Source organism: Mustela nivalis, assembly GCF_964662115.1.
Source record: "Mustela nivalis genome assembly, chromosome: 10".
Classification (NCBI taxonomy): domain Eukaryota; kingdom Metazoa; phylum Chordata; class Mammalia; order Carnivora; family Mustelidae; genus Mustela; species Mustela nivalis.
In genome coordinates, this window is record NC_139029.1 from 42484352 (window position 1) to 42772709 (window position 288358).

General features: G+C 45.6%; 5 long non-coding RNA genes across 8 annotated transcripts; 3 read left to right on the top strand and 2 right to left on the bottom strand.

Moving 5' to 3' along the window:
* Positions 1 to 25519: 25519 nt before the first annotated feature.
* On the top strand, positions 25520 to 57469 carry LOC309842135. 4 transcript variants are annotated; one of them, XR_014299515.1, is made up of 7 exons: positions 25520 to 25631; positions 30006 to 30064; positions 34642 to 34707; positions 53732 to 53793; positions 54418 to 54628; positions 55705 to 55873; positions 56320 to 57469. It is a non-coding gene; the product is annotated as an uncharacterized lncRNA (long non-coding RNA). The 4 variants fall into 4 exon arrangements; XR_014299516.1 differs by lacking the exon at positions 54418 to 54628; XR_014299517.1 differs by lacking the exons at positions 53732 to 53793; positions 54418 to 54628.
* Positions 57470 to 85974: 28505 nt separating this feature from the next.
* On the top strand, positions 85975 to 229450 carry LOC309842165. The gene is made up of 4 exons (XR_014299537.1): positions 85975 to 86027; positions 89532 to 89660; positions 226225 to 226405; positions 228998 to 229450. It is a non-coding gene; the product is annotated as an uncharacterized lncRNA (long non-coding RNA).
* On the bottom strand, positions 140802 to 142673 carry LOC309842196. The gene is made up of 2 exons (XR_014299551.1): positions 142375 to 142673; positions 140802 to 141116 (listed from the first exon to the last, which is right to left on the bottom strand). It is a non-coding gene; the product is annotated as an uncharacterized lncRNA (long non-coding RNA).
* Positions 162968 to 168616, top strand: LOC309842992. Its single transcript, XR_014299899.1, has 2 exons — positions 162968 to 163229; positions 167329 to 168616. It is a non-coding gene; the product is annotated as an uncharacterized lncRNA (long non-coding RNA).
* Positions 229451 to 237182: 7732 nt separating the features above from the next.
* LOC309842164 lies at positions 237183 to 239214 on the bottom strand. The gene is made up of 2 exons (XR_014299536.1): positions 238844 to 239214; positions 237183 to 237284 (listed from the first exon to the last, which is right to left on the bottom strand). It is a non-coding gene; the product is annotated as an uncharacterized lncRNA (long non-coding RNA).
* Positions 239215 to 288358: the final 49144 nt, after the last annotated feature.

Sequence of the window (288358 nt, forward strand, 5' to 3'; positions counted from 1 at the left end):
TTTTTATTTTAATTGCAGTAAAATCTTGAAAATGTTAAAAGGACTAAAAAATTTTAAATGGCATTCAATTCACAGTAGTCCTTGCCTAGAAGCTTCTAGAAGAAAAAAAATAGCTAGGGTTTGAAGAGAGGTATGATGAACTGTCTTGAAGACAAAATATGAGGGCTTTCTTATATTAATAAGTAATCTAAAAAATATCTAGTGAATGTCTGTTTTGAACCAGGTTGAGGACTAGAGAGACATCTATGAGCAAGACACACGCACAGTTCCTGCCCTTTTAGGACTCGCTGTCTTTAAAAGGAGACAGACAATAAAGTAGTAATCATAAAATGTGATAAGTGCTTTGATAGGGAATTTCAGGATGTAAGGGGCAAATTTCTTGCCTTCTACGGAGGAAAATTACCAAGTGTAGGAAACCTAAATCCCAGAGGATATTTAAACTATAACTTGAACGGAAATAGGAAAGGCAGGAAAATGAATACGAGATGAAAAGAGATCCAAAGAATAGGACAAGGTGTGCAAAGGCCCTGGAATGAATGAGAGAAAAGCAACTGAGAAGAATTAAAAGCCAGCAGAATGTGGCTGGGGTTCTTAGGTCGTAGAGAGAAGGGAAGCTGGAAATGTAGGCAAGCGTCAGATCTGAGAGGGTTCCCTAAACTGTGCTACGAGCTTGCACTTTATTCTGAGGAAATGGGAAGCCTCTGAAATATTTATGTGAAGGAGAAACGAATTGTTATTTAAGTTTTAGGAAGAGTGGAGTGGTAAGGGGGAGGAAAGGCAAAGGTGGAGAATTCAATTGATCAGTTATTCTCTTGGTTGCCAGTTAATCAGCAAACCCATCAAAGGGAAAAGCAATGCTGAATGACAGGTTCACCTCTCTGTACTTCCTTTCTCTCTGGGATTTGGTCCTTGAAATTCTCACGTGAATTTTTTTTATTTTTTAAGCAGTCTCCAAGGTCAGTGTGGAGCCCAACGTGGGACTCAGACTCCTGACCCTGAGATCAAGACCTGACACAAGATTAAGAGACAGGTGTTTAACCAACTGAGTGCCCCAGGCAAGCCTCTTGGGAAACTTTCAGTGCCTTCAAACAGAAATTCTTCTTTTCTCGCCTGGTTTGTCAAGGAGTTCTCAGAAAGAGGAATGGTCTTTTTTTTTTTTTTTTTTTTTTTAAAGATTTTGTTGATTTATTTGACACACAGAGAGATATGACACATAGGCGGAGAGGCAGGCAGAGAGAGGGGAGAAGCAGGCTCCCCACTGAGCAGAGAGCCTGATGCAGCCCTGGATCCCAGGATCCTGAAATCATGACCTGAGCCAAAGGCAGAGGCTTAACCCACTGAGCCAACCAGGCACCCCAGGGATGGTCTTAAATAAGTAAGTCTGTCATAGTTAGAAGCAGAACTCCGTAGAAGAGAGAAGATAGAGCAAGTTCCTTCGAGGCAATCGGTAAAAGGAACAGACAGACCCTGTAGATGGGAGATTTTCCAAGACTAGGAAGAGGTTAGTATTTTGGATATTCCGTGAGGTGGAAGAGCCTTGCCCTGCTAGCTTGTAGTACCCCAGATAGAAAGAGCTCAAAAATAAATGACTGCCTGAGTCCCAGATTTGCAAAATCTCTACAAAATTCCCCAGTTTCTATCAGGGCAGGGAAGCAACAGAATCACCTTCTTCCAAAGGAGCTTAGCCTGTGTAGGCTTAGATTGTGATCCCTTCAGTGTTAACTAATACAGACCAGGAACCAGCGGACTCCTCTGGAAGCTGTAGAAGCACAAACCTGGGCAATTTGCATAATCCCTCCTGTAACGGGAGAGGGAACCCTCGCTCTGACTGTAATTCAACATCTCAATACTTTGGCAGGGGCGGGGTTCAAGTGAGTTTTAATTTGTATCTGAAAAAATAAATGACATTTAATGTTCCAGATTTTTTTTTTAAGATTTTATTTATTTGTTTGACAGAGAGAGATTACAAGTAGGCAGAGAGGCAGGCAGAGAGAGAGAGAGGAGGAAGCAGGCTCCCTGCTGAGCAGAGAGCCCGATGTGGGACTCAATCCCAGGACCCTGAGATCCTGACCTGAGCTGAAGGCAGCGGCTTAACCCACTGAGCCACCCAGGCGCCCCAATGTTCCAGATGGGGCAAATTCATGGATGCAAATTCATATCCATTGTGTATGTTAAAAAACTAATAAAAACAGCCACTAGAAAAATTGGCATCAATAGCTATACCTTGAATACTCTACTTGAGTATTATTATTTTTTTTTGGTAACAGTTTAACTGCGAGATAAGTCACATAACATATATTTCACCCATTTAAAGTGTATGAGCTAATGCTTTTCGTATATTCATAGATATGTGCCACTATTGCCACAGTGAATTTTAGAACAGTTTTCATTACCTAAGAAGGAAACTCCATACCCTTTAGCTATCTCTCTTCTGTATTCTCACTTCCCCACAGTGCTAAGCAACCATTAGTTTACTTTCTGTCCCTATAGGTTTGCCCATTCTAGAAATTTCATGTATGTGGAATCTTATAATATGTAATATTTTCTGTCTGGCTTCTTTTACTTAGTATACTGTTTGAAAGATTTATCCACGCTTTCTAGCACGTTATCAGTATTTTGCTCCAGTTCCTGGCTGAGTAATATTTCATTTTATACGTGTGTGTGTGTGTGTGTGTGTGCGTGTGTGTACACACTATATTTTGTTTATCCACTCATAATGGACATTGGAGTTGTTTCTACTATTTGGGTATTACGAATACTACTGCTGTAATTATTTATATAAAATTTTTTGTGTGGACAAGTTTTTGTTGCTTGTTGGTCATTTGTTTATCCTCTGGATTAATTCTATTCAAGTCCTCTATTCAAGACCATGTCTTTCTATTATGATGTCATAAGACTTCTTTTATATTCTAGATCCAAGTACTTTACTAGATATATGATTTGCAAATATTTTTCTGCTATCCTGTGGCTTGTCTTTTCACTTTTTTGCTAGTGCCCTTTGAGTTTTTAGTTTTGATGAAGTACAATTTATTTTTTTTTCTTTTGTTGCTTGTGCTTTTCATGGTGTATCCAAGAAATCTTTGCCAAATTTCACATCAAGATTTTTTCCTGTGTTTTTTCTTCTAAGGGTTTTATAGTTTTAACTCTTACTGTTAGATCTTTGATCTGTTTTGAGTTAATTTTTGTGCATGATGTAAAGGTCTAATTCCATTCTTTTGCATTTGGCCATCTAATTGTCCCAACATTATTTCTTGAAAAGATTATTTTTTCCCCATTAGCTAGTCCTACACACTTGTCAAACATCAGTTAAACATGGGTTATTTCTGGAATCTCAATTCTATCCCATCAATCTATATATCTATGTCTATAGCACATTGGCTTGATTAAAGTTCATTTGTGGTAAGTTTTAAAATCAAGTGCAAGTCCCCCACCTTTGTTCCTTTTCAAGATTGTTTTGGCCATTCTGTGTCCCTCACAATTATATATGAATTTTAGAATCTATTTGTCAGTTTCTCAGACTGGGAACTCAGAGAACTCAAAGAACTCAGCTGGGCTTCTCATAGGGATTACACTGAATCGCTAAACAGATTTGGGGAATATTACCATCTTGACAATATTAGGTCTTCAAATTCACGAACATGTTATGTTTGTCTTTCCATTTATTTGAATCTTATTTGATTTCTTTACTAGTGTTTAGTACTTTTCAGAGTATATCTGTACTTCTGTTGCTAAATTCCTAATATTTTATTCTTTTTTTTTTTAAAGATTTTATTTATTTATTTGACAGAGAGAGGTCGCAGGTAAGCAGAGAGGCAGGCAGATAGAGAGAGGGAAGCAGGCTCCCTGCTGAGCAGAGAGCCCGATGCGGGACTCGACCCCAGGACCCTGAGATCATGACCCGAGCCGGAGGCAGCGGCTTAACCCACTGAGCCACCCAGGTACCCCCTATTTTATTCTTTTTGATGCCACTGTAAATGGAGTTTTCTTTTTCTTTTCTTTTTTTTTTTTTTAAGATTTTATTTATTTATTTGACAAAGAGAGTGAGAGAGCACAAGCAAAAGGAGCGACAGAGGGAGAAGGAGAAGCATGCTGAGCGGGGAGCCTGCTATGGAGCTCGATCTAATGACCCTGAGATCCTGGCCTGAGCTGAAAGCAGATGCTTAGCCGACTGGCCACCCAGGCACCCCAATGGAGTAGTTTTCTTAATTTCACATTTGGATTGATTGTAAATGTATAGAAATACAGCTGAATTTTATAAATTGATCTTGTAACCTACAACCTTGTTAAACTTGTGTGTTAAATCTAATAGTTTTTAATGGATTTCTTAGGATTTTCCACTCACAATTCAGGTTACCTATGAATAATGATAGTTTTACTTATTTCTTTCCAATCTGGATGCCTTTTTTTTCACTTTTCTTGCCTGATTGCCCTGGCTAGAACCAGTATAGCGTTGAATAGAGATGCAGTTGGCAGCCATTGTTGTTTTGTTCCTGGTTATAGGAGGAAAGCACCCAATCCTTCACCATTAAGTATGATGTTTGCTGTGGGGTTTTCCTATATGGCTTTTATTATGTTGAGGTAGTTTCCTCCTATTTCTATTGAGAATGATCAATGTGATTTATGTTTTTTTTATTCTGCTGATAATGTGTATTGCTTTTACTGACTTCCATGTTTTCTTTAACCCACTGAGCCACCCAGCCGTCCCTGGACTTCCATGTTTTCCTTTTAAAGATTTTTTTTATTTATTTGAGCGAGAGAGCAGAGCCACAGAGAGAGCACAGCTAGGGAGGAGGGGTGGGGGGAGGGGAGTAGTAGGCTCCCTGCTGAGCAGGGACTAGCCCCACTCCCTCAGTGCTCCATTCCCAGGACCCTGAGATCAGTCCCGAGCAGAAGGCAGACACCCAACCAACTGAGCCACCCAGGCGTCCCTGACTTTCATATATTAAACCAGTCTTGCATTCTGGGATAAATCCCACTTGGTCATGGTGTATGATAGTTTATATATGCTACTGGATTCAATTTGCTAATATTTTATTGAAAAACACAGTAATACTCTTGGGGAAAGACAGCAGTTACCTTTATTTTTTTTTAACATGAAAATGGAATAATATATTACCTAAAATGCTCCAAAAATAATGCACTCGATTTCGTATTTTTTAAAAGTACATTTAAAAAGGATGAAGCATTCTTTTTGCAGCTGAATGCCTTCATGTAAAACTAATATATATATAGCTTTTCCCCCTGAAATACTTTTTAAAAATATCTTCAGATATATTCTAATACTTGCAAGCCTCTTAATATTATTGTTGTTGTTATTTATTATTATTATTTTAAGTTTTTATTTTAATTCCAGTGAGTTAACATACAGTGTTATATTAGTTTCAGGTGTACAATATAGTGAATCAACACTTTTCTGTACATTACCTTGTATTGTCCGATAAGTGCACTCATCAGAGGAGGCACCGTTAACTAGGTAATGGGGATTAAGGAGAGCAATTACTTTCTTTGCAATATTTTACAAATATTTTTAAAGGAATCTAGATTCTGATTATTTAATGCCAAAAAAAAATCAGTATGAGAAATGGAGAAAGCTAGAAGAAGGAAGGGGAAAATACAATTTTTCAGTCTAACCCTCCTCCCACCCTCTACTAAAGACAGTATATTGGCAAATGAATAGTCACTTAAAAGGTGAAGTGGTATCCTCCTTCACTTAAGAAGAGGATACAACTGACCTGATAGTAGCCCAACATTAGGCTTTGGTTATTTTGCCAGCAGCAAGAGTGAGTTTTCATGAGCCCCATGACTCATGGGCAGATCTATCCCGTGGGCATGCAAACTGTTTCCACTGCCTTCTCCTTGAAAGACCTTTGACTTGTTGCAGATGAGTTATGAATCCAGTGGTCCACAGCATAAATGCATGCTATCAGGTTGTCAAGTGGAAAGGAGGCATGTGGTGTAAGGCCAGGGTTTTGACTGCTGAACTGAAGAGTTTTCCTTAATTTGTTAGGCAGTGGGCAGCCATTAAAGGCTTTGAGCCAGGAAATGTTCTGATTGAAAGTGGGCTTTAAAAAGATTAAAATGTCATTAGCCTGTTGAACATAAGAGATTTGCAGGTGTGGGGAGAGAATGAAAAGAAGCATGCAGAAGTAAAGTAGATTCTTTGCGATTTGGTGATTGGATTTGACATCAAGGAAAAGGAAAGACTTCTAGACTTGAAGCCTGGGGGATCCGAAGCCAGGGTTTGACCAGAACGCAAGATGATGACTTTGGCCTGAGATGGGTTGGTATTTCACTAGGAAAGTTTTCCTGCAGTCTTCCTCAATCATTTCACATGTGAACACTGGAAACACAACAGTTAAAGTCATTTCACATGTGAACACTGGAAACACAACAGTTAAAGCTGATAAACATTTATAAGGAAAGGACACTAGGGATATTTAATTTGGAAAGCGAAAAGATTTTTACAAAAAGAGACAGATGAAAGGACCCATTTATTTCTCCGAAAGTTCTTGGCCTTTAACTCAGCAGACACCTTACACATGACACCAGATGCCTGCTGAAGAAAGCAAAATGCATTTCAGGAGAAGTGCTCTCAGCACACACTCCCGTTTTTACCCACTGCATTTCATTTTCTTTCTTTCTTTCCTTTTTTTTTTTTATTCCTAAGATTTTATTTATTTATTTGTCAGAGAGAGAGAGCGAGCGAGAGCAAGTGAGCACAAGCAGGGAGAATAGCAAACAGAGAGCAGCAGGCATAGGGAGAAGCAGACTCCCCGCTGAGCAGGGAGTTCAGTGCGGGACTAGATCCCAGGACTCTGGGGCATGACAGGAGCTGAAGGTGGATACTTAACTGATGGAGCCACCCAGGCATCCCTGCATTTCATTTTTATCTCCCTGCTCCTGGGTTAGCTGCATCCGTCTTGTGGTTTGAAAACTGGGCCCTGTAAATGGCGGGCAAGGAGAGACAGACCTAAGAGGTGGACCACTCCATCACTTGTGTTGGTAGGTGACAGTTTTAAAAGGCAAGGAACCTATTTCAACGAGGCTCATCTTGGACAGCCACAAGACAAACAGATCTCTGCATCTGCATGCCAAATCTTAAAAGTCTATGTAGAGGCCTTATCAGGGCTCAGTAATACTATATATATATGAACAGTATACTGTTCAGATGGCATCAATACCAAATGACTATCGCAAGACTGTGATGGGGTAGCTTCTAGCATGGGGAAGGCAAATGGAATGTATATTCCAAGGACAGGGAAGGGAGTGAGGGGCCTCTGATTGCCCGGGTTCAACTGCTGGGTCAAGTGGTGGTCACATCCTCTCGGTGACCTCCACCATGTCATATTCAAGCCTTCTATATTGCTTTTAATCCACTTGTGGCCTCTTGTCTATAGTAACATGTATGTGATGCACCTTCCTGCATGTTGGCTACCTCTTTCCGTGGGCTCACATGTCCGCAATTTCAGTTTCCAGTAAGACTTCCTCTGCTGGTCTAGGGTCTCAGAACCCTCCTGCTCCGCCCGACCCCAGGGTTTCTGCCAGGAGGAAGAGATCTGGGCACTCTTCATTGCATTGGCAAGCTTAGCTTCTCCAAAGTCACATTTTATAAGGAATAGATAGTCATCACGTGAGAGTTTGCCATTCTCGCACTGACGGAAAAGTGGCCTAAGGGGTATGTTTACTTTGATAACAATGTTGAAACTCAGAGGGCGAAAACAGAGAGGGACTCTCTTTGTCTTTAGCTGTAAGGTCAAGAGTTGAGGCTTTTAATTCCCTCCGAAACCAGGAGGACCCAGCTCTCAGACTTCAGCTTCATTCCAACATGATTTAGAAGTCTGTTTCACTTCCCCCATGTTGACTCACCAGGCTGGATTAATTTTCCAGGGTGTTGTGCTAATTATAGGCTAGTGGAGCTAATGAGCGAAATCAAAATGGCTCCAAGTGAAAACGTAGCAGAGCGCCCTGGGTTCTGCTTGGATGCCGAGCTATTTATAACTTCACAATTGTATGGTTACTATTAATTAGTAAGTATGGCAGTGACCCTCAATTTTCAAAGGCGTCTGCACCATCATTTTCTAGTTAATCTTTCCCATCCATCACAGCTTTCGTTTTATAGGAAGGGCGGAGCTGATGAATTACTTGCCTGAAGTCATGTCTGTGGCAAAGCCAGAATTACAATGTAAACATCAGGAATAGTGATAAACATAATCTGTTTGTGGGTGCTTTGCAGTTTTCAAAAGGTCTTGTCCTTTATCATTCATTTACACTCCCCAGCGTCCCTGAGGGTTCCTGGTGGCTAGTGGAGGGTGGCAGAAGGGAAGTGGGTTTGGTTGGCTGCCCCTGTCTTGGTTCAATTTGAATTGAGTAAGAACGGTAAGAACCCAAAGCTTTTCAGGAGTCACAGTCTGAACAGCAGGATCTTTGCTTTCCACCTCTTCCTGTAGGGTTTTCTTGGCCTTTCAGGACCCACAGGGCAACATTTGGTCATTTTAATCTTTTGTTTTATGAGGTCTTGTTCCATCCAAACCTAAAACAGACAAACTCATAGTAGTCTAGTACAATTAGAAACTTCAATTTAAGAAAGTTAAGAAAATCCAGAGATTGCTTCTGCTAGAATGTTGGCTTAAAACCTCCAGATGGTAGCACTAGAGCCTGCATGGGTGTTTCTGCTCACTTCTCCCCACTCGACTGCCTGGGCCTTTCTTGACCTTCACAGGCCCAGAGTATCCACTGCATTCTGCATTCAACCTCTCCTGAACATTTCATAATCCTACAAGCAGAGACGTGTATAGTTGGATGAGTTCTTTTTTTTTTTTTTTTTTAAGATGTCCTTATTTATTTGAAAGAGCAAGTGAGCAAACGCACATGGGAGGGAGGAGGGGCAGAGGGAGAGAGAATCGCAAGCAGACTCCCAGCTGAGTGGGGAGCCTGAGCGGGGCTCCATCTCACGACCCTGAGATAGTGACCTGAACCGAAACCAAGAGTTGGATGCTAAAATGACTGAGCCATCTAGGGGCCCCACAGTTGGACAGGTTCTAGAATGTCACAAAGTCTAATACACTCACCTTACTGATGACTAAACTGAGACTCAGAGAATTAAAGTCACTTTCCAAGTCCCATGGCTAGTCATTGTTGGAAGAGAGGTGGAAAGCTGCTGGACTTTTTGCTCAAGGAGAAAAAGGACCAGCCGAGTCAGACTGTCACCAAAACAGTATTTGTCCCTGCACAACTACTGAATTAGCCGCAGAGATGGCAGTGCCCAAAATGTGTTCATAGGTGCTTCTTGACATAGGACTCTGTGGTTATGTTCCTTTGTCCAGCTGGGAATTCACGAGGCAAAATAGAACACTGGAGACACTGGAAAGTCCCTTGGGAAAGAGTTTTCTTTAACCAAGCATCTATCACATTGTTGAATCATTTTTTCAACTCAGAAAAAACCTAGTAACAGCCTGTGTAATTGGTGTCCCTTGGAATGCACTGAGGAACAAATAAAAGGTGTACCTGTTGAAATGGGACAGTGACAAACAGGGTGAAAGCTTCTTGGCAGTTTCTTCTCTACATGTTATTTTAATTTCACCACACCTCATGCGTAGGCGTTACTGCATCTACTCACAGATGAGCTCAAGACTCTGCTTGGGTGTGATAGATTTGAAAGCAAACTTGGTTAGGCGAAAAGGGGTGTCTAAATGGTTCATGTGATGGAGAATCTTGGCACATTGAAACCAGCACATTCTCTTGGACCTTTGCTTCCATTCATTTGCCAAGTCTGTTCTTTCCTTTTACAGACAGATGTCCTCACTAGAGTGGAGACATGCCTGTGCACTCCCTAGGTCTGTGCCCTGCCTACCGTACAGCTGGAGTTGAAAGAATCCCCAGCCCCCTCTCCTCCCAGCCAACACAACTGACCAGAATCCTAGAAAGTAACCCAGGTGGACCGTGGGGATCCTGTGCCCCCTGCTGCTGTCCATCTCCATGGCTAGGGAAAGTGGTACTCTGGTTGGCTTAGGCTGAATCTCATGCCCTTTCCCATGGACAGGAAGGAAATATTCTCAGGAAGAGATGAGAAAGGGACTCAGACAAAATAATAGTTGAAGTTACGTAACCTGTCTCAGGTCACATAGCCAGTAAGCAACAGAACTGGGATTTGAACTCATGTGTGTCTGACTCCAAAATCTGTCTGTCTGTCTGCCTCGGGGTGTGTGTGTGTGTGTGTACATATATATATTTTTCCCTGTATAGCTTGTTTCGATAAGATACAATCTCTATTTGTAAAGAAGGAGTAGTCTGGTAGGAAGGAGGCATACACCTATAGTAAAAGTGGTAAAAGGTGTAAGAACCATGGGCATTCAGAGGATGGAGAGACATTAAGATCATATCATAGTCTCCAGGCTAAGGCTTCTAAACCTTTTGGGATTACGGGCACTTTTGAAGATCTGATGAACCCTGTGAATTCTTTATCCCCCAAACTCGCACACGTTTGTGCGTGCGCATACACAAACACACATACACACACCCTTTTGCATTTTGTTTTTTTACATGCATTTGAAAGTTGTACATGGATTCCCGCAAGCTGATCTTTGGTTCTTCCAAGGAACTTAAGACTTCGAGTTAGGGGGTGCCTGGGTGGCTCAGTGGGTTAAGTTTCTGCTTCGGGTTCTCTGCTCAGTGGGGAGTCTGCTTCCCCCCTCTCTCTCTGCCTTTCTGCCTATTTGTGATCTCTGTCAAATAAATAAATAAAATCTTAAAAAAAAATTTAAAAGGAAAAAGGGGCTCCTGGGTGGCTCAGTGGGTTAAAGCCTCTGCCTTCGGCTTGGGTCATGATCTCAGGGTCCTGGGATCGAGCCCCGTATCAGGCTCTCTGCTCAGTGGGGAACTTGCTTCCCTTTCTCTTTCTCTGCCTGCCTCTTTGCCTACTTGTGATCTCTCTCTCTCTGTCAAATAAGTAAATAAAATCTTTTTAAAAAATTAAAAAAAAAAGAAAGAAAAGACTTCGCATTAAGAATCACTGCTTTGAAACATACTAATGTAGAAGAACCAGGTCAAAAGATTCACACTTGCTGTAGAATGTTGGTATTCCCAGCAGTAAACTGATCTGCCTCAGACGTGGGTCTTTCTGGACCAGCACAGAAGGCCCAGGAAACCCAAGTCAGAGCCACGGAGAGAGAGGAAAAGCTCAGGACAGAACATGTTCTTTGCAATGAACTTTGGACATGCTGATAAACACAGAAATGGTACTTGTCCAAATGGGGCAATCACAGTCACGGTAGGAGATAGTCTTAAAAGCTACTGCTATTTTTAGTGTAAACAAAAGCATCAGAACCCTCTAACTTGACCTTATTTTAAAGTGAAAAGAAACGTGGAAAGGGTAAGGAGATTTACTCAAGGACACACAACTGAAGAATATCTGTTACTTAACTAAGCAAGGCTCCTGTCCAAGGCTTGCTTCATTCTGTGTCACCACGTAATAAAGCCACAGGGAGGCAAGAGAATGAATACAAATAATAGCGTTCACGTATTGTAACACTCGCTCCACTTTCTTATAACTTGTTTTAACTGTTTTCTTTACTAGACTGAACCCTCAGTGAGAGCTGGACCTCTGTCTGCTCACTTCACTGCTACATTCCCAGGATTTAACTGATAGTAGACGCTCAGCAAAACACCTCCCTCCTCTGAATGATTGAAGAATGTCTGTGTGGTAGGAATGTGACTATCCCAGTTAGAACACATTCTATGATGTTTAAATATCTCCTGAGGTGGTTTCTGTCACCTTTGCCCTTGCCTTTCTCCCATGGTGCCTTCTGCAGTTTCCCAGTCCTCCTGACTCTTGCCAGGGAGGCCTCCAACTTCCGTACACTATGAAGGCCTAGGGACTTCTAACTACTGGTTGACTGGGTGACTAGCTGACTGGCCGATTGAGCCCCAGAAGTGTGCTGCCCTCCCACATTTCCCTCTTGGCTCTTACTGGAAGAATTCCCTGGGAACCACAGGCCTCTGGCCTGCCCAGGAGAGAACCAGGCCACACCCCAGCAAGCCCATTCTGCTCCTCTGTAGATGCCACCACCCAGCCCCAAGGGGGAGGAGCCTTTTCTTTACCTCCTTGAAACAGCAGGCCAACTTTGATACAAGTTGTTAGTTTTTATTAAAATGTTTGTTAATCCAACCAAATGTCCTTAGTCGCCTGGTAGGAGGTAGGCATGGATGCTCTGTTATGTCTGCCAATAGGCAGTTTGTGTCTAATTTATCCAAAGTACATGTTTGTGTGATGTGCTTTTAATTTACTGAAAAAGGATAAATGTTTAAACCTTTACAAACTTGCACTGAAATTGATTATTTAAAGGTTTTTATTTATTTATTAGAGAGAGAGAGAGAGAGAGAGAGAGAGAACAAGAGGTGGGGAGAGGAAGAGAGAAAAAGGAAGAGAAGCAGACTTCCCACTGAGCAGGAAGCCCGGTGCAGGGCTCCATCCTAGGACCCAGAGATCATGACCTGAGCCAAAGGCATCTGCTTAACCAACTGAACCGCCCCAGTGCCCATGAAATTAATTTTTTAAGGCCCACATAGCTGCATGTTTGTCAAATCTTCCTTTAAAACACACTTCCTTTAAAGTGTGACTAGCCATGATAAATTATATATTTTTATAAATGTCATCTCTCATACTGTTGTGAAACCCAAAGAAGAGGAAAACCACCCAATACCATCCCTGTTGTATCATTTACCTTTAATTCCTATAAGGGCTAGGAATAGTTTTGTCTGTAAAGATAGCAGAAAACTTCTCATAAGCACTTTAAAAAATAAGTGCTTTCTCCCTCAAAGAGCACTGTATCTATGGAGTCCGCGGGTTTGGTTTTAGTCTAGGAGTCCAATGAACCCACAGCTGGTAGCTCTTCAAGTCCCTTGGCCTTTCCCTCATGCATATTGCCTCATGGTTCTAAAAGGCTGCTGAAGCTCTAGACATCATATTCACATCTGAAATAGGAAGGAGGGTAAAAGATCAATCGACTCCTTTTATCAGAAAAGAAAAAGCTTTTCCAGACCACTATCGACCCCCGCCGAGCAGTTTCATGTCTCATTGGCCACTCAGCATCACTGGAAGTTGGGAAAATGAATGCTTAGCTTTTCCAACCTTTATAGTTGAAGTATACAAGGGAGAGGTGGTCAGAAACAGTGCTTTGGCCAGCTAACTTCAGGTACTGCTATGTACATTGAAGCTTTCAGTCTGACTCTAGGCTGTTCTACAGAACTGGGAGAGAGAGTTGAGGGTCAGTGGTAAAATTCAACTCTGTTTTCTCCCCTGTGTCTCACCACTCAAGCTGGTGGGATCCCATTGGGGACATATATGAGTCTCTTAAGCTGCATAGTCAGTGAGGTGCTACTGTTGGCTCCTACCATTTCATGAGAGCCAATTATTAAATTTTTAGGAATATTTTGAGCCAACTAATAAATATGGTCATTAAAATTGAATTATATGAACTTATAACTCAATCAATTATATTGAAAAGGGTAATAAATACTAAAAAAAAAACCCAACCCCTCATCACCTCCTAATATTTTACTACATTTTACTACTAATTGTGCTTTTTGAGGTTACGTCTGCTCTATCTGTGGGAATGTGCTATTGTGTATTTCCTTCCATCTCTGTGTTTAGTGACGTCACGCTGGTAGTGTTGAACGGGCCACGGTGAGAGTATTTGCACCACAGAAATCAGCAAAAGCTCTGACTTCGTTATGTTTTTGTTTCAAGAGAGTCTATTGTTAAAGATTTATCAGTGCATCGTTGTGCACAATCTTAGCAAACATAATTTGGGCAGAGGATGCATGCACACTGGAGGCAAATCGGTAGGCATTTCAAAGCAATTTCTAGAGATAAAATACTTAGCGATGGGGGCCCGTGTTTTAAACCAACATAATAAGAACACAGTCTATAGATTGCTTATTCTTTTTTTTTTAAAAGATTTTATTTATTTATTTGACAGAGAGAGAGAGAGAGAGATCACAAGTAGGTAGAGAGGCAGGTGCGGGGGAGAAGCAGGCTCCCTGTTGAGCAGAGAGCCTGATGCCGGGCTCGATCCCAGGACCCTGAGATCATGACCTGAGCCGAAGACAGAGGCTTAACCCACTGAGCTAGCCAGGAGCCCATAGACTGATTATTCTTTGCAGGAATGTGAAGACAAGTGCCATTTCTTCAGCTCCTGGTACCTAAGCATCATCCTCAAACAATACTCTTTTTTCCTTCATGGCCACTATCATCCATAATAAACACCCACTGCTTACTAACTGTGGGTTAGATTCTGAGTTTGAACAAGCAGTATCAGATATGATCTCTGTTCTCAAAAAAACTTATAATTAAACTGTAATATGTAAAGAAAAAATAAATGCAAGTAGTCTATTCTGAACACCCCATACTTTTTCTTCATGGCATTTGTCTTGATTTGTATCTCTCTCTCCCTCTATATATAGGCACACACATAGACATATACACACAAATGGAATATATACACAAATACACTTTTGTGAACCTTTAATGCTGTTTCCTCCACTAGACCGTAAATTTCATTGCATCTCTTTTGCTCACAGTTGTGCCCAGTATCTCCAAAATGCCTAGACTATGGTAAGTTTTCAATTAATGTTTATTGACTGCATAAGTGAATTAATGAAAGGCAATGAATAACATGGACAATAAGATCAGTAGGAGGTGAGAGGTGGGAACAGTCACCAGTGACTGGAATGGTGAGGAAATCTTTGAAGAGGTTCTAGGACTTGAATAAGATCCTGAAGGAAGGGTAGGGCATAAGTACAGTACCATGCACACTCAACACCAGGACTTGCATGGCTGGAGTGGAGAGTTTATTCCTTTCCACTGGAGTTGGAGCTGGTGCCTTAGCATCACCAGGGCTATATTCAATGAAACTGTGGTGTTCCTTAGACTCAGAGGAGGTAAACGCAATTTGAGAAGCAAATGCAGATTAAGACTGAAGAGGGAGCTTAAGGTTGAGAGAAAAGAAAAATATTTAACTAGTTGACCATCTGCCAGCCTTGCCCTTCTATCCATTCTCCACAAAGAAACCAGAGCAATCTTTTAACAATATAAATCAATCAGTATATCTCATGAACTTAGAGGTAAGAATACCCAACAAAGTATTAGCTTAGTGAATCCAGCAATGTGGAAAAAAAATATATATATATATATAAAATTGCCAAATAGGGTTTATTTCAGGGATGCAAGCCTGGTTTAATATTTGAAGATCAACGAATACAACTCATATTAACAGGTTAAAGGAAAAAAATCACATGATCATATCAATAGATACAGAAAAAAAATTTGGCAAAATTCAATATCCATTCATGAAAACTCTCAGAAAGTAGAAATAGAGGGAAACTTCTCAACTTGATAAAAAGCACCTAAAAAAATATTCTACACGTAACATTATACTTAACAGTGAAAAACTAAATGCTTACCCCCTAAGATTAGGAAAATGGGAAAAATGCTCACTCTCACCACTTTTCTTCACCATAGCCCTGGAAATCCTAGCCAGCACAATAAGGCAGGAAAAAGAAATAACAGACATACAGTTTGCCAAGAAAGGAATAAAACTGTCTTGATTTGCAGACAACAAATAATGTTTATAGACATTGCAGACAGCAAATAATAAGTGATTGTCTATCATGTAGACAAACCCAAGGAACCTACAAACACTAACCAATCAAACAAAAAATCTTCCAAACAAAAGAAAATGAAACAAAACAAATCCTAGTACAAGTAAGTCCAGCAAGGTATCAGGTTACAAAATGAACACACATAGAATTCTATATACTAACAAGGAACATGTGCAGGCTGAAATTTAAAACCACCCTACTATTCACAACAGCTCCTCAGAAAATGGCACACTTGCCTATAATCTAAATAAAAATCTAACAAAGCATGTACAGGATTTGTATGCTAAACAGGATAAAACATAGATGAAAAAAATCAAAGCAGGTAAATTTAATTCATTATCCATGTACTGAAAGTCAACACAGTGAAGATGTCAATTCTCCTCTAGTCGATCTATAGGCTTAAGGAAACTCCTATCAAAATCCTAGCAAGAGATTTGTAGATTAGAGAAGCTTATTTTAAAATTTATTTGTCACAGCAAAAGACCTAGAACAGCCAAAATATTTTAGAAAAGAAGAGTAACTTGAGAAGAATCACTCTGTTTGATGTTAAGTTTACTATACAGTTGAAATAATCAGGACAGTCGGTGCTGGCAGACAGACACGTAGATCAATGGCACAGAATGGAGAACCCAGAATTAGATCCATACATACGTCCAACCAATTTAAAAAAAAAAGATTTTATACAGAATGAGAGAGATCACAAGTAGGCTGAGAGACAGGCAGAGAGAGAGAGAGAGAGGGTAGCAGGCTCCCTGCTGAGCAGAGAGCCCGATGCAGGGCTCAATCCCAGGATGCTGAGATCATGACCTGAGCTGAAGGCAGAGGCTTAACCCACTGAGCCACCTAGACGTCCTGTACAACTGATTTTTTACAAAGTTGCAAAAACAATTCAATGAAAGAAGGATAGCCTTTTCAAAAAATGCCCAGTGCAACTGGACATAAATAGGCAAAAAAAAAAAAAAAAGAAAGAAATAATATAAGAAAGAAAAAGAGAAGAACTGTGGCATAATCCCATGGAACTAACTCAGAATTGGGCCAAGATTTAAATGTTAAACATAAAAATACAAATTTTTAGATAAAACGTAGAAAAATTTCAGGACCTAGGATGAAGTGAAGACTCCTTAGCTTGACACCAACAGCACAATCCAAAAAAGGGAAAAATGATAAGTTGAACATCATCAAAATTAAATACTTTTTCTCTGTGAAGACTCTGTTTAGAAGATTTGAAAAGATAAGCCACAGATTGGGAGAAAGTATTTGCAAAGGGCTTCTTCCTACAATACACAAAGATCACTCAAAATTCAACAGTAAAACTCAACAAACGATCCGATTAGAAAATGGGCAAAACAACACCTAGAGACACTTTACTGAAATACAAGTGACAAATAATGACAAAAGAGATGTTCAACATCATTTGCCATTGGGTAAATGTAAATTAAATCCACAAATAATAAACTGACTTACCATACAATGCAACAATTGCACCCTTGGGCATTTGTTCCAGAGAAATGAAAACATACGTTTCCATGGAAACCTGCACACAAATGTTCATAATCATTCATAATGGCTAAAAACTGGAAAGAACCCAGATGTCCTTTAGTAGACGACAAGCTGTGGTCCACGCATGCCACAGAATATTACTCCACAGTGGAGAGGAATGAACTCTTGACACGGGCAACAAGTTGGATGCTCCCAAGGGAATTACCCCGAGTGCAAAAAGCCAATTCCAAAGATTATATACTGTATGATTCCATTTATGTAATATTCTCGAAATGTTGTAATTATAGAGATGGAAGGCAGATTAGTGGTTGCCAGGGTTGGCTGTGGGAAGAGGGTAGGCATGGCTACAAAGGGGCAACAAAAGGGAACAGCTCTCGTCTTCATCATGGTGGTCGTTGTGCAAAGGTACATGGTATAAAATCACCTCGAACCATTATCTGTAGATAAACACACGAACACGCACACACGTGCAGAGGGGAGTACGTGCATCCTGGGGAAATCCAGATAAACTCTGTGGATTGTAGCAACGTCTGTTTCATGGTGTTGTTATTATGCTGTGGGTCTATAAATACCCTGGGGAAGGATGGGTGAAGTGTTCTTGAGACCTGACTGTACTTTTTGGTGCAACTTCCTGTGGATCTGTAATCATTTCAAAATAAAAATATAAAAAAAATCAATTGGATCATATCAGGTTTCTCACTTGAAATCATTAGAAGGCTTACCATCACAGTTAGAAGAAAATCCAAGTTCCTTACCATAGGTCATCTGCTCCCCGCTTCGCTCTCTGACCTCTTTTCACTTTTCATCTTACTAGTTGAGCTGAAGCCATACTAAGTCTTCCCTTGCACACCCTGTGCTCTCTGAAACTGTTCACATCTCTGAGACGGTTCACTTGTTCTTTCCTTCCTGAAAATCCCTTCCCCTACATCAGCTGCAAGTCAAGTCATCCCCTCAGTGTCATCTCCTCAGAGAAGCTCCCCTTTCCCCCCAACCTGAAGCATTCCCATCCACCCCGATATTCTCCATCTCACCACACAGCTCACTCTCGCTGGCACTGGCCCCTATCCCATGTGTCTTTGTTCATCATCTGTCTTTCTCCATCAGAATGCAGACTCCATGACAACCAAGACCCTCCTGTCTTAGCCACAGCATTCTCGCTTATGGTTTAGGCTGTGCCTGGTGCCCAACTCCAAGGACCCCACACCCTGCCACACACTCATAGTAAGCAATGCCTCTCTTCCTCCTTTGGGTTCTGAATAATTTCAAGAAATAGGATAAAACGCTAAAGATAAGAGAAAATACCACCTTCATTACTGATAGGGGCTAGTTTGGAAGCGAAGCTCAGGCAATGCTAACTCGTGGTGGAATGAGGTGGTTTTACCCTTCGGGTCCCAGTCAGCTCTGGACTGGGTTAGCCTGTCCTCCTACACTTGGAGCGTAGGTGCATGGTAAATCTTTTGTGAATAAAAGGAGGAAGACATAAAGGCTGTGGTGAATTCCTGAGTCATCTCTCATATTGGGTTTAGGAATAAGGTACAGAGGCCTGGGATTTAAGGGTACAGGGCTCAGATAGAGAATATATATATATGCATATATATATTCTCTATCTGAGCCCTGTACCCTTAAATCCCATATATATATATATGTGTGTGTGTGTGTGTATACACATATTATATGTTAGTGAATATAAGGATATATATATATATATATATATATATATATATATATATATATGGAGCATCGGAGACATAAGTTGGGGGCGGCCTGTGGGAAATCTTAAATTCTAGGGCAAGGCATTGGGAAGCTGTTCAAGGTGAAATAGGGGATGCTCGTACATTATTTTTTGTAGAGATTTTATTTACTTATTTGTCAGAGAGAGAGAAAGAGAGAGAGTGAGCTCGAGCTGAAGTAGGGGAAGCAGCAGAGAGGGAAGCAGGCTCCCTACTGAGCAGAGAACCCAATGCGGGACTCGATCCTAGGACCCTGGGATCATGACCCGAGCCGAAGGCAGCTGATTAACTGACTGAGCCACCCAGACATCCCTGCTTGTACATTTTTTAAATCCACATTCATCTGCTCTTTTACCTAGATGTTGCCCTCATTCTTCAGGGGAGGTGCGAATCATTGTTCTTCTGTGACTACGCTCACTTGTGTACTCAGTGCATGCACAGTATTAAGCAATCCATCAGTCTTAATGGAGTGTATGCCTTTACCCCAACCCTCTTGTCTCAAAAATAATAAAGTCACACCTAAGATGCCTACTTGTCAGCTCCTATAAGGTGCCATATCCTTCAGAAATTGAATTAAAAAAAATAATTCATGATTTACAAACTACTGCCACAGCATTTCCTTTAATGAAAAATGAAAGTTTGGGGAGCCAAAGAGATTTGCCTGGAGCAGTATAGCTATAACTATGAATAAGAGATGAGAAAGGTAGAAAGTCAGCAGAGTTAGAGGAAAGGAATACAGATTAGGTGGAAGACGGGCTGCACAAAAGTCTGAGGGATAAGAAACACCCAGTTGCTCCAGTGAAAAGAAAATCTTAAGATGAGGTGTGTGTGTGTGTGTGTGTGTGTGTGTGTGTGAGAGAGAGAGAGAGAGAGAGAGACAGACAGACAGAGATAGAGAGATTTGGGGGGGGAATAGAGGAGGGAGACGCTGCTGTATGAGAAAACCAGAGAAAGTGTTTTGGAATCATTTTAGGATTCTGAAGAGCTGTCATAGGTCACTAACAGCTTGGTATCACCAGCTAGCTTTTTTCCATGTTTTCCTGTGGAAGAGACTCAAGCCCCAGAACATCATGAATGGAGGGAAAGGACACAGGTTTTTACTTCAGAATTTTATTCACTGGCTACTTATAGAAACCAATTCACTGAAAATTAAGAGACCTCTCCTTGTTCATCAGTGTTGCTCAGTGTTATGGGGTGGGGGGGTGGGGATCTAGATCAACTGACCTTTGAAAATATCTTTTAGTTTTAGAAATCTCGCCACAATGGAGAGAAAGACGAGTGGCGCCTATACCCCCTGAAAAAGTGTTTCTGAGGCAGATGGGGGAAACTGGATTTCATAAGTTAGGAGGATGGAAATGTAAGCAAGCCCCTGCTTGACAGGTGCTTAAACTTTTCCCGGGACTTTATTGTCCTGTGACTCATATCGCCGTCCAACTTCTCAATTGTCTATCCCTTGTTCCCCTCATGAAAGGGGACAAGGGCAGGTGTGTCAGTCAGCATCCTGGCAGGAAGCAGAAGCACACTGATGGAATCTGGAAGTGGATTGGACAAAACGGTGATTTATAGAGGCAAGTTCAGGTTAAGGAAAGCCCAAGGACGGTGGAGGCTCCGGGGGCTAGCTACAGTGGGCAGACTCTGCCACCCCTTAGGCCTTGTGGGAGCTGGAGTCATGAAGGAGGGGTTCCCCCGAGTCGGTATCTGAGATCCTGGAGGGGTGCAGTCCTTACTGGCACATGGAGGAATGGGTCTAGCTCTCAGTCTCCCTCCGGTGTCAAACCCAGCTGGAACCCAGAGGGCACGGGAGCCCACGTTTATGGCTCTAACATTAGTGCCTTGGGATACAGAGTAGGCACAGGAAGGAGGTGAGTGTGTGTGTCGGGGAAGGGGGAGAGTTAGTGGCAAAGAGAGTGAAGTTTGCCAATTAGTATCAGTGCGCTCGGTATTTCCGGTGAAAGAAAACCCTAGAGCAACAGATTCCCTCTGGATAGGACCATTCAGGAGAGAAGGTGGAAGCAGATGTAGAACTCCGTGGCTGTGGCTGTTGTTTTTTTTTCCTCAATGAAACCACCCAGACCTGGACTCTGCAAGGAATGAAGGGAGTAAGGGAAGACTGCACACCCGACACCGATCTCCAGAGGCTGCATGCAGCCTGGGCTTGAAGCAATTGCACCACATTGGGGGATACTTGCTGACCTGCTCCTACCAAAACATTGCTCTTTTTTGCAAGAAATTCAGGCAAGGGTTGATTTAAGAGGCCTGGGTTCTCTGAGAAATTGCCTTGGCCCAAGAAGCGCTGACTTAGCTCACCACGCTTCTGTCTCTGAGAACAAGCCTTGTGGCGTCCTCCTCCCAGTTGCTCCTGGCCCTTCTCAGCATCCGAAGTCACACTGCTTCAAGACACAGATTATCTCGCTATAGGGCTAGCCACATGGAGGAATTCCGGTTGACACGGGTGGGTGAACAATCCCTTCTGAGATCCAGGGTTCGCATTCAGAGGCCCCGTTGCACCTTGTGGTGGTTGTTATTTGCTCATTCATTCGTCCAATAAACATTTATCGGGCGCAGAAGGTCAGGCAGGGCCGCCATCTTGCTCAATTCTGGCACATGTGACCAGAGCAATGCCAGAGCCCTGCTCTATAGGCTCTGTTCTTGGCCCACGGATATAAAAATGGGTAAAATGTGGAACGTATAATGTATGTTGTACAAAATGAGGAATATACAATGAGCGGGAGAGATGGACGGTAAATCACATCGCAACACTGGGAGGAGCATCGCAGTAGACACAAATCAAGTGTCTGGTGGGATAGAGGAGTTAACGTCGGCTGGGGCAGTGCAATGACACTAGAAAATGTAACTGACACCAGAGAGTCCCACATCACCCATTACCTGGGCTCCGTCATCCAACACCCATGTATAGAAACATCAGAATTTCCTGGGAGGTGGGCGATGTTCATGTTACCCATTAACAATGTTCAGATCAATTTTATAGAAAATACTCGATTCCTTTTGTCCTATGTATGCTTCTTATCAACATTTTAAAAAATGCCCAACTTCATGTAGCCTGAAGAATTCCTCCCTGGAGCCCAGCCCCACCATGTTTTATTTTCCTCTTGCAGAGTAAAACTTCTAGAAAGATTGCCTGATGCCTTGACATCATTATGTGGTTACCACCCAGGCTCTTCTCACTTCCCAGCTCACTTCAGCCTGGCTTCCACCCCCGTCATGCAATAAAAATGATTCTCCCTGAAATGAGCACTGACCTCTGTGTTGCTTAAACCAATTGCCAATGTTTCAGCGCTCAGCTTCCCTGACTTCTCAGCTGTGGATGCCAGCTCCGCCTGCTAACTTGTGTTTGTGAAAACTTCTCCTGGTTTGTCTCCTCCTTCTTTGACAACTTCTTCTTAGTATTGTTTGCTGGATGGCACCCCTCTATTTGATCTTTAAATATCATAATTCCTTTTTTTAAGTGGGGGGAGGAGAGGCAAAGGGAGAGGGAGACAGAGAATCCCAAGCAGGATCCATGCCCAGCATGGAGCCCCACTTGGGGTTCAATCTCATGACCCTGAGATCAAGACCTAAACCAAAATCAAGATTTGGACACTTAATTGACAGAGCCACCCAGGTGCCCCTAAATGTGATTCCTAAAGGCTATTTCCTAAGCTTCTTTCTTCCATCACTCTGTACTGTCTCCCCCCTGAACTCATCCACTCTTGTGGCTTCAATGACTATCTATAATAATAACAACCCTCAGATATGTATCTTTCATCCAATCCTCTCGCCTGAGATTCAGATGCATATATTTCAACACTTCCTTTCAAAAGTCTAAAAGGCACCTCAAATTCAATTTACTTGAGACCACATTCATGGTGTCCCCTCTCAAAACCAGCCTTTCTACACTGTCTCTTCTGGAAGAGAACTCTTCTGACCATCCAGCAATTATCCTGTTGATTTTACTGCATCTCTCCCCAGGCTGATCATATCTCCCGACTACAAGTTACCATCACGTCCCCCTTCAACTGTGGCCATGACTTGCTAATTCACTTGCCTAGGCTTACTCTCGTCTCTTCTCCAAGTCATTCTTCACAGGACAGCCACAGCTGTCTCTTCAAAATACAGTAGGGCCCTGTGGCGCCTCTGCTTCAAATCATTCAGTTTTGCTGAGCAAAACCCTTCACAAGGTTTGTAGGCTTCTCAGTGACCTGTCGCCACCCCCATTTTTCCGCCCAACCTTACCCAGGCTTTCCACTTGCCAGGCTCATGGGCTTGCTTTCACTCCCTACTTCTGTGCTTCTGCATCAGGACCCTGCTTAGAGTTCTCCCTCCCCTCCTTGCACCAAACAAACCTAATTGACTTTTAGATCCCAGCTCAAATGTTAATCCTCAGGAAGTCTCCCTGAACTCCCAACTAGAAAGGGGCCCTCAGCAAAACGCTGTTATAAGAGCCTACACTTTTCCTTTCGTAGTTATTGTGGTTGTGGTTATATGCCTGCGTGATTATTTGATTAATGTGGGGTCTTCCCCTCTGCACTGGGTATTTCATGGTGTCTGAGTCTGTTTCTGTTTTCCTCACCATAGGATCCCTAGGGCTTTGTGTGGAGTCAGGCACATAGAGGTACTCAGTACTTTTAGGAAGAAAGGAAGCCTGAAAGACTTCATAGCCTGGAAAGGCCTAGAGGGAAAGTGATGGAGGGTAGGTAGGTTGTGACATTTGGAATGACTGGGGAAGGATGTAAACAATCTGGTGGGTAGGCCGTGACCGTGGGGACCCGTGGGCAGGAAAGAATGGAAATGTCCTGCTCTGATGGTGGGTGTGAATGAGGCGTCTAAGACCAAGCACATCTCAGGGACAAAGCACATCTCTGCTTCTCTAAGACTGTATGTGCCATGTGGGCGAAAGCCTGCTGGGTCACCTGCTTTTGAGGCCTGGATCTAATGCTAACTAGCTGGGTGTCTTTCCCTCACACTCTTAATGGCATCTGTAAAATAACAGGGTTGGGCTGTTAGAGCAGTCAGGGTTCTTAGTGGCAAAGAACAAATATTGCCTCTGGGCAATTTAAGAAGAAAAGGAACTGATGGAAAGGATATTGGCCAGTTCACAGGATTACCAGGAAGCCTAAAGAACCAGACCCAGAGAACCGGCAAGAACAGGGAACTTTGCACAGGCAAAACCAGGGCCAGAATCTCAGTGAGGGACCCGACTCCATGGGGCCACTGTGGCCAATGTGTCCTGAATGCTTGGTGTCACAGTCAGTGTCCCTGTCAGCAGGGGTGTCCGGTGCCCGTTGGTCATGCCTCCCTCGGGAACTAGATGTTGCTGCCTTTGCTGCTACCCTTGGAAAGAATTCTCAACTCTCCATCCTTCTTTGAGCCACTCACTTCTGACTCCAAAGCCCGAGCAGGGGCATCGGACATCTTCCGGAGTTGGGTAATGTGGTAGAGCCCTCGCTGCTGGGGATACTGGAAAGCAGAGCTTCCTAGAGAGGGAGGCCAGCTCTGTGGCCCGTCAACGCTCCTCAGATGGGGAGCTCCCATCTGTCTACCAATCCATGTATCTACCAGCAAAATGAGAATGGAGATGGCCCTCCCCAACCCTCCTCCCCATTATCCTGAGCAGCCTATGCAAGCCACAGACGTCTTGGCCACATCGTTGCTTTGCCACAGAAAACTTGGTTCTCTTTTACAAGCCCTTAATTCTAGGTGCTTGGGAGACCTACCCTGTATGTCCTTGCGTTATGTGCTTATTTGAGCCGCTGAAGCTAGCCTGTTTTTCCCTGCCTCCCAGCCCTAAAAATAGGGCATTATTAAATAGCCTAATAACCTGGTCAGCGCACCCAGAGTGCAGCAGGCCTGTGTTGCTTCGTATTTTTAGCGGGCAGATGCTCTTTCTATTGGAGTGTCTATTTTTAAACTCACCAAATGTCAATTCTCACTCAACGGTCGATTCCCATTCTCAAAGACACGCTGGTTGGTTGGTTGGTTGTTTTCATGGAAGAATTTACTGTGCAACACAAAAAGCACACGATGAATGCTTGGGGGGAATAGAAGTAACCTTTCTTTTCTTGCCCATGCTTCCTTCTTTTTACGTGGCCAAGAACGAGGAGACTCATTGAAGAAGGAATTTCAGAAGTAAAGGGTTGAGGATCTTGGAGGAGTTCATGCACCTTCTTCCTTCTTCTTCTTCTTCTTCATTTTTATTTTTATTTTTTTCAAAGATTTTATTTATTTATTTGACAGAGAGAAATCACAAGTAGGCAGAGAGGCAGGCAGAGAGAGAGAGAGGAGGAAGCAGGCTCCCTGCTGAGCAGAGAGCCCGATGCGGGACTCGATCCCAGGACCCTGAGATCATGACCTGAGCCAAAGGCAGCGGCTTAACCACTGAGCCACCCAGGCGCCCATTCTTTTTTTTTTTTTTTTTAAATGCACCTTCTTTTAATGCATATTTCACATATCTGCTTCCTTAGGCAAGTAGCTTGCATTTAAAATAGCCAGGCTGTGGGAGCGGAGAAAGCGTTATAAAATCATTCAGCGTGAATGGCTGATTCGGGCTTAATTTGTTACTACTCCAAGGTAACACAGAGGTGTGAATATAAAGTAATGTGACTGAAGTTTTCAAAACCTCCAGAGATCTTACACATCCAAATGAATGTGGAACTCCTCAAAGGGCCTCCTCTGGGAGTCATTGTCTGACAGGATCATTTTGCTCAAAGTGTTTTTGGAATTCCCTTTCCTGAACCACCTTCCCAGGTACGGCTCAGGCTCCGGATGTCCTCCGTGGGAGTGGTCCCGGATGTGCTTGGGCAGGGTGCGGTTCCTGTTCAGGAAAAGATGCTGTCCGGCTCTGGGGTGGGGGATGGGGTGGTGTGAGTATGGTCACAGCGGAGCTGGCGTGAGCTTGTTCTTCCCAAGAACAGAGGATTTGGGTTCTAATCCTCTCTCTCCATTGATAAGCTTTGTCAAGCTACTCACTGTCTTAGAACATCGGTCTCTTTGAGTATTAAAAAAAGGCAATCCCAGCTCCCTGGTGGTGTGGTTGTGAAAGTGAGGTGTAGTCACATGTGTGGAGCTCTGGCACTTGGTAAAAATCCAAAAAAAATTTTTTTTTTTTTTTAAAGATTTGTTGTATTTATTTGAGAGAGAGAGTGCACGTATGAGTGGGGTTGGAGGGGAAGGTGCAGAGAGAAGTAGGCTCCCTGCAGAGCAAGGAGCCTGACCTGGGTGGGGCTTAATCCAGGACCCTGGGATCATGACCTTAACTGACTCAGCCACTCAGGGCTCTGGAAAAGTGTTAATACCCTTTCGTAAGGCACAGTTCCCCAACACACTTTGTCCAGCCAAACGTGCGGCGTGGCTCTCCCACTTCAAGCCTCCTGTGCCTTCACTCATGCTCTTCCCCGTCCTGTCCTCCATCTCTGCTCCCCCTTCCCTCATACACACTCTGCATGTCCAAATCCCTCTTCTCCTTTAAGGTCTGGTTCAAATAAAAAGAATACTAATGAACAGAGAGGTTAAGCAATTTGCTTGAGGTCTCACAACTCTTATGTAAGTGCTCGAGCCAGGCTTCTGGCCTAGGCGGTCAGATGCTAGTGTCACAGTGTGGTGTCTACACGACGTGTAGGCTATGTTACACTTACATGTGTAAAAGTCTCCACATGCGGATTCTACCTTCTTCATGCGACTTCCCAGATCCCACTTGGGAAACACCCTCTTCTGCCATCGAATCCTATATATTCCATTTATCGAACATTCCTAATGAAATATTCTCTGAGTGCTCAGTGAGGGGTATCTGTTCTCCTAATAGCCTTCTTAGCGCTTTGCATGATCTTTGCAGTTGCTCAAGAATATTTGTTGAGTGAATTGTTTAAAAATGCAAATCTGGTCATGTGTCTCCTTTGTGTAAAATGTTCCATTTACTTTAGGATAAAAACTAAATTCCCCAACACAGCCTGAAGATGCTGAGTGATAAGTCCCCACACCACAAGTGGCAGCTGGCACCACCCTCCGCCCAGCCCACTGTTCCCCAGCTCACAGCCACTCTCCCTCCACTCTTCCACCCACCTTACTCCCCTGGGACTTTGCACTTGCTTTCTCACTACCTGGAAGACTGAGCTCTCTTTCCCCACCTTGACCTTGGCTCTGGTCAGGGCTCTCTCAGGACCCATGGTTGGGTCAACCCACGGTTGTTATGTTGCCTCAGGGTACCTGAGGGAAGCACCCCTCTGCCCAGCTCGGGGACGGATGTGTCACATCCTGGTCTGGCCTGCCCAGCCCTGTGAGCGGGGACCCACCTTGTGGCTCTGGCTCTGCCCTCAGTCTCTTGCTGGGACACTCTAACTGGTTGACACTTGGGGGTTAGGGCCTGAACTCTGTGGGGGCCTCTGGGGCAACAAAAGCTGACTGTCCAGTCTGGCTTGCCCTGTCACAGAGACGACATGCTCTGACTTCATGCCAGAGATCGATCCCGACAGTGGCATTTTCTGGAGGGAACTGTACCCTTCATCTCCCCTTGGTTCTGACACTCTGACTGCCAGCAGGCCTGGCTCAAAGCCATCTTTGCAAAGAGAAATTTTTATAGCCTGATTGGTTTAATTTTGTTTTCTTCCCAAATTCCTATCCCCAGGCAGAAATAGTTTCTAAACAGCTTTTGTCCCATGAAGGATAGGATGAGGGAACCATGCAGGGAAGGAAAGAGAGCAGGACAAGGACACCTAGATTGGAAATAGGTTAGTCCCTCATTTAATAAGAACGTGTTATTTTTATAAGACTAGGTAACACTTATTAAACATCTAACAGGATCCTGGGTACTCTTCTAGGAACTTGTACATACATTCGCTCTTTTAATTTTTTAAATTTTCTTAATTAGAACCCTGAGTTAGATTCTATTATTATTCTCACCTTATGGATTAGAGGAGATCCAGAGAGCTGTCCAAGGTCAATAAGTAGCAAGGAACAGGGGTTGGGGGGACTCCCTGTTTGAGACTCCGTGTTCCAGACTTCGTGTTCGAGAGTCGACTCGAAGCCGACCCAATGTTGGCCTTGGGAATGAGAATATCAAATTAAATCGTGGTTCCCAGTGTAGGTGTCCAGCAAGGAATGCTCGTCAAAACAGCAGATTCTAGAGAGATCCTAGCATGACCCAGTATGTCCCCCAGGCGTCCCCATGTCCATGATTATTTTGGAGATGCTTATTCCCATTCCCTGGGAAGCGGTCTGGTGTCAAAAAGAGCATGTGTGTTTAGCATCACATAGACCTGGATTTGAAACTGGACTCAGCCTCTTCCATCTGAATAGATGGGTCCACGACATCAATGTGACTCAGTATTCTCATCTTGAAGATGGTCATTGTGATTCACAACTTGCACAGCTGTGAGGACTGCCTCAGGAAACACCATACAGCTTCTTGCCCTGGACCTGGCATGTAGACTGACAGCAATAAATGGTAGTTATTAATATGGCACTGATGTGAAGGGAAGCTCTAAATACTTTTATTATGATCCTCCTCCTCCCGCATTTTGTTATGAACTAATAAATTCCCCCATTAATATTTGAGTGAAGGTGTGCTGTCTTTGGGAGGCCTGGTTAAAAAGAAAACACCGTAAAGGAAAAACACTTGAAATAAGATCAATCTAAATGATGAAGTCTTAATTAGTTAAGTAAATATTTACTGTGCATGCTGGAAAGTCAGATGGTAACTTGCAAAAAAAAAAAAAAAAAAAAAAAGCCTGAAATTAGTAATGCCAACAACAGCTGCCTTCATTTAGCTAGGGTTTACTCTGTGTTTGGGTCCTTCATTTTACTGTTAATCTTTGTGGGGATGGTATTGTTACCATTCCACTGAGCAAGTTTAGGAAGCCCTGAGAGTGGGTGGTAGGGAAAACCTTCAAGCATAGGCCCAAGTACAGTGTCCATACTTTCCTCTTTATACTTTTCTACTCTGGGGGATGGCACTCTCACTTTGGGGAAAATATCCCAAGTAGGTAACTTAAAAAGGAAAGAAGGTCAATTGTTAAAACACAAACAACACCCCCACAAATATTTGCAGCTCTCATTCATCACGTGGACCCCAAATTGGAAGGTGGAGAGGTGAGCTGTTACACGTGAACAAAACAGAGCTGATTTCAAAAGACAAGGACATGAATTATGTCAGCAGGGCAGGTCTGAACCGTCTGTTGAGTAAAAAGGATGGAATGCAAAATAGGGCCACGGAGAGTATTTACACACTTCTCAGCTCAGAGTTAGAGAAAACTGATGTCTGCATACTGATACGGACTGGGAGTATTTAGAGTTAAGTGAATGAATGGTGTATGATGAACTTCCTTGTATTTTTGGGCAGTGCAGTGTAAATACTGTAGTCACTTACAAAGAGGGGGAAAACATATAGAACCAAGTTTTCTTTTTTTTTTTTTTTTTGAGATTTTTATTTCTTTATTTGATAGAACGAGCACAAGTAGGCCGAGCCGCAGGCAGAGGGAGAGGAGAAGCAGACTCCCCACTGAACAGAGAGCCTGATGTGGGGCTTGATTCCAGGACCCTGGGATCATGACCCAAGCAAAAGCCAGATGCCCAACCGACGGAGCCAACCAGACGCCCCTGTTTGTTTGTGTTTTAAAGGAGGTAGAGAGGTGCCTGGGTGCCTATCTCCATTGACAGTTTGCCTTTGGCTCAGGTCATGATCAGGGTTCTGGATTGAACCCTGCGTTGGGCTCTCTGTTTGGTGTGGGGGCATGGGGGAACAGGGAAGCTGGTGTGTGTGTGTTTGTGTGTGTGTGTTTCTCTCTCAAGCAAATGAATAAATCTTAAAAAAAAGGAGTAGACCATTTAAAAAACTATCTAGATTTAAGTGGTAAAAATAAAACACTGAAACAAAAAGTGATTAGTATCTTGAAAGGGATTTATTTATGCCAGTGGTTCCTCACCTGGAATTTGAAGATTCTTAGAGGTGTACCAAGGTAGAGAGGAGCTCCAGATTTTTGCTGTATTTATGTGCATGTTTAATCATCTTGGCAATGGCTAAGGACACTGGAGCTTGAATTCTGCTATCAGATCAACTGAGTTGGGATTTCAGCTTTGTTACCTGCTTGCAAAGTGATGATGGTGAGCTCATCTCTGTTTCCTTGTCAGAAAAAGAGGGTAATGTCCTCTCATAATAATGACCCTCAAGGATAACTGCCAGGCACATGGTGAGTTTTCCATGAATTCTTCTTCTTCTTTCTTTTTTAAGATTTTATTTTTAAGCAATCTCTATACCCCACATGGGGCTCGAACCTACAACCAGGAGATCAAGATTCATGTTCCACTGACTGATTTAACACTCCAGCCACTAGTCCCCCTGTAAACTCTTCTTAAACTCTGAAGCTCCTCTGCTTTGATCTGGAATTACACCAATTCAGCACTAATTTTGTTACCTTAAGCTGATCAGAAGCTTTGATTGCCAGTTGTTCTAAGTACTTTGCAGTTTTTGTCTCATTAGATCCCTATGGCGACCCTGTAGCATAGGAATTGTTATATCTTTTTACATCTGGGGAAATGGAGGCAGAGAGATGATAAGAAATTTGTTCCAGGTCAAAGTTAAAAAGCTATTAAGTGGGGTGCCTGAGTGGTTCAGTGGGTTAAGCATCTGCCTTCAGCCCAGGTCATGATCCCAGGGTCATGGATTGAGCCCCATGTCAGGCTTCCTGCTCAGGGGTGAACCTGCTTTTCCCTCTCCTCCCTGCTCCTGCTCCTGCAGTCCCTCCCTCTCTCTCTCTTTCTCTAAAAAACAACAAAAACTATTAAGTGGAAGTTCTGGGGCAAATCTGTCTGGGTGAGGGGTTGGGTGAGCTTGGTAGTGGGTATTGTGGAGGGCACATAGTGCATGTAGCACTAGGTGTGGGTGCATAAACAATGAATTTTGGAACACTGAAAAAAATTAAATTTTTAAAATTAAAAAAGATAAAAAAAAAAAAGATGTTCTTTGAGACACATCTCACAATAGTAAAACATTAGAAACACCGCAAATAGGATGCAAATAGACAGGTGAATTAGGATCCATTCCTAAGATGGAATGAGTGGGCTCAACTTGTCCCTTGTACCCTTGCTCTGCGGAGGCTTTGGCTCTGCCGGTCTTGCTCTTTTAGGCCACAGTGATGTCAAAAGGACAAGAAAATGAGAGCAAAGATGAGCAGGAGTATTAAAGACCCTGGTGTGGAAGGATCTGTGACATGTCAGGGAATGGAGGAGATAAAGGGAACATTTTTTAAAGATGTTCTGGTTGCACAAATCCCCTTCATGGGGTTGCAAAATACAAAGGACTTGACTTCTTTAACAATCACTTTAACAATCACTTTCTGGAGCTCGGATCCTATGCCAGTGGCAGCACTTTGCAGCAGGGTCAAGGTCATAGTCTACTTGGATTGCCATAGCATTGTCACCAGGTCGTAGGAGCCCAGGCCAGGGGCAGGGGTGGGAGGTGAGGGGTGAGGGGTTGGGGGCGGCCCTTGAAACCACCAGAGCAGGAAGCACAAGGGGAATAAGCAGGTTCTGAGAAATCCCTATGTGCCGGTGCTGGCACCCCATTCAAGCCAGGGTATACCCCTACCTGGGCCTCTCTGGGGCTAGTATAAGCCCCAAACACAGAAACACATGGTGTGGCTGTCGTGCAGTCAGGGGACCAGTGGTAGTTGGCCCAGGGGTACGCTCAGGCAGGGAGGAGCTCCACTTGGATAAGTGGTAGAATGGCTTTAGGCTATCAAACCAGGCTTCCTGGAGGAAACAGCTGCTAAACTGAGTCTTGGGGGAAGAGAGAAGGCGGGAGGGGGACGATGTTCCAGAAGGAGGGACTTATATGGGCAAAGACAGTAAGCCCAGAGATAGCGTCATGTGCTTAGGGGACTAGAAGCCTGTCCATGTGACCAGAGGAGCAAGTCTGCGGTGAGGAATGGGAGCTGCTGGGGCTGAGGAGGAGATCAGGACCCGGTCATGGCCACTTTGGCCCCCTCAGTCACCTGGGCCACTGGCTCTTGAGTGAGGGGTTGTAATTAAGGAGCATTTTGTTGGTTGGTGTGTTTTTAGTATGGGAGGAACTTGAGCAAGTCTGCAGGCTTATTGGTGGTGGTGAGAGAGCAAGGTGGGAAGAGAGACGAGGGTCTGCACCAAGCGTCTGGGCCCCTCAGGAGCAGAAGCCTTTGTGGAAACAGTGAAAGGGGCAGAGAAAAGGTGAGGTATTTGGGAGCTGATATAAATTCTCTTGCGGCAGGATGGACAGCTCAGAGGGTGCATACATTGTTATCTGTCTTTTCTCAAAGAAGTTGTAAAGAGTGTGCCTGTTTTCAGGGGTGGGCAGGGATGGGAATGAGAGAGCAAACCACGGAGTAGCCACAGCTGTCAGAGGTGGGGTCCATGGATAGGGAAACCATGAACCAGTCGGCCTGTGCTGCTTTCTCCAGCAGCACCTGGGGAGCTGGGAGCAGGAGTTGAGAAGACCAACTGAGGCAGACGAGGCAGTCATGCAAGGTTGGCGAGGAGGTAAAGGACAGTGGCTTTCAGGCAAATCCATCAAGGGCTGAGCTTGAGCGGCAAGGAAGGAACAGAAAAGGGGTTGCTAGGTTAGGAGATAAGGGGGGATCAAAGGCAAAGAAATTACGGTTAGGTCCATAGTTTTCCCCTATGCTAGGATGGCCAGCTGTGGCTGTACTACCTTGCTGCTTGGCATTGCCTAAGTAATTTTACTTTCCTGGGCCTCAGCCTCCCCATAAGATTATAGAATCACTGTGACATTCTCGACTTCCAACCATGTAGGATTGTGCGGGCTTCCGAGTGAGGCACTTTCTGTACCTTCTACTGGAGGTGCCCACCCGGTGCGAATCATTTTCTGCACAGAAGAGAGCCAGCCCTGGGGTTGGGAATGAGGTGTGAGATCTCAGTTCATCAGGGCACTGGCGAAGCCAGAGCCCTAGCTGCCATTGCCCCAAAGTTCGCATTCAGGTTACTTTGCCTCAGAGGTCTCAGTAAACATTAACTAACATACTGACTGACCTTGGACAAGCTACTGAACAATTCATCACTTGGTTTACTTAACCGTAAAGGAAAAGCAAGTAGTTGTATACTCAAGGTAGCCACAAAAAAGTGCATCTCAGAATGGTTGGGGGAACACAGGTACACACAGAAATGGCTATTCCTGGAAAGGCCATGCATGGCCTTAGGTTGGATTTCCTAGAAGCAGAGCCTGAGGCAGGGATTCTTGTTCAAGAGATGTACTGGGAGAGCACTCCCTGGGAAGGAGATAGAGGGAAGTGGCATAAGGCAGAGGAGAAAAGACAAGCAAGAATGCAGTCTCCTCCCGAGTCTGACTCCAGCCAGCTTCCACGGGAAAGCTCTAGACCATGAAGGTTGCCATTTCACAGTAAGAGACTGGACCTTTTGTACTCAAAGGTCAGCCCGTTATTGGTTGAGGTTTATGGACAAGTGAAACAGAAGAAGGAGTGGTATATTCTTTCTGGTGAGGGTGGTCTTGTTTGGTTCATTTCTGTATAGAAGGGGACAGGAGAATTTTGTCAGCAACACTCACACTGGGTAGGAAGAGGGACACCTGTGAGACCCCCTATAGCTACTCTCGTAATAATAAATAGCAGTTTTATCTTCAGATCTATGGAGGATGGAAAATTACATATAGGTAGTTAAAAAGAGAAAAAAAGGTAGCCTTACCATCTGTGCAGAATTAAAAGTCTTAAAGGTCACCTGCATCCCATAAACATTACTTACCCTTCCAATGACAAACCACTAGAACTGCTCTCAACCTTTCCACATATATATAGTAAATTACACACTACCTTCAAAGAATTAATATCCCTAATATTTAAAGAGCTTCTATAAATCAATAAAAACTAAGATCCTGATAATTATATTGGTATATATATTGATTATTATTAATCAATAATCCACCAGGGAGGAAATACAAATAGCTAACAGACATTTAAAAATTTTCCCAAACTTGCTAATAATCAAAGAAACACAAAGGAAAGGAATATACAAATTTTTGTCTGTCGAATTATAAAAATTTTATTTTATTTTTAGAGATTGTATTTATTTATTTGAGAGAGAGAAAGGAAGAGACAGAGCACAAGCAGAAGGGGAGGGGCAAAGGGAGAGGGAGAAGCAGACTCCCCACTGAGCAGGGAGCCTGACTCAGGGCTCAAACCCAAGACCCTGGGGTCACGACCTGAGCTGAAGGCAGATGCCTAACCAACTGAGTCACCCAGGTGCCCCCAGTTACAAAGACTTTAAAATAAGAGCCCACAAAGCTGTAAAGGATAAGGAGAGATAGTTGCTCTCTACATAGCAGGTGGGAATGTAGATTAGTCTACCTATTCTTTTTTTAAAAAGATTTATTTATTTATATTAGAGAGAGAGAGCGAGCGAGCGAGAGAGAGCATGAATAGGAGGAGCAGAGGGAAGAAGAAAGACTTAAGAAGACTCTGTGTTGAGCTTGGTGCCCCATGTGGGACTCGATCCCATGACTCTGAGATCACGACCTGGGCTGAAACCAAGAGTTGGTTGCTCAACTGACTATACCACCCAGGTTCCCCAGATTAGTCTAGCTATTTGTAGAAAATATTTTGATAATCATGAGATTTAAAAATGTTCAAGGTCTTTGATTTGTACTTCTACTCCTCCTAAGAGTCATTCTAAGGAAATAATCTGTAGGTTTCACTATTATACACAATAGTCTCTCCTCGCACCCCCCCCCCCCCAACTTTATCCACAGTTTTAGTTTTCACAGTTTCAGTGACCATGGTCAACCATCGGCTGAAAGCAGATGGTCCTCTTTCTGATAGATCTTCAAAAGGTCAGTAGTAGCCTAATGCTATGTTACAGTATCTACATCATTTCTCTTATGTCTTCTCATCACATAGGCACATTATCATGTCTCTTCATCAGAAGAAGAAGAAGCAGAGGAAGAAGGAGAAGGATAAGTAGATTATAATGAGATATTTTGAGAGTGAGAGAGAGACCACACTCACATGACTTTTATGATTGTTCTTGTTTTTATAATCATTCTCTTTTATTATTAGTTACTGTTGTTAGTCTCTTGCTGTGCCTAATTTATAAATTAAACTTTATCACAGGTTTGTATGTATAGTGTATGTGTGTTTATGTACAGGCTATATATATGGCTCAGAACTATCTGTGGTTTCAGGCATCCACTGGGGATCTTGGAACGTATCCCCCCATGGATAAGAGGTAACTACGATCATGGGATAGGGAAATTGCTATGTATTAGGCATTGTGCTGAGTGCATTAGTATGCATTATTTTATTTAACTTATACAATTGCTTTATTAATCAGGTGGGTACTTTCATGCAGTCTCTTTTTACAAGTGAGGAAACTGAGACCCAAGGAAGTTACATAAAGGCTAATTGTGGAGAATTGGGGGAGCTGGGGTTATCTGACTCTAGTTGTATGAGCTCTTCATAACCTCACTTACTCTATGGACTCATTAATACATAGCTCCAAGAAGAGGGTGAAAAACTATCTTTTTTACAAAATAATTAAGTCAGGCAAATTGTTCCTTGCTCCATTGATCAGAGAAACTCAGTGTTTCTAATTAAATCAGAGAGATTTAATTAGGGTTCCTGGGGCTGTCACCTAGTCCTTTGGAAAGTTTTGTGATGAGTTTTACATAAAAATATAAAAAAGTCCTAAGTTCCTCTGTGTAAAATGGTGACGTCAGCTGTTGAGTTTGGCACCTTTTTGGGTTGGGGTAGCTGTGAACTCAGAGAGGTTTCTAACAACAACCCATTAATGAACCAATTAATTGTTCATCCTTGTTTACTTGTTAATGTTTCCCCCAAACCCTGAGCTCTGTAAGAGCAGGGATGGTGTCTGGGGTGCCTAGGTGACCCAGTCGGTTAAAACACGGACTTTGGCTCAGGTCACCTGAAGGTCTGCCTTCATCTCAGGGTCCTAGGATGGAGCCCTGGGTCATCATCATCACTGTCGTGGTCATTGTCTTTATCAGTCTCTGCTCAGCGGGGAGTCTGCTCCTCCCTCTCCCTCTCTCCTTGAGTGTGCCCCCCCACAAATAAATAAATAAATCTTAAAAAAGAAAGAGCAGTGATTGCATCTGTCTCAGTCATTAAAATAATCTTAGAAGATGAGAATGGGTTATGGGCAAGCATCCAGCAGTGTCTGCTAAGCTCCCACATGTATAAAAGAAGACATGTCACAAGAATGGTTATTTAGTGGCATTTTTGGCATTTGTAAAAAAAAAAAATTGGAAGGACATCTGGGTTGCTTCTAGTTTTTTACTGTTACAAACGAGCTGCTGTAAACATTTATGGACAGGTTTTTACATGGATGTAAGTTGTCATTTTTCTGGAATAAATACCTAGGAATGCTATTGCTGGTTTGTATTGGAGTTGCCTGGCTCATTCTTTTAAAAACTGATGTACTGTTTTCTAGAATGGATGTACATTCTGACCAACAATGTGTGAGAGATCGGTTTCTCAGAACCCTTACCAGCATCTGCTGTTGTCCTTCTTTTATTTTAGCCGTTGGAATGGATTTGTAGTGACATAGCCCTGTGGTTTTAATTTGCATCTCCCGAATGGCTAACAACATTAAACATCTTCTCATCTGCTTATTTACCATCCATGCATCCTCTTCAGTGAAATGTCTCTACACACCTTTTTCCTACTTTCTAACTTAAGTTGTTTTTTATTTTGACTTTCAAATTTTGAGCAATGTTTATCCAGCCCTTTGTCAGCTGTGGGGTTCATAGACATTTTCTCCCTGTCTGTAGTTAGCCATTTTCTCCTCTTCACAGGGTCTTTCAGAGAGCAAAACATTTTAATATCTACAAAGTACCTTTTTATTCCGTTTTTCTTTTATGTATCTTTAACATTTTTTATTTCTTTCTTTTTTTTTTTTTTCCACCAAGATTTATAGCTTTACACTTTACATCGCAGCCTGTAATCCATTTGAGGTCACTTTTGTATAAGGTGTGAGATTCAGGTTGAGGTTCATTTTTTCCTGCTTCTTTGGATGTTTAATTACCCCAGAGTCATTTATTGAAAAGGCCATTCTTCTTCCATTGGGTGACTTTTGTATTTGGGTGTTTGTGTGAATCTATTTTTTTTTTAAAGATTTTATTTATTTATCAGAGAGAGAGACGGGGAGAGAGCAAGCACAGGCAGACAGAATGGCAGGCAGAGGCAGAGGGAGAAGCAGGCTCCCTGCCGAGCAAGGAGCCCGATGTGGGACTCGATCCCAGGATGCTGGGATCATGACCTGAGCCAAAGGCAGCTGCTTAACCAACTGAGCCACCCAGGCGTCCCTGTGTGAATCTATTTTTGGGTTCTCTCTTCTGTTCCATTGATCTATGTTTCTATCCCCCCTACCAATGCCACGGTCTTGATTACTGTAGTTATAGAATAAATCCCAAAAGCAGGGAGTCTGATTTCTCCCATATTCTTCTTTTTCAAGATTGTCTTAGCTATTCTAGGTCCTTTGTTTCCAAATAAATTTTAGAATAAGCTTCTCTAGATCTACAAAAAAGAACTTAGATGAGAATCACATTCAGCTTAGAGATTAATTTGAGAAGGACTGACATTTTTACTATGTCCAATCTTTCTTTTTCTTTTTTAATTAATATATAATGTATTATTTGCTCCAGGGGTATAGGTCTGTGAATCATCAGGCTTACACATTTCCAAGCACTCACCATAACACATACCCTCCCCAATGTCCAAAAACCGGCCACCCTATCCCTCCCCCTCTACCCCCCAGCAACCCTCAGTTTGTTTCCTGAGATTAAGAGTCTCTTATGGGTATCCCGATCCCATCTTGTTTTATTTTTTTCCCTTGATTTACCTCTTAAATTCCTCATATCAGAGAGATCATACAATAATTGTCTTTTTCTGATTGACTTATTTTGCTCAGCACAGTACCCTCTAGTTCCATCCATGTCATTGCAAATGGCAAGATTTCGTTTCTTTTGATGGCTGCATAGTATTCCATTATATATATATATTACATCTTCTTTATCCATTCATCTGTTGATGGACATCTAGGTTCCTTCTATAGTTTGGCTATTGTAGACATTGCTATTATAAACATTCGGGTGCATGTGCCTTTTTGGATCCCTGCATTTTTATCTTTAGGGTAAATACCCAGTAGTGCGATTGCAGGGTTGTAGGGTAGCTCTATTTTCAACTTTTTGAGGAACATCCATGCTGTTTTCCAGAGTGGCTGCACCAGCTTGTATTCCCACCAACAGTGTGGGAGGGTTCCCCTTTCTCCCCTTCCTTGCCAACATCTGTTGTTTCCTGACTTGTTAATTTTAGCCATTCTGACTGGTGTGAGGTCGTTATCTCACTGTGGTTTTCATTTGTATTTCCCTGATGCTGAGGGATGTTGAGCATTTTTTTCATGTGTCTGTTGACCAGTTGTATGTCTTCTTTACCGGAATGTCTGTTTATGTCTTCTGCCCATTTCTTGATTGGATTATTTGTTCCTTGGGTATTGAGTTTGATAAATTCTTTATAGATTTTGGATACTAGCCCTTTATCTGATATGTCATTTGCAAATATCTTCTCCCATTCTGTCAATTGTCTTTTGGTTTTGTTAACTGTTTCCTTTGCTGTGCAAAAGATTTGATCTGATGAAGTCAGATAGTTCATTCTTGCCCTTGCTTTCCTTGCCTTTGGCGATGTTTCTAGGAAGATGTTGCTGCGGCTGAGGTCAAAGAGGTTACTGCCTGTGTTCTCCTCAAGGATTTTGATGAATTCCTGTCTCACATTGAGGTCTTTCATCCATTTTGAGTCTATTTTTGTGTGTGGTATAAGGAAATGGTCCATTTTCATTATTCTGCATGTGGCTGTCCAATTTTTCCAGCACATTTATTGGAGACTGTGCTTTTCCTTTTGGATATTCTTTCCTGCTTTGTGGAAGATTAGTTGACCATAGAGTTGAAGGTCCATTTCTGGGCTCTCTATTCTGTTCCCTTGATCTTTGTGTCTGTTTTTGTGCCAGTACCATGCTGTCTTGATGATGACAACTTTGTAATAGAGCTTGAAGTCTGGAATTGTGGTGCCATTAACTTTGGTTTTCTTTTTCAACATTCCTCTGGCTACTTGGGGTCTTTTCTGGTTCCATATAAATTTTAGGATTATTTGTTCCATTTCTTTGAAAAAATTTATGGCATTTTGATACGGATTGCATTAAATGTGTACATTGCTTTAGGTAGCATAGACATTTTCACAATATTTGTTCTTCCAATCCATGAGCATGGAACATTTTTCCATTTTTTTTTTAAAAGATTTTATTTATTTATTTGACAGACAAAGATCACAAGTAGGCAGAGAGGCAGGCAGAGAGAGGGCAGGGGGAGAAGCAGACTCCCTGCTGAGCAGAGAGCCTGATGCGGGGCTTGATCCCAGGACCCTGGGACCATGGCCCAAGCTGAAAGCAGAGACTTTAACCCACTCAGCCACCCAGGCATCCTCATTTTTCCATTTCTTTGTGTCTTCCTCAAAATCTTTCATGAGTACTTTATAGTTTTCTGAATACAGATTTTTTGCCTCTTTGGTGAGGTTTATTCCTAGGTATTTTCTGGTTTTGGGTGCAATTGTAAATGGGATTGACTCCTTAATTTTTCTTTCTTCAGTCTTGTTGTTGGTGTATAGAAATGCAATTTATTTCTCTGCATTGATTTTATATCCTGACACTTTACTGAATTCCTGTATAAGTTCTAGCAGTTTTCAAGTGGAGCTTTTTGGGTTTTCCACATAAAGCATCATATCATATGCAAAGAGTGAGAGTTTGACTTCTTCTTTGCAGCTTCAGATGCCTTTAATTTCTTTTTGTTGTTTGATTGCTGAGGCCAGGACTTCTAGTACTAAGGTAAATAGCAGTGGTGACAGTGGACATTCCTGCCATGTTCCTGACCTTAAGGGAAAAGGTCTCAGTTTTTTCCTGTTGAGAATGATATTCACTGTGCATTTTTCATAGATGGCTTTGATGATATTGAGGTATGTACTCTCTATCCCTATACTGTGAAGAGTTTTGATCAAGAAAGGATGCTGTACTTTGTCAAATGATTTTTCTGCATTTACTGAGAGTATCGTATGGTTCTTGTTCTTTCTTTTATTAATGTATTGTATCACACTGATTGATTTGTGGAAGTTGAACCAACCTTGCAGCCCAGGAATAAATCTCACTTGGTCATGGTGAATAATCCTTTTAATGTACTGTTGGATCCTATTAGCTAGTATTTTGGTGAGAATTTTTGCATCCATGTTCATCAAGGATATTGGTCTGTAATTCTCTTTTTTGATGGGGTCTTTGTCTGGTTTTTGGATCAAGGTAATGCTGGCCTCATAAAATGAGTTTGGAAGTTTTCCTTCTATTTCTATTTTTTGGAACAGTTTCAGGAGAATAGGTATTCATTCTTGTTTAAATGTTTGGTAGAATTCCCCTGGGAAACTGTTTGGCCTTGGGCTCTTGTTTGTTGGGAGATTTTTGATGACTGTTTCAGTTTCCTTGCTGGTTATGGGTCTGTTCAAGTTTTCTATTTCTTCCTGGTTCAGTTTTGGTAGTTTATATGTCTCTAGGAATGCATTCATTTCTTCCAGATTGTCAAATTTGCTGGTGTATAGTTGCTCATAAAATGTTTTTATTATTGTTTGTATTTCTTGGGGGTTGGTTGTGATCTCTCCTCTTTCATTCATGATTTTATTAATTTGGGTCTTTTCTCTTTTCTTTTTGGTAAGCGTGGCCAGGGGTTTATCAATCTTATTAATTCTTTCAAAGAACAAGCTCCTAGTTTTGTTGATTTGTTCTACTGTTCTTTTGGTTTCTATTTCATTGAATTCTGCTCTAATCTTTATTATTTCGCTTCTCCTGCTGAGTTTAGGCTTTCTTTGCTGTTCTTTCTCCAGCTCATTTAGGTGTAGGGTTAGGTTGTGTGTTTGAGACCTTTCTTGTTTTTTTGAGAAAGGCTTGTATTGCTATATACTTTCCTCTCATGACCTCCTTTGCTGTGTCCCAGAGATTTTGAACAGCTGTGTTTTCATTTTCATTGGTTTCCATGAATTTTTAAAATTCCTCTTTAATTTCCTGGTTGACCTATTCATTCTTCAGTAGGATGTTCTTTAGCCTCATGTATTTGAGTTCTTTCCAGCTTTCCTCTTGTGATTGAGTTCTAGTTTGAAAGCACTGTGGTCTGAAAATATGCAGGGAATTATCCCAATCTTTTGGTACCAGTTGAGACCTAATTTGTAACCCAGGATGTGATCCATTCTGGAGAATGTTCCATGTGCATTAGAGAAGAATGTGTATTCTGTTGTTTTGGGATGGAATGTTCTAAATATATTTGCGATGTCCATCTGGTCCAGTGTGTCATTTAAAGACTTGATTTCCTTGTTGATCTTTTGCTTGGATGATCTGTCCATTTCAGCGAAGGGAATGTTAAAGTCCCCTACTATTATTGATTTTTGTCAATGTGTTTCTTTGATTTTGTTATTAATTGTTTTATATAGTTGGCTGCTCCCATGTTAGGGGAATAGATATTTAAAATTGTTAGATCTTCTTTCTGGACAGACCCTTTAAGTATGATATAGTGTCCTTCCTCATCTCTTATTATAGTCTTTGGCTTAAAATCTAATTTACCTGATATAAGGATTGTCACCCCAGCTTTCTTTTGATGTCTATTAGTGTGGTAAATTGTTTTCTACCCCCCATTTTAAATCTGGAGGTGTCTTTCGACCTAAAATGAGTTTCTTGTAGATAGCATATTGATGGGTCATGTTTTTTTTAATCCATTCTGATACCCTGTGTCTTTTGATTGGGGCATTTAGCCCATTTACATTCAGGGTAACTTTTGAAAGATAAGAATTTAATGCCATTATATTGCCTGTAAGGTGACTGTTACTGTATATTGTCTCTGTTCCTTTCTGGCTTCTTACTTTTAGGCTCTCTCTTTGCTTAGAGGACTGCTTTCAATATTTCCTCTAGGGTCCGCTTGGTGTTTGCCATTGTCCTGGAAGCTTTTTTTTTTTTTTTTTTTTTTAAATCTCTCCTATTTTCAATGACAGCCCAGGTGAATATAGCATTCTTGGCTGCATATTTTTCTTGTTTAGTGCTCTGAATATATCATGCGAGTCCTTTCTGGTCTGCCAGGTCTCTATGGATAGGTTTGATGTCAGTCTAATATTTCTACCAATGTATGGTACAGACTTCTTGTCCCAATCTGCTTTCAGGAGTCTCTCTTTGTCACTGAGATTTGTAAGTTTTACTATTAGATGATGGGGTGTGGACCTATTTTTATTGATTTTGAGGGGGATTCTCTGTGCCTCCTAGATTTGATGCTTGTTCCCTTTGCCAAACTAGAGAAATTCTCTGTTACAACTTGCTCCAATATACCTTCTACCCCTCTCTTTCTTCCTTCTTCTTCTGGGATCCCAATTATTCAAATATTGTTTCATTTTATGGCATCACTTATCTCTTGAATATTCCCCTAGTGGTCCAGTAGTTGTTTGTCACTCTTTGCTCAGCTTTTTTATTCTCCATCATTTGGTCTTCTATATCATTAATCCTCTCTTCTGCCACATTTATCCTAGCAGTAAGAGTCTTCATTTTTTATTGCACTTTATTAATAGCTTTTTAAATTTTCAACTTTGTTAGATTTTTGTTCTTTTATTTCTCTAGAAAGGGATTTTATTTCTCTAGATAGGGATTCTTCAGTATCTTCCATGGTTTTTTCAAGCCCAGCTAGGACCTTGATAATCATCATTCTGAACTCTAGTTCTGAAACATTACTAATGTCCATATTGATTAGGTCCCTAGCCATTGGTACTGCCTCTTGTTCTTTTTTTTTTTTTTTATGGTGAGTTTTTCCACCTTGTCATTTAATCCAGATAAGAATAGATGAATGAGAGAACAAAATGCTGAAAGGATAGCAATGACCCCAGAAAAATTTACACTAACCAAACTGAAAGAGACCCAAAACCAGGGGGGAAAGAAAGGGGAAAAAAGAAAAAAGAAAAAAAAATATGTATTAGACTGGTAAATAGAACAGAGCTACACACTTGATTTTGGGTGTATTTGATTTGGGTCTGTTAGAAGAAACTACCTCCCAAAATTTTAAAGAAAGAAAATCTTATATATACAAAAATAAGGGTAAATGTGATGAAGGGATGGAATATGACTGTAAAGATGAAAATTAAAAAAGATTCTAAAAAAGGAATTGATAAGGTAAGAAGTTGCTTGGAAAAAAGAAAAAGAAAGGAGGAAAGAATATGATCAGGTTGGAGACTAGAACAAAGCCATGCACTAGATTTAGGGTATATTTTGATCTATTAGAAGAAGCTGTATCCCAAAATTTTATAAGAAAAAAACCCTGTATGTATACAAAAAATAAGGTTAAATACAATGAAGGGATAAAATTTGGCTATAACAATGAAAATTAAAAAAGATTTTTAGGGATGCCCAGGTGGCTCAGTTGGTTAAGCAACTACCTTCAGCTCAGTTCATGATCCTGGAGTCGCAGGATCGAGTCTCACTGAGCAGGGAGCCTGCTTTTCCCTCTGATCCTCTCTCCTCTCATACTCTCTCTCTTACTCTCTCAAGTAAATAAATAAAACCTTAAAAAAAAGATTTAAAAAATGTATTGATAAGATAAAATAGTTAAAAGACGTTAAAATAGGAAAGAGGAAAAATTTAAAAAATAGAATAAGAAAAAATAAAATTTAAAAACTTTAACTTTGAAAGACTAAAGGATCATGAGGAAAAAGCCATTAATTCTATGTGTTTCTTTCCCCTAGCTCTGGAGTTCCACAGTTCTCATTGATTAGTGAACTTGGTCTTGGCTGGATGTTCTTGCTGATCTTCCGGAGAAGGGACCTGTTGCAGTGACTCTCAAATGTCTTTACCTGAGGTGGAATTGCACTGCCCTTGCCAGGAGCTAGGCTAAGTAATCTGCTTGGGTTCGGTCTCAGGAGCTTTAGTTCCCTGAATGCTTTCCGTAAAACTCTGAATGACAGGAATGAAAATCACGGCCTCCCAATCTCCAGTGCTGGAGGAGCCAAGAGCTCTGGGCCACACTCCTCGGCATGCCCTTGGAGAAAAGCAGTCAGTCCCTCCTGTCTCCTTGGTCTCTGGCCATGCTCCGAGCTCACCTGGCCTGTGACTGAGCATTTCCTTCTCTGGTGCATGGACCTGTTTGGGGTCTCCAAACCCAGCAGATTCCTGCAGTGTGTTCCCATGTTGCCCCCCCCCTGGGGGAGGAAGGTGAGTCTCCCCAGATCTGTCACTTGTGGGGTCCCTGCTCAAAGACCAGTAGCCCAACTGTGACTCAGATCATGGTTTAAGGGAATCCTGAAATGAGAACCCACTCTTTGGCTCTGTCTCTGCAGCTGGCTTCCCTGCTCTGATACCTGGGAGCACTGCCACCCTCAGATACCCCCAATCCTTCTGTGACCCCATGGGACCTGAGACCACACTGTCCCTGTGAGGGCTCCACCCCACTTAGCCTCTGGAAGAATGTCCCTCAGTGGAGCAGATTTCTTTAAAGTTCTGATTTTGTGCTTTGTTGCTCTACTGCCAGGAGCCGGCCCCTCCCCACGTGGTCTATCTTCCCGTTGCTTCAGATTCACTTCTCTGCACATCCTACCTTCAGGAAGTTGTCACTTTCAGTTCCTAGAATTGCTGCTCGTCTTCTCTTCAATCTCCTCTTGAGTTTGTAGGTATTTGGGATTGTTTGATAACTATCTAGCTAAACTCCTGGGACCTGATAATATTTAGGTCTCCTACTCCTCTGCCATCTTTCTCCTCCTCTCCTGTCCAATCTTTCCATCCAGGAACTCTCTATGCCTCTCATTTTTATCTTCTTTGATTTCTTTCATCATCATTTTGTAATTTTTAGCATACCAGTCTTCTACACATTTTGCTAGATTTACACTGAGTTATTAGCTTTTTGAGTAATTGTAAGTGGTATTTTATTTTTAATTTGTTAGCTTATACAAATATAATTGATTTTAGTATGATTATCTTGTATCTTACAATACAATCTTTCTGAACTTAGTTATTCTAGGAGTTAAAGGTTTTTTTTTTTTTTTTTTTTTTTTTGAGGACTTTGGGGATTTTCTGCATAGCCAATTATGTCATCTGAGAATAGAGACAGTTTTACTTCTTCTTATGTCTATATACCTTTTATTTCCTTTTCTAGTATTATTATTGGACAGGCTAAAAGGTCCAGGAAGATGTTGAGTAAGAAAGGTTAGAACTTATATCTTTGCTTTGATTCTGATCTCATGTATAATGTTGGCAGTCTGTTTTTGGTATGATCTTTGGCAAGTTGAGAAGTTTGCTTTTATTTTTATTTTTTTCTCAGAGTTTTATCATGAGTGAGTGTCAAATTGTATCAAAAGATTTTTCCCCATTGATTGATATGGTCATGGGATTTTTCTTCTTTATCCTAACACAGTAGACTTTTGAATATTGAATCATTCTTGCATCCCTGGAATAAATCGTACTTGGTCATGGTATATAATTCTTTTTTATACGTACTGAATTATATTTGCTATTTTGTTAAGGATTTTACATCTATATTCATAAATGATTTTGACCTGTGGTTTTCTTTCTTTCTTTCTTTCTTTTTCTTTTTTTTTTTTTGGTAGTGGCTTTGTCTGATTTTGGTATCAGGGTAATATTATCTTCATAAAATGAACTGAGAGGTATGCCCTCCTTGTCTATTTTCTGGAAGGGATTATGAAAAGCTGGTGTTAATTCTTCCTTAAGCATTTGGCAGAATTGTCCAATAAAAACATCTGGGGCTAGATACTTGCTTTTTAAGAGTTTCAATGAATTCAGTCTCATTAATAGAAAATATAAAGGAAGTAAAAAAATTGGTGGTTGTCAAAGATGTGAGGGAGAGAAAGGGAGGGAAGAATAAGGAGGAGTATGTGGGATTTTAGTGCAGTGAAACTATTCCATAGGAAATCATGTAATAGTTCATGAATATATGCCAGTATATCTTTTGCCAAAATTCATAAAATGTACAACACAAAAAAGTGACTTCTAATGTAAACCACTGACCTTGGGTGATAATCATGTGTCTGTGTGTAGGTGCAGCATCGAAACAAATGTACCACTCTGGTGGGAGATGTTGAGGAGGGTGGTGGGGTAGGCTGTGTGTGGCAGGAGCATGTGAGAGTTTTGTACATTCTGCTCAGTTTTGCTGTGAATGTAACCTTGCTCTAAAAAACAGTCCAGTCATTAAAACCCCCCTGAATCTGTGTGTTTACAAAATGGGTGCTCTATACACCATTGTCCCCATCGCTGGTGTTCAGCTGGGGACTCCCAATGTGTCTGTATTCGGCTGCCCACACAGACTCTTCGGGACTTCATTCTGTAAGCAGCTGGCCATTTCCCCTAAGCTTAAGACTGTCCTCCACTCACCCATTTGATCTGCTATCCCTGTCACTCAAGCTTAGTAGGTCTTGAACCCAGGCCTCCTTCAGGCTTGAGTGACATCCTCTCTAAGTCCCATTATGTCCTCTGTATAAAATGGGGAACACCTGAGATTAGATGTGAGGTACCCAGGTGCTGCTTGGGGCAAGGTAGGATTTCTTTCCTTTCCTTCTTCCTCTCTCCATCCCTTGGCTCAGCGTGGTGTCTCACTCTGGAAAGGCAGCTCTTGCAGAGTAAGGAGGAAGGAGCCTGGGTGAAAGAGAGGGAGGAATGGCGACCCTTTGGGACCTGCACAGGGAGGCCGGCCAGCACCCTTTCCCACGATGGACGTACATCTCAAGATTGGTTTGTTTCCTGGGTCCCCCAAGGGTGGGGGTGGGATCAGGGAGCACATGGGGTTATGGGGGAAGGATGTTGTTTTTCAACAGACAAGAGTGACTCCATTTCCGATTCTCACAGGCGACCTGAATGCCCATCACATCAGGCAGGGAGAGCTGCCCAGATCCGACACTACCCCCTTGTAGAAGTGGCTGGCAGGCCCTGAGGGGTGAGAGGGGATGCCTGCGGGTTGGTGGAGGCTGAATGAATTTAGTGCCTGTGAATGAGGCGGGATTGGCAGCCCTTGAGACAAACTCCCTCCTTGTTCCTGAGCTGTACCTCCCAGACGAGGGCAGTGCCAACTTTCTTCGCTCCATCCTGCCCACATTCTTTGGCCCAAATCAGCTGTGAGGAGAGGCACAGAGGCTCCCATGTTTAAGGCCCTAAAAAGAATCCGTTAATTTGTGCCTCAGAGACCCACAAGCAGCCGGCGGCCTGCATGGCCGAGTCACTGAGCGGACAGTGGCCAAGACAGCCGTCCCCAAACATTTCTGACTGGAGCCTCCAGGGTGAAATCCATTTTGCTTCATGACCCACAGACACACACACACACACGGAGGCTCATGGACCTTCCCACCCAGACTTTAGACATATGAAAAAGGAAATAAAATAGAAGAGTGCAGTAAAGGTGAATGTTGTTCTGTGAAACTTGTCCCTGTGTGCGCACGTGTATATGTTCGGTTGTGACATAAATTGTATTTCTGATTGCGGATTCTGTTAAGAAAAGATTGAGAGACACTTGTTTAGATCACCTTTTCCCCAACTATAAGTTACATCGCCAGCTTGGAGAGTGACATCTTAGAGACCCTGAAAATTCCTGCAGTAAAGAAATTTGCTGGACTTGACTGATCAAGTGTGTGGCCTTGTCTCCTTGTCTCCCTCCTTTCCCCAAAGGTTTATACTACTATCTCCTGGAACTAATATTTCGTGGAACATAGGCCTGGAATGGATTTGAAAAGCCCTCTAAGATTTCCTTAGTGACAGGGTAAGAGGGGTTCTGCCCTAACAAACAGAGCTGCTAAGTCTGTCAAATGGGTGATTGCCAAATAAGGTTTTGTTTGGAAAAAAAATAAAAAATCCTCTGGTTAAAAATGCTTAATAGCTACATGTCTAGTCCAACTCTCTCATGTTAGGATTGGGGAAACTGAGGCCCAAAGAAGGAAGGTGACTGGCCCAAGCTCACCAGTGAGGTGATGGTGAGGCCATGTTAGACCTAGGACTCTGTTTCGCTGAGGTTTTTTTTTTTTTTTTTTTTTTTTGGAGAGAGAGAGGGAGTGTGCAAGTGAGTGGGGGTGGGGAAGGCAGAGGGAAAGAAAGGGAGGAGGGAAAGGGAGACTCTCTTTTTTTTTTTTTTTAAAGATTTTATCTATTTATTTGACAGAGATCACAAGTAGGGGACGAGGGGGGCCAAGCAGGCTCCCCACTGAGCAGAGAACCCGACATGGGGCTCGATCCCAGGACCCTGAAATCATGACCTGAGCCGAAGGCGGAGGCTTTAACCCGCTGAGCCACCCAGGCACCCTGAAAAGGAGAATCTTAAACAGGCTTCACATTCAGTACAGAGCCCGGTGTGAGGCTTGATCTCAAGACCCTGAGATCATGACCTGAGCTGAAATCAAGAGCTGGATGCTTAACTGACTGAGCCACTGTTTTGTTGAGTTCCTACCCTGACTCCACCTCTAGGGGCAGGTAAATACCCTGGTATAGGGGTGGGAGGACAGGAGGTCTGAGGTAGGGGGTGGGGGCGGACATCAGGGGGGCCTGGCCTTGTCCCTCTTTCCCTGCTCTTTTGCTGACCTTTCAAGAATGCTTCCCCTTCTCTGTATTTGAGCTGTCTCATTGTTCCATGAGATAACATGTGGGACTTCTTTGAAAAGACAGATATTGTATAATAAATATAAGGAACTTACTTTTTCTAAGCCTCAGAAAGGAGATTCTATAGTTCTAACCAGGAAGTTTGCAACCCTAGGGTACTGTACTTAATGACAACCTTTTCCTGTTGTCCAATTCTAAGAAAATTTACTCATTACTATGTTAAAAGAAAAAAAAACAAGGGTGTTTAGAAATTCTTCTTCTGACCAACTAAAACTATACTGTTTTCCCAGAGGTGACTGCCTAGATTGTATTCAACTTAGCGAAGAATGTCTATTCCTTCTCCATAGGGGTTTAAGGTGAAGTTCTTTTTCATCCGATAGGGTTCTCCATACAGCACTGCATAGTCAGTTTCTGTCTGGCAGACTTGTGTTGGAACGGTGTGTGATTGCGTATACTTGCTGATCCTCTGTCCCTTGCCACCCTGCTCCTTGTCCCTGGCAACTGACCTTGAGGGACTCTCAATGGCTCCCCTGCCTTTGGCTGCTGGTTGACTTCAGCGCAGTGGAAGCCGGTGGGAGCTCAGAGGGTGGAGGAAAGTGGGTCTGGGGTATTTTTTCCCTGGGTTGTCTCCTTGTACTGCTACTTTGTGGGGCACATTAACCACTCCCTTCTCTGGCTTTGGCCCATGGTAAATGTCCCATAGGCTGCTCCGCTGTTCCTTGTGGCTTCTCAACGTCCTGATAATACTTCTGTAATTCCTTTATTAACTCTCTCCAAGTTACCCAGTTTGAGTGAGCTGGTTTCTGCGGGGATCCCGACTTACACACTGTTTCATATACACCTCTCATTATATTTCCTATTTTCTTGACTTTTTCTGCTTAGTGTCACAAAGCCTGGGAAAGTCTAGGAGACTCAAATGTTTCTGTCTTTTGTATCCTGTGTGGTGAGAGGCAGCAATGAGCTGGACTTCTCACCCTGGGGTGCTGGAAAAATCACTGATGCCTAAGTCTCACCCAGAGATTCTGATCACTGGGTCTGCAAGGAAAACCGAGGGTTTTATTAACCAGGAGCTCTATGCAGGACCCACTGGCATAAAGAAGAAGTCTGGATCTGCAATGTGTGTGTGTGTGTGTGTGTGTGTGTGTGTGTGTGTGTGTGTGTGTGTGTATGTGTGTTGACCCTTGGCTCTCCAATGCTGGAACTTTTATACTGCTTTCCCTAATGCCAGTCTCCGGCTGATGGCAGGGTGAGACCTTTGGTTCAGACCACACTCACCACTGCCCTCTTGTGGACATGGGCACAGCTGTGTTGGAGGCTGAAGTGTCCCTTCCCGGCCCCTGTGGCACGTTCTCGCCACCTACTGTCGGGACGGAATAGAGCTTCAAGAGGCAGTTCAGTCAAGAGTAGGAAAAGGCCACCCTTAACCATTCCCAGAAGACAGCCATCTTCTTCTCTCTTTACAGCCTTTAGTAAAGAAAGAGCTCCTCCTAGTTCGTGTGTTCTTATTTTAAGAGTTTGTTAGTTTGTTTAGAATTAGCTCTGCCTGAGGAGGGGTGGGGGGGATTAACTGCTTTGCAGAAAGGCTGAGCGTTTAAGAAAAAGTGTAAAGGATTTGGGAGGCAGAGCCAGCAGAGCAGAGTGATGGAGGCTGAGGGACAAGGGAGCACTTCGCTGTGTCCAGGTGAGCTGCTGAGAAGGCCCAAGCCGCCCTCCTCCCTGGAGCCCTGAGCCCGGGTCCCAGACCTCATCTAGCTTGCCACCATCTGGAAATCCCTTCCTCTGGCTAGAGCCTCCTTTTGCCCCATCTCCTGAGCTTTGCAGTTTATACCTCGGCACACACTCCTGGCCCGTTTTCTGCCACCCAGTCTGTCCCTCAGACAGACGCCCCTTCAGAAGAGAGCTGGTAGCAATCTGGAGCTGTTTTTCATCAAACGATGCATGCAATATATTGTGCATTCATTACTAGAATATTTTATAACATCGTGGTTAGGGGTGATGTAAGAGGAAACGTACTGTGCATTAATGATTAGTGTATTTTGTATTAAACAACTTTTATTCATTTCTCTAGGGAAGATCTGAGAAAAAAAAGGATACATGGGTTCCTAAAAAGACCATTTAAGTTCGCGTTCAACAGATTGTTGTGCTGTATTTGGAGAACTTTCAGCAGTGATTTGGGGTGACCCTTGCTCCCCGTGTGCTGTCACAATGTGGGTTAATGGGAGTCCTCACTCATTCAGGTGTGTTTTTTTGAGCACCTACTCTGTGCCAGGCCCTGTTCCAGGTTCCCGGGAGGCAGCAAGGAACAAAACCATCTCTTTTCTCAGTTTCTGATGGTGGATGAATGTATATATATTTGCTTTAACCGTCTCTTCTCAGCGTTGGGACCTGGGAAGAATCCCTCAAACTCCTTTCTCCCCCACCATCTCCAACATGTGATCTTTGGGGGGAACACTTTGCTCCTTAATCAGCAACTTTCAGTGACAGAATTCAATGAACCGTTCACAAGCTAGTAATTTTTCTAGAAGCTGAAATCTCAAAAGGAAGAGGAGGAAGGGGTTGGGAGAGCATGGTGACCCACAGCTTTGGCCCTCTTGCTGCAGAGCGGTCGGTTCAAGTTCTGGTTTTGCCACATATCTGCCTGGCTTTGGGGAGTTCAAACCTTTCTGAGGCCCATTCTCTGACAGCTTCCAGTCCTACCAACCACAGAATAAGAAAAGTGATAATAATCACCTAAGTGGCCTGGAGTCATCATTAGGTGAGATCATGTGTAAGTGTGTGTGTATACATATGTAGTTTTTAGTATAGTGAGTGTCTGGACCGAAACTTGGTATGGTAGCTGCTATTACTAAGTGTAATTTAATATTTCTTCCTCCTGACTAGACTTATTGAAAGATGATTGACAAGTAAAAATTGCATATATTTAAGGTATGCAACATGATGTTTTGGTATATGTATATATGGCAAAATGATCCCTGCCATTAAGCTAATAAACACATCCATAACCTCGCATAGTTCTGTGTGTGTGTGTGTGTGTGTTTGTGTGTTTGTGTATTAAGAACACTTGGGATCTACTCTCTTGGCAGATTCTAAGTACCGAATTCAGACTTGTTAGCTGTGGTCACTGTGCATGAGGTCTCCAGAATTTGTTCATCTTATAACTAAAAGTTTGTACTCTCTGGTCTGCATCTTCCTATTTTTCCCAGCCCTCAGCCCCTGGTAACTACCACCCTACTCTTTGTGGCTATGAGTGTGACTATTTTGGATTCCACGTGTAAGTGAGATGCAGTGTTTGTTAGTGTTTCTTAACTTTCACATATTGTGGGGACTACTAGATTAATGGTCCTGGAGTCAGAGAACATGTTCCACATAGGTTGACAAGTGCTGAGATCAGGGAAATACGGGTTGTTACTGGTGGATATAGCAGGGCACCTGCCAGTCTAGGAGGAGGAGTGACTTATAAGCATAAAATTGAAGGATGAGTAGGAAACTGGTAGAAAGATGTATAAGTACACATATGTGTGTGCTGGAAATAGTGGCAGAAGGACCTCAGTCTTACAGGGGAGACCCTTACCCGGAGAGAAACAGGTTCAATGTAATATAGTACCAGTCATGACAGAGGAAAGTCTTGAAGCTTTGGGATCATGGCAAAGTTTCATGGTTTTGCTCATGAAGTTATGGATATGCAAAACCAGTTATGATCAAGCTCATTGTTGTCAGCCCTGGGTTTGAATACTCTTGCCTCTGAATAGTTTTATTTCCAGCTAGATACTAAAATTCTTGAAGCCTCACTTCCCTCGTCTATATAATGGGGATAAAAAAGTCGCTGCCTGGCAGGATCAACGCGAAGCTACCTGAGAGGCAGCAGATACAATCAAGCAATTAGCAAAAGGCAGGCGTCAGGGCTCTGGGAATGGGAGTAGTTTTAATCTCTGGGTGTGCGTTTCTACAATGTCCCCTGGGGTGGCTGGCCCTCAGAGAAACTCTGAGGTCATGCTGTCACCACAGAATACCTGGGAGGCCGTGGTGGAGAAGACAGGAATAGCTAGGAACCCTGACCAGAAAGAGCGGGGAGCCTAGCATGTCATGGCAGAGACAGAGCCAGCAAGCTGGTGTGTGCCAAAAAGCTGCGTGCACAGAGTATCTGGCCGGGAAGATGTGGCTCTTCCTCCCAGTTCTTCATAGGCTCATGCAGCGAGCTTGGCCCTGCCGGGTCTCAGCTCCCTTCAATGAAAACGGCAGAGGTAGTTTGCCTGTCAGATTGGATCCCCCTGCTTCCCCCCGTGGAAACCTGATTGAGAAAAATACGGAAGCGTGTCCGGATTCAGATCCATCAGTGATTTCTGCCACAGGTGGCAGGGCACTGTGGCATGTGGGTCATGTATTTTCTATCCCCAGAATGTGCTAGGAGCCCCCAGCACTTGCTGTTTGCTGATTTTGTTCTGGACACCATACTAAATGTTTTCTGTGATTCTATCATGTAACGCTCTTCATACCCTATAAGGCAGGGACTTGGAACACAGCTGCGGAGTCTGGCACAGAGAGGTTAGGTAACTTGCCTTACAGCGCACAGTTATTAGCTGTGGCGGGTCTCTCCCAGGTCTCATAGTCTATCTAGACTGGAAGCTGTTTGAGAGGAAGACCTTTATTGTATCGATTGTATAGATACAATATTGTATCGATTTTATTGTATTGATTTTTGACCCTCCGGGCCTCGCTGGTTTTCAGATGGTATTCACTGCTCCACTGAACTCAGGGGTTCTAGCTTCACACAATCACTTGGAGATGTTTACAACTTTTCTCCCATCTGAGCCCAACCTCATATCACTTGCTTCTGATCTCTGAGGCTGGGGCTGGGCATCTGTGCCTGGCAGCTTTGAGGAGCAACCAAGCTGAGAACCGTCAGGCGAAATAAAATTCTTTGTCAAAGAATGTGCCCAAGGAAGCCCTTCTTGTTTCTTCCTGCCTCCTGGCACTTGGGGGTGCTGTTGGATAGTCTAAAAGATATTTTCTTCCACCCAGGAAGGGCATTTTTCTTTTGGTTTCCAAATTTGTTTCGTCTATCTCTTTTCCCGGGCTGGGTGGAAAGCTTGCCAAGGTGGACAGTGGCCTGAGCCAGCCTCTTGGTCGTTCTCTTGAAGGTTGACCGCTGTTGTTTAAGTGGGTAGATGTATAAAGTTTCTGAAGTCTGCAGTTCATCTTGTTTTCAGCCTTCTTTCAGGAGCAGATAGCCCATGTTCAGGAAGAAGCGGTTTACAAGGAATCAAGTGAGGTATGACAAACCAGATAAGACCCCCCCCCCACCCCCGCCCTGAACTCATCATGTCCTAAGTCCCAATCCCCAGAACCCGAGGCTGTGTTACCCTACATTGCAAAGGGAGATTTGCAAATGTGATTAAGTTAACCATCTAGAAATGGGGAAGTTATCCTGGTGGACCGACCCCCTGTATTCACACAAGCGACCTTAAAAGCCAGAAGAGGGAGCTGAAGTTTAGATCAGAAAGGGAGAGGTGAGGTTGGGAGCAAAGGCCAGAGGCAGGGGGAGACTTGAAAACACGGGGCTGCTGACTCTGGAGATGGAGGAGGGGCCACAAGTCACGGGGCCAAAGGCAGCCTGTAGAGGCTGGAAAAGGGTTTTCCTCTAGAGCTCCCAAAAGGAATTCAGCCCTGCTGACACCTTGACTTTGGTCTCCTAAAACCCATTTTGGACTTCGGACCTCCAGATCTGTGAGATAATAAATTCCTGGTGTTAACCACGAAGTTCCTAGCAATTTGTTACAGTAGCACTTTGAAACTAACACGTGAAGAATACCTGAAATGCTCCCAGTGGGAGATACCATTGCTTGTCTACCTAATGGCCATTTCTAACAACCCTTATTCCTTGCCTTTTTCCCAGGTACTAATACTCTTAACCTCCTTTGTACGCAGAGATGATCATGAGACCCAATGAGTTATAAGGAAAAGATTCTCTCTTTCTGATAAAAGGAGATAAGTATTCAATAAGAACTGTGTCTTACTGGCTCGGCCACCCCCTCAATTGTTTACTTTGGAAACACACTGTGAGAGTGTGATGTCTAGAGCTGTAGCAGTCACCTTGGGACCATGAGGTGAGAGTCCACGGATCATACCCTGAAGTGTCCTCAGGATTTGAAACCACTGTCATGTCAGTCCCATGGTTACACTTCACCTTCCCAAGTATGTCTTTAATTACTCTCTCAGCAGCCAACAATTTCTTGCAGAGAATCATATAAGAATCAATAAATGTTTACTGAATGCCCTAGGCTCTGAGCTGGGACAACGGCATGGAAGAAGCAGGCCTGTTCTGGAGGACTTTGCAGATTTCCTTCAGTTTCACATGCCAGAAACCCAGCTTCACAGTGGTGAGGATGGGAAAATGAGGTGGGAAATAAACCTGAGGACCTAGCATGGTGCTTAAGAAATGTCGGTGTGCTACTCTTATTGAGGACTTCAGTTCAGGAAACTCTTTTACACGTTTGTCATCTCCATTTTCACCTTCGCAAAGACCTTGAAGAGAAGTATAAAATTCTTACTCTCAATGTGAAGATGAGGAAACAGAGCCAGATTTTGTGTGTCTTCCTCAGCGGCACTGAAAGCCCATGGCAACGAGATGCCTTGGTTCCACATTTCCTGATTTCCACTTTGGTGTCTTTTTTTCCCCCCTTATAGATCACACAATGTCAAGATTAGTAAAAATCTTTAGAAATTATCTAGCTTAGGGATAGCAAGCAGGTTTTACTTTCTTATGTGCTGGCTTTGGCCTTCTGGTAACCACGGCCCGAGCCCTGGATTGTGTTCTACCTACGGGGGAAGGGTGCTGTGATCCATTAGTAATGTCTGCATGGGCTTTGGTGAGTTAGCGTGTGGGGCACTTGCTATTCTTCATCTAATCCAACCTCTCATTTAAACAACAAACAAGCAAACCTCAGAGATGGGAACTGACTTACTCAAGGTTACCCAATGAGCTAGGGGCAGAACTGGGTCTAGTGATTTTTCTCATTGACAGTCCAGTTGCCAAGCCTTGACAATAAGATTTAACTATTTTCTTCCCACAGTAGGATTTCCATTGTTTAGGTAGCCTAGACTAGTAGAGGCCATAGGCTCTAACCCTAGCTGTGATGCTGTGTAGAATTCAACAAGTTGACTCATCTCTTTGTGCTTACAGATAATTCTGCTTCCTCTCAACATCTTCCCCTATCTTGAAGAAACTGCAAAGTTTGTGCATTACCAAAGCTTGTGCATTAGACATTGCCTAAGAAATGTCAGTCAAGAAGGTTAAAATGAAAGAAACACAGCTTAGAATACATAGAGAACTTGACAGACAACTGGAGTTGGTAAGTGGGGCTCTCAGTGTGTTTTTCAGGGCTGTAAGCTCAAGAGAAAGGACAAAGGCTAGATTTGCTCTTTGTAAGAAATAAAACCAAAGAAGCAATCCTTCTCTTTATAGTTACAGAACCCTGGCTTAACTGTTTTACACGTGACTGGGCATTCCAAAGAATCCCATTTCCCATGGGCATAAGGGCATTTGGTCCTTCGTAGGTGAGGAGGTTGCCCCCTGGTTTTCATGTAATCATAAGCCCTGGGCCCTTGGGGTTTGGAAGGAGAGCAGTAGCCCCAGCTGATGTGAGGAACTCTGGCTGCCTCTTCAGGTGCACCATAGGGTCCTTAGGTGCTGGGATGTATGAGTGGTTGGTAAACTGTGAAGCATCTTCAGAGGAGAAGTAGAACCTTCATTGAACAACAACATACATTGAACATAAACTATTTCTTCACTTTTCAGAGAGGGGCCTGGGGAAGAACAGGGAGTCCATGGAAATCCTGCTTGTCAGTGATGGTGAACTGGCGTGGCTTGGATATTTGAATCGGCACACTGAGGTTTCCAGCAGAAGCATTATAGACCATAAATGCAGAACTAGGTTACAAAAAATAAGTTTTTGTGGTTAATATTAGTATTGCCCTACAAGTTAATTTTTTTTTTTTTTAACACTCTGTGGCAATTCAGAATTACGTAGTCCATCCATATATATCATCATGCTGGCTTTCCACGGCAAGTGGAAGGGGTCAGTCTCCCTATTTTAGAGAAGAAGGATGGAGTCCAGAGAGGCTGAGTGACTGGGCAAGGTCAGGTGGCAAATCATCGGAGAGGCTCGGATTTGAACTTGGCTTTTTAGGTGCTGAACCTAGCAGTATTTCTTGTGTCATGGTGGTGACATTTTCAGGCTGACTAGTTCCCTGGAGTCCTCATGGAGGAGTGGAGGTCAAGGCCAGGGGAGAGGCTTGTGTGTTTAGAACAGCTGCAGATGTTGAACTTGGGGTGGGCTTATATCGATGGAGGCCTGGGCAGGCAGGGTTCTGGAAGCAAAGGACATGGCACAACCAGGAGATTGGTTTGCTATCAGCTATTTACTGAGTTTTGTTTGTTTGTCTTCGGGGCGGTGGTCAGGCAATATGTTGAGGGCTTTACGTACATAACCTCATTGAATTTGTGGCAAACACTATTTATCTGGGTGGTGAAGCCGGAGTCGGGGAGGCTGAACACCTTGGCCAAAGACACATGGCTCAGGGAGGGATGGAACCCGGGCGAGAAGGCTCTGAATGAGGCCTGTGCATCTGACCATCCCATGAGGCCAGGATTGTGAGCCTGCGAGCGAGGCCTAGAGTGGGGAAATGCACGTGTAGAAATTGGCTGGGACCAGTTGGGGAGGTCCTGAGAAGCTGGCTGAAAGAGCTCTGGACATCGTCTTCGGGGCCACAGGAAAAGAAGAGCAGAAGTCTGCCCCTCCTTTCCGAGTAAAATGGGCCTGCACACGGGAACGGCCTCCGTGCCTGCTTCCACGGGCTCTCATGCTGCCTGACCCCATCCGAAGAGGATATCACCGTTCCTGCTACCCTCTTCCAATTTCTTTTAAAAATAAAATAAAAATTATTTAAGAGCCTCTTTTGGCCTCGTAAATTCTGGAGCCATTTTTGCCGAGAGTCTGGCAAGGGTCCTTTGAGGAGGAAGAGAGACAGCGTTTGGCTCGGCCGGCCCTCCACTCGCCCTGGCCAGCAGCCTCTGTGAGGCTACTCCCTGGGGAACGGCACTCTCTGGCACCCTCAACTGACTTCCTATGCCCCTAAATAAACCTTGTGGATTTAAATGCTCCCATGGGCCTCTCTGGAGAGAAGCATGTTCCTCAAGCAAAAACTCAGATGACGTTCATGTATCTCCAGCTCATCGGTCACACTGCCGAGGGACTGACTTCCCCACGCCTTCCCAGGCTGTCATCCCTGATGCCATGGGCCCAGCCGGACTCCTTGCTGGCGGCACACGTCAGACCAGAAGTGGCCACGGGGGACCTGGGAGCTTGCCTTGACCTTTAGTTGGGGAGGGACGTGCGTGCTGTGACGGGTCCAGTGGAATTGGCCGAGACTGTCTTTCCCTGGGGTCATGGCTGTGTAACCATGGCCCTCCTCCCCTATCCCATAGGGTAGAGCATATCTGTAAACATCTTTATACTTTATAAGGACCAAATGCATTCATGAGCTGGAGCAACTCCAGGAAACCCATGTTCTTATAACTTTATAGATCAGAGCGCTGAGCTGCAGAGGGGTGGTCTTCTGGACCATCTCTGGGTACGAGCCTTCTTCTTCCCTGCAAATGGGGGATCGGGTGAAACTGGATTTTAAAGACTGTCAAGTTAGGCAGGACAGGGAGGGATCTTTAGGGACAGCCTGGGGTGGGCTATTGAGCAGAGGGGCCGTATGCTCTGTCCTCTCCCATTTGTCCTCCCAGACCCATTCTCTTCTCTCCTTCGCCTTGGGCTCTGGGAAGGGGACCTCAAAGATGGCGTCTTTGGGTTCCATGCCTTTTGGCTTCTGGTTGGATTCAGTCAATGGTTGGTACCGGCCGGAGATGGGGGTGGCTGGAGGGGACATGACAGGGTTCTCTCCCAGCCAGGAGACTATGGCTAAGTTCCAGGGAGCCAGGCTGCTCTGGACCCCAGGGCACGGCACGACTCCTGGTCAGTCTCCTTGCGCTCGGCTCACATCTTTACGAAGAGCCCCTTTATTCTCTCCCGACCTCTGCCCCAGATGTGGCCTACTACCCGTGTCTGTCGGCAGCTCATACAATTCACTGTGCGACTGACTCGAAAAGGTTGTCACACAACGTTTAAGAGAGGATTGAGGGTAAACGTCTGCTCTTGATCAGCAGGCTGAGTAAGGACGGGCTGTGGCTCTCCTGGCCCTAACTGGTGGATTTGAATCATCTCCCCTGATAGCCCCTCCAGTTCCTGCCCTGTCAAGGAATTTTCCACATGGTAAAATTTCCAGATAGTGAAAGGTCCACTTTAAGTGCTCCAAATCTGGAGAGAGCAGCTCAGGGGGCAAGTTGAATTTCTTCCAGGGCCAGTGGTGCCTGCTTTGTGCCTTGTGGCCTGTGGGGCCTTGGAGGTGCTGGTGATGGTTTCTGGCATCCCGCAGGGGCAGCTGCTGTCCCTTCGTCGCGTTGTCCCTGCCGCCACAAAGTCCTGGTTGGCAAGAAGACTTAAGTTAGAGCCCATTCTATTCTGTACAAGTGGTAATGTTTGTGGATAACTTTGTGAAATTCATGTGATGATTATCACGGCAAACCCAAGCTGGGAATGAGAAAATCCGTGAGAAATTCTGGGTCTGATGCAGCTCTGATTTCCTGATGTGCTCCGATTTCCAGATCAGATTGGCATTTTCTCCATTTCTTTAGGAGAGCAGAAAATTCCAGAGCTCTGTGCTCTGATCAGAATCCATCGTTTGTATCTGGTAGATTGCTTAAAAAAAAAAAAAAAAGGTCCTCATTGGATGATGTCTCCTAGGTCCACATCCCTTCGTGATGTGACCTTACTGCTCCTCCCAACAGGGACTGGGGTCCATTTTTCTAGCCTCTAGGGTAGAATCTAGATTGGACCGTGACTTGCTTTGGCCTGTAAAATGCAGCAGAACTGACATTCTGAAATTTAAGAAGCCTTTTAAGAAAGCTTTTGCTCTCACTTGGAGGGAAACATACTTGTTGTGTAAAGAAGCCCAGAATATCCATATAGACAGGCCACAAGGAAGGGGGGAAAAAGATACTATGTGGAGCAGAAGGGAAAGATCCCCAGGGAGCACTGCCAGAGTTTCTGATCCTCAGGACCGGGAGCAGGTAAAATGATTGCTGTTCCATGCCGCTACAGATTGAGGCCGTTTGTTATGCAGCAGTAGAAAATTGATACGTTCTCATCTTCACTCGCATTTGACACACAGGTGGTGGTGTTGGAACCCATGAATTCACAAGTACTAAACAAATGTTTCAATAAATGTTTGGTGCATTGTCATGCACTGGAAAGAGTCCACTCTTGGATCTGGGTTTGGATCCTGGCCCCGTGGGTGATCTTTCTGAACACGAGTTTCCAAACGGGTGAAACAAATGTAGAGCATCATGAGTATTCGAGGAGACAGTAAATGTAAAGCATATAGGGCATAATGAACACCCCAAAATGATGGCTATTAGTTTTCTTTTTTTTTAAAGACTTCATTTATTTATTTATGAGAGAGAGGAGAGAGAGAGAGAACACAGGAGAGGGAGAAGCAGACTCCACGCTGAGCAAGGAGCCTGATGTGGGGCTTGATCCCAGGACCCTGGGATCATGACATGAGCCAAAGGCAGAGGCTTAACCCACGGAGCCACCCAGGCATGCCCCACCTTTTTAAAAGATTTTTTTAGAAATTTTATTAGTTTACTTTTATTACTGCAAAGAAGGCATGGTCCTTGCTTTCAGTAGGGTTGCAATTTAGTGAGGAGGTGTGATCGGTCTTGGAGACGAGGACAATAAATCTAAAGTAACCAGGCAACAGAGTACAGGCAGGGAGAGAGGGGTTCCTTCCAGCGAGCAGCTTCTTCAAGAAGGTGCTGTTTAAACCAGGACTAGCAAAAGAGACAAGAGTTTAGCTAGCCTAGAGGACAGGCGGTCTCTTTGATGATAGCCATTCTTGTCACTTGGGGTTTATGTATTGTTGAATTTTATTCCTTGTTTTTCTTTATAGCTTTATCCTCTTAAAGTACAGTACACCCTGGGCTCGGGGCTGAGGGCAGCAGAAGAGGGAGGCAGCAAGGGGAAGGCCAAGTGTTTCCGTATGGCCTCCCCAGAGGTTGGGCCTGGGGCAAGAAGAGGGGCCAAGATGTGTCTGGCCTTTTCCCCAAAGCCCCCCTCCCCAAATACCATTTCTCTGAGGAGTGTTTCCAGGGATACAGCATCTTGGGTTCCAGAGATGCTGATGAGGGCCGGGCTCTCACCAGATGCACTCGGCATTTTGTCCTCATGGATCCTTCTGGGTCAGCAGCCAGGGTATTGGGTTTTATATGATCTGGCCAAGAGTGGCAGGGGGCGTGGCTTAGGCAGTGGGCTCTTCAGCTGGTCTCCTGCCAGGTAGACTGAGTTTCAATCTCGGCTCTGCTATCATAGTTTGTAAATTTGGCTCAACTACTTCGCTTCTCTGTGCCCAGTTTCCTGCTCTGTGAAATGGAGATAATTATACCTCTTAGATGGGCTGTTGTGAGGTTTGGATAAAATGAGACGTGGGGGAGTGCTAAACCCTGGAACCTTTGCTAAGGCTCTTTCCTCATGCCTTCCCCTCCTGTTGTCACACATTGGCTTTCCCTTCAGCAGTGCCCAAGCCCTTTGCTTTCCTCAGTAGTGCTGACCCCTCGGCTGGGGCTCCCTCCTTGATCCTTCTGGTGGTGGGGGGAGGCCAGCATCGTGGTATGATAGAAGACAGCAGGTTCAAAGAAGGATCTGAGTTCAAAATCTCAATGCAACCGTTCTCTGGCTAGATGACCTTGGGAAAATTACTTGCATTTGTTGAACTTCTGTGATTTTATTTGCAAGATGGGCATCAAAATATCACTTTTATACTACCCTTATGAGATTAAATGACTTAATGAACGAAACCTACCCGATCCAGGGGTTACTAAGTGTCTTCTCTTCATGCAGGATTAGGTAATTCCCACCCATGTTCCAATTTGTATTTTGGCCAATAACTCTGGTTTTTACACACCCTTAGCGGGCAATAATCAAGGGGACTGGATTTAGGAACACGTCCAGAGTTGTGTCCTCTGGTGACTCATCTGGAAAATAGAGCCAGGTGTGGAATGAATATTCCGTTAGCCTGTCCTTGGGGTCTGGTCATCCTAGCTAACCGGACCCAGTTTTCCCAGAGCAGGTTCTGGAAGGGTGTGGTTCGGGGAAGAGCTACATTCATGGCCCTTCCATGCCATATTTGGCCCCTGGCCCTGTAGTGACATTCTGCCTCTGAGTAGCTCAGAGTTAAGGAAAAAAGAGCAATGGATCTAAGTAAAGGGTCTGATCTTATAGCTTGGGCTGCTGACGTGGTTCTCCCCAGTGGTGTCCTGGAATATAATTTTCTAACTCCTTCCTGCTCTTCTTTCAAAGAGCTTATACGCTCTCCTCCAGAAAGCCAGTGGGACTCCCTGAATACTTAGCAGTGGGTATGTGAGGAGACCTGGTTCTGCTGTGTCTCAGGTCATCACAAGGAACCAGGAGTCAAACCATGCTCTCTAAGGCAGGAGGTCCCACCTCGCATAGGAGATGCTGGTATTGGGGTGGTGAGGGGCTGCTAGCGGCTTGGAGGGAGGCAACGGGCGTAGCCGCAGCAGCAATGAAGGTGGTCTGAAGGGGCCTTCCCCGTTTACTTTCCTTGCTGCTACTGATCAGGTTTCTCCTTCCCAAGGTTAAACTAATCAAATGAACAAAATCTTGCTGGGTAAACATTGCCGGGTACGGCAGGAAATGCTAATGTTCACCAACATTCATGTTCTTTTCTTCTTTCTGAGCGTGGAGCTCAACTCCACGTCCAGACTCCCTTGAAGCTAGGTGTGGCTCGATGACTGGGCTCTGGCGGGGGAAATGCGATCCTTGTTCTCTCCCTTCACCCACCTGTTGTATGGAGAGGTCTTTGGGCTCCTGTGTGGAAGGGGTCCGAGTTCCTGAGCGACACATAGAGCAGGTCCTCCCCTGCCCCTCCTGCACTGGGCAATGGCATAAGAGAGAAATAAACATTAGTGTGTTAACCTATTGGTTTAGACACTCAGGAGATTGTCTCTCAGGTGAATTGTTGGTTCCCTTTCTAGATAGAACAGGGAATGCCTTTTAAATGGCCCTTCCCAAGGAGCGAGCTATACAAATGACTAGGGGGACGAATGTGGTGACAGGGCACATACAGAAGGCTGTGGGAGCTCAGAGAGGGCTCCTAACTCAAGGCTCGGAGGCTCATTCGGGAGAGACTCTGCAGAGCAACTCAGAATGGGACGGGGCAGGGGAGGCTGAGGATGAGGAGTAAGAAGTAATGCTTAAGGGGCCTGGGGCAGAGTAAGTAGAAGGTGGTGGGGGTTCCCCACCAAGGCCCCATCAGGCGTCCCAGAGAAACAGGAACAGAAGCTGAAGAGAAATAAGGAGCCCTATGGAGCCATGAGTCAAGATCTTGAGTCCCGTGAGAGCTGGCATGGTTGGTGTGGCTTTAGGAATCATGGCTGGGGAAGGGCGTTTGCCATTCAACAGGTGAAGCCATCTCAATTCTGAACTACTATAGATTGCCTGGACCTAGGCCGGTTCTCAGGGAAGCACCACCATGGTCTGGGGGTATTCTGGGGAGGGACTGGTGAGGGATGATGGGTTTGGGATCTATTTATGCGACAGCTGGATTTGGTGACTCATGGGATGTGGGGAGCTGAGGGCAACACCCAGGTTTTTGGCTCTTGTGTCTGGGTCGATGGTTGTGCCATCGTTGGCCGAGGGGACTCTGGGGAAGAGCAGGGTAGCCAGTAGGCCGAATAATCAGTCTGATTGGGAATCTTGAGTTTGAAAGGCTTCCGAGACACCCAGTTCGAGAATCCAAGTGGGCAGTGTGCAGTTTGAGTCTGGGACTCATGAGCAAGGTTGGAGCCAGTGGGTAGTAGACGAGGAGAGGAGCGCGCCGAGGTGGACATGTAGGGGACTGATGGACGAAGGAGGGCCGGGGAAGGTCTTGCAGGTGCCCTGGGCTCCAAAGCCTTCCTGCCTGCTTAGGATACAACCATGCGAGACCTGGGTGGTTTCTTCATCATTGTCCATGGACTGACTATTGGCCAAGGCCCAATTATGCCTCCTGAGCCCGCCTGAGCTAGGCTGACCCCATCCACCAAGGCAAGCCCCATTCCGTACTGGGACCCGGCTCTCCTAAGGCTCCATATCCAAGCTTTGGTTTTCTACCTTCCCTGCCTCAGCCCTGGTGCTGGAATTGGAATCGATGGCGAGGCCTCTGGCTGCAGGATTCATCATGGGCCCCACTCTCCTCCCCGCTGACAGTCTGACTCAGGCGTGAGTTCACACTTTGGGAATTTTAATGAATGCTGAGCGTCCCAGCCAGCCCCGATTTCTCTGTTTCTGTGCCAATGGCTTCCTTAAGGTGATCTCTTCCCATCTGCTGTCCTCTGTACCAGACCTCTTCTGGCCATTTAATTAAAGTCCCCCCCACCCCAGCCCTGCAGCAAAAGAAGAAAGCATTTGGAAGGTGTGGCAAATGTTTCATTTAGCTAATTGACCAAAATGTCTGAACATTCATGTGGTTCTGTTTATAGAGTCTGACCTGGGTCAGATATCTGCCTTTGCTTCAAGGGGCTCATTTTTTTTCCTCCTTCTTGAAACTTCTATGGAAGTTTCTTTCTTTCCTTCCTTCCTTCTCTCTCTCTCTTTCTTTTTTCTCTCTCTCCCCTTCCTTCCTTCCTTCCTTCTTTCTTTCCTCACTGTCTCTCCTTCCTTTCCTCCTTCCCAGCTTGATCTGAACCCAAATATTTCCCTAACTTGCTAAGTTGTCACAGATGATTTTCTGGCAACAAAATACTGTAGACCTATCAGATTCAGTGTTACAGGCTGCAGAACGATCAGATTTAGTAAAAACCACTCAAAGTTTCTTGCAGCCCTCACGAAAAAATTTCTTGGGCACTTCTCTTGATGTCACCAGTTTGGAGAAGCCACAGTGGTCCCTGATGGGCCCTTGAACCACTGGGACTCCCTCCCTAACTCTGAGTCTGCTTTTCCAGAAGTGAGCAGGTGGACAGTGGTGTCATTTGTTAAGAGAGGATCTTCCAACCACCCTGGATTCCCTCTTCTTCCTTAAGCTCCATATTCAGTCAGCGACAGGCCTGGCTGCTTTGTTCAACACTTGTTTACCGAGAAAGCCTACCACATAACAGGCAGGACGTTCTAGCAGTGGGGTTACGGGGGTGAGCAGGATAGACGCAGTTCCCCCACATGTCTAGAGACCCTACAAGGAAGGCAATTAAAGCAGCAACTCCAGTAGAGGGGGGAAGCCTTCTGTTTGGACTATACCATGATAGGCTTCCGTTCATTTCGGCCTAAACAAAGCTATCCCCGTGAGGTTAGTTTTAGATGGCAAAGGGCTAATACAAACGTTGGTCGTTTGTTCTTAATCTCTGTGGGTTCCAAAACCAGCTCCCAGAGGACACCAAGGGGAGGGGAGGACAGGCACAGGCTGTGGGTGAATGAGAGACCCAGGAATCCATGAAAAGCCAGCAGGAGGAAGTATGGCGCAGGATAACCCATGTTAGGAATGAAGAAAGTTCATTTTTCCAAACTGCAAAGTAACTGGTCTTTGTGGTGAAAGGGAATTTCTGCACTGTTGGATGGGAAGGAGGCCACCAAGGCTGCTTAACCCACTTGCCTTTCCTCTCCTGCTCTGCTTCCCACCCAGGAGTCTACAGTTGAGGAGACCCGGGTCGAGAGGAGAGGGGACTGGCCAAAGTCCCACAGTGAGCCAGTGCCAGGCCTGGGCTGGAGCCTGGGCCTCCTGACTCTGGCTGAAGGCAGTTTTCTCCCTCTGCGTTTTTCTTTGTCTTGGTCAGGGGACATGCTTAATTCAATAAAAACAAAACCCACAATTTCCTTTCTAACCAAAGACATCCCGCTCGGTTTTTGGCTGTAGCATCCCAGCTATAAACGGCCCCGCAGCCCAGTGGTGAGTTTGCGTGGGTGGGGTGTTGGCCAGGCCCTGGGCTGGTGCCTGCCTCTCCAGGGCCGCATGTGGTCAGGGAAAGGGTCATCACCACAGTTGGGTGGTGGGCACGGAGGGGCCAAGGAGGGGCCTCCCAGCAGGCCCTGCCATGGCCACCAGATCTGGGCATGCCCTGGGCAGCCCACGGATGCCCAGAGCTTGCCCTCCTGGAGGCCCGCATTGTCCTCAGCCGGTGGGAGCTTGTCTGTACTGAGGTCTCTCCTACAGGCTTCTCCTCAGAGTCCCTGAGGCATTCTGATGAGGGGCAGGTCTGGTCTCAGCTATCTCTCCTTAGTGGGTGTGAAGGGGGTCCTGCAGCCTGGCATGAGCCTGGGGTCACCTGCATGGCTTAGGAGGATGGCAGGACCTAATGCTGACTGAGCTTATTATGATCTGCCAGGCATTATTGTAAATGCTTCACGTGTCATGGACTATTCAGTCCTCCCGGGAGCCCTAAGAGAAAGGTGCTGTTTTGAATATCTGTATCTTACAGATGAGGAAACTAAGGCACGAGTCCCCCCACCCTTCCCCCCCCTCCACAGCCAAACAATAGCAAACCAGGATTCGAACCCAGTAGGGTTTTCAGCAGTAGGATTGCAGAAGCCACGTGCCTCACTGTGAGACATGCTGGGCATTGCTGTCCTCTCCATCGGATCCCATGTATCCGGCCCCCGTGGATGGGGAGTGGCTGAAAGTGCAGGGGAGGATGGGATGGGACAGGAGGGGAGGACACAGCGGGGACAAGGAGGAGACAAGACTGTCACGTGGATGAAACTCCCAGGTGCTCCCGACACCCGCTCTGGGGACGCAACTCCAATGCCCGGGTCCTGAAACCCTAATACCTGTGCGCCCCTTTGGCATCAGAACCATGTGGCCCAGAGCCCCAAACTGGCAGGGACCGTCCACTCATTCGCAGAAGGCCCCCATCCCCCAGACTTTGGTTGGGCCACCTTTCGGATAATCCTGCCATGGCCCACGGATCCAAGGGCAAGTTGCAGGGAAAGAGCCTTACCAAGCAGAGCTTGATCTCCATTCCTTTGGACCCTCTTTTCTGGTCTGTCAGATGGGGTGATGCCACATAGCTTGCAGGATTGCTGTAAGGATGAGAGACCCGCGTGCCCCACCCAACTTGGGTACCTGGGAACTCCCTCTGGTCATGTCTGCGAAAACTGTCAAGGATTAAGGCTAGTGGCTCTGGATACTGGGCTTTGGGCTTTAGAGTCATCTCTAATGATGGTCCCAAAATAGCTGGTGGAACCTGGAGGTTGCTGGTGAGCATGATGATAGCTGCTGTGTGTTGGTCTCTGCTCCCCTGGGCTAGGGCAGAGCCCACCATCTAGAAGATGAAGAAACAGACTGTGCATCATTCAGGAAACAGATGACACATTCAAGTTGGGATCCATCAAGAAGATAAGACAGGAGCCCATCATGGCGCCATTTCAGGGCATAGGGAAGTCACAAGGGATGTTGAGGGACCCTGGAACAAAGATCACAGAGGCTTCTTTGCCATCCCCAGCCCTAAGAGAGCGGAGGAAGGGAAGACTGTGTGAAAGGCTCCCCCACCCCGGTAACAGCTGGACCTGCAGGTGAGGCATTCAGTCAGGGGTGACCAGAAAGAGAGGGAACGGGGGGAAAAAATATGCCAGCCTCTAGTTTTCTTTTTCTAATCTCCTGGTCATCCTTCCCATTGTCCCCATTGGCCAGAGGGCAAGGATGCCCAGTGATGTGATCCATATAAGTAAGACAGCAAGGACAGAAAGGTGGTGAGTGGTAGAAGGGAATTGGGGCTCAGCGGACATATTGGCATGTGACCTTGTTGTTTCTGCCTGGAGGTGATTGGGGATGTGAGGATTATTATTCAGTGTAGACCACTGGCTGTTTCCTACTGAGGGAGGGCTGGGAGAAGAGAGATGAAGCCAAGACAGACCGCATTTTAAAAAGTGAGGCCCACATTAGTGACTAGATTGTGACTTTTGGAGGAGGGGGGTGGCACCCAGAAGTGGGGCATTCATCCAAAAGTGGGGCAGTTCTGAGTGGTCTTTAAACATGCAGGCTTCCAGAGCTCAGATTCTAACTGTGCCAGCTGTGCAAGCTAGGGAGAGTTACTTAAACTCTCTCTGCCTCATTTTCTTCATCTGGAAAATGGGCATCAGGCCATTACCAGTCTGACGGAGTAGTGGTGCAGATTAAATAGGTGAAACCATTCAGAGCACTTAGGACAGCGTCTAGTCTATAGAAAGTGCTCAGTACTTGTTAGCTACTATTATTGTCGTTGTTACCAGCAAGAGCACTAAACATGGAGTCTTCAGACTTCTATACCAGTACTGGCTCTTCTATGACTTGCTTTGTGACCTTGGGCAAGTCACTTTCTCTCTTCGGCTCTGGTTTTCTCTTCTCTAAAGTTCAAGTTTCTGAAGACACATTTTAGCTAAAAAATTCTAGAATCTGCAAGTCCCAAGTCCATCACAGATTTTGCAAGTTCCCCGCCCCCCGAAGGGGAAATGTATTTCCAAGGCCCCTCTGGCTCCTGCCAAAAGAGAGCTCAGGTTTCTTCCCCTAGCATCAGTTGGAGGAGTTCCCAGTAAGAGGGTCAGTAAGGCTCCTCCCTGCAGGTGTCTCAGGGCAGCGTGCTAATCTCTTTTTGATGGCCTCCACCTGCAGTAGATCTGGAAGCTGCCAGGGGACGGGACAAGCTCTCGCTGCTGGTGCCTGGGGCAAATCACTCACTGCTGAGGGTCTGCCCCTAGAGGCCTGAGCCCTGGCTTGGAGAGGGACCTGTGCTGGCTGGGGAGGTGCGGAACTGCCAGCAGGCTGTCACTCTGTCCTTGGCTGGGTAGGATGGCGCTGAAATTCCATCCTGGGGTTTCCAACTGCCAATACGATCTCAAATGGCCTGAACTCAGGAAATCGGCCTTTCAGGTCTCTCTCTCTCTCCCTGCGTTCTCTTTGTGTTTCTTCTATTTCTTTCTCTCAATAAAACATGTTCTAGGGTGTTGGCTGAGAGGTTCTCCCAGCTCCCTTCAAGGTCACTGCGCTCTTGCTCTCTGAGCTCCAGCCCCTCTGGGGGCCTTTGTTCCTTGACGACCCATGGGTTCTGCACTGCAGGGACACAGGGACACTGTACATGGTACTCCCACACCTGGAACACCTCTCTATCCCTCATTAGCTCACTCCTACTCATCCTTCAGATCTCAGCCTGAAGCTCACTTCCTCCTTGGAGCCTGTCCTGATACCCGCGGTTCCCAGCCGTTACAGGTTTAGAGCATGTGGACAACGTCTCTATTCCTGACAGGGTGGCGAGGGCGGGGCCGATTCTGTGTGGCTCACTCTGGACCCCCTGCTCCTAGGACGGAGTCTGGCTCCCAGTCACTCTTTGTAATTTATCAGTCTTTCTCTATTCATTGCTTCTCCTCTTTTCCCTCTTTTTTTTTTTTCCTTTTCCTTCCCATGTCCTCCTCTAAAATATAAAGCTGGTGGTCAGACCCCTACTAGAGACTGTCTGACTTTCCCACCTTCTTGGATAAAGGTTTGGTGTACAAGTCTCAGCAGGACTGTGATTCTGGTCATCTTCCCGGCCCTGATCCATAAGCACTTCCCCCTCCACCCGTGCCCACCACATAGTCCCTCGCCCGTGCCTGTTTCCCATCGCCAGGCTTCACACGGGCCGTTTACTCTGCTGGACCATCCTCACCAGCGGTTCCCTGGTTATCGCCAGTTCTTCTGCATCACAGCTCAAGGTTCCCTTCTCCTGAAGCTCTGCCCATAACCTTCTGGACTAGGATCCTCTTCCATGTCCCGCAATCCCCTGAGCCTCCTTCCTTGGGTTCCGGCCGTGCTGGGTTGGACCTGTGTCTTTGCTTACCTGCATTCCTCACTAAAATGGGAAGGGCCTTAAAGGACGGTGTCTTTCATTTCAAAATTCCGGGTACCTTGCATAGATTGCCTTGCATGTAGTAGCTACTCAACAAAACTTTACTAAATAATTTTTTTTTTTTAATGTTCTCAATGAGGTCCCATCTACTTGTATTGAGAGGACGTATCATTTCCTATCTGGACACAGACATTATTGGGTGGGTATGTAATAGTTATTGTACCCTTGTCAGTGACATTCAGCATTGGTGTATCATGTGCTGAGGAGAGATGGCTCTGTCCTCAGCCCCAGGAGGGTGAATCATGAGTGGGTGAAGCCATTCTTGGTGATCTCAAACTTTTGGTTAGTGATTGGTTTGAGCATGGACTATGAATCAGTCATCTGAGAGATGGGAATCTGAGAGCAGCTCACTTGGGGCTTCTGGAAAAGGATTTCATTGCCGATAAGAGAAAAATGTCCTCTTTTTTGAGATAATGTGTCCTTAAGTGACCCTTGTTGCCACCATCTTGTGGCCATGAGGAGAGAAGACAGCAACTTTGCTGAGAATGCAAAGCATAAGGCTGGCCAGTTCCTGAGGCTTCGACAACGTCTTCCTGCCCCTGAACTAATTAAACATTGAACAGCCCTTCCTTTCTGGTTAATAAGCCCTTCATTGCTTAGGCTGTTTTAAATCAAGTCATCTGTTTACTTTCAGCTGAAAACATTTTAAGTGATTTACTGCCTATGTGTTCATGAGCCAGTCACTTACTCTTGCTAAGCTTTCATTTCTTCATCTGTAAAAAAGAGACGCCAGTCTTTCTGCACATCCGTATGTTGGTGATCTCATGAAAGAAGTGAGTTTACCTGGAATGAGGGTTGATCTACACAAATGGAAGAAGGGGTTGGAATTGGCCCCCATCAGAGGCTGGATGAGATAAAAACATTGAAGATATCTTGTTCTTTTTCCTCTTCTTCCTCCTTTATTTTTTGACAGATTTTCACATAAAAAAACTATGGAATTAAGCTCCACAAAGCAGGAGGCTGGGTCTTACTAAGCTATTCTGTTACACGCTGCAAAATCCAGGAGCAACACGAACATTAAGCTCTTTCCCATATCATAATGTCTTTACTGTATTGATCTGGGCACCTACATTATTTTTTTCTTTTAATTCATCAGAAATAAACTTTTTTAAAAAATATTTTTTTACTTATTTATTTGAGAGATAGTGAGAGCACAGAGAGGAAGAGGGAGAAGCAAGCTTCCCCCCTGAACAGACAGCTGGACCCAGGGCTCCAACCCAGGACCCTGAGCTCATGACCTGAGCTGAAGGCATTTGCTTAACCGATTGAACCACCCAGACACCCTCATCAGAAATAAACTTTTAAGGGAATGGAAAAAAAAGTGTAGAATGACATAAGGTGAAAATTCCCCCTCACCCTGCTCTCCCACCTGCTAATTGTATTGCCCCCAGCACTCCCAAAAAGCAACCACTATTACCACTATTACTCGGGTCTCGTCTTTCCACCTAGAGATATGTTATGTTCATACAGGTATAGAGTATGCAAACATATACCGCAATTCCCATGTGCCCACCCCCCCCTTTTTTTTAACGTAAAAAGCACAGTTGACCATGTTCGACACTTTAGTTTTTCATTCACAGTATATCTGGAGATTTTTCAGTAACAACTCACAGTAAACTTCTTCGTTTTCTGTTATAGTGTCACAATATTTCCTTGCGGCATTTCATTTATATACTCAGTTCCCCACCGACTGTCCTTTGGGTTGTTTCCAATCTTTGGTAACTATAAACACTGTTGTAATGAATAACCTCGCGATTATGTCTGGTTTGACTATAGGAAAAATTTTAGGCATGGAACTGCTGGAACAAAGGATAGGTATATTTATAGCATCCTTGAAGGGAGCCCACACTTGAATCTTAATTATCAAGTCAGGCTCGGAGGAAAAAGACTTCAGATGCCCTGTTTTCTCCGCTCTCATGCCACACCTATTCCAAATATCGTTCTGGGCCAATCTGATCCCCTTTCTTGGCTCCACAAACATTCATTGTGGACACGGGATGGGCATTCTTGAGAGGGCCTCTTTCCTGAATGAAGGAGCTAGGTGAAACCCTGGAGATGATGTAGCAATGAGGACTCGAAGCCCAGAGAGGGAAAGTGGTTTCTGCAGGACTGCGCCGCGCAGCTGGAGCTGGGACCCGGGCTTCCCGAGTGACAGTCCAGGACTCTCTCTTCTGTGCAAGCTGTCTGCAATGCTCTGCATTGCTCTTCTGGAAACCTTCTCAGGAAGACTCCACTGTAATAGTTTACATCCTGGGCAGCATTCTCCATGGACCCCTCCCTCATCATCACGTACACACTAGGGTCCTGTCGCACGGAACCACCTACTGTTTGCTCAGTCATCACTCAGGTTCACAGAAAGGGAGCACAGCCTCTAGGGTGTCACCAGAGGGGAGGGGCTGGGTGCAGGCTGGCTGTTCCACCTTGCCCTGGCCCATCCTCACTAGAAGTAGGGAGGCCTGTCTGGTCAGGTCCACTTCTGGAGGATAAGGACAAGCTGGATATCCAGATGGAATAGGGTGGAGGGGCTTAAAAATAGGTCTTGTAAAGGCAGGATGGGGGAGGGAGAAGCGATTGTTTTGCAGAAGAGTTTGGGGAGCTTGAGGTCTGTGTTCAGACAGCAGTCTTTCGTGAGTAGAGGGGCTGAGGGGGGTTTCTGTGCTGCCTCTGAGAGGAGAGACAGAAGCCTTGGGGGTTGTCTAACGGTAGACATGGACACTGGCAAGGTCAGACCCCAGGCTGGGAAGCTTTGAGGGGTGAGCTGTGTCATTCCTGCCAAAGACCCTTTGGTAACTTCTGTGACTTTTAGGCTAAAGGCCAAACTCCTTAGCACATTCTACAAGAGCCTGCGTGGTCTGGCCCCTTTCCCACACAGTGCTCCTCCCGCTCCTGACCTCCCTTCCTCCACACTCTTCCCTGTTTCAGTGCTCTTGGCACGTGCTGTTCCCTTGAGGATGGGGCGCGTGACAGTTCCTTCCTCAGTGGTTTTTCATGAAATAATGACAATGATAGGATAATAGTAGCAAACACTCAGGGAGCATATTGCCAGCAATCTAAGCATTTTACATTTATGTGAACTCATTTAATGTGCACAAAAGCCCTACCACGCAGGTGGTGCCTGGTTTGTGGGCAGGAGACTAGCAGGCAGGGTGCTCGGGAAGCCGGCCCGGAGATGGAGATGTGTGTGCAGGCTGTTTAGGGCGGGGTGCTCTTGGGGCCAGCAGCTACAGAAGGAGGGACAGGGCAGGAGGGCCTGGGGGGGGGGGGTGGCGCACAGCTGAGCTGGACAGGGTCTTAACCAAGACCTCAGCTGACCCCTCAGGGCACTCTGGAATGTGGGTGGTCCACATTGGGGTGGAGGGATGGGGCTTTGTACCCCGGTGTTGATCAGACATTGGTCGTGAGCCAGAACTGGGCTGAGGCAGTTTTCTTCCGCCAGGCTGTCCCCAGAGAGGGCTGCCGGCTATGGGTTGTCTGGAGGATGGGAACCCTAGCCCCTGGGGGCACTAAGCTTCCCATTCCTTGAAGCCGTGCCTGGGAGCACATCGCCCGAGTCCACCACTGAGCAGAGCGCAGGTGTAGAGGTCAACAGCAGTCAGGGCTGGAACTCACACTACACCGCCTTCTGGGGAATCCTTGTAAGTGTTTGGAAGCGGACACAGGAGGTGCTCAGTGCCCGTTACTGCTCTTACTACCTTACAGGCCGGAAAAATCGATATTGGTGAGGTTAACTTGCTTTTAGCGAGTAGAGGGGGGATTTAACACCACTTCATTACCTGGAGAATTCATTAATATAAGCTTCTCTAGAGCAGGACATGTTGATCACTGCTATCTGCAGGGCCTAGAATGTACAGCACCTGGCAGGGTCTCAGTGGAGTGGATTACTTAGTTCACAGATTGACGGACTTTGAGTCCGACTTCCCAGGCCACTCTGTTCCCTCCACCTGCTGATAGAACCTCAGAGACCATCTGGTCTAAAGACCCTCAGTGTCCAAATGGGGGAACCGAGGCTTAAGGTACTTTCCCGGGGTTGCGGAGCCTCTCCAGACGTGTGGGTCAGTTTTCTGCCCACTGTGTCAACGTCTCTGCCAGGCACCTGGTGGACTTGTTCAAATGTGGATTCTGATTCCCAACGCCCGAGGTTCTGCCTTTCTAAGGGGCTCCTTGGTGTGCAGAGCCTGCTGATCTAGGGACCACCCTTTGAGGAGCACAGCTGTCAGGAACCACAGACTCTTGAAAGTAGGAGGTCCCTGAGAACCAAAGAAGGTTGGTGTCGCAATTTGGTGTCGAAAGCCCGGGGCCTGTTCCTCTTCCTGCCACACGTAATCCAGGTGCTGTCAACAGGCCCCGGGAACACCTGGTTGTGGGGTCACAAATTCACTCAGGCGCCGGCTGTTCCTGACGAGGCGCCCTACTAAATCAGTCATCTGACATGACCGGCTTGGACCGCCTGTGTGGGGGCCGTGGAGCAGCTGGGCCCCAACGAGGCCGTCTGCAAGCCTGGCTGCTCCGGTGGGCAGGAGGCAGGCCGAGGTTTGTGGCTAAGATCTGCTACTTACTCACCAGGAGTAAGTAGGGGGGAGCTGGGGGGAGCTGTTTGTCTACACTGGGCCTCAGTTTTCTCACCGGTGAAACAAGATAGTATTTACCTCCTCACAGGTTGTGGGGAAGCTTAGGACAGGATGAGTAGAAAGCCCTTAGGTGGCATGAAGCAAATGCCTGACAGATGTTTGCTTCCTTATTTCCATTTTTATGGGTATCCCGTCTTTTAGAGAATTTCTTGGCAATGAGGGAAGGAAGAGGGAGGAGTGGAGTCTTTCTCAACTTCCTACACATGGGCCTGACAGGCTGGGGTATCTGGGCAAGGGTTCCTATGCCTAACATCACTTTTGTGCTGGTGCAGATATCTGGGCGCCATCTTGGCATCTGTTCTTTGCTTTAATCCCCATATCCAATCAATCACCAATTCCTCCTTTTCTTAATTTCCGAGTGTCTTCCAGGGCTGTCTGTACCTCTATACTTCAGGAAATGGTCGTGCTTGGTGAGTTACCAGTAATTTACTTAACGTTCCCGAGATTCACAAGAGGGACGTCTTACAGATAGAAAGATCTGGGCTCACCAAGGTCAAGGGGCTTCCCCAACTTTGTTAGGGGCAAAGCTGGGATGAAGAACCCCGGCCTGCTGGATATGGGAGACTGTGCCTTAGCTGTAAAATGAGGGATTTTGCTAAGCATTCTTTACAGTTCCATACATCTTTCCCTTGGTCTTGCCTCTGCTGGATGCCACTCGCCCATCAATGGGCCACTTTCCTTCCCTCTCAGTTCCAAGCCTCCAGCATCACAGCTCAAGGGCAAAGCCTGGCCACTTGCCCAGGGTCCCCTTAGTCAAGCACATCTTTGCATCCAAAGTGACAGAGATTCATCCTGGGGTCCTGAGGTTCCTCTGGAGAAATTGTAGATGATGAACCTTTCACCATAGATGACTGCTGAGCTCTTTGAAATCCTTTGTACACCTCCCCTCCCCCATCCCCATTGTCCCTGCTGAGCAGAGAGCCCGATGCAGGGCTCGATCCCAGGACCCTGAGATCAAGACCTGAGCTGAAGGCAGAGGCTTTAGCCCACGGAGCCACCCAGGTATCCCTCTTGGATTTCTTCATAAGCTCTAGAATTGGTGCCTTCACTTTCCTATCTCTGCTCCATACTACAACCGGACTCTTTTTAAATAAATGCAAATCTGGTTATTATTCCCCTAGATGAAACCAAGCAAAGACTCTCTTTTCTCCTTGGAATAAAGTCCAGAATCCTCCCCTTGATCTACGCAGGCCCTGTGATCCCATTCCTTCTGCCACCCACTTCTCACATCTTGTGCTGCAGCGGTGCTAGAGGTCTCCCTGTTTGCACACTGGGTTTCTGTCTGAAGGTTTCCCCTACGGCTCCCCTGCAAGCCTTCTCGGGCTGTCTCAGCCCACACAGCTGGGCTTTGATCCTCTGCTCTGTCCTTCCCTAGAACCCTGTGCCTCTCCTATTAGAAATGGGCCTGTGCTTTTATAATTAGAGCCTTGAACAGGAAGATCTCGGTGGGCTACAAGCAGGAGACAGTTGTGTTTTCCTTTACTCATTGCCTTTACATGGGTTTGATGCAGTGTCCCTTTATGGTAGATCTGAGTGTTTTCTGGCCAGTTAGTCCTTTTCAACCTCAATGTCATTTCCAATTTAGAATTCTTTTTCTCCCTGGTTTAGGCCAGCCTTTGGCCTGAGGGCCCTGCAGTGGGGAAGGGAAGTGCCTGCCCTTTAGCCTCTCCTTAACTTCTCGGGTTTCTGCTTCTGGGTCTTCTAGGGTTAGGATGTCCTGAGGCAGGATGAGGCAGCAGCACTTAGTACGCTCTGGGTGCTGTATTTGAAATGACTGAATAAATGAAGGGCACGGACTTGGGAATTAGTTCCAGCTTTGGGATTAGTGTTCATTCTCACTCAGTGCCTCATTTTCTTTATCTCTAATATGGGGTTGATAATCTCTACTTGGCTGGTTGGGATGAAGAGTAAATGGAAGGGGAGATGATAATTGTTTAAGTGTGTTAGTGTAGCACTCAGTGCATAACTGCTTCTCCATAAATGTTAATTGCCCTTCCTTATCTGGGTCTGGGGCGGGGTTGGTAATCCAGGCTCTACAGGGCTGCACTCACAACCATATCTGACAACTTGTGCACGGGGGTCTGAACAATCATCATTTCATTCCGTAAGTATCCCCAAATGGTCTTGACTGATGCCTCTCGCTTTATGAGGTGACCTCAAAATCTCTAAGAGACACAGACCGAGAGGACTTTTGGTCCCCACCACATTTGAGGCTCTGTCCTAGGCCATGTCTCCCGGTATGGGAGGCACACGCATCGGATGGACTCCATCCCTGACCTTGGGGAGCTCAGAGTCCAACCAAGGACAGAGATCCTCCCAATTTAATTTTTGGATAGCGTAATGTGTACTTCTCCAGGATATGAAAGAGAAGTGGGAGCAATTTTTCTCTTGCCTGAAATCCATGCCAAAGCTGCCATAGGCTTTTAGAAATTGAAGCAATTTTAATAGGACCCAAGCTACCCCTATATTGTATGAGTGGAAAAGCAGAGGCTCAGACTGGGAAGGAAGTACCTGAGGTCACAGGGCTATATATCTGTTGAGATAGAAGCACAGTGCACATCTCAGATACCCTTCTCCTTTGGCTCATTCTTACTCCTACTCTCCTTTAAATGACATTTCCTTAGAAATGTTTTTCCTCTGGGGCGCCCGGCAGGCTCAGTTGGAAGAGCATGTGACTCTTGATCTCAGGGTCATGAGTTCAAGCCTCATGTTGGGTGCAGAGATTACAAATAAATAAACTTAAAAAAAGAGAAATGTCTTTTCTATCCCCTCCCCTTCCCGCCACCCACACAACCACACACACCCACCCACATCCCCACACACATCCTCACACACCCACACACACATACACACACACACGGACACACGGGTAAAGCCCTCTCTTATCAAAGTGCTTGCTCTCTAAGCCTCCTGTTTGGTACTACTCGTCACATCCGCAGTCACTGACTGCATCTCGTTCTCTCTCGCATTAGATTGAAAGTCCCAAGAGGGCAGGTGCCTGGTCGATGTTCACGGCCTCTTCTCCAGCACAGAAGATGCTCAGTAACTATTTGTTGAAGGACGAAATGGTGCATGACCCTGACTCTTGTCCTCTGAGTGCACGAGAACTTCCTGCCTCCTCAGCATTACCAGAAAAAGCCCGGTGGGAAACGAGGAACAAGCATGTAGGAAGTGGTGCCATTCAGAGTCCACTTTGTGCCTGGCTCTGAACGAGTTGATTGTCACAGAGGACCTCTCTGGACTTTCTAGCAGCTCCAGTACCTGATGGGGCTGCGGAAGGAGACAGAGTGGGAAACAGGTTTTTAAGTTTCATTTTTGATTATTATTATTCTTTTTTTCCCTTAGTAGCCAGGAGGCAGGGTAATGGGTGATCATGACACTTAGAGGGACCCAGAACGTTCCGGGAGGAGCAAGGAGTTCAGAGTTCCATAGGTCTCATGTCACCCAGACCCAGTGTGGGGAGGGCGTAGCTGAGTGATGGTGGCGGTCCATCCACTGGTTGCATGGCAAGGCTTCACGGAACCAGCCCAGGAGGCAGTGGCTGTTACTGGGGTCTCCTGCACATTCATTTACTTCCCAGTATACTCAACCCTACTGGAGCCTGGGCTCTGCCATTCCTCTCCTGTCAGCTGCGTGGTCTTGGCTAAGGACAGTCCCTGTCCGGGCTTCACATGCTTCCCCTGTAACATGGGGATAAAAGAGTACTTTATGGGCATTCTGGGCATTCTGTGAGGGTGAAATGCCTAAAAATATGCAGAGAGCTTACTTAGATAATGACGTCAATAAATAATGTTGATGGAGGACCACGTGCCAGTCCCCGAACAGCGTCTGGCTTTGAGTGGCCAACAGTGTGTACCTGCTGGGGCTGCTGTCACCCTGTGCTACAGATGGGTGGGCTTCCTCAAGAGGAACTTGTCCTTCCCATAGTCCTGAAGGCTGGAAGCCCAAGTTCAGGATGTTGGTTCCTTCCAAGGCCTATCTCCTTGGCTCCTAGGTGGCCCTCTTCTCCCTGTGTCTTCACGTGGTCTTCTCTTTGTGTGTGCCTGGGTCCAAATTTCCTCTTCTGAGAAAGACACCAGTTATGTTAATTAGGGCGCGCCCTAATGGTCTAGTTGTGATGTAATTATCCCCACAAAGAGCCCATCTCCAAATACAGTCACATTCTGTGGGATAGGGGTTAGGATTTCAACACATGAATTTTGGGTTGGAGGATGCAGTTCAGCCCATAACAGTAATAAAGAGAGGGTTCCTGAATAACTGAATAGTGGGGTGTGGGAAGGCAAGGTAATTGAAAGTGCAGGCTCTGGAGTTAGGTTTGGGCTGGAGGCATGGTTTTGCCCTTTTGAACTATGGGAGCTTTCCCAAATCACTCAGACCAGGGGTTGACACTTTTTTTTGAAGACCCAGATAGTAAATGTTTGAGGCATTTTGGATTCTGTATTCCCTGTTGTAACTGCTCATCTCTGCTGTTATGGCACAAGACTAGCCATGCACACCATGCAATGCGATGAGCATAGCTGTGTTCCAATAAAACTTTATTTACAAAGGCAGGCTGTGGGCCAGGTCACTGACCCCTGAGTCTCAGGTTCCTCATTTACAAATAGATACAAATACTTTTCTCTCTGGGTTGTTGTAGGAGTAGATATCATAGTTAACAGCCCTCAAAGTTTCTTACTCTTATTTTGTTGTAGCCATATAAGAGAAGCCTCCTGGTATGAGAGGCCTGAATTAGGAATCAGGAGATTTGAGCCTATGGAAGCATTTCTCAACATTGACACGGTTGGGGCAAGTGTTTTCCCTTCTCTAAATATAGTAGCTCTGTCCATAAGACAGGGAACAGATACCTGGCTCCAAGGCAAGAGGGTGGAAGGGAACCTGCACCACCCACTCTCAATGGTCCCAGAACCACAGGGAAGGGAAAGGAAGCTGCCCATCCTGCTGAGGGTTGGTGAGCGTGGGAAGTCCTGCACTCTGGCTGCCAATGGTTCCTGGCTGATTGGCCTGCTGACGCCCCCTTTTATCTGACACCTTGAACCCTCTTCCTGACTCCCCTACTTGCGCTCTCACTGAGCACAAGGGCTGTGGAACCCAGCCTCTCCCACAGATTAGAAAGGAAACTTGCCTAGGAAGTGCTTTAACTGGCCAAAGTGGAAACCTTTCACAGGGTTGTCCAACCTGGACAGGATCCAGGGCCGTGAGGAAGAGTTTCCTTTCTGGGGGCTGGGATGGCGACCGGATGGGGGAAGAGGGGACAATGTGAAGATTCCACACAACAAAGCTGCTCACAGCCCTGGATGTGAGATGGAAGGCAGAGCTGCTCTGGTTTTAGACAGATATTCTTTCGAGAGCCATGATTCTTCTATTGCCTTGCAGAACCATGACTGTTTCAGACCTGACCCTCTGTTCTGTGCGTGCGTGCATGTGCATATGCACACAGAAGTTGGGGGTTGCTGCTGGAGGGATTCCCCTGTGGCTGGCAGGTCAGGGCTTGCCAAGAGAGTGTGAAGGGGCAGCTAGCACACCTGCCATCCAACACATCTGTGCGCCATGCACTGCCCTGGGAGGTTTGTATACATTATTTATTTAATTTTTTAAAAAAGAGGTTATTTATTTATTTGAGAGAGAGAGAGTGCACATGGGTGAATGGGGGGAGGGGCAAAGGGCAGAGGGAGAGAGAGAATCTTAGACTCCACACTGAATGCAGAGCCCGACCTGGGGCTCCATCTCACAACCCTGAGATCAGGACCTGAAAGGGAACCAAGAGTCGGATGCTCAATGGACTGGACCACGAAGGTGCCCCCATTATTTCTTTTAATAATGAGATAACACTAGGTCTTCACAATTTGAAGACAGGGAAACCAAAGCTCAGAGAGGCTGGGTTCCTCCCCAAGGCCGCAGAGCTGGGAATGGGGTGGAGGGGGACATGACCCTAGAGTGCCTGAGTGAGAGATAGAGAGTAGAGAAACTTGGCTGCGTCCTTCCTACTGCTCAGCTTCAGGTTCTGGTTAGCCTCAGGCTCCTGGAGTCCCCTCTTCCCAGTCGGAAAGGTGGGAGCTAGAAGCCATAGTTAACTTCCGTCTCAGGTGTTTGTACCTTCCTGCCACGCTCAGACGCGAGCCTCCATAGCGCTCAAACTCCAGCGGTGTGGGAATGACTGCCCCTGGGTCTACCTCTGGGTCCAGCCCGTCCGTCCAATGTGCTCCCTCTACGCATGCTCTGTTTCAGCGCTACCATGGTTGTTCCCACCTACAGGGCTAGGCACTACTCTACGCCAGGCACCGGGCTAAGTGACTTTCAACCTGGTTTAACCATCCCCCACCTTTATGAGGTAGGACTCGCCATCTTCTTGTCACAGATGACAAAATTCAAATGTAGAACTTTTAAATAACAAGCTGTACCACTAGGAGGCTACAGACCTGTGCACTAACACTCCAGGCTCGTCGTCCATGTTCAAAGTCTCTTCTTGGAACTGCTCTGCTTTCCTGCCCCACCGATCTACCCCCGCCGCCCCTCCCCCTTTTATCACTTGGTATGACGCGTGTCCATTTACAGATTGAGTCCTCGCCGGCGCATGAGATCTCCAAGGACAGGACCCTAGGTGGTGGGGAGACACTGGGTTGGCAGCCCCAGAAAAGTGGTTTGAACCACAGCGTCGATGTTTCCTAGCTGTGTGTACTTGGCACTTCATTTTTTCTCAAGCTTAGTTTTCTCATTTGAAAAATGGACATAACCATGCCCTGGGTATGTGATTGCAGCCCTATGATGATGATATTATCAAAATGCCCGCCACCTGTATGATCAATGTTCGAGGAGTGGATGAATTCAGTTCGAGCCTTCCCGGGACCCCCAGTGCTGGCATTCTGAATGCCTCCCTCTACCCTGAAATCCTAGGTGGATGAACAGAGACTTTGGCGTTCACATTCTTACACTGGCAAAAGCTTCTGGGGGAGACGGTTGCCTGGTACTGTAGTGGGTGGCAAGTGTCCAAAATATTCTTCCCCCACAAAGAAATGCATAGGTTTCATAGGACACTCTCGCACTTCCCTCTTCCTTTTCCTCTCCTTGACGAAAATAAACCTTGCACATCAAAACTCACTCAGCATCAAATGCCTCCTTTGGGACCTTTGGACTCTTGAAATCCAAAGGCTTCCTCTCTCCCTAGGGGGCGGGGCTATTTTGAATTTCTTATGATACCCATTCCAGAAACGTGCCCCCCTCCCTTGGCACACTTCCCACAGGCACAAGGATATTTTCCTACGAAAATTAGAACATCAGAGAGCTGGAAGCCTGTGCTATCCCGGACTGGCCTGAGGTTTCCTGCTCCTCCCCCCACCTCCCATCCCTGCTCCTGAAAGTTGAATGGGGGCAAGAGGAGACACTCTCAGATAGAGACTGCAGGATGGCTGGGAGAGGTGAGCTGGGATGTACACAGGGCTTTGAGGGGTGCTTTTGGTTGGCAACCGGGCTTGCAAGTCAACTTCACCTTCAGACCACATGGCCCTGGGGTCTTCCCAAAATCTCTCCGTGCCTGTTTTGCATGTGTGGTTGGGAGTAGTGTTACGTGACTTGTAGGCGGGGGTTAAATGACACGTCGTCTGTCAGCTATCCAGCCCATGTCTGGTGCTTCAAAATTATGGCCATTATCAGACACTTATTGCCGTACATAGATCTAGCTGAGCCCAGTGGAAGCTTCCAGGGTGCACAGGCCAGCTGAGCCGCTCGTCACTGCTACCCCGGCTGAGTGTGGGGAACGGCAGCTGCTGAGGAGGAAGTATTGTTCACAGATCTCTGGAGTCCGAGATGAGCCAGGAGAGAAAAAGGGTGTGAGAGGGAGAAGGTGACCAAACCACACCACTGTTCCTATTTCCTCATCCAAATCCAAGTTCTGGGTCCTAGTCTTCCAAACAGAGGAGTTCAGCCTCTAAAGGCTTGTTTTTTTTTTCCAAAGCTCTTTGTGAGATCTGGGTTCCAGCCAGGTCTGCTTTGGGTCCCAGAGACTATTTCTAGGGCGACTGGTGGTTCAGCTGGTTAAGCATCTGCCTCTGGCTCAGGTCAGGTCATGATCCCAGGGTCCTGGGATCGAGTCCTGCATCAGGGTCCCTGCTTTGGTGGAGAGTCTGCTCCTCCCTCTCCTTCTGCCCCTCCCCTCTGCTGGTGCTCTTTCTCAAATAAATAAATAAAATCTTTAAAAAAATAAAGAATATTTTTAATTGAGGAAGGAATATATGCATATTATAAACATTCAAACAGTATAAAAGATAGAGAGTGGAAACCACATCTCCATCTGACCCCAGAAACTTCTCCAGTCCTTCTCCCTCAGGAGGATTGTTTCCTGAAATAGTTTGTGCACCTGCAGTGTATGAATATATGTGTGTATGCGTGTGTGTGTGTGTGTGCGCGTGCACAATATACATATTATTATGCACTCCAGATAAATTCTACTGGGCCAATATCTACTGAGTTCTTACGCTCTACTGGGTACAGTGCAAGTCCCTTCACATAAGCGATATCTCACTTAGTCCTGGAACAACCTGGTGTGGTGTCCCTCACTTTGACAGTGATGCAGAGGAGGGAAAGGGGGCTTGGTGACAGAAGCAATGCCATTTGCCCCACAGACATGGACTTGAAGACTGGAGGAGGTAGGGATTGACTCAGGTCTGACTGACACCAAGGGGGTACATTACCACAATTTGTTGCTGTCTCCTTAGTGCTTACTGGGAAAATGCTTTCTGTGGATCTCCTAATCGACTTTGGGAGGTCTAAAGTAGTCTTTCAATGTTAAAAGTCATGATTAGAGACTCCAGAGCAAATCTAGGGCAGATTTTTCTTCCGTGGGGCTCATGGCTCATTCAAGTGTCTGGTATTCACTTACTAATTTTCACCTGCAGACGTTATGCTGGTCCCCACAGTATGAGGCTGGGGCTTGCGCTTAGGTCCAACCAACCTAGGTTTCATGTATGTGTGCGTGTGTGTGACATGTGAGCCGGAGACATGAGAAGCATTGTTGTTGTAGGTTTGTCCTCGGGGAAGACGGAAGGGGACAATGGAATAAACCTTTGCCTGACCTCTCACCCCTGTGCCAGAGACGGAGTCACCTCTGATTTTGGAAGAGCTCTAATGCAGGATGATCGTGTTTACTTCGCTCTGTCATTGCTAAGAGTGGAGATTAGAGTATGGGTTTGTGCTTTTCCAATGGAATGACTGTGTCTCTGATGACACAGTCACACATGTCAGGGCCTGGAGGAGGCACAGGGTGGCTATGATGGTCTCAATGAGTGGTGCGCAGGAAATTAGAAGATGTAATTGATTCTTTAATTTAAAGACAGCGTGAACACATTCATGGTGGAAGGTTAAGGGCACCATCTCCGGTTCCAAAGTGTCCGGCTCTGGCGCTTGGCTGAGCCCCCTCAGGCAACTGACTTAACTTCTTTGTCCATCAGTTTTCTCACCTACAGAATGGAGGTAACAGTAGCTCCAGCTTCCTAGGAACACCATAAAGATCAAAGAATGAATACATGTAAAAAGCTTAAAACAACATCTCTTTTAAGTGCTCTGGGCATGGTTAGCTTACGACTATGTAGGACAGAGTACAAAAACCACATTTCTTTAAAAGTTAAGAAACCAGGGGATGCCATTGAATTTTAGCACTTTTGGCCTCGGGCTGTGATTTTGCAACTGGCTGCATTCTCATATTCATTCTGTGCATGTAGGGGTGCTTTTCTGGAGAATTTTGCGAGGTGTTGTGTCTGTATGGTTGGTACAAAACACATGATAGCTGTCACAATATTGTCCGAAAGGGGTTCTTTGTCTGCCGACTTTGAGAAGCGGGTCACTAATTTTAATGAGCTGATGTTGTTCCAAGGAGATACTTGGGGCATCTTCTGGTTGAGCAAGGTCTTCAGAGGCTATTTGTAGGACATAGGAGAACACCAGACCTAGTTCTTTTTAAGATTTGGGGGTTAAAAATGAGGTTTGACCATTCTCTTTGTTCATCACCAGCTTATTCATGAGGTGGCTATGAGCAGCATTGGGTGACTTCTTAAAAATCAAATCTATTTTTGGAGGACAAAGACTAGCCATTTGGAAAAAGCTTCTAAAACTTCGCTGGGTGATAAATATTTGAAACGATTTTAACCTTATTTGAACTTCCTAAGTGTAAACTAAAAAAACATCTCGACCCTGATTTCTTTTTTGATATCATTCATCTGATAAATCAGTATCAGTTGATAAAACCCAGGGCTGTCAGTGGGATGGTGAGATGGGCATCACCACAGGATTGATCCCATGAAATGAAAATCGTCTGTAAACAACATCGCCCTCAAACTGACCTTTAAGTAAAGCACACATGATTTATTTTATGATTCCCTATTTTATAATAGACAGTAATGTATTAATTCTTAATAAACATGTAATCTACTAATAAATACAAATATTAATATAATAGTGTAAGATAGAATTAATGTATACATAATAACTAATGTAATTTGCATTTTTAATTCCTATGTTTATTTGAAAAACTTTCATTTTGAAAGGTCTATCACGCACAGAAATAAATTGTGTGTGGGAAAAGTCCTCCCTGTACTCATCACTCAGCTTCAGTAGCCACCAGCGTTTTGCCATATTTGATCCCTCCATCACCTAACCTCCCACCTTTACTTTTGCTACAGTATTTTATTTATTTGCCCATTCATTCATTCATTCATTCATTCATTATACTCATTATATTCATTCAGAATTCATGTGATCTATGGGCTGCTGATGCCCCCTGCTGCAGCATTTTAATCCGAGACATCCCATTACTATGCCCCAGAGATTTAAGTCTACACTGACAAAAAAAGATTTTTTGACATAACCATAATGACATTATCATACCCAACAAAATGAACAACAACAACAACAAAATGAACAAAATGAACAACAAAATGGTATATCACCGAATACCAGAGTTTGTTTTATTTTCCTTTAACGTACCTTTGTATAGTCACTTTGTTTGAATCAGAATTCCAACAGAGCCCTCATGTTCACACCAATTCTCAGGCATAATAGAGAGTTAAGAATCTCTAAGCCAAATCAGAGAAAGAAAGGAAAGGATACTTATAATTACTGCTAATCATAATGGCTGGATGGAAGTAATATTTTGAGGACTATTAATGTGCTTTTCTATTTTGCTTCCTTCCTTTCACTCTGGCTTCAAGCATCCATCATCCTAGGGAAGATCATGATTTATAACAGAAGAGAGGGGAAAAGAAGGAACAAGTTGTTGTTCCTCCTCTGATGCGTGAAACAATTATTCAGCAAGAGAGTCATTCTGCGAGCCAGGTGTTAGCTTGAAAGAGGATTTCTAAGTTCCTTTAATCTCTCCTTTAGCTTTCAACAGCGAAGCCTGATTGGCCTGGCTTATGGAGTTCCCCCAGTGTGTACCCAAAATACCCCTGTGCTCCATTAAAGCCTCTCCAGGAGGTGGGAGTGAGAGGTGGAGGGCATGATGTCTGCATCGGAAATCTGGCCTTTGGGGGCCCCATAAGCTGATGAGAAAGACACAGAAGGAGAAAGGAGGGATGAGGAAGTGAGGGACGGATTTAGATTGTGTTCTCCCAGCTTCGGCCCAGATTGTGGAAGGCACATCGGACAAGTGGGCAGTCACCAAGGACAGAGGTGGCTCTTGTCCTTGAACTTGAGACTCTGCTGAATGGAGTGTCACCTCGGGGCATGACTGCATCCACATGGCAGGATGGTGGGTCCAGGCAGAGGGAGGCCTCAAGGTTTAACCTTCATGAGCCATCCTTGTTTCCACTGCAGCACAGACGGAGCCAGAACATGGTGGGCATTTGGCTGGGGAGCCCTGGCGATGGGAGCCATTGTGACTGGGTAGGTTCAGGGTGCCCCGGAGGGAGGGTTGCAGGGTAGATCACCTGGGTCAGGCCGAACTGGAGGCATAGCAAATGGGAGGGAGCCCAAGGCCAAAGGGGGAGTCTAAATTGTTAGGGAGAGCTGGTCTGGGGCGGAGCCAGCCGGGTGGAACCCTGGGCTCTGATCAGCTGAAGAAAGCCTGGGTTCTAAGTTACTGTACCACAAACACAAACTTCGGCTGTCCAGCAGAGGACAGAGGACAGCCAGAGGAGCCAGAGCAGCCAGATGAATATGACTCTTCACCTTCCATGACATCATTTAAGCCTCACGTCTCCCTACTTACACCCAGATGTCATCTTGGAGAGAAGCCAAAAGACTAATAAGTCTGAGAGACTAAACCTTTATTTCCCCTTGGGGAGTAAACATTCTTTGAAGGGACCATTTAAATTATTGTGTTGTACTAAGGTTCAAATCCGATTAGACATGGGAGTAATCAGGTCATTCTTTTAAATGGCTTTTGGGTATTTCCAATAATCAGATCCACTCTCAGAGGACAAAGATTAGCCATCATTGAAAGGCTTCTAAAAATATTCTAACTGATAAAGATATAAGACAAAAAAGTTAACCTCACTAATTATCTGCCCAAATGTAAACTAAGACAACCATTCCATACTTTTTTCTTTGAAATTAGTGAACTTTGGAAAAGGTACAACAAAAATCTGTTACTCCAAAGGAAAAAAAAAGTGATAGACAAAACAAAGGAGTCACATGTTCTTGGTCAATCTGAGTTTTGACAGAGTTAAATGTTGTCCCCCGACGCAACACTAATATTTACCAAACACTTTCTCTGTGACTGATGCCATTTTAAGAAATTTAGGGGTGTTATTTCACTAAGACTTCACAATAACCCTACGAAATATTTGGATTCTCATTGTACCATTTTGTGGATGGGGAAACTGAGACACAGATAGGTTCCATACCTTGCTACGGTTGCAGGCAGAAAATAGCAGACCCTGGATTGAATCCAGAAAGTCGGACGTGAGGTCCCTTTACCCGAACCTCTGCCTACCCAGTTTTGGGCACTCAGACCCTACTGCCTGTGTGATGACTGGGAGATCTTTAGCACTGACTAGGGCCAGGTGGAGAATTCCAAAGCATTTTTTCTCCTTTCTGGACTGTTTTAATCTCGAGCCACTGTCACTTTAATGTGTGTGGATAGATTTGTTTGTTGCAAGGATTGGTGTGTTCCTGAGAACATCTAGCATGGCCTTAACCTGCGTGAATACTCAATCACTGTTGCTTCTTGAACCCACGTCTTGTTTAATGAACTCATTCACACACACTGTTTCTTGTGAACGTTTGGAGAAGAACTTGACCACTTGCTTTCTATCATTCTATCTTTGCAAGGTGGAATTCTTCTTTTTTTAATTTTAATTTTAATTTTTTTTTATTTTTTAAGATTATTTATTTATTTATATGACAGAGATCACAAGTAGGCAGAGTGGCAGGCAGAGAGAAAGGAGGAAGCAGGCTCCTCGGTGAGCAGAGAGCCCGATGCGGGGCTCGATCCTAGGACCCTGGGATCATGACCTGAGCCGAAGGCAGAGGCTTAACCCACCGAGCCACCCAGGTGCCCTGCAAGGTGGAATTCTTGTTGCGACTTCCCTGAATAGTATCATTCTCATGCCCTGGATTGTTCATCTCACTTTATGAACTATCCCCAGTAACCACTGCCCTTTTCGCCTGGGCTCTAGAAAAAATACACGTGGAGCTGACCTCACCCAACCGCAGTCTGGCCAAGCTCAGCTGCCTGGTCAGGCTGAAATAGAGCTTCCCAGCCCCAGCCAGCCTCGATTGGCTGAACCAGAGTTTGTAATGGTGAGAATAGATGCTTGTTGTTGAAAGTTATTGAGTTTCAAGATCATTGTTATGGGGCATATAAGGGCGGTATTTTCTGAAGTCCATATGCACATTAAATTTGTGGATGATGTGACCCACTCCCTGTTGCTTCTGAGGAGGGAAATGAGTATAACTTTAGGAAAACCATATGGACCTATATCTGTAGCTATACAAGAGCTTTATTTTCTACCTTAGAAAATAACCAGGAATATGGACAAAATTTCAATATGGTATCACTCCTAGTGGTGAAGATTAGAAACAGTTTAAAAGAACAACATTGGGGGGCACCTGGGTGGCTCAGTGGGTTAAGCCTCTGCCTTCGGCTTGGGTCATGATCCCAGGGTCCTGGGATCGAGTCCCACATCAGGCTTTCTGCTCAGCAGGGAGCCTGCTTCCTCCTCTCTCTCTGCCTGCCTCTCTGTCTACCTGTGATCTCTGTCAAATAAATAAATAAAAATCTTAAAAAAAAAAAAAAGAACAACATTGGAATCATGATCAGATAAACTGTGGGTTAGCCATAGGATGGGTTATGACACAGTTGTTTGGGACTAGGATCTATTAAGGGGCGCCTGGGTGGCACAGTGGTTAAGCCGCTGCCTTCGGCTCAGGTCATGATCTCAGGGTCCTGGGATCGAGTCCGGCATCGGGCTCTCTGCTCAGCAGGGAGCCTGCTTCCTCCTCTCTCTCTCTCTGCCTGCTTCTCTGCCTAGTTGTGATTTCTCTCTGTCAAATAAATAAATAAATAAATAAAATCTTTAAAAAAAAAAAAAAGAAACACATAAAATAGTGAATTAAGCCAGATTGAACCTGATTCTTTCAATAAATGAAGACCAGAAGAAGGCAGTCCAAAAATTAGTTTGATGGCCTGATAAGCACAGCTGCTGTCCAGCTTTTTGCTTCACCACCATTCGAGGAAGGCCCCGTCTTTACAGTCCAAGATCAGTGCTGCAGCACCAGACATCACATCCACATTCCAAGAAACAAGAGAGATGACATAGCAAGACCTGTATACATGCTTACTTTAAGAAGTCTTCTTGACTTCCTCATACCACACTTTGTCTACATCTCAACAGTAAGAATTTAACCCCAAAAATGTATCCAGCTAAAAATTTGGGTATTGTAATGGTGGAAGAAAAGGAGAATAAATATTGAGAGAGACCCATAGTTATTAAATCATTAAAATTATGAACATGGAGACCAGTAGTGTGTCCTGTCCTAAAATTTACTTTGGTGTCTACAATCTACTGACTTCATGCTTCAGAGAAAAGATACCTATGTTCCTAAAGTGTGCCAGGGCAAATGATCTAAGAGCTTTTCCTGTGGACCATGGTGAAGCAGCTGGTGGGAAACTGCCCAGAGTGGGAAACAGAATCAGTGGTAAAAGGCAAGTGGGGAATTTCTGGATTCCTGGGTGCTGCAGAAGCTGGAAGTGACAAGTGTGTGTGTGGGGGGGTGCACTGTTACTGTCAAGGGAGCTGCGGGAAGCTGAGAAGCTGTTCCAAGAATGAGTTCCAATTGCTGCGGCTGTAGGAGGAGAGATAAAGCTATCCTATGACAGGATCAGTCCATGAAGAACTTCCCTGCCATTCTTATCTTGCCTTCCTTCCCTCTCTCTTCCACCAGGCAGGGGCCAGGAAGCAAGGTCGTCCAGAAGAGGGAGGCAATGTGGAAGCATGACATGGCGGAGAGCAGAAGCTGGACCCTGTCTCTCCTCTCCCTTTCCCCACCACTCAAGCTGGCTTCTTGTTCACAGTAAGCCTGCCACTATGGGGACCGGGGAGGAACGAACCCTTTGAATCAAGTCTGGAGCTTTGATTATTCCCTGGAACTTCTAATGATCAAATTGAGATGAAATCTGTTATTTATAAAGGTTTTAGGGCATGAGAACAATCACATATAGGTGTGAGCGGAAGATTCATGAGAACTCTTGTGTATTTCATTCAGAGGCTGGAGAGGAACTTTCCCCAGTGAATAAGTTTAGGGCTTAGAGGAGACAAAAATAAAGGCACTACCCCCTCTAATTTCTCTCTGTTTATCATACCAGTTACATATAGGACAATTCCTATGTAATCATATTAACTGAAAAGGCAATATTTGGATTTATATATACTATGACCCAACCATGTGAAAACCCATACAAAGGGAGACAGAGATGATAAGAAATAGCAAAATGTGCCAAGTGCTTTCCTTTCCGCTTCAATGTCTGTGTTCCTCTTTCCCTCTGAGCTCCGCAGTCATCCTTCCTCCACACCTGTCCATGCTCTCTTGGCATCCATCTCATACCACTACATATATTGTGATTCTGTGTCTCTAGACTGTAAATGACCACGACTTTATGTAGCCACCTCCCCCAAAACCCAAGACAGAGCCTGGACCACAAGGCTCAAGTAAACATGTATTAGAGAACAGAGGCATGCCTGGGTGACTCAGTCAGTTGAGCGTCTGCCTTCCGCTCAGGTCCTGGGAGCCTGCATGGGGCTCCCTGCTCATTGGGAAGTCTGCTTCTCTCTGCCCTCCCCCCACCACTTGTGCTCTCTTTCTCAAATGAATAAATAAAATCTTAAAAAAAAAAAAGGGAGAAAGGAATCCCAGACTTAATGCTTCCTCTCAGTGCCCCAACCTGTGGCCATCCCTCTCTCCTCTCTCCTCCACAGTGGATTCTTGCCTCTTCAAAATGGCCCAGTCTTATGTTAATTACCTGTGTGCTCGTATTAGTCATTTGTGAACGATGTGAGGATTGGACCCATACACTCATAACAATAATAACGGCCATTTATTGAGCCTGGAAGCCTGGCGGGGCCCCAGAGCAGTGTGGCACACACTCTCCTGCCCACTCCCCCCGGGGATCCCTTTAACAAGCAGATTCTGCTTCTACAGGTCTGGGGTGGGCCCCAGTCACCGTATTTCTAAGAGGTGAGGCCAGTGCTGCTGGTCTAAGGACATGTTTGGACTCATTGTGTTCTTACATTCATTCTTTGAGTAGGTACTATTATTATTCACTGTGTTTTGCAATTAAAAAAAAAAAAAAAAACCAAGGTCAGGGGCGCCTGGGTGGCTTGGTGGGTTAAAGCCTCTGCCTTTGGCTTGGGTCACTATCTCAGGGTCCTCTGCTCAGCAGGGAGCCTACATCCCTCTCTCTCTGCTTACTTGTGGTCTCTGTCTGTCAAATAAATAAAAATTTTTTTTTTGAAAAAAACAAGGTCGGACAGGGGGGTGAGAGACAGGCAGTCATTAGTGGCGACAGCATTCAGACTCAGCGCTCTCTCCCTTTAAGGTATGGGATCTTTCCAAAGTGTCGCATGCTCAGCTTGCCAAGTGGGCTCCCTGGCCTGCAATGGAAGGGAGTCAGCTCCAGGTGGCGGACGGGGTCAGGGAGGCCGGACCATTCCTGTCTGCTCAGCTGGATGGCCTGGAATGGGAGCATTGGCCTTACTGGGAAAGGGGGACATGAGACCACCCCTTGCCGGCTCATCTGCTCATCTTGACAACCGTCCTGGGAAGTAGGAGCTGTCATTGCCCCTCTTTGAAGGGGACCAGTTTGGGGAGAAACAGACCTGCTGGGTTCCCTTAGGTCCAGATCTTGCCATGGAAGTGCTGTGTGGCTGTGAGCGACTCACTGAACCTCTCTGAGACCCTGAGTCCTTCTCTCTAGAGTGGGGTAATAATTATCTGTGTCGAGTCAATCCTCATTGTTCACGGATTCCGTATTTGTAAATTTGCCCACTCACTGAAATTTATGTGTAAGCCCCCAAATCAATACTCAACAGGGCTTCTGCTGTCATCTGTGGACATTATAGAGTGATGCGACACCCGACGCACATGTTCCCAGCCAAGGCCAAACAAGGTGGCACTCTGCCTTCTTGTTTCAGCTCAGACCATAAACAGGCATCCTTTCTATGATCAACTGAGTGCCACGTTCTTCACATTTTTGTGGGTCATGTTCATGATTTCACTGTTTAAAATGAACTGCTGTGTGGCCTGCTGTACCACACATACACCCACGGGGCACACGGACACCCCAGCTGCAGTGCCAAGGGCTGTCTAGTGCTCCTATGTGGCTTGTGGACAAGATAAACCTGTCAGATAACTTTCATTTATGACTTCCGAGTGAGTTATGGTGCCCTTGGCCCTGAGTTCAAGGTTAATGAATCAACAGTGTATATTCAATAAGATACCTTTAAACAAACATATACCTAAGACAATAGAGTAAGGTTATGCATTGATGGGTTGCTAAGAACTCTGTGACCAGAGGCTCCCAGGAACCTAACCCCTCTGCATTTCCCTGGGAGCAGTGGTTCAGTACTTGCTGCTTCAGTGTTCCTGGTGACTTTATAGAATGTAACTATCTCGAATAATGAGAATCAGCTGTAGGTATTTGAGGGTCCCATTCACTGTCAGTCTCTTTCTTTCCTGGTCTTACTCATTGACCTGTCTGAGAAGGGCCCTCCTGGGGAGACCATGGCCATGGTCAGAGGCAGCGGGGAAGAGTAGGCAGAACCTGCATGACTGTGGACTCTTCCTATGAGACCCTGAGTACCTGCTTCACCCTCTTGTTCCCACGTCTATAAAAGGGTGTCTGTAGAAGGTAACGATGTGCTGCCTACATTATGACATATTGTGAGGATGAAGTGAGTTAAAATATACAGGGTTTAGAATGGAGCCAGGCGCCAGGACTGGGGGGAGGGTCTTGGGAGCAAAATTTAGGGAGGCACTCACTGTGTGCTTGCTTGTCTCTTTAAATTTCATACCCTCGGTGTCTTTCTCATTTCAGCCTTGTCCCGGCCCTGCTGACAAATGAATATTGGGGACAGTTATTATTAACAGAAGGTCCCCTGTTCCTGCTGTCCTGTCTGTCCCCTGGAGAGGCCACCAGGTCTTCTGCTTCCTTCAAAACCTGGCCACCTGTTGGCCTGGGTCTCACCATGGGCATGGCGTTCTCCCTCCTGGGCATCATTCTTTCATCTGTCACTTGGAGATGACATCACCTAGGACATCCTTGACCTCGTCACCCACCTCTGAGGGTGGCTGTGAGCCTCAGACAGAGAATGCATGGCCAAGCTTCTGTCAAAAGTGTGGGACAAACGGGAAGTGTTATTGCTCATTCCAAAGCCCCCTTTATGCTCTGTCATCCATCAAGAGATCTCAACTGAGTTTGGACCGGCTCATGGCTTCAGTCTGCCCTCCCTGGGAGAAATGAGTTTCATATGACTAACACTTAGGGTAGGAAGGAGCACGTTATTTTTTATTTTTCCTAAAAACTACATCTGAAAAACCCTCACTCCTGACCTCCAAATCTGGCATCCTAGGCTTGGGCTGTTACCTCATGGGTTCATTTTTGGTCTTTGAAGAACCTATCATAATTTTACAGGAAGGAAGAGATGAGAGAGTACAGAACACCTACCCCGGGCTGGGGATTTTGTGCTAAGTGCTTTAGATAAACCCTCTGTAATCCTTACAACTCTGTAAAACAGATCCCTCTTGACACCCTCACGGCACCGGTGTGGGAATGGAGGCCAGGCGAGATAAAGGAGCCTGCCTCCTGATTCTCATTATTCGAGATAGTTACATTCTATAAAGTCACCAGGAACACTGAAGCAGCAAGTACTGAGGGCCCAAGGTTCATACTTGGCTCTAAGCAAGTCCCAAAGTGAGGGGGGTAGGTGGTGGAGCCTGGGGGTTAATCTCATGGGCTTGGGAGTGTCGCACAGCTTGTTACACCAGCTTCTTCTTGACTTAATGCGTGACTGTGGGCAAGTTACTTTAAATGCTTAGTTAATAAAAAATTAATCCCTAATTAAATTAATTAATCTTAATTAATCCTCTATTTTTCTCTTCAGAAAAAAAGAGATGATAATGCTATTTACTTTGTGAGATTCCCAGGCTTCTCATACCCCCTAACTCAGAGTAAGGACTCAGCACTGTTGGTTACTAGGTTAGGATGAAGATGGCTAAGGAAACACTCCCTTACTGTAGGGGATAAGTAGATTTTGTGAGGGGTACAACAACGATTCCCTGATAACTGTCCTTAGCTCTCCACTGTGCGGGAGGAAGAGAGGCCGCTTCTGCTGGCTTGGCTTCTCCTCTACCCTCCTCCCTCAGAGCGTCTCATCAGCTGCTCAAGCCCAAGGCCTGGCCAGCATTCTTCTCATGTTCTGTCACCTGAGAACATCATTCAGTGCTTAGAAAACACTGTTGTCTTCGTTCATTGGGCTATAGTGCGCCTGAGGCCTTGGTACTAGAGGAAGAGCCCAGGGGGCTGGTTTGTGTGTGTGTGTGTGTGTGTGTGTGTGTGTGTGTGTGTATGAGAGAGAGAGAGAGAGAGAGAGAAGGAATATGAGCCAGAGGACTGAGGGTTGTGTCAGGACTTGTGTGTGTCAGAAGACAGGAAGTGACTGGATGTGAGGCAGTGAGTTTGAGTGTGTGTGAGAGAGTGTGTGTCTGGAGAGAACAAGCAGCTGTGTAGCCCACGTGTCGCTGTCAGTTCGTGTCGCATCTGAGTAGGGAAGCCTGTGCAGGATGTCTTTCATCTCCTGTGGATCTGGTGGGGAGTGTCTTGGCTCCTAGGACGGAGAACAGAGCAGTGGGGGAAGGAGGAAGTCCTCTTTATATCAGGGCAGGAAGTCTCTTTACAGATAGACTGGGTAGCTATGGGCACCAGAACATGGGTGATGGCCTGACCTCATGGCTCCTTTCCCATTGTGAGAACAAGGAAGGGAAAACAGACACAGTGTTTGCACGAGAGATACTGGGATCCAAGCGGCTCAGGGATTATAGAGCAAAGTGGCTCTGGCATTATGGAACCAAGTGGCTACGGGATTCCCAAACTGGGAAGGTCCTGAGCAATGATCTAGAGAGGACCTTCTTCATCCATGTAGGAGGCAGATCTGAGGTCTAGATGGGGGAAGTCATTCACCTCTGATCATGTAGCCTTGACCTTGAGCCCTACAGGGTTCTGAGGGGCTTGGACTAGAAAAAAGAGAGAAAGCCACAGCTGGTAAGGACTGAGTGGCTATGTGAGTGGAAAGGATTGAGGTGAGCGGTAAGGCAATGGTTCAGTGTGTAGACGTGGTCGCCTGTCCCCCATCTGCCGTACTGGGAGTAGGGGTGGTATGTGGTCTGGGAGGAGCAGAGTGGCACTTACCCACTGGTGGCGGGGGTTGTGCATCAGTGTCCAGCCTTCTGCAGCATCTGGGACGAGTCAGGGAGATGCTCGTGGCAAGGAACAGAGGCAGACAGGAAATCAAAGCGGCAGCCCAGAAGAGCAAATTAGGCCAATGTGGCAGATAAAGGTCCATCTAGGGCTTCACCCGAGGGGCATGGGCAGTAAACTGCCCTCCAGAGCAACCTGGGAGCTGAGGCTTGAGCAGTGGAATGTAGTGACCCAGCTCCTCTCTATGTCAGGCTGGCCTCATCCCTGTGACAGTCCCCAGACCCCACAGTGGTCCTGGGTATGCCTGAAACGATCTTTTGGAAACCCATGTTCTTGCATTTGAGCTCAGCCTGCTTGTTCTGGATCCTGAGCTCCCGATTCCTTGCCGCAGTTGGAACATACCTCTGCCACTCCTGGATTGGGTGCTTGTTCAGATCTGCGGATTTCTCCCACCCTGGTCTCTGTCATTGTTTAGGGTAGGGATTTCGGTGAAGGAGCCTCAGATGGGGTCTTTTTGGGCGCATTATGGCATCAAAGGAAGGAAGCTCAATGGATCCTGTGTTATAGATGTCTGGTCCTGCCCAAAGTTGGGGATACAGGCTTGGGGGAGCTGTCCTTGAGCAGCTCACTTATGGGAGAGACTCTAAGAACAAGTCTCAGGGGCCATGCCCAGCCTGTTGCAGGTGGTAAGGGAGGAGGATTTCAGTGGCAGGAAGTGGAGTTGGGCTGGAGGCTGGGAGGGAGATGGTGGCCTGTGTATGCATGTGTCAGATTAGGGGTGGGGTGTGGTAAGCACGAGAGAGACAGAGAGAACGGGGTGAGGTCTGAGAGGGGAGAACGGGGTAGCTGAGGCTCCAGGATACAAAAGCTGGTCTTTCCATGTTGCTCCTTTGCAGCGGGAAGTGAAGAACAGGAGTCTTGCTCATCTGTGAACACATCTCCAGCTAAGAGGAAGTGTTAATTCAGATCCTTTGAGAAGCAGATGCCAAGTGCAAGAGATTTATCGGGGAAAAGCTGGTGAAGGATACAGGGGAGAGAGCAGTGGCAGAGTAGGCACCATGAGCCTGCAAATCTGGCTTATTCTGTCACATGGGAAAACAGGAGGATGAAGGAGGAGTGGGCAAGGTTTCAGACTGCAAGTCACTTCTAAGAAAGTTTTGGCACAAGTCCCCCCCAATGGGAGGAGCCTTATATCTGTGGTAGGCGGGCACTAGCAACCTGCACCGTCCTCTCATTGGCTGCATCTGCTAGAGGTGGGCAGGCACCAGTAGCTATGCAACGCCCACTCATTGGCTACATCTGGTAGGGGTGGGCAGGCTCTAGCATGCTGCAATGCCCACTCATTGGCTGCATGTCGTAAAAGTGGGAGGGTGCTGGCACCTCCGCTGTGCCCCCTTGGACAGTTTATTTAAGCCTTGGATAAATTAATTAAAAAACAAAAACAAAAACAAAACAAACAAACCATTGGGCACGTGTATTAACACCTTCTAACTTGTGTATGTGACAGCAGCTCTAATTTTTATTGATGACAAGTTAGCAAGAAAGGTATTATTATTGTTGTTATTTCCATTTTACGTAAGACAGAATTGAAACTCAGAGAGGCTGAGTAACTTTCTTGAAGCATATCAGCCAGAACCCAGTCAGAAGATAGAAGCCACACAGTACTTTGAATAGGGGAAAGTCTTACATGAAGAATTGCAAATTGACAGGAAATATTCACTACTAAGGGGGAAAGCTAACACTAAAGAATGCAGAAACAGAGGATTTATGGAGCAGTCTTGACCTCTACGCTTGAGGCAGGGTACCTGTGAAATAATGAGAACTATATATACTGCTCTCTGCCCCCGGATCCTGACACCCAACTCCTAAAACCCTTGTAATTTCCTGAGGAATGGGAGTGATAGGAGCCGCTGACATACAAGCACTAAATCCCTTGGAATTTTCTGGGCAATGGGAGTGTGTTTTGTTCCAATGATGCAGTTCTTGGTGGGCTCCTGCCTGGGACCTGGTCACCAGAAAGAGCAAGCATGATTAGAAACTTGGAATATTCAGCCCCATCCCCTGTCCTTCTGGGAGGGTGGAAGGGGTGGAGATTGGATAATGGTTAATCATGCCTATGTGATGAAGCCTCCCTAAAAATCCCTCAACTGTAGGGTTTGGAGAACTTCTGGTTGGTGAACGCATCCACATGCAAGAGGGTGGCTTATGGCAACTCCGTGGAGACAAAAGATTTTGTGCTTGGGACCCTGCCAGGTCTCTTCATCTGGCTGTTCATCTTTTGTAATAAACCAGGAGACATAAATAAAGGTTCCCTGAGCTATGTGAGCCCTTATAGCACATGATCAAATCTGCAGAAGGGGTGGTGGGAGTCCCCAGTTTATAGCCAGTTAAAAGTATGGGTGACAACTTGGGACTTATGACTGTCATCTGAAGTCACAGACAGTCTTGTTCAGTTGGTTGGTGTGGGAAAGACCCCACACGCTCGGTGTCACAAGTACTGTGTGTGAGTAGGTGAAAAAAAGGGTTTATCTTTCAGTATGCAAGGAAGGAACAGATTTGGGACAGGACCCGGGTCCGCAGGGCTGACATTCAGACCTCTCTGGAGAGGGCGTGGGTGGAGAGGTTAGAGAAACTCGCTGAGGTGTGAGCACTGTTGGGACTGGGTGTTCCATGCGGTTTGCTCTTCACCACAGGAGCAAGAAGAAAGCAAGGGGATGGAACCAGGAAGACAAGACCCTTCTTCCCGGGTGTACCTCTAGCGCCCTCTACTGACAAGGCCTAACACTCTCCCAGGGGGCTGAGCAGAAATGTTCACAGGGTCCAGAAAGCTCTGTCTTCATGAAGCCAGGCAATGAGAGGGGAGTACACTGATCACTGGAGCAGCAAGTATTAAAATCCATTAAACCCCAGGTTTATTTGATACCGAAGCCCCAATTCTTTCCGCTAAAACGCTGGCCTTTTTTGGCCTGAAGTCTTCCCATCTCTAAATGGACACCGAGAATGCTTGTCTCTTAGGGATGTTGTGTGTCTCATTTAATATGAGACAAGGGACAGATGGTCTGGGATATCAGAGACATTCACTGAGACTTAGTTGCCTACTAGCCTGCCTGCTTATAGAATTGCACAATCTTAACATGGTTCAGAGACTTTAGACATAACTGGAGCTTTTTCCCCTAATTTTGCAGATGACAAACCTGAGGTCTTGAGAGAAATGACTTATCTCCGATCTCAATACCTGTCAATGGCAGAGCAATAATTAGGTCCTGGGCCTCCTGGTGCCTATTTTATTTCTCTTCTTACTTGACTCTGCCACCTTACATTTGATGTATTATTTTAGTGCCCAAGTGGGGGTTGGTGTTTCCATGTGTGATTATTTATCATTGGCTGGCCGTGTATTCACTTGCATAATCGGAGAACTTTCCTCTGTTTACACGGAGAAAAGGTTATTTTGACCAATTCAAGTTTTTCCTTAAAGATCAAGTTTTACTGAGTTGGCAACAGGTAGCAAGCCAAGCTGATGAATAACATTAACCTTCCGACATGGAGAGGGCACAGACATAATATTCCATTGCCGTAACAGTGTCCCCTTGGACTTCTCACTTCCATCGGCGGTCTCCTCCCTTCTTTGCTTGGAGATCTGGTAACAATATGCGGGCTGAGTCATCTGGGTAGGCTGCAGCCTTTCTCAGCTCCTCTAGGAGTTTCCGCTTGTGGGTTTCTCTTCTCATTTACGTGTTCTCTTTGGGGGGTTGTACACGTAAACATGGTTTCAGCCGCAACCTCCAAATGAATAATTCTCGAGTCCTTGTCTTCAGGTCATACTTGAATGTCATACCTCTCTGCCCACTTTCGGACCTCTTTATCTAATGCCTTCTGGGCACGTCCACATGCTAGGCTCCAGGTAGCTAAACTGTCCCTCTCACAGCGATCTCACCACCTCCTTCCAGATCTCCTGCTCCTGCTGCCCCATCCCCTGGAGGGGTGCCGTGATCCGCCAACCCCTCCAGGCAGAATATCTGCTTGATACTCTTTTTGTCACTTCCCAGGACCCTTTGGATTTTTATTCTAACTCCCTAACATGGACAACAGGCCCTGACTGAGCTGACCTCTGTCCTTCGTATTGTCCCATTCTTCCTTTTACTCATTTCCTCCCCTCTTCCAGTGCATCGAAGCCTTTCCTGCCCCCAGGCCTTAGTACAAGCTGTTTCCTCTGTCTGATGTACTCATCCCCAGAGCCTTGGAGCCTGAAGCCCAGCGAGGACTGGATTCAGTGTAGAGCTGGTTATTGTTTGTTTGACCAAATAAAAAAAATCCTCATGTTTGAAATCAGTCACTTAAAATAAGTAAACTTAAACATAAGGACTCTGGTTTCATAGTGAATAGTAAAAAAGGGCAAAGCTTTGGTTGGAAGTTATTTTGAAAAATGAACAAAAATTATCACATCTATTTTGTTTTACATTTAACAGAATTTAGATTGCACTGCAATTACATGCAAGTGGCTTACGGTGAATCAAGAATGAATCAAATGTTGGCTTCTTTGGTACAGCTTTCCTGAAAACATTGTATGCTAGCACAAAATATGTTGTTTACTTTTGACCTTTGCAATATGATCAAAAGGGCGATTTGTGTAAATGTAATAAAAGGCTCATTGTTTTTTTTCCTTGAACTTCACTTATGTTGAAAACATTCTCCTTCATGACACTGTTTTATATTTATTCTTTCCTTGTCTTCTATGGCTGACTTACCTACCCAGGAGGTTATTATTTATCATTAACCCTACTTGAGATTCATGGAGCTCCTTCACACTACTTTCACTGGCTTCATGCTGTCTGACATCTTTTGTAAATTTCAGTATTAGTTTGAAGGCCGTTTGTATCACATGTTCCTTGCATTGTTAGATGTGGCCAATATGACCATAAAGAAGAATCGTTCTGCCCATTCCAGCCATTTCGTTGTGGGTAATAGTTCTTAGCGTCAAAGAGTGTGTGAGTATGTGTGTGACGCTCTATGAATGTGTGAAAATGAGAGTCCTTTTGTAGGTGGTGAGTACATCAGTGAATGTTTTCTTTTCCTTTTTAAAGATTTCTTCCTCTTCTCCTCCTCCTCCTCCTTCTTCTCCTTGAGAGAGGCGGGGGCGGGGGAAATGGAGTGGGAGGGGCACAGAAAGAGAGGGAGAGAGAAAGAGAGAGAAAATCTTAAGCAGATTCTGCAATGAGCATGGAGCCCGATACAGGGCTCAATCCTATAATCTTGAGATCATGACCTGAGCTAAAGCCGAGTCAGACGCTTAACCGACTGAGCCACCCAGGTGCCCCTAGTGAATGTGTTCATGTCCAATCTTTGCTTCCCTACTGACCTCATAACTGTAGGAATTCTGGTAATGGATACCCAGGCACTGCAGATGTCCAGTAGAAGGCTGTTTCTCAGAACTCTGACCTTCCCCATGTTTACTGCCCAACATTCCTAATACCAGAACACAGGGACCCTTATGGACCCTCTCTGTCTCTGGGATCTAATAAATGTCCTTTGTGCCAAAGGTTGGCCAAGGGCCTTTTGACATTTTACAAAGGAACCCTGGCCTCCTGGGAGAGCCTTCGTCATCCCCTCTGGGGAGTGGTTTTGTGGGACAAAGAATACATCTTCTCTTTTGTTCCTTTGCATCTATGGGCCACACTTTGCATGGCACTCTAGAATGTTACAACTGGGATAGACAATGTATCATGCTCCAGCCAACATTTATTAAGCATCTACCCTGTGCCAGGAATTTTTTCATATGTTCTGACATTTGACCTTCACAGCTTTCCTGTGAAGTTGCTCTGAATTTCATTCATTTCATTTCAGAGATGGGGCTCACAGAAAGTAAGCCTCTTGTTTCTGGTCTCACGGCTGAGGAATGGAGCCAGGATAGGGGCTGTTGCATTCTACACTAGCTCCAGGCTCTTTCTCCCAATTTACAAATGAGGAAACTGAGGCTCAGGGGTGGGAAAGGACTTCACTAGAGAGGCACGTGACTGGGCTATGGTGGGACCCACCCAGGCACTCCCGTGCCCTGTCCATCTTCTACTTTATGGTGCTGCTCATGCTGTTATTGTCCAGCTTTTGTTTTCAGAAAGGAAAATCAATTTCATATGAAATTACTTAAAAACTTCCAGGCTCTTCCTTCGTTGCACAACCAAATGTTCCATTTTATTTACAAGCGTATTTTTACAGCCTTTTTAGACTCCCAGTGATACATTTATTTCATTACTGAATTGGCAACATGTGATAACTCAAAATTCATATGATTTATCAAACTTTCAACACCTTTTGACATGGGGACTCTGTTGTACTGAGATTTCATGTCCTAAAATAGCCACAAACATCGATATTGATCAGAGAGAAGTGTCTCTCCAGAAGCCAGGTTTTCTGGTTCCAAATTCAGTACCTAGACTCATAGTCTTTATTTATTTATTTAAATATTTTATTTATTTATTTGACACAGAGAGAGAGAGAGAGAGAGAGAACACAAGCAAGGGGAGTGTGAGAGGGAGAAGCAGGCTTCCTGCTGAGCAAGGAGCCCGATGAGGAGTTCGATCCCAGGACCCTGGGATCATGACCTGAGCTGAAGGCAGGTGCTTAACGGCTAAGCCACCCAGCTCACACTCTTTATTAAAGAAAGTTACACTTTGTTCTGATTACCACCATAGCTATTATTAGTACTTGCTATGTGCCTGGCACTTTTCACTTTACTCTATGTGTATTAACTTGCTTAATCCTTAGCACAAACCCACGTCAGACATTACTATTCCTGTTCTAGAACAGGCATTCACAAGGGGCTGTATTGGTAATAATAAACACTCACTTATCTATTGCCAGTTTCTCTAAAGGTTTGTTTTCTACGTTTAACCCCTGACTCACCTTCTCCCTTTGTGGTTCTCTTAATGTCCCATGACACTGTTCTGCTGTGGGTTAGTAATGCACGAGGCACTGATTAAGATACACCGAGTGCAAGTCATGGAACACCAGACTAACAGTGGTTTGAGAACTAGGTGGTTCTGGGCTGGTTTAGTGGCAAACAACCAGCCCAAACCACAAAACAAAGCAAAACAAAACAAGACAACCCCCCCTCCCCGGCCCAAAGCTAAAAACCAAAACCAGCCTCTTTGTACCCTTCCATTTCTCTTTCACAGGACACTGGCTTTTTTCCCGAGGCTTGTTGCCTCATGATTTAAATAGGGCCCCCACACCATTAGTCCTTAGATGGATATTTTCAAAGATAGGGTGTCAATGGGTAGCCAGAGAGGACAGAGCAGCCCCACTCTACCAGGAGAGAAACATCATTCCCCGGAAACCCTCCAACAAATTTCTCCATATATTTCATTTTGTTGTACTAAGTCTCATGGCCATTCCTAGTTGCAAGGAAGGCTGGGAAAACAGGAGCCTCTGTGTGTGTGTGTGTGTGTGTGTGTGTAGATGTCATCTGGAAAAAGATGGGAAGAAGTGGCACCGGGGGGGGTTCTGTTGGTTGAATATCCAACTCTTGGTTTCAGCTTAGGTCATGGTCTTGGGGTCATGGGATTGAGCCCTGTGCTGGACTCCGTGTGGAGTCTGCTTGGGATTCTCCCTCTTCCTCTGCATCACCAACTCCCCTAAAATAAATAAATAAAATCTTAAAAAAAAAAGCTGGAAAGGAAATTTCAAATGATAGTTTCTATCATATATGATAAATTGTTAGTGGATGACTATCTTTAGGGTGGTCTCCAGTTGGTAATATGAGATCTTTCAGTTTTTTAATTATTGTAACTAACTTAGGCAGTGGTTGAGTTATGTGATAGAAGTTCAGGACTGAAATATGGCTACTTTGAACTTTGAGATGTCACAATTCTAAGGTCTGAAAATGCATGGTAGATGAGGGTGTTTCCTGCTGTATGCAACAACCATCCGCCCAGCGAGTGACTGCAAGTGAGTAGGAGTACCACTTCTTGCCCTGTCCTTGTCCTACAGTTGATTTCCACAAAAGAGTGTATGTAGAATAAAGGCGCCACTGTGATACACCCAAGAATCCTGAGGCTGAAATAAATACAATGCTATTTTATAACATTAGATCAGTAATGAGATGAACCACCTCTGAGACAGGACTTGTCCCAGACCCAAAGAAGGAAAATCAGGTGTGTTAAGAGGATCTTAATATTATCTTTGAGGCGAAGGTGTCTGGGGGATATCTGTGGGAACTTGACCCTCCCTTCATGGGAGAATGCATCACACATTGTTGGCTTCTCCTGGGAGCCCTTGTAGAGGGAGCTCTTTTTCCTCTCTCTCCATGGGCTCATTCTCAGACACTGCCAAGCAGATGTGTGCTTCAGGGAGGTAGATGATTTCCCTTTGGTCTTATTTTCAAAGATTAGTAGAAAGAACTGTACGATCTTGCCTGCCTGATTCATAGAGGCCCATTAGCTGGTAGGCCCCATGGCTGCAGGCTCATGGCTATCCCATCTGCTTCTCTGATGAGAAAAGATGTTTCTTTTGAGGAGATCTTGTGGGAGGTGGGGGAGAGGGTCACTTCTGCCCTTCTAGAGCTTAGCTTGCCTTCTACGTGGCAGAGATAGCAAAACGTGGCCCACCCTCCAGTAACAACCACCTTCTCATGCCTGGAATGAAAGCCAAGTGTGGCAATTGGAACAGAATCTTGGGGGATAGGGAGTTGGGCTTCTAACGTTGACCCATCTGGCAGGCATGCTTATCTTGAGTGCCTACTCAGTGCCAAGTACTGGGCTAGCGGTCAGCCTAGAAGTCAGGCTTCCCACCTCCACGTTTAGTGCCCTTTGCTCCGTTCATGGGGAAACAAGAGAGCTGATTAAGAAGGAGTACCACATGCCAGGCATTGTGGTACTGATCTATTTTATTGGTGAAGAAAAGGAAGATCAAAAAGATAAGGTCCATCTGCATGGCTGTGCTGGTGGCATTAGAAAAATCCAAAGGAGGCAGTGGATTTAGGACAAAAGTGGTAAGGGGGAGATAGGATCATAAGATAGAGGACATGGAAATCACAGGACTCTGGGGACTGATTGGACATGGCGGTGTGAGAGGGAGGAAGGTGCCAGGTCTCAACCAATGATCAATATTTTGAATAATAGCCCTTATAATCAACCCAGCTCTTCATTCAGATTATACTTCCTAAAGATTGCATTGGCTTTTGCCAGACACTGAATGTTTCTGTCTCCCTGCTATTCAGACGCTGAAATCTAAACCCCAAGGGGATGGTATGTGGAGGTGGGGCCTTTGGAAGAGGATTAGGTCATGAAGTCAGAGTCTTCATAAACGGGATTCGTGCCCTTATAAAAGAGACCCCTTGGGTTATGGACATTGGGGAGGGTATGTGCTATGGTGAGTGCTGTGAAGTGTGTAAGCCTGACAATTCACAGACCTGTACCCCGGGGCTAATAATACATTATATGTTAATAAAAAAATAATAAAAGAGACCACAGAGAGATTATCTCCTCCTGCCTACCATGGGAGAATGCAGTGAAGAGCCACATATGAACCAAGGAATGGGCTCTCACCAGACACCAAATCTGTCAGTGCCTTGGGCTTGGACTTCCCAGCCTCTGGAGCTCCAAGAGATGAATTTCTGTTATTTATAAGCAATTCCATCTACAGCATCTTGTTATAGCAAGAGTGCTTCTGCACACGTGAGCCCGGTCTGGCCATCCTGACTGGGGACACTTGTGTTGTGTGGATCTTGTTGAGGTTGGCCCTCATTGACTCTGTATCATCGTCACCTTCAGGGCCCTGGATGGCCATCCTCACCATCTGCTCCCAGCTTCATCTATTGGTTAGGATAATACAATCATTACATGATTGATGACAACAATAGCACCCTCCCAAATTTCAGCGGCTTAAGGTAATCTGTTTCCCTCTCCCTCACCTAAGAGTTTAATGTAGGTGTGCTTCGTTGGTGGGTGACTTTCCACCAGGTGGTGAATCGGGGCTGAGTTCGCTTCCATCTTGTGTACCTGCCAACCTCTGGGACCATGGAGTCCTTTTGTATTCAGCCAGAAGATGGGCAAGGAGGGGATGGAGAAGACACAGCTCACTCTTACCTGCCTTTGCTTGGCAGTGACATGCATTGCTTGTGCTCACACTGCATAGTGGACACTGTTCCCCTCCTCCCCGCCCCCGACGACCCCCTGGATGTACAGGGACTAACAAGGTCTCTAGTTAGGCAGCTTCTTCACGTGATGACTCCATAGTATGGAAGGACAGGCACACATTTTGGTAGAGAGTAGCCCTGTGTTGCTGCCCTACCCCAGGACTACTTCCAGCTCTAAGAGTGAGCACATGAGAGTACATTAAGTACGCTTCAAGGAGTTCAGGGTCTATTAGCCATATCACATTATGAAATCGGAAAAAGGAATCACAAAACACTTGAAAAAAAAAACCCCACTCCTATTGTATATATTAGATTAAGCCATATGGAAATGCTGTCTTGTAGATAAAAAACAGCCGTATGTTGGCAATTTCATATGATTCAACCAAATATATTGGGGAAGTGTTTCCAAAACAGTTTTTCTTAGAATTCTAGCTCATAATTTTGGGAAAATACTGCATACTTTATACTCTGCTGGGAGACTCTAGTACTCTTTAGTGAGTTAAACACTTTGAAAAAACCCCTGTACTTAAGAAAATCCTGCATTGTTCCGTTTCTTTAATCAGTGATTTCCTAAGTGAGTGTTGTCTAATCAGTGATTTCCAGGCTAATTTCTGTGTAGAATTTCCCAAATGCCTATGAAGCCCTCATAGAATTTGTCTCTTACCTCGTGTGCTTGGGGAAACTCTGCATGGAACCCACCAGAGACTCCATTAGTGAATCCTTTAATAAAGCATAAAAGGAAGGGTTTTCCTGACAAAGCCCCATGCTGACTGAACACATTGGTGGGCATGATACACATTTGCAGAGGGAACAAGCGCCTTTGAACTCTTCTCATCTCTCTGTGCCTTCAGTTTTCCATCTGCGAAGTGAAGATGACAAAAGAAACGAGAAGAGCCATTTGAAGAGCATGGGAAGGGGTGCAGATGTGTTCACTTCTTCCTGCTGTTACCGTCCATGAGATTGAAGAAGGCAGCCGCTTGCCACGTAGAGGACACCCCGTTTCAGCAGCCACATGTGGGATGGCTTTGGTTCCGAGGTGGAAACATGTTTAAGCCCAGCTTCAGGAGAGCTCACATGGATAGCTGGGTCTGGCAGAGCCCTTTTTATGGGTTCAAGAGAGAAGAAAACAAAGAGCAACACCCTCGTGTTGACACACAATGGCCTCCCTGTGATTCGGGGCTGGAGGTGGAGGCTGGAAGAGGGGGCTGGATGAGGGGGCTGAGGAAGCGACCACGCCGCGGAGTCCACATGGAACCACTTTTCCATGGTCTAATCTGGGAACCGGAACACTCTGAACTTGGAATAGAGTTATGGCTCTGGTTAGAGAATTGATTCACTGGGGCCAGCGTGGCCTCTGGCAGGGCCTTGGACACATCTGTCCTTTCCCTGTCCTGACCTCCCTCTGGCAGCCTCATCTCCAGGCCTGGCAGAACCCCCAGAATAGACCTTTCTCCTGGCCCCCAGCAAGGCTCTTCATGGACTTCCAAACACATGTGACTGGTTTGGTCATCGTAGTCTGAGGCTCCTCTGCAAGGGGGGCTCCCTGGGATGGGTGTTCATCCCCCCTGCACACTGATCATAGCTTCCAGCGGAGTCCACGTACTTGGTCCTCTTGCAGGACCCCCGCCCCAAGGCTCTTTTGAACAGGAAGAGGACGCAATTAAGGATCCTTCTGCTGTGCCTGCTTCTCAGGCTGCTGTGGGGCTGGTGTCTTGTAGACGTCCTCCTGCCCGCAGCCATGTGTGGCCCCCAGAGCTAGAAAGAGCAGCTGGGAATCTTGGCTTGGCCACTAGTGAGCCACCTAACCTTGGACAGGTCCTCTAATCTCTGCATCTCAGTTTCTTGATCTGTGTAATGTGGATGGTTACGTTTGCTTCATTTGTCCTTCAATGATCACACACTCACTGGGGGGCATCACGCTGCATTCCAGGCACGGGACGTGCAAAGATGGACTACAGTTGGTCTCTGCCAACTGCTCTGCCAAGCAGGTGGTGTTCTCCAGATAAAAAAAGGATGTGATAGTAAATGCCAAGCTTTCGGGTGGGCAGCCACAACATGGCGAAGTGGAAGTAACTGGGATTTTAATGCGGACATCCATTGGCTTGAGTTCCAGCTCTGATGTCAGGTCACTCTGTGACCTTGGAGACGATGTGCTTTCTGGTCCTCAGCTTCCTCAGCTGTACAATGAGGAGGTTTCGCTAGATGATCTTTTATGCCTGATGTTCTCTGGATGCATATATTTACCAACCTAGAAGGCTAAAGGAAAACTAAATTAGTTGAGTTGATGCCATGTATCTAAGCTTAGTACGTGCTGTGGCACTTAGCATTCTACACTGGACATCCTGAAGCCACTTCAGGGAGTCCTGTATGTTCTTGGGGAAGAGCCTGAGCTCCAGCAGCCAACAGACTTAGAATTTAAACTTACTCCTGCCACTTATTGTCTAAGTGACTTTTTAAAAAAGACCCTTTCTTTCTTTCTTTCTTTCTTTCTTTCTTTCTTTCTTTCTTTCTTTCTTTCTGTCTTTCGAGCATGTGTGAGCCAGGGGAGGGGAAGATGGAGAGGGAGAGAATTTCAAGCACTCTGCACTGAGTGGAGTTGGCAGGGGAGGTCCAATTCCATATCCCTGAGATTATGACCTGAGCCCAAACCAAGAGCCGGACACTCAACTTACTGAGCCACCTGGGCGCCCCTGGCCGAGTGACCTTGAATGAATTCATCAGTGTCTCTGAGCCTCCATTGTCTATCATAAAATTTGGGGCAGGCTTACACTTTGCAGTGCTTTTGTTGTAAGAATTAGAAATTGCTTAGTGCCCGGCACAGTAAAGCCTCACTCCACAGCCCTGTGGTCTAGCACACAGAGTCCCTGGACAGTAGACCCTGCCCCTGGCCCTCTGGTCTCTGAAGGGCCCCACACAGGATGGGGTGGGAGCAGATTCTCAGTCAATGTTGACTGAATAAAGGAGTATGTTTTATGCACTATGATTTTTCTAAAAGATAGATTAATTAATTTACTTTATTTAAGACAGGGAGAGAGCATGCATGCACCTGTGCGTGCGAGCAAGGTGGGGAGGGGCAGAGGGAGAGGGAGAGAAGCTGACTTCCTGCTGAGCATGGAGTCTGACATGGGGCTACCTCAAGACACTGAGATCATGACTTGAGCTGAGACTGAGAGTTGGATGCTTAACGGACTGAGCCACGCAGGCACCCTGTGCTATGCGTTTGCAACCTGGGCCTCAAGCAAACCTAGTTTCCTCTGTAGCAGGTGGTGACTAACTGGGAAGTAGAAAGAACTTTAGACCCAGACACAGGCCTGAGATGTACATTATCTAGCACAGACTTTCCCCATTTTAAATGGAAGTCCCTGGGCAAGTTGTGGCACGTCCTGCTACCTGGGCACCCGAGTTACCTCATATGCAAGTCATCTTGCCCACCTTGCTGGTTGCCAAGGTGCTCCAGAGAATTTGCAGCTGGGAAAATACTCTGTAAACTCTGAATGCCACATGTAACTATCCACATGTAAATTGTTGTTGCCAGCTGAGTGCCTACAGAGGGCCCTGAAGTGTTGACAGGTGCCATCTGGCCTTGGCGGGTCAGCTGGTCCCGCACTTAGGCATGTGGACTTCCGGGATTTCACACACAGGGACCATCATCAGGCAACAGCAGCCGAGCACCCCCTGTCCCGGGGAAGCGAACGTGCTTGGCTCACTGTCCCTATGGATATTAATGGAACATTTATACAACACAAGCAAGTCTTCCGGAACATCCTAAAACGATGTTAACTTTTGTCCCGTGCTAGAGATTTCCATAGCATCTTTACACCTGTTATCTCCTTCTTGAAATCTCCCTAGTGACTCTGGGAAGTTGATACTGTTCCTATTTTATAGGTAAGGAAACAAAAGCCCAGGGAGGTGTAGAAAAGTGCAAAAAGACCAGGGGTGGTTAGGGGCAGAACAGCTCAGGCTTTCTGACTCTAGGCCTGACAACTTTCCCATACTTTTACTTTCCATGAAAGGAAAGATCTTGAAATTGCCCAGCAAACAGGAAGTCTATTTCTTTTTTTTTTTAAAGATTTTATTTATTTATCAGAGAGAGAGAGGGGGAGAGAGCGAGCACAGGCAGACAGAATGGCAGGCAGAGGCAGAGGGAGAAGCAGGCTCCCCGCTGAGCAAGGAGCCCGATGTGGGACTCGATCCCAGGATGCTGGGATCATGACCTGAGCTGAAGGCAGCTGCTTAACCAACTGAGCCACCCAGGCGTCCCAGGAAGTCTATTTCTGATTTATCTTGCTATTTTCCAAGAATTTAGCCTAGCTGGGAGGATAACAGGTTTTCAGTATTAGCATTGTGGCATCAAAGAGCGTAGCTTTTCGAATCAGGCAGAACTGTATTCAAATTCCGCAGAGCCACTGATTAGCAATGTGAACTTGGACAGGTAGTTCAGTTCCACGGTCTTCACATTTGACGGTGATGAGAGTGGGCATTTTGGCTGGGGTTGCTGCGTCAGGGAGTGAGCATACAGAAGGCACTGACTACTGACCCTGACACCTATTAGGTATCTAAGGAATGTAGGGCTTCCTAATTAACAAGAGTTTAAGAAAGCAGCCTTTAAACTCTTTCATTTCAGTGGAACACATGGAGGATGATCTTGGGAACTCACTTCTCTTTAACTGTTCCCCTCTCTCTGGCACGCATTTATTTTTAAAATCCATGTGTGCCGAAAAGGTGATGGGAACCATGGGCCTCTGATTCCTTCACTCGGGACTGTGGTTGGAGGCCTTCGTCCGGCTTCCTCCTCCATGGCCTCAGAGATAGAGGTCTCCTTCGCATCTAATCCAGATGAGCTCCCACACCGAGTCCAAAACAGGGAACTTGCCCAAACTCGCCCGGACACAGGGAGGTTAAACATCTCTCCTCATTAGCAGAGCAAAGCACACTGTACCTTGGGTCTGTCTCATCTGGTTTCACAAAGGAATGATGAAGACACCCATTTTACAGATGGGAAAACAGGCCCAGGGAGCATCTCTCGAGCTTAGGCCATGTGCCAGATACTGTGCGAGCTGTTCTGTTTGCCTTCTCTTTAATTTTTATGAGGGATTTGGGAATGTAGAAATCTAGACTCAAGGATGTCTGGTGATTTGGTCGGGGTGACTAAGAGTTAAAAGTGGTCGCTGAAACCAGCGTGCTCCAGAGGTGTGCAGATGAAGTGGGGGGCATGCAGCTCTGGTTGGGAGGTGGCTCAGGCACCAGTGCACCTTCTCATTTTGCTGATGGAGTGTCGCCTCGTTCCCTCTGTTGAAGCTGTTTTTACCTCCACGTATGTGCTCTGGTCCATGGGAAGGGAGAAAAAGAGGCAGTGGAAGGTGAGTGATTTCCAGTTGCAATTACTGGTGAGAACACAGCCACCCTGGCTGCAAGAGAGTGTGGGAAATGTAGGCACTAGCCAGGTGACCATTTGTCCATCCCAAACTCAGAGTGGACCATCTTGGTCCACTGAGTCAGACACCTCTCAACGTTAGTATAGTAATTGGGCATTTACTGTGGGCAAATACATGGTGTTTTCATGCATTTTTGGTTAGTCTTTAGACTGAAAGCCTGTGTGTAGAGATATGGATAAAGGGTCAGTTGAACTGAAAAGCTCAGTGCCCTGGGTGTGAGGATGTGGCATTTCAACTTCCCACCTTTTTTTTGTACAGTTCAGAGCTTAAGAGATTGGGGTCCAGGGTGCCTGGATAGCTCAGTGGGTTAAGCCTCTGCCTTCGGCTCAGGTCATGATCTCAGGGTCCTGGGATCGAGTCCCGCATCGGGTTCTCTGCTCAGCAGGGAACCTGCTTCCTCCTTTCTCTCTCTCTGTCTGCCTCTCTGCCTACTTGTGATCTTTCCCTGTCAAATAAATAAAATCTTAAAAAAAAAAAAGAGAGAGATTGGGGTCCATATATGTCCTTTGAGATAAATGTTGGGTATTTTCCAATGATGGACAATTGTCCAGCCATTACAAAGAACAAAGTAGATATTTATATACTGACCTAGAAGGACTGCCTAGCGATATTAGTAAGTGGAAATCAAAAGGGCTAGAACACTGTCTACAGTGTGCTACAGATGGGGAAGCATAACCCATTTGCCTCGGTTAGAGGAAAAGAACTTTCAAAAACTTTAAACAAATGATAACAGAATGCGATGCAGAAAGACAAGAACAAGAGAAACATACCCATTCTGTACATACTTTTGTACCTGCTGAATTAGGTATCATGTGAACAGAGTTCCTATTTTTTTTATCAAAGTAAAAATAAAAATTAAAACCAGACCTTGGGGATATAGAGAGCTGATGACCCTGGGGACGTCCCTCAACCTCTTGGAGCTCCCATTTCCTGATTGGTGACATGGGGAATAAGAATCACAATGCAGATCGGCCTCACACTGGATTCAAAGGTGGTAATGGCCACGAAGGGCCCACACAAAGCAGGACAAATAATTTTTGCACAGTAAGTGTGCCCTATCACTATTACATTTCTTTCTTAGAAGGATAGGGGGTAGAGGTTCTGTTTGTCTCAAGGATGCTGAATCAGGCTTGGAATTCTCTTTGGCCTTAGGAGGGGCTTTCAGTGAGGTTGAAGGAACCTCCAGAGGAGAGCATGCAGGCCTTCATTCCAGCTGTCTTTGGGAGATTCTCTCTCACACACAAACATAAGGAAGTTGGTGAGGCACCCAAATGCTGATTTTCCTGGTTCAGGAAAACTATGACCTGGGAAAGGATGGTCCATCCCTGGACGGTACAAACTCTGCAGGCATCTGGATGCCTGGCAGCCTGTTACTCCTTGTGACCTTTGGAGATACCAAATGATGGGAGTAGAATATCTCTTGAGGTCATTAATCACAGCCCCACCTTAGATGTGTTGGGTGAGAGGACCCAGAGGAGCCCACGTTTGCACAACAGATTAGCGCCAGTGCTGGGCCTGGAGCCCTGGTTTCTGTCTAAACTTTTTAGGGATGCTGTCAGGTCAAGCCTACTGCTCTAATCAATATTGAGCCATGTGCTTTATAGGAATTTGTACTTATTCGTGCACTCTGCAGACAGATCCTGAGCATGGCTAGGGCAGGAGGCCGGGGGTAGGGACAGGAAGATGGTTAGACTCATCCCCTCTCTGAGGGACAAGCCAGAGGGTTAGGGCTCGAGTGGGAGGGGGAGTAAGTTCCACTCGAGAGAGAAAAACAAAGGCCTGGAGCTCACAGTGGGGAGAGTTCACATGAGGACAGGGGAATCTGGGGGCGCTGTATGTTCATTCATTGTCCTTCATTCTTTCATTCATTCCAGAAGCCTTCTCTGGAGGAAGAAACGATATAAACGCATATCGGTTACTCTTTGCTAGACATAATGTCTCCAGCTTTCGTGTATTATCGGATATAAAAATAATAAAGACACAACGTAGTAGAAAGATCATAAACTAGATTGTCAGACAAATCTGGGTTGAAATCCTGGTACCACCACCTCTTCAGCTGTGGAACTTGAGGAAAAAAATCAGTTAACTGCTCTTAGCCTGCTTCCTTATCTGTCAGATGGGGTTAATAATCAGAGAAGTGTCATGAGGGTTGAAAGAAATGATGTTTGTAAATTACTCCACATATGGCTTGGCACAGAGGAGATGCTAAATAAAAATACTGGCTCTCTTCCCTTCCTGTATCTTAGAGAACTTTTTTAAGAAATGAATTATTACCATTCGTGGCTTCTAGAATTAGGCTGTATTCTCTGAAAAGTGAGCATTAATCTAGCATAACACTCTTGACGCTTTGTTTACCTAATCTTTCAGGATGGGATAGCTGCTTTCCCTTCCATTTTATCAAAGACATCCCACCGTAGCTGGACTCATTTCATAAGGCTGCTTTAAAGAAAAGTTTCCACCTGCACACCTCCAGAGCACCCTGGTTTCAGCGACCACTTTTAACTCTTAGTCACCCCGACCAAATCACCAGACATCCCTGAGTCTCGGTTTCTACATTCCCAAATCCCTCATAAAAATTAAAAAGAAGGCAAACAGGACAGCTCGCACAGTATCTGGCACATGGCCTAAGCTCGAGAGATGCTCCCTGGGCCTGTTTTCCCATCTGTAGAATGGGTGTCTTCATCATTCCTTTGTGAAACCAGATGAGACAGACCCAAGGTACAGTGTGCTTTGCTCTGCTAATGAGGAGAGATGTTTAACCTCCCTGTGTCCGGGCGAGTTTGGGCAAGTTCCCTGTTTTGGACTCGTGTGGGAGCTCATCTGGATTAGATGCGAAGGAGACCTCTATCTCTGAGACCGTGAAGGAGGAAACCCGGTGAAGGCCTCCAACGGCACAGGGCAGGCTGCCCTGGGAAAAGAAAAAAAAGTGGCTGCCGTCTCTGGGGATCTGGATTTTTGTTTTCTCTGGAGCTGGAAGGCCAAAGCTCCAGGGCTAGGAAAGACCATGCTGGATTGGTCTTGGGTCCCACAGGACTGCCTTTCTAAGAGTTCCCATCTGGGGGGATTGCTGTGGGTTGAATTGCACCCTTCAGGAAGATGGCTTGAGGTCGTAACCCTGAGTACCTCAGAATGTGATCTTATTTAGAAACAGGGTCAATGCAGATGTCATTAGTTAAGAGCAGGCCATACTGGAGTAGGGTAACCTTTTCATATAATGTGAGTGATGTCCTCATAAGAAGACGACGTGAAGAGAACACCACAGGACAAGAGAGGAAGAGATGGGAGTGCTATGATTGCAAGTCTAGGAAGACCGTGGAGAGATGGCCATTGCCAGAAGCTGGGAAGAGGCATGGAAGGATTCTACAGGTTTTGGAGGGAGAGTGGAGCTGTAGGTGTCTAATCGTGGATGTCTAACGCACAGACCCGTGAAACAATACGTTCCCGTTGTTCCAAGCGACCCAGTGTGTGATGCTTCGTCATGGTGGCCCATGGGAAACTAATACGGTACAAAATCAGTAGATATTTAATCCATATCTTCAAAGTTCAGAAATTGAACCCCCAGACTTCCTCATGTCTCCAGAACCAACAATTTAGTACAGGACAGGCTGAGGCAGTGAGTCTCTCTCGGGAGTGGGAGGATGGATGGTTGTGGCTGGGAGCAGGGCCCTGCAGCTGCCCGAGGCAGTCTGCCCTTGACCCTGGTTCTGGATGCCCAGTCCACTGCTCGCTCCACCAGGACAGTGACGACAGGTACGAGTGAGCTCCCTGGCTGTGAGCCGGGGCTTTGGGATCTCTCCGCCTCTATTTCCTTGCTTGTGGTTTTTTGCCTAGAGTAGTAAATAGACACTCACTTAACGTCAGCTGTGACTGTCACAATTATTGTTGTCCTATTCTGATGTCCCACAGTAAGCCGTTCTCATGTGCTACTTCATTTAACTCTCAGGCTAGGCCTTCAGGTAAACATTATTATTCCAGTTTTCCAATGAGGAGGTGAATTCCCCAAATCACACATGGAGGAAAATGGCGGCACTGGCCCACAAACCAGCCACACGGCCTCCTGTTGCCACCTTGGTTCCTCTCCAGTTACTTCCATTCAGAGTCATCTTTCTGGGCCTCAGAATTAGCCACTCACTCCAGCACAGGCTCAGGTCTTCCATTTTCCAACTCAGTTGTACTGTCTGGCTCTGCTTGGAAATGTCAGCTTTCCTGATTAATTTTTTTTTCAAGATTTTATTTATTTGACACAAAGAGAGAGAGAGAGAGAGAGATCACAAGTAGGCAGAGAGACAGGCAGAGAAAGAGAGAGGGGAGGAAGCAGGCTCCCCGCTGAGCAGAGAGTCGGATGCGGGGCTCAATCCCAGGACCCGGGGATCATGACACGAGCCAAAGGTAGAAGCTTTAACCCACTGAGCCACCCAGGCGCCCCCTGATTAATTTTTTATTCTTTGAAAATAGCTCTCTTACTAAAAGATAATTTTTATCATGATGAAATCACCACTTCCCTACAAGTATAACAGGAATATATATGAAAGATGTTATTTTAACTTACTGATTAAGGATGAAATGAATGGGAGATTAAATGAGAATTTGGCTTCCAGAAATTTGTATTCCCTTTCAGACAAAATCTATTTTGATTGCTAGGACCAGAGATGATTTGCATCGCCAGGGACAGAAAACATTGACATTACTATTAGTTTTCTAGAAGTCAGGTTTTATCTCCCAGGTAAAAGTTGTAAAGTAGCTAAGTCAATCAAAAGTTATCAAAGATGTATAGAATCTGATAGTTCTTGGATCGCTAGACAATGCTCAAATTCCACCGAAAGGACAGCCTTCTTCCCATTGCTGGTCTTGGACAAAATTCCCAACGTTCTTTTTACTGTATGTAGTGCAAAAGGCTCTTTATCCATGAGTTATATAGAATGCCTATAAATTACTAAAAGACAACGAATCTCAAAGAAGAATGGGCAATTTTCGAAAGCACCAATAAAAATGAAAACACACTCAACCTCATTTGTAATCAAAGAAATGCAAATTAAAACTACAATGAGATACCATTTCATACCCACCCAGATAAAATTGGTAAAAATGTTGAAGTCAAGCATTAGTAAGAATACAGAGTCCCAGAAATTCTCACACACCGGTGGTAGCAGTTTCCCTTGGTAAAATCATCTTGGGAAAAAAATTTGGCACTATAGCTAGTAAAACTGAAGATGTGTCTGCCCTATGAGAAGAGAAGACTCATAGTACATTTCCGAGAGAAACTCTTGCAAACTCTTGCATGCGTGCATAGACAGGCTTGTGCATAGACAGACGCAGGCATAGAGAGACTTGTGCACAGACAGAATTTGCAAGAATGGTCATGGCAGCCTTATGTGTAATAGCAAGTCATTGGAAATAACCTAAATGTCCATCTTCAGGAGAAGGGATAAAATAACTTGTGGTGTGTTTCTGTATTCATACAATGGAATACTACACAGCATTAAAATGAATAAAGTTGAATTATTGGCAACCATAAAGATAAATCTTGGAAACTATGTCAAGTGCAAGAAGCAGGTTACAGAAAAACCAGTATAACTTGTGAAAGCTTTGAAACATACAAAACCAATATTCCTGTTTTGCAAGTACCTGTGTGATACACTTGGGTTTCAGGACAGTGGTTTCCTCTGGGATGCAAGGAAAGGAATGGGATTAGGAAGGGTGACACCAGCTGCAAATGTAATGCTCTCATTCTTATTACAAGTGAGGGATATGCACATGTTTGTCACACTGTATTTGATACTTTTTTATAGACCTGAAATAATAATGATTAATAGTAATAAACTAGTATTTAATTTCCTTATGGTCTAAAAGTCCAGAAAATACAGCTTCCCACCCCACTGCTTCCCACCGGTAGAAAAAGTTATACTTCTTTAAAGAATCTCTGAAAACCTGATTTAAAAAAACCGGATGCAATGGGTTAGCCCTTTTGGAGAGTTGGTTATGTGTATGCCATAGTCACTGGAAACTGGATGCTAATTTAGATGCAGAGGAAGCCATTGAAAGTCTGTGAGCTGTGGATTACTCCCATTCTTGGCCAGCAAGGACTTTGGGCACTTGTCCTCTCCCGCCTTCCCCATCCTCATCTGCCTGTCCCAGCTTTGGCTTTCTTCTAAAAACTTCACTCTTCTGGTAGGTTCCCAGCGACCGCAGGCTACATCACACCTTAGTGCAACTGCTTATGGTTTTCTACGCCCAGGACAATTTTCTCCCATTTTCTTTTCTGCTGACCCACGCACTTCCTCCCAGAGCCCAGTATGGCCAGGCTCTCAAGAACTTTTCCTTGTTCCGTCGGGATGAGTTAGGTTTGTCTCAGAACTCCCTGATCCCTTTGATATTTGTGTCATAATCATTGTTTAATCCTTGTCTTCCCTGCACCCAGCAGAGTGCCCATGAGCTGGTGTTTGAGGAATGGCCATGCTGTTTGAGCAAGAGGGTATAAGCTGGGTGTTTGCTCAAGCCCCTCCCAGCACTACTGGGGTCCAATAATGGCTCCCATGGTCATACAGCAGGGTTTCAGTGGGAATTAGAGCCTTTGGAAGACTTGGCCGAGAACTCAGGAAAAGGGTAGGATGGAGGCGAGGGGAGGAGCTGGCTAGGAAGGAGACAGTGGCAGTGGGCGCACACCCGAGAACCTTCCCCATCAAGTCAGAGGCTGGGTGGATGAGAACCCATCTCTTCATTCCAGGCCAGCCCTCCCGTCTTTGTTCCACCTTCTGTGGCTTGAGAAAACAGCTGCTCCGGATCATCTTATTAAAAACCCACTATGCAAAGCAGGAAATGACTCTCTGATGCTGGGGTAGTGAAACTAGGTCAGCTCCAGCAGGTGGCTTGGAGGAATCGAAGATTAGAGGCACCTGAGAAGGGACAAGCCTCAGGAAAGCGACATTAAACTTGAACAGGGTCTAAGAAAGGTTTGTGTTGTTGAATCAAGCTAAAGCAAGTTTGGTTCCAAAGGTCTGGTGACCCTTCTCAGTGTCCTCAGACATCTGGATATTGGACAGTAGCCCGGTGGATCCATCCTGGAGGCTCGTTTGTGCACAAAAGAAGGGAATGATGAATTATCACATAGATGCTGCTGGCCAGGTGTTCGTCTTTGAAGATGGAATAAGACAGAGGCTATAAACAAAATGCAGCTTCCCTGGCTTCCAGAGAGATGTGCATGGTTTTGTTTAATTACCTTTGAATCTCAAGGCCAGCCCGAGACCTGGAACATGGCAGGTTTTCACCAAGATTTGCTGAATGATTGGATGAGCTCAGGAGAAACCCCAGGCCTGGAAAAAGCCTCACCAGTCATGGCTCATGTATCTGGCTTGAAAGAATGTTGGTGGCGAAATAAAAAACAAGATTTCCTGCAAGAGGCTTTGACATCAAGCTGACCAGAAACATGCCCGATCCATATCACCAGCTGCTTCAAAACCAAAGAAAGCCTCGGAAGCATTATTAATGGTTAAGAATTAGGGGCTTGGGGGTTTTGATGGTGGCTTTCCAACACCGCCTGATCTAACCACCTCCCTTCCCATGGAAATACTCCCAAATACACAATAAGCCATGATGTTGCCACAGTCTGGAAGGAATGACTTCCGTGAATAATTCACAGGTCTCTGGGAGAGATTTTTCTCTGACCACAGCTTTGGTGGGATGAGATTGAGGTCACTCACTTTGACCTCAAAAACAGAACCACAGAGCTAGGCTGGGATGTCCACCTGTGGTCTAGAAAGTCTGGCCTCCCATTGCTTGTGAACAACCTTCTAAATAAAGTAGGCAGGCCCCCTTCCCACTGTTCCCACCATCCATTGTGGTTCCATTTCTCCAGTCATTTGATAATGATGACTCCCAATCATGCGTCATCCCGAGAAGCCACGTCGGCAGTGGGAAGGGCACAGGGGGAAGGGCTTTAGGAGCACAATGCTCTGGGGAAAAATGCTTAATTGAGGTTAGATGTTTGAATTTTTACAAATTTTCCTCTTTTTTTAAAATTTATTTTTTATTTATTTTCAGCATAACAGTATTCATTATTTTTGCACCACACCCAGTGCCCTCTATAATACCCACCACCTGATACCCCAACCTCCCACCCCTCGCCCCTTCAAAACGCTCAGATTGTTTTTCAGAGTCCATAGTCTCTCATGGTTCACCTCCCCTTCCAATTTCCCCCAGCTTTCTCTTTGCATTATTTTCATTTACTCCTGAAAGAGCTAATAGTATTTAACCTTTGTATCTTACTGCAGAACAAAGGGAGATGGGTATCTGAGGATCATATTGATAACTAATATTTTTACAGCCTCTAGAGTTGGAAAAAGAGTGCCTCTGACTCTTTCAACCTCCACCCTACCTTTGCCACTGCATTTCCACATCAACAAAACCACATTTACGGAGCTCTCCCTCCCTCCTCTCCCAGCCCTGTAGCACCCTCCTGCTCTTAATCACCCTGTGGGAGTAGGGACTCTGAAGATCACTGCTTTGCAAGTGAGGGAAGTGGGACTTAGGGGTTGTTATGGACTGAGTGGTGTCCCCCTGCCCAAATTCATATACTGGAGACTTAACCACTGCCCCCCCCGTCCCCCGCTGTGTACTGGAGGAGGGGCCTTTGGGAGGTAATTAGATTTCGCTGAAGTCCTAAGGGCGGGGCCCTGAGATGGGAATAGTGTCCTTACAGGAAGAGACATCAGGGATCTCTTGCTCTCCACCTCGCGAGGACACGGCGAACAGCCATCGTCAGCAAGCCAGGAAGAACACCTTCGTGAGACTCAAACTGCCAGCACTTTGATCTCAGACTTAGCCTGCCGAGGGGCGAGAAAGAAGGGCTTGTTGTTTACGCCACTCAGACTACAGTATATTGTTAGAGCAGCCTCAACTAAGACAATGCTCAAATCACAAAGCCATGGGAGTGGAAAGAACTAGGCTGTGCAAACTCTTGCATGTCCTTTAGGTAACAGGAGCTTCAGAAGCAAAGGGGAGATGTGGCCCCCTTTCATGTTCTGAGGTTTGCAGGTTATGAAAAGTGAAGAAATACCAAAGCAGGGGGACCAAAATGATGTCTGTTCTGAGGGCTTCTATTTCAAGGGTTAACGCCTTTAACACCCCACCTACATTTCGTTCATTTTTGTTTCTCAGCCCGCAAGAAGTATAACAATCGAAATATTTTTGACCAGTGAAATCTTAGGGATCATGGTGCGAAATAATGCTGTTTAAAATTTTGAAGGAGACAGTATTATACCAGATAAAACAGAATTAAACGAATGGATTGTGAGGGATGTGTAGCTATGGTTCTGCAATGGGGCATTTTAAAGACATTTAGAAGATTTATAGAAAGAATACTATCTCATGATATGCTACATGATATAGACTGACAGGGAGACACAAATTTAAGAAGCGTGGAAAGCAATGTCAGTCATGCTATATCAATGTGTCTCTGTGGCTGATGCCAGGACTGGGTCAAAGGGCTCTCCAGATAGGCCCTAACTGGCTTTGTGGCTTTCTGACCACGTAATGACCTCTCTGACCCTGTTCTTCATCAGTCACATGGAAGGCTGAGTGTTGGCCATCCGCACCCATCATGTCATTGCTCACCGGAGGTATTTCCCGAATTTGGCCATCTGGGCTAGTGATGACGTATGTCCTCATCTGCAAATACGATGTTCTGGATGGGATAAGCTGCAGTGAGTGTTCTGCCAGATCCGAGAGCTCATGGGCTGTTCTAGGGAACGTAGAGAATTGGAACAAAAGCAGGCTAGTCCCCTATGCTGCGCGCTGCCACTGCCGCCACCACCACCACCACCACTGTGTGGTGATGTGTGTCCATGGGACATGAAGCTGCTCAGCCCACAAAAGCTGCCTGGCCTTGCTGAGGGCAGTGCACCCACCAGTGAGCTGCCCTCTGAGGGCTCATCTCACAGCCTCCAAACCGAAATCGTAACCTTAGCCCCAGCTCTATCTAAACCATTAGGAAATAGTTTCTCTGGCATTAGACACAGAAATGGTGGTATTTCCTCCCCTGAAGATCGCAAAAAGGCTCCCAAACTTTACTGAAGAGGTACCCACAAAGACTTGGGAAATAAGAGAAGGAGGGTTGTCTCCTGAGGGTTTGGCCGCCAGTCAGAACGTGGTGGACCCAGCTATGCAAAAGTCACCTTTGAAAAGTAGAGTCACTCTAAGACCAGAATCTATAAAGGAACATGTAAACTGCAAGAGGGTCGGCGTCAAAGAACAGATATAATAATTAGGCACCAAGGCAGGACACACTCAAACTTCGTGCAGGAGAGGCATCCAAATGTATACAACCCAACGCTGGCCTGACGTGGTAAGGGAACAGCACCCATTTTCTGAGCACCTGTTCCCTGCTGGGAAGATTGTTAAGTGCCTTTCATACCATGTTTCATTTAATATTTGCAGTAGCCCTTGGGAGTGGGTATCACGGCTGCCATTTGACAGGTAAGGAAATGGAACTGAGGATCAGAAAGGATACACAGCCTCCCGAAAGTCACAGAATGGGTCAGTCCTGGAACAGGATCCAGATGAGCTTCTGGTCCTTGCTGCTCTGAACACTACTGGTCCAGCCACAGGACCATGCGCTTTCTCCTTTGGGCCAGTCTCCTGAGAAGATAGAACCAGATGGCTTCTTGGGGAATAGTAGGTGCTAGGGGTTGGAATGTTTGCCCAGTTTCATAGTGGAAACCCCCAGTGTGATGGTATTAGGGGGTGGGGTCTTTGGGGGGTAATAGGGTTAGATAAGGTCATGAAGGTGGAGCCCCATGATGGGATTAGTGGCCTTGTAAGAAGAGATACCTTTGTCTCTTTCTCTGTTTCTGCTATGTGAGGCCCCAAGAAGATGGCCACCTGCATGTCACGAAGAGAGCCCTCATTGGGGAACTGAATCAGCCAAGCACCTTGATCTTGGCCTTCCTGGCTTCCAGAACTGTGAGAAATAAATTCCTGTTGTGGAAGCGAATAGCCATCGTCAGTCTGTGGTATTTTTTGATGGTAGCTTGAGCAGACTAAGACAGTAGGAAATCAACTATTCAAGGGCATGACCTGTTTGGTCTTTGAGGGGACAACGTCTCTAGAGGGAAGACTGATGACAGAAGACATTTGAATTATACAACTGCTGTTTCCTGTGGTTCTGACCCTCTGCTCATCAAGCATCCTTTGGAGTTATGCCAAAGGGAGAAAACAGGGCTTTTTAGCTGCTCAGCGATTCCAGTTCCACTCTCAAGAACTTTATACATCAGTCTCATGGGTTTGGTTAGCCTAGGTCTTTCCCCATTATTGGCACATTCAACAAGGGAATGGAAACTATTGTGCGAGACCTTCTTGGCTGGTTAGACTCCCTTCCCTGTTAGTATCCTTTAAAAAAAAAAAAAAAGTAAGAGAGTCATACTGTGCTCACTCCTTCAGTTACTATTCCTGTCCTCTAGACTTTTCTCTAGCTCTGCCCCAAAGATAGACACACTCCAGCCAGTGATATCCATGCCAGCAATGATGATGAAAGGCAGGTTTTATGGAGTCCTTCATGCCTGGCAGTTCTTTATTTTATTTTATTATTTTTTAAAGATTTTGTTTTATTATTATTATTATTATTATTTTTTAAAGATTTTATTTATTTATTTGACAGATAGAGATCACAAGTAGGCAGAGAGGCGGGCAGAGAGAGAGAGGAGGAAGCAGGCTTCCTGCTGAGCAGAGAGCCTGATGCGGGACTCGATCCCAGGACCCTGAGATCATGACCTGAGCCGAAGGCAGCGGCTTAACCCACTGAGCCTCCCAGGCGCCCCTTATTATTATTATTTTAAAAATATTTTATTTTATTTGAGAGAAAGAGAGAGGGAGAGCACAAGCTGGGGTTGGAGCAGAGGGACAGGGAGAAGAAGAAGGCTCCCTGCTTGGAAGGGACCCTGACGTGGGGCTCAATTCCTAGGACCCCAGGATCATGATGTGAGTTGCAGGAAGACCCTTAAGCAGCTTAACCACCCAGGTGTGCCAGATTTTATTTTTAAGTAATCTCTACACCCAGTGTGGGATTCGAACTAAGAACCCCAAGATCAAGAGTCACACACTCTACCAACTGAGTCATCCAGGCACCTCAATTTAATTTATTTTAAACAGACTTAACACTAACAGACTTAGAGACTCTGTAGTAGATGGTATGTAACTGCATTTGGACGAACGGAGGAGAAAACGAGAAATAATTCCAGGCTGAGAGAACAGCACAGGCAAAGGTTTGGAAGATGAACTTGGCAAAGTGGATTCTGGAATTCAGTTTGGCATAGCAGAGGTGAAAGGGAGAACCAGCTCTGGTGAGAGGAGGGAGCAGACAGCACTTTTGGAGGGGAAGGTAAAGGGAGAGGCGGTCAGGGAGGGAGCCAGCAGGGCACGGGAGCAGGAGAGGGGGTAACCAGAAGCATCTGCCACATCCCTCAGTTTTGTCAGACCCTTTCTCAACACCAACCCTCCTGCTGACTGGTTGTAATATGATTTTTGTGTGGGACCAGGAAATGGGTGAGCCCAATGGAACTGCCCTTTGATTAAAGCAAGAAATTCCTACTTTGGACCCTGGTGTAAAAGGGATCCTGTGCTGTCCAAATTGTAGGAAATGAAAGTGGGAGGTGATATGGTGGAAATGGCAAAGGTCAGAAGAGTAGGATTCGTTTAGTGCTGATCTGAGCCAAGCCCCTTGGTAGGTCCATTGGCTAAATGATGTCGTTTGATTCTTGGAAGAAGCCGAGCCCCTTGGTAGATCCATTGGCTACATGATGTCATTTGATTCTTGGAACCTCGACCTTCTGAACGCTTATTTATGTTTGAAATGTTTCAGAGAAGTTAAGAGGCTTCCTGCCTAAGGAAGGAAGTGGCAACAACTGGATTTGAACCAGGATTTGTCTCACCCAGTTGTCTCAGGCTGTTTGACTCTGCAGGAAGTCTTTGTGGACACTCTTGTTTGGTAAATAATGTGCTGTGTGGATGCAGGTTGAGTCACTCTCTCGGAGCCTCAGTTCCTGGATCTATAAATCAATTTCCATAGGGGGGGGGTACCCATTCACTCCTATTATTCTCTTTGAATTCTTAGAGAAATCTAATATTCCCAATCCATGGCAATCCTTTAAAAACATGAAAATGGTGCGCTTCCCCTAAATATTCTCCTTTTCAGACTTAAAATTCTTCTTTCAGTTGCATCTCCCCCACCTTGTTTTTTGATTCTTGGCAGTCAATCATGTGATTGCCCCAAAAGCTAATGATGTCTTACTTTGCATTAAGAGAAGTAGAGTGCTTAAATTGAAGGAGGGGACATTTTTCTTCTGGACAGAGATCCTCTGGAATCATAGATTCAGCTCTGAGACCACGAAGTGTGAGGGAACCAGATGAATGAGTGAGTGTTCAGAACTGGTCTTGTTGAGAGAGGAAAGACAAATAAAAAGGACCTCTCTTTATTCCTTTAATGCCAACATTGGAAGCTTTCTCCACAGTCCCCTTCAAAACTGTTTCCTGAGAGGGCCCATGAAATCTCACACTGAAATCCTGGTTAGTTTCCAGGCTGTGTTGGGGTATAGATGAGAGGCTATGTGGTGTGGGGTAGCAAGGGTCCAAGTCCCACCACAGATTCACAACTCTCCACGAGCTCTCATTCAACTTTTGGCCATAGGCCTTTTTAGCAGAAAACAGGTTGGCCAAGGAAGCCCAAGGGCAATTGGGGCATGAACCACATTCTATTATTAGCTGGGCACGACTTTGAGCAAATCGTTTTTCTCCTCTAGGCTTCTGTCTCCTCATTTGCCAAATAAAAGCATCTGAGTAGAATCTGGGAAGGCCAATCGGTTTCATCCCACAGACATGTCAACGACATGAAACATCACATTGAGAAGTATGCGGCCACATGGAGGCTCAACTATACAGAGCTTTATGATTGATCAGTGATAGATTAGCCAGGATAGCAAGTGACAGAAATCTCAATGGAGCTACTATACATAAAAAGAGAAATTATTGGTCCATTAACAGGGGTGCCCGCAGGAAGAACTGCCTTCAGGCTTAGCAAGATCCAAGGTGCAAGTTTCAGGAAAACAATCTTTCCATTTAACTCTGGGAGACACACGGTGGCTTCTGATTGGCTAGGTTCGGACTGTTGGTCCAGATCCAGATCGATGGGTGTGGCTAGGAGGGGTGTATTTTGATTGGCTGCCCCAGGTCGCATGCCCTCAGTCTTGTGGCCGGGGAGGGAAGAACCACGATTAACAGCCCTACTTAGACCTCGTGGAGATGGGGAGGTGCATTCTTTCTTCAAAAGAAGGCCCAGGAGGTTTGGGAGAGCTATTGAGGCAGAATAAAGCCCGCAGCCAAGCACTCCCACCACCTCTACGCGTGGGAGGCAGCCTGGTGTTACACAGGCACACGTTCTCCATCACGGGATTAGGTAAGGCCTTACAGCTATTAAATTCTATTCTCCTGAGTAAGTAGTTCAGAATAAAGGATCCTGCCTTGTAATTCAAGAGACTGCCTTGAACGTTCCAGCATGAGTTATACCCATCAGATGAAAGGCAAGACTGGCCAGCCCTCTTCTCCATTCTTGGCGGGGGCTTACTCTTTTTTTTTTTTTTTTTTTATAAGTGAAGGGGTTGATCTTGTCACCAGATGTCCTCTCAAAGTGACCTTCTTCTCTGACATCCATCTCTTCCAGCAACAGCCCCCTGTAATTTTAACCCCTGCAGAACCTACCCCCAGCGTAGGTGGGCCAGCAGGACTCAGCTTCCTGTCCGCATTCAGGGAGCACAGACTCTGAGTCGCCTTGCTGCCTTAGGGCCAGTACGTGTCTGGAATGAGCTGCTTGAATCCCAGTCTGCTCCCATGCATGTCATGTTGGCCCCATCTGTTAGTTGAATGCCAGCCCCGTTTTTCTCTGTCTTCACCAAAAGAACAATTCATCACATAGCTCTGAACAGATAGCATGCTTTCAGTACCTACTGGACCTGGAGTTAATGAAGCCCTGCCAGCCTCCCCGTAACACTTGCAGGCGAATCCCCCTGGCATGTCCACCCCAAAGCAGCACATTTATTTGCAAATGGCACCTGGAGAAGGGATCTTCCAGGCTCCAGCCCCTGCTCAGGCCGATTTCTGTGTTGCAAGCTCCTCTCTTTCCTTCATCCCATTATTTGATCAGATTTTTTTCACCCACTGCCACCATCCCTCAGTTGCTGCTGGGTGATTTACTGAGTGACATCTGTGTCTTGGCTCCTCATTTCTCAGAAGAATGCGGTTTTGATGAGTAAATAATAATTGCAGCTTGTTTTTCTGCAGTCCTGTGGGACTTGGGGTTATTTGAGTTTAGAGGTGCACAAAGACTTTATAAACACCCTGGATTCAGAGCCACGATTAGCTGGGCTTGCTTTGTTCGCTCACAGCACGTGCCCGGTGTCACAGTCTGATGGGGGATGGGGCCCAGGAGCCTGAGCCGCCCTGTCCCGGACACCTGTATAAGACAGAGCTCTGCAAGAGGGGGATGGTGTTCCTTATCCTCCGGGCTCAGGGATCCGTGACTTCACCGCTGAGAAATCAGCCCCAGGGCTCTGATCCAGCGAGGGGCATGAGAACAATCAACATTTCAGTCTTTGCCGAAGCTGCTGGCAAAAACAGAAAGGGATCCGCACCCTATTTGACAAGAAGGAAACTGAAGCCAGAGGAGTGAAGTGCTGGCGTGAGGACATACAGCTGGGGGACTCAGATCCCACCTGCCCCTGGTCATTTCCCAGGGCTGTACCAAAACCTCAGGGCACCGGGCTGAAATGAGCAGACCAGGCAGCAGTCCAGCCGGTCTGAAGCCACTGCTCACTCTGAAGGCTGTCACTCCAGTTCTTGGATTCTAGTTATTGGTCTGCAAACTGGAGTCATTCGGCATCCTCAGAATCTGGCAGGGCAGGAGGTCGGGTCGGGGGATGCTGAAGGGCAAGGGGCCTGGGAGGGGAGGCTGTCCTGGTTGCTTGGTGGCCTGGCCCACTGCAGGAAAGAAGGGCTGGTTTTCTCTGCAAAGTAGAGGTCAGGCCTGTTCTTTCCTCCTGATACCAACAGGCAGTAGAGAGCAGCAATCATCTACTCTTTCTTGCCTGGGAAAGTCCACTTCTTGGTTTGGGTCAAGTTCATTCACTTCTCTGGGCCTTAGTTTCCTCACCTAATTGGGGGTGATAATCCCCACACCACAGAAATTCCTCACATGGCTTTTGAGAAGAAGATAATGAGTTTGTGGACTTAAATCACTTTGTCAGTCAAAGGTGGGTACCCTTGAGTTTTCATGTCTTAGGTCTATTGTCTTTTCTGTAAATTTCCTTCAAATACTTTCTAGAAGTAGATGGGCTATGAAATAGCAAATACACAAAAGAGATGATTATTATAAAATGTTTCCTGACAGTGGTTCTGAGAAACATTTTTTCATCTTGGAATTACCAAAAACGTTTTGGAACCATCGATGGACTGTGAGTGATAGTCACTTACTCGAAGAATACCTAAAGATTCTCTTCTATATGTAAAGTTACTGTGGACACAATCCCTGCCCTCCTGGAGCTTAACAATAATTGGAGATTGTGGGCCTTGACCACTTGAGTCTAAACACATGTGCATGAATGCACCATTAAATTATTTAATTTTAATTACCATATATGCTAAAAAGAACTGAATGCACCAAGAACATAGTAGAGGCAAACCTAACCCAGATTTTGGAGAGTTACAGAAAGTGATGCTTGAAATGAAATCTGAAAGACACATGGGGAGAAGGCAGGCCATGTGGTAGGGGAGAAGGCAGGCCAAGTGGTAGAGGAGAAACAATCCCATGCATTGGGATTAGCAGGTGCAAAGGCCCTGAGCTGTGAGGGTAACAAGGAAAGGTCAGGGTACCTGGAATGCCAGGAGCACTCCTCACCTAAACATAGACAGCTGACTTTTCTACCTAGGAGGAAATATAATCACTGAGATATTGAGTAAATTAAAAGTATATATTTATCTTTTATAGTACTTACTATGGACCAAATCAACATGGACAGTTTAGGATTATAAAAATGCATTTAGTGTAATTTTCTAAGCTCCCATGGTGATAATATTCAGCTAATAATGAGATAATGAGATAGTGGGGAAAAATCACTTTCAGGAATAATTCTTTAAGGACTATACTGTCAAAACTGGTTTTTCCTCTTTAGTCTTCCATCCTGCCTCTCCTGATCTTAATATCATCTATGGCCTTGCCTTGTTTCATGACCTGGTCCCAGTGTTTCTCCTGCTACTCTCTTTCTCACTCTCCTTTGTTCTACATAATCAAATTTCCCCGAGTTCCCCTCCAAACCCTGTACCTCCCCACTCCCACACTTTGGCTCTGATCATTCTCTTAGCTGACTTGTCTTGTTTTTCTCCACTTTCCTGAATAAAACCTCAGCCATCCTTCAGCCCTTCTGAGACACTGCCTCCTCCTGGAGTGACTGCCCCACCATGGTTTCCCAAGCACATGGCCTTTGGTTATGTTATTACAATGAACACAGGCCTTGCCTTCCATCTGGGTCATTTCTGTCCATGTCTGCCTCTCAATAGATGTGAGCTCGTTCATGACTCAGAGAGCAATAACTTCCTCTTGCCACCTCTTGTGAAGACAGTACAGCACAGAGCCCCCGTGAGGCTTGTCCTATTAAGTCAATGCTTCATCCCAACTGATGTTGATAGATGCTTAGGAGAATGTCCTCTAAAGTTCTAGGGTTGATAAGGAATTTCTGTTCATGATTGTTTTTCACTTGAGTCAGATTTCTTGATTTTAGTTGAAATAGAAAATGTTGGTCATAACCTAGATATCTATAATAGGGGCTAGCTTATATAAATTAAGCTAAATATATAATAGGATAGTATGCAATCATGTAGAAACACACTTAATGATAAAGATGGCCACAATATATTGACAGGTGAAAAAAATTTGATTATATGTATGTTATATCTCTTTTAACCTGTGACACAGCATCGAAGGAGTCTGGTGACAGGTGAATGAATGTAGTGACTTCATCCCTTCCTCTCTTTCAGGTAAGGTGAGGCACATGACTCCTCTGGTGAGGAAAGCCACGGGTGGGGCAATGAGTGAAAGGTCACAGAGGTGGTGAAAATATCCCTGGGAGGTGCTCTGTCATGGGGGAAAGGACCTTAGCGTCATTCTTAGATACAGAGCAGAATAATGGTTCCAGATATAAGATAGGTCTCTTACTTGTGCTTGATGCAGCCACTGGAAGATTCCTTCACTGCAGGGGTGGAAAGGACTGTGTCATCAGATCCAGGGGGACCGCACTGGAAAAGCAGAGATGAGGAAGGCATTTCTCCTACAAGGAGGCGTCCATGTAGCTCAGGGAAGTGGAGTGGTTGGCTCAGTGGTTGCCCCATGGGAGTTAGAGGGCGGTCCAAGGTAGGGGAGCTCAGAGCTAATGGGTGGCCCCTTAGCCAGGAGGCCCACTGGGTGGGGCAGCGTGGGCAGTGTGGGGCAATGGCCCCAGAGGAGCCACAGGGCAGCAACAGGGTCACTTGGAGGTGAGCAGCGACAGAGGCACACACAAAGGCTTGAACTGGCTTGGGAGCATATGTGGGGCACCCCTAAGGATGTCCAGTGATACTGCAGGGAGGGACCTTGGACCAGGGCCAGGAGACCTGGGGACAAGCAGGCAGAAGCCATCAGCCAGCAGTGTCACCACTCATCATCCTTCAGTGGAGTCCCCCTGCCTGGTGAAGCCTGGAGGATATTTGGATGACCCGAGTTTAATAAATTATATGTGCACAGGGAGAAGCCTTGAAAACTAGACATCAAAGTCTGAACAATGGCTGTCTCTGGGTAGATGGATGAATGCTTTTTATTTTCTTCTTTTCTGGTATCTCTCTATTTTCTGATGTTCTTAAAAGGAACATATGTTGCTCTTATAAGAGAAAAAAAAACAATAAAAGTTGTTTTTAAAAAATCAAATTACAGAACACATGTTGCCCGGGGACATGCTTAGGAGCGCAGCCATTTTAAACTAAGCGGTCGCCAAAGTACAAACTGTTACAGCCGATCCAGCCTGGGGACTCCCTCCTCTCACTCCCCACGGTCAGGAGAATTCACCTGTGAGCGTGGCGAAGCCCCCAGCAGGGCGCTTGCAGGGAGGGCGACAGCACATGCGCAGCTGTCGGGACCCCTACACGCTTGCCGCCCACAGTCCTGCCCGCATTCTGCCACACGAGCTCCTTCCAGAAGGAGTCACTGCTGCTCGCCCCTCTCTCTGGGTCAGCCCTTCCCGTTTCCTCAACTTTGCCTGACCAGGGTGGGGAAGACGGGGAGGATGGAGGGTAAGTCAGGGGGCGTGGCCCCAATTTCTGGTGTGCACTGGTACAGTCTGGGTAGCTAGAGGCTTGACAAGTCACTGTTTTCCCATCACTCTGAGCACATTGTCACTCCTCCCCGCTTCTTCACAGTTATCCCTCCATTTCCTATGCTTGTTCCGCAAGAAGTCCCGACAGGACAGCCTGCCATGCTCTTGCGCAACCCTGTCCATCCTGAATCATCTCCCGGTACCCGCTGACCACGAAGTATAATCCTGAGGTAAAGGACCGCAGCGTCTGGGAGTTGCTGCTACCGTGGGGCCTGACTCAAGTGTCCCTGTACTGGGTTTTTTTTCTATTGTACTTGGAACTCTGGAGTGGACCCCACCTTGTCCTGACACCTGCTAGATTCTCATTTGGTTTTGCCACACCATAGACAGGGTCTGGTGGGAAGGATGCTCCTAGGGTGGGCCCAGAAAGCCCTAATCATGGGTTCCCCATTCGCCGAGCTTACCGGGTACCACTTTCCCTCTCATCTCCTGCGACCTTGGCTTTCTTTCTGTTTCTGGAAACTGTTAAGCTTGTTTCTACCCCAGGGCCTTTGCATTTACTTGATATTCTCTCTGCCTGGGTCTTTTCACCTAGTGGTTCTTTTCCATCCTTAGGCTTCAGTTCAAAGGTACCACCACAGAGAAGCCTTCCCTGACCACTGCCAAGGATGCCCTTCCGGAGTCTTTTTCATTCAGGGGTTGCCAAATTTGCGCAAGGCTGGACAGTAAATGTTTTAGGCTTTGTGACACACATACTGTCGCTGTTGTAAATTTTCCTTTGTTTTCTCTATCACCCTATAAAAATGTAAAAACCTCTCTTAGCTTGTGGTTCCAGCAAAGACAGACCACGGGTGAGACATGCATTCTGGAATGCCTTGCCGTGACCCCTGCTCTAGATCGCTGCTTCATACTTTATCACTAACCGGAATGATCTTACCTATTCATGAACTTGGTGTTGTTGGCCTCTCCCACTACAGGGTAGAACGTGGGTCTGGTTCCCATCTCAGGTGTCTGATACAGCATCTGGTGCACATGGGGCCCTCGATGCATTTTCGTGGAGTGAGAGGATGAACGAATGAGTAGGTTTCAGAGGGGATGGATTTGGATCTGAATCTATGTCTGTCTTCTAGTAACTCTGTAAATTTAGGCAAACCGTTTAACATTGTAACTCTCAGTTTTGTCCTTGGTTAAAGGATGGTAACAGAACTTCCGTTGTGGCATTGTAACATTGAGACAGGTGACCTATCGAGAGGGTGGGTATGGAGCACCCGGCTGGGAGAAAGGAGTCGTTAAACATTCATTTCCTTCTGCTTGGCTCCTTTGGCGGGGATGGGCAGCATCTCCAACCTGTTTTGTCTTCCAGTCCCCAGCCCGTGGCGTCCCTACTCCTTCTTCCTTCTTCATCCTCCTCAAGGTTTCAGTGTGCTTCATGGCAGAGCTTCTTCAAGTGTGACAAACGTCTTGGAGCAGCAGTCAGAGCGTTTACAGCACAGAGAGCCACGTGATGCTGGGATGAGGGCTGCTAGGGTGACTGACGGCAACCAAGAGGATGGTCCTATCCCCATGGATGGGCAGGTCCCCTTGCATTTAGAGGGTGGCATCACCCTTCCTCACCCCTGGCCGAGTCTGGTGCCAGCTCTGTGACTCCCGCCTTAGGAGAGGGGTGGGAGGGAACAGCGCCGTGCTCCTCGCCCCGCCGCTCCAAGGAAGTAGACTGATCCCTGCAGCCACCTGGGGGATACTGGGGGAATCCCCCAATCCTGCAATGTCAGAGCTGAAGGGGGCTGGTCCTGCAGCTGTAACAGAGCCTCAGTGACTTCTCTGCTGCCGCTAGAGTCCCCTCTAAGTCTGATGAGGCCAGTGCCTGCCCTTATGACTAAGCCTATCTTTTGATGGGTCCCCACTGCCCCGATGAAGTCTAAATTCTCATTCCTGTCTGTGGTGCTGCCCATGATCTGCGATTTGCTTACCTTTCCAACCTCCCTGCATTCACCTCCCTCCACTGTCCCACCCCTCTCCCTGGGTTTCTGTCTTCAGCCTTTGCATCTGGCTGGATCAAATGCCAGTTGTCCTGTAAGACTGTCCTTAACCTTGGCTCTTCCCCTCCCCCATGACGGCGCAGTCTTGGCACCAGGCCCCCACAGTGGCTCCATTGACACGCGGCTCTGACGCACTAATAGTGAACACCCACCAGCTGCAGGCCAGGTGCTGGAGCTTGCACTACCCTAGTGCTTGAGGGATTAACTCTGTGGCTCACAAACACCCTGCAAGGAGGGATTGGGAGTCTGGTGTCTAGATAAGGCAATTTGAGGGAGGGACTGCCACGCCAAGTAACTTTCCTACAGCCCTACTGTCAGTCCATGGGGGAGTTCGACTCTCACCCAGAGGCCAAGTGCAGAGGTCTGGCCTGATGCACAGTGGCTGTGCAGCTGCACAGGACACAGTCCTGCTGCGAGAAACCAGTCCGTGAGAGCAAAGGCAAGACAGGCGTGCAGCGTGGTAGTTTGCCCACAGCCTGTGAAGAGCAGGGCTCGGCGCTGGCTTATTCACATCATGAACAAATGAGCAAATTCCACTCGTGTCCCTGCTGTCTGGCTCACAGACAGCAATGGAAGCAGGTCCCAGGGGGAAGCATGCAGCTCCTGGTATGGTCATTTCCAGGTCCACTTGCCTTTTCCCCTTTATCTTGGAGAAATCTGTTCCAGGGCTCCATGGGGACCCTGCTTTTCCCCTTTATCTTGGAGAAATCTGTTCAGGGCTCCAAAGGGACCCTGCTTCTGAGATAGGGGCACGAGGCAGCTCCCTGTTTCTGGCTGCTCGGTCCTTTCAGCTTCTGCTGGTGGCAGTTTTGGGGAAGATGCTGGCTTTTCACAGTCCCGACATGGGTGGTTGGCAGTGTCTGCTCACTGGGTTGGTCTCCCGTCTGGAAGCTAGAGCCTGCAAGGTATCTGGCGTCAGAAATGCATGTATCAGCTAGAGGTTCCACATCTGTGTCCTTTGTAATGGATGGTACCTGGATTTCCAAAGTGCAAACCTGATAAGCAATTCCTCTCTCTCAGTGGCTCCCGTGTTATCTCCGGAACTGAGCTCAAACTCCTTATCTGGATGGTCAAGACCTTTTCCAACCTGATTGCCACTTATCTTTCTACCATACTCAAAGCCTCCTTCACATCACTCAGTCAACTGGGACTACTCGCCAGGGGAAGTAGTAGTAAAGTGTAAGGGACACAGACCTTGAGGACTCCATAGCTGCAGCCCGTGTCCACGTAACCTGCCTACCTTCCCGACCTTGAACCCATTATCCCCAAACCCAAGCTATTTGCAGGACAGCATCCTGCCACTCGGATCTCCTCTAGTCCCGCCCAAGTAGTAGATGGGTAGGAAGGGGGCTGCAGTCTGCTGGGGGATGGAGAAACTTGCCCAGGGCTAGGATATATTAGGGTCTTTGAAAATTTTCTCTTTACTCTTCTTTCTTCCCACCGTGTTTTGAATTCTGGTAAATGAATGCTATCTAGGCGATGTACGAGTGCCGGTTAAGTGAGATCTGGGGGCAGTTAAGTGGATCCGAGTTCTGCTCTGGAGAGTCCCAAGCTCCATTTCAGTGGTTCCTAGGGACGCCCATGTCAGAGGACACCCTCTGTCCTTCTGGTCAGCTCAGGGTGCCCAGCGTCTCGTCGGGGTAAGGAGGGATGGGGTCTGTGGAGAATCCCATCAGGGTACAAGCTGTAGCCGCTGCTGACAGGAAGGCCTGAAGGGGGAGGGTGTGGGCTCCTGGCAGGTATGCTGTGGTCTCTTAGCAAATATAATTTTCACTGGACAGATGTTTTCTGCCCGTGGAAAAAGAAATAATAACAGTGTTGGGACCCCACACTTCCACGGCTGGAGGGGTGTCAGCACTAAATCAGCAGCTCTCCTTTGAGTGTGTACACACATTCTTCCAGCTTGGGGTCCATGCCGAAGTGTGTTAGTGTGAGTGCGTGTGTCTGAGTGTGTGTGAGCGATGGGATGGAACGCCGCCAACCCTGACTGGCTTATTTAAAAATGGCCAACCCTGACTGGCCCAATTCAAAAAGTGTCTCTGCCTCCAGGAAGCTCTCCCAGAGCTCCTTAGCTTGGAAATAATGATACTCATTTGGGTCCTATGGTTCCCCACCCAGGATTCCGGGAGGTCTTGCGAAGTATGAAACAACCACAGACCGGAGAGACATGGAACTGAACGTGAATCCCCACGTCTGTGTCCTGACTTTAGAGCTGATGACCTTGGGCAACTCACATCCTTGCACTGAGCCCCAGGCCCCTTACCTTAGAGTAGGAATAACAATAGCACCTCATTGGGGGTCTGGGGAAAAGAACACCCATGGGCCTGGCAGAGAGAGGGCCCTCCACACTGCTGCCAGCTGCGAGAGGGCGGTCCCCAGGTCCTTTCTCCATCACCGCTGGCTCTGGTGGCCTTCGCACCTCCTTGGGGGCAGGAGCGAAGACCATAGAAGTGGTAGTGGAGAATCGTATGTGCTCAACTCAGGGGAGGGATCAAGAAAGACCCGGGGTCATAATACGAGAGTCACAGACGTGAATGTGTCAGTCAATACAGACATCGCAGAATGACAGAGCAAAGACTCGCAGAGCACCTGGGCACTGCGTCGAGAAGGGTCGTGACCCGTTTAAAGACACATACCTCGTAATGGCCAGGCTGGGGTTTGAACAGAGGCCCCCTGACTTTTAGATCATGACCAGACACACTTCCCGTTTCATATTTATATTTCTGCCTAGGCCAGGCTCTGGGTGTGCGAGGCCCAACCCTTCAGTAGCTCTCTGCCTCGGGAATGACACCTTTGGGGGCCCTCTCCCATTCGGTGCCCCGAGACTGATGTGTGGGTGGAAAGGTGCTGGGCTTGCTTTCTCCCCTCCATTTCCCCTGTGACGAAAGAATAAAGAATTCTTTGGTGCCTGGCAGCCCACACCCACCCAACTCCCCCACGAACATGAAAGAGTGCAGGCAGCCGCTTTCACTTCTAATTTGTCTCCCGTGGAATAATCCAGAAGGTGGATTTCAGGGGTTTCCTGGAGACAGAAATGCTGCCTGCCCTGTGGCCTGGGCCTGAAGGGGGAACTTTCATGAAATACGGCCCAGGTATTTGATGTTGCCTGGACAGAATAATGAAACACTTTTTACAGGCAATTTATGAGTCTGAAAAACAGGCAGCTGACTTTCAAAGACAGACGCCAAAGTGTCAGCAGGCTTCTCTGAAGGTCAAGGCTGAGATGAAAACCCGCCCGAGGCTAAATGAGGGAGGCTTGCATTTGGGCCTGTGTGTGATGGATTTCATTTCAAGCTGTTGGCACCTTTGCCACACCCCTCTCCTGCTTTATTAGGGAAGGACCACTGGACTTGAAATACAGGCCCGGGTCTGAATCCTGATCCAACTAGTTACCTGCCATGTGACTTTGGGCAGTCACTTAACCTCTCTGAGCATCACTGTTCTTGGGATTAAAATGAAAACAACACCCTCATTTCCTATAACCAATATGCAGAGTTAATATGAAAAGAACCAGGCCCACAATAGGGAAAAATTTTATTTTAACTATATGTTACAAGTAAGGGACTGGGGGCCTAGCAGTGGTCCCATCAAAAACATTCCAGGGGTGCCTGGGTGACTCAGTTGGTTAAATGTCTGACTGTTGATTTCAGTACAGGGTCATGAGATCAAGCCCCGCTCATGGAGTCTGCTTCAGACTCTCTCTCCCTCTCCCTCTGCCCCTCCCCCTGCTCAACAAGTGCCCTCTCTCCCCTCCTCTCTTAAAAAAAAAAAAAAAGAACAGAAAGAAAAAAACAGGAAAACAGAAAAACAAACAAAAAAAGAAAAACAAAACAGAACAAAAAGAATCTCAAAGTTTCTTATGCCTTTGATCAAGTCATTTTTTTTCTTTCTATGCTTTATTTTTCACATCTAGTAATAAAAAATCACCCTTTATTGAAGGTTTACTCTGTGCTAAGAACAGTGAAAAGTGCTTTATGTCTCCCTCCCTCTTTTCTCTCCCACTTCCTTCCCGAATCCATCCCTCCCTTCCTCCCTTTCTTCCTTCCTTCTTTCCTTTACTCTATCTTCCTCCCTTCCTCGCTTTCTCTCTTTCTTCCTCCTCCTTTCCTACCTCCGTCTCTCCCTCCCTCCCTTCCATCCTTCCTTCTACAAATATACATCAAGCACCAATTATGTGCTAGGACTGTCCTAGGCACCAGGTTATGGCAGTGAACAGAATTGACAAAATCTGATGCCTGGCAATTATTTCCTAGCAGTGGAGCCAGGGAATCAACCGGCTCAATAAATAAGGGGTATAGCACATCAGAAGATGCTGAGTGCTAGAGAGAAAAAAAAAAAAAAAAAAGCCTCGGTGGGGACAAGCCTGTGTGTGTGGTTTTCCATGGTGGTCAGGTGAGACCTTCTGATAGAGGAACTTGAAGCACACATGTGAGAGTGGCAGGGAAGCAAGTGTCTCCATGCAGGGAGAAGAGCACGTACAAAGGTCCTGCTGTGGGATTGTGCCTCAGGGCTTTAGGGCCCGGCCAGAAGCCCGTGTCTGTGTATGGCAGGGTGAGGAGAGGCATCACAGCCATCCTGGCCACATGGCGCCTGCTTCGTTGGTTCACGAGGTATGCTTTTGCTCTGAGATGGGGGCATGTCTGTGAAATGGCTTTTAGTTTTTCTTTTAACACAATAAAGATTTTTAAAAAGATTTTATTTATTTGACAGAGAGAGAGAGAGAGAGAGAGAGAGCACAAGCAAGGGGAGAGGCAGAGGGCAAGGGAGAAGCAGGATCCGCATTGAGCAGGGAGCCTGGTGTGGGGCTCGATCTCAAGACCTTGGGATCATGACCCGAGCCGAAGGCAGACGCTTCACTGATGGAGCCACCCAGGCGCCCTCACAGTAAAGATTTTTATTTCACAAAAATCTTCTTGCTGTGACCTTTCTCAGGAAGCTCTGACTGAAACCTTGTCCCACACCCCAGCCCTCGCCCCAGCGCCGCCTCCTCTCTTACCTCTACACATCCGTCCGTCTTTCCATTTGAGGGTTTCGAGCAGACAAGCGAAGAGATCTTTTCTTACATTTTCAAAGAATCACTCTATTATGTCATACAACTTTCCTGCCACTCTGGGGAGTGGGTGTTATAATCCCAGATTAAGTAGTTTTTTTTTTTTCTTTTCTACATGAGGAAAAAAAATGGTCAAAATAAAGCTGACAATTGCTCCCAGGCCCAAAGGGCTCCCCAGGGCAGCAGTGTTCCTTCACTGGAATCTCTCTGTCCTTGGGCTGCAAAGACACATTCCTTCCTGCCTGTGATGGCTCTCCAGGGACACCCCAGGTCTGGCACAGCACATCTCCACAGTTCCTAATTGGGCCCATTCTTTAAGATCCAGGGTAGAGGTCCCCTCCTCTGAGAAGCCTGTGCCCACCCCTCCCGGGTTCTGAACTCCTTTATTTGATCTGAATGTCCATCATCCAGCTTGCTTCTGGAAAGCAAAAAGTGCTGTATACTAGAGGAAAAGTGTCCCGGACTTGGAAAAAAGAGATTTCTGCCATCATCATCATCATCCTTGTCATCATTGTCAATATTACTATGAGGCTTTTCCAAATTATTAAACACAAATAACATCTGGAGTCTCGAACATCCTCAGACAGGAGCTCTAACCATGATTTCATGGCCTATGGACATCGACTGTCCTTAAGGTTCTGCAGATTTTCGAGGGGGCGGAGGTTCTGTTTCAGGTTTCAGGTTTTCTGTGCTAGCGTATGCTTTCTCTGCAGTGTCTAGACCCAGGCACTAGACCCAAGCCCTCTCCTGATGTGGGTAAAGAAGCCTGCCTGCACAATGTAGATTTCACAATGTAGATTTCAGCTCTCACCCAGTAGGATGGCACAGCAGGAACAGCTAATGACTTTGTATCAATGTAGCCACGCGACCTTTATATAGTGTATTCATCAGCTCCTGCTGCTGGAACGCAATACCACAGACTGGGTGGCTTCCGCAGCAGAAATGAATTTTTCTTACAGTTCTGGGGGCTGGAAATCTAAGATCAAAGTTGCTGTCAAGTATCTCTGTTCCGTGCTCTAGCCTGGGGCAGCTTGTCCCCTGCAAAGCTGTCCTGTGTCATCGAGTCTGCAGCCAAGGACTCTACAGGACACTCCTACTCAAGCTTCTGGGGACCTGGTCTGTGCAGTGCGCCCCTCTCTGATGCCCCACCTCACAATGTCATCTCAACTTCTCTAAACTCAGATTTCGATTTTCCCAGCTCCCTAGAACTTTCCTGCTCTGCTCAGCTCTACCTCTGCTCTGCTGGGGGGAAATTATTCCCAGACAGAGAGCCAGAGCAACTCTGGGGCTTACCTCGTGATCCCCCCTTCTTCTGGGGGACCCATGCTTGTGCTGCCTGTTGTCCAATCACTGCCAGAAAACTGGTGCCTTGTGTATTTAGTCCAGTTTACGTTTATTTTGTTTTGACGATGGGAGGGCAAATTCATCCCAGTGAATCCATCCCAGGATTCCATCCCGAAGTGGAAGCCACATTAGTTAGCAAGCAACTTACAATCATAAATTATGTACTTCTGTTTTTTTTTTTAAACTCTTTTGTTCCTGCATTTTTTTCATCAAAAATTCAGTAGCTGCCAGCTCAGCAACTAACATCACATTGTCTTGTTGGTTCCTTTTTCCTTTATTCCTATTTTTACCCATTAAGATTCTCTGCGGACATCCAGATCCTTTCTATCATGCAGAGAATTCAGGTCTTCATTACTCTTGTCCTCAAAGCTATTTGACCAAAGTCACAGAAATTCTTAGAGGATAGAAATTCTCCCCTTAGGGGCACCTGGGTGGCTAAGTTAGTTGGATGGCTGTCTTTGGGTGGCTGCGATTTCTGGGTCCTGGGATGGAGACCCATGTTGGGCTCCCTGCTCAGCGAGGAGTCTGCTTCTTTCTCTCCCTTTGCCCCTCCCCCCCCATCTGCGTGCACATGTGCTCTCTTTCTCAAATAAATAAATTAATTAATAAAATCTTCATTTTCCTCTTCCATTAATGGGAACGACTCTCTTTAAAAAGTGGTTGTAGTTATAGGAAACAGAGCAATTTTTTTTTCTGTTCTGATTTTTATTGTACTTATTGTATTTTCAGCTAGTTTATTTCCATGCTTCTCATTCTGACTTCCCTCAAATTTATTCTCTGCCAATTGGTCAGAAGGATCTTTCTACAAATTTGATCGTGTCATTTCTCTATGGCTTTCCCTAGCATGGAAGATCCCATGTCCTCAACCGCCATAGGAGTCCCTTCATGCACAGTTTCTTTCCACATCCCCAGCTTCATCTCTTGTTATCCTGTGCGCAGCCCCATCATGGGCTTGTGCACACAAGCCCCTCTCCCATACACACATGTGTGTCCTATAAAACTAGAGTGTTGGGACACCTGGGTGGCTCCATCCGTTAAGCGGCTGCCTTCGGCTTGGGTCATGATCCCAAGGTCCTGGGATCAAGTCCCACATTGGGCTCCTTGCTTGAAAGGGAGCCTGTGTCTCTCTCTCCTTCTGCCTACCACCCTGTCTGCTTGTGCCCCACGCCCCTCTGTCAAATAAATAAATAAAATCTTTTTTTTTTTTTAAAGATTTTATTTGTTTGACAGAGATCACAACTAGGCAGACTGGCAGGCAGAGAGAGAGAGAGGAGGAAACAGGCTTCCCACTGAGCAGAGAACCTGACGTGGGGCTCCATCCCAGGACTTTGGGATCAGAACCCTAGCCGAAGGCAGAGGCTTTAACCCACTGAGCCACCCAGGCGCCCCTAAATAAATAAAATCTTAAAAAACCCCAAAAAACAAAACTAGAATGTTTGTGTGTCTCAGAACATACAAGATGATTCTTTCCTCTCTTCCTTTTCTCACACAGTTCCCTCTGGAATGCCCCCCTCACTCCCAACTTCCCCCATTTCCCCATTTTCACCTAATTCCTCTAACTCATTTTTAGAGAATAGGTGGAGAAACATTTCCTTCTGAAGGGCAGTGGGGCTGTCATTTTGGTCACAGTGTCTCTCTGATGAGACAACATTTGAGCAGAGGGAGGGGCTGTGCAGATACCTAGGGAAACCCTGTTCCAGGGGAGCACATGAAGAGTTGGAAGTGGGAGCTTTCTAGGGGTGCTCAAGGAATGGCAGGAAGACTGGTGTGGCTGGTGCAGAGCCAGTGAGGACGGAGTGAGACTGAGGAAGTGCCGGGTCAGAGGACCTTCTAGGCCAGTGTAAGAGCTTTAGATCCTCCCCACCCCCTGGGAAGCGTAGGAGAGCCATCAGGTTTTGTACAGGAAAGTGACATGGTCGACTGATGTTTTGAAAGACTCGTGCTGGCCGCTTTCCTGAGGATAGGCTGAGCAGGGGCAAGGAGGGACCTGGGAGACCAGCTAGGAGGTCAATGCAATGGCCAAGGCAAGAGGACACAGGGCTCCCATCAGTGTGTGAACACTGCAGTTGGCGAGAACTGTTTACTGTGCATTCGTGGGATACTGATTGCATCACATTTCTTTCTTTCTTTTCTTTTTTAAAAATGTTGACGTTACCTCGATACCCACTGTGGGGCTTGAACTCACAACTCCAGGATAAAGAATCGCATGTTGTATTGACGGAGCCAGCCAGGTGCCCAAATCCATTCCATTTCTTTGCATCTAACTCCATGGTGAGCCTGTAAGCTTTTGGAAGGCAAGGACCGTGTCTGATTTATCTGTCTATCTTGAGTATTAAGAACAAGGTCTGGGTAAATAATACAAGTGCAATATTACCTTAACATATTTTTCTTTTTTTTTAAAAAATATGGGAGCTGCTGAACATGGCATGAATGGAGCAAAGGCTGAACTATGAGAACTCCTGGTTACTCCCATTTTCCAGATGAGGATACTGAGGTTCAGAGAGGTGAAATTTCCTGATTAAGGTCTCACAAGCCACAAATTGATGAAGCCAGTCTTTAATCAAAGTCTGCTTGATCCCATAGACTTCTTCCATTCCATGAGCTAGGCTGGTATGGGGGCAGTGCTGGGAAGCCACAGGAGAAAGAGGCTGGATGTTTGTCCCGGTCATGAAGAGCGAACCCCACCTGTGATGACAGACAGGGCTTCTTTTCAGAACAGAGTCACAAGATACTTCCTGGGCAGAAATGATGTGTTTTTGGTAAAAGCCTCCTTTTCCACCCAGTCAGCCTGTACCTGTGTGGCTGGTCTGTCTGATTCACACATGAGGGTTGCATTTTATTTTTCTATTTTTTTGAAAATAAAAAGAGAATGTAAAGAAAAAAAAGGTGAAGTCCCAGTTGCCAAGTCTGTTAACGACACACATAATGGTGTGTTAACATGGGGGATTATCGAGCTGGACAGCACCCAGCTTTCTGCCAAAACAAACCTTTCTGCTCAGCCGACCTGGGAATGCCTCCGTCAGAATGGGACAGAGCAAGGAGGTGGACCGCAGGCTTCCGTGGTCTGGAAACAATTAAATGCCACGGCCATTGGCACTGCTGACCTCCCCATGGGCTCTGGAGCCCAGGTTTCTTATGAACTGTCCAATGGACCCCAGCTAAGTCTCCACCTGCTCCTGGATCTCAGTTTCTCCTCGAATGGGTTGAGTCATGATGCTGAAGGTCCATTGGTTTTAACCTCCTGTGGCTGTGGGCAGCCTTCAAGGAGCCAGGGGACTAACTGGGTTCCGGGCTCCTCACATGGGCAGGAAGGAGGGGCCCCTTTGCCCATCATAGCCAACTTGGCGCCACCAGCTCCAGACCACTCAGCCTGCTATGAGGCCTCGGGTGTCCCCTAAGTCTCTCTTTTCTCACCTGTAAAATGGTAAATGGGCTTTCCTTAAAGGGCAGTTTGAGGATTACATAAAATACAAGATGTAAGGTGCTTAAGTGTAGTACCTGGCACATAGGAAGTCTGGAATACATCAGCTCCCTACCTTCCCTGCCTTCTTTTTTTTTTTTCTTCCCCACACCTAGTATTTTATTTTATTTTTTTAAATTTTTTCAATTTATTTATTTATTTTCAGAAAAACAGTATTCATTATTTTTTCACCACATCCAGTGCTCCATGCACTCCGTGCCCTCTATAATACCCACCACTGGTACCCCAACCTCCCACCCCCCCATCACTTCAAACCCCTCAGATTGTTTTTCAGAGTCCATAGTCTCTCGTGATTCACCTCCCCTTCCAATTTCCCCCAGCTCCCTTCTCCTCTCTAAGACCCCTTGTCCTTCATGCTATTTGTTATGCCTTCCCTGCCTTCTTTCTTTCCTTCTTCTCCCCACTCCATTCTTTCTCTCTTTTTCCTTCTTTTTTTCCCCCCTTCCTTTAGTCCCTCCCTACTTTCTCCTCTTCCCTTCCAGAAGAAAAATCTGTCTTATCTTAGAAGGCTGTGAAACAGTTTATCTGCTTCATTCGATTGCAATTATCTGACCACGGGGACCACGTGTGGGTCATCTACTTATCCCATCTGCTTGAATGGGGCCGGTGCTCAGCAGATGCTTGGGGAGTCACTGACTGACTGGAAGGCATCGACGCAAGCCTGCCCTCACCGGTTTCTTGGCCTTCTCATCCCTCCTTCTTCTGAGGGAAGCATGAAAAGCACATAAGCTCACACTCTCGCTGGCTTGCTTGCATCTCCCTCCCTTCCTCAGGCTATAAAAAAATTCTATTCTGAAATGAAACAAAGGTAATGGAAACCAGAAAGCCATGTTTTGTGCGAGATCAAAAACACATGTTCAGAGCAAGGATTTGAAATGATGAGTCTGCACAAGGCTATTGGCAGTGATCCCTTGCCTGCCTTTCTGCTCTGGTCGGAAGCAGGAGTGCGGGGAGCTGCAGCAGCCCCTGAAGTGGGACAGCCTCTGTTTTCAGGGTGGCAAGCCTGACCCAGCCCGAGGCCGTGTCTCTCCCTTCAAGCATCTCCTGGAGGGCACTGGGTGATACCGGGGAGAGGGTCACACCGTATTTTCCCGGCCTTTGGAAACGTGGGGACAGGATCTCTTCTGACCACTGAAACAGAGGCCCTCTCTCAGTAATCTTTGCCTTTAAGACAAGAATGGTCGCTCTCACATGTGGATTTCTTCCCGTTAAAAGAGAAGCTTAGGCATAGTAAACATTTTAAGAGTTTATTTAAGCCAAAATAGATTTGAATTGGGCAGCATCTGCTCCAGCACATGGAAAGAAGCTCTGAGGAGCTGTATGCAAGGAAAGGCTCTGTAGGCAGAAAGGAGCAGGAGCAAGGAGGTTATGCCAGGCAAAAGGCGGACCTGTTGTTACCGGGGGCTTTCCTACAGGGGTCAGCTGGGATCCTGCAGGAGGGTTGCCTCATGAGCTGTCGACCGGGTGATTCCTGATTGATTGGCTTCTGGTTGCATTTTTGGGAGAGCAAAAACTGTAATTAAGTCTGAGTTTGGTGCCACAGGGCTTAGCACAAGTAACTTCATTTGGGGCCTGTTGTCTTGTTTGTAACACTACTCCAAGACCAGGATTTTATAGACATTAGGTCAATAGCTATTTTGCAGAGTCATTTGGGGTATTTATTTTTCCCATTTTATGGATAAGGCAACTGAGTCACATAGCTGGTAAGTAGTGGACTGAGAATGTGGTATGGGTAATACCCATCCAACATTGATTTCCCATTTATTTATTTACTTATTTGTGTATCCATGTGGTAGATACTTACTGAGCACCTGCTGTGCCTCAGACAGTGTGGGAGAGCTGGGGATATGGCCTTGAACCAGAAAGATGAGTCCTGACAGTTGGCTGGCAAAGATGTCGTCATCTACTCAATGTTCAAGTTCACTAAATATGATACAGGAGAAATTCCGGGTTCCATAAGCCTTTGTGATACAGGGATTTGGGTCTGCATCTAGAAATCTCTTCTGGGGAGTGACTTCAGGGGAAATCCTGGAAGATGAGTAGGAGCTATCCAGGCAAGTTGGGGTAGGACCTTCCGCTAAGGGAAGACATGCAGAAGGCAGAAAGGAGCATGGTGTGAGCGAGGGAGCAAAAGAGGCTTGAAAGATGGGGTTTCATCCTTGATCTCATGTCATCCCCTCAACAACCATAAGGACATATTTGTATTGCCTTCTTTTAATGGATCAGGAAGCAGGTTAGGTTTAGTGGCTTGTCCAAGGTCAGAAATGAATTGGAACCCAATTGGACCGCCCTGCCTATGTTGATGCTAAGACACACGGTCTGTCTGATAAGGCCACTGTGGTCTGGCCTTTTGAAAAAGCTCTAAAAATGAGAGATGTGACCAAGAAAAGAGGTCTTTGCATCCTGAGCTGTGGGACCTCGGCACCAGCAGGGACAGCAGTCACCCAGGCAACTGGAGAATTTCTGGCCATGGGCCTCTCCTGCCTGGGGCAACGGCAGGTTCTGGGAGGCTGAGGATGACAGAGTCTCCTCCCTGTTCCTGACACTGCCCTGGGGATGCTCCAGACACCCCGGGGGGGGGCGGTCTGGACCTGAAATTGCCTAAGGCCCTGTGCTTGTACATGCTTAAAACTCAGCTTAGGTGTTGCCTCTGCCAGGAAGCCTTCCTGAAACATTCTGAGCTGGGTTCCATGTCCTTTCCTTTGTCCTCACACTTTTACCCACCCTTCTCTGGAAGTTCTTCTTTTTCACCCTGAACCATATTGTATTATGCATCTGCACTCACTGGTCTGCCAACCAGGCTCGAGATCCTTGAGGGTAAAGCTCAGGCCTGATTCTTCTCTGTTCCCAGCCCATTAGATGCTGATGAGTGAACACTCCATTTTCCGTCTCTGATGGAGAGAAGGCTGTCTCTGGGAACTCCTAAGCAGAATGGCTACGTGAGCCCAGTGGTAGTCAGTGCTGGAAATTGGATCAGCGGTAGGGGACATCAGAAGAGCTCAGAGAACATGCCTTGGTTTCTAGGAAAGAAAACACCACACCTGCTTTAAGGTGGTCATTATGGTCGGCGTGGAGGCTCTCAGCCTCTGACAAGACACTAGGGAGGTGGAACCTAGGCAGGAGAGGGTTGGAGCTGGGGATGAAGAGTTGCATTTCCCAAATGGTTTCCATCAGCCCCATGAGTCCATGCTCTGGGACAGCAGCCACTTTTAACTCCTTCCTGCCCACGCATCCATGCAGGAACCGTCCTGAGTACCTACTATGTGCCATTCACTCTGCTCCAAGCTGGGCAGATAGAAGCCAAGTAATGAGTCTGTCTGGGGGAGATAGGAATGGAAACAGATGCGAGGCAAAGTGCTTTATGTGAGAAGGAAGATCTTCAGAAATCCAGACTCGGGGGTGAGCCGCTTTGGGAGCACGGGGGTGGAGGTGGGGATTTGTAGAGGGGATAACATTGAAGCTAAGCCTTCACGGGTAAGTAGGGGCCCAAAGATGAAGAAAGGCACTCCCTGCAGAGGAAGGGGCGTGAGGGAAGGCCCAGAGGGATGCCTCTGGGCAAGTCCCATCTAGGGAACAGGGCCCAGTTGGCTGGTGTGGCAAGAACAGGGGGCACACTCGGGGGTGGGGGTAGAAGGAAGGAGGCCACAGCAACAGGTGAGCCAGCACCTGGACCTGGCCTCTAGAATCACGCAGTGTCTGAAGTAGCAGGGACATACTCACCACTGTGGGGGCGGAGTGGGGGTGGCGCTGCGGTGGGCAGGAGGGTGGTGGTAGGCAGGTTTTCTACTTTCTTCCATGGTTAGTCCGTCAGCCTAGTGGGAGAGAGCCCAGTGCCTAAGGTGGGGAAGAAGCTGGAGAGGTGTGAGTATGAACCATGGAGGCAGGGCACTCCAGGAGGTCATAGGACTGTGTTTTATCTAGGGGGGCCTGGCATGTGATCCAATTAGGATGAAAGCCAAGAGCCATGTGTCCCCTCGAGGGAGGTGAGGGCAGGGAGAAGGGCACCAAAGGGGTGGGAGGCTCTGGGTGCCTGCAGTCCATTGTCTTGGTTCCAGGAGAATCGGCAAGGGTCGGGTGGAGGGGGTCAGAGCTGAGCCTCGAAACCTTGGCTCCCTGAGGGGCTCGGCAGGCAGCATCCAGACTGCAGAAACTGTGTCCCTGCTCACATCTGGAACTTGTCCCCAACCAAGTGTCCCCCTTCCCTTTCAGATCCTCTCCCCCGAGTTGCATGCCTGGAGGACAAGTCTCTTTGGACCTTGAGCTCAGACAGTTTACTTCTTTATTACCCCACGTGCATCTGGCCCCATGTTTGGAAGCCCGAGGTCACTGTGTGTCCTCAGTGATGTGAACACGCTGGGGATCCAGATGGGGGCTTATGTACATGTGTGTGTTTTTATTATTAACATCTCGATGGATGTGGCACGGTTGTTACAATTGATAAACCAGCGATGGTGCATGAATTTTAACCAAACTTTTAACCAAAGTCCACGGCTTACCTCAGAGCACACACCTTGTGTTCTATGGCTCTATGACTTTTGTGAGTTTTGACAAACGTCATGTCCCCACCATTATAATATCAGATAGAGTGACTTCACTGTCCTGAAAATGCCCGGTGCTTCTCCAGTTCATCCTTCCCTTCCTCCCCCTCGACCCCCGGCAATCATGGATCTGTTTGCTGTCTCTATACTGTGGCCTTTTCCAGAACATCTTATAGCTGGGATCACACAGTATGAAGCCTTCTCAGCCTGGCTTCTCTCGCTTAGCAATATGCATTTAGGATTTCTTGTGGGCATTCAATAAGACAATGCATGTAGAGCCCTTAGCCTAATCCCGGAGGACAGAAACATCTCATGGCAACTTACTTATTGTTATTATGAGGAAGAGAGTCAGACAAGCAGGGGCACACAGCTGGCATGGGATTAGGAGGCAGGCTGATTGAGGGTGGGGCGTCCCCCAAGTGAGGGGATAGCTTCTAAAGCCTGGGATGCAGCTGAATCTTTCAAGGTCCGTAACGTGGCTCCAGCAGCGGTGTAAGGGCAGGAGGCAGGAAGAGCATCTCAGTCAGAGAGGAAGGACAGCTTGCCCTAAATGTCACAGGGACTCAGTGTCTGACTTAAGACTAAGGCTCCCTCCTCCATGCCTTTGTCCCAGCAGCAGCTTCTCCTAGAAATGAGTAACTCCCTGGTACTTTCTTCTATGCCTGGCGACCAGCGACCCACCACTCAGGAATCAGCTCCTGGGAGTAACCCGCTGGCCAGGAACAGAGCTTTGGAGACTGTCTGATCTGGGAGCCAAGCAAGCTTTTCGTCTTGTTGGCTCTGTGACCTGTGCTGAGCTGTGGGCCTTTTTCAGCCTCCTTCAGTTTCCTCATATATAAAATAAGACTAATGATAGCACCTATCTTCTTGTGCTGTTGTAAGAATCACATCATATCATGTATCATGTATGGAAGGGGCTGAAACAGGGGGTGCTGGGTTAATTGTGTCCCCCCAAGATCAGTTTCAAGTCCTCATCTCCCAGTACTGTGAGTTTCCATGGATTTGGGAATAGGACCTTGACATGTAGGGTGTGTCCTACATCCAATGGCTGGTACCCTTACCGGAAGGAGAGACCCACAGAGACAGACGGGGGGGGGGGCATGTGAAGACAGAGCCAGAGATTGGAGGGATACAACTCCCAGGACAGGAACGTCATGGATTGTTCCATGCCCCATCCCCAGAAGCAAGGAGAGGGGCATGGAACAGATCTGTGCTTGGAACCTGCAGACAGAATGCCCACCTTGGTTTCTAGCACCCTGAACTGTGAGAGAATACATTTCCGTTGTGCTGAGCTACTTGATTTGTGGTAATTTGTTAAGGCAGCCCTGTAAAACTAATAAGCACAGCAAGAACTCGGTCAACGGGGCCCATGGGCATTATGACTGCCTGTGGAGCCTTTCTTTATACTCTGGGCAGAACTGACCTCCTCTTTCTTGATGTCCCAGTATACTCTGTACATCCCTAACACACTTTAGGGGGATTCGTTGCTTATTTATTTATCTCTGGCATTGAACTTTGAATCCTGCCCAGCACAGGGCCCAGCACAGAGGCGGTACTTAGTAAAGATGGGACCAGAATCCGGGTTTTCTGGTTCCCTGTTGGCACCCAGTCCCTGTCGCCTCTCGTCTTGTTGGGATGCTCCATGATCAAATGCAGGGCATCTGGTACCCCTCCCCCTGCCTTCCCTCACATCTGGCTGAATTAGGTGTGAATGAATCAAAAACATAAGGATCCCATTTGCTTCCCCCCTGCTTCTTTTTAAGCCTCGTGCATTTAGAATTAATCAGCCAAGCATGACTGAGAGGTTTGACAAACCCAAAACATTAGGGAAAGCGTTCAAGATGTTTTAATGGTCCTCAGTGCAGAGGTAGTGAGGACATTGGCTCAATCACTTGTTCTGTTTGAGGCCAGTGCAGTTTTGACTAACAGCAGCCGGTGTCCACCTTCTAGGTGAAGGCTGGAGATGCATCTGGGGGGCTCTGATGGCCCAGTCCTCCCAGGGACACTTGGCCCCGGGATGCATGTTGTCCAGGCAGCAGCAGGGGCCAGATGGTCCAGAAAGAGCGCGGTGAGGCTGTCTAGTGTCAGATTACGCACTGGGCTCAGCACAGGGTCCTAAATGCTGCAGCCGTGGGCTGGTCTGACACCACTCTCCGCTCGTCGGGCTTTAGGTCTCAGTTCTGGAAGTCCATGGTGACAGGTGGGATGCAGAGACTGTTGCACAGCTAGACCCTGCTGGAGGTGAGAGTCAAGAGGTCAGATGTATAGCCTTCTCTCTCTTCAAGCAAACTAAGGAGTCGCTTTTCTTCTTATTGCAAAAATAATAACTGCGTGTGTGTGTGAGTGTGTGTGTGTGTGTGTGAGGAAGAATCATGGAACTATTTCTATGGGGAAAAAACTCGTAACTCTACCTTGCAGAGACACCCATCCTTAACACTTTTTTATATGTGCTTCCAGACATTTTCCTATTACCTGTATGTACATATTGTATATAAATGATCACGTTGTACCCTGTCCAGTTCCTGGAATATAAGATGTGTTCCAAACCGAGTAGAGGGATAGTCCAATTATATATGTAAGTACCTAACTTCTAAAATAAAACTGGAACAAAAATGGGACTGTGATGTCATGCTTTTCCTATTCTGACAGTATGGCTGTTTTTCCTGTAGATTTTGAGCTTCAGTGTCATTTCCTCGGAAGCTTTCTTAACTGGTCTAGGGCAGAGTCCCCTACGCCACATTATCATAGTACCCTGTATTCCTCTCCTGATGTATCATGATGTTATTAGACATTAAACATGTCTGCATATAATTTCTGTCTCCCCAGGCAGACTGTAATATAGTCGAGGGTGAAGCAATGACTGTCTTGAACCACGACACTTCCCATTTCCTGGCTCAGTCTGCAGTCACTGAATTTCTGGGTGGAGGGAAGGCCTGGACCCCTTGAAAATGGACCTTGCTCCACACATCCCATAGCATCCTGTGAATATCTTCTTGGTCTATGCCAAAGGAATCTGCCGCCATTTCGACCTAGCAGTTGTACCTCAAGGAATGACAAGTGGTTGTGAACCTCTTGGTATTGTATTTGGTACTGGCTTCTAGCCAGTACTAGGAATGCTGAATGGCACCGTGTTCCACTGTTTAAAAGAGGAAGCAGTGGGGAGCTTGGGGGAAGGACTTCTGTAGGTCAGATAATAGAGATCTCACTCAAGTACCCTTCATAGAAGGACTATGGGGCACTAAACTCCTTGTCATTATTACTCCGGTCTGGATGCCTGGCTGGGATGGATAATTTCAGTAACTGATGGAAATTGCACCCAGCTTCCTGACCCATGGTGAGGCCGACTATGGGGAGAAAGGATCACACAGAAGCCATTAATATTCACCACTTAACAAAATATTCACCACTACACACACACACAAAAAAAAAAAAAGCAAAAAAAATCAAAAGGAATACTACATTTCTGAGGAGAGCTAGAGACACTTTTGCAACCATCAAAGACTTGAAAAGGACAGGCAGGTGCTTCCTAGCTCGTCCCCACCTAGTTTTTTCATTTGCCAGAGTAAAGTTAGCTATGGGGGTTCCCTGACCACTCTGGACACCTGCAACCATGAGGTGAACAAAGAAACAATGTTTGGCTTGGGTGCCTGATTTCCACCACGGAGGGGAAAGTGTTCTGGCTCTATGGTGAGCACAGTGAGGACTATGAAGCGGATTCCTTGGTCTTGTCACAGGACTATGTTCCAGTGGAAAGGTTTTCAAAACACTGTTAGACCCCTTCAGGAACAGGACCACGAAGGACTGAGATGCACTGGAACATGAAGTGTTGGGTCATCTCACTGGAGAAGACCCCTGGATAGTTGTGGTCCTGGTGGATGACCAGAGCTATGAATTGTGCTATGGATGGGTGACCTCATTGCGTTAGCTCTGGATTTGTGCCCACTTTCATAAGAGGAACTGTGTCCTTTACTTACATTTTCTTGCCCCGTGGGGAAGGAGGCTCTCTGGTATTGAGTAGGGTGGAGGTAGGAGTGAAGCCTTCATCCTGTTGTTCCTTTGTCTTCTTCTGATTAAAACCTTGAGTGGGTTTCCACCTCCATACTCCCAGGAGGGTTACCCATGTCCATATGTTGAAAGACATAAGGGCAACTGCTGGGTATTCATTCCACTGAAAAAGTTGGGAAAAATAGCTTAAAAAAAAGAAAAAAAGAAAAAAAGGGAAGCCAAAATTATATTATGAAGGAGAATGTAAAATGCACATGATTTTTTTTTTTTTTTAAAGCAGAGAAGTTGAAATTTCAGATAAATCTTATGTTTATAGGAGGCTGCTTTGAACTTTGGTTCTTCCCTTGGCTTCCCGGTAAGTCCATCCATCTATAAGCCTGCCTATCATTTGGAAAACTTCCACGGAAACTTCCATGGAAAACACCACGCACAGTGGTGATGTACGATACTGTTGCATGGCCCATCTTCCAATAATTGGCCCTTGATTTCCTCTACAGGCTTCTCCCCTGATACTTTCCATCACATTTCCTGAGCTTGGGTCATGCAATGGCCCCTTTTCCCCAAATATGCCACTGACTTTCACACTGCTCTGTTTCCTACTCTCTCAGAAGTCTTTTTTTTTTTTTTTCTTCTCATAGGCAGAATGGATAATATTTGGGACCAGCTTTGTGCCCTGTTCTCCAAAGTTTTGTCTCCTACCACCCCCTCCCCCAAAGTCAAGGTACTAGTCAAGTGAACAGTTTAAAAAAAAAACAAACCTCATTTATAATACTTAACACCCAATCCATCTTTGTTTCCAGATGATTGCTTGTGACTGTGGGTCTGTATGTTATTGTTTATGTGACCGTTTCCCGAGAGGTTGTTAGAGATGAAGATGAATCTCAGTCCATGGCTATTTCCCTAGCACCAAGCACACTGCCTGGTAAAGAGTCTTAAGCTCATCTAAAGATCCTTTTGCTAAATAACTGAATGAGTGGATCGGAGAATGCATCACGGGGACTCAGCGTTGAACGCCAAGCCTCCAGAGTTTCAAATCTCTGCACTGGTGCTGGTGCTGGGCTTTCTGGTCCCATAAACAGCTGCCCCGTTTAAATTATTTGCTCTGTATTTTATTTCTAAACCCCAAAGACCTCTGCGGCACAATAACCTCTTCTCCTGCATGAGATTTGCAAGTCATCAATTCCTGACCATGGGCCATTTCCTTTGTCAAGGGGAGAAAGTGATTCCCTGCAGTCTTCTGAATTTACAAAGAAAAGCTGTCCAGATGTGTCTGGCCTACCTCTCCCTCACAGCCCCCCTAATTTCTCCTCCAAATGAAATTCATTCCTGGGGAGGGGAGAGAGGAAGGGTTAGGGAGTCCACAGGCAGCTTCTTTCAAGCTTTGGGGGAGGGCAGATGGTTCCTGTCAGTGTTTTCTTTACATGCAGATCTTGTTCTTTATGGCAAAAATGCAGGCTGGGGATAGCCAAGCTAGCTTTGCCTCCAGCTCTGGCGGGGGCAGTGATCCTCCCAGGTGGTGTCAGTGCCGGGGAGGGACAGACCTGGCTCTTGCTGGCTTCAGAGTCAAGAAGTGTTTCTAGGGTAGAAGAATTGTGGCCAGCCCCGTGTCTGGGCTGAGTTCTTCCTTTTTTTTTCTTTAAAGATTTTATTTATTTATTTGACAGACAGAGATCACAAGTAGACAGAGAGGAAGGCAGAGAGAGAGGGGGAAGCAGGCTCCCTGCTGAGCAGAGAGCCTGATGCAGGGCTTGATCCCAGGACCCTGAGATCATGACCCGAGTTGAAGGTAGAGGCTTAACCCACTGAGCCACCAAGGCACCCCTAAGTTCTTCCTTCTTAGAGGGAGTCATCTTCTGCAGTAACTCTGAAAGCTCAGGGAGCTCTGGAACGGCCAGCTAGGGGACTGTGGAAGAGGGAGTATTTAAGTTTTGCTTTTTAAAATGGGGTGGTTTGTTGGGAAAGTGAGGACAAAGGTGAACATTCTAGGCAGGCAAAATAGCATGTGTATTTGGTGGTGGTGACCCTTTGGTATATTAATTTCAATGCAACAAATATTTGTTGAGTACCTAGTGTTAAAAAATGAATAAAGACGACAATTTAGAGGATACAAACTCAACTTAATGCTTCATGAATCCAACCAGCTCCATTTGGAGAACTGCAAGACAGGATAGAAGGTAGAAAGCTCTTATAGGGTCAAGAAGAAAGAAAAAAGAGGAGAAAAGTAGAATATACTGATTGGTCAACCTGGTTTGGGGTGAGAAGGAACAAGGAGGTAAGTACAGAGTAGAGAGCTGGCTTAGTGGATGCACCATGTTTATTTTTCTGGTCCAGCTGAGCATTTACGGGGATATGAAAGGCATCTACGTTTTGGTTGGTTGGCGTGGCGCCCTTGGTAGGAGCAGCTCCTTCTTGGGACTAGAAAGTTATTTCAACACTAGTCTGTGCCAGATATGTGTGTTTATGGATCTGTCCCCCATGAGGCAGTAAGACACTTGTGGACGAGGGGGTGGGAGGGATGTTCTGCTTTGCAGCTAGATCATACAGATTCAGGAAGAGCAGTGGTTTCAAGATCAGAGCTGAATACAGTTTCTGAGGTCAGCCTCCTAGCCTTGCAGTTACGATGATGTAGGAGCATGGGTACGAAGCTCAGGATAGCACAGATAAGGCATTGATGGTCCATTCAGCCCAGCAGGGTCAAAGATATCCTTGGAGAATATGAGTCAGAACTGAGTTTTGAAAGAAAAGTAGGATTTCTTTGGCTGGATGGGGAAGGGAGTTTCAGGCTAAGGAACAGCAGGTGCGAAGCCTCAGATGCATGAAAGAGCAGGTCCATTTGGGGGAAGCTAGGAGTACTGTAGTTTGTATTTTCAGAGTGTTCATAAGCAGTTATGTATGAAGTACCTACTATGTGGCAGGAACTGTTCCAGGTGCTGATTTATGGAAGTAACGAAAGCGGGATATATTTCTTTCTTGTTTGCTTTCTAGTTTGCTCGTGCTACCATCACCAAGTACACAGACTGGATTCTACCCAATGGGAAAAATCCACTTCCATCTTGGGTCCCAGAGATGAAATTCTTTGACCACCGAAGGGAGTGGAACAAAACAATCTTTGATGATGGCAGCCCAGGCACAATGCTCTGTGTCCTAACCTCCTGTGCCCCTGAGGCCAGGGAGACACAGAGGCACAGATTGGGGAAGACTGGCCAAATGCCAGCTAGGCTCATTCATCATTAACCAGAGGCCTTGACTGTGGGCACCATGGTGGATGGAGCCTTGTACTTAAGAACAAGTTCTGAAGCAGAGACTAAGAACCCAGGCCCCCTAGAAAGTGACCATGTCAGCCCCCACCAGGAGGATATGGGCAGGAAGGGGCTCTCTGAAGGGGAACTGCAGAAGCTGGGCAGAGTAGGGGAGAAATCCGTATGGGTCAAAACTGAGAGTGGCGGGAAACTCTCACTGGTGCTTCCAGGAGAAGTCAAGCCTCTGTTGATTGCTCAGGGTGATGGCTCTCAAAGTTTCATGTGCCTGAGAATTTCCTGGAGAGACTGTTCTGCACTCAGGCGACGGGGCCTCACTTGGTTGGGAGTCTGCAATGGGACCCTGGAGCCAGCATTTTGAACAGCAACCGCCCCTACGCCCCATATTTGGGCTCAAGGTAGGTGGATCGCAGATCACACACTTTGAGGAAATCTGCATTGCTAATTGCAAATAGGACTTAAATGAACTGGATGGCAACTCGTGTGTAGTCTTCTGTTCTCCATCATTTTAGTCATTTTTGACTAATTCTTTGGGTCACAAAAGTCTCCAGTTGGAGCAGCTGTGCAGACATTGATAAAGATACATTTGGACCAGGCGGGCCCTGCCTGAGTAGCTCCGTCCCCCTTTGGCTGCCTGGAGTAGGCAAAACCAGTTCAGACTGCTGACTTAATGTGGTGCCTGGGGGGCAGGCTGAGGGTTTCATGACGACTTTGCTCAAGTGCCCAGCTTACCTGGGGTCAAGGGGTCTGTTGCTGGTGAATCCAGATGCACTGGTCACCCAATTTGGGAGTCAGCACAGTGTGTAATCCCTACAGTTATCCTAACTAGGGGTGAGGAAACTGGGTTCTTTATCCACCAACCCACCATCTGATTGGTCAGAAATGATGCAATTTCTAGATTCCCCAACCTGGACATGAAGTTTCAGCTTGCAGCTGGCAAGAAGTTCTGAGAGCTGAGTAAACCAGCCTGTCTCTGAGCAAGTACAAGCATTGGGGAGCTTCTCACGACATCCTCCCCACCTCCCTCCTTGCCCTTCTCCTCACTCTCACAGCCTGGGCTTGCACCTTCCAAGTGAAGCATCAATGCTGTAATCCCTGCCTCAGGCTCTGCATTCTGGAGGCACTGGCCTGATTTGGCTGGAATTTAGGAGACCTGAGTTCAAGTCTCAGTTCTCCGCCTGACTTGCTGTGTCACTTTGGAGAAATCATTGTCCTGTTCTGGGCCTCCGTTTTTCCACCTCCACATGAGGAGATGAAAGTATAGCATCTCTTAGTTCCTCTGATCTGGTAAGATTCTTGTGAAAAGACTTTGGGAGTTTCCTGCTAAGCAGTAAGTCAGAAACTCCTTTCAGCTCAGTTCTGGTTATGTTTTCCCCTATCATTCTTAACTTAATGAATCTTGTTTTCCTGGGCCATTGTTATTTAAAAGGAAAAAGGAGAACAGGAGAAAGCAAGTTAGGAAACTCAAGGCCTCTATGCCCCAAAGAAATTTTCCTAAAACAATCTCTCTTATTTGGGGGAGGGAGAAATGGCAGGGGGAGACTTACTTTGCAAGGAAATTTAGTTGTTCTAAAATGGCCTTTGAAACCAAAGACTATGGAAAAGTTTAAGGAAAAGCACAAAGTGATTGGGGATAAATAGTTCCATATGAGTTACTGGGTATAATATTCCTCCTTGTACTACTCAACGCTCGGTGAAAGCAGACGCTGCATGCTTGGTGTGTGCTAACAGATGTGTGTTTAGGTTTAATGGGATTTTAGAAGGGTCAAGAATTCCCCCAAAGAGTACTTGCTCCAATCTGCTCTCTGAAGGTCACAAGAAGCCACTCAAAATCCCACCTTTTTTTTTTGTTACTGGGCCTGACAAGTTTTGTTCCCTTTTCTTTATGGTAAATATTTGGAAGGGTTGGATGGCAAATAACAATAATAAAGGTAAAAATATTAACAATAATCTAAATAATTCTGTGTACCCAATGTGTGGTGCATTCACTCACTTGGGGTTCACTCTCTTGGGTTTCAAAAGACGTTCAGTAACTTGTCCAAAGTCACTCGGCAATGGAGGCGAAACTGAACTTGAATCTGGTAGGCCCAAAGTCTGCACTTTGGTAACTGTGTGAAATAGGAAAAGGGGCTGTGAATTGGACAGAAGCCTTTTAGGTAGCTTCCAATATAACTGATGAATGCTGGCTTCTTTGGGTGGTAGACAATTAAACAGCTAATATGGGACAGGCCTTGCAGTTGCAAAGCAGAATCAAGTCTAGCTCCTGCTTTGTGGGAGCTGATGCTCTTACACGAAAGGTAAGTACATTGTGGATGGGTCATGCTATACTTTAGACACGGATAATTACCATCCAGCAGACAGGGGTGAATAGAAGGCCAGGGACAATTACAAGCAATATTGAGAGGCAGGCTCATGCATTAGCAAAGGGCTTGACTTTGGGGTTAGATCATAGTTAGAAATCTGACTGTACTATTTCCTAGCTGTGTGAACTCAGTCAAGTTACTTAACCTCTCTGAGTCTCAGGTGCAAGGAAGGTAGATCATTTAAAAAGGACCTTTAAGGGGTGCCTGAGTGGCTCAGTGGGTTAAGCTGCTGCCTTCGTTTTAGGTCGTGATCTCAGGGTCCTGGGCTCGAGCTCTGCGTTGTGCTCTCTGCTCAGCGGGGAGCCTGCTTCCTCCTCTCTCTCTCTGCCTGCCTCTCTGCCTACTTGTGATCTCTGTCTGTCAAATAAATAAACATGATCTTTTAAAAATAAAAAGATAAAAAGGACCTTCAAGGCGGTACAAGATTCGAGTATATGGAAATGGAGAAGAAAGAAACACATTAAAATTGATACAGGAAAACAAGGTGGGATTGGGAGGGAGACAAACCATAAGTGACTCTTAATCTCACAAAACAAAGTGAGGGTTGCTGAGGGGAGGGGGGGTTGGGAGAAGGGGAGTGGGTTTATGGACATTGGGGAGGGTTTGTGCTATGGTGAATGCTGTGAAGTGTGTAAACGTGGCGATTCACAGACCTGTACCCCTGGGGATAAAAATATATTACATGTTTATGAGAAAAAAATTGATACAGGATTATGGGGGATTTCTTTAAATATATATATATTTTTCTATATGAGGGGACAAAACATCCACAAAATCACAGGAAGTATTTATGAGTTTTAGGGTTGACTGTGGAATTGATTTTTTTTTTTTTTTTTGAGCGAGATTTCTTTATTGTTTAGGAAAAACACTTAAATAAGACATTGGTTATGGGGAGGCATAGCCAGAAGCTGTTCTCAGGAGGAGGCTGAAGCAAAGAGAGTAGGTGATAAATTGTTCTGCCTGATCAACCAGGACCTGTTATCTCCCTGGGTATAGAGCAAGGCATGTTAGAGGCCATGACTCCTTGTTTGATGAATCTGCTTCCTTGCGCTCATGGGTACAAGCTATCCTAGATTTCTCGGTCCTTCTTGCCAGGAGGCATAGCCGTGCATTCTTGCCTTTGGACTAGGTAGAAATTTCACACGTCACTTGTAGGCATGGCCCACAAAAACCTTTCACATAGGATTCCCTCTCTTCCCCCTATGGGCAGACTGGATGTAGAAATCTGATTTTAGAAATATTTTAGGTGAAAACAATGTGCCTCTGGGACATTAAGAAAGTATTCCAGTTGGTGATCTGTTCCTGGGGGTTGTGGCCGCTCATCCTCCTGGGATAGAGAAGGTGTCAGTCGTTCTGGTCCGTATGGTTGTTCTGGAAGTAAACGTAATGAGACTCCTTGTGCTCGATCAGATGATGACCTTCCTTCCTTCACTCCGAGTAAACAGTTTATTGATCATCAGCTCTTAACTTTTCCAGCTGAACAGCATGCATGAGTTTCTGAAGTGGTATGACCTTGGTTCTGCTTCAGGCTTTGAGTCCTTACTGTCCCCTACCACGCTCCTGTCCCACAAGAGGCAGGATGTGGGCTGGCAGGGCAAAGGATGACGTTCCCTGGAAAACAGAGGTCACGTCTGGTTCCGACTATCATAGAGTGTGCGTCGGGATCCTAGCAAAACCAGCACGAGTTCAGCTGAAATGTGGGTGGCATTTATTATTCTATTTCATCCGCAGCAACGCTGTGGGTCGGTTCTGTGAGGATTCCTGCATCACACAGATGGAAACTGACATCCAGGGAGGCTATGTCCCCTGGGAAGGAGGTGTCTCAGTTGGGGACAGATCCTGGTCATTCTAGTTCTGGAGCCTGTGCTCTTGACCATCCCCAGTAGGGATGCTGGCAGTGACTGGAGGTGTTTAGCCTGGGGATGAGAAAGGAAAGGCTCAGAGGGTTATAGTTGCCATCTTCGAACCCTTGGGAAGCAGGCAGAAGGTTGACCTGAAAACACTGTAGGGCCAGAAAGACTAGAAGTGTCTGCAAAGGCACATAGCTCGTAAATGGTGGGGCCAAACTATGACTAGGGGCTTCCAATATTTATTTCTGCGTCCGTGAAAAGGAAAACAACCACTTCACAGTGCTGTTGGGAGGATTAGACGAAGCCACGCTTGGAAGCCAGGTAGGCCTGATGCTTAGTTAAGTGCTCAATAAATATTTAATTTCTACCCTCCCTGTTCTTTTTCCCCAAAGAGCTGATGTGTGGAAGAACTTTGTTGCATTGGTCCTCAACGGACTAAAAAGGACGTTTCAGAGAGGCAAATTTTGGTTCATATCAGGGTGCATTTTCAGTTCTCTTCAACGGATTGAATTAGACACCTACTGGATGCCAGCCAGAGTTGGGCACAAATAAGATGTGGACCCTGTTCTACAGGAGCATCCACCCCACGCTGCAGGCTGGTAAGATGGGAAGGGCCATCATGGGCATTGTAGAATGTACCTCATTGTGTTCAAGGACCTTGGTGAGGCAGCTGGGGGAGGACGTTTTATGGGTCCGGGAGGGGGTCCTGCAGGTGGCTGGATAGCCAGATGGCTCTCAGGGACCCTAAATAAGGTAAGTGCCACAGGTATCTGGAAGTCCTGCCACCAAATACTACAGCCTACCTACACCCTTCCCCACCCCTGGACTGACCACAGCAGGCACTGTGGATTGTCTAAAGTTTCCCCCAGAAGACAATCTGTCTAAAGCACCCCAAGGCAGGGACACTGTGTCTGTGAATAACTCGAGTGCCAACCTCGCTCCAGAGTAGATCCCCGAGGGGGCTGGGGTATGAAGGCCCATGTGTGGGGGATGGGAAGGTAACCGCAAGTGTACGGGCAAGGACAGCTCTCAGCTCTCCACTTAGACGCTAAACCACTTGCCGTTTCTTTCATTCAAGTCTGAGCTCAAGTGTCACCTCCTCAGAGAAGCCTTTCCCAATTACCCCTTTGCCACCCTCTTGCCCCATCTCCCACATACGTCTCCTTCTCTGTGCTCACGCAGGTCTCATTAAGGAATTGCCTCATGGATGGATTTGTTTCTCTGCCGTGACTAGAGGTGTCAGTTCCATAGGGAGGGCACCTATTCGTTTAGTGCCCCTGGTCCATCTGTAAAAACTGGTAAATCAGAACCCGCTTCCAAGCTTTGTTGGGAAGATTATGTGAGGTCACATTTGGAAAACTTATGGCTCCTGACATGTCGTCTATTCTCAAAAAGTGTTCCTTCATTCCTTTTCTTCGTCTCCTCAGAAGACTATCCTGTTGCTTGCATAGGTTTCCTATTAGTATTTACCCAGTGAAAAAAAAGGTGTGCCTCAGTTTCCTTATCCATAAAATGGGCTGACAGTAACTTCTGCCTCATGGCTGTGGGGAAGATGGACTAAGATAAACCGTGGAAGGCCCTCAGCACAGGACACCGTGCCTCGTACGTGGCAAGTCCTCAGCTGAGGTGAGCAAGAGGAAGGACGGGGTTGGTGAGGAAAGCGGCAGGAAGCCACCAAACTCTGCTTCCAGGGAAGGAGAAAGCTGAGAAAAACTCGAGACCGGGGATGGTGACCAATACTTGCCTTGTCACTTGTTTTGTCCCCAGCATCAGCATGGGACTTGAAAGCACCCTAGGTGCATGACTATGCACATGAAGGAATTGACTCCCATTCAGAAGCAAATTGTAATTCCCGCCCAGGGCTCTGGGCAGATTCTGAGTTCTATAATTTTAATAGTTGCTTTCCATAGGCTCATGAGCACTGACGGGGCCCCAGGACAGGCCGTCCTGCCCTTCCCGCCACTTCCCAGACACAGAAGTTCTGTCCGCTCAGCTACAGATGCAGAAATGTCGACCCAGAGGCTGAGCATGCCGATGAGGTGATTGCAGAAGCAGGGGACAGAGACGCAGGTCCCCGCTGACCTGCTGACCTGGAGCCTGTGGTCAGAGTGGCAGGACCACATGCCCACTTTCCTGGGAGTGGGCTGTCTAAGTTTGGGACCCCTCCGAGGAGAGAGTGAAAGAGCGATGACCCGGGGACAGGAAGACAGAGGGCACGGGTACTGGTTGATTAGGCGATGCTCCTTCTCCCCATCATCAGTACCCTGGGTCTCTGAATGGCTGGGAGAGAAGGGCTCGATTGTCCTTCCCCACAGAGGGACCTCGGCCTCGACCTTGAGGCTGGATTATTTGGCTCCTTGCCTCTCTCCTTCCAGTCTGTGAGCTCCCTGGGGAGAGGGGCTGCATCCCCCTCTGGGGTCCCTGTCATCCTGTAATATCTGCCACAGGGGGTATAGACTGATTCTCTTTCCTGGTACATCCCTCACTGCTCCCCATTGGATACCTTTTTATTTATTTATTTATTAGACAGAGAGAGCAAGAGGGCACAAGTAGGGGGAGTGGCAGGCAGAAGGAGAAGGAGAAGCAGGCTCTCTGCTGAGTAGAGCCCAGGACCCTGGGATCATGACCGAGTCAAAGGCAGATACTCAACTGACTGAACCCTCGAGGCGCCCCCATTGATTATCTCCTATGCCAACTGCCCAGACAACCCTTGTGTCTCCGGCCGCAGTCCATCTGTCTATTCCCCTGTCCAGCACTACCTGCTAGAAGGAGCCAGAAAGACCTCTGACTAAGCCTGTCCAGGAATCCTGTGGAAAACAGGGAGGCTTTCCTGCAGGGCTGTAACACACATTAGCAATGCTGTGTCTAGATCAACTGAATTCAATATTCAGTGAGTCTTCGTGATTATTAAATATCAATTCTTATTTAAAACAATGGTAAATCCCTCAGCATAATAAAGCACAGCATTCGGAAAACACACAGCCATTTCAGCACGCTGGCCGATCTAGAGAAGGCTTTCCCCAGTCCGAGATGTCAGCACCACTCCCAGAGTGGGCAGAACGCAGCCTGCGCAGGCGGGGAGATGCGAGACAACCCATGGGACCGAGCCACAGGCTGGCATGCTGGAAGCTGGGCCTGCTTCCGGGAGCTTCTTCTAGAGGCCTGGGCTCTGACGCGGGGGGTTAGGGATGCCTGGGCACACAGTCTCAAACCCCCCAGGGCGAAGGAGGGGATCCGTTCAGTCCTCTCGTTTCAGTCCTTGGGGAAGCCAGGGGAGCTCTGACAGATGACAAACAAGGTGTCCTCATTCCCTTTGGTCACTGCTCCACCCTGAGGTTCACTGCGGGGGCTGTTATTCTGAGCACTGCTTTCTTCAATGTGGTTGCTCAGTCTGTGCCCCTGGATGGAACCGGAGGACTTCTTGTCCTATCAGGGGTCCGTGTGTCTGCTCCGTTGATGCTATTATCAGAGTGAAATTAATTAGCCGAGAGGCTGTGACTTCTATTTCCTCACCCACTTAGGGTGTTCAGGTTTGGGGGGACACCAGGAGTTCCCAGACATGAGCCCCTTGGCCATTGTGGCTGTGCAGGCCATGGAACAGAACGGAGCAGTGGTGTGGGCAGTGGCACTGGGTTGGGCTGAAGCATGACTGCTACAAATCCGCCGCTGGGACACTGTCACTAACAGCTGCTGGGAACCAGGAAATACCCCTGTGCTCCTCTGAGCTCCAGTGATTAAAATTAGTCCTAGGGTTTAACATCTGACAACATTAATTGACCTATGCCAGGAATTGACTGTTGTAGGCTCTTCTTGTTCTATGCCTTTTCCCACGTGATCTCCTTGGCCTTGGACTTGAAGTTCTGCTCCTCCTTTAAGATCCAGACCAGAAGCCATCTCCTCTTGGCAGACGGAGGGGCCCTTCCATGTTCTTGTTGAGTGTGAGAGCATCTGTATCGCTTGTATTTCCTTCAAACGAGGGTCTAGTACTAGGCCTGGTATGTAGGTATTCACACCCCCCCTCCACTGGGAAGTTCTCTTTCCTTTAAGGCAATCCCCCCTTTCACTTAATTAATCTGCAGGGCTCAGCCAACCATCACTTACTGCAGGACGCCTTTCTAAGCCCACAGATGGGATGGGACCACCCTCTACTGTGCTTCCATAACTCTCTGTACCTCCCTCATCCCAGCACTGCTCATCCTCAACTGTATGTTTAATGTCCACAACTGTGTGTTTAATGGTCTCTCCTTCCCTCTGGAGTGTCAATTTTGGGAAGACAGAAAACCTGCTTTTTTTTTTTTTTTTCCCTGCTGTATTCTCAGTAATCTCCCTCCAATCAGGACATGGGCTGTGCCCCATAAATACTGAATGAATGAATGCATGCATGGATGCATGAATGATAAAGCCTGGGGTCAGGTCCCAGGGCAGCCCCTTAGCTATGTGATCTCAGAAAAGTCAGTCTTGTACCTTGAACCACAGTTTCTCCATCGCTGAAGGGATCGATCAGCACCCCAATCCCTTCCAGCTCTAACGCTCTGCTGTCCCGTGACCTATTTTATCAGCTATCTATAGCTCACGTTCCGGCTCATCCAGCATGAATCATGCCGCAAGAACTTTAGGCTCTTACTCACTTGAAGAATTTTCACATTCTTCAGAGAACCTTTCACTCTTCAAATATTATCTTTCTGATGTGATCCTTGGCAGCTCCTGCAGGTCTGATCACTCCGTGGGCGCAGACGCCTTACCTACTCTCGGTTCCTGGCAGCCCTGGCCTGGTGCATTCCCGGCAGGGGCCCCAGAAGAAGGTAGGGTCCGCCAGTCCCGTGAGGGAGCGTGCTGTGATTCTCACGCAGCCTAAGAGGAGGGGGAGCTGTGACTCAGTACTTGGGAAACGTTGGCTTGCGGCTGAGTAAGAGCAGACTGAGCTTCTGTGGCTGGGAAAGTGGTGAGTCCAGTTAATGGGAATTGAAGTCAGAAGGCCAAGATCATTTCCTGCCATTGCCACTCCCACTTCCTAACTGTGTCCTCATTAACAGGTAATCTATCCTTTTCCGTCTGTAAAATGGCGACAGGAGCACACAGCCTAGCCACCGCCCAGCGTGGTTGGGATGTGCGGAGGGAACGCATTTCCACGGTCACTGGGTATCTACTACGTGATACACACTTTGCCTCTGTTACATAATCTAATTCTTGGGACAATGCCATGTGGTCACGAGGTGGAATGGTATTCTGCTCTCCAATCTGGATTCTATACAGCGACCTGAATCCCCTGATCTCTGTTCCACCCGGAACAGTTTTCTCCCTGAGGTGAGTAGATAATGGCTCGGTGGTCAAACACTTTTGTTTGCTCCATAGTCCCCCCATCAAGCAGGACTGTCCAGAGCATTTTCTAAAAGCAACAAACACCCCTGGGGACTCAGTAGAGCAAAGTAACCAAGATTGAAAGGGAAAGATTCTAGCCACCCAGAACTCCAGATCTTATGCTAGGCAGCCTGGAATCGGGCTCTGTGATGTTAGAATTGTTAAGGCAGCATCTCCCCAGACAGAATGTCCCAAGGCTGCCATGTTCAATGATCCCACTAAGGGAATTTTATTTCTCATCTCTGCACCTCTGGGTCCTGCTCATGTTTGGCAGGAAACTCAACTGCCACCTGGTTATTCTCAGGCTCCTTCTTGACCTTGATGAAGAGGCCAAAAGAGAGGTCTTCGTGCTTTCTCGGATGATTAATCCTGAAGACCAAGGGGGAAATAGGGTTTGTGCTAATAAAATTGAACAGGGAGGAGGATATCTAGAATTAAGAAATTTAGGGCACCTGGGTGCCTCAGTGGTTAAACGTCTGCCTTCAGCTCAGGTCATGATCTTAAGGTCTTGGGATCAAGCCCCACATCAGGCTCCCTGTTCAGATGAGAGCTGGCTACTCCCTCTATCTGTGCCTGCTGCTCTGCCTACTTGTGCTCTCTTTCTATCTTTCTGTCAAATAAATAAATAAAATCTTTAAATAAAAGAGAAATTCCTCTGTGGAAGCTTACTTTTTTTTTCTTTTTCTTTTTTAATGTTCAGGAATTAAAAAAAAAATGGACATGAAGTCTCCATACTGGTCAGATCATGGATGGCTCAAATCTATCAGGAGTAAAGACTGGGTGTCTGGTTTGGGTCATCTCATTTAGTCAAGATTTCTGAGCAGCTGAGATGCTGCCTGAGAGCAGAAGGAATATAATATTTAAGTCTCTATTTCTAACTACTCTTTCACGATGTGTTCCCCCTTCTTCCCTCATTCCCTTGTGTGACTTGTGTGCGGTGGCGGTGGCAGCCTTTATGGTGTTGTCCCAGTCCCAGTCCAAGAGACTTGGAATAGAACTAGAAGAGAAGTAAGCATCACCCAGAGAGGACTGCTTGCCCAGCAGGGCACTGAAATCTCTAAGTTGATTTCTTTATGCAGAGGCCACACACACTCCCATGAGTATAGAGCTTCTTGTTTTAGATTCCTGTTGTTGTGTCATGGTTGGTGTTTAAAGAGGAGACTGACTGTGCAGGACATTGTTATGTTTTCTGCCCAGTGTTGAGCATTTTTTGAACTCTAGTCTGGAGCCTTTCAGTCTTAAGAGTCTGGCTCCTTAAGGGTTCACAGATCAGATCCACTTAAAGAAGCAGTGTGAGGAAGCACAGCCTGCTCAGAAACATGGGGTGCCCAACTCTGCAGAAGCCACACTGTTTGGGTGACTACAGGGGGGTGGTTGCCACTTGTGTTCAGCGGAGCTGCGGGTGCTCCAGCAGATTTCTCCTGATGCCAGGCTTCCAGGGGTCGATCTGGAGCTCGAACTTGTCCTCTAGCTTCCCCGTATCTTCGAAATAAACTGCTCTGCTTCTTAATTGGCCAGAATCAACTTCTGATTCTTGTAGGAGGAAAGTCTGACAAGTAGAAATTGGAATAATAGCAGTAGCAATACTACTACTACTACTACTACTACTACTACTACTACAAGAAAACCTTTATTGAGTACCTGCTGTGTGCTAGACACCATATTATATGCTAAATATTCATGATTTCATTTCTTCCTTCCAATAATCCTGCAAGTTTGGTATAGTTTCACTTCTTGTTTTGTTTTTTCAGTAGAGAAGTTAGCTAAGGCTTATGGAAATTTCAAAATGTCTTTAAGGTCACAAATTAGGGATTTATATCCATGAAGCTTGAGAGGCAATAGAACATAAAGCAGATAAGACTTGTGTGCCTGAAGAGTCAAGACTACAAAATAATATCCTAAATTTCTATTATGGAGAATTTTAAAACATACAACAAGCAAAGAAAGAGAAATAATCTAACAAAACTCTGTGTACCCATTGGTCCAGTTTCAGCAAATCATCAATATTCAGGGTAGTATAATATGCTTGGTACTACTGGTTTAAATATATAGAAGGTATCTCTATTGAGTTTTCTTGAATGCTGTAAGGTTTAAGAGTGTGGAGTTGGAATTGGTTGTATACATAAAAGCAGATTTAATTATGTTACATTATATTTTCAAACACATAAAATTTAAAACTTACATGTCAAAATATTAAAAATTAAAAGGCAAACAATAAACTCTGAAATTTATCTGCCACTGCTGTGACATTAAAAAAGTATCTCTATTATATAAAAAGCTCATACATGGTGATAAGAAAATCAGCAAATATAGCAGAAAATGGGGTCAAGGGTGTGAACATATAGTTCCTAGAAAAAAATCCAACAATAGTTATCAAGCTTACTAGTAATCAAAACAACACAGATGGAAAAATGCTGTTTTTACCTATGAATTGAAAAAAGATTAAATATAGGTATTTGTTCACATTTGACTGAAGGCAGGGTGATTTAGTGGAACCCTACTGGAAATGAACTTGATAAAACATATTAGAGACTTAAAGGAGTTTGTATCCTTTGATCCAAAAATTCTGGCAAGAAAATCTTCTCCGAAAGAAATTAGGAGAGGTGCAGAAAAGATTTCTATGAAGAATTTTGTTATAGCATGAATTGTAAAAGCAAAAATATTGGGGAAAATTCCAAAGCCTAACAACAAAAGAATAATTGTGTAAGTTATGGTGTGTACACAGATGGAATATTATCAAACAATTTTCTGTGGAAAATGGTCATATACGTAAAGTATGATTTCATGTCCATATACTTTATCTTTCTGTCTTTACACACACACACACGCACACACACACAAACACACACACACAGGGGGAAAAAACAACATTGGGAGAAATACATCAATGTGTTCACAGTGTAGTTATCGGTGGGTTGTGAGATTGTGGATTTACAAATTTTATTCTTATATGTGATATAATGAGCACTGGGTGTTATACTCAACTAATGGATCACTGAACTTTATATAACATATATAACACTAATGATGTACTATCTCTTGGCTAATTGATTTTAAATAAGAAAGTAAAAATCTGAAAAAGATATTATTCTTTTTGTTCTTTCCTGTATTTTCTCCTTTTTTTTTCCACTTGAGAATCAGAAAAGAAACCTAAAAGAAAGTTGACTTACAATAATGTTATCCAGTGAAACTCTTCATAACTTTACTATTGTGAACCAGTGAGTAGTGTGTTTGTTTATTATCAACACTACTAATGATTGAGTTTTTACTGTCTGTAAGAATACTGATAATAGCAATTATTGAGTACTTACTATATGGAAGGCATTTAAAGATTTGGAATCTTAATATCAAGGGCTACCAGCCACATAGACTTATGGGATTCTCATCACTCCCATTATACAGATAAGACAACTGAGACTCAAAACAGGTAAGAGGTCTGCTTTAAGTCAGTTTTCACTGGTGAAGTCAGGGCTTGCAGTAGGTTTGTTTGACACCAGGGCACTGTCCTTCCCTGCTAGAAGTCCACTGGTGAGTACACTTCCCTCTTGAACAGCCTGAGCTATCTCACAGGACAGCCCCTCGAAAGTGAGCCTGCATTGGAAGGCAATGAGATCAGAGCCTGGGGCCGGCCTGGAGTTGAGTTCCTGACTGGTTCCAGTGCTGGAGTCCACTGGTTGTCAGAGGACTGATTTGAAGAGAGAATCCAATTTTCTCTGAGGTTGAGGAAAATAGGCTTTTCTTCCTATTTAGTTCACTAAAAACAGGGAGAAAGACTGCAAGAGTGCTGAGGTCCTCCCAGCTGACCTCTTGCAAAACAGAGCCTCAGTTACCCGTTTTCTCTGCCTTGCACGGCCGATTTAAACCCTGTGCGCGGACACCACATTTTCCTTCAGAAACAACGGTATCGTGGGTGCGTTACAATTCAGGCCTCTGGGTCTGGACGCCTTTTCTACCTCCTCCTATGACTGTTCACTTCTCTGTGATGCTCCTTGAGCTGTTCATAGTTAACTGGCACCAGGCAATCTTCTTCTCTTTATTATTTCAGTTCATAAAAGTGTTTGGCTGGATCACTTTGGTCTCCGGGACCTACTCACATCTTGCAGGGCTGAGGGAGGTCTTTCTACCTGCTGTTCTGTAGACTCCAGGAAGAAAGGGTCATGGCAACCTTGTCCTCATGTGTCTTTGTCGGCCCTGGTGCCCTGCACGAAGCAGGTGTACCGCGATCCTGGGCAAGCTGCAGCATGAACGAGTGACCATCGCGCGGGGCGCGCTGGCTGGAAGAAGTCACTTCTTCCAGACGCCTAGCTGACACACGGCTGCCCTGCTCTCTCTGGTCCGGAGTCTGTGCATCTGTACTACCAAGGGCTTGCACGAGGTGGTCTCAAGGGACCCCTCCAGTTTTGACATCTGTGCCTTCATCCCCATACTCCTTAAGCATGCTGCGGCTCAGGGAGGAAAGCCGAGCTTCTCAGCAGGGACACAGAAGGATCTGATGTCTTCTCCATGTGAGCCAAAGCCTGTGTCCCTTCCACAGGCTCACTCCACCCCCTCCAGTCCTCCATCTGGGCCTCTTTCGCGTGGCAGGCAGCAACATCTGTCTCAGGCACTCCGTGCCGGGATGACTCGTACCTCAAATATGTCCTCAGAAAGCCCTAGAAATGGGGAGCCTGCTGGGAGTTTATGTAACTCGATGAGTGGCCAGAAGAATGTACGCAAAGGGCTCTGATTCTGGGTTGGGTCAGCCTTCCGTGGCCACGCGGGGTCACTCGGCTGCTGCTTGCTGTGTGCAGACTGCGTGGGATGGAGAACCCCTTGGGGGAGGGGACAGGAGATGCCTCCTCTACTGCATGTTCTCTTTCGATGGCGACTGCCCTTTTTAACCTGAAAAGGGAGAGTTTGAGACAGCTAACCCAAGCATAAAGAGTCTGAAAAATAAATGGATCAGGATGAAGGGAAAATTGAGTTTTCTCCTGCTTGAACCCTTCTCCATCCTGCTCTCTGCCCTGGAGCGAGGACCTGTGTGGCCTGCATCTAGATCCTTGGTGGGTTGGGCTAATGGGGGGTCACTGTCAGGAGGTCGACAGAGGAGAGGAGGGTGACATGATGAGGTCACTCTGGCCAGGCTGTGTCCTTCCAGAGAGGAGATCATCCCTTCTCAAGATGACCTCGACAAGGCTCTCCCTTTTTTAGACACATGACTGTTCCATCCCTTGGGAGCCAGGGCTGATAAACTCCACTGGGACTAGTCCCTAGTCACCTTGTGCTTCTTCTACCTGCAGCCCATACCTCTGTAAGCATTCCATTGTAAATAAAGTCTTCTTGAATTACCCTAATTTGAGTGTTCCATCTGTTTCCTGTTAGGAACTCTGACCAATAGAGAAGGATTAAAAAAAATGAGAAGCAGGTTGAAATCTACTTATAAATAAAATGCAAACTGTAATGCCCTGTACATATGCATCCCTTCACCACCCACCCCCCGCCAAAAAAAGATGGATCAGTGTATCCATTGCACTTTGGACCCTGACCTTCCTGGTGACCACAGCAAGAAAACCACAGGAAAGGACCTCTGGTCTTATCTCTTCTTCCCGTCACAGCCTGGAAGACCTTCCTAACTAAAACATGTAGCAACTCTCTCATTACCTTGTATCATGGGTTGACTTGTGTGGCCCCAAAAGGTATGTTCAAGTCCTAACCCCTAGTATCTGTGAATATGACCTTATTTGGCAAGTGGGTCTTTGCAGTTACAATCATGTTAAAATGAGGTTGTACTGGAGTAAGGTGGGCCCTAATGCCATGACTGGTGCCCTTAGAAGAGGGTGATTTGAACACAGACACACACATAGGAAGGACACCAAGTGAAGGTGGAGGCACAGGTAGGGGTGAATCCTTCCCGAGAGAGGGTAATGGAGCTCATTCTCCCTCAGAGCCTCCTGCAGGGACCAACACTGCTGATACCTTGATTTCAGATTTTGAGCCTCCAGAGCCATGATAAAACAAGATCTCTGTTTTCTTCAGCCACCGAGTTCATGTTAATTTGTTGTGGCAGCCGTAGGAACACAAACACACCTTGATATGGCACCAAGGCACTTTATGGTCCAGCCCACCTCCCTTTTTAGCTTCACCTCCCTCCCCTGCTCAAGCTCTCCCTTGTAGCTCAGGTTCTCACCTGTGCCATGCTATTTCACATACCTAAGCCTTTGGCTATGTTATTACTGCTGCCTGGAATGCCTTTTCCTGGAATGAGAATGTGGCTAAGTCTTTTTGTCCCCTTACAGATTAAGTTCAGCATCACCTCCTCCAGGAGGCCTTCCTTGAATCTCCTGGTTGTGTTGGGTCCATGTCCTTCGGATGTCCACGTCATCCATAGTAGGTAGCTGCCACCTTGGTTTCCGTCCCTAGATGGTAACCTCCTCACGAGCAAGGTCCTGTTCACATCTGCATCTCCAAGGATGCAGTGCCTGGCAACAGTGCCTGGCACATAGTAGAGGTCCACTGATGTTTCTAGAATTGGATGGTTCCTTAGCATGGCATTTGTCCAATACCTGCTATAGGTCAGGCACTTTTCCAAGCCCCTCGTCTGCATGGCCTGTGTGGATGAGGGGACAGGCTTGAAGAGTGGAAAAGGTAATTTGAGGTCTCCACCTGGCTAGGCTCCAAACCCATTTGTTTAGCCTACCATCAGTCTAGATATAATAATGGTATTTTTAGATGTGAGTTGACTTTGAGTAAAGCAGATTGCTTTCATAATATGGTGGGCCTTGTGCAACCATTTGAAGGCTAGATGAGAAAAAATTGATGTCCCCTAAGGAAGAAGAAATACTGCTTCCAGAATGCCTTTAGACTCAGCTGCAACATCAAATCTTAGCTGAACTTCCAATGGTCAGCCCTGTAGATTTCAGATTTGTCAGCCTCTACAGTCATGGGGCCAAGGCTTAAGACAGATCTCTGGTACTTTTTCCACATATACTCTATTGGTTCAGTTCATCTGAAGATCCCTGAGTAATATAGAGGGGATATTTTCTGAGGTCATGTGCCTGCATAGTTGAACCGGGATTGACGTTAGGTCTGAGGTTCTTCCATTCCAATCTGCTGCCTCTTCATCCCGGACAGAGAGAGGGGGTCCTGGCTAGGGAGGATCTGAGTGCTGTTTTTTGCCCATAACAAATCTGTCTTGAGCAATCATCGTGGAGCTTTGCGTGAACTATGTTGATCAAATGAGTTGTGTATTTACTGAATCTCATTTTGCTTTTGCTCAGCAAACAGAAATGTTTATTCCTTTAAAAAACACAAATGCTAAGTGGGGTAATGTGAATGGAACACTCAGTCCTTTCAAGAGGCTGAGATTTTCGTTGGCAGAACATTAAAAATGAGAGATGTTGGTTTTAGGTCTTAAGAGTAATGCCATTTTTCATCTCTGTGTCATACTGTGTCTCTGCAGCCCAGCAAGAGTGGCACCACCCAAACAACCACTCCCCTGTGTATTACACTCTGTCTTCCAGAAAACTCCATCCCAGGAGTGGACCTGTGTGATGGTAAACCACCAAGAAAGGCAGGCAGGGGAACAGTCATTTACAAGAAAATTAACAATTCTTTTCTTTTCTTTTCTTTTTTAAAAGATTTTATTTTATTTATTTGAGAGAGAGAATAAGAAAGAGAAAGCATGAGAAGGGGTAGAGTCAAAGGGAAAAGCAGACTCCCTGCTGAGCGGGGAACCCAGTGCAGGACTCAATCCTGGGACTCCAGGATCATGACCTGAGCTGAAGGCAGTTGCTTAACCAACTGAGCCACCCAGGTGCCCGATAGTCCTTTCTTACCTTCAGCCTTACTAGCTCTTAGTCCCAAAATGGGGACTAAAAGTTACAAAAAGTCCATTTTGTAAATGAGTAAGTGGAGCCCAGAAGGGAGCAGTAGCTTGCTTTGACCAAGAAACATATTCAAGAGATATTTGTTAGCATTGACTGTTTGCCAGGTGCTGGGCTGAATGTGGAGGATTCCATGGGGGAACAGGAATGGCAGGCATCTGTCCTTGTCATGCTGAACCTGAACGAGGCAGCAAGTCTGAAGCAGATGAAAATCACACACATCCAAGTGGTATGACTCTGTTACTAATAGTGGAGCTGAGACTCAAACCTGCACAGAAGGCTTCAAATCCCAGAATCATTCTGTTCCTCTTCTCTTTCCTTTGGTGAAGTCTCTGTTTCATAATGCTCATTATTCTAGTACCTCCTTAGGCTATTGTCATGGAAAAATTCCCATTGAATCCAGCAGGTCTTAGTAAGATGATTTTCTTTTCTTTCTTTTTTTTTTTTTTTTAGGTCATAGAAGATTTTGAGAGGGTGAAGGGTTGCTAGCTCCAATTCTTACTAATCGTGCAACTTTGGACAAATCCCATGACCCCCCCCTCCAAATCTCATTGTTCTCATCCGTAATACAAAGTTGATAATGAGGTTCAGCTGAGACGCTGAGTGGGACTGTGCTCGTAAACATTAAGAAGTTCTCCAAATGCTGGAGATTATTAAAAAACAAACTATCATCTGCTTAATCTTCTCAATGAATAGCTGGGAATTATTCTAAATAGTATGTGAGTCAGAGCCAGGGTAAGGATTTTCTTTGTATAAAAGATGCAACAGAGGCTGTAAGCAAATTAATAACCAAATCAGAGTAGAAGAAATAAAAGTAAGGATTTGCAGTCTATATAAAACATAACTTCGTTTTCTAGTATTTCAAATCTCACTTAGCTATCGGGAGCATTTCCTTAAAATGTGTTAATTACAGTAGTGCTTCATTTACCGAGTAAGGGAAAAGAAAGCAAACATGAGGTATTTCTCCTACTAGGCTGAAAGCAGGGAACTCGGTATTTTAAATTCTCTCTAGAAACTTCTCTTTCCTCTTCTTTTAGATGAGGGAGTTGTTGTTTATAAACCTTTGCACCTGGACCACAGCTCCATTGTGAAAAATCTATCCTGTGTAGTTAGCGATGTATGCAAACGCCTAGAATCTTTCTTTTCTAGAATTGTTACGTTTTATTTCCTGAGTTGTTTGGCCATCCTTTTCCAACAGTCCACAATGTAGTCACTACCTTCAAAAAATTCAGCTAAACTGTGTCTTCTTCCTCTGCCCCCTGGGGTGTCCAGATCATAGTGCCTGGCTGAGAGTAACTGTTCAATAAATGATAGCTATTGTTAACATAGTAATAATACTATTGTTATTTTTACCACTATTATTATATCATCATCTATGTATTTTTGGGGTGAATATGTGGCAATTGGAATGTAAGTCAAAAAAGATCTGTGAATGGAAAACAAATTTAGAAAATTTGTGTCCTTTTAGGCTCTCATGTGACAGAGAGTTCTAATATGCTTAGCATTTAGGTTATACACAGAAGATTAGAAATAGCAGAAGCTTTCTATAATGAAAGGAAAACATGTGCCTATTTCTACCTGCCAGATACTAAAATTGATTTTACTAGCAGAGTGAGACTTAAGGCAGCATGTCATTAGCCTCTTTTATTTAAAAAAATAAAATAAATAAAATAGACACCTGGGTGACTCAGTTGGTTAAGCATCCAACTCTGGATTTTGTCTGAGGTCATGATCTCAGGGTTGTGGGATGGAGCCCCAAGGTGAGGTCTGTGCTCAGTGTGGAGTCTGCTTGAGGTTCTCTTTTTCTTCCCTCTGCTCCTTCCCCTACTCTCTCTTTCTCTCTTTCTCAAACAAATAAATAAAATCTTTAAAAAAATAAAAGAACCTTAAAAATTAAATTATTTACATAAAAACAATATCACCAATCTTACAGTGATAATAACATCCATTCTGTAGAGTTATCAATGGGCAAAGTGGCTGGTATTTGTACAACAGTGTCTGTTTTGCACACAGTCCCTTCACTACTTGCTGATGGTCAATTTCCTATGAACACTAAGTGATCCGTATTTGTACCCCAACTTGGCCAGTGAGCAAGGGCAGGTCTGGGAGCAAAGGGATGCCTCTCTGGCTACTCCATTAGTTAATGAGACAGCTGGGATCATAGCCCAGCTTCTCTTCCTTCTCTCTTCTCTGTTGCTCTTAAGTGTAATATTATGACCATCAACTATGGTAGAATATGGCTTTAAAGAGGGGATTTCCATCTTCCACAACCCGAGAATCTTTAATTTGCATGATACATTTTTGTTAACAGGCTTCTTCAGGGCCAAATGTTTCAGGCCCCGTGAGTAGGTGGGATGGTGAGTATGGAAGAAGGAAATAATGGCAGCTTCGTGACAGCCTGCAAAGTCCTGATATCCACGTGGTGCATGAGGGCATTCACAGGAGAAAGAAATTTTTTAAAAATCCAAATGGTTTTTATAATGTAGAATTTTAACAGAATAAATAAACATGGATAAGACTTATTTATGTCCCAAGGCTTAGTTATACAAAATTAAGTTATTTTGTTATTTTGTTTTTGGAACTAAAGACAAGGCCGCAGTCTGGTGGGCTGGGTAGATTTTTCTTTTGAAAAGAAAAATTGATTTCATCGTCAGTCATTCTGGAAATTGTTAATTCTGGGGCAGAGCATGAGTGAAATTTTGAACTGGGTCAGGAAGGTTTTGGATCCAGACTCTGAGTTGCTGATGGGAACAAGGATGGAGGGTACAGTACGCTGAAAAACGGCCCCTGAAGATAGCAGGTCCGAATTTCTGGAACCCAAGAATGTTATTTGGAAGAATTTTTGCTGCTGTGATTAAGTTAAAGCTGTTGAGATGGGGAGATTTTCCATGAACCCTACGTTCAAAAACACGTATCCTTTTAAGAGGCAGGCAGAGGGAGATCTGAGGATACATGAAAAAGGAGGAGGCCATGTGTTCAAGGGGTAGAGATTGGAGGGATGCAACCCTATGTCAAGGAATATGGATAGCCATGAGAAACGGGAAGAGGCAAGGAACACATTTTCCCCTAAAGCCCATGGAGGGAACATGGTCCTGCCTACAGCTTGAGTGTGGTTCAATGAGAATCACTGCAGATCTCTGGCTTCCAGAACTGTGGGAAATCCATTTCTTTGTTTTTAAAACCATCCAGTTTGCAGTAATTTGCTACAGCAGCCACAGGGAACTAGTACAGAGGCTTAGAGAATAGTCCATAACCTTTGTCAGGCAGAGTGCAGCAGTGTGAACCTCCAACTTTATTGGGGACAATAATGGTGGTTGCAACATGGGATGCAAGCAGTCCCAAGAGGTGAGCTGGTTCTGGAGAAGCTGATATCTATGGCACCATCAAGGGAGTGAAACTAAATCCCAGTGCCACTAGCAAGGGATAGAGGAACTCGGATTCCTCTGGGACCATGAGGAGAGCCAGCTCTTGAAGTGTGGGGCGTTGATGTCGGCTGTAGGTAGAGACAGAGAAACTGGCAGGGCAGAGACTTTGTGGAGATGTTTGCCCTGAAGGCAGAAGAATGTCTAACAGCAAGTGCAGGCCCATCCCTAACACATTCAGGGCCTGGAGCTTGGGTTGAAATGCAACCTGTATGCCAAATGTCTAAATATTTAAAACTTATCAGTCAACTCAATCAACTATTACACATTTTGGGAAAATTTAAAAAATGTTAAAATGTAGTTTTTAAATGTAGTCTGAAAACACACTTAAAATGTAGTTTTTATTTTGATATATTTATTTTTTAATTTAATTTAATTTAATTATTTCAGTGTTCCAAGATCATTGTTTATGCACTACACCCAGTGTTCCGTGTAATATGTGCCCTCCTTAGTACCCACCACCAGGCTCACCCAACCCCCCACATCCCTCCCCTCCAAAACCCTTAGTTTGTTTCTCAGAGTCCACAGTCTCTCATGGTTTGTCTCCCCCTCTGATTTTCCCCAGCTCACTTTTCCTTCCCTTCTCCTGATGTCCTCCATGTTATTCCTTATGCTCCATAAGTAAGTGAAATCATATGATAATTGACTCTCTCTGCTTGACTTATTTCACTAGCATAATCTCCTCTGGTCCCATCCATGTTGGTATAAAAGTCGGGTATTCATCCTTTCTGATGGAGGCATAATATTCCATTGTATATATGGACCATACCTTCTTTATACATTCGTCAGTTGAAGGACATCTTGGCTCTTTACACAATTTGGTGATTGTGGCTCTTGTTGCTCCTAGAGGAGAATATAGGTAGTAATCTCTCCAACATCAGCTGCAACAACTTCTTTCAACACATGTCTCCAAAGGCAAAGGAAACAAAAATGAAAATGAGCTTTGGAACTTCATCAAGATTGAAAGCTTCTGCACAGCAAAGGAAACAGTCAACAAAACAAAGAGGCAACCCATGGAATGCGAGAAGATATTCGCAAATGACATTACAGGCAAAGGGCTGACATCCAAGATCTATAAAGAATTCCTCAAACTCAACACTCAAAAAACAGATAATCTGTCAAAAAATGGGCAGAAGACATGAACAGACACTTCTCCAAAGAAGACATACAAATGGCTAATAGACACATGGAAAAATGTTCATCATCATTAGCCATCAGGGAGATTCAAATCAAAACCACATTGAGATACCACCTTACACCAGTTAGAATGGCCAAAATTAACAAGACAGTAAACAACAAGTGTTGGAAAGGATGTGGAGAAAGGAGAACCCTCTTACACTGTGGTGGGAATGCAAGTTGGTGCAGCCACTTTGGAAAACAGTGTGGAGATTCCTTAAGAAATTAAAAATAGAGATAACCCTAAAATGTAGTTTTTAAATGAGTGAAAGTTGACAGAGCATAAAAGATGACTGAATTTTATTATTAGTGAGTATATCTGAGGGTTCTGTTGGTGAACTAATGCTTGGATGAGTGAAAAAACTAAGTCATACATAGTTCATAATTTTTATATCATTATTCTATTAAATTAATTTTTCTTATCTCCATTTCTGTAAAGTTAGCAGTTAGCAGTTATGTTGTTATGTCTTTTTTTGAGAATTGGCTCCTTTATCATTATACAATGCCCTTCTTTATCTGTGTTGATTCTCCTTGCTTTGAAGTTTGCTCTGTCTGAAATTAACATAGCTACTTGTGCTTTCTTTTAATAACATGGTATAAATATGGACAAAATAATGAAAAAGATGTTGGAGAAGGAAAACAAATAGATGAGACCAATGATCATTTTGTTTTCTGTGAAGGTACTTTTTGGGCTGTGAAATAGGGATGAACATGCCAGGCAGGCATGTTCACTGAATTGAGGAGTCTCACTGAATTGAGGAGTCAGAGATCAGAGTTCAGGGAGTTGTATTTTGCTGGAATTTGCAGAACAGAGCACCAAAAAGGGGGGAAATACACAGAGAAAAGCTTCACATATCTGTATAGGGTTCGTCTTGGGTCTGCTTCTGAATATCAAGCTGCACATGCATAGAGGAAAACTCTATGAAGCCAAGAAAAGGAGGACTAGAGAAATTATAAGTAGGACAATTTCCAAAGCTGGTAGTGCTCAGATATCTGTAACCAGAGTAGAGAGATATCAGTGAAAACCCAGGATATTCAGTAAACACCATAAGGTTCATCCCTTATTAGAAATTCTTAACTAGCCCTAAATTAAAGGTGACTCTCTTAAGCTTGAAAGCATTCTTGAAAGGATTCACAAGTAACTTAGGTGTCTGCCAGAATAAAGTCTAACACTCTTTAGAAGAAGACAACAAAATCCAGCTCACAACAATGCCCAGGATCCAATTAGACATGTTAAGAATCAGGAAACTGAATTGAAAAAAAGAGAAAAAGCCAATAGAAACATATCCAGAGGGGTGCCTAAGTGGCTCAGATGGTAAAGCGTCTGCCTTTGGTTTGGGTCATGCCGTCATGGTTCTGGGATCGAGTCCTGCATAAGGCTCCCCAGTCAGGGAGAGTCTGCTTCTCCCTCTCCCTTTTCCTGCCACTCCCACTGCTTGTGCTTCTCTCTCTTTCTCTCAAATGAGTAAATAAAATCTTTAAAGAAAATACCCAGAAATACTGACGTAAAAGATATGAAAAAAAAGCCCATGAAATAGAACTTTTATAGATAAATAGAACTTTTATAGATATAGATAATATAATTTTAAATTAAAAAATATCATATCCTATTGGGATTAACACAGAGTAGACATTACAGAAGATAACATTCTTTCTTTCTTCTTCTTCTTCTTTTTTTTTTTTTAACAGAAGATAACGTTCTGAAAGTAGTCAACTGTCTGCATTGGTTTACTTGGGCCCCTGTAACAAAATACCACAAACTGTGCAGCTTCAATGATGAAAGTTTATTTTGTCACAGTTCTGGAGGCTAAAGTCCAAGGTCCCTTCAGGCTTGGTTTCAAGTGAGACCTCCTCTCCTGGCTTGTAGATGGCTGTTTTCTCATTGTGTCCTCACATGCCTTCTTCTCTGTGTTCCCACGAATATCTCTGGGGTTTCTTCCTCTTCTTACAAGAACACCAGTCTCATTGGACTAGGGCTTCACCTTAGGATGTCATTTAACCTTCATTACCCCCTTGAAGAGGGGTAATGTCACTTGGGGGTTAGGATTTCACCATATAAATTTCAAGGGGACAAATTCAGTCTATAACACTATCCAAACTAAGGTAAAGAGAGAAAAAAATATTTAAAGGGGAACACAGAACCTCAGTGACCCCCAAGATAAAACAAACAGGCTATGATTACCAGTATAATAGAAGTCCCAGAAAAGGGATATGGAAAGAACACAAAGGATATTTGAAGAAATAATGCCTGAAAAGTGTTCCAGATAGGATTAAAAATATATAAGCTCATAGATTCAAGAAACTCAATGGACTCCAAGCAGGACACATGCACACTCCACTAAGACATTATTATTTTTTTTAAGATTTTATTTATTTATTTGGCAGATGGAGATTGCAAGCAGGCAGAGAGGCAGGCAGAGAGGGGGAAGCAGGCTCCCTGCTGAGCAGAGAGCCTAATGCAGGGCTCGATCCCAGGACCCTGAGATCATGACCTGAGCTGAAGGCAGAGGCTTAACCCACTGAACCACCCAGATGTGCCTCAACTAAGACATTATAATTGAATTTGCTAAAATCCAGTGATCCAGAGATAAAGAGAAAATCTTAAAAACAGAAAAAGAAAAAAAAAAGACATTTTGTAAGGAGAGTAATAACTCTTATGGGTTACATGAATTGTTTAAAATTAGTTTTATTAGACTTAAGAAGTTTAAGGAGCTAGAGTCTCAAAGTATCATGCTTCAAATAAATATTAATTTAAAGGAAAAAATAGAAACCTTATGGTAGAGAAACATGGAAGACCCCACCTCAGCCAAGAAATAAAGGTTCACATCTCTTATAAGGCATATTGACATCATGTACTCCCTGGGAGGATGTACCAAGAAGGGCACCTCACTTCTGAGGTATTCTTACCTTAGGGCATAACTTTAATTTATTCATGAAACAACTTACACAAACTGGAACTGAGGGCATTTCTATAAAATAATGGGCTAGTACTTTCTAAGGTCTCAAGGTCATCTGTCTTAACCAGCTCAGACTGCTATAATAAATTACCATAGATCAGGTGGCTGAAACAACAAACATTCAACCCTTACTATTCTGGAGACTGGGGAAGTCCAAGATCACTGTCCCAGCAGATCTGATGTCTGGTGAAAACCTGCTTCCTGGTTTGCAAAAGATGGTCTTCTCTGTGTATCCTTGCATGGGGGGAGAGAAAGGAAACCAGCTCTCTGGTGTGTGGACACTAATCTCATCACAAGGATCCCACCCTCTACCACCTAATTACCTTCCAGAAGACCCACCTCATAGTTCATCCCATTGGGCGTTAGGGTTTCAACACAGGGATTTTGGGGGTAGACAAACATCACAATCGTAACATCATGATTCATGAAAGGCAAGGAGGGCTGAGGATCTGTGACAGATCAGAAAAGACTAAGGAGGCATGGCAGTTAAATGGGACTTGGCAGCCAAGAGTAGATTTTGGTATGTAAAAAGGACATTAGTGAATAATACCAGTGAGTCCAAGTAAGATCTGCAGTCTAACTGATACTAACAGCATTATTTTTAAAAAGTTTTTGATAATTGTGCCATGGTTGTGTGAGATATTAATCTTAGGAGATGCTGGGGGAAGGATCCATGGGAACTTTCTGGACTATATTTTGCGATTGTTCGGTAAGTCTAAAATTATCTCAAAATAAAAAGTTAAAAATAATTGTCCCCATGGAGCAAAACATCTCAATGCCCAGATGGCTTCCTTGGTGAATTGTACCAAACATTTAAGAAGGAAATAATACAAATTTTACATAAATTCTTTTTAGAGGAAGAGGGAATACTTTCCAACCCATTTTATGAGCCTAATACTAAACCAGTAATAGCTATTACAAGAAAAGAAAATTTAAGATTAGTTTTCCTCTAAAATATAGATACAAAAAAATTGGCAAATCATGTCCAACAATATTTTGTGTTTATTACAGGAACACAAGTTTAGTTTAACATCTGAAATTCAGTTAATGGAATACATGACATTAACAGAATAAAGGAGAAAACAAAACGATCATCTCAGTAGACACAGAGAAAGCATTTGACAATATTGAACACTGATTCATGATACAATTCCTTTGTAAACTAGAAATATAAGGAACTTTCCTAAACTGATAGAGGTCATTTAAATAAAACCTACAACTGACCTCATGCTTGATGTTGAGAATGAATACTTCCCCCCACCCCCCAGTCAACTGTGTCTATTCTTATCAATTGTATTCAATATTGTAGTAGAGGTTCTGGACAGTCAATAAAGCAAGATGGAAAAAGCTATTTATATGGGAAAGGAAGAAACAAAACTGTCTTTATTTGCAGATGACATAATCATATATGTAGAAATCTCTAAGAAAACTACCAAAAAGCTACCAGAACTAAATGAATTTAGCAAGGTCATTTGATACAAGTTCAATATGCCCAAATCAATTATACTTCCATATAGAGTAAAAACAATTAGAAAATGAAATTCTAGGGACGTCCGGGTGGCTCAGTGGGTTGAGCCTCTGCCTTCAGCTCAGGTCATGATCTCAGGGTCCTGGGATTGAGCCCTACATCAGGCTCTCTGCTCAGCAGGGAGCCTGCATCCCCCTCTCTCTCTGCCTGCCTCTCTGCATGCTGTGATCTCTATCTCTCTGTCAAATAAATGAATAAAATCTTAAAAAAATGAAATTCTAAAACATAATATAATTTAGAATAGTATCAAAAACATGAAATAGGGTAAGTTTTTCAAGATGTGTGAAAACTATAAAAAACTGGTGAAAGAAATTAAGTAAGATCTAAATTAGTAATGGTATATACCATACTCAAGAATCAGAAACTTGGTCACCTGAGTGGCTCAGAGGGTTAAGCCACTGCCTTCAGCTCAGGTCATGATCTCAGGGTCCTGGGATGAAGTCCCGCATCGGGTTCTCTGCTCAGCAGGGAGCCTGCTTCCCTCTCTTTCTCTCTGCCTGTCTGCCTACTTGTGATCTCTCTCTGTCAAATAAATAAGTAAAATCTTTCAAAAAAAATCAGAAACTCAATATTTTTAAGGTGTTGATTTTCTCCCAAATTGAACTATAGATGCAACAAAATTCCAGTAAAAATTCCAGAAGCCTTTTTGTAGAAATTGACAAGATGATACTAAAATTTAGGAAATGCAAAGGACATAAAATAGCCAACGCAGTTTTGAAAAAGAACGAATTGAAGGAGTTACATAACCGTATATCAAGATTTATTGTAAAACTACAATAATCCAAACAGGGTGGTATTGGTGTAAAGATAGACATATGGATTAATGAAATATAGTAAAGGCCAGAAAGAGACCTAGAGGTAAAGTGTTGATTGCTTTTTGACCAAGGTGCCAAGATAACCCAATGGAGGAAAAATAGTGTATACAACAAATGGTGCTAGAACCAGACATCCATTTGGAAAAATAAGAACCATGACTCTTACCTCATATCACATACAAAAACTTGTTAGCAACTGACCATAGATGTAAATGTGAAAACTAAACCTTTAAAAAAAAAAACAACCCCAAAATGTTGATCTTGAGAATAAGACCAATTTCTTAGGACACAAAATCATAAATCATAGAAAAATGTAATTGATACATTTTGCTTCATCAAAGGTAAATATTTCTATTCTTTAAAGTAAAATATTAGGAAAATGAAAACTGAAGTCACGGGCTAGAAGAAACTCTTTATAATAGTTATATTAATAAAGACTAGTACCAAAAATATATAGAGAACTTGTGCAATCAACAATAAGATGAAAAACAGGCAAAAGATTTGAACAGACACTGCACTAATGAAAATAAATGAATGGCCAATAACCACATGAAAATTGATTCAACATCATTAATCAGTAGAAAGTTAGAAATTAAGATTATAATATGATTCCACTGTACACTCACTGGAAGGCTACAATGAAAAAGAGTGACCATATTAGGAGTGGGGGAAATAAGGTGTAATTGGAAGTCTTATAGACTGCCTGTGGGAATGTAAACTGGTACAGCTTGACAATTTCCTAAAAGTCAATCATACACTAACCATGCAACCCAGCTATTCTACTCTTAGACATTTATCTGTGAGGAATGAACACATACATACATATGAACAAAGTGTTCACAGTATTGTTATTTACAATAGTATCAGACTGGAAACCATCCAAATGTTTATTGGCAGGTGAATGGATAAGCAAATTATAGTATATCCATGTGTTGGAATACTAGTAAGCTGTAAAAAAAACCCCATATTATTGATATGTGCAGCAAAATGGATAAATCTCAGAAGCCGAGTTAAGGAAGAAATGTAGAGTGAAAGAAGCCAAGTACCAAATGTGTATCGACAGGTGCCTGTTCACACCGATGTTCTGGGGAGCTACAAGGCTTAGACTAGAAGCCAGGTGCCCAGACGCCCTGCACAGTATGCTTTCTCCTGTCCCATGGAGTCAATCAAGGGTGGAATAAACTATTTCCTCAGAGGAGATTTTTATGATCCGTCCAGACTCTTCCCAGGGTTGGCGTGTCCTTAGTGGTCTAGAAGGCATCGAGTCCCTGATGAGCCCTTAAAGTTTTGGAGACCATTGCTAAAACTGGAGGTCTCACACTCATATGTGCTCTTGGCTAACATAGAGTTTTTCCATTGTTTACAGAGTATGTGATGAGAAAACAGCGACATCAAGTTGGAGTTTGGTGCTCTCCCCTCTCATCCATCTGTGGGTCTCTTCCTCTCCATCTGCATTCCACATTCATTAGAAACATTGATCAGACCTGCTGGGAATTGGTTGTCACAGCATAGCAGCTCAGGGACATGGTTGGCCTTTGTCTGTCCATCTTTAATCTGTGCCTTTGCTTTCCTGTTTGTCCTGTGTGTACTCAGGTTTATCTTTTTCGGTGTGTGTGTGTGTGTGTGTGTGTGTGTGTGAATGTCTCTTCTCTTGCTTTTCTTCTTTCCCACTCTTCCTCCGTCTCTCCCTTCTTTCCTCTCTTCCTTTCTTTCTCCCTCTTTGTCTCTTCCTCTTCACCTCTTTCTCCGTTTTTGTCTTCCCTCAGATCTCACTGGATCTGTTTTCTTTTTCTTGTCTCTTTGATTGTCCTTCTGTCTCTCCCTGCTTCTCTGTGTTATCATGTCTTCTCCCTCATTGTCCTCCGACTCTCTTTAGAGAATGTGCATTTGTGCACAAAGCGGGAGCTGCCAAGGCTTCTTGAATTTCTGCTCTTCACCCAAGTTTGTGGAGAACCCTGAGGCCACCCTATTTGTTAAGTAGATTGTACAAGATTTTCCTCTTTCGATTGTTTATGTAAATGCATTTTGGTCCCCCTGGAAAGGAGATCTCATTGGACTTGTGCTTTGGACAGAGGCTACACACATACACATGCACGCGCACATGCGCACGCACACACACACACACACCTATTTTTTTTTTTCCCCAGATTGTAAGGAGACTTGCCTTAGTTTTAAATACAAGTGAAATGGTCTCTTTGAGGTAGACATTCTAAAGCAATTCTGAAGAAGGTTGGAACCTATAAAACTTAAGTATGCTTTTATATTTCTCATGGTGGAAGCCAGATTGATAAAATACTCATTGAGCACCTCTTGTATACAAGGGGTCAGAAAAATAGATGTAAACTACAGTCCTTCAGGGACACGCAGGCTACTAGAGCAAGATTCAGGTAATAGTACGCATTGTTTACTTGTCTGAGTGTTCCAATAAGGAAAGTAAAACAAGCTATGAGAAGAAGTCCTTAAGCCTGGAGTAATCAAGGAGGGCTTCAGGGAGACAGTGATATTTGATCTGGGCCTTGAAATACATACAAAAGTTTTCCAGAAAGACAAGGATTAAAGACATTCTCTGTGAAGAGATGGTATGGAAGGATAAAGCAGTTTGGGATACTAAGAACCTAGTGTGCTAGAGGATGTGGATGGAAGATTATATTGGGTCCCTACTCTTTGAAAGTGAGGGTGAGGAATTTGGTCTTTTCCCTGATGACCATGTGGGGTCGTGGAATATTTCCACAAGAGTACAGCGGAGTCTGCGTAGGTGAGAGAAGGGAGGTGTTCAGACCAGAGGGAGGAGATTGAGGCAGTGCTCCAGGGGAGAGAGGAGGGAGCTCTAGCAGTATTTCTCCTCCTCACATCGTGTGTTTCCTTGAAATGTGGTTCCATCTGACCTCTGCTTATGGGAGGGTTTGTATTCATTAGAAAACCATCAACAAACCTCTATAGGGTAGTCGGCCTTAGGGACATGGAGATGAAAATGACACGGTTGTGCTGGAGTCTCAAGGAGCTTAAAATTGAAAAGCAATATGACCAAATTGATAGGGGATTTCTGTGTGACCCTTTAGGTACCAGGACAGAGGAAATAGAAAGGGGACATGGGGGCCTGGAGGAGGAACTTCACACAGCACGGGAGGGGCCAGTGTAGGTGGGCTTTCTGGAAAAAGGGAAACCTGGTACCTGGGTGGCTCAGAGGGTTAAGCCTCTGCCTTCAGCTCAGGTCATCATCTCAAGGTCCCAGGATTGAGCCCCGAATTGGGCTCTCTGGTCAGCAGGGAACGTACTTCCCACCTCCCCCCACACCTGCCTCTCTCCCTACTGGTGATCTCTTTCTGTGTCAAATAGATAAATAAACTCTTAAAAAAAAGAAAGAAAGAAAAAGGGAAACCTGCATTGAGCTTAGAAGATAGGCCAGAATTATCTAGAGCTGTATCTATTAAAGTGTGGTCCCTCGTCTAGTAGCAACACCCCTGTCTGGGATATTGTGAGAAATGCCAATTCTTGGAGCCCACCCCTGAATCCAAACTCAGGGTCTGGGACCCAGCAGTCTGTGTTTTAACCAGTCCTTCGACGTATGCACAAGTTTGAAAGCCAAGGGAGGGAGCGATGTAGGCAAGGGAGGGAGCGAGTTGTCCCAGGCCCTGGGAGCAGGTGTGCAAAGGCGTGGAGGTAGTAGATGGTCAGGTAGGAATGTGGTTCGGAGACTGGAGCATAGACTCACTGTGCAGACATGCTATAGAGGAGCCTAGAAGTCTTGCTGGGACGGACAATGGAGGACCATAAATATTGGGTGAAGGGATGTGGACCTTATTCTGCAGGGAATGTGAAGCCACAGAAGGGCTTTATAGAGGAGATGGGCCTGGTCAGGGTTCTCTCTAGAAGCAGGTCTGAGGGGGGTGCGTGTGTAAAGCAGGGACTTAGTATTTGTTGTATGGACCCAGGAAGAACTAGAACAGTTACCTCCATCTGATGACCACACTGCAGATCAAGGAGGGCAAAAAAACAAAAACAAAAACAAAAACCCAAAAAACAAAACAAAAAACAAAACCCCAAATCCAAAACCAATAAACACCTTAACTCTTGAGCCAGCTCCAACCCACTGGTAGCAGCTTCCTGAGTGCTGTGTTGAGAAGGATCCTGAAGTCTGGAATTCAGAAGAAATGAGGTTTGTGGCTAAGCAGCCAAGTCTGGAGCAGACAGGAATAGTGGGGAGGTGAGGATTGTGGGGGGGCTCATGTGCTACATTTTAAATCCAACTTGCTCTCGCCAGATCATCAAGAAGACGAAAACAAAAACACATGTTTTCCAGTACTCATTTGTTCTCAGGAAACCCAGCCTTGCTCCTAGTCAATACCAGCAAGAATCAAGTCTAAATTATGTGGAAACGAGTCATTGAGGGCCATGGAGTCCTCTCCTCTGCACACCCCCGCTGTGTAAAAGCCTCCGATGTCTTGACACAATGGCTGAGATTCTATCATTCTGCTTTTCTTTAGGGCAGGACAGGGACCGTCCCTCTAGAACCAAAGATGCCACGAGAGAAGATTCAACTCATTGCTTCACATACCATTCACCCTAAGAGGTCAGTCAGTTACCTGCAGCGGGCCACGCCCAGCTCTTAGGAGGGGAGGAGTCACACGGTTCAGCTGGACAATACAATATTAAAGAAAACTTGTCTATCTGAGTGGCCTCCCATTGCACAGGATGCTGAGTGGGAGCCAACTGGAGGCCTGGAGCACAGCCCAAAGAGCCCCCCTCTGGTGTAAAATGGACTTGAAGACTTGCATTTCATCTTCCAAATTTATGCAATCTTAAAATTCCACTCCATAATATGCAACATCTGGGTTTGTTTTAATGTAGATATTCTTGACATCAAGTAGTATTTAAATTACTTAACAGTAAGTGAAAAGGAGACCCCAGGTAGATGCCCAGTGCTTTTCTTATAATATTGTACCCCCAGTATACATTCCCCCACCACAGCGTCCCAGAGGATCTGTGTGCTATAGGTGGTGGGGTGGGGGGAAGGCTGCTCGATGAGCAAGGGAATCCCTGACCTCCCCCCACTGTGCGACATTGGGTAAATTACTTCACTTCTCGGAGTTTGCTTCTCTCATCTGGCAGTAGGAGAACACACAGGATGGGAGGAGTAACATAGATGAAAGTGTGTAGCACAGGCCTCGGCACATATTAGGTCCTCAATAAATTTAAGTTAAATGCCCACATTCAGGACCCCGAGTCATGAAAACCACGGTGTGAATAAATTAGTCCAACACAGTGAGGTCCTAAGGGGATGGGAAGGTGAAAGGGACAGTTGGATTTTTGGATCATCTCTGCTATTTCCCCTGGCTGTAAATTGCTGGGATGTTGCTGTGAGAACAGGAAGCAAGGTGGGGTCCCTCCCTGTGGGGAATCCTGGAAGGCTTCAAGGAGCTGGTGTTGGAGCGGGACCTGTCTGCTTGTCAATGACTGGATCACAGTTCGTGAAGGAGACTGGAGATCAGACTATCCGGTCAGGAAGGTCTGAGCCCAGAGAGCCTAGCCTGCATTAGGGAGACTAGTTTTCATTCAGTTGGCCAGCGAGAGCCATTGAGGACTTTTGAGGGTGGAGGAGCTATGCAGGAGAAAGATCACATAAAAAGTTTTGAGGACAGGTTCGTTCCCGCCTCTGTGCGGTTCCTGCTCCATCCTCTGTGCCTACAAAAGAGTAAGTGTCAATAATGGATATTTGAATGAATGAATGAATGAATGATGGCATTGCTCTGGCAGCAGGATTTTGGAGCAACCAGAGAGGGCATGCTGGAGGTAGAAGAACCAGTTCAGAGACTGTGGAGGTGCTCAAGGGGTTGGCAGTGGGCTGGGGTCGGGGCAGCTGGGAGGAGACTCTGGGAACATCACCCTTCTCCTGCTCTCTGCACCTCCCATGGAGCTCTGACTGCTCTCTGAATTGGGGGGAAAGCTTCAGGGCAGCATAATTCATCCTGACAGCCTTGGCCCAGTGTTCTCCCAGAGCCTCTGTTCCCCTCTGCTCCCTGCTCAGATTGGAACACAGTCCGGGCACGCTCAAGAGAGGAAATCGTCATTTGCATCTAAACATGAAACAGCATTTTCTGAAGCTGCGAGCAGGGCCCAGCTGGTGTGCATGGGGCTGTCTCACAATTACAGCCAGCTTGTTTCAATTTGGGCCTGGGGGTTTCGGGGTAGGACTTCATATGCCACTTCCCAGTGGGAAGACACTCACACACACCCACACTCAAGCAAGTGCACCGAGTTGGAGCCCCCAGTCCCAGCTGTCTTGGCTGCAGAAAGGACTTCCCGGGGGTAGGGGGAGGAAGGAAGGGATGGGGGTGCACAATGCATTCTTTGTAAACCTCGGGGGAGCAGCTACTTTGGGAAGTTCAATAAATCCACGGGGAGCCAGAGGGAGCAGCCCACGGGTCCTGGAACCTTCTGACAATGTTGAACACCTACTATGTTTGAAGCATTTTGCCAGATGCTTTACTTTGTGTTTTCTGCAGGAGGCAGGTGGGGTGGGAGGCTGGAGAAAGAAGCAGGCTGGTTGCCAAGCCCTTAAGATTGTTTTGAAAAATGATAAATTAAAGTTGAAAAAGTCACGGGAGGGAGAGTTCAAGGAGACTCATTGGAAACTCGCTGCCCCACGTGAGCCTCGATTCCTCCTGCCATGCCGTCCCTTCCAGTCAGGGCTGGATGCAGAGGTGGGGACACACGTAAGTTAATGTCTCCAGAGCTGTCCCTATTTTCCATGCCCAGACTGTTTGCACCTCCTCTTCTGATCATAAGAGTCCAGACCCAGCTGCTTGTCCCTGGACCCTCTCCCCATGGTCCCCACACCGTGCCTGTATGTGTCCACCAGCACAGAGGCAGGGGACTCTGGGGCCCTCAGCAGACTGAGCCTGCAAAGGGACACGATGATGAGAAAGCCCTCTTGTTGGGGTAGGGGCTGGCCTGGTATTCTGCAAGTGTCTCAGGCTTTGCAACTGTCTGGCTAGGGAGCTCCCATGGAACAGCCACAGACTCCAGGCAACATTGACTTACCTAACACTTATTGATAATAGCTAACACATCTGCTGTCCTTTTCCAAGTGCTTTGATGAACTCACCTGGCTTTCACAATCACCTGAGGAGAGACAACCATCACCCTCATTTTACAGGCCCAGGGGGGTTCTACCACTTGTCCCAGAAAGTGGCAAATGTAGGATTTGAACCCCAGGCCATCTGACTTCCAAGTGAATGCTTCATCCCCACTCTCTGGGGCTACCTCAGCCAGCTCGGTGTGCACAGCGATAGGTGCTGGGGATCCTCCTCCTCTAACTCCTCTCTTCAAGGAGCCAGGAGTCTTGCAGAAAGTTCTCTAGCAGCAGTGGAACAGTCTTCTCTGTTAATTAGGTGTTTCAGTTTACTGCCAGCCTTCCCCCCTCACCTCCCCGAGAGATCTAGCAGTATTTCCAATAAATTGTGTTTCATGGAAAGAAATAGAAAAAGACAGTGAGTAGCTCCCAGGTTGGGGACAGCAGAGTTTCTTTCAGGGAGAACAACTGGGCCATTGTCTACATTAATAGGACTTCTTGGGGAGGGAGCTGGCGGGGGCTTACACCCCAGTTTTATCTTTGCAGTGGCCAAATTCAGTTCCTTTTTTCTTCTCCTTCCCTTTGGTCAGTAGTATATTTTATTCTCACATGGACCACTCCTTATTCCTGCAAAAACAAACAAACAAACAAACAAATTACCGTTTTGGCTTTGGACTTAAATAGAGATGAGGCGGGGGTTTGCTTGTGTCTCAAAAGAATGGAACATTTGCAGAACCCGCTGCTGTGGCACCAAGAATTTCCTTCCAGTGAGCACTCTGGGGTCTCCTTGCACCAGACACTTGTGTCTCAGAGAAAGGCTGTAGTGTTCTGCTCTGGTTCCATCAGCTCCGACTCCCATGAGAGAAGCTGAAAAGGAAGACCTTCTCTTTCCCAGTGTTCCTTGCGTTGAGTTTTTGCCAGCCAGCTCAAATCACCCAGACTTTGTTTGGATGCTAGGAAGGAATTGGGGATACTGAAGATGGCCTCCATCTTTACAATCTTCCTCATTTCTGGAACAGATTGCCAGGGCACAGTAAAAGTAAGAGCTTCCTTATTCCACTGCTATATTCATGTTCCCTGTGTCTCTTTCAGTAGCTCAGTTGGTTTTGTCCTTTACCTGACTGAATGGCCCTGGCAGTCATTCCTGGAAGGTCTAGACCTGAAGTAGATCTGAATGTGCTGGGTTTCTATGGTCTTCCATCTAACTTTTATCACTAGTCATGCTAGGTCATGTTGCAAGAGCACCAACCCAACTTTTGGTAGTCTTGAGCGCCAGTCCAAGACCCATTGTTGTGTCCCCTTGGTAGAAGCATTCCTTCCTTGGGAATTAAGACCTCTGAGATAGCAGAGCCCCAATCTGTAGGAATGGGAGTAAAATTTTTGTGAATAGGTTGTTAGAGTTAATGGTGAAAGAAGCTCCTTCCGCCATTTGGTCTTTACACCTAAGGAGTGCGGTGATGGGAAGATGGCATCAAATAGGAATTGCTAGTTCAGAACATACACTGTGTCTTGTGGCATAGTCCTCCAACCCAGCAAATAGTGCCATCTGGCAATCCCCATAATGAGTCTTTAATAGGTCACTGCACTGTTCTATCTGATAGATGGCCTGCTTGTGAGTAGTGAAGTTCATGATGAGACTCGTGGTCATGAGTCTGTTGTCCTTCCTCTCTAGACAATGAGTTTCTTGGTCAGAAGCAATATGTGGGATTCTGTGATGGACATAAGGCATTTTTATGTCTACTGATAGAGATATTGTTAGAAATATTGTGGGCAAGAAAATAAAAATCAAAACCATATATATATATATATATATATATATATATATATATATATATGATATAGCTAATTATCTATAGCTATCTATAGATATATAGTTGTCTATTCCAGTGAAGATTGCCCAATACTTGATCAGACCAGGTGCTCTTCCTGCAAGTGACACCATAGCCGAGGCTCAGTCTTGTTCTCTACATTTGATGGGCTGGACATCCATGCATGTGTTCAATAACAGACTTCTCTGGCCAAAGTCAGTCTGGCTGTAGCACTGTTAGGCTGCCTCCCTGCAACCATGACCACCTTGTTCATGAGCCCAGTGAACACATGGCAGGGAGACGGAGAAAAGACCACAGAATTGGACATCTTGGCCATGTGGTTATTGAGTTTTACTTTGCTAGAGATAACATCTTTTTTGTGTGTGTGTGGACATCTATGTAGACACACATAGCCTCATGCTCTGTGCCCATGTTGAGGGATCCACCCCCAGACCTCCTTGCTACCATCCTCTAATCTTGTTCTCTCTAAGACCCTGCCCATCTAGCCATGTTGAGCACCCTAGTCCTTCCTAATAAGCTCCAAATAACTTAGTGTGAGCCCTAAACTTGGTGGGAGGGGGATCTCTTTTGGCTATTCAGATGCTGCTTAGTTTAAGACCTAATTAATGAAGAACCAGGAGGTAAAGAAATAAGGATTGATGCTTTTCCTTCTCCTTTCCAGCTGAGCTTCCCACCCCAGTATTTGGGTTTTCAGAAAGGGCAGAAGGCCAAACACATGGAAAGCTCCAGGCAGCCCAGCAGGAGGCGAGGTGAGTCATTTACTTCTTGAGGCATTAGGTTCAGTAATGTCCCATTAATCTGGTTCCATCAGGAAATGAGCTGTGTCACCTAAGTAAATTTTCCAATAAGTGAACCTCTCCCTTTCATGTGCCAAAATTTGATTTAATCATTTGGATAGAAGTCTCTCTAAAACCAATTACATGCTTCTCTGACTATTTCAGTGGAGGATCCTGCCCATATTCTAACCTTTTCTTGAGGACATGGGGACAACTCACTTATAAGGTTCTAATTTAAGAAAAAATAAGGAGCTATTTGCTCCAATAATGAATTTCCTCATCCTTGTGAATTTTGAATTAAATCTTCCTGCCACAATAATTTTATTTGTTTCCAGCCTTATTTTCTCATGCTCTTTGGTGGCTGTGTCACAAGCCAGACAAGGATGGCTGGAGTCAGATCTGTATATGAATTCTAGCTCTGCTGCTTATGATCTCTGGGTTCCAGTGTCTTCTATGCAATACAAGTACACGTTACATTTCTCTCTTATCTAAAAATTTCCTGTATCACTGTCAGGGCCAAGTATATATTAAGAGGGAAGACCCATGGTGTGACAGCACTTAATACATTGTGAGTGGTTAATAATAAACATGGCTTCCCAGTGAGTGGGTTTAGTTCTTGCTCTGTGATTTCCTTCCCATTCCAACCTGCTAAGTCTGGTCTGCAAAGGGTCACCTGTGATCCTCAAGGGCAAGGTTGTCATTGTCTTATTCACCCCATCTCCAGGTGCACCTAGCAAAAAGCTGGGCATGGGGTAGGTGTTGGGACACGTTTTCCTCATCACCACACAGAAGCATGCCAACTCCTCAGGGGAAATGAAGCCTCTCGTAGAGTACATCCTGCCATCAGTTTTGCATATGGAGGTCAGGGGATGGGTAACCATTCTAGAGACTTTGGATCTTTAAGCCTTTCCAATTCCATAGTTAAGCCCCATCTCCAATGCCCTCCCCCAGTTTTTCTGTTTAAGGAGAATGGTAAATGCATCCCTGCTCAACTCTTAGAGAAAGGGGAGAAGGTATTTTCTTATTAAACTATTCCTAAGTTCTCCGAGGTGCAGATAAGAACCACGGAAACTTCCCATACCACCCTCTTCCCCTTTCTCCCACCTCCCACTCAAATCCTTTCCCTCAGAAGCACTCTGCCCTTCATGCCATTGATAAGGCATGAATAACAAGTGGGAAATTAGTAGCGAAGGGCTGCCAGTTGTATTTCTTTTTAAAATTTGAGTTCTTGGAGACAAGACCAAAGCCACATATTGGCAGGAAAAGGCCTGCCTCTGACAGCAGCCTGTGCCAGGCTTCTAGAATGCTGATTCATCTTCTTGGGCAGAGAAGACTTCTCCAGAGAGAAGGCGGGGGGCAAGGAAGGGGAGGGAAGGAAGGGGAGGCAAGGGAAATTCTTGCTATTTACTAAGCACTTAGTAAGTGTCAGACTGTATATATGTTGTTTCATTCACCGCCGACCAGAATCCTGTGGGGTAGATAATGTTATCAGCCATTTCTTGCAGACTAGGTAGATGGTTTGAGAGGTTGAGGGATTTTTCCAAGTTAGTGCAGTTGATACGAAAGAACTTTACTTGGTGGGTAATAGAATGTAGAGTAGATGTCTCTATTGAGATATCCTCTTTCAATGTCCCAACCTTACTCATCATCACCCAGAAGTCTAGAAAAAGGAAAGAAATAGGGAAACTCTGATATCAGGTATTTTAAAAAATTTTGATGTCATCTCAAGGTTGGTATCCCAGAGTACAGGAATTACAGTTGTCTTCACCATTTTGTGTATGTAGTACTTTAGAATTCACAAATATTTTGCCCTCCTGTCCTCCCCACCCCCACTCCTTCCTCAAAGTAGCTGCATGCTGTTTATCACATGAGCTCTCTGGCTTCACTTTCACCTCCAAAAGGCGCAGAACAGTTTGTGCACTAGTCATGAGAAAGGTTTTAGGAGATCAAGTAAGACATTAGCTCTGGTCCTTCTATTATCTCACTCTTTTAGAGGCTGGTGCTTAGTGAAATGGCAATTAAACAAATTATTTGTGCAATTACGTGTTCACCATCAGCTTCTCCTGCAGAGGTCTTGTCAGCCTTGTTACCATTACATCTCCAGCTTCTTTATCAGGGAGATCTCCTCGGCAGTATAGGACGTGAATCCAAGTCTCAGGATTGCGGCTGTGGGATGGGTGGAGGGTGGAAACAATCCACTTAAAACAACAGAAAATGAGAGAAATAAAATATTTGAACGGAACTAAATGATGCCAGTGAAGATCCATGTTCACAAGTTACAAAGCCGATGCCAGGACAGGCCGTTCACACCCACTCCAATGGGTGGGGTCAGCAAATTTTGATGCTGACTCGACAGTCTCTAGTTTGGCTGGGCAGTGTGGGAGCAGGGTTGGGGGTGTGAAGAGCTTAGTGATTAGGGTCTGGAAGTCACATGAACAAGTCCCTCAGGTTTTGTTTCATCTGCAAACTTCACTGGAATGCTTTCTGTTTTCATCCACGAGACCAGCCACATTTAGGAATCTTGTTGTGAAGGAGATTAGTAGTGGTCAGAAGGCTCTGTTCTTGGCTCTTCCCATCTAAAAAATAGTGCAGGTAAGGCAAATCCAACATTGATGGCCACAGCTCTCTACGGATAAGCAGGGAACATGCCCACCAGAAGATTTTGAGGAGAAGAGGTTGATGGTCTCGCTAGGTTTTGACAAGGAATCTGGCAAACTCTCTTAGGATGTCTTTGTACAACATCAATGGAATGTTCTAGATCTGGTAATGTAGTATCTCAACTCCAATAAGAAATGAGCCTACTTTGGTGTGATCCCTTTGATTAATATCTTTCTTCTTTTCCATGCCACTGTAACTGGGTTGATATTCTTCTCTTTAATTCTTCTGAGAATTGTTTTCAGATCATTCGGTCTCTAACATGTACTGAGCATCTGATCAGAGGCAGGCAATGGGTGGCCCCCACTGTCTAATTTGATTCTCCTGGCAATCCTCCCTCATGGGCCCTGGTCTTGCTCCCATCTTAGAGATGAGAAAATAGAAGCTTAAAAAGACTTGGAGACATGCCAAGGTCACGTGTGCTCCTTCTAGCTTTTGGTATTTATGGGGGAGATACAGACACGAAGGTTGCCGTCCTAGAAGAGTGAGGGGAAGGAATCTAATATGGATAAGCAACCATGTGCTGGGCGCCTACTGAGTGCTTAATGAGCCTTGTCTTGTGAGATTCACGCACACCTAAGAGGGGTCCTCCTTTTTTGGGGGGGCTCCCTGCAACTTGTTCATTGCCATGGAGCTGGGACATGGGGGCAAGCTTGGAGCTCTGGTCAGAGGCCATGAGTCTTATCCTACTCTATATGGAGCTGTCACTACAGTGCCGACAGAGCAGGCCAAGCTGGGGCATCTCACTGGAGACTAGGGAGGCTGAGAACCCGGGAGGCTGGGGACACAAGAGGGTGTGGCCATCCCCAGAGCCCTGAGTGTCACAACCAGTCAGTGTCTGCAAGCTTCCTCCTATTGTCACCCTGCCATTTTGGAGCTTTCGATGTTGTGTTCCTTCCCAGCTAAAAATAAGGTTTTGTTTGCAGCAGGGCAAAGGCCCCGGGACCCTCCTGAGAAAATCCGCAGAGGAAACAGGACACAGAGTGGACGGCAGAGGCGGAACGTCAGCTCAGTTCCAAGAGGCTGGAAGTGTGGAGCGGGAAATGGCACTTCCCTTGTGTTTTTATGTTTAGCTGGGGTTTAATTAATAACCGGCAAACAAGTCTATAATTAACTCGATTTCCCTTTTGGCCAGCCAAGGGGATAATAATAAAGGTCCTTTTTAAGTCCTCCATGTTGCTGGAAGGATAGGAGGGAAATCAAGCTGCAAGCAACACTTGCACAATAATGAGCGCCCTGCAGAGCCTTCATTGCCCCCTCCCCCCTGCAAATTGTATTATCTATACCAGATGTTGCATTAAAAGAAGAATTACTGTACTTCAGGGCTCAAATTATATGTGCCTGATTTATTGCCCTGACTCCATTGTAATGCTACCTTGCAGAATGCTGATAAATGATAGCTTATTATTTTGCAGAGTGCCTGAGTTGATGAAGATATCAAGGGCAGGAAGGGGTGAACTCATTCCAGGCTCAGATCATTCGGCTGGCAATTTTGCACTCCTTTTTGATATTTTAAATCTCCTCACACCCAACCCACCAAACATACACCCTTCTGGTTATTTTTATTTTTAATCTCCAAGGTGGCAGGTCCAAGACCCTGTCTTGGCTTCCAAGATACCTAGGCATTTTGTCCATCGAAGATGAAGCACCACTTTTTAAGTGTGACATTCAAGACCTGCCTCTGACTCCCCTTGCCAGTATCCCATTATTTCCCTTTCCACATGCTCTGTTCCAAAATGCCCATGTGATTTAGCCCATGCCTACCTTACCAGCCTCATTTCTTGTCCCTCTGCCATAGTGCTATTTTTCTAGTTTCTTGAACACCCAATCACCTTTGTATAGAGCTTTGTACATGCTGCCCCAGGACCTTGGTATATGCCGCTTTCTCTGCCTAGAACTTTCTCTTTTCTCTTTCATTTGGTTAACCATTCTTTTGGGCGGGGACACCAGGGTGTCAGGGTGTTCCTCAACAGAAACATCATTTCCTCACCCCCAATATTTATTAGATACTCCTTTCTATTTAGTCTCCTGGCGTCATGTGCTTTTTGCTTCTAGCACTTTCCATAATGTATACTCATTTACTTAGTTGTGTGATTATTTTCCTAAATCTTCTACTTTCAGCTCTGTAAGGCCTGGGACTGAACCTGTTTGTTCACCTCTGTAATTCCAGAGTCTGATGCAGAGCCAGGCATAAATGCCTAACATTTTTATTGAATGAATGAATGACTAGGTGAATGAAATAGGCTGGCTGCCTGCCCATCCCTGACACTGCTCCTCCTCCTGCTCTTGATTCTGCCTGCTTCAGAAAGAATCTCTTTCTCACCTATTTCTTTTATTTATTTATTTAATTTATTTCTTTTATTTAAGATTTTATTTTTTTATTTGACACAGAGAGAGAGATCACAAGTAGGCAGAGAGGCAGAGAGAGAGGGGGAAGCAGGCTCCCCGCTGAGCAGAGAGCCTGACGTGGGGCTTGATTCCAGGACCCTGGGATCATGACCTGAACTGAAGGCAGAGGCTTAACCCACTGAGCCACCCAGGTGCCCCTCACTTATTTCTGGGCTTGTGGACTTGGGCAAGTTATTTGACCTCTCAGTGCCTCAGTTTCCCCCATGCATAAAATAGGGATAACATTATCCATTAGACTGGTCCCATCTAGTGGTTGCACAGATTAAATGAGTAAATGTGTTAACGAACTACAAAGTATATCTGGCTCATGGTAAGTACTGAAGAAATGGCTAAAGGAAAATATTCTGTGCGCAGCCTAATAGTTATGACTATGCATTTATTCTAGCTTGACTTTAACTTGGGCTCTTGCTCTGGCTCTGCTTTCTCTAGCCACACCCTTTGTCTTGGACTCTGCCTTTCGCAGCACACAACGCTTCAAAGTGGGCACAGGCTAACTGAAAGGATGGTTCAGGTAGACAGGGAAGACCCAGTGGCTGGTCTTCAGATGCAAACTGGGGAAACATGTCTGTACCAGCAATTAGAGGAAGTTCAGCGCATGACTCCCTGGAGCCTCAGCGTGCAGTTCAGCCCAATACTCTTTGCTGAGCACTTGATGAGTGACGGCGCTGTGGGAGGGCTAGCAGTTTGAGCATTGGAGAGGGCCTGGTTCTGCTCTTGCTAAGCTCAGAGTCCGAGTCAGGAAGTGGCAATCAAGGGGTCTGAGTGCTGTGGGAGCCCTGGGGAGGGGCAGCTGGCCCACACATGGGGAAGCTGCTCAATGGAGCTGACGCCTGAGCTGGTTCTTAGAAAGTGGAGATCACTTCAGGGTGCTAAACTGGGGACAGGGTGTTCTCGGTAGAGGGGACCGCATGAAGAAGGCCCACAGGGGCTGGAGAATAAGATGTTCAGCTCACGGGAGGGCTCTGTGTATTTGGAGGAGAGCACAGATGGGTGCAGAGGAAGACAAGGCCTAGGCCCCAGGACTTCACATGTCACGCTAAAGACAAGGTTGTGTCCCGTGGCTTGTGAGCAGCAAGGAGAGGCTTTGGAAGAAAAGAACGCCACAGTCATCTCCAGATGCTGTCAGAAAGCAATCTGGCGTTCTGATCCTGTTAGATGGAGGACAGTGGTAAATGCTTCAGCTACACACAGACCAAACTCAACTGCCATGGAGGAGATGGGGTCCAGGGTCCAGGTTCTAGGTTCTAGGGTCCAGGAACACTTTCCTGGGTACCATGTGAACTCCCTGAGAGTCACCCACTTTTTAAACTCAAGGGCTTTAAAGATGTGCCGGCTCTCCAGGCCTGGATGGGGCTGCTTCTCCCTCAGCACAATTTGCTTGAATAGTTTCCGGGGGGAGGTTGCAAATTCGCGAGTGAGCAAGCAGGTGGAAAGGATGGAAGGTAGCTCTTGTTGAGGTCCTACTCTGTAAGGAGACTAGCACATGACTGGAAAGAACATTTTCTTCTTTAATCCTCCTCCAAACCCTGAGAAGTGGGTATTGCGACCCCTGTTTCGATAGATGAGAAAATGGAGGCCAGAGAGACTAGGAAATTCATCTAGCTCACCCTGGAGGAGGAATTTTAGTTTCTTTATATTCCTGCTATGTCGCTGGCTGTTTGCTTCATGCGGTATCCAGATTAGGGTGAATCTTTGGTGCCTATGTCATTGATCCACTGCACTGTAAGACCCTTCCGTGCCCAGCACTGGCATTTCACACAATAGACATTCGAACATGTCTGGCTCCAAACCGACAGAGAAGTTCTCAGTCACTAGAGGGCATTATGGATATATAATGTGGAGTGAAATTAAAAGGTACAGGTGATTTCCTTCACCCAGCTAGCCTTCTTTCCTTCTTGCCACCCACCCATCATTCCCTCATATACAACATAGTTATTAAATGCCTCACACATACTAAGGGTTAAGCTAGGGAAACTGGGGCTAAAACTTTCAAATCATTCACTGGTTGCGGCTCACCATAGGGGGAAGGGCCCCCAGGGACCTAAATCAGGAGACCATATAGGCAGCCTGTCACTCAGGCTCAGAGTCTCTGAAGACTTCTCTGAAAAGGCAACATCTGAGCTACGTTTAAAAAATGAGTTGGGTGTGGTGCAAAAACAATGAATACTGTTACGCTGAAAAAAAAAAAAAAGAATTGCATATTTCTCCACAGTAAAAAAAAAAAAAAAAAAAAAAATGAGTTGAAGTTTGCTTAGTATAGAAAGAGAGAGAAAATCGTACCCTGGGCTGTGAGGTCAGTATAAGCAAAGGCTCAGGAAAAGAGAAGGGAAGCTGAGGACATGGACTTGCCCTGAGGGCTTCAGAAAATTCCAGGAAAGGTTTTATGTAAAGTGGGGCGGAAGAGAGAAGGGATTCTTTCCCTGGTCTGTTTGGTCTTCTATAAAGATTGCTTTGGTGGTTAAGAAGAAAATACAAAACTGGAGATAAAAGCAGCTTGAAGGCCAGGTTCATCTAGGCAAGCAGGGATGGTTGGTTGGACTGATGCAGCCCATACGCAGCTGGAGAGAATTGGATGGAATTTCAGATTTTTTTTTTTTTTTTTTTTTTTTTTTTTTTAAGAGAGAGGAGAGGCAAAGGGAGGGGGAGAGAGAAAATCTTCAGCAGACTCCACGCCCAGCACAGAGCCTCATGCCGGGCTCCATCTGATGAGCCTGAGATCATGATCTGAGCTGAAATCAAGAGTTGGATGCTTAAACAACTGAGAGACCCAGGCGCCCCTGAAAATTAAGATTTTAAGAGAGACTTTAAGGAAATAGAATGGATGGATCTCAGTGACAATAGCAATGAAGGAGCAGATGAACTACAACCCAGGTTTCTGGTTTTAGTGCCTAAAAATTGGAGGTGATCTTCCTGGGGAGGAGAAGATGGAGGGAGAGGAGAAGTGGGATGTGAAGAAAGATGACAAGTTTGATTTTAAGCAAATAAAATTGAATTTTGAAAATTTAATTTGAACTACCTTCAGGATAGCTGAATAAAGATGTCCAGCAGGCAGCTCCACACATAGGTCTGGTTCTTAGAGAAAGAGAAGACGCTCGGTGGGAGAGAAGGGTTTTTGGAGGTACAAGCATGTGGATGGTCTTTAAAGACACAGATCTGAATGAGTCCAGCTAGGAGTAGTGTTTGAAGGAAGAAGAGATCACAGTGGAAGGAAGAACCAGAGAGGCTCAACAGTCAAAGATCGGGACCTTGAAGGTTGGGTCTAAAGAGTGGGAATACGTCTTTTTGAGAATAACATCATTGAATCCCAGAAGGGAAGAACTTTAAGATGGTTTACTCAATGGCGGCAAAAGCTGCAGAGGTCAGGAAAAAATGGATAGGGTTTTATTTATTGGTTTTAACAAGTAACATAGGTAAGAGGAGTTTCCAAGATTTAGTGTTTGAGAAGGGACTAAAGGCAAAGAAGCGGAGGCTGTGGGTGACCACACTGTTATAGGAACCTTGAGTGTGAAAGGAAGGAGAGAGATGAGGAATGAACTCTGTAGGGGTACAGAATCAAGAGGGGGGTTACACTTAAGAAAAGAGAATCTTGACCACATTTATGAAAACATAGTAAATATAGAGGAAAAGGTTGAAGATACAACATGGGGGGCAGATGTAGACAGATTTATGGGAGATGGGTAGATTTACAGGGGATGGAGGTGGAAATCATCTGATGGAGGAAGTTACATCCCAAGAAAATGAAAGAAAGAGAGAGAGAAAATGAGAGATTCTTGACCAAAACAGAAGGAGATAATTCCCTCAGACTGCCTGTGGCTAAAAATCAGTCTTGGAATTCTGTTGCAAGTCTTTGTAGTTTTTTGTTTGTTTGTTTTGGTCTACTCATGGGTCCACTCTTCTCATTTCCAACCAACCATGCCCTGGAATCTACTCATTCACTGGTCTGTGTGTGACCCATCTGACTTGGCAGAGTCAGTATCCATCCCCCTGTGTGAGATGAGTTATTCTCAGTTTATAATTTTTGTTCTCTTTATAAAGTTCTCAGATGAAGATCCTTCCAAGTATTATTAGATATTGAATAAATGAATACATGAATGGAACTCCCGATCTCTTTCATTCAACCTTTTGACAAATATTTATTAAGCAACTACTATCTGAAAGGCACTGAGCATGAGCTAGGGCCACAATGATGAACCAAGTGGCGTTCACAGAGCTTGCTGCCTGGTCAGGGCTACAGACGGGAAAATAGGGCAATTGAAATGCAAAGTGCTAAATGCTGTGATTAACTTTTGGGGGAGGGGCATAATTTATACAAAAGGGGCTGCCAATGGCCTCCTGGAGTGGGTGAGTAACCAAAAGCCTGAGCTCTCCAGGTTAATCCATGTTCATGATTACAATCTGGACTATTATTTTATGATTGGAAAATCAGAGTATTTCTATTAGAATCTGCTACACTTATGAATGTATGAATGAATGAATGGAAGATTTCTTCCACCTTATTAACAATCTAGTCATCTGTCTTTGAACTCTTGCTTCCCAGAAAGTGTCGACCTTCAGTAACCATTGCCCAGTGTCAGGGGATTTTGGAACGAGTGAAATGTTCTAATTCTAGCCTCCTCATTTCCAGTATCATTACTTTTCTGGAGAGAAACCATGTGGCTTCTCATCTAACTGTAATAAGTCCTTAAGAGAATGTTCTTGAACTTTGAATGGGGGACTTACTTTCCATTGAAAAAGCTAGCTTCTTCTCCATGCTGAAGGTCATTTAATTGACCTGAAGTCTGGTGTGAACCCTGTTAAAACCATTCTTGGTGGGGGATGGCTTTTCTCGGAAATCATGGGAATGACTAGGAGGAACCAATAATTCTAGCTTCCCTGCCCCATGCTTTTGGTCAGGCCACTCAGAAACCATTTTCCAGCAGGGAATGCACTTTACTTTTGCACATCTCAGGAGGGAAAATAATTTATACCTGTCACACATCTCCATTATCAGTGATTTTGAGATTATAAAAGTCAGAAAGTTATAGAAAAGAGATTATAAAAATCAGAAATTTATAGAAAAGAGATGCCCAAGGATTTAAAGGTCCAGTGACTGGTAATAAAAATAAGAATAATACTAGTTATAGATCATGGTGTCTATTATGTGTCAGCCCAGTGAGGTGACAGGCCATTTGTGTCCCCATCCAAAGAAGTGAAGCAAAGACAGGGGGCAAAGCTGAGTGAGGGGAGAGGTGGAACCAGCCAGGCCATGTCCCAAGCTTGGCTGCAGGGCCCTGGAGGCTCTGATATGACTCTTATTTATCAATTCATCATAGGATGAAAGGGGAATTCTTTTTACCTCACACAGAGAAAAGACCAAACAAATAAGAGTTTGATCAATAAAGGTCTCCTAAAAATTTACTGGAGATTGTTTGTCAGAGTGGTATAAGAGACGGAGAAAGCTGGTGAGAAAAAAATATTGTATAGAAGAATCTTGAGAATAATATTATCTTAAAAAAAATTAGATATTACTGAGGGGCATCTGGGTGACTCAGTGGGTTAAGTATCTGTCTTCAGCTCGGGTCATGGTCTCAGGGTCCTGGGATCAAGCCCTGCATTGGGCTCCCAGCTCAGCAAGGAGTCTGCTTCTCCCTCTCCCTCTGCCCTTGCCCCCTGCTCATTCTCTCTCTGTCTCAGATAAATAAATAAAATTTTTAAAAATATCAGAAACTGAATCACGTGGTAAAACATTCAGGGATTACTGAAATTCACAAAAGGTGGGGAATGCTGTGGGGTAAGATGCTCATGAAAGGCTTTTGGAAGGAGAGGAAGCTTGCAATGGGTTTTCACAATGGGTTGGATTTGTTGAAAGACTTTTACCTACTGCTCCCTCCATATCTTGTGCTACTTCCTCTCTCCCCATGCACCATGTACCCTGATCACACTGAAATACAGACCACTTCTCTGGGAGCCAAGCTGTGTCATGCCTCCATGCCCTCACCTATGTGGTCCTGTTGCCTGGATGCCTTCCCTTCTCTACCTGGAGAACTTCAAGATTCATTTCAAATGGCCCCTCTTCTGGGGAACCCCCCATAAGCTCCTCAGGCTGAACTGTTCACTACTTCCTTCTATTAGAATTTACACTAGATTATAGATTTTCTATTAGGTTATGACCATAATAATTGTTAATGAGTAAAATCCTATAATAATAACTGTAATTGCATAATCATGACAATCACAATAAATTGTCAGGCACTTATTGCTAAGGTCTTTCCATGCATTACCTCATTTCATGCTCACAATAACCACAGTGAAGTACGTACTACTACCAGGATACCCCCTTTTAAAGAATTAAGAGAAGGAGACTTGGGGTGGAGCCTGGGTTGCAACCCAGTAAGGGTAGACTCAGGATGCAGACCCAGGTTGTCCAACACAGAGTCTGAAATCCCGAACATTACCCAACACTGCCTCCTGTAGAATCATGGGCATCCGTTTGTCTCAGGTGGACTATGGGAATATGAAGATGAATGAGATGGAGAGCCTGGAATGCCGCAGGTACTCATAGCCTGGTGCATTTTTCTCATTTTAGCCTGTGCATTACCCGTGTACAAAGGCACAGGGCTTAAGTGAATTGAAGCCCTCTGCTGCTTCACACCCATTCAAGACTCTGCTCAGAAGGCACCTTTTCTGGGAAGCATGCTTGACTACTTATCCTCCCACAGCATTGTTGGGTTCACATATGTAATACCTGCTTTTCAGTTCTTACCAGGCTGTTTATGTGCCTGTTATAATCAATAGACTTGCTCCATCCAGGTGAGTTCCAGAAAGTATAACATGGTGTTTGGAACATAGGGAGTCAATACCTAACTTCCCTACTCCACTTTCCTTCTCTGAAATTAGAATAATAATAGTATCTGTGTGTGTGTGTTATTTTCTGTTTGCTCCCACATCCATTGTGACCCTTTTTGGTCTTGTTCTGGGATCTGGAAACCTGATCCTTGTGCTCTGCATTACCTGGGCTCCCTTGATGACTGGCTTGGCTCATGGAAGGCACTGGCAGGAGTCTGAGAAGTGGGAAGAGAGACCTGGGGTATTTCTGCCCTGCCCCAGTGGCACATTTCTGGCAGTATTTTGTCTGTTGATATCCATGGGTGTCCGCCAGCAAGAGTGCTGCAAGGCCTCCTGCAAGGGAGCTTACTAACACTGTCCTCTCTGTCCTGTCTCTTCAGCTGTAGGGGTGGTGATAGCCTTCTTTTATTCCTAGTGTCTGCGTGCTCATGATTCCTCATTTGTTCCCTTATCTCTGTCCCTTATTTCTAGAATGGTTCTTTTAGTTCTTTCACCAAAGCCTTTTATCCCCCCAACCATCTATGGTGAACTTGATTTACCTGATGGACACAGTTCCCTAATAGGGCTGTTGTGTGTGGCTTGTGGTGCTCACTTGAATTTTGTTTCCTTCCTCCTACCACAGCCAGACCGACTAAGAGCCTATGGTGGGCTTATGGGGAAATCCTCATACCCCCCTGCACCAGGGACATTTTCCAGCCTGATGTGTGGTCAGTATGGGGCTCTTTGACATGCTGACCCTCCTGGCTGTCCCAACCACCACAGCATAGGGTTGTCCCAGGTCTACCCCAGCTGGTGGGGACGTGGCCTCTTTTCTACCACACCCCCAACTCTAAATCTGATCTTCCTGCTATACTCAGAGCTCCCCTAGGCTATGCTAGAAGCCAAGTCCACCATAGACATTCTTGGCCATCAGGTTTGTTGTGTCCAGAACCAGGGCCTGGGGCGGGGGGGCTCCTTGCACCTCGCCTCGTGACCATTTTTGAGCAAGCACCACCATAAGGATACACATATACTTTCTTTTACAAATATGTACTTATTTCTAGTTATACATGTAATGTGTTCATCACAGAAAATTTGAAACATACAGGAAAATATACTAAGAAGGGAGTTAAAAACACTAATCTGATGTTAGAGATTGCACAGATACTGTTAATATTTTGGTGTACTTTCTTTCAGTCTTTTTTTTTTTCAAGCACATTTTTCTTTGTATATGTGTATGTTCATGTATGTGTGCATAGAAACATGCATATTCATATGTGCAAGACATGTAACCTGTTTTGCATCAAGCTGGGTTGAAAAAATGAGGTGACCTTAGTCATCATAACTTGTATTTTATGTTTTTCTCTGACAACGTCCCTCCCCCTGCCTTCCAAAGAACTCCTGAATTGTTTCTGGGAAGTTCTAAAGGATTTCTCAAATGAAATCTTAGGACCTGCCCTTGTCTTTACTTTCAGCATTGTGTTACTTATACTGATGATCACTCTGGAGGCCTCTGTGCCTCTGAATATGCCTCACTTATGCTGCTGGGGCTCCTTTTCAAAGCTTTCTCTACTGGCTACTGTCATGAGTCTTACAGCTGCTGTGCACTCTTGCTGCTCCCGGTGCCCTGAGGCTTTCTCTGGGGACAGAAGCACAGCTGTGCCCTCTGAAGCCTGTGTGGCAACAAAGTGAGGCTGGGCTCCTGTAGAGGGGAGAGTCTCTGTCCCTTGGGTTCAAAGAACCTTGCTTTAGGTCCTATGTAGCTATGTTTTTCAGAGCTCTTTATTGAAAACAGTTGTGATAATAAGCTTGAAAGATGGCCACCATCAATCCCTTCTCTCCCTGCCAGCACCTGCTGCCCCTGATAACAATAGATGAAATCTAACCCACTACTCTTTGAATCTGGGCTGGTCTTAGTGATTTAATTCACTAGCAGGATGCATCCAAAAGGGTGTTCTGGGCCTTCTGAGACAAGGTTGTATGAAGGCTTGTGACTTCTACTCGGGTTTCTTGAAATGTTCATTGTTGGGCTACTTCCTTTCAGAACCCAGCCATACATGACGAGAAGCCTTATGATGAGAGTCCACGTGTGGGTGCTCTAGCTGAAGGCCGCCTCTGGGGGACAGTCAGCACCAACTGCCAGCCATGTGAATGTGCCATCTTAGATATCCAGAGAGTTGCACCTTCAGATGACTCTGGCCTAAACCACCATTTGAGGCAATCATATGAGAGACCCTGAGGGACCACTGTCTTGCTGAGCACAGTTAGCTCACAGAGCCATGAATGAAAATAATAAATTGCTGTTTTTAGCCACTAACTTTTGGGGTAGTTTGTTACATAGTAAAGATAATCTGAACAACAGAACCTCATCTCTCACAGCTCACATATGCTCTTAGTTCCCCACAATCTGAGTGATAGGCACCCTGTTCTCCTCAGAACAGCCCTTGCCTCACCTACATTTGAGGCTTTGTATCCGGGTAAAGCTTGTCTGCCTGGCCTCCTGCCTTCTGCTACTGACTTCTCCCCTAGGATAGTTCCACCAGATTCATTCTATCATTCTCCACTGTTTCCAGATGTGTCTCAATCCCAAGGGTATATGAGGCTTAAGCTACTATTGGGAACTCTGTACACAAAATGAGGCATTTACTGCATATATAACAGTATGTATGTATGTATGTATTTATTTATTTTTAAAGATTTTATTTATTTACTTGACAGAGATCACAAGCAGGCAGAGAGGCAGGCAGATAGAGAGGGGGAAGCAGGGTCCCTGCTGAGCAGAGAGCCCGATGTGGCGGCTGATCCCCGGACCCTGGGATCATGACCTGATCCGAAGGCAGAGGCTTTAACCTTCTGAGCCACCCAGGAGCCCCCAGTATGTATTTATTAAAAATTTTTTCACTTATATTGTGGCCATCTTCTCACATAATTAAAAATTCTGCAGAATTATTATTCCTTTGTTTGATCTCATAGCACTACCCATTGGCCTGTTTTTGGAAGTTGTATCCTCACCCCTATTTTTGCTTACAGTACACAAAAGGTTGAGATGAATATCTTTGTCTGTAAACCTTTATTCAGGTTCTTACCTTAAGGAAATAATCAAGCATTCTGTGAAGGGTATGGTTTACTTTTTTAATGACAACTGATGAATAATATCAGATAACTTTCCAGAAAGGTTGTACCAAGTCAATTTGATAAGCAGAAATGGCATCTCATTATTATTTTAGTTTCTATTTCTCTCATTTTTTGTGTTGTCAATGAAACATTTTTTTAAGTCTTTCACATATCTGGTACAATTTTTCTTTTTAGCCACAGGTAATTATCTACTATGCACTAAGAAATCAACTTGGCACTTGACAGGAAGTGAAGAATTCAGCATTTAACCCTAGAGTAGACCAGGTGGCTTGAGGAGCAGAGTTGGTAGCAGGAGGTAAGGAGTGCACCTGACCTAGGGCCAGTTGGACATGTTCTTGGTCATCCTGCTGGATCTTCAGTACGCTTGAGAGGATGCTAGCTGGCTTTGCGGAAAGGCATTGATTTTGGCACCAGATATGCACACCTTTGAAAGTTGGCTTTACCACTTATCTATTATATGACCTTGGTCAAGATATTTCAATCTCTTCCACCTTAAATTCCTGAACTGTAAAGTGAGAAGTTGCAACATCCCTTATAAGTCTGTCATCAGGATGAAAAGAGAATAAACATACATCTTACATGTTGAATCCACTCAGTAACCATCAAAACCTATTCTGTCATAGCATCTCTTGAGTCTCTACCCCTCCCTAATGCATTGCGACAGTCCTACTTCATTCAGCTTTCCCTGCTCTCGTACTGTGACTGCCCCTGAGTTGGTCTCCAGGTTCAGTGTCTCCTCCCTCCCATCTATTTGTCACACCAACTCTGTCTTTCTAAAATTAAATCAAATCATATCACTACTTAAAACCCTTTAAAAGCTCTTTCATGTGATCGGGCACTAGTTCCTCCTAGCCTGCTGCCTTACTACTTCTACCTCTCTACCTCATCACACCTGATACTCTGGCCACAACAGACTCACCCTCACGAACTCAAGCCTGTCACTTTGAATATGCTGTTTCTCTATTTGGACACTTTCTTCCTCTCCTGTCCATGTGGTTATCACCTACTGATTCCTTAGAAATTAGCTGAAGTAAGTCTGCCTTCCCTGACTCTGGAAGCTGGTTTAGGCAGTCCTTCCTATGGGTTCTCCCATCATGACAAGGAAGCATGTAATCCTCTCCCCCACTGGACTACAGTTCCTTTGGGGCAGGAATGACATCATCATTTCTACATCTCTTATCATAGAGACTCGAATGGGGTTTCTTAACATCCATAGACTTGACTGCACCTGGCTGCAGAATTTGTATGGTCTAGTGCAAAGCAAAAATATGGACCCCCTTGTTCAAAAGTTACTATGAATTTCAACATAGTGATAGTAGAATGTTAAACCAGGTATGGGGCCCTACTTCAAGTCAGGTCATGCTAACTACCCCGGTTCTTTGCCCATGAAGCTAGACCTGCTATTGACATTTTGGGCCAGATAATTCTTTGATGTTGGTAGCTGTCCTGTGCATTATAAAATGCTTGTCAGCATCCTTAGTCTTTCTCTAAAAGATGCCAGTATCCCTTGGGACAACAAAAGATGTTTCCAAACATGGCCAAATGGCAAAATTGCCCCTGGTTAGAAACTAATGGTTTAGAAGCCCATAGGCACTCAAGGCAGGTTCTTGGATGTGCCTAAACTCTGATGGAGGTGAGAGTGAAGTCCTGTGGGGAGCCAACCAGGCTCACAAGCTCATAAGCCAAAGCTCCTAGAGGTGTAATACCCTAGGGGAGGCCCAAAGGATAAGTAGGACTTGGATGAAACTTTCTACCTGGCCATGTTAGCAGACTTAGTCAGAATGCAGGGGTGCTAGAGGAGGAGGAACATCCAACAAGACAAGAAAGGCTTGAAAACCTCCAAATGAGTCACAGATCTGGTGGTTTCACATGGTAGGCAGAGCTTCCCCAGGCCATGAGATTTATAATGAGAAAACAACTTTGAAGTTCTTCCCTTGGAGTGTTTTCAGGGCCAAGGGTAAAAAAGAAGCTTTGAGGATCACAGAGAGCTCTGGACTATAAAACTCTGCATTTGCTTCCTTAAAAAGAGGGGTCAGGCAACTGCTACCCTCAGGCCAGGCCTAATAGCTTGCACATGTTCCCTCCTCAGTCACTCAATGGAGCTGGACACACGGTCAGATTCTTCCACACCCATGGGCTCCTGAGAATGCTGCAAATAGGGCACCCTAGCTGTCTTGCTGGGGAAGCAGGTGGGAGCATGGAAAGTTGTGGCTTCAAGGGTGAAGAATCTTGGTGGAGGTGGCAGCTCATATTTCTCAGGACAATTGCTGGGAAACATCAGGACAGATGTTTAGTGATCTGGTTGGATGAAAGGACTTTCATCCCCCATAGATCAGGACAACCTGGTTGAATCTTGATATTGGTTGATATGCTCTGGCTTCCATAAAAATTGCTGTTTGGAGAAGGTATTCTCCCAAGAGGAAGGAAAGTGTAAGTCAGGTGAGATTTGAGGGGGAAAAGATAATGGAACCCTTTACAGAGTCAGGTCTTCTCTAAAGCCCATGTTCTTACCCACATACTTGTGTCTGAGTTGCTAATCCACTACATTTTAGTTGTGTGATTTGGGGAGGTTACTTGAGGTTAACAAGTGCAAAAGGTGCAAGAGGTTTCTCATTTTTAAATGGACGTAAGAAGAATACTGACTTTATCGGGTTGTGGTAGGGAAGCTGAGATCTTCCAGGCATGTGAAGGAACTATGGTGTTTTAGACATGGTGGCTAGACTATCATGACAACAAACATTATGTAGAAGCTTCTTGTCATCATCTGTTTGATCCAGTGAATCTACCTCAGCCATGTACTCAGAGCCACTCTACTTTCAACAAGAGTTCTCAGTTGCAGGCAGTGAAAATCAACTCTGGGACCTTCCTGAGTGGACTGGTGGGAATCAGAGGACATGAAAGGCCCAGATTTGGAAGATTGGTGGACTTGGAAGATAGACAGGAATCAGGGAATTCTCTGATTGTCAGGGAGACAAATTGCAAAAAAGCAGACGTTCATTTTCTAGAAGACAGCCAGGTTGCACCCTCCATCACTACCCTCACCACCAGTGCTGGATAGTGCAGTGACTTTCAGTGAGCCCCGATCCTCATTCATCTGGGCAACTTTGCTGGATGCTCAGGGTGGGAAAGAGGGAAGATATCCCTCCCACTTTGGCTTCCACTGTGAGGGTAGACTGCTTCTCCTCCAGGTGTTTCCCACCAAATGAGAGGAGCTGTTGCAGAATGACCACTAAAAACTGTCATAAATCCCTGATAGCCGCCCCGCTTTGGCTGCCCAACCTTCATTCAAAGGTGTCTTCCTATATGTGTTCTTCATACACACACACACACACACACACAAACACACACCCCTTCCTTGCAACTGAAAATATTCTTAGCCCCTCCCCAAAGGAACAAAACCAAAAGTATTTGGGCTGTGTCTCCAGTTTTTTTTCAAAAACATATGAGTTAAATTGCAAAGTTCATAGCTCCTACTTTCTACATATATAACAGTGAGGAGAACAGAGAGGGAAGAAGAGGAAACTTTAGTAGAATATATAAATGCTCAACACTGTAAGGAAAGAAATTCAGAAGGAGGCTCTAGTCCTCGTGTGTGCATAGCTAGTGCTTGTGGCCTACCTTTACTATTCCATTCCAGTGGTTTTTGTCTTCAGCTGGTCCTTCCGTGGTCACTCCGTGGGGTAGCTCAAACATTTGGTTTGGGGAGGCTATGGACCTTTGGTTTGGGGCTGCAGAAATTTTCCACTAACTATTAGATACACCAGAATTGGAAGCCACTCAGGAGGTCCCTAAGTTCCATTCTTCCTAAATCCATGTTCCTATCACAAGCAATCCTATTTTCCCTTAACAGTAATGATCAAACACCCCAGCCAGTTTGGTGACTGCTCTCATTTTTGGCCACTGTTCCCAGTCGCTTAAAGAATCTGAAATGACCAGATGGTGGAGTTAAATTCCAGTTCAGTGTAACCACTGTTATGTCCCCTCATGGAAGACTTCTTCTCCAAAGCATAGCCTTCGCCCCAAGTCACTGCAGCTAGTATAGCCCAAAGCTGTGGGACTGGGAAGTAAAAGTTTGTGAATAGGGCATGAGAAGTGCAAACCCTCCTTTAATCCCTTGGTTCTGGACACTTTATTCTGGCTGTGGTGGCAAAATCACCATAAATTGTTCCATTGTTTAGAGATTTTATTGCTTTCTCTAAGATAATGCCTCATCGTATAAGGTATTAATTACACTGCTGGCATGATGACTGATTCTTCAACTAACCAGAATTCCACCCTATGAGTACAGCAGCTCTTATAAAAGGGTTCATCTTAAAACAAATGTATCCCATGGCCATAAAACCACCGTCTCCCTGTCTTCCTCCCTCCATTCCTCTGCAAAGCAAACAAAGAAAGGTTACCACTTGAAGTTTTGCTTTCTGGGTATATCTCCCTTCTCTACAGTTCTTGAGAGGAACTATAAAAAATGATAGTGCTTCTGTGTCAGTCCACCAGTCAGAGGTATCCATGGATCTGGAGGAATGGGCTGTTGGAGGAGATGGATCATGGCAGGAGCGAGCATGCTGGGAATGTGAGCATCACCCCCAGCTACTACTTGTGCCTTAAGAACCTATTGAACATGATCCCTGATGCGCCATTTTCATCTGCTAATGGAATCTGCTGGACATGGTACTTTCTGGTTCAGTGGATTATGGAACACCCTGTTCGTAATTGCCCAGCGAGGGGTGAGTGCTTATTTTGTGCCCCATTTTCAGTCCAATAGGGTCCAAGAGCAATTCAAACAATGTTTTCTAAAAGGAACATAATTATTCACTGAATAGAGCCTGGATATGCCATCAGACTTTAAGGGCTTTTTACTATGAGTCTTGTCCTGGGACCTGCTGTGAGAGCCCTATAGCATTCTGACCTTGCATTCTCATGGGATTCCTCCCCCACTGCCTGGCTTGCATGTATCCTACTAACAGTGTCTATAGTGCTTGCTGTTTCCAACATTCTGATCCTAACCAAAGTGTGCTATTCACGTCATGGACTAGCATTTTGCCACCTGGATGGGGAGATGGTCAAGGTCTCTGTGGTTTAAACTGTGCCACGCATCAGAAGTCTTGATACCTCCTTGAGTCACAGCAAGTACACCGTCCTTCCCACCAGGTGAAAGCCAACTTCTTCTGGTGTTTTCTGATGCTTGGTAGAGAAAGAAAAAGCAGTCACTACATACCAAGGGTCACATGTTGTGACTTTTTAAAGTAAAGAGCCAATCCAGAACAACAAATATTGTTGGGGATACTGCCTACTCCTCTTTCTTTGAAGTCAATGTCGCCTTTCAATGTCAATCACAGATGATACCAGGAGTTTCTGGCAGTCCCCCTCTGAGTTCCCTGGGCCCCATAAATAACCTTCTTCTTCCCCTTTTGAGTTCAAAGCCCATTCAAAGAGACATTCATTCCATACTAACAAGTCTCACCTATTATTGATAAAGCTGTTGGAGAACATGGTTTTAGATCTGGGGTCAAGTGGGTTTGCTTGTATATCCCCCCTTGGTATTTTGACTCCTCTAGTCACTGGCATAGTGGTGCCAACCCATGCCTTTTCCTAGGACCCCACTACAACTCGTGGCACAGAGGAGCAAAGCTACATGCTCCTTTAGGTGGAGGGGTCTGGAAAAAGAGGAGGAAGAAGTAGCTTTGTGGAATGAGTTTCTTTTGCTAGACTTTCCAGGTACATGTGTCATCCCAGCTAGTAGCTTTTTCTCCTCCTGTGGAGAAAAATCAGTGAGGAATGAAGGAAGAGTCTGGCAGGACTAGTCTGGTTAGAATGTCTCCACATAAAGACACAAGTCTGGGGAGATGGTGGTTGTGCCCACATCCCTTCCTATCATTGGGACCCCCACAACTGGATCCGTGTGTGCCTACTGTGAACACAGCTTCTGCTTTGCATTGCTGGCTCTCATGCCTCACGGGTGGGCCCAGGCTCCCTGTGTGTATTTGGCTTCTAGGGCAGGCACTGAAGGCCCATCTCCTGTCTTCAGTTCTAATAGTAGATAATAGGACACTGTGTCCATCAATAGCAAGTGCAATAGGAGCCTCCTCCCCCATGGGAAAGGGGGTTGGAGATCGAATAGCTAAAAAACTCACTAATTGCCATTCCACTCCTGCAACATCTACACATGCAGACACTCCAGAGGGGGGCCAACTACTGATTTGCTGATTTCCAACCTCTGTGTTCTCCTGCTTCTTTCGCTTACCAGCCAGGCTGCCTGGGTATAGTCTCCCATCTGTTTTGGAACTCTCCCTCAGGACATAACGTTTTGCCATTTGTCTCCCTGAAATTACGGCTGCCCTGCCTCAGCCTGGGGCTCTGTGCATTTCCTTGGGGCTCCTGTTTAGTTCAGAACCTCCGATGCTTTCTGAGGGTTTGTGTTTATGTTGCTTTGCTTTGTTTTCTCATGAACATGTTGTGAGTGCTGCATGGTGTAAATCAAATGTCATCTCCACCCTTCCCACAGTTCTCTTCAGGGGGGTGGGGCTCACCCTCCTCGTTTATCGCCATTTGTGTTTCTCAGTGTTATGGTAGGACAGCACCAGAATCGGTGTAAAGGAAGACCTCATGTGAGGAAACCGTTCTGTGACTCTGGTGAGGAAGCTCATGTCCCTTTCCTGGACCTGCCCGAGCCAAGCACTGCAGACTGGAGCCTTACCACATGAGGAAGGGATCCTGTCAGAATCTGGAGCAGAAGTCCCAAATCCAGCTTTTGGCAGGTTGGCTCCTTCCAGAATTTCTGAGGATGAATCTGTTCCATCCATTCTTCCAGATGCTGGCAGCTGTCAGTAATCCTTGACATTCCTGGGCTCATGGTGGCCTCATCCCAAGCTCTGCCACTGACTTCGCATGACGTCCTCCCTAGTGTGCCTGTCTCTTCTCTTCTTGTAAGGATACCAGTCAGATTAGATTGGGGCCCACCCGACTCCAGTATGACCTCATCTGGACTAGAAAGTCCCAATTCCAGATGAGGACACATTCACAGATTCTCTGAGGGATAGGACGTTCTTGTGGGGCACAATTCAACTCACAACAGTTGCAAAGTTCTGAAGAGATTTCTCTCAACTTCATTTCCTTAAGCCTAATGCATTTGTGTTGTCTTTGAGATGAAGAGCCTCTTTTAGAAGCAGTTCCTCCTCTAAAATTTCCTATCTTAATTAGCACCTCTTACATTTTAAATGCAAGATTCTACAAGCTACATGTCTCTTAGAAAAATGTCCTCCAGTTATTGGTGTGGCCTGCTTCAACAAAATCAAAGGAACTCTTTGAATTCTGGCCCAGGAAAAAAAAGTTCCTGAATTGAACTACTAAGCTTCTAGGTAGAGTAGGAATTATTACATGGTAAGTTTTGTTTTTCAGGAATGGAAAAAAACCCAAACAAATAAAATATCCTTCTCATCTAGGGTATGGCCAAACCTCCATATAAGAAAAGAAAGATCCTACAAACATATTTATTTCAATTCAATGTTTATGTTTGTAAAAATCTTCTTTTTCAATGGTAATAATAGCCTTTCAAATGTATTCAGTTAATGACAGCTTAAGTGTTGTCATGTCACGACTCATTTGCGTCTCAAAATGACTGTGAGAGTCTTCCATTTTACACGATGAACATTGAGTCAGGGGTGCCTGGGGAGGGCCATCATTTCAGCTCAGGTTGTGATCTCAGGGTCATTAGATCGAGCCCCATGTTGGCTCTGTGCTCCGCATGGAGTCTGCTTGAGATTCTCTCTTCTCTCTCTCTCTCCCTCTGCTCCTTCCCTGCTTGTGCTCTCTCTCTCTCTTTCTCTCTCTCTCAAGTAAATAAATAAAATTTGGGGGGTTGGAGGGAGAGGGAAGGAGCACTGAGGTAGACCAAAAAGATGGACTGACTTGTCCAAGATCAGATGTCCAAGATCATCATTAGACCTGATGTTCTCTGAGTATTGTGATAGAAGGGTGCCCTGGTGTGGGGGGTCCCACAGAGGGGCATATCTCCCTGCTCTGTGAGAGGGGCCTCCAAGTTAGAGGACCCAAGCTGAGTCTTGGAGGACCAGGAGTATCAACCAGGTAGGATGGGAGGGAGGTGGGGATCGAGTCTGGATGCAGGGGAAGGGCATGGGTGAGCACCTGGAGACATGGTACATGATAGGGCTGGACGGGGGTCAGACTGTGAGGGTCTTGAATGAACACGAAGTGTTTTGAACTTCATTTTGGAGGGCAACAGAAGGTAATGGGGAGGAAGGGGGAACAGAAATTATTTTAAACCAGTAGCTGTCAACAGGGGACAATTTATCCCTTTCCCTCCTTCTCCCCGTTCCTGACACTGAGCAGTATCTGGAGACATTTTGGTCGTTTTAGAGGAAGTTGCTACCATCTCATGGATGGAGATGCCATCTCGTGGGTAGAGGACAGGTACGCTGCTAAATATTCTGCAATGTATAGAACTGTTTCCTCTAACAGTGTTACCTGGCTAAGGCTGAGAAAACTTGTTTTAAAGATTTTATGTATGTATGTATGTATGTATGTATGTACGTATTTATATATAGACAGAGTGTGAACACGGGGAGGGGCAGAAGGAGAGGGAGAGAATCTCAAGCAGACTCTACACTGAGAGCAGAGCCCAGGGTAGGGCTTGATCCCACCACCCTGAGATCACAATCTGAGCCACAACCAAGAGCCAGATGCTTAACCAACTGAGCCACCCAGACGCCCTCAAGAAATATATCTGACTTTTTTTTTTCTGTTTTAGAAAGGAAAATTGGAAATTGCCTAAGAGCTGGGGAATTGCTACATGACCCAGCTACTTTGTTTGTTTTAAACGTTCTTTGTCTATAATAGACTAAATATTCATTATTTTCATATTATGTTTGTGTTTATTTTTCCCCATGCTACAGTTTTCTGCAAGAAGGTGCCTGATGTGATCATGGGCTATGTGAAAGGCACCCCCTAGAGTTGTGTGGTGCACAAACTTCACCTTAACAGAATAGAATTTTAAATTAATCACCCAAGAAGCTTTTCTCCTTAGTGCCCAGCACAAGCCTGGCAGAGTTCAGAATTTGATGAATGAATGAATGACCAAGTGAATGAATGATTGGCAGTTGAAAGAATGGGAAAACTAATTGCAGACCAGGTGATGCTGAAGGAGAAAGTTGTCATTAAAAATCCCAGCAAGGTATCATACCGAATTTCCGGAGTGTGTCGGAGTGGAAACAAACAGCTCCCTGCCAGGGCCCTCTTGGCCAACACTTCAGAGCCCTGGCTGGCAAGGGGCCCTCAGAGTGGAGGCCGGGTTTAGAGTCTGGAAAATTACTAGGTTTTCTGGTCTCCTGGGTCCTCTGCAGCCTTATCAGTGCAGCTTTGTCAAGGTTTCCATCATAAACCCTGGGTGTGGGGCTAAGTAGCCCTATAAAACCTGACTCCGGGCTAAAGCTGGCAGGCACCGAGACTGCTAAGATGCAATTAGCTTGACTCAAGGAGTCTTCGGTTGGCTTCTCTGCTTAATTGGGAGAATGCAACCAAAAAATACAGAGGCTTGCTGCTCCTTCTGTCTCTAAGGACAGGCATAGAAAGTCTTCTGTTGCAAAGAAGGGAAACAGGCTTGTCCCCAATGTAGAGCTCTGGGAAGAAGCAGTTTGGAAAGGGCTACCCACCAGGAGTTGGGAAACAGTGCTGGGCAGGTGCCAAAGGCAGCTCTGTGACCTGGGCCAGCCCCTCGCTCGCTGGCGAGGTGGGGAGTGGGGCCTTCATTTCCCCCTGGTCAAATAATGTGATTCCTTAAGGCCTGCCTTGGTTCCTGAGTAGGGGGTGTTCTGGGATGGTGGCAGGAAAATAAAATGCTTGTTTAGAGCCATGTTTCACACTTAAGCCTTTGCACTCAATGGTGACATTTGTTCCCTTTTTCATTCGTTGCCTATTATGGCTTCTTTGTTTAGGCTGGCTAGTACAACGGTATCAGACCCCGCCCCAGAATACAGGCACAGTCCTTGCCCAAGGTCACCTGGTAGGAAGAGCCCCAGCCTCAAGGGTCTCAATTTCCCCATTTTTAAATTTAGGAAAATAATAGCTAATTCCTAGCATAGGGATGATTGAAATTTAAGTGATAGGACTTACAAAAAGATTGTAGCACTATGTCGGGTGAAAAGAAATAAGGGTTCCTTAAAGAGCGGTTTGATAGGACTAATACTACTGCAATAGAAACACAGCATGCCGGATGCTGTCATCCGGGTATATGCAATGCTATAAAAACTCAGGGGTGTGAGTGCCTGTGTCTGAGAGGGGGTGGAGGTGGGAGAGGAGTCAGGGAGAACATCATGGAGGAGGTGATGTGACCTGAGAACTGAAAAATGGAATCTAAGCTTTGTAGGCAGAGAAGAGAGGAAAGCACATTCCTGTTAGCAGGAACAGCCTACGCAGAAGGACGCACAGTCGGGCTGGGGCACGAGGAGACACGTTTGTACCCCGATCATAGGGCTCAGACTGGAGGCAGGCTTGTGATGGCATCATGGGGTGGAACTGTCCGAACCCATCCTTTCTTCCTCTTCACCTCCCTGTGCCCTTTCTCACGTTTGCTTTTAGAACTTTGAAAAGAAAAATAAATACTATTTAATTCTGAATATTGTAGAAACAACTACCCTGTGTAGACCAAGGACATGTTCAAGGGATTTGGAAGGAATTGTGGCCTTGTTTTCTGCTCCCAAGTTGCAGAGCTGGAGATGCGGGCTAGGTCTGCTCATTGCTTTCTTATGCTGAAAAAAGAAAAATGATGCAAGTCTATGGCTTGAGTGACTTGTAAACACTGGTAGTAACATACACGCCAGTTTAATAAGTGGAATAACTTAACAACAGAAATGTTATACTTTGCTGCCATTACAGAGGCATTTACACCACATTCTCTGCTTTCTGTCCCTAGGCTAGCCCGCCAAAATACCTACCGGAGATGAAAGACTTACGTGTGATGTCACCGCCACAGGGTGCCACACCTAGGAAACAGAGTATGCTCCAGAGAACTTAGAGTATTTTCTACCCCGCAGATTTTCAGTGCCCAGAGAAGCTTCTTGGGGGACAGGACTAGTTCCCGGTCACACAGTGCAGTAGAGTCTGGGTCCCAGTGTTCTGGTCCCAGCTCTGGGCTCAGGGATCAGGGATCTCCTGTGGAGGGCTTTGAGCAGCTAGTCCTTGATCAGAGCTGACTTCCCACCCCTCCTATCTGCTCAGCCCTCCACCCCCACCTCCTACCTTACTGCTTGCCCTGCCGGAGGGCTCGCTCCTATAAAGTCCTCTTAAAAATCTTTTATGACTCTTGAGACCAGGCTCCCAGTCTACCCTGCACCATATGTGGGCTTGTTAATCCCTTAAAAGGTCCACAGATGGCACATCTTGGGGATGTAGGCCCAGATACATGGGGAAGCCACGGCTGTCCCTTGGGGACAATGCGAGTAGATGTTCCCTCGGTGAGGGACAGGGGTCCACAGAGAGTTGGAAGCAAGCAAGGAAACAAACGCATTGTGAACACCTGGTATTGCTGACCACCGTGCTGGGTACATTCGTATCTGAAACCTCCGTTCAAAGTCTGCCTTGGTGTGAATAAATACCTTGGGCAATTCTCTCCAGTTTCCCAAGTCTCAGCATCTGCCTGTGTCAAATGGGAGAGTGATGCTGACCTACTCCTGAGAGCGGAGAGCAAACCCCTTAGCCCCTTTGAGAGCCTAAGGTTTGAATCTTCCCCCTTCCCTGCTCAGATTTGGGGAAGACCCTTAGAGGAAACATCAAATTCCTTTTGCTCACCTGCTGACGTGGGGCGTGGGGTACGAGCCCTGGATCTCGAGCTAGGACAAAAGCCAGGTATGTACCTATGTTAGAAGGTTGTTGGGTCAGAAGATAACATTGAGTCCAAGGAAAGCAGCTCCCTTTTGTACCTGAGAAGGGACGGTCAGGGTGTCAAAGTTTAAACAAGTCTGGAAAAGCTGGAGAGACAAGGAAAATATCCCTAAAGCTTCCTCCTTCTCCACGGTCAAACCCTCTGGATGTGTCATCTGTTCCTGGGACGCCAACAGGAAAGAATGCCGGCTTTGGAATTAGGCAGGTCCCACCTTGGCACACAGGGAACACTGCATAAACATGGGTTCCCTCCTCTCTCCGGCCAGAAAACACCCCAGGCCCCTGAGGATGGCCACCCAACCCCCAGGCGCAGCTCAGTCAAGTCCCCATAAAATCCAGCTCCTCTGAGCCCAGCTTCAGCAATTATAGCGAGCTGATTCGTCACATTGTTCGAATTATAGCAATATGAAAATACAGAAAACCCACCAGGAGCCAGCATTTTCCCATATATAAAATGGGGTTACGATCCCATATAAACTTTTAAAAGAGAATACTTTAGTTTATTTCTTCATGCATTAAATTGGGCAAGGAAAAGAAGGAACAAGAAAAGAAAAGAGAACACACTGGCAAACAACCTGATTGGAGCCAACACCCCTGCTTCTTCGTCCCTCTGCTCCCTTCTCTTTATTTTCACTTTCTGTCTTCCTAGCATCTCAGATCCAGTGCCCACACGCCAGTGGGCTGGGGCTTTTCAGGGGCTTCAGAGTACGGCTGCCTCCTCAGGACCCCTGCAATTCATCCTCCCTTCCCCATTTCCACTGCATCAGTCCCCAGCATCCCTGCCTTGGACTTTTGATCTCCCCAGGTCTGTTCAGGCTAAGGCCAAGGGGATGGATGGTGGGGAAGCAAGGCAGCGGGCATAGATCTGAGCACGTTTTCCCTGTGTAAGACCTTCAGAAGCCCCCCAGGGCCCTCCGGAGAAAGCCCTGCCAGCTCTCCACCTTCCAGGGCTGTGTCTCCACCGTCTCCCCTTTCTCTCTCCTTTGCCTTGAGCTTGACCCACTCGGCTTCCTCTGCCCAGAAGGCTCTGTCCCCTAAACATCCCCCAGCATGTTTGTCCTCCTCATTGCTTACAACCCAGATATTTATATAGAGCTTCCTCTGGGAAAATCTTGAAGTGATTCTTAGTCTGATGAACCTGTTTTCACTTCTCGGCTGTGAACTCTACTGGGGCAATGAGCAAAATATTTTGCTCATCATTATATCTCCAGGATTAACAAGTGCCGCCCTACAAGGCAGCCCCTCGGGAAGTATCCGCTGTGTTGTGATGATGGACTTCAGTCCCCATCTGCGTTCCTCCACCACCGACGCCCAAGGTCACTTCAGTGGTAACCTTACCACCATTCTCATCTGTGAAATGGGCATAAAGGTACCTGCTTCATGGTGTGGTTCTGAGAATCAGAGAAAAGTTTCTTCAGCATGCAACACACAATGAGGGATTTCATTTATCGAGTGCCTACTCTTATTACAAGGTTTCCCGAAGAAAATTTCTTTCTAACACCCTGACCATCAGTCATGATGGCTTATGCGACACTGGTGAATGCCCACCAGGGAAGCACAATAGTAAACTCCTTGATCGGAGCCCTGTTTACAGTTGGAAGGGAAGCAGTATCAGTTGTTAGTTTTCAAATGAGACCTCCTCTTGGATGGCAGCACATGAAAAGAATTGCCTGGGCGTGGGTCCAAGGTTCTGTATGCAACACATGTGGTGATTCAAATACAATTTCATTTACTCATGACCCCACCTGTCAAAAACCCACATCCAATTAAAGAGGCACAAATGCTTAGCCTTTATGGCAAAGGTGTAAAGAAAATGCTAATTGTGTGATTTACTAATCCTTCGGCTAGTCCTCTCCCCTCTGTGCTTACACGTTCATCCTTTCGTAGGGAGCAGCAGAAGTGGTTAAGGGTCAGGGGCCCCTGGATGAGCATGGGAGATTTTGCCAATTACCAATCTTCTTACCAAAACCTCTTGGGATTTTGGATTTGGGCAAAGCATTTGAGATGGTGTCTGAAGAGATTCTTCTTCTCCTTCTTCTTCCCCCTCCTCCACCACCTCCTCCTCCTCTTCCTTCTTCTTTTTAAGATTTTAAAAGTTTATTTATTTGAGAGAGAGAGAGCATGGGAGAGAGAGAATGAGAGAGAGCGCGCATGCACAAGCAGGAGGGAGAGGCAGAGGAAGAGGGAGAAGCAGACTCCCCACTGAACAGGGAGCCTGAGGTAGGGTTCGATCCCAGGACCCTGTGATCATGACCTGAGCTGAAGGCAGAGGCTTAACCCACTGAGCCACCCAGGAACCCTGAATAGATTCTTGGCAAAGTGGGCTATCAGGAAATCAGAAGCTTAGAGATTGAAACCAAGTTACAAGATTATTAAAAGATCCTTTTGCAATGGTACACTGTGTTGTAGCTTGGACCGTATGTCCCCCGAGGTTACTTCCTCGGGTCTTTATGCCAAACTCTGATACTGTATGAGCTGGTATCATCCGATTCAGTTTACAGAGGAGGAACGGGGCTCAGAAATTTGCCCAAAGTTGACCAGCTGGTTGATAGCCCTGGCAAGACTTAATGTTGCTTTTCCCACTCAAAGCCCTCTTTTTGTTGTCCTGCTTTTCCTTCTTCCAGGCAGGCTGAGTTCTGAGTCTCTGTTCTTATCCCTGCCTTCTTTCTCAGTCTGGAGTTTTGGGGAGCGAGACATGCTTTCAATAGCCCCACCCCTACCTGGTCCATCTAGCCCTGCCGGCCTCCCAAACACAGCCCAGCATTCCTGCACACTTAAGCCTACAGCACTCATCTTGTGTGCTTACGTGTAGTAAGTAGGTGTGATGCAACGTTGTCTGAGCCACAGGGAAACATGATCTACTTCTCAGGCTTTTGTTTAACTACATGGTGTCAAGAGAGTGCATTGGATGGGTGGGGGTGCATCTAGCAATAATTGACTAGCTTCTAGACATTTTACTTCTCAAAACTGCATAAAGTATGTATTCTTATCCCTACTCAGTGTAACACATTGCTTTATGGTAAAAAGCAGATCCTGCCTGCACAGGGAGAGGGAAGGTCCTAGTGCATTTATGGAGTGCCTAATGTATGCTAGTACTTCACACATTTGCTAGTACTTATTGAAGCCTCACAACATCCTACAGACAAAAGGATGGATGATCCCATTTCACAGATGGGGAAACTAAAGTTTAGCTAAGTAAAATAATAAGTTCATTCAGGAAATACGTGGAAGCCCTCGATTTGGTCCAAACTGCAATTTCAGAAGACTGTCCCAAACCAGAACTTGTGGTCTGTCTGAAGACAGGATGTCAGTCCAGGGCAGAACTCTCTGGAAGGCGGGATGAAGTAGAAACAGACTGCAACTGTTTTTTTTTTTTCTTTTTTCTTTTTTTTTTTTTTTTAAAGATTTTATTTATTTATTTGTTAGAGAGAGAGAGAGAGAGCACAAACGGGGAGCAATAGGCAGACAGTGAAACAGGCTCCCCGGTGAGTAAGGACCCTGATGCAGGACTCGATCCCAGGACCCCAGGACCATGACCTGAGCCAAAAGGCAGCCGTTTAACTGACAGAGCCACCCAGGCATCCCAGCCTGCAACTGTTAAGACAAAAAAAGAAGGAAGGGAATACGAGGTGTTAAAGAAATAAGAAACAATTGGGATACAGTTATAAGGAATATACAGGAAAAATTCCAGAAGCCAAACTGTTATAGAGCTATTTGCAACGGAAGTGGTAGGAAAGTCACCCTCTGGCCTGAAAAACTGCAAGTTTGGGGGAAAAATATCATATTGAATCACAGAAACTCTTTGAAGAAAAGGGTCTTTCATTTATTTAATTGGCCTGTTCATGCTCATCAAGCCTATACCAAGAGCCAATACTATCCTTGGCACAGCAAGTTTGAAGTCGAATGAAACTCAGTTCCCGCTCTCAGGCCACACATTACTGAAAGATTAAGGGAGAGTAGGATCACATGTTCCTCGGGGGGGCTGTGTCCATACTGATAAATCCTACAGTTTTGGAAAGCGCGGCATCTGAGGGTTCATAAAGGACAGAGCAACTCTGGGGAAATCACAGAAGGCTTCATAGAGGAGGTGATGGGAGCAGGACCTCAAAGGAGAAGTAAGCATTCTCCAAATGGAGATGTGGGCAGAGCACCGTACAGGCAGAAGGAAGAGCATGGCAAAGGCACAAAAGCAGGAAGGGACATGGCAGATTCAGGGAGGGGTGGGCCAGCTGTACATTCAGTGCATGGAAAAATATATCATACAGCTGTTTTGGGTCTTCAATGCCTCTATCCCTGAGTCTTGTGCTTGGAACACAGAACAGAGAATACAGACCACACCAACCAAGACTGGTAAGTGAATGCAGGTGGTCAAGTATATAATGGAGAATTAAGCCCTTTGCTGCCAATAGATTTCCATACAGAACTTCATCTCACCCAATATTTTAATCAGTGTCAGGGCAAGCAAGCTGTCAGGATGCCCGGGGGCAGGGGGTGCAGCTCAGCCCAGCAGACTCTGTTGCTGGAATGCCCAGGTCTGGAGCTGGCCCCCGCTTTTACTGGTTGGGTCACCTGGCGGCCTGTGTGTGCCCCACTTTCCTCATTTGTAGAATGGGGATAATGGTAGTACCAATCTCCTAGGATTGTTTTGAGGATTAATCTTGGCCCTTTTGTGGTTGTGTTATGCCCTGTAGGTCTTTCTGAACTTGATGGAATCAAACATGACTCATGTTGTCTATCCGCTCACAGTTTATTCCCAACCTTTGGAAGCACATAGGATAATTATTTGGATGGGAACTCAGACATCTTCTTGCCCAACTTCCTGGGTCTGGGAAATTAGCCAGATGACTGTGCCATCGTGAGCAAGACAACCGTACAATGCATAGAAGGTGATGTGTGACGTAAAGATGTAACCATGTGACATAAAGCAACACTAATTGTCACACTGAGTTCTCATGATGTCCTAGCCCTGTCCTGCTTTCCAGATGTCGACTAGTTCATCTCTCACAATAGTCTCATGAGCCAGCAACTGTGATCATTTCCATTTTACTAATAAAGATGCAGATGCATAGAGACGTTGCGTGAGCTTCGCAAAGTCACAGCACATGGTGGAGGCTAGATTTAAATCTAGGTGCTCTGGCCCCAGAGCTGCGTGCTCCTCCACTGTGCCTTCATGCCATCATATCTCTCTAGAACAGTGGCAAGCATAGCTACACTGTTAACTACTGTTTCAGAGCTCTCGGCAGTCCTTAGATAAGACTTGGGAGCTATATAACTTGTGCAATTAGAACTATAAAGGGCTGTCATGTCAAATGGTTATGGAGCATAAACATGTGTGAAATATGTAAACTATAGAAGAGGCAACCCAGAAAACTTGATGGAAAATATTATCTCAGTTACCCTGGTCTGTTTCTGTCTCATTTTATGCTCTCGACTTGAGCTTATCACTTGTGGCCAGGTTGCTGGGAAGGACTGACCTCACAACACGGTCAGTGGTGTCCACCAACAGGGCATGCTTACTGCCCTGGCTTCAGGGAGGGACAGATTGAGTCCATTTCCATCTGCTCTCCTCTGGCCAGCCTCACTCTTGGTCACCCCCTGGAAGGAAGGTCAGCTCATCTCAGCAGTTCCTGAGAGTGCCCCCAATTCATTTTGTTTCTATCCTCCCCCAGATCACCCTCTCTGGAGCTCATTTTCTTCTTAGGACATCTCAGCCTGGTTTGGGGGAAGAAAAACACCATCACGAAGAGCCTGCATGAAATACTGGGAAAAATTCTGCCCAGGAGTTCAGAAATCAGGCTCTCAGGCAGAGCTGGGCTACTGACTCACTGGGTTTTCTGGGAAAGTCATCACTCCTCTGCAGGTCTCAGTTTGCCCATCTGTAAAATGAGGAAGTTGGATCCAGGACTGAGAAGTTTCTTTCTGGCTTAAACACTTACAATATAACATCCATCTACTTGGGGCCTAAGCTAAGTATACTCCACAATGTTTAACACATTCAGTTAAAGTTAAGCGTTTTATCTGACATAACATTTACCTTCTCCTGGGGCCAAGACTCTCTACTATGCTTCACAGGCATTTCCTGTGATGGGTTTGGTGGTTTTGAAAATAGATCTACAAAATACCTTGACATTCCTCCTTCTAATAGTTGCAGCCTGATACCCTGCTCTGTGTAACTTCCAAAATGAGGTCACAGAAGGCATCACAGATTCTTGGGGTTGGATGGCTTGTTCTGGAGGAAGCCAGCCACCATGTTGTGAGGATATTCAAGTAACCCTATGAAAAGGTCTATTTGGTGAGAAACTGAGACCCGGGTACCCCTCTTTTTCCCCCCACAATACTGTTGACAGCTATGTGAATGAGCTACCTTGGAAGCCCACTCTCCAGCCTCAGTGAATCCTTCATGTGACTAGAGCCCCAGCTAACACCTTGACTGCAACCATTAGAAAACCCTGCCAGGACCATTCAGACAAGTTGTTCCTAGATTCCCAACTTTGTGAGAAATGGCATGATATGATAAATATTTATTGCTTTAAGCTGTGAAATTTGGGGGTGACTTGTTACACAGTAATAGATAATGAGTGCAGTGCTGGTGGTTGCCCTTGTTAGCAACGACGGTGATGGCATCACCTGTAAGCCTCACCCAGTGTTGCTATAAATTTCCTGTCAAGAAACAGGTTGAATGATTGCTGTTGGTCCCTGGTCCAGGAAGGATTTCCAAAGGCGTACTCTGGGGCTCCCTAGCTTCCATCCCAGACTTTCATCCAGATGTGGGAAATCATTCTGTCCCAGGACTAGGAAATGTAAGTGGCTCTCTCTAGCCAGCAGATGGATTTCTTGAAACATATGGCTCTTAACTACAGTTTCCTCTCTGAGCTCATTCCCTAGTCTAGGAACAGCTTTTCCCATCCCATGTCTACATGGCGCCACATTGGTCTTTGTGACCTCAAGAGAGCTCTGTGATCGATTAGATATGTCTGCTAAGAGTACGAGAGGGAGGGTGGCAGCATGGGGTCAGATAACCTCAGCTTTTAATACAAAGCCTGGAGTTTTATCTCTTAATCCTTTCTCTGGGTCACCTACTGTTACACTTCCTGTGGGATAATGGAAAAGGCATGCTTTGCTGTTATTATTGGTGTACGTGTTCCTTAATGATTTAAAAAATCCCTGGCATTTGGAAATGTTACCGTTCAGAATACAGTCAGCTTCCTGGTCCCACGGAGTCTCAGTGACTGTCAGGTGAGTTGGTGCAGGGGTATGCATTAGTTCCTATTGTACAAGGGAAATGGAAACTCAGAACACACCTACTACAAGACCTGGGGTCATTCTGTTTTGCAGCTAAATGTCTGTCTTCAATATTATTCTATATAGATTTAGGCTTACGGAATATTATAAGGCTTAAGGTTCAGCTCAAAACTAAAAGCTTCTTCCTTATTACCATACTGCTTCAAATGGCTAAGAACATTTATCAGGAGTCCAGAACATTTTGCTTATCAAGAAAGCAAATATGCCAGACATATTGAGAGTGTGATTGATAGGAGGTCTCCCCAGGGCTGAGCCTTTTTGCCTTCCCCTACTTTGGTATCATCATAAGAACAAATGAAAAGTGACTTCTGGCATTTTTCAAGCAGTTCCCCATATTAAGGTGATTTTTGCAGCTGGTGAGGCTTCCATATGCCTGATGACCTTCATTACCACAGCCCCTGTAGGAGGTGTTGGGTTAATGGCATACATCAGTTTGGTTGGGCTGTGCCCAGATGTGTGGTCAAAGGCAGGCCTGGATGTTGCTGTGAAGGTGGTTTTTTGATGAGATTAACTTTTAAATCAGTGGGCTTTGAGTAAAGCAGATTGTCCTCCATAATGTGGGTGGGTCTTACAGAATCAGTTGAAGGCCCTAAGAAAAAGCAGGTTGACCTCCCCACCATGGAGTCTGCCTCCAGACTGTTTATATATTTAAGCTGAAATGGTATGTCTTCTCTGGGTCCTGCCTACTGGCCTCCCCTGAAGACTTTGGACTTGTCAGCTGTCATAATTTTGTGATCCAAGTCCTTAAAACCTCAATCTCTCATATATATATGCAGAAAATTATAAAGAAAATTAAAAAAATCATCTGTAATCCAGACAAACTAGACCACGAGCTCACGATCTAGGCTGAGTAACAGTAACAGCAACAAATAACAACATCTACATTTACTAATCACTTGCCACATTCCAGGACCTATTTTAAGTGCTGTACAGGTGCTAGCTAATTTAATCCAGACACAACCTCGTGAAGGGGGTGCTGTTATTATTGACATTTTACAGAGGAGGGAAATGAGGAGTAGGGGAAGTAGGTAATTAGCCCAGGGTTCCGCAGCTGGTAAGTGGTGAAGCCAGGGTTGGGACTCCCGGTGTGCAGCTCCAGGTGCAAGATGCGGAAGGAAAATGGGAGAGAAGCAGGAAAGGAAGTTGGAAGCTCTTTGGCCACCACTCCTTCCGTATTTGGGAGGTGGGTGTGAAAAGTATACAGGCTTTGTAGGCAGTGAATCTAGCTTCAGGTCACAGCTCTGTCATTTTATAATTTGTGAATGTGAGCAAGCTCACATTCAACCTTTCATTATCTCCATTTACAGACGAGGAAACTCCCTTTCAGCATTGCCTTGAAGAAGAGAGATAAGATACTTGAAATGCTTTATGTGATACTTCATGATTGCTCAAGAAATGGAAATGATGGGGATTATTGATGAAGATCTTGCAAATCCAAGAAATGACAATTCTCAGATGCAGCCCTGCAGGGGAGTGGTAGAGGCATTGGTAAGTAGGAGTCTGAAGCAACAAATAGGACAGTGAGATAAGTGATTCAGGGTCAAAGACCAGTATGTGTGGTACCTGGCACGGAGCCTCTCAGAAGGCTGCAAAATCCTTCAGGGCAGAGACATTCCTCTCTGAGTCATTCATTCATTCACTAGCTCATTTATTCAACAAGTGCTTGTGCTCCAGGCATGGGTCTAGGTGTCTGGGCCGTGTTGGTGAACAAAATCGCGAATACCTCTGCCCTCTTGGAACTTACATCATCATGGGATACGATAGCAAACTGTAAGTGTAAACACGAAGGTACTGATTATGTTCTAAAATGACAGGTGTTGGGGTGCCTGGGTTGCTCAGTCAGTTAAGCATCTGTCTTTGGCTCAGGTTGTGATCTCAGGGTCCTGGGATCGAGTTCTGTGTCAGGCTCCTTGCTCAGTGGGGAGCATGCTTCTCCGTCTCGCTTTTCCTCTGTGCTCTCTATCTCAGATAAATAAATAAAATCTTTATGATCTTAGGAAACAAACTGAGGATTGCCGGAGTGGAGGGGGGTAGGAGGGATGGGGTGGCTGGATGATGGACATTGGGGATGGTATGTGCTATGGTGAGCATTGTGAATTGCATATGACAGATGGATCACAGACCTGTACCCCTGAAATAAATAATTCATGAAATGTTAATACAATAAAAACGTAAAAATAAAATAAAATGACAGATGCTGTAAGAAAAATAAAGCCAGTTGGTGGGACTGAGAATGCTGGGGTAGAACCATTAATAATGTAAAGAGAAGTTAACATTAGAAAAAAAAAAGAGTTTATTTATTTATTTGTTTGAGAGAGAGAGAGCGTGAGCATGTGTGTGCTGGGGAAGAGATGGAGGGAGAGGTAGAGAGAGAATCCCAAGCAGACTCGTGTTGAGTCAGGTGTGGGGCTTGATCTCATCACCCTGAGATCATGACCTGAGCCAAAAATCAGGAGTCAGACACTTAACTGACTGAGCCACCCAGGTGCCGCAAGACAAGTTAATGTTTGACTAGAGTCTTGAAGGTGGAAGCCATGGGTATATCTTGCAAAAACTTGAGGCAGAAAATGGCAAATATTCCCAGAGGTCTGTGTGGCTGGAGCAGAGGGACCCAGGAGAGCAGCAGGTGGTGAGCTCAGAGGGTGACAGGACATAGGACTATTGGGACTGTGGCCCATGGTTAAAGCAGAATGAGGAGCTCATGGGCGTTCTGGATAGAGAACGAGCTTTTCCCCATCTTATTTACTAAATGGGTCATTCTGGTAGCTCATCTGTGGTTGGATCATAAGTTCAAGCCTGGCAACAGGGAGACCAACTAGAAGGGTGTTGCGTAAACCCAGGCTAGAGACGCTGACCCCTCAGAGCGGGTGGCAGAGGGGTTGGCGAGGGGTCAGGAGCTCCATAGGCTGTGAAGGTAAACCCAGTGTGGTCTCCTGCTGGATTGGATGTGGAATAGGAGGCCAGGAGGGAAGGCAGAGCAACTATGAACGACTGGCCTGTCAGTCTGGCAGGGCTGAGTTGTTCTAACAGAGATGAAGAAAAGTAGAGAAGCAGCAAGGTTTGGGAAGAAGATTGGGAGTTCACACTCGGAGATGCTGAGATTGAAATATCTATTACGCATCTTAGAGAGATGCTGAGTAGACAGATATGTGAGATGGATTGGCAGAGAAGGCTGGGTTAAGGATGAATAGTTAGGACTTGTCAGGGTGTGGTCTGTAAAACCATGACAGTGGCTCATATGACACGAACAAGTATCTATTTATTATCTGTCTATATCATCTATCAGGAGAAAAGATGGGAAAAACACTGAGAATGGAGCTCTGTATCTCCTCTCTCCCCACCCCCATTCCCCACCAAATTCAGGAGGAAGAGAGAAGAGAAGAAGCCATCAGTGAGATGGGTGGGGAAATCCAGAGAGTGTTGGAAGACAAGTTAAAAAAGAACATCAAAGAGGAAGGAGTAATTAAGTATCATCCATTGCTGTTAGGTCAAGGTGTCCCATCACTGGGTTTACAAGCATGCAGGTTATTGATGATCTTGACAAAGTTATTTCCATGAGATGTGAGATGGGGATGTGCCTGGAGAGGGTCCAGGTGAAACTGATGGGAGGACTTTGAGGTGGGGAGGATACTGAAGCTCGTTTGGGGAACTTTTCATAAAGGGAATGGAGGAAGGGGACGGCAGCTGGAGGGGCATGAAGGGTCAAGTCAGGGCTTCATAAAGGGGGAAGGAGACAGCAAGGCTCACATGCTGTTGGAAAAGACAAGGCGGAAATTTTATAGTTTCAGAGGGAAAGGAGATTTGACAGTGATGGAGGGAAAGGAGATAGTCCCTCAAGAGACAGTCCCTCAAGTTCCTTGGGGAGTGGGAGGGTGAAGGTCTAGGCACCCCCGGGAAACGCTGGTCTCCGTAGCCCAGGGCAGACATTTGCTATGACAGACGGGGTGGCAGAGTAATAGGTATGGGCAAGAAAGGCCGTCAGCTGAGAGTGAGGAAGAGAGAGCAGGTGCTGGAGGTTTGGGGGATTAGGGGCAAGCAAAGGTTGGAGAAATCTCTAGTTTTCTTCTGTCCACTCTGCAGGAGTTGGCATGGGAGGAAGGTTCACAAGACTCAAGGCATGGAGTTGAACTGGCTTTATGTACACAGCCCTCTGTGCGCCCTGGCTCTGGGATCTGACGGGCTTGAATTGTGGCCGCACCCCTCAACAGATGGGTGGCCTCAAGGACGTCCTTGACCCCTGTTCACTTGGGGTTTCTCATCCAGCAGGAGGGGGTTACATGACAAATGTCCTGTGCCCATCTGGAGCCTGACCCACGGCGGCTGCAAGATGCCACTGCCACCACCCCTCCCATCCCGCCCTCCCCCGCCCCGACAGTGACCCTGCGGTCAGAAGAATCTGGACTGGACAGTTTTTCCATCCTTGCAACTCCGTAAACTAGAGATCATGTAATAATAGATTTAAACTAGCCATTAAAGATCAGACCTTCCTTTTTTTCTCCTCTTGAACAAGGAAGGAAAGATGATGTGAATTCAGATTTAACTGTCTTCCAAGCAAATTGCTGTGTTTTTCTACTTCCAAATCAATGGTAGAGTGGACGATTGCAAAAGAAATGCCAATGGGAACTGTCAGACCCCAGCTGGACCTGGGAGGGGAGGGGAACTAGCTGGAGACATTCTTGGAGGTGGCTGTGCTCCCCTGTGTCTGGGATCCTTTGCTGGCCATGTGGGAAACCGCAACCCCTCCCGCAGGGCAGGTGTGGGCCTGCAGGGACCCGCACTGAGCAGCAGAGGCCACAACCTTTTGCACACCATGGAGTGCTCGGGGGTGGCAGTGGCGTGATGCAGAGCCCATCACAGCCTCTGAGTGCGGCTGTGGCCCATCAGAGCCTGGAGCGGCTGCCGCTGTCAGAGGACTGTTCCAGAAGGGTCTAGGGCAGCTCCTCACATGACCTTTGCAGTATTTCCCAGGAAAACTGACATACTGCCTATGTTTTGGACTAAAGATAAAGCACAAGAAGGTCGGGTTGCCTAGCCCTTAACGAGGAGCAGATGGACAAGAACCACATCGCTCCTTCCCATGTCGCAGAGAAACCGTGATAGGCGGCACTCAGAAGCATGTGTCCCCAGGCCTCCTACTGTCCGCAGGCTGAGAAAGGGAGATGGATTCTCAGTGACAGACTGGGAAGTCTGTGTGGTCCTGGGTTTGGACACTGACTGCCTCAGCTTTTAGACATGGAGACCATTCATCCAGGTTTGCCTTGGACAGTCCCCACTCCGGCCTGTGACCCGGTGTAATGATCGTCAACACTTCCCTTTCCTTTCAAGGGTGCCCTGTTTGGATGAGAAATTTCGAGGTCATCCTAGACTGTTGCTTAACCTCTCTGATCCTCAATATGCACATCTGAAAGTGGTATCGCCCATCCTTTATACCTGCATGGTTGTTGTTACCAATAATTCACGATTTAAACAATGGTGGTTAAATAAGACACAGAAGCTAGGTAATTCAATATTAGTATTGCTCTGGTTTATGCTCCCACCGTTCTTTGAAGTGTTATAAAATTCGGGCTGGCCATGTGACCTCTGTTCCGGTGGTTCTCAAATCTTAGGGGACATCAAGATCCCCTGCAGCAGGGGACGAGCCCGATCCCCAGAGTTTCTCAGTCGGCGTGTGGCGTGAGTTGGGGACTGTTTCTCACAAGCTCCCCGCTGAAGCTCCTGCTGCTGATTTGGGAACGCTACTCTGAGAACCAATGATCTAGTTCCCCTCCAAGTACTTCCCTGTTCCTGCTACAATGTTCTTCCCCAAACACTCAACCATCCATATCGCTCCCATAGCTTTCTACCTTTCAACAGCTCCCTAGTGCCCTCAAGAAAAGGCCTACCCCCTTAGCGTGGTATTCAAGGCCCTGCTGCTTTTCCCTGTGGCATTGACCATCAGTTGCCATGCTTGGCCTTCTGGCCCTGGAAGCCTGTCCTCTGAGGGCCCCGTGGCCCTAGGGAAGTGCCCAGGCATCCCCCAGCCTTGGGCTTGAATTCTAGCTCTGGCATGTACTCACGGTTGTGACTCTGGGCAAGTACCTTCGCTCTCTGTGCCTATGGAAACTAAGCCTAGAAAGGTTAGGAATCCTTCTGTGTGGAGTGAGAAGGCTAAGTAAACTGCAAGGACATGCCTGCTCCATGTGAAGTGCTGCCAGGGCCTGAATGTACAGTCTCTGGGCCCTCAACCTGCCTGCCCGACCTGCCTCCCTGCCCCCTGAATTCTGACAGCTCTAGCTGACAGCCTCAGTTAAGCACCCCCAGAGAGGCACACACAAGGCCATCTCTCTGTGAGCAGGGTGGTCAGGGTGGGCTTCCAGGAAAAGGTGGGACTTGGGCGAAATGTCCCTTTCCCCACGACCACTGGCTTGCTGTCTCCTACACAGTTTCCTTTCTTCAGTGCACTTTTCTTTCACCTATTCTTTCACTTATACAACAAAGAGGAATTGAGCAGCTCCTCTGTGTTGAAAACTGTACAGGGACACAGGGGAGAACAAGGTTGTAAGTCCTGGAAGGCAGGACTACTGTGAGGCAGCAGGGCAGGAGGACAAGGCCCAGGGGCTCTGGAGCAGGCAGAGCTGGGCTCACAGTCCCACTTGACCTTGCCATAGTTGTGTGACCTTGCACAGTTACCAGACATGCCTGAGCTTCATCCGTGAGATGGCGCCAACCATCCCCAGATCCGCATGTTGAGAAGAGGGAAAGTGACCGTGTTGGCCAAGTCTTGAACAAAGGACAGCAGCTTGAGAGGTGATCCTGTTCCCTTTCTGCCCTGGTGGAGAGAAGGGGTACTAAACCTTCCCATGCTGTGATCTGTCCCTGGGTACTGGCGGCCCTGAAAGGTAAAAGTTTCTCTGGCCTACCACCACCTGTTTTACGTTTCCAAAGCCGAGTTCCAGAATTATCCCAAGGGCTTTCAGACAGGATCATGTTCCTCCTGGGAAGAATCGAGCCCTACACCCTGCAGGGACCCCCAAGGACATGGAATCCCACCCTGTCTACGGCTGAGGGGAGGTAGGATGGGCTACCATCATGGAGGGTCTGGACTGGGCCAGGTGCTGTGCTGGGCACTTGGCTCAGATGTCAATGTGACAGCAGTTCTGGGGGAGGGAAGCAGGGTCATCTCCACTTAGCACGGACAACACTGGGGGTGGAAATGTATGTGTTTGCTTGGGCTTCCATACAAATTGCCACAGACTGGGTGGATTTGGAGCCTGGAAGTCTGAGGTAAACAGGGTTGGTTTTTTTCTGAGACCTCTCTCCTTAGCTTAAAGATGGTAGGCTTCTCTCTGTGTCTTTACATGGTCTTTCTGCTACATCCATCTGTGTCCAAATGTCTTCTTTTTATTAGGATACTAGTCATACTAGATTAAGGATTAAGGCCTACTGTCATGACCTCATTCTACCTTAAAACCTATTTAAAGGCCTATCTCCAAATGTATCTACATTCTGAGGTACCATGGATTAGGGCGTGGACATATGAATTTTAGGGGGTATGGAATTCAGCCTATATCAGCTAGCCAGGCTCCAAGATGGCCCTCAGCGATCCTGCCTCCTGGTAGTCACAACTTAGTCCCTTCCCACACTGTCCGGGGTGACCTGTATACGTGGTTGGTGAAGAGCATATGGTGGAGGTGATGGTATGTCACTTCTGACAGGAGGTTATAAAAGACTGGTTTTTGTGGAGGTTTTATTTGCTCTCTCTTAGATTCCTTGTTCTGGTGAAAGCCAGCTGTCACGTCATGAGGTTGATGTGGCCGGGAACTGAGGCTTCTGTCAAAAGCCACATGAGTGAGCTATAAATGACAGCAGGTCCTCCAGCTGTGGGCCAATCTCCAGGTGATTGCAGCCTCGAGAGAGATCCTGGGCTGGAACCACCAGCTCCACTGCCCTTGGATTTCCAATGTTCAGAATCTAGGGGATACAATAAATGTTAGTTGTTTTGAAGCTGCTAAATTTGGGAGTGTTTTGTTATGCAGCTCTTGATAATGAGTACACCAGGCCTGGAAAAGTTAAGGGCAGACAGACTGTCAGTGGCAGAGACAGAACTGGATCCCTAACTTTCTGGATCCCTGACCGTTACTCTTTCTAGAAGGGTTACCCTTTCTGGAACACCTTGTTACCTAAGTCAAGGTTACCCAAGTCAAGATTAGCTTAGCATATGGATGGTGGCAGGGAGGGATGCAGGGAGAGGTAAGGAGGAGAGAAAGACAAGAGGGAAGGCCCTCTATCACCAGTAGGAAAGAGGCTGAGAGGTGCAGCTGAAATCCTAAATTTGACAATTGGAAATGACAAGGCCTAAGACCACACTGGTCTTGCTTCCACTGCCCCAAGGTTGCAGCCTTTCCCTCATGGTACGGGTCCTGTCTGTGATCAGAAGAGCAGATACACGCGATGGGCCCCTGGGCTGTAAGCATCCCTGGGAAGGCTGTGTAAATCTGAAATCACTCAAATTTGTCTGCTCTAAGGTATGCTCCGATCAGCCTTTGCTTCTGTCCAAGCCTTGGGGCACCCAGGCAAGGGGGTGAGCTGTGTGCCAGGAACTGGGCTAGATGTGTGATTTAATTTCATACTTAGAGGAAGCATGTATTTGTGTACTCATTTTACTGATAAAAGGAATCCACACAGAGAGCCGAGACAGCCTGTGTAAAGTGTCCTTCTCACCTAGTGAGTAAGGATTTGAATTCAGTTCTGCTGCAGATCTCAGGCACTTCTCCACCCACTGAGCTAGATTAATGAATGAGAGGACAGATTTCACTATTTAAACAGAAATTTGAACAGTGCCAGTGATAAGAAAGCCCCAGAAGCAGACTCCTTGTCCTCAGCCACTCGACAGGGAACACCTCATGCTGGTCACATTCACTTGTTTCCTTTGGACACAGGAAAGCACAAAGGGGTTTGAGAGTTGAGGACCAGGTTTAAGTTACCCTGGACAGTCAGGGAAGGCTTTCTGTAGGAGGGCATAGCTACACTTTGTCCAGAAAAAGAGATTGAAGTGAAATAGGCAAACAGGAGGCAGAAAATGTGTCCTGGACCTATGTAAAAACCATTTAAGAAAGCTAGCTAGGTATTCTTGGGAATTCCTGGACCAGACCAGCAACCCTAGGATCACCTGTCAGCTTGTTAGAAATATAGAATCTCAGGTTCCATCCCAGACATACGGAATCAGAATCAGGATTTTCACAGGCAACTCATGCACACTTAAGTGTAGGAAGTGCTATCACAGAGGGAATAAGCTTATGTAAAAATCACCTAAGAGCTCCTGGGTAAGGTTCCCAGGACACTGGAGTAGGTGTGGGGAAGATGGGAGAGGATCGTAGGGCAGGGCTGGGCATGAGGCTGAGGACTGGGCCCCAGTGCAAAAAGTTTTCAGGTTCGGGAAGTGTGGCCAGGTCTAATTAGAAGGAGACAAACATCTGGCTATTTCTAAATACCTGTATATTTATGAAAAGCTGATTTTAAATGTCCATTAATTTTAAAATTAAAAATATTCTAGTGATCTTGAAGAGAGACCTTTCCTAGATATGAATGCTGGTTCCATTCACCAGATTGGGAAAATTTTCTTGGAGAATTTGAGGTAAAGGATCTGTACTCGAGGAACTACAGAACACTCATGAAAGAATTTGAAGAAGACACAAAAAGATGGAAGATCATTCCATGCTCTTGGATCAGAAGAATAAACATTGTTAAAATGTCTATACTGCCTAGAGCAATCTATACTTTCAATGCAACTCCAATCAAAATTCCACCAGCATTTCTCAAAGAGCTGGAGCAAACAATCCTAAAATGTGTATGGAATCAGAAGAGACCCTGAATTGCTAAGGAAATAGTGAAAAAGAAAAAACTGGGGGCATCACGTTGCCTGATTTCAAGCTTTACTACAAAGCTGTGATCATCAAGACAGCATGGTACTGGCATAAAAACAGACACATAGACCAGTGGAACAGAGTAGAGAGCCCAGATATGGACCCTCAACTCTATGGTCAAATAATCTTTGAAAAAGCAGGACAGTCTCTTTAATAAATGGTGCTGGGAAAATTGGACAGCTATATGTAGAAGAATGAAACTTGACCATTCTCTTACCATACACAAAGATAAACTCGCAGTGGATGAAAGACCTCAATATGTGGCAGGAATCTATCAGAATCACAGAGGAGAACATAGGTAGTAACCTCTTCAACATTGGCCACAGCAAGTTCTTTCAAGATATGTCCCCACAGGCAAAGGAAACAAAAGCAAAAATAAATTTTTGGTACTTCGTCAAGATCAAAATCTTCTGCACAGCAAAGAAAACAGTCAACAAAACAAAGAGGTAACCCATGGAATGGGAGAAAATATTCACAAATGACAATACAATGGGCTGATATCCAGGATCTATAAAGATCTCCTCAAACTCAACACACATAAAACAGATGATCATGTCAAAAAATGGGCAGAAGACATGAGCATACACTCCAATGAAGACATACAAATGGCTAACAGACACATGAAAAAATTTTCATTATCACTAACCATCAGGGGGATTCAAACCAAAACCACATTGAGATACAACCTTATACCAGTTAGAATGGCCAAAATTAACAAGACAGTAAACAATGTGTGTTGGAGAGGATGTGGAGAAATGGGAACCCTCTTACATTGTTGGTGGGAATGCAAGTTGGTGCAGCCACTTTGGAGAACAGTGTGCAGATTCTTCAAGAAATTAAAAATAAAGCTTCCCTATGACCCTGCAATTGCACTACTGGGTACTTAAACCAAAGATACAGATGTAGTGAAAATAAGGGCCATCTGTACCCCAATGTTCATAGCAGCAATGGCTACCGTCACCAAACTGTGGAAAGAACCAAGATGCCCTTCAACAGATGAATGGATAAGGAAGATGTGGTCCATATACACTATGGAGTATTATGCCTCCATCAGAAAGGATGAATACCCAACTTTTGTAGCAACATGAACGGGACTGGAAGAGATTATACTGAGTGAAATCAGTCAAGCAGAGAGAGTCAATTATCATATGGTTTCATTTATTTGTGGAGCATAACAAATAACACAGAGGACATTGGGAGATGGAGAGGAGAAGGGAGTTGGGGGAAATTGGAGGGGGAGACAATCCATGAGAGACCGTGGACTCTGAAAAACAATCTGAGGGTTTTAGAGAGGCAGAGGGTGGGAGGTTGGGTGAGCCTGGTGGTAGGTATTATGGAGGGCATGTATTACATGGAACACTGGGTGTGGTTCATAAACAATGAATTCTGGAGCACTGAAAAGAAATTTTAAAAAATAAATAATTAATTAAAAAAATATTCTAGTGGATCAAAAGAATTACACCTTTGGGCTGTTAGGTGGTGGCTTCTAGCTAGCTTCTAATTGTGAAGAGCAGTGCCTGTGTCTTCATAAGTGGGTATTGAATGAATGAAGGAATGAATGAGTGTGGTGGAAAAGGGTTGAAATATTTTTCAAAGGCCTGCAGAGGCGGTTGCATATTCTTCTTCACATAGCTGCCACCTGTGGCCTTAGTTTCCACATAAAAGCCTGGGGTTCCAGTTGATGATCTCTCTGTCTCTCTCTCTCTCTTTTTTTAAAAGATTATTTATTTATTTATTTATTTATTTATTTATTTATTTATTTTGAGAGAGAAAGCAGAGGGAGGGGCAGAGAGAGAGAGAGAATCTCATCAGACTCCTCACTGAGCCTGGAGCCAGACCAGGGGCTCCATCCCACAACCCTGAGAACATGACCTGAGCCCAAATCATGAGTCAGACGCCCTACTGACTGAGCCACACAGGTGCCGTTCCCCACCCCCAATCCCATCGATGACTTCTAAGCACCTTTGGGAATTATGAATCATATAAATTGCTCTGTGAATTGAAGAAGGACACAGAAGGGAAATGTAAGAAGTTAGGATTGGATCACAGGCTGTTGTCTAAAAGGTATACCCAGGTAGAGTGGGGGTGTGGAAGAAGGGTTGAGGAGCAGCAGTAGCGGTGCGCTGGGGTTCCCCAGGGTTGGAAGGGAGTTTGAAGTATTTGGAAGGTGACCTTTGCCAATTTCCTGACTTTGGGTTCTTAAGTGTCTTTATGCCATGGCTATGGTATTAAGCAAGGATGGGAACATTCAGTATAGGGAATTGACAAACACATTTCTAGGTGGGCCAAGAGGACTAGACTGAGGGTGAAAACATTAGCCTGTTGGGTATAGATTTTGTGACCTTAAGCATTCATGATCTAGCTTCATTAATTAGCATTCTTTGTTCCTCAGCCACCTTGAGCGATCTGTGCTCTTTCTTCTGGGCCTTTGCACATGCTGTTCCATCAGCCAGTCAGAGGAAGAGCTGCACAAGGAGCAGAAGGGTAGAGAGAAGAGAGCATTGTTTTGGGAAAATTCCCACTGACTTCAGAGACCATATTAGACAGCTGTATAACACACTGGCTAAAAGTTCTGTTACTGTGAACTTGGGCAGACTATTTCTCTGCTTCATTTCAATAATTAACAAACTGGGAGCATAGTAATAACTCAGAAGTTTGACCCGATTAGCAAATGTTATGGCAACAGATTGCCGGATAAAATAACACATATGGAATGCTGAGTACCAGGTCCTGAGTCTGGTTAGCATGCAATAATGGTGAGCTCTTCTAGTATTCGTCTTTTACAAGGCTTTCCTTGGGAACCCTGTCCCCTAATCAGCCCAGTAAGACTAAGGTGTTTGTGCCAGGTGTTCCCTGAGCATATACCAAGATTCTGATTTACTGGGCTTGGGGTGGGATTCAGATATGCCAGCCCCCTTTTTGCACGAATTCCAGGTGATTTTAACGGGTCCCACTTAGTTTAATTGTCTAAGCTGGTGTTTCTCAATGTTTCCCCATATGATATGAGGCATTTTTCCTACACTCTGAACTCCGTGAAGGCAGGAGCTAGGTCTATATTGTTCCCTGCCGAATTTCCAACACCTCAGCACAGTACCTGGGGTTTGAAAAATATGCAAGCTTGTTTGTCTCCACAGCATTGTACGTTATACAGTAGATAGAACTCAGAACACGAAACAGATCTTTCCTTCCTGCTCTCCCTGTTAATAGTTAATAATTTTTTATATTACTCTGTCCTTATTCATGTCACGTTTCTGTTTCCTTACTGGACACTGTCTGAGACAGAAGACAATACAGAGGCATGAGTAAGAGCATGAATTCTGGGGCCAGCAAGCCCTAGTTGACTCTTTTATAAGTGGAAATATCAATAACCAGCGCTTTGTAAATTATAGGGGTCTGTGGGCTTGGGAGGGTCAGCCCTTGGGTTCCCCCCGAGTGGTCAGTTTCTGAAGAAACTGTGGAGAAATCTGGATTGCCTTTATTAAGAATATATGAGCAGTCCAGACCTTTGGTGTGAATGAAGTGACATTTGGGGAGGGAGGGTCCTAACTATGCTGCTTCTCTGGCAAGGTCTTGAGGCAGGGCTCTGTGGCCACTGCGTGGGAGGTCCTACCCTCTGGGAGGGCAGGAAGGGGACTGAGGGTGTGCAGAGACTGGAGGTAGGTGGAGAGGGGCTACCACTGCACAGGTGAACCTCAGCATTGTTTAGAAGCCCTCCCCTACCCCCCCCGCCCCCACCTGTAGGAAGCCACCTTTGTCCGAGAGGATCTGGGCCTACTGAAAGGCAAGAATCCCAGCCTCATTGTGGTGGGGATGTTACACTTTCGGACCTGCTGGCCCCTCACCCCCACTCCTACCCCTTCCTGTCCAGAATCCATTTATAGCCTCACCTTCAGATTCTAGGTATGCACCATAATCAGGCTTCGTCCCTGCACTGTGTGAGGAGCAGGAGACTGGCGAATGGCCCCTGCATTGGTACCTTGTATTCGGGCGGCAGGAAGGCCCCAGAGGGGACCCAAAAACTCACATGGGCTCTGTGTCTTCCAGCTTCTAGGAAGATCACCAGTAACCCTAGAATGTGAGAGCCACCGGGGACGAGAGTTCTGTAAGAGGCCAAGCTCGTGGATATTGTGAGGGGCTGGCCCTGTGGTTGGTCTCTGAGTAAACTGAAGGAAAACCATGAGGCAACAAACTGAGGTCAGAAGAGAGCCGTGACTTCCATGTGGCCTCTCTGAGGGTCCGTGCCTGGGCTGGGGCTTCAACCTCAGCGCTCTCTGCACGTCACCCTGGCGCATTCCTTTTCCTTCTTGGCATTGAACTGCTCTTTTCCGTAAACTGAGTTTATTCCTAAGCCCGCTTCTCAGGGTGTGTGTGAGAGTCGACCCAGCTGCTTGAGAGGCTGCCAAGCTCCCCTCGGAGCATCATCTGGAAGACTGGCTCAGTGACAGGAACTGGTTCCTCCTCTTAGTCTGGCCTAGGTATGACCAGAGGCCTGTCCTTTTAACGACCTGTTCTCCAAGTTTCCAAACACAATAGGAAATGGGATTTCTGGTCTTCTGGAATTCACAGAGCTGTGTAATGGAGAGATGGGGGTCAGGAGAACACAGGGAAACAGGCCAGGTTTGTGGGATGAAAGATCGGGAGAAAGGGTCAGTCTTTTGGCTGTGGGGCAGTGGGACCCTGAGCAAGGCAGCTGGCGGCTGGCCACTTAAATCTCAGTTTACAGCTCTGTAAAATGGAGTTACAGAATGTTTCCTTGATCAGGTTGAAAGATCAAATAACGGGTTTGTAAATGTTTTAATAAAATAGAAATCATTCTGCGGGACTATTTTATGAAGAGTTACTGGCAAATAGTAGATAATCCTATTTTCAATAAGCATGATTTGTTTTGTATCTAACATATTTTTTATTAAAATTTTTTAATAAAAGAATTTTATTATTTTTTTATTGCTGATGATTTCTTTATTGCTGATGATCTTTTTTTTTTTTTATTGCTGATGATCTTTTCCCTTTTTTATTGAAGTAGAGCTGACATAAACATTTTGTATTTATTCCTCACTCAACCTTGGAATAATCCGGTGATTCAAGGCAATGAAGAACTTTCTGTACGTTAGTTTTTTAATTTGGAAAACACGATTAGCCTTATTATGCAGAAGGGAAAACTGAAGCTTGCCGAGACTAAGTGGTCTGTGCAAGACCCCGCAGGAAGTGGCTGGGCTGGGCTGGGAAGAATGCCAGGCTGACAGTCTTTCCATCCCTCTGCTCCCCTGTTGAAGCCCTGGCTCAGGGGTTAGATGCCGCCCTCCTGGGTGTCTGTGTAAGTTCTCTGAGAGCAGCTCAAGAATGGACATTGGGTTCTGATGACCACAGACTCCAGAGCCTGAGAAAGGCACAATCTAATTCATTTCCGTTCACTTGGAGAGATCCCTGTGCCCTGTCCGTGTGTTTTCCAGCTGAATGTGCAGGATATGAGCTGGACTTGTGTGGTGTGTAGACCTCCAGGGCTGGAAGGGTCTGTCCCGGGCTTCATCGGTGATGGTTTCACAGTGCTTCTGCGGTGAGGCTCTCAACTGCTTCAGCAGCTCTGGGAGGCTGGAGGAGAGAGCGGAACACAGGCTGTGTACTACAGGCTGAGTCGGAGCCAAACTGGGGTGCCCAGAAGTTTCAGGTGAGGGCAGGCACCGTGTAAGGTGTCATGTTCAGAAACATGGGACTGGGAAGAAGCTGGTCTTCATTCATAGCCCTTCTGCGTCTACTGCTAGCTGCCTGCTGACCAAGTGTCCCTGTGTGAAGGCATGGCAGACCCTTGACGGGAAGTTGTAAAGGTTGGAATAGCTACCCTGCCTTTCAGTCCGTGCACACCTCCAGCCCCGGAGCACTCCTCACACCAGCCTGAAAGTATCTCTCAGGAACATAGGCTCTGTGTTCTCCCAGGGGTGTCTGCGGCCCCGAGCACCATTCCTGGAACAGAAGAGGAAGGGGGCCCCCTCTGTGGAGTATGGTTCCTAAATGAGTAGATAGAGGGGCTGGGGAGGCTGAGAGAAGTTATGGGACAGACTCTGGAGGGTGCCAGAGCTTGAACTGCTCTCAGGATGGGCTGGCTGAGCCCCACACACGCTCCACTTGGTGTTTCTGATGGAGTTACTGAGTAGCCCCCCCACGCCCCATCAGGCTCAAGGCACCCACTTGCGTCACCAACATGTGTCAGGCTTGAGTGGTGGCTAACAAGTCAGGCTCCAACACCAGACAGAGGTGCTGAAGGCCATCCCTTGCTCTCCCAGGAGGGATGACTGTGTGGGAGACTGTACAGTTCCCTCCTCCTGGGGTGTTTATTCCCAGGGGCCCCTGTCCTGCCCATCCTTCTGGGATCCCAAGAGATTCCATCTCCTCCTCCTACTTGCTGTCTTCCTGGATGGTTCGAAGAGGACGGAGCTTTGAAAGCAGGTCTGTCTGAAAGCAGGTCTGTATTCTGCCCACAGCATACTGGCTATGTATACTTGGGTGATGTTCTCCCTGGACCTCAGTTAGACAGTCAGTGAGACAGCAGGTAGAATAATACAGTAGCAGCCATGGAGGTGTTATGCCTCCAAAAGCAGCCCCTCCAGGATCTATCTCAGCCTCTGACCTGAGACCACGTCCTTCCTGGGCAGCCCCAGGCAATGACTGAGTGCATGGGGCTCTTAGGGCCTGGCCAATGTGGTTGTCCTGGAACAGACCATCTTTGCTGCAGAGCCCCCTCTTGGGTTGGTTGGGCTGGCTGTCACTTCTGCATTGCTGTTGGGGTCACTCTCTGCCAATCCTGCTTCCTCCCCCATTTCCTTTCCCAGGTGTTCAATCCATGTCCTGGTCTAAAGGCTTTGCTGCCCAAACTCTTACAGACATTACCCCTGCTATGCCACTGGTGTCCCCTTCTCATCTCAGCGTCTGCTGCCCAGAGGACCTGTGCAGCAAGGGCACAATCAGTGGTAGTACTGAATTCTTCTTATTTCTCCTGATTAAGAAAAACCTGTGGTGCCTCTGGTCAAGGAAACCCAAGTGAGAAGTACACAGGAGGTCAGTTCTCAGTCTGATCAGCAATGATCAGGGGGGACAAATGTTCTGCACGGTGGCCATGTTTTGCAGATCGGGGCCCTGGGGCCTGAAACCTGAAGATCCCTGCTTTACAAACACTCACATCTGTCCCGGCGGCTCTCCTCATCAAGGCTGCAGGCACTCGCTTGGAGTGTGCAGGGAAGCTCAGGTTTTACAGGGAAACACTTGCATTTTAAAAAGAGAAATATTTCATACCCGACACGCTCAACGCTTCCTCCCCGATGCCCCGGTGGAGAGCCTATTGGACAAGTCATTACGCTTGTCAGGACTCGGAGACAATCAAACACAAGCCATGCTGCTCGGAGATTTAAAACCCTTCGGGATGTTTTGCATACTTGTTATATTGCCACCTTTGGTGTTTTAGCCTTTATTGTTCCCCCGGGCCATAAAAACGTCCTAGTTTTTATAGAGTGCACAGAATCCGAGACTCCCCCATTAGCCAACCCACCAAAGTTGGAAGGGACCTTAATAAGGCTCGGAGTGCTGGATTTGTCACTGAAATGTGACCCTGCTCCTCAGCAGTTTGGTCCGAGCCAAGGCACGTCACAAACAGAGGGACTCCTGCTCTCCAGCCACAACCCAAAAAGTCTGCCAAGAGACCCTGGCACCGAGGGCCCCAATAGCTCCTAAGACAACCTGTCCTGTTCCTCTGTGTGTGTGTTATTCCCAGTCGACTGTGGGATCTGATTAGCTGCACACAGCCCTAGTTTATGCCCAGAGCCCCCATGTAAATATTAATAGCACCCCTTTTCCTCTTGGATTCGGAGTCCAGCCCTTAGTAAAATATAAGTGTATGGGTGTACACCCACTCCTGTGCCACGTGCATACCAAAGGGTGAGAGTATGCAGTTATGAGCTAGATCCAGATTTATAGGAAGGAGACGGCTTTTGTTTACTCATAGTTATTTACTGAATGGCTCCATGGGATTCCTGCCAGGAGACCTCCCGTGGCTCTCGTGAGAAGCCAAATGAGCTGCCACCCAGAATGTGAGGACAGTCTTGCGCCTGGAACCATGGGTATGGCACAGGTTAGCGCTTAGGGTTCTTTCTGGTTCTGTGAATGATCAGTGGGTGCTGACAAACGGCCAAAGAAGGCATATGGCTCTTGTAGTTGAATGAAGATGTCAATGATAAAGACAACAAGAAGATGAACGATGATAACAGATGCTATTCACTATGAGCTAGGCATCGCCCTAAGCCTTTCACATTTGCATTTATTAACTGATTTAATCTTTACAATAACTTTATGAGGCAAAGGCTATTATTATCCTGATTTTATAAGTAGAGAAATCAAGGCACAAGGAGGTTACATGGCTTGCCAAAGCCATGGTGTTTTTATACCAGAGCGTGAAGCCTTACTTTGTATCCTATTGCTTTGGTGGGAGGATGCTGCAGGGATCTGGGGGCTGGAGCCTTTGGGTTGGTTGTTAAATTGGTCACTCATCTCCTCTAGTGAGAGTGCCTGTATGAGGTATTATCCAAATGGGGCACTTCGGGGAATGAAAAGGAGTGTTATTAATAGGTATGCCCGGGCAGCAGGCATAACTGAAATGATCATGTGGGACAAACCAGGTCTGACGGTCACCCTACACTGGCCATCAGTCCCTAAAAGCCTGAACCCCCACTCCAGCTTCAGTTGGCTCCAACAACGACTAAAACAACAAACAGGAAACGCAGAAACTTTGCGTGTCCTCTAGGAATAACACAAACACCTTTGAAACCACAGGAGGGGTTGTCTTAGAAAACGGCAGTGAGAAGAGTCTGGGACTTTGCCCTACTTCCCAGTTCATGAGTGAGCCGGTCACAGTTTCCCAGATGCTGGTAGAAGACGGGGGACTCCTGGGTTAGGCACAAAGTATTTTATTACCCATGGTGCAGCAGCAGCATAAGTGTGTATGTGTTAATTTTCTCTTGTCCCTCAAGTCCCAGGGGGTAATGCAGGGTGGCTCACATAGGGGCTGTATGAGTAGCTGAAAGACCTGCGGATCCCCTTACCCAAGAATTCAACACTGCCACAGGATGCAAACAGCAAGAGGTTCTTTATTGTTACGCAATGCGCCTGCGGGTGGTCAGCGCGCGCCTGCGGGTGGTCAGCAGCTCCTGCTAGCTGAGCACACCAGGCTGGGGTAGTGCAGGATTTTTATAGACAGGTACAAACAAGTTTTGGATGGGACGGAGCTGATAGGCTGACAATTTGAACATTAAAAAAGGCATACTTGGTGTTAGCCGATTGGCTTTGGAAGACCCACATTCTGGCCAGTCATCGCTCAGATAGTGTACAGTAGAGGATACGTGCTGAACCACCTGTCTTCGGCCTTGGTACGGGAGACAACCCTTATCAGCGTATGTTCTGAACCGCATGTCTCCGGCCTTAGTGTGGGGGACTTAGGAGTAGGGGGAATTCTTAACAAGGGAAAAGTATAACTTTATTTGATTACACAGCGAGCGAGGGTTTAAGCAATTTTTCATTTCTTAGCAAAGCATTAGAAGCATTATTATACAAAAGCCAGAAACAGCCGGGTTAAACACAGATTTTCGCTACTCGTTATCCTGTTATGCTGCTTGCTGACTCCCTTATCTATCGTCAGCTGGCTACAGTTTCTCAGTTAGCATAAGCTGGTTATAAAAAGAATGTTAAAACTTATAGGCTATAGTATAATTCTGACCTGGGGTCCTTCATAGCCGGCTTACATTATAGTGGGGGAGGCTTGGGTTTAGGGAAACAAATCTCTCTCTCTCTCTTTTTTTTAAAGATTTATTTATTTGAGAGAGAAAGAGTGTGAAAGGAGGGAGGGGCAGAGGGTGAGGGAGAGAGAGAATCCTCAAGCAGACTCCCCTCTGAGCAGAGAGCCCAATGCGGGGCTCGATTCCAGGACCCTGAGATCAGGATCTGAGTGGAAATCAAGAGCCCCCCCCCCCCCTTAACAGACTGAGCCACCCAGGTGCCCTTTAGGGAAACAGAGCTTTCATAATGGGCTGCATGCAACCCACCACCGACCCCCACCCCCTACTCTTGCCTCAGAGGAAACACTGTATTACATGGGCCAGCAAACTGACTTGCCCTGGCTCCCAGGGGAGAGGCGCTCTCTCTTCCAAGGCTGTTTGCTCTACAAACATCTTTGAAAAAGATAGCTGGTGCCTCTTCTTGCAGAAACACAAGAGAGCCTTGGAGAACCATCTCCCAACTACAGTGAAGGCCTTAAGGCTCAGAGTGCTCTGTAGGAGCTGAGGCTGGATTTCTGCACCCGCTGGGGAATGGAAAGAACTTCAGGCTGCCTGGAACCAGGTGTTCTCCATTAGAATCCAGAGGTCTGAAGAGATTCTGATTCCTTTCCTCTGGTTTTGGCAGTGCCTGAGGCCAAGAAAGGAGACATTTTGTGTATTTTGTCGATCCCGAGTGTAAAACTGGAAGCTGAATATCTATGTCTTTTAAAAAAAAATTTAAAGATTTTATTTATTTATTAGAGAGAGAGAGTGTGAGAGCATGCATGAGTGGGGGGAGGGGCAGGAGGAGAGGGGCAAACAGACTCCCCACTGAGAGCAGAGCAGTCACGGGGGCTTGATTCCAAGACCTCAGGATCATGACCTGAGCTGAAGTCTGATGTTGAACCGACTGAGTCACCCAGGCGCCTCCTGGAAGCGGAATGTCTACTCTGGGCATAGTGTTTCCCTTCTGCACAGGCTCTACCTCCCTCTGTTTTCTTTTATGATGTGGCTTCTTATAGGTTGGTTGTCCCCGAAGCCTCGTGACCCCCGGACTACAGTGTGAACCTTAAGGGCAAAAACCTTGTCTTGTTGCTTGTGGCATCCCAGTGCCCATCCTGGAACCTGCACATCAGAGGGTTTCTAAATATGGGCTGGCTACAGAATTGGGGAGAAAGTGGACATATTGCACACATACACAATCCTCCTAACACACCCAAAGAACCCTGGCCAGGCACTTTTTTTCCTCCCCAAATCTCAGTATCCTCATTTGTAAAATCAAAGAATTTAACCAGACGTCCTCAAATACCTCGTCTGGTTTCAGAAGTCTATGCCTGTTACATAATTTCAATTATGATTTCTTTCTTTGTGCCAGAAGATAACACCACCTCTCCCTCCTCCAAGGAGTTGACTACTAAGTCAGAAAATATATCATCGTGAATGATTTTATGTATAAAACTGACACAAGCTGTCTGTGATTAAATCTCCAAACAGAGAGGATGAGGAGTAGGAGGGATTCATTTACCCACCGAGCATTCACAAGGTACAGGCTCAATGTAACAGGTTCTGTCCTAGGTGTTATGTTGACACAAGGTCAAGGGAAGAGCTACAGGGGCCCTTAGTCAGGACTCAAAACCAGCAGCCTCATCTTGGGAAAATTATGGAATTCCCTAGAGTACCCCTTTTCCTCAATGTAGAACTGGGATCAAATAAAGAGTTATGGAGAGGACTTGGTGATTTAGTGAGTTTGAAAAATACTCGGTAAATTAAAGGTGACATACCAGTATTGATTGGCCATTGTCACTCATAAATTTCATCTGCCTGTTGATTTTCCATGTTTAGTACTAAGGGGTGCGGGGGAGGGGACTGCAGTGTTGTGTTTGGTTTGGACCATTGAACCCCTTTCCCGTGTTTGGTCTGGTCTTTCAGATCCAGGCTTGGTTCCTCCAACCCATAGAAAGGTGACAGCTCCCAATCTCATCTGACCATGTCTCTTCCCTGCTCATGAAGTCCCACAGGACACATTGTCAGAAAAGGGGAGAGGGGACAGGGGACTACATTTTGACCTGTCATGTTTTATATTTTCAGCTAGAGCGTGGGTTCCTACACATTATTTATACTAGTCATGCTTTTCGTCTGCCCGAAGTATTCCTCGATGATAAAGCCATGAGGAGGGAGCCCCAAGGACACTGAGCTCATTGACTGTCTCCTGCCATCCTGCAAGCTCCATGCAGGGAGATAACATTCTCCAGGGATGGCTTTGAATCCACTCCCCAGGTCATTTCAGCCTTAGAGAAGGTACTATTTTCCAGAAAGAAATCAAACCGGGGTCCGTGAATTGGGGTCTTTATTTTCCATCCAGCATGTGAAGATTTTCCCAGAGAGAAAGAAAACAAGAGGGAAAGAGTGGGAAAACCACCCAAATGCCTGTAGTCACAGCAAGGAAGAAAATGTTTCTCGGGGTAGGGGGGGCAGCTTCAGATGGAAATGTGGGAGAGGGTCTTAATTGTCTCCCAGGCCCCAGGGCCTATTCTAATTTATTGAGGGAAGGGCCCAGGAGATAAATCTTGATGTCATTCTCTAAGCCACCTAAAATGAGCCCATTAAACTACCGCCCATGAATGCAGGCGTTTTTCCCAGGGTTGTCTGTCCCCACCCTCCTCCCACACCCAGCATCACCCCGGGCACCGCCATGCAGAGGGCCCGAGTGGCATGACTGACAATGGGGCATTCAGGAAGGCCTTCCCGGATGGGGTAGGAAGCCTGTTTTATGCCCTGTTAATTACTGCAACAATTTATAAAATTCATGACAAACATAAAGGCCTTTTAGAGATTGTATTTCAAATGGTATATACCTATAACAGAATTCTCTTTGTTTGTAATTCCTGGATTTATGAGCTGTTACACAACAAAATGGAACCACCCCTTGTCCCCATGGGGGGCACAGGCTGAGGACCTCAAATATGCTATGGAGACAGAAATCGACTCAGGCGTGGACCAGGACATAGTAGTCCCAGCCTGTGAGTTTAGGGGAGTGGAGTTTGGATTGGACAGGGAGGTCTTCTCCTAGTGTCTCCAAGTGGGAAGAGAACTCAGGCATGTCCAACTACAGGTCTTTTTTTTTTTTTTTTTTTTTTTTAAAGATTTTATTTATTTATTTGTCAGAGAGAGAGAGAGCGAGAGCGAGCACAGGCAGACAGAGTGGAAGGCAGAGTCAGAGGGAGAAGCAGGCTCCCTGCGGAGCAAGGAGCCCGATGTGGGACTCGATCCCAGGAAGCTGGGATCATGACCTGAGCCGAAGGCAGCTGCTTAACCAACTGAGCCACCCAGGCGTCCCCAACTACAGGTCTTTTATAGGGATCTTCTTATAGCTTCTCTATATCATTTGCATACTCCAGTGACAAGGAGCTCTTTACCTGACAAAGCAGCTTAGATTCTTGCTCTTGGTCTCTAGTCTGGTCCCTAGTCCTCCTCAACATTTCCCCCTTGGCCACAAGAGTGCTTTTTCAGGAACCCAGATTTGATCTTGTTGCACTCCTGCTTAAAATTGCTCAGTGGCTTCCCTTTGCCTTCCAGGTAAGTGCAAAGTTCTTAACAAGGCCTTTGAGTTCCAGTGGGGTGGTCCCTGTCCCCTTGCCCACCTTCATCTGTAGGTGCCCCCTGTCCATTCTTCTCTCAGTAACCTTCAGTTACTTTTTTGAGTAAAGGTCAAAACCTTCTGGTAAGGTTTGAGTAAAGGTCAAAACCTTCTGGTAAGACCCAACTGATAAAAGGGCCAAGGGCTTTGCTTGAGGGGCAACAAGTAAGAGCCTGTCATGGAGCTGGAAGATGGTGCTGTCCTCAGTTGCCAGTGTGGGGCACGGGGTGACTGAGCCATCCAGAGGGAAGAGACGATGCTGGCAGCTCCACAGAAGAGAGGGAAACAGGATCCCTAAAGAGGAAGATGGAATCTGAGGAGCATCAGAGCCCTGAGAACATGAGAGGTGCCTGAAGTTCTCTTAGAAGAATCTCAGCTGTGGAAGGAAGGAGCCAGACCCCTTTTCCCTGTCCTCAAGGGCTCAGCTCCACTCGTTTTCCCTACACAGCAGCTCTGGCCTCCAGTGAGTCTCCAGCTTCAGGAAAAACTGTAAATATATAAATATATGCTGAGGTGCTAACTTTATGAGTCTTGGACATGGAGTTGCTTTCATTTTCTCCTTGGTGTCAGAATATGTGTCCTCTATGAGATGTGCAGGAGACATTCCAATTTGCATCCTCTGAAGCGGGACACTGTTTATAGAGCAGTTAAAACCTGGAGTAGCTGTGTCCTCTGGTTTCCCAGAGTGTCCAGGTGAAAGCTTGTATATTCATTTCTTATAAAGGAAGAATGGTTTTGCACAGAGATCTACGGATTTCAGGTGTTCTGCTTATTGGCTGTAGATCCATAAGCAAAATATTTCCTCTCTCTGGCTCTTGGGGCTTGTTTCTGGAAAAATGAAGTTGTTGCCTGGAAGAGCTTTCTGAGATGCTCAAGTCCTCGGAAAGCTGAGATTTGTTTCCACAGTTTCCTCATCTACGAAATGGAATTTACATGAATCTTACCTTTTAGAGTGGTTCTATGTAAGAATCGAAATAATCTATGTTATTATAAATGTTGCAAGAATGATGCTCCTGCATTTTCCAGAAGACCACATGGTAAGGAGAAGCCAGGAGAGAAAGTACCAATCTGTCGAAGCTAAGGTGTGGGGAAAGAGGGAGTTAGGATGCTTTTGGTTGTAAGCAACAGAAGGCTAACTTGAATGGCTTAAGCAATATGAAAATTTGTCATTTTTGGATGTTTGCATTATGGGAGCATTGGTAAGTTCAGTTATTTCATGACCTTATCAAAGACCCCAGAATGAATCTCAGCAGCCTGAGTGACCCACTCCCATGTTTCATTCATTGTCTGCTCCCCTAAGCACGCAGTCACCAGACACCTGATCAGAAAGTGTATGAGAACAAGAAGGAAAAGGGAACTGGCCGTCAGATTCTACAAGCACCCTGTGCCCCAACTGGTAACAAATACATACCAGACACCCAGGAAGGGGGTCAATGATTACCCCAGACGTAGTTCAGTCCTTAGAAATAGACACTCCCTGGTGCAGACATGAACAGGGGGAGACATAGTATCTCTAGAACCAGCTACCTGGGCTTCAAATTTGGCCACACCCTGTCCAGACATGGGAGCTTGGGCAGTATTTGATGGCGATGTGTTAAGCAGTTAAGAGAATGCAAATCAAAACCATAAAGACCACTAAACACCCACTGACAAAAATGGCTAAAATTAAAGAGACTTTAATCTTAGGTGTTGGAATAATGGGAACTCTCATACATTGCTGTTGGAAGTGTAAATTTCTATATACCCTATGACTGATCAAGCACTTCTGTTCCTAGTCATGTGTCCAACAGAAACAAAGTGGTTATGTCCATCAAAAGACATCTATAAAAACAGCCATATAGCAGCATTATTCATAATCGTGCAAACTGGATTCCACCCAAATGTCCATAAACTGGAGAATGGAGAACTATATCAAAATGTGGACCTGGTCATGTGTGCCCAGATCCTTCTTCAAGGTGGGGCTTGCCCCAGCAATTGGGAATGCTGCCAGCAGACAACCTTCAGGCTGCTGGTCCTTCCAGATTTGCCTGGGCTGCAGAGAGCCGCTTTGCCAAGGTTGCCATTCCTGGGGCAGCCCCACATCCAAACCAGGGCATTCTAGCTTCCAGGATCCCTGTGGGGTCAACTGAGGTGGTCCTGGTCTGCCCGCACACTGGACATCTCCCTGTTCCCAACCCTGCTTCTTGTCTCTCCCTGTCCCACCTGTCATCCCAAGGGCACTTCTCAGTAACAATACTGCATGCTTATCTGTCTCAGAGTTGGCTTCCTGGGGGACAGACGTGCAGTGCATGGCATAGTCATATAACACAGCAGTCAAAAGAACAGACTACGACACAGGCAACACGAGTCAATATTGAGTAAGAAAAGCCAGGTATGAAAAGGTTCACAGTATAGAAGTCCATTTCAGTGAAGGTGAAGACCAGCAATACAAATTCATGGTGAAAGAGGTCAGAACAACAATGACCTTGTTGTTCTGCAAGGGGAGTCTTGCATGGTGCAGGAAATAGTCTGTATCCTGATTCAGAGTTATATATACACACACATTCACACACAGATATATGTATATGCATATATGGTCATCTTTAATATTTATGGAACTGTACACTTTGGTTTGTCTACCTCATTGTTACACACCAACAAAAATAATAAAAAAGGAAAACCATAAAAAGTCAGATTGTGTTGTAACTGCCTATTTCCCTGGATAGTCTGTAGCTTCCTAAAGGCAGAGGCTCTGGCTAGCTCATAGTGGGTGTTCAATAAAGAACTTTTTATTCAATTAGTGAACCTCTCCTTCATCTACCATTGATTCTTTGGGTAGACTTGGGTGAGTCTTTTCATTCTGTGAACTTCATTTGATAAAGGAGAAAACCAAGGCAACTAGCAAAATCTAACTCACAGGCATATTATGCAAATCAGACAAGAAAATCGGTGGAGACACACTTTGTAAATTGCAAACTGTTGTGTAAGTGTTAGTACATAGGTCCTAGAGTAGGATGGCAAGAGGCAGAAAATAAGCTCCACCAGCTATCCACTGTGTGATCTTGGGAAAGTTGCTTTACCAACTGTGCTTCTTTACCTGTAAAAGGGGTTATACACATGCCTACCTTGTTGGGTGATTGTGATCGTTGAGACAACCTGAGTCCCTGAGAAGAGTGGCTCACTGCTCAGTAAGTTCTTGATAAATGCTAGCTAGTATTAGCACGGGAAGGACTTTCCCCAGGGATGCTGTCTTTCAGGTAAAGCATCCTTCTCTTTTCCCTTCCCCTACTAGGCTTTCTTCCTCTGATCTCCTCTCTGGAACTCGATAGTATCCTGGAATCCGACCATTTACAGCTTTAAAGACATGGGTTTCCTCCCAGGACAACTAGCCCCCAGCTAAGGAGATGACCACCCTAGGCCATCCCACACTCCTGAATTTAGGAAGTTTGAGCTTTATTTTCTGCTCCAAGAAGAGGAAAAGAGATGTTACTTGGCTGTTTGTGAAATATCTGGGCTTCTCTAGCAGGGCAGTCTGGGAAGAAGGGGCTGGAAATGGTGAGGGGGCAGGTTAGGGCCCACCTCTGGGAACTTTCCCTGGAGCTGATGAGCCCTTGCAGGCAGAACATGATCCCACCAAAGGCTTTTCCTCCCTCCTGGAAGGACTGGACTTGGAAGTGGCCAAAAATGGAATTGGATTCCAACCAAACCCAAATCCAGCAGTGGAGATGTGTATGAGGCATCAGGAGCCCAAGCCAGATGCTGGAGCTGCGGGTTCTCTCAAGAACTTGTATGCCACCTCAGTTCATCACTTCATCTCTGGATTTCAGTAAAGCCAATGATGGGGACTATATTATCCATAAGGGTTCATTCACCTCTGAGCTTTGGGTTTGGAAGAAGCAGAGTGAGGTATGGTAGACTCAGATGGGATGGAGTTTAAATCCAGCTCTGTCATTAGGGCAGTCCTGTGTTCCTGGACAAATTATATCACTTACTGGTCCCTTTGGGTTTTATCTGTTTCAGGGGGATAATAGAGACTTGCTGTAAATAGAAGCTCAATAAGTAATAGTCCCTGGGATGGCTAATTCTTTTGTCAATTTGGTTAGGCTAGGAGATGCTTAGATTTTTAGTCAAACATCATTGTGTTGTGTTATTGTATTATATAATGAGATTAGAATTTGAATTGGTGGATTTAATAAAGCAGATTGTTCTTCCCCATATGGGGGATCATCCAATCGATAGAATAAAACTAAAACATGGTAAGAGGGAGCTCCTCCTCCCTGACTACGTTTGAGCTGGGACATTGGTTTTTCCAGCCTTCAGACTGGATTTGCAAGATCAGCTCTCCTGGGGGCTGGAGCCTCCCCTTTCAGATTAGATATATACCATCAGCTCTCCCGGGCCTCCAGCTTATACACTGCAGATCTGAAGACTTGCCAGCCTCCATAATTGCGCAAGCCAATTCCATGTAATAAATCACGCACACACACCCTGTTGGTTCTGTTTCTCAGTAGAACCCTGACTCATATAGTCCCCTTCCCATCAGGCTTGTCACTTTTTCAGGAAAATCTTCATATTGGTCCTCCATGCATCCTTTAGCTCTTACTTTCCGCCCCTGAATAAGCACTAGCTACTGATAGGGAGCAAAAAGTCACCAGCAATAGGATATGTTCCATCTGTTTGATTTTTATTAGTTGGAAGTGCTTCTATAATAATTATTTAATCCTATTATTTAATCCTAGACTCAGCAGCCCAGGGAGATAAATAAAGCAGAAAACGTTCCCTTCCTTTTTATTTCAGCAACATTATTAAGGTATCATTGACCCACAATAATCCATACTCATTAGGTGTACAATTCGATGAATTTTGAGATATGTACAAAACTGTGAACCCACCAGCATAGTGTAAAGAACATACCCACTACCCCCTAAAGTTCCTTCATGCTTCACTATAATCCATTCCTATCCCCTGCCAGCTCCAGATGGACACTACTGGTGGCCAGTACTTTCTTGTAATTGTTGGGAAAACTGAGGACCAGAAAATGACGTGTCCTGCGTGTGTCAGGGATACTCTCCGGTGCTGCTTCCTGAGACTCAGGGTAGGATTCATCCTAGGAGACCACCTTCAGTCATCTCTAGGAGAAAGGGAGAATAAACTATTTATTGGGCATCTACTATGTGCTAATCCCAGGATAAGTGCTTTACATATCCAGCTATGGAAATATGGTGGCCTGAATTCTCCCCTTGGTTGTAGATGTCTTCTCTCTGATGACTGTTCACCTCCACCCCTAGGTTCTGACTCAGCCCATGTATTTGAATGGGGACTTGGGTATGTTTCTCTCTGGGTGTCTAACGATCACCTCAGATTGAATTTGTCTAAACATAGCTATGTTTATAACCTACCTGGCACCCCCCAGCTCCCAATCTGTTGTCCCTGAGTCTTCTACTCAAGTGCTCAGGTCAAAAATACTGAGTTAACTTTAATTCTTTCCTTCCCCTCACTTAAAACAGCCAATCCATGGCCAACTTCCACTATCTGTATCTTCGAAAGCATTCCAATCTGGCCTGTATTTGCCATGCCCATTGCCACCATCTGGTCCAAGCCATCATCAGTTCCCACTTGGTGTTCCTGCTTTCACTCTTGTCCTGGTCTCTACAACCCTTTTTTTTTGCTTATCAGCCAAAGATTTTAAATTATATCCTAACAGTCCCCTTCCTAAAGCCCCTCAATAGCTTTCCAGAATATTTGGAGCAGTCTTGCATTCTTACTTTTAGCATCATGAAGTTCAACGTAATCTGTTGCCTTTTGAACTGGTATCAGGATGCCCCTGCCCCACTGTGGAGACACACAAAAACTCCAGCCATTCTGACCTTTTTCTTATTGCTTGAACATACCAAGCTTATCACTGCCTTAAGTTTTTTGCCTAGAACACCCTGGTCTCCTCATCCTAACATGGATAATTTCTATTCTTTCCTAAGGTTTTAGTCAAGGAAAAGAAATGGTGGTTATTACCAGCAGAAATTATGCTGTTATTTGTTTGATAACCTGTCCATTCCCTCTTAAGAATGACAGCAAGAACACTGTTTTATTTACTGATGTATTTAGTGATAATAGCCTTAACACCTACAAAAATGCCTGCCACATACTAGATGCTCAATAACTATTTGTTGACTAAATGGTCAAGCCATGAGCATCTTAATCCCAGTAATGGTTAGCCATCTTTGCAGTCAAATGCTTCTCTATCACTATATAAAAGTTCGATAACTCTTACTAATTCTTTCCTACTTCTGTGTTTTACTTGGCCACGTGGTCACCACAGTGATGAAACCTTTAAATGTTTGAACTTCTTTGTTTTCCTACCCCTTTGGGGAACCTGTCTCCACCCCCCTCATTCCCCTACCTCCTGGGTTTTGCTGAGTAAATTCAGAACTTTCATTCTATTATCCCATATTTTCTTACAATATGCTTCTTTCAATAATCGTTGCTTAACTCATATTACAATTCCCAGAAAGCATTCATCTTCCTTTTAGATTTAACTATAAAATACTACACAATTTATTGCCCTCGCTCTTTTTATACTTGTCATGTTTTCTGTCTTGAGACCTTTATTTTAATTTAATCTTCATTTGTCTAGAATTCTTCCTCAAGTGATTGCTTCAGCTTTGGGTATGGGAAAACACTTCAAATTCTTTAATAATTGGAAATTTCTTTCAAAGTCAGGTTCCACCACCACCACCACAATATATATGGTTCGTGGTATTCTTGGGCAAAGGGGGTAGGACAGAGAATAGTCAAGGGCCTTACCCTCATGGAGCTTATATCTTTTCCTCTGGTCTCTGTATTAGTGGAATCAACTTGTTTTTGCTGCAGGAACCAGCATTCTCTAAATCCCAAAGGCTTAAAAAAAGAAAGTCTCCCTTGTGCCCATGCAAGCATAGCTACTTGGTCTAGGGGATGTACCAAGGAGGTTGCCCTCCGTATGTGGTAACAAGGTGTTGCACCTCTGTATCAACACAAGCTTCCCAGATTGCAGCAACAAGGCGAGAGAGTACTGGGGGGCTTCTTACTCCACCCTGACGTGTCTCTGCCCAGAAGAATCACACACATTTTCACTGGCCAAAGAATGTCTTGTGACCATGACAAACTTAAAGGGGCAGAGTCATGCCAAATCCCATGTGTGCCCCAAAGGCAGAGAGCTGGAGATATTTGTGAGTATCACTAGGATCTAACAGCCTTCACTGAGAATATAGAATGAGAATACAGCAAAATACAGGATGCTTTAGTTATATTTTTCCTCTCAATAATCTAAAAATTTTGATTCACTCTCTCCTATTTACCAGTGTTGCATATACAAAGTCAGTTTGGTTTTTGTTTTTAGTTTCCTTTGTCTACCTACCTACCTAGGTCAGCCATGATGACTCACAGGAAGGATTCAGATAGGATTAGATATGCAAGAGATTTAGTGGGACAGGAGCAGGAGAAAGTTAGCAGAAACTTAAGACCATGGTGGAGGTCTGAAGTCTGTGAAAGGACATGAAAAGGAAGAGCTACTGATGTGTGAGTTGACTCTGACAGCAGCTCAGCTCTGAGACAGGTTGATCAGACCTGTGGGGAGTCCTTGAGCCAAAGTTGCCCCTGGTGGAGAAGTCCCCTGTCTCACAGGAACTGACCTGCCTTGTATCCCCACAAGCTGAGTCCCTGGCTGGAACAGCCTCTAGGGAGCATGGCCTCAGGGTGCCTTGGTAGCAGATTCAGATCTGATAGACATGTCTTTATGGCCACCACAAAAAACTTATGAATATTTTTTCGTCTTTACGGCCACCACAAAAAACTTATGAATATTTTTTCTTTCTTCCTGCTGTTTTTGGAGTTCAGTAATTTTGCCAGGATATGTCAAGCCCTGTGCCACTTAAACATTACTTCTGTTTACAGTGTGTCCTTTCCCTGTGAATTTTCACATCTTTCCTCACTTTGGTGAACTTTTTTTTTTTTTTTTAAACTCTGTCTCCTATTATTAATTCTCCATCTGTGTCTTGTTCCCCTTTTGGAAATTTCTCACATAATAGATGTGTTGTATGTGTCTTTTATGTCCCTTACCTTTTCATTTATGATTTTCATGTATTTGTTGCTCTTTATTGTGGGTTGTTTCCCATATTTAATTTCCCCAAATCCTGTAATCATTTTGGGGGAGATTAATGCTTAGTTTTAAAATATTTCTATTGAATTTTAAAATTCAGAAATCATCTGTAAAGTGTCAGAAGTTATTTTTGTGTGTGCTTTCACAACCTTGCCTTAAGAATTCTAACTATAACTTGCCTAGTTGAAAACCACCTGTCTAGTTGTTGGGACTGATCTCCCTCCTTCAATGGCTTCTGATCCTTTGATAATATCTGCACTGCAAATGCTTCTTTTGGAGGCATGAACACAAGGCCTTGGTGTCTTTGGGGCCAGGGAGACTGATAGGCAGTGGAAGACAGGGAGGGGTTACTTCTCCAGTAGGATACTGCTGATGGATTTGTTAAGATGGGAGGAAGGAAGGAGGCCTCTTTGTTCTAATGTACCAGTAAAGATGGGGTATCTTCAGCCCCACATTGCCAGGGCCTTCAGGCATAGTTACCTATTAGAGTAGCTGACCTTTTCTAGAGTTACACGTAGCTAGTTGGAAGGAAGTGTCCCCTCCCTGATCCTAGGGGATTCATCAGGCTTTCTTCTTAAGACTTTATAATTGAGTTCTTCACCTCTGATTCTGCTAGGCAAGTAACCCTCTTTTCAAGTGGGGTTGGGCTCTTCCCTCAGTATTTCAGTAAATGAAGTTCCCATTCTGTTTTCTTTCCCAGTATTTGAGGCGTCAGCCCTATCTGGCTTCTCTAGGCATGACAATCCGCCAACTTTATTTTGGTGATTGGTTCATCCCTGGGGGCTGGAACAGAGAGAGGGTCCTGAGCATGCATTATCCTGCAGAATTCTCCAAGAATTTCCCCTCAAACCTTGGTCATTAAAATATCCTTCCCATCTTCTTGTCTTCCTAACCCCCCCCCCCCATTTCCTTCGTTCATATTGGCATTTCAGCTTATTCCCACCAATGAAGTCTTACAAAAAAGGAAGAGAAATAGTCTGAACTTGTCATCATCGCCAGTCACCATGCTCCTTCCTGCAGGTCAGGTGCTCTATCTGGTGTTAATGACTGTCAGTCATAAGTCTAGGGTCAGCAGTCTGGGACTAGCCCCTGGAATCAGCACTGAGCATGTTCTTACTGGGGTGGTCCCCAAAACAAAGATGGGTCTGTAGGCCGAGGTATAGCAGGAGCAAGTTTCTCTGGCAGAGGGAGGGGTTGGGACATTCAATAGTTGTTGGTGATAGTAGTAGTCTCATCATGAGGGGATAATCTTGAAATGCCTTTATTGCTTACGGTTTTTTTCTTGGTGGCTGGCAATGTCGCCAGCGTTTCCCACAAAGACATATAAAAGATAAGTATTGAGAACCAAGCCCTGTGCAGGGCATCTTGGATACATCAACTCATCAAAACTCTATGTTGTTATCTTCATTGTATAAATGGGTACCTGGGGCTCAAAGAGAAAAGGTCAGTTAGATGGTAGAGTTGGTATTTGAATATGATCTAGGTGAGTCCAATGTTCACAGGCATGCTCTAAGCTAGATGTCCACGCTATGTTCAATTTTGAGTTGACTTTAGAAAGCTGAACAACACTGCAGTAGCAAAGAAGGAACAGGATGGTGGGCAGTTTGAGACACCAACAGAGAAGAGGCAGGAGTCAGGTGTAAATGGGAAATAGGACAGAGTACCATGTGATTAGACTATAAACCTCACAAAAAGGCTTGTTCTGGAAAGAGCTGACATTTGAAGGACAGCCGGTGAAGGATCCCGTAATTTCTAGGCAGTGAGATCTTAGGCAAGTTAATTTACCTTTCTGAGTGTTAATCTTCTGATCTGGAAAGTGGGGCTGAAATGCCCTTCTGATCGTGTGCTTGTGAAAGGGCCTACTGAGTGCTTGGGGACAGAGAGTGTTGCTCCCTGTTCTGCAGGACCTGGCTGGCTGGCAGGCGCAGAGGAGGGGAGGCGTGGGGACGTAGGGCTGGAGGGCTGGCACCACGTCAGCACCTCCCAAGGCTTCAGGTTCTTCCAATCCCAACAACCCCTTCATCATCTGAGGGATCAGCTTCAGGCCCATTTGGTGTTAATTACAGCAACCCAGGCTTCTCTGTGTGAAGGAAACAGGCCCTCATTTCTCTCATTAAAGTAAAATATGACCCATTTTTATGCCTGCGTATTTTGTTGCCGAGATTACGAGAGTCATCTTTTCTGTTTATACGGAACGGGGAAACGTTACACCAGGCAGGCGGCCTGGGCCCCCGAGTCTGGGGAATAGAAAGCAGATGTCGTCCTCCGTGTTATGTTCCCTCAGCGTTCTTTGCCCCCAGCTCCCGCTCTCCTCTGCCCTGCTCTTCTCCCTTTCAGAAGTTTAATCCTCCTTTCAGATCCGCATGAGCTAAGTGGATCGTAAGAGAAAAGCTCACATTTATTGAGCTCTTTACCAGGTGCCAAGCCCTATAAACAAGTTTCCCCCTTTAATTCTCCCTAGAAGCTCCAGGGGTGGTTGGTATTAATCCTCGCTCAGTCACAGTTCCCTCGAACCATAAATGCCCAAAGTATTTCTGGTGCCCCCAGTCAAAGGAAGAAATGAGTCCTGTCCATCACAGAGGTGGTTACAGCCCTTCAAGTGCTGCTTGCCCATCCTCCGAGCTCTGGCTCACATCCTCCAAGGAGGGCCTCCCTGCAGCTGAGGGCGACTGATGGCCCAGGGGGCAGGGATTCCTATGAGGTCAATTAAACTGGTGAGCAGTGGGGGCTTGCAAAGATTTTAGGCAGAGAATCGATCCTGTAAGGTGCATGGTTTTGAACGATTGCTCTGATAACAGTCCGGAGAAGGGGTGGGAAGAAAGTGAGAGTGGAAGAGTGTAAGACTAAGGTGAGGTCTGCGTGCTTTCTCATTGTTACACGGGATAGCAACTAACAGGTACACCCAAGGATTATTTAGCTCTTTTTCTCTATAGCGCTAGAGGGTGAGTATTTCAGTGCTGTAGCCATATGATCTCCATCAAGGTTACTCAACAATACCATCACAGCAGGGAAGAGGCCAAAGGCAATATGTGAATGAATGAGCATGAGTGATGTCAATAAAACTTTATTTACAAAACCAAGAGGTGGCTGCCACTGGTGCTCTGGGAGAATGTTCTCTTGTTGGACAGATTACTTACTATTGACCAGAGCTCAGGCCCTGTGAAAATCCACCAGGATTTTGTAGATTTTTGTCTGTCAGAGACAAAGTAATTTTTGTCCTACAGAAAAAAAATAACTCCAGCTCTGTTTTTATTGTCCTGAAGGACATTAACTAGTTTTGTATCTGACAAGAAGTCTTAATCCAGTATTCTCTCTGCAGCACTTACATAGCAATACTTGGCTCTTCAAACCCTCTCCAAACCAACTTTGCAACCGGGCTGGTTCTCTCATTGATGAATTAAGTTAATGTCTACACATACTACATTATAGTGGTGGGACAATCACTTTAATTTCAACTTTCTGAAAATTGCATTGTCCTGGAACAGAGGAGAGACCCAGGATAAGGCTGTGGAGCCGTCCAGAAAAAAATGGAGCACAGAGATGGAACGACTAGGACCTGGCTGGAGATTTTTAAGAGGTGTAATTGATAGGCCTCGTGAATGGTGATACAGAGGAGCAAAAGAGAGGAAAGAGAACGAATGGGTCCCCAGTCTAGCTTGCCACGGTGACTAATAAATGACATTGCTCCTCGCCAAGCTAGGCATGTCACCGTGGAGTGCTCATTCCCTCAGCCTTGCAAAGTTGTGTGGCTGGTCATAGACGTCAGAGGGTGTGGGCAAATAGCCACACCACCTTCGAAGGCCCCTTGTCCTCACTGGCTTGTTCAGAGAGTCAGTTTTGGCAACCTGCCGTAAGCCTTCAAGTACTTCATTCCGTGGAGTCTCGCGGTGCCTCTGGGGACACCCACAGGACTCCTTTTTAAGAGAATGGCATCAGGAGGTTCACTGGTTCCTTTCTCAGTGGGGCTACCTGGTTGGAGGGCACAGAGGCAAGTGGGGGGTCCGCTCTGTGCCCTGTGCAGGGAAAGGCAAACATCCTAGCTTTCCTGGGGTTCACAGCTCAACTGAGGGGGCTGATGCACTGTATTATACCTGCCTTTCTCTCACTTCTGGGATTTCCGCTGTAGATGGACATGCATATCCCTCACAGCAGAGACACAATCTGCATCCCGGACAGCGGGGGCCAGTTAGAGAGTTCTAACTCCTGTAGCAAAGAATACGGAGGTGTCCTTTAGACCGAAAAGGACTGATCCCCAAGGTAGTGTGTGACGTGGCAAGAACAGGTGAGAAACGAGTATGGAGAAAGGAGGAAAAAAGAATACATATTTTCCATTTGCCTCAAGTAAGTGCAGAAGGCTACACAAGAAGCGATGTCCTGTGGGGCAAGAGAAGGTAGGTCGAGTGGGGTGTGGTTAGAAGCCAGATTTTATGTTATTTCCGGTTTTGAACCAGGTAAAATAATTACCTGATCACCTATGAAGTGAACGATAGGGAAGGCACAGGCCCCAGGTAAGGCGAGTACAGAACCCAGTCTGAGGTCATAGGGAAGGCCCCAGGGAGGAGGCCACAGATCAGTCAGAGTTGGCTAACTGGGGAGCAGAGTAATGCTTGGGGGCAAAGAGAGCAGCATAAGACTGAGCTGAAGCTTTCTAGACTTTCTAGACTGAGCTGAAGCTTTCTAGACTGGATTAAGGTGGTAGCAGAGAGGTCGCCATTTATCAAAGCTAACTTCAGGTTTTGCCAATGACAGCAGCCCTCAAAACCCCCGGGGCTTCCCATGCCCCAGGCAGTTTACTGAAGCCCCCTCCTGCCTGCTCTCATCCACTCCTGGCCTGAGCCAACAGGCACCATTACCATCGCTGCTTTCCAGGTGAGAAACAGAAGCTTAGAGAATTCAAGTCACTTTTCCTGGGTCATGCAGCCACTGAGTTTGGGGGAAGGCAAATCAGGACACCTGCCCATCTGTGTTGTCATCTATAAAAGGGGGACGCTGACCTCATAGGTCACACAAAGGCCGGGGAAGCACCTCGGTGCAGATACATTGTGGGGATGCCACTAATCTCACCTGCCCCTCACTGGTGGTGCCCGAAGTCCTGGCAGGTCACTCTGACTCCCCGGTACAGCCTGCTGGGAAGGGCCGGGTCTGAGGGAAAACAGAACTCGGTAGCCAAAATTCTTTACCAAGAGAGCAGAAGCAATTGTTCTAAAGAAAAGGTGGAGAACACTGCTAAGCCCAGATCTCAATATAAGATTCTCAAATCCCTCTTCTTCCACAACCCAGGGAAGGTCATTTCATAGAGGTGACGCTAAGCAGAGTGGCCATGAGCACTGGTGCCTGCCAAGCATCCTGCTGGCGTCCCCTACATGGGTTCAGCTACTCCTTGCTGTAGCTGGCCAAAATAATCCTTCTTATCCCTGCTTTACAGCTCTGGAAACAGAGGTTAAAGGAAGTGAACCAATCTGCCCAAGGTCATACAGGTAGTAAGCACTGAACCAGAACTTGAACCTTGCTCTGATGGATGACAGAGCTTTTTGCATTCTAACATATACCCAGGTGATTAGGACAGTATACGGAGAGCTGTGGTTCAACCTAAGTCTATGGCTCAGCGAGCCTGGAAGGGCCCAGAACCTTCTAGAAGGATGATGAGGTATCCTTTAATTGGAATCCTGAAGGATAAGAAGCTGTTGGCCAGGTGGGAGGAGAAGGAAAAGGACTCCAGGTAGAAGGACAGGTAGTGACAAAAGTTTGGAGGGTCTGAGTGTGTCCTCATTTAGAAAATAAGTAGGAAAGAACAGAGGGAGGCAGGAGGCAGGGCATTAGCCCCTGACCCTGATTAAATACATGAAAGATATCTGTTCTCAGCAAGTCTGCCATCTCACTCTAATCTAAAAATGAGAGGAGAGAGACCACTGAAAAGTGTTTTCCCACCTGAGCCTAGTTTGCAATGAAAAGACACAGCTGGCTGGTGGCTCAGGGAGGATCAGGTGTCAAGTCTGGAAGGTGGGGGGCAGGGGGCTTGTGAGGGGGCTACAGAGCACGGCGGCCCTTCTTCCCCTCTGTTCAGCCACCCAGCCCCTCTGGCTCTCTTGTTGGTTCCTCATCCAGTCCCTGCCCCCACACCTCATCCATCACCCTGAAATCAGGGAAATGGGCCCACAATGCTGCCGCAGAGACCCCTGTGGCTTGGTACTGACAACCGGTGTGTTGGACTCCGTGGGTCCTGAAGATCTGGTGGCAGGTAAGGGCCATTAACACCTTCAGTAATTCTAGAACCCCAGGACTGGCCTGCTCATCCCTGATAGGCATAGCTGGGAGGAAGTGAGGAGATCCAGGTTTCGTGCTATTTAATTTATTTTATCTAAATGCGTTGATATAGAAGAGCTTTTGGAACTGTGCCCCGCACAAAGCAGGTACCATGCAAGCCTTTGCTATTGTTACTAGTGCGGTCTACTTCTAGGTGCGGAGGGGACTTGCCCAGTTACACAGCAGAGTGACCGGGGACTCAGGGATGGGCACAGTCCTGGCCTTTTTCCAAGACGTCTTTCCCTGGGAAGGGCTCCGCCAGCTTTCTCCGCCCGGTGACTAACAGTTTGAGCTCTGACTAGGTTCAGTTTTTAGAAGAGGCCCCGTAGGAAGCTTATTATGAGGGCACAAGAGACAAAGGCCATCCTTCCTCATAAGAATGCCTCTTTATTTGCTCTTGTCCACACACAGCGCTGTGTAATACCTGTCTCCCCATCACACAGCAGAAACCCAAGTTTATACACAGCACACCCGGAGGCCTGCTTCCAGAAGATGCTCCATCAATTTTAACTTCTGTCCTCTGGGTGAGCGCACACCTCTGACTAATGGAGGTGTTTGCATTAAAAATTCTCTCCCCCCCCAGCACGGACCTTTCTTTCTTCCCAAAGTGAGACATGAGAAATGCTGACCAGGGGAGAGAGGGAGGGGTCCCTGAGAGGTCAGGGCTGGCCTGGTGGCCAGTGGGTAGCCAGCTGCTGGGTGGGACGAAAGTGCATAGAGGGGCACCCATTTGTCTTGTCCTTTGACACTTGGGGTAAACTCGTACCTGCTTCCTTTCTGCCAAGCATGTCCGCTATCTGTGGCTGAGGAGAATGTCTAAATAGGATCCAGGCGGGCTGACCTGGGAGGGTTTCCGTACCAGTCTGCGAAAGCTGGGTGGTGGGCTAGGGGCACCAGCGTGTCCTCAGCCTGAAGAGGTGGGGCTGGGAGGGGGAAAAAAATCAAAAAGCCGTTTGCTTTGGAAGTAGCCAATCAAGGCACTTGGTACTAGGCCCAGGATCCTTTTTGAAATGGTTCAAGCCTTAGGGGAAGTAAAAGGCCGTTCTGTTTTATCCGGGAGATGCGAGATTACAAGGGGACATAATCTAGCACATGGTTCAGGGCCCTGTCTCGGGAACCAGGGTTCATATCACAGCCCCCTGCCTCCTTCCTCACTGTGTGACCCTCATCAGCTTTCTTAATCTTTTCTGTGCCTCAGTTTTCTCATCTGTCAAGTGGAAGAATATTGCTCTTACTTGCCTTATAGAGTTGATGTGAAGATTGAGAGTTAATATATGGGAAGTGCTCAGAACAGAGTCTGGCACACAGGAAGCCCTATACCAACGTTGCCTTTATGATGGCTGTTATTTTATACCTACACATCAGGGACTTCACTGGTGTGGATCTCTTACTGAATTCTTACAACTGATTCTCCTGGCAGAAAGTAAGTGGGCAGAGCTGTGGACCCTGACTGCCTAGGACTGGACTATCTCCAGGGCTGAGAGGACTGGAAAATTCTTTCAGTCCCCGTCTGAAATCTCTATCTTCCCGGAAATGTCCCTAGCTCTTCCCCACTGGGAGAAGCATGTGGGGAGATTAATGAGAAGGTTACTTTATGGGCATGCAGGGCGCTAAGACAAAGCCACAAGTCATCTGCTGCATCTCGGAGGTCAGTGTTCTTTTCCAGTAAGATGGCGCCGTGCATACAACCTGCCGTAAGGCTTTACGGTTTGCCTCATCTTTTCTTGGTCGCTGTGTGGCTGTAGGCAAGTCACATCACCTCCATGAGTCTAGTTTCCCTCTGCCTTTTCCACCGGCACGCACGGCACTGAGACTGGGGACTGGGGAGCAGCTCACGGGGGTGGGGGATGTTGATGACAGCAAGAGTGGCTCCCAGATGGAGTTTTGCAGTGATTGAAGCGAGCTGCAGCCATTGCCATTCCTGGAGATGCTTCAATAATAGTAATAATAATAATAATAATAATAATAAAAGAAGATTTAAAAAAGCCACACGGGATTATAAAATAGCATGTTTTTAAAGTCAGACCAAGATCATCCCCTTCTCCTCCTGCCAGGGCACGTCTGGGCTGTACATATCACCCTGTTTGGAGCCTACATGGGGCATCCAGTGAGGTCCCGTGGGGTGGGGCTGAGGCCCCTCCAGACCCTGCCGAGAGAGGTCGTGGTTCCAGCCCTGGCAGCGCCCCTGATCAGGCCCCTCTGTTCCTCGGAGCCTCTGGCACCAAAGAGGTCAACTATCAGTCTGACAGAAAATCTGATCTTTCCTCTTTGTCCTAGGGTGTCTGGAGTCTCCTAGCTCCAGGCCTTTTCTTTCAGCTGCTTGCTGGTCCTGTCACCTTCTTCTCTAGCTTCAAGAGAAAGGTTGCCAGGTCTGTGGAGCAACACGGTCTCCTCTCTGCACCTCCAGCTTTTAGTACATGGCTCTACCTGTAGGGGTAGAGCGTTCCAGGGGCCTGGACTTACAGAGGCATGAGAGCTGTGCAGACTGGTACTTCTAGGCAGGGCTGCGTCCTGCAGTCCACGTGGGTGGATGAACTTCTGGGACCTGAGCTGTAAGCAGCTCAAACCCTGAGACCAGGTCTGAGAATAACTCGCAGCCAGCGACTGGCTCAGAGGCTGGCTTACGAAAGGGGCTTATCAATGGAAGAATCCGGGAGTCAAGCAAACATAGGCCCTGGCTTCTGGGACCTGTGGAGTCTCCCCTCCCCCGCCCGAGGCACCTGTTCTTCCTTTGGTCACTGACCTGACTTCACCATTGGTCTTCCCTCATTTGGTGGTGAGCCCTAGGGCCAGACTCATGCCTGTCTCAGTGTCTCTAGTACCCACCAATGCCTACTAGTAAGTACATCGTAGGTGCTCAAAACACAATGAAAGGATGGATGAATGACAGGCTCCTACATTGCATTCACCTATGGCTGTGAATGGGAGGAGCCAAACCAGGTGGTAGAGCTTCCCCCTCCACCCCACTGTGGCCTCAGCCCCAGCCCAGCTCCTTGCTGCCCCATACGAATTGCTTCATAAATCCAGGCAGATGGAGGACAGTGTTGGGGGCAGAGGATACTGAGTGCCATTTGTAGACCCTCCCTGCCACAGAAGGGCCACTTCTTCAGGGCAAAGAACAGAAATAGACTAGCCTAGAAGAATCATTGTTTCTTGCTCGGCTTCCTGTCTTGACCCAGAATTAGTTCATCCCTTGAGCAGCCAATGAGTTCCTTTCTCATTGGAGGGGGACAAACGAGTAGGGGCCCATTCAAGGTTCAGTGGGGCAAAATGTTGTCCAAAGACTCTCTCCTAATGCTCCTCATTTTACAGAAGAGGATATTGAGTCTCAGAGTTAAATAGCTTTCTCAAGACTACAGGACTAGTCCATAATTGCACTCCTAACTATGATATTATTGAGCACTTACTGTGTGCCTTTAATATAAATGCATGGCATACATTTTCATATTTGCTCCTGGTCAAAGCAATCTTACGGACTGGGTTTAATCATTCCCCCATTGACAGAAGTAGAAACTGAGGCTCAGGGAGGTGAAGTAACTTGCTCAAGGTGACCTTGTTAGATATTGGCAGAGCTGGAGCCTGTGGTGCCATGGTTCTTGGTGGGAAGAATGTATGCTTTGGAAGGGTCTCTGACACTTTTATAAAAATACTCGGGTCGGAGCACAACCTCAGATCTGCCAAAGCAGAACCACTATTCCGAGTATGTTCCCCAAGTGATTCTGGTGTGCTTTTGTGCCTGAGAATCTCAGCATAAAAAACCTCCGTCTTGTGTTTTCTTATCTGGAAAACCGGGGCCACTGGGACCCAGGGCTCTGCGCAAGGATCCAGGGGAGCTTGGGCCATGTGAAAGGGGTCGACCCAGCGCCTGCGCAGGGGTGCTCCATAATCGCTGACTTCCTCGTTCCCGGCGACCCGGGAGTGCCTGGAGGGCCCCGGGTCTCTTGTGTGTGTACATGACCCCACTTTGCCAGAGACCCAGAACACTGTTTTCTGGGCTTTGGGGTTCAGTTTCTTGATTGTTTGTTATTATTCTTAATAGAATTCAGGAGAAGGCCATGAGTGGGCCAGACATCTGTGATAAATCTGCTGGGGTTTTTACAGGAAAGGGTTCCCAAGTTCACTGTATTCTATATTTCTTGCTTTTCTTTCCAGCTACAACACAGCCAGGAAAATATCGTGCTTGAACTGAAAGAAAACAGCCTGTTAGCTAGCCTCTGGTGAAAGTTGACTGAAGGAATAGGAGTGTCAGATTCTAGAGCAAACGAGTGCAAGAGTGTTGGGGGCCTTTTTTCTGAAACCCACATCTCAAGGCGAAAGGGAGTGTCCATTCAGCTCTCCCTGTTCCGGTCCCTGTAGCTGCGTTTCCCGTCTTAGGTCACCTCACGTAGGACCGTCCTTGTGGGGAGGTGAGGAGTAGTCCTCTCCCTATTTTACCAATGAGGAAACAGAGGCTTGGACCAAGGACAGGACCCAGGCCCTGCGCTGCCGGCAGGATTCAAACCTAGTCTGTCCGCTTCCTAGCCTGCAGCCTTCTCTGTGTACCATGGTTGTCTGCTCCGGTTTCCGGTTTCCTGTTTGCCTCTAGGAGTTTCCAAAACCTTAAATTAATTTTGTGATGAAAGTAGACAAATTTTAAAAGGTTGCTCCAGAAAAAAAGGAGAAGGAGAAGAAGGGGAGGAGGAAGAAGAAATCTTTTCACAATGTAGCATGCATTCTTGCTCTGCTCTGTATCCCTCGAGCCTGGCCCCAGGCCTGACTCTAGTAGGTGCAAATCATGGACAGTGGATGGGCCAACGGGTGCCTCCTTTGCTTACCTGCCAGAGCACCCCTTTCTTCCCCATGGGGCCTCCCTGTGTTCATTTTGGCCTCTGATTCCTCCCGTGGTGCCTGGGTGTGCTCCCCTGGGAACTTCTTCCCTGGATGTCAGCACCCCCGCCATTGTCTTGTGCTTGACCTGTCTTGGGAATAAAACTCCTCTATTTCCCCTTCTGATATTCATTCTGATCGTTTTTCTTCTCTGATTTCCATTCTGAGATGTTAAGCCATTATCAAATCTATGCTCTAGTTTTATTCAGACACATTAAATAATACTCTTAATGATGGTGACAGATGTAATTTTTAGGGCCTCCAGTGTCCCAGGTGCTGTGTTGAGCACTTGATTTACAATGCTGGGAATACTGGCAACAACCCTATTGTGGCAGATTGAATAGTGTCTACCCCCAAAAGAAATGTTCAAATTCTAACCCCTGTGGCCTTTTTTGGCAATAGGGTCTTTACGGTTGTAACTAAGTTAAAGATCTTTGGGTGAGGTCATCCTGAATTTAGAGTGGGTCCTAAATCCAATGACTGGCATCCTTGAGAGAGAAAGGAGAGATGAATTTAACCTGGAGGCACAGAGAAGAAGTCCGTGTGAAGGTGGAGGCAGAAATTGGAGGGATGACTCTGCACGTCAGGGCATGGCATGGACTGCCAACCATCACTAGGAGCTAAGAAAGAGGTACAGAGTAGATTCTTTCCCAGAAGTTCTGGAGGGAGCCAACCCTGCCAATACTTTGGTTTTGGAATTTTGGCCTCTGGAAGCATGGGAGAGTAAATGTCTGTTGTTTTAAGTCAGCAAGATTTTGGTAATATTTTATACCTATAATATAGGAGTTATTATTTTTTGAAGATATATTTATTTATTTTTATTATGTTATGCTAGTCACCATACAGTACTTCATTAGGTTTTGATGTAGTGTTCCATGATTCATTGTTTGTGTATAACACCCAGTGCTCATTGCAAAGATATATTTATTTATTTGAGGGTAAAAGAGTGGGAACAGGGACAGAGGTGGAGAGAATTCTCAAGCAGATTCTTCAGTAAGCATGCAGCCCAAGGAGGGACTCTATCCCAGGACCCTGAGCTGAGTTGAAATCAAGGGTCAGCCACTTTACGGACTAAGCCACTCAGGCGCCCCTGTTTTATATTTTATAGAGAAGAAAACTGAGGCTAAGAAAGAGTTTAGGACTTTGTCCACGATCACAGAATTGGCAAATGCCCCAGATTAGAGTCTCACTCAGTTCTGGGGCTGGCTTCATTAGTGTGCAACCTGGGCAGCTGCACAGGGCTGTGTATCCACACCTGGCTTAATGCTGTACTGTGCTTTTTAAAAATTCTTAATTTTTGAGCAAGCCCCTCCATTTTCCTTTTGCACCAGGCTCTCCAAATTAATTAGTTTGTTCTAATCAGGACTTCTGATGTCCAGACCTCTGTTCTTGCCTTTCTCATCCACATTGTCACAACCTATATGCACCCTAAGTCTCCATTCATCCCCACAGCCTCACTCCTAACACTCCTTAAAAGAGGGATCCAGGAGGAGTTCAAGTCACAAGAGAAGGCAATATGATGACAGGATGGAGATGGGAGTGAAGCATTTTGAAGATGGGGAAAGAGGGGGCTAACTAAGAAATATGTGTGCCTTCTAGAAACTGAGAAAGGTGAGGAGATGAAGTCTTCCTTCAGAGCCTCCAGGGGGAGCCAGTCCTGCCCACAACCTCACTTTAGCCCAGTGAAGCAGGGATTGGAGTGCTGACTTATGGAATCATAAAAGAATACATTTGGCTGGATGATGGACATTGTGTCAGGGGGTATGCGCTATGGTGAGAGCTGTGAAATGTGTGAGTCTGATGATTCACAGACCTGTACACCTGTGTTAATAATTAAAAAAACAAAAGATATGTACACCAAAAAAAAAAAAAAAAAAAAAAAAAAAAGAACACATTCATTTTTAAAGCCACTAGCATTGTGCTATTTTGTTAGAGCAGCGACAGGAAACCAATACACCCTGCTTCCAAGACTTACTTCTGCTCTCATCACTACATCTGCAGAATTATTTTGGAAATATTGGGGAAGACAAATCTACTGATTTGTCTTCCCCAATATCATTGACATCACATTTACATGTTATTGCAGAAATCACATTTACATGTAATTGCAGAAATCACAGATTTTCAAAGACAAAACTCCTTTTCTGCTGTTCATTTAGTATGCAGGGGGAGAGATTTCAATATTTGTAGTTAAATTATCAAAACTATCAATGTAATACAATTAATATTAGTTTAGGAATCCAAAGAATATTTAAAAGTATGTCTTTTAAAAATCTCTTTGCTTCTGTTTTAATCTCTCATTATTCTGAAAGAATACATGACTTTAATATTTCTATTTAATGAATCTACTTCTGCCTGGTATATAAAATATTAAAATGTCATTTTAAACATGAATTTAACATAAGCCTGTTTTTTGGCGGGGGGCGGGGAGAAGGAAAAGCAATCATCAAAATTCTATAACATGAAGCAAATCAAACTTAGAAAAGAATCTAAAGAGAAACCAAAGCCCACTGTCTTTAGCCCCATTCCCCACAAAGGTATGCAGCTGAAAAAGCATGAATTTGAGATTAAACTCTGTTCTGTAACTTCCAGGTTGTGTGTGTTTGGGCAAATCATTTCATTGGTCTGGGTCCTATTATGTCCATTTCACAAATAAGGAAATTAGTTCTTGGGGCTGAGTTGCAGAGGAAATAAACTGTTATCTAGCGTGACACTCAGCACAGGTGTTGGAGATAATGCTGTCAAGCATTAATTGCTGTATCTTCTTCCTTTCATGTGGCAGCAGACATATTCTAGACTGACTGCTTATGAGGCATGGCTCTTAGGGCAAAAACCCTGACTTTAAAAAGTCACCTTAGGATTTCTAAGTAGGCATCGAAGTTCCTGACAAACAGCCTGTTCAGGAGATAAAGCCTGGACCAACTCAGGGTTCTGCAGTTTATGCACAAAATAACCAAGGATCCAGAGATGAGGCTGTCATTTTGCGTAAAAAGAGCTCACACATTTCTGAGTTGGTAGAGAGATGGAAGAGTTGGGGGGAGGGCAGTAGAGTAACTCTCTGGTGTAAGTGCTCCCATTCGTCTTGTAGCCATGAAGCAGAGGGTAAAGGAATCCCCAGATGGGTTTGATGGCTTCCAAAGAAGAGGAACTAGGGAACCTCTGCCCAGCATCTGTCTCCTTGTTCTGGGCTATCGTGAGCCCCACAATGATCCTACCCTGCTTTGGCCTTGATGAGTGGGGTGAAGAGAGCACATGAGAAGAGTAATAGAGTATTTGCTCAGCTCCTTCAACTGAGCACATAGTAACAGTGACTTAAATGAGAGGGAGGATTATTTCTGTTATCTAAAAGTTTAGACTGGTAGGCTCTCCAGAGAGGAAAGACAGCTCTGCTCCAGGAGTCCTCTCGGGCTGTGGTTCTTTTTTTCTTGTGACTCCACTATCCCCTGGGGTATTGGTTTGGTCTCCCCAGCTGTGGTTAGCTCTCACCAACCACATCTGCATATGAGTGAGCTGGAAAGGGGAAAGAAAGAAGGAGAAATGGGAAGCAAGCCACTTCCCTCCCAGGACATGACCAGAAATTTCACACATCACTTCTCTCATATCCTATTGGCTGGAACTTTGTCATATGGGCGCCCCCACCTGCAAGAAAGCCTTGGAAATGGAATGCCTTGTTGCATGGCCATCAGACCAGCTGAAACTTACAGATGTTGGGCTTTAAAACAAACAAGAATCAGAATAGAATGAATATTTGGGGACAATTAGTAATTTTGCTACAGAGAACCTATGTAGAATGGAAAACATTTCCATGTTGGATCAGGTGGGGATTCAGTGGAGGAAGTAGAACAACTATGACCATATGGAATAAAGGATTGTGGTATTTGGGGGAAAAGGGTCTGAACTGGGCAGGTGGAGGTTCAGAGAAAAATCTCTAACCGACGCTTCTAAGACTAGAGGTAGGCAAGTGAGAATGAGACATTCTAGATCTTCAGCACCACTGCATCTATCCCTTACCCCATCTATACATGACAGACTCCAGAGATCAATGGCTTCAACTTTTTCGTTTTCTTTTCTATTTTTAAAAATTATTTTTATTAATATATAATCTACTATTTGCCCCAGTGGTACAGGTTTGTGAGTCATCAGGCTTACACATTTCATAGCACTCACCATAGCACATACCCTCCTCAATGTCCATAACCAAGCCAGCCTATCCCTACCTCCCACATCCAGCAACCCTGTTTGTTTTGTGAGATTAAGATTCTCTTATGGTTTTTCTCCCTCCTAATCCCATCTTGTTTAATTTTTTCTCTCCCTAGCCCCCACAAACCCTACCCTGCCTCTCAAATTCCTTATATCAGAGAGATCATATGATAATTGTCTTTGTCTGATTGACTTATTTCACTCAGCATAATACCTTCTAGTTACATCCATGTCATTGCAAATGGCAAGATTTCATTTCTTTTGATGGCTGCATAGTATTCCATTGTATTGAGATATCTATCTATCTATCTCACATCTTCTTTATCTATTCATCTATTGATGGACATCTAGGTTCTTTCCGTAGTTTCATTATTGTGGACATTGCTGTTATAAATATTCGGGTGCACATGCCCCTTCGGATCACATTTGTACCTTTAGGGTAAATACCTAGTAGTGCGATTGCTGGGTTGTAGGCTAGCTCTATTTTCAACTTTTTGAGGAACTGCTATGCTGTTTTCCAGAGTGGCTGCACCAGCTTGCATTCCCACTAACAATGTAGGAGGGTTCCCCTTTCTCTGCATCCTCATCCTCATCAACATCTGTCATTTCCTGACTTGTTAATTTTAGCCATTCTGACTGGTGTGAGGTGATATCTCACTGTGGTTTTAATTTGTATTTCCATGATGCCGAGTGATGTGGAGCACTTTTTCATGTGTCTGTTGGCCATCTGGATGTCTTCTTTGCAGAAATGTCAGTTCACATCTTCTACCCATTTCTTGATTGGGTTATTTATTCTTTGGGTGTTGAGTTTCATAAGTTCTTTATAGATTTTAGATACTAGTCCTTTATCTGATATGTCATTTGCAAATATCTTCTCCCATTCTGTCCATTGTCATTTGGTTTTATTGACTGTTTCCTCTGCTGTGCAAAAGCTTTTGATCTTGATGAACTCCCAATAGTTCATTTTTGCTCTTGCTTCCCTTGCCTTTGGCAATGTTTCTAGGAAGAAGTGCTGCGGCTGAGGTCAAAGAGGTTGGTGCCTGTGTTCTCCTCAAGAATTTTGATGGATTCCTGTCTTACATTGAGATCTTTCAACCATTTGAGTCTATTTTTGTGTGTGGTATAAGGAAATGGTCCAGTTTCATTCTTCTGCATGTGGCTGTCCAATTTTCCCGACACCATTTGTTGAAGAGACTCTTTCTTCCATTGGACATTCTTTCCTGCTTTGTCAAAGATTAGTTGAACATAGGTTGAGGGTCCATTTCTGGGCTTTCTATTCTGTTCCATTGATCTCTGTGTCTGTTTTTGTGCCAGTACTATGCTGTCTTGATGATGACAGCTTTGTAATAAAGCTTGAAGTCTGGAATTGTGATGCCAGCTATGGCTTCCTTTTTTAACATTCTTCTGCCCATTTGGGATCTTTTCTGATTCCATATAAATTTTAAGATTAATTGTTCTATTTATTTGAAAAAAAATTATGGTATTTTGATAGGGATTGCATTGAATGTGTACATTGCTTTAGGTGGCATAGACATTTTCACAATATTTGTTCTTCTAATCCATGAGCATGGAATGTTTTTCCATTTCTTGTGTCTTCCTCAGTTTCTCTCATGAGTACTTTATAGTTTTCTGAGTACAGATTCTTTGTCTCTTTGGTTAGGTTTATTTCTAGGTGTCTTATGGTTTTGGGTGTGATTGTAAATGGAATTGACTCCTTAATTTCTCTTCCTTCTGTCTTACTGTTGGTGTATAGGAATGCAACTGATTTCTGTGCATTGATTTTATAACCTGACACTTTACTGAATTCCTGTATGAGTTCTAGCAGTTTTGGAGTGGAGTCTTTTGGGTTTTCCACATAAAGTATCATATCATCTGCAAAGTGTGAGAGTTTGACTTCTTTGCCAATTCAGACCCCCTTTATTTCTTTTTGTTGTCTGATTGCTGAGGATAGGACTTCTAGTAGTATGTTGAATAGCAGTGGTGATAGTGGGTATCCCTGCTGTGTCCCTGACGTTAGAGGAAAAGCTTTCAGTTTTTCCCCATTAAGAATGATATTTGCTGTGGGTTTTTCATAGATGGCTTTGATGATATTGACGTATGTATCCTCTATCCTTGCACTGTGAAGAGTTTTGATCAAGAAAGGATGCTGTACTTTGTCAAATGCTTTTTCTGAATTTTCTGAGAGTATCATATGGTTCTTGTTCTTTCTTTTATTAATGTATTGTATCACATGGATTGATTTGTGGATGTTGAACCAAACTTGCCGTGCAGGAATAAATCCCACTTGGTTGTGGTGAATAATCCTTTTAATATACTGTTGGATCCTATCGGCGAGTATTTTGGTGAGAATTTTTGCATCCATGTTCATCAAGAATATTGCCTGTAATTCTCCTTTTTGATAGGGTCTTTGTTTGGTTTTGGAATCAAGGTAATTCTGGCCTCATTAAATGAATTTGGAAGTTTTCCTTCTATTTATATTTTTTGGAACAGCTCCAGGAGAATAGGTATTAATTCTTTAAATGTTTTGTAGAAATCCCCTGGGTAGCTGTCTGGCCCTGGGCTCTTATTTATTGGGAGATTTTTGATGATCACTTCAATCTCCTTACTGGTTATGGGTCTGTTCAGGTTTTCTATTTCTTTCTGGTTCAGTTTTTGTAGTTTATATGTCTTTAAGAATGCATCTATTTCTTCCAAATTGTCAAATTTGCTGGTGTATAGTTGTTCACAATATATTCTTATAATTGTTTGTATTTCTTTGGTGTTGGTTGTGATCCCTCCTCTTTTGTTCATGATTTTATTAATTTGGGTCCTTTCTCTTTTCTTTTTGATAAGCTTGGCCAGGGGTTTATCAATCTTATTAATTCTTTCAAAGAACCAGCTCCTAGTTTCTTTGATTTGTTCTACTGTTCTTTTGGTTTTTGTTTCATTGATTTCTGCTCTGATCTTTATTATTTCTCTTCTGTTGGGTTTAGGCTTTCTTTGCTGTTCCTTATCCAGCTTCTTTAGGTGTTCAGTTAGATTGTGAACTTGAGAACTTTCTTGTTTCTTGTTAAAGGTTTGTATTGCTATATGCTTTCCTCTCAGGACTGCCTTTGTTGTGTCCCAAAGATTTTGAACAGTTGTGTTTTCATTTTCATTTATTTCCATAAATTTTAAAAATTCTTCTTTAATTTCCTGGTTGACCCATTCATTCTTCAGAGGATGCTCTTTAGCCTCCATGTATTTGAGTTCTTTTCAACTTTCATCTTGTGATTGAGTTCTAGCTTTAGAGCACTGTGGTCTGAAAAATGCAGGGAATGATCCCAATCTTTTGGTACCAGTTGAGACCTGATTTCTGACCCAGGATGTGATCTTTTCTGGAGAATGTTCCATGTGCACAAGAGAGGAATCTGTATTCTGTTGCTTTGGGATGGAATGTTTTGAATGTATCTGTGATGTTCATCTGGTCCAGTGTGTCATTTAAAGCCTCTATTTCCTTGTGGATCTTTTGCTTGGATGATCTGTCCATTTCAGTGAGGGGGGTGTTAAAGTCCCCTACTATTATTTTATTATTGTTAATGTGTTATTTTGGATTTTGTTATTATTTAGTTTATATAATTGACGGCTCCCATGTTAAAAGCATAGATATTTAAAATTGTTGGATCTTTTTGTTGGACAGACCCTTTAAGTACAATATAGTCCTTCCTCATCTCTTATTATAGTCTTTGGCTTAAAATCTAATTTATCTGATATAAGGATTGCCACACCAGCTTTCTTTTGATGTCTATTAGCATAGTAAATTGTTTTCCACCCCCTAACTTTAAATCTGGAGTTGTCTTTGGATCTCAAATGAGTTTCTTGTAGACAGAATACTGATGGGTCTTCTTTTTTTTTTTTTTATACATTGTGATACAGCATGTCTTTTGATGGGGGGCATTTAGCCCATTTACAATCAGGATAACTATGGAAAGATATGGATTTAGTGCCATTATATTGCCTGTAAGGTGACTGCTACTGAATGTTGTCTCTGTTCCTTTCTGGTCTACTACTTTTAGGTTCTCTTTGCTTAGAGGACCCCTTTCAATATTTCCTGTATGGCTGGTTTGGTGCTTGCAAATTCTTTTAATTTTTGTTTGTCCTGGAAGCTTTTTATTCCTCTTTCCATTTCAATGACAGCCTACCTGGATATAGTATTGTTGGCTGCATGTTTTTCTCATTTAGTGCTCTGAATATATCATGCTAGTCCTTTCTGGCCTGCCAGCTCTCTGTGGATAGGTCTGCTGCCAATCTAATATTTCTACCCTTGAAGGTTACAGACTTCTTCTCCCAAGCTGCTTTCAGGATTTTGTCTCTGTCACTAAGACTTGTAAGTTTTACTATTAGATGATGGGGTGTATACCTATTTTTATTGATTTTGAGGGGGATTCTTGTGCCTCCTGAATTTTGATGCTTGTTACCTTTGCCACATTAGGGAAATTCCCTACTATAATTTGTTCCAATATACCTTCTGCCCCTCTCTCTATTTCTTCTTCTTCTGGGATCCCAATTATTCTAATATTGTTTTGTCTTATGGTATCACTTATCTTCGGAATTCTCCCCTAGTGGTCCATTAGTTGTTTGTCTCTCTTTTGCTCAGCTTTTTTATTCTCCATCATTTGGTCTTCTATGTCACTCATTCTCTCTCCTTCCTCATTTATCCTAGCAGTAAAAGCCTCCATTTTTTAAAAAAGATTTTATTTATTTATTTCACAGACAGAGATTGCAAGTCGGCAGAGAGGCAGGCAGAGAGAGAGAGGAGGAAGCAGGCTTCCCACTGAGCAGAGAGCCCGATGCGGGGCTCGATCCCAGGACTCTGAGATCATGACCTGAGCTGAAGGCAGTGGCTTAACCCACTGAGACACCCAGGCACCCCCAAAGCCTCCATTTTTGATTGTACGTTGTTAATAGCTTTTTAAAAAAATTTTAACTTGTTTAGATTTTAGTTCTTATTTCTCCAGAAAGGGATTTTAATTCTCCACAAAGGGATTCTCTCATATCTTCCATGCCTTTTTTGAGCCCAGCTAACACCTTGATAATTGTCATTCTGAACTCTATTTCTGACATCTTACATATTGATTAGGTCACTAGCCATTGGTACTGCCTCTCGTTCATTTTTTTTGGTGGTGAGTTTTTCCACCTTGTCTTTTTATCCAGATAAGAATAGATGAATGAGAGAATAAAATACTAATATGATAAAGGGATGGAATATGACTGTAAAGATGAAAATTTTAAAAGATTCTAAAAAAGGAATTGATAAGTTGGTTGGAAAAAGAGAAAAAAAAAAGAGGAAAGAATGTGATCAGGCTGGAGACTAGAACAAAGCCATACACTAGACTTAGTGTATATTTTGATCTATTAGAAGAAATTGCATCCCAAAATTTTAAAGAAAAAACCCTATATGTATACAAAAAATAAGGTTAAATACAAGGAAGGGAAAAATATGACTATAACAATGAAAGTTTTAAAAGATTTTTATTTTAAAAAATGTATTTTTAAGATAAAATAGTTAAAAGTGTTAAAAGAGGAAAGAGAAAAAGTTACAAAAATAGAATAAGAAAAAAAAAATAAAAAAAATTAACTTTGCAAGACTAAAGGATCATGGGAAAAAAAGCCTTGAATTCTAGGTGTTGCTTTCCCCTAGCTCTGGAGTTTGCAGTTCTCATTGATATGAATTTGTTCTTGGCTGGATGTTCTTGCTGATCTTCTGGGGGGAGGGGCCTGTTTCAATGAGTCTCAAATATCTTTGCCAGAGGCAGAATTGTACCACCCTTGCCAGGGGCCAGGCTATATAATCTGCTTGGGTTTGCCCTTGATAGCTTTTGTTCCCTGAACAATTTCCATAGAGCTCTGGAGGATGGGAATGAAAATGGTGGCCTCTCATCTCCAGCCTGGAGGAGCAGAGAGCTTGGAGCCCCACTCCTCTGTGTGCCTTCAGAGATAAGCAGTCAATCTCTCCAGTCTCTATGGTCTCTGGCTGCACACCGAGCTCACCCAGCCTGTGATGGAGTGTTTCTATCTCTGGTGCATGGCCCTGTTTGGAGTCTCCAAACCCAGCAGATTCCTGTTGCATACTCCTGCACTGCTCCTCTGGGAAAAGCCACTGGATCTGCCACTTGTGGGGTCCCTGCTCGAACACCAGTGGTCTGATTGTGCCTCAGATCACAATTTAAGGTAACCCCAAGCTGAGAGTTCACTCCTCGGCTCTGTCTCTGTAGCCTGCTTCCCCAATCAAGTACCTGGTAGCTCTGCCACACTCAGACAGCCTCTGGTCTTTCTGTGACCCTGTGGGTCCTGAGACCACACTGTGATGAGGGCTCCACCCCTGCTTAGCCTCTGAAGCAATGTCCCTCAGTGGAGCAGACTTCTAAAAGTTTTGATTTTGTGCTCTGCTGCTCCAGTGCTTGCCCCTGGAGCTGGCCCCTCCCCACCACAGTCTATCTTCCCGTCCTCTTGCATTCATTTCTCTGCACATCCTACCTTCCAGAAAGTAGTCAATTTTCTGTCCCTAGAATTGCTGCTCTCCTCTCTTCTATCTTCTGTTGAGTTTGTAGGTGTTCAGAATAGTTTGTTAACTATCTAGCGGAACTCCTGGGACCTAATGCTATTTCAGTCTCCTACTACTCTGCCATCTTGCTTCCTCTGTGATGGCAGCAGCTTTATTTCCTCTTCTACATCTTGTGTGCATTACCCTTTTGACCAATTCCACCCTGAAATTATATAGGAAAGGAATTCTGGGAAATGTAGTTCTAGTTCAGCCACGGTGACAGAGTTACAAATTGTCACATTAATGTTTTTGAGAACAATGAAGACTGACATGATATTGAGATGGAGCAGATCTGGGGGTTGCAAGGCTGGACAAGAGACAAAGGCAGCAGGTGCTGCATGGGTCCCCTGGGCAACCCTGCTGCTGAGGATGAGATATCTGTGCCTCCCGACCCTCTTCTCTGGTGCCTTGACATCATGGACCAGCCCTGCCATTCCAACACTTCCACTCCCATCAGGACTAAGTATAAGCTTAAGGTTGGCCGAAGAGGGAAGAAAATCTCACTTGAGAAAACTCTTGTTTGTTTAAGAAAACCTTAAATGGATTACATTAGAATTTCTGGCTTTGAGCAGAATATGGGCTTAGAAGGGAAAATAGGTGCTTTGTAGAAACATAAATGGCATTTCTTGTACTTGACTGTCTAGTGAGAAATTCACAATTACTAAATAGGTAATCAACTGATCTTACTCGCCTTCTTCCTTTTTACTGGATCCAGCCAAATCGAAGGACACCATTGGCCCCTCAGTGGGGCATGCTCTGAGTTTGTCTGTGTGTTTCCTTCTTTTGTGAATGCTATTTCACTTTTGTCACCTTGACTGTATTTTATTTTATTTTTTTAAAAATTTTTTAAAGATTTTATTTATTTATTTGTCAGAGAGAGAGTGAGTGAGAGCGAGCACAGGCAGACAGAGTGGAAGGCAGAGTCAGAGGAAGAAGCAGGCTCCCTGCGGAGCAAGGAGCCAGATGCGGGACTCGATCCCAGGATGCTGGGATCATGACCTGAGCAGAAAGCAGCTGCCTAACCAACTGAGCCACCCAGGGTTCCCACCTTGACTGTATTTTAAATAACCCCATCTGCATTTCTCTACCATGATTCAGCTCAAATGTTAATCCTTCCTGCCCTGCCTTCTCTGTGTGTGTGGGGGTTCTGTCAAATGCTGGTGTGTTGCTTGACTCAAAGTACTGTCTCTCCAACTGAATGGGGATCCCCTTGGGCAGGGACTTCACATATACACATCTGCATGCCATCTCCATAAACACTTGATGGCCGATTGACTGGGCAGGAGTTTTCCAAACTGGGAACAAACAAATCAGGTGATTGTCCTGTTCTGAAGAGAACACTACTTTCTAAACATGTTGGTTCTCTGCTGACATCATTTGATTGTGTTGATAAACATATAAACCTAAAACTATATGTCTTGGGGATCTTTGGGTCTTCCAGTGTTAACTATTAATTATGTCTTCATTTCCTTTTGTTTCTTCCACTGACCTCCTTCCCATGTATTTTCATCTTGCCTGAATTGCAGAGAAAGATCTCTTACTTCAGGCTTTTGGTACTGTATTAGTTTTGGGGGGATGCTCTAATAAAATACCACAGACAACAAAAATGTATTGACTCACAGTTCCATACGCTAGAAGTCTGACAGGGTCAACAGGGCTATGCTTCCTCTGAAGGATCTAGGGAAGAATGCTTCCTTACCTCTTCAAAGCTTCTGGTGCCTTCCAGCAGTGCCTGGAGTTCCTTGGCCTGTAGATGCCTTAGACCTATCTCTGCCTCCATCATCACATGGCATTCTCTCTATCTTCACTTGGACTTTTAATAAAGATGCTAGTCATTGGATTTAGGGATCACCCTCATCCAGGGTAACCTCATCTGAATTTGATCATATCTGCAAAGACCCTATTCCCCATAAGTTCAAATTCACAGGTGCTAGAGATTAGGACCATAGTGTATCTTTTTGGGGACATCAAGTCTCTTTTATAGGTGCACTAATCCTACAACCCTCATGACCTGATCCCCTCCCAAAGGCCCCACCTCCAAATACCATCACATTAAAGATTAGGTCCCAACATATGAATCTGGGGGGTGGGGAGGGACACAAACAGTCATTATAGAGTGAATCTCAATAGATTCCAGATACAAACTCAGTTTTCTGACTTTTGTTTGAGAATATTTTCACCTAATCAAACTGTCAAACTGGTCAAACTGATAGGAAGCAAAGGTAAGATCTGCCTCTGCTTAGAGCAGGTTGGTTGCCCCATGTGAATGGAATTGTATCTGGGAAAGTGTACTGAGGGCGAAGGTATCAGTAAGGTGGAGGACTTCTCAACTAGGGTCATCTGGATATGTGTGGCTACCTCTGTGCCTGTGTGCGTACATGTGTGTGTGTGTGTGAGAGAGAGAGAGAGAGAGAGAGAGAATAGCAAACACACAAACTGTCATGTAGGTTTCTACTTCAAGACCTTGCCTTTCCTAGAAATGTCTAGGTTTGAGTTTTGGCTTGGGGTAGCATTGCAGGAGCCTCATTGGGGTTCCTCTTCCACGAGATGTGCAGGATACTTGCCCTCTACCAGTGACAGAGGCCTCACTATTATCTAGACTCATACTTTCTATTGCTAGAAAATGCTCTTCCCTCCTCTCCCCTCTCTACATTCATCTTCTGCATAACCAACATCTGATAATACCTTGTGCTAGATTAAAAAAAGAAGAAGGCCGGTTCCATGTCCTTAAGGAACGCACTGAGGCCCCTTAAGGGCCTCAGACGAGTAAAGCGATAGGATAATGCCACGTGTAAGTGTAATGCCTGGGCATGGCCATGCCCTGTACTTACCTTGGAGGGAGCAGTGGACTCTGACAGGGCACCTAGGAGGCCTTCCTGAGGAGGCGATCCTGGATTGAGCCTTGAAGATGAATAAGTGTTAGAAAAACAGAGTGGGGAGGAAATTTCAGGCAGAGGACACAGTGGGTGCAAAGAATGGTATGGAGATAGCAAATAGTAAGACACATCCCATCCACTTGTAGCGTCAATGTAGAGGGCCTCAGCGGGGAGGTGTTCCCCTCCTTCCCTCCTTCTTTTCCTCCCCCAGCTTTGTGGAGTTTACTGATTGATCAGATACCAAGACAGTGAGATAAACAGTCCACATTACTGGGGGTATACTAAAAGGTCATGCACAGGAGTGTGGCTCTCAGCTTTGCCTTCCTAGGGCTGGGAGCAGAAAGGGAAGTCAAGGTCCAGCCTACAGGGAGGGAGTCAGCCTCTTCCCCTCTCCATCAGACATGTGCTCAAGTACTTTCAACTCTGGTCTCTTGTCCCTTGTGACTGGCAGGCTGGTGGTATGATGCCAAGATCTGAATTTGGGAGGAGAGCTTCAGAAAAAATTCCACCAAACTCCACTTGCAGGTTTTGGGCACAAGTCCAACTAGAAATATAATCTTTGATTTTTCATGTGTAAGGACCTGGGCCATGCTGGATCCCTTGGTCTAATGAGCCCTGAGTGTACCCATGACTATTCTTCACACCATCTTTCGTGTACGCATTGGCTTCCTCCAGAAAGCCTTTTTTTCTCTGCTTCCCCTCTTTCCGGTTGAAAAATCAGACTATACCCGACTCAAACCAACCTCCCAGAGCCTTTCCTTAGTTTACTTCCCTTGCTTGGTCTTATGTTTTACTTATGCTCAGATCATGTTAAACCTGGAGGGGGTGGCTTGCTTGGGTGGCTCAGTTGGCTGAGTGTCCAACTTTTGATCTCAGCTCAGGTCTTGTTCTCAGGGTCATGAGTTCAGGCCCCACACTGGGATCCATGCTGGGACACAGTGGGTGCAAAGAATGGTATGGAGATAGCAAATAGTAAGACACATCCCATCCACTTGTAGCGTCAATGTAGAGGGCTGGTGTGGAGTCTACTTGAAAAAAGAAAAAGCCTGGAGAACTTCTTACACAGTATCTATTTTGTATTCCCTATGGCCTTGAGCACATCCAGGGCAAAGCCTTAATAAACATTTGTTGGGCTAAGATTTCCCAACAGTGCATTAATATTGGTGTAACTTAGAAGGACCTTCATTCATTCACACCTCTGACAACTGTCCACTGAGAGAAGGCAGCAATCACTCAGCTGGTCCCAGACTTCCTGTCCTCATGGAGTTGACAGTCTTTTAATCTCATCACAATGCTGAGGGTTTGTTGGGATTAACTGGAAGCCTACTAGATAGGAAAGTGGGAAACTCTGTATACAGAAGGCTATCACATTTACAAGTGAGGAGACCCAAACCCAGGGTCACAAGGAGTATGAGGCAGGTGTCCTGGGACATGACTTCTATGCATGGGGCTTTGCTGCCCAGAACCATGCAGCTGCCTTGCGTTCAAATCCAAGTCCTGCCATTTGCGACTGCAGTTGCATTCTTCCCCAAGTGGCAGCATTTCTAGATGCTGGAGAGAGACAGACTATGGACGCAAGCCAGACCAATTATAAGAGCACCATTTCTCTGTTCTAAAATGCCTTGTCTTGCCATGTGTGATGCTTCTCCCACGTGGCCATAATTGGAGTGCCCCTCCCTTTGAATAATTATTTTAAAGAAAAACCAGAGCAATACCCAGATGGATGACTTGTTCTCAAAGATGTCCCCAGCAGGCAAACAGAACTGGTGGTCAGATGGGAAAGGCAGACCTCTTGGCTGGAGCTCGAGGAGTGGGGCTATTTTCAGTAGGTGAAGCGAGGGAAGGCATTTCAGGCAGAGGCCACAATGTGGGCAAAGGCGTGGTGGTTTGGAAACTGGGAGGGATGGGTGGGTGGCAAAGAGATTTTCCCAGAGGAACGGTGGCTGGAAAAGGAGGCAGGAACCATTTAGGGATGGCTTGAGTAAGGATATAGGGATGGCTTTTTCTTAAGAAAATGGAGAGACACTGAACTATTACAGATTCATGATCCCTGCTTCCCCTAAGTTTCATGCAGAGAAACGTGTTGAATCTTCAAAAACATGAATACAGCCAGGCATCATCTTAGGGCGGACAGTAAAATGTTCCCATATTTTCATGTCTCCTTCCTTCCTTCCTTCCTTCTCTTTCTAATTAATATTTAGTGTACTCATTCTCAAAGCTAAGAGACGTGTCTCACTGATCCCATCCCCAGGTACCTGGAATGCAGAAGAAAGATTAATTATTAAGGAATGAGAAACTCCCCACAATCCCAGCTTTACCTCTTCAAAATTAACCTCCTCTTTACTTCTTCTATGTTCTGGGTACCATGTTTGGCATGTTTATAAACACTGCTTCTAATCCTTACAGAGTTATAGTATAAAGTGGCAATGAAAATAAACGAGTGTCATTTGCTTACTGACCAAATTTAGGTTCTAAGCACTATGAGAATTTTAACTAGTTGAAGTTGGTGCTCTTCCTTCCCCCCTTACACAGATGAGGAAACTGAGGCTGAGCAAGACATAGGATGCCCTCACCTGTCCTTACTACCTTCCTGCTTCGCCACAGGCCTGTAACTCCTCTGAAAAGGGGTGGGGTCCTTGCCCTGCTATTGTGCAGAGATGGTATGAAGGCTAAATGAAGAATTGTTTTGCAAACTGCAACATACGTACAATATGCACTTGTCAGCTGTGATGTTCATAAAAAAATAATGATTCCACATAGGAAAACATTATCAATTAATGATCCTGCTTTATTTTCTATTATAAAATTTCCTTAGGTTTATTTGTTCTGTGTACTTAAAGGTCTACACCACTGATTTCTTTGTACTTCTAGGATATGAAAAAACAAAAACAGTTTGGAAATGAGGTGATAACTTAGTTGATTAAAAAATACTCATAATAATGTGTTAATGAAAAATTTCTCATGTGGTTGGTTGCCTTCTGGGGAAGTCAACAGTGTTAATGTCTAGTTAATCTTGGGGACAAAAGGAAGATGGCTCAGACCACAGCTTCCATCTGCGGGTGTTTCCTAGAGAACTTGAATGGCACTGGGATATCTACATCTCCCTTCCTCAGAGCACTTTACACGATACATTGATCATCTATGGATGGAGGTGCATGGAGCCAAGCTGGGCCTGCTGGCAGGGAGGAGGCAATGGTTGGGGAGGCATGCTCTGTTTCTTCGTAGAGTGTCTTTTCTGGATATCAGGTGGAAAAATGGCCCCTTTTTTGTAAACACAGATGGCCTGGGAACATCCCTAACTTTTTACTTTAAAAGGACATAAAGTGAGCTGGACCTTCAATTAGACACATGTGGGAACTCTCTTGTGCCCAAGGGAGCTGGCTGCCCTGCTGAGGAGGCCTCCCGCCTTGGCTTTCTGCTCCCACCTTCCTCCCGTCACGCGCCCAGCGCCTCCACGCCTCTCCTGAAGTCCTGCCACCCGAAGCCCTGCCCTGAGCAAGGCCCTTGCTTTTCCCTTCTCCCCTCTCAGATCTGCATCTACACCGAATTACTAAGTCAATGGAAAAGCCGTATGATGCAACCGTCCTGCCGTGGGTTCAGGTCCTCTCACTGGTGCCCGGCCTAGAGAGTGCTCACTATAGATCAGGACCTGGAGGATCTGCTCTTTGCCTCTGATTTCAGAAGGAGGGTGGCCCTTCATCCCACCTGATGTTCTGAGTCTGCCTCTTTTTCTCTCCTCTACAATTTCATGAGGCCCTATGTCAGGCCATTCTTTAGGTCATTTTACTGTCACAGCAATCATTCCAGGAAGATCACTGTGTGAGTTATCTCTGGCTGTGTCAAGAACCAGAGACCTAGTGGCATAACAGAGTCAGCAAGTACTCCCTCACCCAGTACCTGAGCAAGCTGGGAGGGGCTTAGCTGGGCGGCCCTGGCTCAGGCTTCCTCATGACGCTGTAGTCATGAAGTGGGCTGGGGTCATCTGGGCTGGGCCGTCCACTTCCAAGCTCAAGGTTACTCACAGGGCTGTTGGCAGAGGGTTCAAGTCATCCCATGTGGGTATCCAAATAGGGCTGCTCATAACAGAACTTGGGCTTCCCTCAGAGCAAGTGAAGAGAGAGAGAGAGCAAAAAAAAAAAAAAAAAAAAAACAAAAAACAAAAAACAAAAAAAACCACCGTAGGATCTTTTGTTAGCCTGACCGTGAAAATGACATACCATCATTTCTGCCATATTCTGGTGGTCACACAGATCAGCCCTGATACTCTTTGGGAGGGGACCACACGAAGTTGTGAATTCCAGGAGGTAGGACCCATTCACCTTGGGGGCTGGCTACTGCAGTCACCCAAGTTTAATGGCAGTAGTGGGCTTACTTAATTCTTTCCACCAGACACTGATTCCTCCTTCAAGAAGTCCTTCCTTTTTCATCTTCAACCTCTTCTGTTTCTGGTCTCTTCCCCAGGCTACAGCTTGGTTGGCCTCCTTGGCTTGAAGATGCCTCATGGTCTTCCCATACCTCGCATCCCCTGATCACTCCATACCACTTGTACCCATCAAAGCCACATGCCACTCTTCATTTACTCATGATCAGATGTTCTGCCATCTGGTTGACCCCACTGGCCTCCATATCTCCATCAGTCCTTACTGCTGTCACCCAGTCACCTGACTGCTCCCTCACTGAGGAAGTCAAAAAGTCAGCAGCCACCTTCCTGCTAATGAGCAACAGCTATGTTCTTGGCACAGGCCTCCCTCTCCCTGACCTCTGCTGACCAGCAATGATGGCTGTCCTGTGCTCCTCCCTCAGCTTCTGTAGGAGGGCACCAGGATGTCCTCAAAGGTCATTGCTCTGTGGCTGGCTCTTCTTCTTCCAGGCCCTGAATGTGGTTGTGGCAGTGCCTCTGGGTTCCACCCCTCAGCTCCTTTTCCTTATTTGTTGCGCTCTTAGCAGGCAAACTCTGCGTATCTTTCTAAAGGCAGGGAGGACAACCTATAGTGTCTTCTCTCTAATTCTCTCTCCTGTCATCTCCTTCCAGTCTAATCCTGCAGCTACTGCCTTAGCTCAAGCCTGTAATTCCCTTCCCCTCCAGGTGTCCTCCCATCCTACCCCCACATCTTCATGGTCTCTACCTCCAGGTCTTGCCTCCCCATCTCTCTTTCCCAGAAGCAGGCTATTTTGACAATGTCGCACCCTAGTTAAATTCTTTCCTCTTGAGCACAAAAGAAAATCTAAAGCCCTTGCAGGGAGCCCAATGTCCTTGTGATCTAGCCCTTACCTCCTTGCTCTGCAACATAACTCACTCTTCCTTCTCCCCTCTCTCATTTTACTTACCAGAGTGTACTATCTATGGTACTGCTCTTTGGGGAGCCTGTGCTGGTCCCCCCACCCCCCACCTTGGCTCCAGGACCAGCTGTGTAATGGTGTCCTCCCTGTTCCTCCAGGGAACCATGGAGGAGGCTTATCTCCTCCCTGCTTGGATCCCCTCAGGACTTGCCCTTCCCATACACCCTTCTAGTCTCTGGGACTATCTGCCTCAGGGCTTTCTCTGGCTGCAGAGCATAGCCTGGGAGCAGCCTGGCCATTCCTGCCTCCAGAGAGCAGCTCAGAGCCAATGAAGGATGGGATTTGGTAGGCAAATAGCCCAGCTTCCTCCTACTTTAGGTGGGACAGCTCTGAGATGTACTCTGTACTATCTCCCAGAGCATCCAGGGGGATTAAGACTCAGTCACTCCAGTGGTGTTAGTTTCCTTTTCCTGTCTCATTCCCTCAATGCCCTGTGAATGCTTCTCCTAAATGAACCACTTGCCCTCAAGCCCTTGTCTTCGGGGCTGCAACAGCTTACACACATCGCCCCTGCAACACTTCCCACACTGGAAACATCCAAAATGTCCATGAACTAGACTGTGTGTGCAGTCCCAGTAAGGGACAGGGACTACCCAGTAAGGGTTGTATGAAAAGATGCCATGCCTGGCAAAGCATCCAACAACTTCACCAACAGATAGTGGGTGAATTAGTAGAATAAGTTGGTGAATAATAGTAGGTGAATAAATATGCTTTTCCTAAAACTGTTCTGATTACATTTCTTGGCTACTAAAACTTGCAGCACCGTCTGGTAGGTTAAGTCCAGATTTCTGGTCTAGACTTTAATGATCTTTCCCAGTGTGGCCCTAGCCTCCAACTTCTCAACTCAAGCTTTTGCTCATGTCAGTGTTTGTGCCTGGGTCACACGTTTGCTCCCTAGGCATTTTGTTGAACTTCCCTAAGTTCATGACTGGTTCTCAACAACCTTGGCTGGAAAGGAATCTTTCTACAGAGACTGGCCAAGCGTTTCTGACTATGTCTTCCGTGGTTTTGTCCAATATAGCTTTTCTTGTACCCCAAGAGGACAAAGACCATTTTAATTTTAAGTACTTGGCATAGAGCCCTGGCCAAAAGGGCCTCCTTTGTCCATTCTCTTGGAGGAAGTTAATAGATTGTTTTCCCTCCCACCATCTCATAGGCGACATGCCAGGCAGGATTTATTCAGATGCAACCTTCCTGCACTAGTGGAATGAATAGTTTTGATTCCACAAATCAAGGATTTATATAAGCATCAGAGCCAAAGACATCCTACACAGACATGGGGAAGTATTTGTCCAAATATCTACCCTGGCTAGCAACTGATAAAACAGTCTCCTCCATCAAGGTGCTTTCAGGAGCCACATGTTTTCGGATATCAAGGTAGAAGGAAATAGTTAAAAGTTTGAGATTCTTATGACATAACCAAGTTCAACAAGTTGAAAATTAGAAAAATCTAGATGCAGGTTCCAAATGCAGCCCTTCTTAGCTGATCAATTCTGGTTCAGCTACCTGTTCCCATCTTACAAAAGAAGCCACTGAGGTTTGAAGAAATACAAATGCAGCACAGAATCTGCACGTAGTAAAAGCATAATATTAATATGTGTAAATGCTTATGCAACTTGATTGGCTTGGAGCTTCAGCTCCCTCTTCTACAAAATAGGAATTATATGGAGCATATGTTACATATATGATCACTCGAAACACTAAGCCTGTGGGTCCTCACTTATAAAATGAAAGTTCTCATCCCTACTCTCTACCAACTTTGATCCTCACACACTGGAAGATAAAGTACGTGAAGCCCTGGGGCACCAGGGTGGCTCAGTTGGTTAAGCATCTGCCTTTGGCTCAGATCAT